Source organism: Leucoraja erinacea, chromosome 2 (assembly GCF_028641065.1).
Source record: "Leucoraja erinacea ecotype New England chromosome 2, Leri_hhj_1, whole genome shotgun sequence".
Classification (NCBI taxonomy): domain Eukaryota; kingdom Metazoa; phylum Chordata; class Chondrichthyes; order Rajiformes; family Rajidae; genus Leucoraja; species Leucoraja erinaceus.
In genome coordinates this window covers 62,436,944-62,715,019 of record NC_073378.1, presented here as the reverse complement: position 1 = coordinate 62,715,019, position 278,076 = coordinate 62,436,944, and the positions used below count along the sequence as shown (strand labels likewise).

Genomic DNA, 278,076 nt, shown 5'->3' with positions numbered 1-278,076 from the left:
AAGCAAGCATGCACGCTCGAGAGGTTGCAAGTTAATTAAGCCAAGAGAACACATACAGTTTTAATAATGGGTGAAAGGCAGTTGGGAAAACATTACACTTATACATCTTGGAGGCAATCACAATGACAATTGCTGCAAGACCCAATATCCAAGAAATATAGAAAAAAACAAAAATAAGTGGTCATTTTATATTAAGAAATATAGGGGAGTCTTGCAATAATTTAATTTTGAAATTAGTATCTTTTTATGGTGCAAGGTTTGAATTTGTGAATTCTTGAGTGTGTGCCATAGATTTTTCAGCCATTTAGTTTGTCCATTCTCTATCACAATATCCAGACATTTCCTTTTCTGTGATTCCATGGTTCACTTCTTAGTCAACTAGGATAAAATCCCAGGTTTCTCCCTAATTTTCTCATCACCATGATCTCTGTCTGTCTCTGACATCCACCAAGTACTATACCTCATATTAGATAGAAATATTCGGTTATCTTCTCCGAGGATTGTAGGAATTATCAAGCATTTATCAACTGCCTGTGAGAATTAAAGGCTCCCGTAGGCCTCTCTATGTCAGAGAAGTCTATGCAAGTATTGGGCAAATTGGAGAAAATAACTATAAATTCAGAGGGAGGAGAACATTCGAGATACAATCTGCCACAGTTGAAATTCCTGTCATTATTTTAAGTAGTTACTTTTTAAAAATATCAATAAAGTCCTTTTATTCTATCCTCCTCTCAGCCACGTTTTCTTCTCCACAGACTAAAATTTCAGACTCGCTAGCAATATTTCCAACAGTCTCAGCATATGAACAAATTTCAACAGTAAATCATTCATCATCCAACCATCATCCAGCCCAGTTGTTGTAGTGCCAAAATATGTCACACTCAAAAATCCAACAAATTAAATGACAATAGATTTTTGATTGTCATACAGTGAAAGCTGGTAGTTATTACTCCTATTACTCATTGTCCATCTTTTTATTTATTTAAAAAATATATTCAACGGCAGTATTGACTGGTTACCCATTCGCATTAGTTTTCACCACTGCTTTTACCTGCACATTTCTGCATTAAGCCTTACATTTATTTTTATTACTTTTACGCCAAGAATCCAACTGGGTTGCGATCACGCTTGCATGGTTCCATTCTTTCCCATACAGTCACAGCCCAAGAGATACCAGTAACGAGTTATCTTCCCACTGTTGGCCCCATGAATCAGTCCTTGACGTCCTCTTGTTTCCCAATCACACTATCCCTCAGTAATACTTTCCAAAAGCTTGGGTCAGTTTCCATATGTGCTCTGATGACATCAGTTTTACCACACCCTCATCTCTCGATCTCTCCACCTCTTCCATAATATCAGATGACTTGTCTGATAAACAGAGGTTTCCACCAGAAGCACTGGCAAGATTAAAGCCATCAACTTTATATGCTGCAATATAACCATGCCAACCATCGATCACCTGCTCACACTAGTTCTACGTTATCCTACTTTCTCATCCACTCTTACACACCCGAGGCAATTTACAGAGGACAATTAACCTACAAGCCGATACGTCTTTTGGGATGTGGTAGGAAATCATAGCACCGGAGGAAATCCACATGCACTTGAGGCCTTCCAAAGATGTTACCTGAATCTTTCCATTATTTTGTGTTTTTATTTCACAATTTATTTTCTACTTGCAGCATCTTCCTATTAGAGGTTAGCCGTGGTGTTGGTGGAGGGAATAGTGACTACATGTTAATAATTAATTGGTTATTAATTAATAATTGGTTGGGTGAAACTCCCTCCTCAACAATATGGTGGGTGTATCATCATCAGAGGCAATGCAGTTTAAGTGGGTATAATTGAGGATGGGCAGTAGTTTAGTTTAGAGATACAGCGTGGAAACAGGCCCGACCAGCGATCCGCACACACTAGCACTATCCTACACACACAAGGGACAATTTACAATTATACCAAGCCAATTAACCTACAAACCTGTACACCTTTGGAGTGCGGGAGGAAAACGGAGATTCCGGAGAAAACCCATATAACCACATAACCATATAAACCATATAACAATAACAGCACGGAAACAGGCCATCTCGGCCCTACAAGTCCGTGCCGAACAAATTTTTTTCCCCTTAGTCCCACCTGCCTGCACTCATACCATAACCCTCCATTCCCTTCTCATCCATATGCCTATCCAATTTATTTTTAAATGATACCAATGAACCTGCCTCCACCACTTCCACTGAGAGCTCATTCCACACCGCTACCACTCTCTGCGTAAAGAAGTTCCCCCTCATATTACCCCTAAACTTCTGTCCCTTAATTCTGAAGTCATGTCCTCTTGTTTGAATCTTCCCTATTCTCAAAGGGAAAAGCTTGTCCACATCAACTCTGTCTATCCCTCTCATCATTTTAAAGACCTCTATCAGGTCCCCCCTTAACCTTCTGCACTCCAGAGAATAAAGACCTAACTTATTCAACCTATCTCTGTAACTTAGTTGTTGAAACCCATGCTGGTCATGGGGAGAACGTACAAACTCCATACAGACAAGCACCCATTGTCAGAATCGAACCCGGGTCTCTAGCGCTGTAAGTCATCAACTCTACCGCTGCGCTCCTGTATAAAGCTACATAATTCCTGGAGGGGAATTTTTGAAATTTTTTCTAAAATACTTAAAATAAAATTGGACCCCGACACAGAATTGATTACCCTAGGCACGTCAGAAGCCTGTTCTGAGCTAACATTATTTCAAAGACGCTTCCTTAATTATGGCCTAATAACGGCGAAAAAACGAATACTTAAATTTTGGAAACACACATCAGTCCCTACTGTAAAGATGTGGATTACAAACATGTCCGAGACACTACATTTGGAAAATATTAGGCTTGTCTTGGCAGAAAAGGCACTTTTTTTTCTTTTCCTTTTCCTCTCTTATATCTTTACTCACTCTTTGCCAACACTACATTGGTGGTCTAAGGGTCCTATCTTTTCACTTTTCAATTTTTCCTTCTCTTTTTCTTTCTCGCTTCTTTTCTCTCATTTTCAGGTTAAAAGGTCAAAATTGAATGTACAATAATTATATGATTTTACATGCCGAATGTTTTATTCTTGTTCAATTGCTTCTAATAAAAATTATTTTTTTAAAACTCTACCACTGCGCCACCGTGCTGCATAGTAAATGCTAGTCTTACCTGTGTTGCCCAGATCTCTCAAAAAACTTATTTTTTTAAATATCAAAATTTGACTTTATTCAAGTAATAAATATATACAATACAGGAACCGTGCAAAAAATCCATCCGACATTCTCGGAGGCTATACAAACATTCAATACTGTTTACACAAATTTCTCCCCCACCCTTGCCACTCATGCGGCCCACTAGTGTGGAATCCCTTCCCTTATTTTTGAGGGGAGTCTCCACCACACCCTGCCCTCCATGTCCAGCAACAGCAGGACCTTGGGCTGTGGTCCTACCCCACAGAGCCTTGGCGTTGGCTGCACCAAGCTTCAGTGCGTCCCTCAGCACGTACTCCTGCAGTCTGCAGCAGGCCAGTCGGCAACATACGTGGACGAATATCTCCGCTGCGAGGTCAATAAAGCTGGGGCAGTCCAAAGAGCATCTTTCACAGAGTTGATGACCTTCCAGCAGCAATCAATGTCAGTCTCTGAAAGTGTCCCTGGGAACAGTCCGTAAATCACAGAGACCTCTGTGACAGAGCTGTTTGGAAGAAATCGTGACAGGGATGACTGCAAACCTCTCCAGACTCGCTTTACAAATCCACACTCTGCAAAGAGTTGGGCAACCATCTTCTCTCCATAGCAGCCGTCCCGAAGGCAGCATGCGCTGGTAGTGAGGTTCCGACGGTGCAGGAAGGATCTAACTGGGAGGGCTCCCCTCACTGTCAGCCAAGCCAGGTCTTGGTGCTTGTTGGTGAGTTCTGGCAATGGCGTTTTGCCAGACAAGCTGGGCAGTCTGCTCTGGAAACCACGTCACAGGATCCATGGAGTCATTTCCCTGCAGTGCGTGCAGGACGTTCCGTGCTGACCAATGCCCGATGGACTTGTGGTCAAAGGTGTTGGTCCGGAAGAACCTTACTACAACTGACAGATGGTGTGGCAATGTCCAGCTGACTGGCCCATTGCATGGCATCTGCCTTCGCAATGCGGGGGACAGGTAGAACCTCAGCAGGTCGTGACACTTGGTGCCCATGTGCCTTGGCTCTACGTTCCGCCTGATGCAGCCACACACGAAGGTGACCATCAGGGTGAGGGCGACGTTGGGCATGATTTTACCCCAGTTTTCTGCCGAATTGTGCATTGTGACCTGTCGCACCCGTTCCATCCTCGACCCCCAGATGCATATAATTAAAAATGCTCTGACACTATGAGGATGTGATGAAGTGTGATGAAGTCGACCCTTTAATAAGACTCAAGGACTCTTTATGATTACCCATCAGCAGTAAGCTTTACTTGAACAAGGGGAGAACTGTCCCAGTCAAAGGCTGTAATTACAACTCCAAATTTAAGTGGGTACAGCAAGACAAAATACACCAAAAAGATGACAACTGAGGAAGGACAAAGTTGAGGTAGATTGATGTGTTAATTACAGGATCCATACTTTACTCTTACATTATACAAAAGACACGACTTCTTGGTTCCGCACACAGCAGAGTACAGGTAAGGATGCTTAATATGTTAATAATTTTTACATTAAATTGCGACCTCGGTTCTGCATGAAACAGGATATGAAGATAATGATAGTGAATGTGTTACTAGCAAATACCAGCTGGTGGCTTCTGAGTGCCGCATGTGTCAAGGTAAGGACAATGAATATGTTGACAATTGATATTAGCTGGCGTCCTCTGAACTTCGCACCTAGGCAGCCACGGTGGCGCAGCGGTTGAGTTGCTGCCTAACAGCAAAAATGCAGCGCCGGAGACCCAGTTCGATCCTGGCTATGGGCGCTGTCTGTATGGAGTTTGTACGTTCTCCCCATGACCTGCATGGGTTTTCTCCGAGATCTTCTGTTTACTTCCACATTCCAAAGACGTACAGGTTTGTAGGGAATACCTCTGCAATTCGCGCCCGCGAAGGTAGTCCCAGACGAGTTGTCATTGGCTATATTTCGCGAGGGAGTTAGATGTGGCCGTGCGGCTAAAGGGATCAGAGGGTGTGGAGAGAAGGCAGGTACAGGATACTGAGTTGGATGATCAGCCATGATCATATTGAATGGCGGTGCAGGCGCGAAGGGCCGAATGGCCTACTCCTGCACCTATTTTCTATGTTTCTATGTAGGTTAATTGGCTTGATTAAAAATTGTCCGGTATAAAATTGTCCAACTTCCAGTATAGTCCCTGGTAGACTCTGTGGAAGGTACAAGGTACAAGGTACAAGGAGTTCAAAGGTAGTGACAACAAGTGTGTTCATGGCAAGTCTGTGTGTATTGGAGGTATATTGGCAATGACAGTGGGTAAGTTAAATAGTCGATACTAGCCTTCGGAACACATGGAGTATTCAAAGGTAGGGAAAACAAATATGTTAAATAACAGACATTAACTAGCAGCTTGTTTTAATGTATTACTGAATTGTAGACCTTCACTAGCTTTTGGGACTTCTCCAGGCACTATATAAATATAAATGATAACTTCATAGGGAATAGCGTCATTCAAATCGGAACCAGTAACTTGCATGAACCCTCCCTCTGGTTTAATTCATGTTCATCTTCATATTTCTTTGGAAAATTATTATAGCATGTCCCTCCTGCACATCCTCAGTGGCTATAATATAGAATATAGATTATAACCACAGATCATTTTAAAAGGAAATTTCATAATTCTCTCCAGGTTTTATGAAAGATAATCTAAAACTCCTTGTAACGTCAATTTCATACTTCCCAAAATGCAATATTCGTACATTGTCTCATCAGCCAAAATCCTGAGTGGGCGTGAACCTAAGTGGCTGCAGAGCTAACCACATTCAGGGTTCCACTTTGACATGAGTCAGAGATTGATATCAAATTGCACAAAACCAGTCAACAAAATACTGCACTGAAGAGATTAGTTTCTGTTTAAACTGCATGTTTTAAATGTGGCTCCACATTGCGTTATGTGAAGTCCCTGAAACCCTGCAATAAGGCAGAAGTCATCTCCTTAAACTTGTGTCGGGCAGAGAGTGATGATTAAGGGGGTTACAGTGAAGTTTTAATGGTATTGTCTGTTGTCAAATTGTCTGTTTGCTCGTGTCTCTTCGACAGTAACTCAAACAAAATTGTAAGTGCATGAGTAATTCACATTATTTTCCATCCTCATGAATCAGCTAGATGTTTTTGGACACATTTTCGGGAACAGGCTAAAGTTCACTTTCCTTATGGCCCTCTGACTGTTCTATTGACTGATAAGTTGCAAGTCTGAAAAACATAACATTCACATTCTGAAATTTTGCCGATGAGAATCTATTCCCCCCCAATGTTTTTGCAAAGTTATTATAACAGGCAGAAAAATCCTGGTATGGGATTGCCCGCAAACATTATGTGATCCTTCTTATTTCTCCCAGGGATACTTGTGAGCATAAACTTAAGATTTCATCAAGAAAAATAAAATTAAAGGAAATGAATGTTATGAGTATTTTATTCACCCCAAGATATAAATATAAACGTTCTAGTTTACTGCATAACATCCTTAAACAGAATCAGAAAGTTAACAGCCACACATTGAATTTCACAGGGCAGTTCTTGCAGATATTCTCAGGAAGAAACAAGCAAGAATTAAAATAAGCACAGTATTAAAATATTGCATCATTATGTAGGTATGTTACAAAACCTACCTGAATCGTCATTGGGAATCTGCCCACAGCCATGTCCGCGATTTTGGCGCTGTTTGGAGGGGGCGGGTTTAAAACGCGATTTTTACTAGGCTGTTCTAATCGCAGATGTTCAGCCTAGTAAATCATTAACGAAAAATCGCTGCAAGACCCGATCGCAAAAGGTATTATTAGTTTTATAGGCCTCGATAATATAGTTATAGTAGTTCCTTAAAATTGTCTCTCATTCAGCAAGTGATGCATTAAGGGGGTTATAAGTGAAACAATTAAGGGTATGTACCTGTTGTCACAATTGTCTGGGGCTCGTATATCTAACCCTGTATATCAAACAAAATATAAGTGCATGAGTAGTTCATTTTTTCCTTTTTCATGATCTCGCAGATGTTTTTGGACACATTTGAGGGCACTAATCCAGCGCGATGTGAACGTTCTAAACCAGCGCGTTCCACAGGAACCCACTAGAAAGCCGATTTAAATGGGCATTTATTTACAGCAATTGAACACTAAATTCCTTCCATTTGGCCTAAAAATTAATGTAAATTGCCCGCAAAAATTATGTTATCCTTGTGAATTCTTTGTGGGATACTTTTGAGCTTAAACTATTTAAAAATTCATCAAGAAAAATAAAAATGGGCTTTTGGACTATCCAAGATCACAGCTTTTTTGTAATGTCCATTGAAAATCAATAGGGAACAAGATGCTAATTTCCGAGTATGAAAATGGCCATAAACTTTTTTAATACTTGAGATATGAAAGTGAATTTGGTGTCAAATTAAACTTATTGTTATGCTTTATCTGATGGGATAAATTGCAGACTTGATTTTTTAAATCTCAAAATTTTGTAACATTGCATCATTATGTGCAATTAAAAAAAAATACAAATGAAGTTGTAATCTAAAAATGTAGTTACAAAAATGTTACAATGAGGCACTAGCAGGCAAGTGTGAATAAGCAAGTTCAGTATTCCGACTAAGCATGCCCAGGTCATAGGTCACTTGAGAAAAACATTCCCGGCAGCTGAGCTGCTGCGTGTACACAGACCTGCGTTTCATCCGTAGTCAGGATTGAACCAGGTCTCCGGCACTGCAAGCGCTGATGAATTGCTACTGGAATTAGCAACACTATTTCTCCTTTGTCCACTGGTCCATGCAGAAATCTCAGCAGTGACACTCTTATGAATCACGGTGTGGTCCCCCTCAGCCTGGGTGTATGGGGGACAATTCTCACTCGGACTATCCTCCCGGGTTATATAGGGTTATTATACAGGGGCGAACCACACACCCCTCTCCTGCATAGGCCCAGGAGGCAGATTTGAGAGCGGAGTCTCACTACCATCCCCATCCCCTCCCGAGTGTCCCATCCCTGTCCGGGGACGGCCGGAGAAGTCTGGGGTGACACTGGGCTGATGGGACACCGGCCCGGAGCAGTGGCTGCTCCAGTCTTACAGCCAGCGTGGAGAAGAAGCGCTAACGAGAGCGAAGCCTGTTCGCAGGTAAATGCGAGGTGGTGGGGAGAGAGATAGGAGGAGATGGATGGGGAGATGAATGGGGAGAGAGATAGGAGGAGAGAGATAGGAGGAGGGGGATGGGGAGATGGATGAGGAGATGGATGGGGAGAGGGATGGGGAGACAGATGGGGAGATGGATGGAGAGAGGGATGGAGAGAGGGATGGAGAGATGGATGGAGAGAGGGATAGGGAGAAAGATGGTTAGAGAGATGGGGAGAAGGATGGGGAGAGGGATGGGGAGAGAGATGGAGAGAGGGATGGGGAGAGGGATGGGGAGAGAGAGAGATGGGGAGAGAGAGATGGGGAGAGGGATGGAGAGAGGGATGGGGAGAGGGATGGGGAAGAGAGATGGGGAGAGAGATGGGGGAGGGATGGGGGGAGATGGGGAGAGGGATGGGGAGACGGATGGGGAGAGAGATGGAGAGAGGGATGGGGAGAGAGTTGGGGAGAGAGATGGGGAGAGAGATGGTGAGAGAGTTGGGGAGAGGGATGGGAAGAGATGGGGAGAGAGATGGGGAGAGAGGAACTCGCTATCATGACTTTACTACAGGTCCCGGACACCCCCTCCGCAAGAACTCCCCGACACTAGGACAATCCCTCCACCACCCCATCCCCCGGACTGTAGGGAGGGACAAGGGACATTGCCCGCGTCTGCAACCAACGTACAAGCAACCAACGGCGCAATGTTAAGCTAAACACATCTGTGAGCAAAACCCGCAGAGGGTAGTTGAGGCCAGTTCATTGGCTATATTTAAGAGGGAGTTAGATGTGGCCCTTGTGGCTAAGGGGACCAGAGGGTATGGAGAGAAGGCAGGTACGGGATACTGAGTTGGATGATCAGCCATGATCATATTGAATGGCAGTGCAGGCTCGAAGGGCCGAATGGCCTACTCCTGCACCTAATTTCTATGTTTCTATGTTTCTAAAACACAAAGTGCTGGAGGGACTCAGCGGGTCAGGCAGCATCTGTGGAGGGAATGGACAGGTGTTTTGGGTCGGGGTCCTTCTTCAGACAAGGTCCTTGGAGACGGGGACCGACCCTAACGTTATCCGTTTCATCCACAGATGCTGCCTGACCTGCTGAGTTTTTCCAGCACTTTGTGTTTTGTTCAAGATTCCACCATTGAGACCTGCAGTCGCTTGTGGCTTCATATCAGCGATGAGCTGACTCTATGTCAGTCTAATTGAAACCTCTCTCGTCTCCCCACACACGTCTCTCCTCCACCTCTCACCCTCTCTCCGCTGGTCCAGTCTCACCCCATCTCCCACTCGCATCTGCCCCCTCTCTCTCACTGTTACACCCTGCTCTCCCACTACCTGGCACCTCCGATCACTTTTTTTCCCCGAATGACCTTTGACAAATCCCATGATTCCTTGTGTTTTTTGGAATACCGAACTCGCTTATTTATCGCCTATCTTCTGGGTACACTGTGAAGTGGCGGGCCTTTTCCACAAACCATTGTAATACAGGCCCACCGCCGATTTCCGGCACCCTTGGTTCCAAAGGCTTTATGAATGATCAGTTTTGTTGGAACTTTGTGGCCTCCGAGAGGAGTCTAATGTTACCAGAACGGTCCACCAAGGCCACCTAGGGACCAAGCTACCGCCCTGCAAAGCCGACCCCGGAAATCGGCTATGGCAACGGATCTGCAGGATCTGACCGGGTCGGAGTTCCAGAGCCCCAACCACAAGGGGCAACTTCGACCCGCTGAATGGCTGCAGAAGTCGGCTATGGGAATGGATCTGCCGGTTCAGTTTTAGTTCAAATCTGTGCCTGTATATCTAGTCTGTAGCTCAGATGCTGAGGACCAGCTGCAAAGTTGTGCTTCATTACCAGCCTGCATGAGTCCAGTGCTGGAGCACAGGTGGGCAATAGCCAGTGAAACGGTCAGAAAGATCAGGATAACCATTTGTACACCATGTTAGGGAGCGGGTCTCAGTCACCAGGTACTTCATTCCAACTCCACCAATCTTCAAGCTTGTGGCTGACCACTCTCACATCCAGTTTCATGCACTCTCCCCATTCCCTTAGATTCCCTTAATATCCAGAAATCCATTGGTCTCCACTCAATAAACTCAATGACTAAGTGTGTAGGAAAGAACTGCAGGTGCTGGTTTAAATCGATGACTAGTAAATGAATGGCTAAGTATCCGGAACAGAGAATTATAAAGGTTTATCACCCACTACATGGGTTAAATATCTCATCATAACCCTAAATAGTGCTCCTTAGCAAGACTGTAATCCGGGACCTGAGACTACATACATTCTCCTCGTGTCCAGCCTGTGCGACCCATTTACAACTTCATAGGGTTCCATGAAATGTCCTCACTCTCCTAAACACTATACAATATGAGCCTGGTCTATTCATTCTCCCTTCAGTTGGCATCCATTGAGAACATTCAGTTCAGTTTGGTTTATTATCACGTGTGCTTGCGGTACAGTGAAAAGCTTTCGTTGCGTACTAACCAGTCAGCGGAAAGACAATAAGGTTCATTTATTGTCTCATACACCAATTGGTGTAGTGAAATGTTTACAATCAAGCCAATTGCAGTATATAGATACATAAGGGAATAACGTTTGGTGCAAGGTAAAGTCAGTAAGGTCCGATCAAAAGATAGGTCCAAGGGTCACCAATGAGGTAGACAGTAGTTCAGGACTGCTCTCTGGTTGTGGTAGGATGATTCAGTTGCTGGTTAACAGCTGGGAAGAAACTGTCCCTGAATCTGGAGGTGTGCGTTTTCACACTTCGATACCTTTTGCCCGATGGGAGAGGGGAGAAGAGGGAGTGGGCAGGGTGCGACTCGTACTTGATTATGATGTCCTTGCCGAGGCAGCGTGAGGTATAAATGGAGTCAATGGAAGGGAGGTTGGTTTGTGTGATGGTCTGGGCTGCATCCACAATTCACTGCAATTTCTTGCAGTCGTGGATGGATCTGTTCCCAAACCATGCCGTGATGCATCCTAATAAAATGCTTTCTATGGTGCATCTGTAGAAGTTGGTAAGAGTTGTTGAGGCTGACCTTCTATCTCAGCACCACTTTTCTGTGCTGTCCCCTTTATTCCATGCGGCAAACACCATACAGGGACCAGGAAGCAGCCTGATGAATCTTTGTCACATGCCCATGGTAGCAATAAAATTCCTTTTTAGGTAGAGACCAAATCTGTACACGTTACTGCATGTGTGATCTACATAACACCCTGAATAATGGCAGGGAGCCCTCGCTACACCTGTACTTAATTCCTATTGGATGAAGGATCAATCCCCTAGACTAACTGGCATTTCACTGCAAAATCTGGCCTGTTTTTTTAATCCCAAAGAAAACCATAGGCTAATAGATCTGAAATTTACATTAAATGATCAATCCTAACACATTGCTCATAAAGTTCTCCATTACCAGACAAAAACTGCAGAGAAATGAATTTAAATGAGAAAAGTAGACTTTGAGTAATCCAAAATTATATAATGAAAGAACACCAGTTTTCACTAATAAACAGCAAAAATACAGAATGTTAGAAACATGCAGCTGGTCAGGCAGCATCTGTGTATATAGAAAGTGTCCATGTTCCAGCCCATTAGAACTATAAAAGTGAGATAACAAATATGGTTTAAGTAGCTTTGATAGGGGTAGGGCGATGAAAACAAAGGGATGTCTGTGAACAGGTGGAGATTAACAATGTCCAGACAACATAACTGTTTTCAGTGCTGAGTAATTAATAGATCAATGGGGGCGTTTATAGATACAAGGCACAGAACATGCTGGAAATATGAGATGCAGAACACAGAAAGCTGTAGCAAACAGAATTGCAGGAAATACTCAGATCAGGTAATATCTTTAGACAGAAAAATGAATTAATGTTATGTGAATGATTACATCAAAGTGAGCAAATTCTGACAAACAGGAAAGGTGGTTTCCACCAGAGATAGCAGAGCTCTATGATCTTTGGTTTCCACTAGCTTCAGAGATAACATAGTTCCCTTTCCTTCATAGTTCAGCATTCTGAAAGAGCTATTCCCTCAATGACCCAGGTCTGCTCTTCCATCACCACCAATACATCAGTGATGTGCATTCTCACAGTATTTTCCCGTGATACCACGGGAGATGCAATGCCTGCCCTTTTATCTTTATACTATCCAGGACCCAAATAGTTCTTACAAGTGAAACACTACTGCTGACAGTCTTGTGTGTTAATAAGGTGTTTTTATTAATGAGAGTATGTATTGCATGCAAGCAGAATGTTATTATAATAGTTTTAAAATTACTCACAAATGAACGATATTCCCTTTCTTCCAACCATCCCTCCTCCACTACTACCAAAAACTAGACTGTTTTCTGCTCTTTCCCAGTTCTGATGGAAGATCCTGGACCTGAAACTTTAATCGTTTCCTTTTGCACAGGGTGCCGCCTGACTTGGTGTCATAGAAATCAGAGAATTAGACTAGTGTGGGTTGTCCCAGTGTGAAGGACAGACTGTTTTATACACATCATAGAATTCTTCAGCATGGAAACAGGCAATGTCACCCATTTCATGCACATCATCCAGTAAGTCTTTTTTACACAGAGTGGTGAATCTCTGGAATTCTCTGCCACAGAAGGTAGTTGAGGCCAGTTCATTGGCTATATTTAAGAGGGAGTTCGATGTGGGCCTTGTGGCTAAAGGGATCAGGGGGTATGGAGAGAAGGCAGGGATGGGATACTGAGTTGAATGATCAGCCATGATCATATCGAATGGGGGTGCAGGCTCGAAGGGCCGAATGGCCTACTCCTGCACCTATTTTCTATGTCTATGTTTCCATATTAATCCCATCTCCCAGCACCTGGCCCACAGCTTCTAGGCCTAGGGGTGGGGGGGGGGATTTGTCCTTATTTAGTAATTTCTTGAATGGAGTGAGCAACCCAGCCTCAAGTATTGCCTGATTCCACAGCCTTTGCTCTATCCAGTCTTTCAAGCATTGTCTGTTTTTACTTCAGATCCAGCACCTATACTGCTCTGATGATCAGTTACAAACAATGCCTATAATTGTTTTGAGGGACAATAGCAAAAAGTGGAAACACCATTTTTAATTGTACCAGTCTGTTGATTTTGCAAATGGACCATCAAAGGCACAGGGGATATATAGTTAGAATGCTATTCTCCCTAACCGTGACCCTTATTATTTGTTCTTACTAGTATACTCTAATTTGAATTTATTTTACAAAGCAGATTTTATATATCTATAATAACCTTTGAATGAGCTGATATATAAAGTTGATTAGAACATAAATGATCATACTCTGGAGTTTAGAAGGATGAGAGGGCATCTTATTGAAACATATGTTTATTAAGGGTTTGGACACGCTAGAGGCAGGAAATGTTCCCGATGTTGGGGGAGTCCAGAACCAAGGGCCACAGTTTAAGAATAAGGGGTAAGCCATTTAGAACGGAGACGAGGAAACACTTTTTCTCACAGAGAGTTGTAAGTCTGTGGAATTCTCTGCCCGAGAAGGCGGTGAAGGCCGGTTCTCTGGATACTTTCAAGAGAAAGCTAGATAGGACTTAAAAATAGCGGAGTCAGGGGATATGGGGAAAGGCAAGAACGGGGTACTGATTGGGGATGATCAGCCATGATCACATTGAATGATGGTGCTGGCTTGAAGGGCCGAATGGCCTACTCCTGCACCTATTGTCTATTGATTTGTAAAATTGCAAGTTCTGGTAAAATTGAGGCTGGAAAACAAAACTAATATTTACCCAGACTTGAAAGGTGTGAGGTATTACACACTGAGAAGTGTACAGTGGATATTTCACTTGCCATACTCAGAAATGCATATTGAGAAAATTGATAAAGCAACATTTTGTACCCAGAAATTATAAGCAGATATTTTTTTAATAAAGACAAACCTAGACATTTCTTCATGGCAGCTTCAGGAAGACGTGATATGGTTTTGTTGTGCATGTAAATATAGAACCAAGAAATCACCCTCCCTTTGTGTTGTTTTAATGTTATTTTAACCATCAGATGTAAAGCTGCAAGTTAAACATTTATTAGTCAAAATTCTTCGTTGTATTGGTTTAGCTGTTTCAGAACTAGATTATTAAGTGCCACGTAAAAATTTTTTTTTGTATGTAGATTGCAACAGCTTTACAATGACCAGATTAATTCTGATTCATACCGACGGAACTCAAAGTATGCTAAGTAGCTAAAGTGCAGGAATGTTTACTTTCTTAGCAAAGAATGACAGAAAAATTAATAGGGGTGAAAAGAATGAAAAATATCAGGGTTCGCTTTTTACATGAAGAGCACGTGCGGTGAGAGTGGTTTCAATCACATTTGGTGTCTATCTTTCCGGAGGCTGAGAGAAACTGTTGATTATTTCAGAACTTCCTGCAATGGTACCTGGTCAAGCTCTTCAATGTTACCATATTATGTTGTTCTGGTATACGGCACAACCAACTGCTTTCTACGACTGAAATTGGTCTTTCTGACTTCACAGTTTCTGCGATTGGAGAAAGAAACAGCACTAAACGTATTCAATTAAATTTATATAATAGAAACAAGAAATGGGTTAGATTTACAGATTAATTTGCACTTCTATGGTCCCGAGAATACGAAGCATGAGCACAAAGTGGTGTGCACTCACAACCACAAGATTATTACTTTGCAGGGTCTCAAGAACACTGGCAATAAGTTACACTTTGAGCTTCTACGCTTCAGAATTAGGAATTAGGAGGTTGGAGGGCGGCAGGTGAGGGGAGTCAGTTATTTTTCAATCATCATTGTGAAATCTTGGTTAGATGCTCCTCTTTCATTGTCAAATGTCCCAATTAATTATTTGGCTTACAGTGTATATGCACAAAATGGCCATGAATAAAATACTCAAGATGCCATCTGATATCCGTGCAAAACACAACTAAGAACGCATGAGTCGTGAAGAATAAAATCGACCAGCTAAACTCAAAAGTGAATGCAATTAATGACTGATTATGGTGATCCATAATTACGACAAATTGAATATTGTGTGCATAATGAAACAGCAATCCAGGCAGCAGCAGCAGGATTTCATAATGTGTCTGAAGAAGAGTGGTTCACCTTGCGAAGCGAATATTATGAAACAGCAGCAAGTATGAAACATCAAGCTACATGTAAGCAGCAAGTATGATACATCAGGTTACATGGTTATTATGTGTCCATCTTTGTGTGGTGGATCAACTTGTGTTTTCCAAACAAAGGCACGACAGTGGAATTTGGCAGCCGGCCCTTTAAGCAACACTGAGGAGGTATAACTGATAAACTTCGAAGCCTGATCGTTGAAAGAAAATATCTTCAGATGAATGTTCATTCCCTTCAATTTCTTCCATTTGGTGAGATTCTCTTTTACAAATTTACTTCTTTGGAGGTCGAACATTGTCCTCAAAATATCCCTGATTCATGATGTTGCCAGCTGGAAAGTATCTGGCTACTACAAACGAGGAGCCATCCGAGGCAGGGGCCTTCCCAATACCCAACTTCTTGCTGTTTTTCCAGACCATAGCTGTAAAATGACCTAAAGAAGGATTAAGAACACAAATTAGTAACCAGAAGATCCACTGGGGGAATTGCCATCAATGTGCTGGCCGCACTCTGCTTAATTCTCACTCCAAATATTGACACAATTGCTACATTCACAAAGACTAATAAGATTCTTGCTACTAAAGACAATGATGCACTTTAATAGAGAATGACTCGGCATTTCGTTTTAGCTTGTGCCAGCAAACAATCCATAAACATGATAATTCCCTCTCCAATACCATGTTTTCCTAGTCTGCTTATTGCCTTAGACCTGGTAGATCAATAAACTAAAATGTTTGCTCTATTTCTTGTTCCATTGATATTCCTTCATTCGCTGAGAGTTTGGGATATTTTTGCTTTTATTTCAGGTTTCCAGCAGATATTGCACCCTTTACCTAGCCAAGACTTTGCTTCATCAAAGGATGATTTATTATTGGCTTCTTCCTGCTCCTTTTTGGACACATATGATTTCATTTATTTATAGATATTGTTTATGACACTTTATAAATATTTTGTTTTGGTTTTTTTTGCTGTTTCACATTTGCTTTATATTCTTTTTTTCTGTCCGAAATAAATAACTAATAAATAAAATAAATTAAAAAAAATTATCCCTTACATTCTGGACTTGGCTTCCTGTAGACCTTATTTATTTCCATTACCAATTCATTTCAATTCCATGATTTAAATGCAGAATTATGTTTCAGGACTCTTTCTAGTTTTTCACCATTTTAAGTGTATTCAGTTTTATTCTTTAAGATTGAAAGTGCATGACCTCACATTTGACCAATTTTGTGCATTCACAGAGTCTACAAAATTCTCATAAGGGGTCAATGCCTCTTTCCATACTGCTGATATTGGTTTTCTTTCCCATCAACCAAGTAGTTCATAAACACAGCAAATAACTGAAATCTCAATATACATTCTAGTGGACACCACAATCACACCAAAGTAGTAGCTTTCCATCTTAATAGATCATGATACTACACACGGCTTCTGAACCTGATTTATTCAGAATATTCAGGGCCGAGACAAATACCTTTGAGTGAAAGGAAAGTAAGGAATATGAAGATTAGGTAGAGGTGTAATTGAGGCTCTCCGATACCCCGTGAACCTGGTTTGAGACGTCTCTCATTCCAATACCAAACTGGGCAAAATACCACTGTTAATCTCGAATTCCCACTTCCGAAGCCTGGTCTCGGATCTCCATTAATAGAACGAATCAGTACTACCACATTGCATTTCCCCTCCTTCTAGCCACTTTAGCATGTTGTTAGTTACAAAGTGGCATGGCTAGTATACTCCTTGATCTTCTGACTGCCATTACCCTCACAGGTTTACACTACATCACACCTTTTGGGTGGGTTTGAGTGCCATGGTCCGCATATTCTCTCTCATTTAGATTCCACTCACTCAACACACTATTGGTCACACCAACCAAATATTGGAAGATAATACTCCTACATCTGATGAATGTGTACTCCTCACAGCAGACAAATTGCAGGCAGAAATCCAGCAAAGAATGGAAACAGTGATAAGTCTTGTGACAAAGCTCCAAGTCAAGGTTAAATATTTTTCTACAATGATCATTACTTGTGGCTTGGCAAATGACACAGTCTATATAACTCTGTACCGATTTCTCTCCACTATGAGTCAGTTGTAAAACAGGAAACCTTGTTGAATTAAACTACATTTTTTGGCAGATCCTGTTGGAGGAATCTGAAACTGCTTGGGGACATTCTGAAGCCTTAATTTACAATGGCTGGTGTACTAATGTACAGAAATTATAAACGTCTGCCAAGACCCTATGCCAATGATAACTGATCAAAAAGTGTGCAATGCACCAACACTGTAATTGCCATGGCGACAATCTGAGGGGAAGTTCCTGCCCATCTCCACTTTCTTTTTAAAACAAAATATTCTCTTAAACTTAACACTGTGGTTCCATGAGCAATTATTCCCCAAGAAAACATTTCCCTTATGCGATAATGATAATGAACAGGTCATTTAACCACGACTGACATCTAATCAAGTTCATACCCGCTCACAACATACATTGCTCCCAGCATCAATGTACAGTGAACCTGCCTCTGGCTACAACAATTCCTATTGCTGTCCTCTTCCCTGCCCACCATCTTTATCCTCTCCGTTAGCTTAGTTTGGTTTGGAGAAATAGCATGGAAAAAAGGCCCTTCCACCCACCAAGTCCATGCCAGCCAACGATCATCCCTGCACCAGTTCTATGTTCCCCCACTTTCGCATCCACTCCCCACACACTACTGGCAATCTACAGATGCCAATTAATCTACAAACATGCAAGCCTTAGGAATGTGGGGAAAAACTTGAGCACCTATAGGAATCCTATGCAGTCACAGGGGAACACGCAAACTCTCACACAGTCAACCCTACATCCCCCCCCCCCCCCCCCCCCCCGAGTTCAGGGTCAAACATGAGTCTCTGGCAATGTGAGACAGCAACTCTATCAGCTGTGCCACTGTGGTGCTCCTCGTCTGTTGGTAATAATGAGGCTAACTCTTGCACTTTTTCCCCATCGGTATTGTGTTGGATCAAATGTTCACCAGAGGCCAGTCATTGTTCCACACCAATGCAGTTACCCATCAAGCTCTTATCATTCAGGTTTTTTACAGATGCAGCTGTAGAGAGCAAAGGCTAGGTTTGTATTGTCCTTAAAAAGTGCATATTTGTTACAGAAAACTTTCCGCAGCTCAACATCTGCAGGAAATACCGCACCTGCAAACACAAAAGATTACAAATCACAACCAAACCCTAGTCTACCGGACGGACCACTGGACTACAGGATGTGGGGCATCCAATGATTCAGTGATGAACAATCATTGCCTTCTGCACATTCACAGTGCACAAACCAAAATCCAACAATCATTCAGAATTGTTGCAATTATTTACAACATGGTGCATGTTTCTTGAGTGATATTCTTTTATTCATAAATGAAGCAATTAGAAATTCTTCAAACCAATAAACCGTAGTGCAACCATGAAACTGATGTCATAAATTAGGATACATGAAAGCATTGGGAGTCACTGATAAGAGAGAATAAGCAGATATTACTAAACCTGTTTAATAAATGAATGTCTACACCTCCTGTCCACATTCTTAAACTTTCTGAAAAGTTATAATCCAGGAGGTACATTTATGTTTTATTCCTCATCAGTGTTATGCATTGCCCAATCTCCCTTACATGTAGCTGTCCGAGAGTTATTTTTACACCACATGTAGTAGTCCATCCACTTTGTGCCAAATCACTTTCAATCAAGAGGTAACAGTCAGATTTTAATAACACCCGATAAAGGCAAATCTCAGGATTCAAGGTTCAATTTAGATACAGGTAGTCCCATAATATGCAAAGGACAGGGCAGCAAGTAATGGAAGGTTAATCAAATACAGAAGGGATTCCATAGGACTGGAAATAAGGAAATATTGTGTCTCTTTTCAAAGGCGAAGCAAATCAGGCTCAGATAACTTCATGGTCAATGGCTTCATTGTTATTATTTCTATTACTTTCAGCCCAGGATCACAGTGACGACATGAATGGTGGGTGGCAGGATAGCGCAGCGGTAGAATTACTGCCTTACAGCTCCAGAGACCTGGGTATGTCCTGACTACTGGTGATTGATTGTCTGTACAGAGTTTGTATGTTCTCCCCGTGACCTGCATGGGTTTTCCCCGGTGGTTCCGGTTTCCTCCCATACTCCAAAGACGTACAGATTTGTAGGTTAATTGGCTTGGTAACATTGTAAATTGTCCCTAGTGTGTGTAGGATAGTGTTAGTGTACGGGGAGATTGCTGGTCCGTGCAGACTCGATGGGCCTAAGGGCCTGTGTCCGCGTTGTATCTGATTTGATGCCCAATAATAGCAATTTGATGTTCAATAAATAGGAATACATCAATTTTATATTGTGGTGGTGGGTGTTTAGTTATTGTCTGTCATGTAAATAACATTGTAAATAATTTAATACTTTTTGCTAATAAAAATAATGATGGGACAACACAAAGGAACGAGATCGAGATTAGTGTGGCATGGTTTCAGGACAAAAAGCTAGTCCTTGAAGTCAGCAAGACAAAAGAGGTGGTTGTTGACTCAAGGAAGCGAGGGAGTGAACAAAACATTCTCATCATTAAGGGAGCTACTGCAGACATGGTTAACAGTTCAAGATCTAAGGCATTCAGGTCATCAGCCACATAACACAATCCCTTCCAAAGATGTGCATCAGCATATTTACTTTCGCAGGCATCCATGAAGACTCTGCATATTCTTGAGGATTTGCTCAAACTTCTACAGATGTGCTATTGGAAGTATACTGACAGGATAGATCTCAGCCTGGTATTCGGAACTACCCTGCTCTTGACCGCCTTAACCGCCAAAGAGAATCACAGGCTCATCACTTCCTTCAATTCAGTTCATTTTCACAGTGCACACTTCTACAGGTGCACAGCAGAGAGCATGATGACCGATTGCATCATGGCTTGGTTCAGCAACCTGAGCGGCCAGGAGCAGAAAAGGCTGCAAAATATTGTAAACACTGCCTAGTCCATCATCGGCGCTGGCCTCCCTACCATCGAGGGGATCTATTGCAGTCACTGCCTCAAAAAGGCTGCTAGCATCATCAAGGACCCCCACCATCCTGGCCACACAATCATCTCTCCGCTGCCATCAGGTAGAAGGTACAGGAACCTGAAATCTGCAACATCCAAGTTCAGGAACAGTTTCTTCCCCACAGCCATGAGACTATTAAAGACAACTTCATACAAACTCTGAACCATAACAGCCTATTGCACTTTATCTGGTTATTTATGTGGGTCTATCTATATATATATATATTCTATGGTATGTGAACACACTGATCTGATCTGTATTTATGCCTGCAATATTTTGTTGTGCTGCAGCAAGCAAGAATTTCATTGTCCTATCTGGGACACATGACAATAAACTCTCTTGACTTGACTTGCATTGCATTGCATTGCATTGGGAAGGCTGGATGTATCATGAAAGATGCCTGCCAGTTTCTAGAACCTTGCAGCAATCTGCTGTTTTCAACTCATCATTGTGTTTATTGTTATATATATATATATATATATATCATTACTGCATGTAGAAAAAAAGACAAAGTGCTGGAGTAACTCAGTAGGTCAGGCAACATTTCTGGAAAACTTGGATAGGTGACGTTTTGGATTGGGCCCCTTTCACAGACTGATTGTGGCAAGAAAGCTGGAAGAGAAGAGGAGCGGGTTCAAAGCCCGGCAGGTGATAGGTTGATAGACACAAAATGCTGGAGTCATTTAACAAATCAGGCAGCATCTCTGGAGAAAATGGATTGTTCCATTTCCTGCAATTACTTTTTCTTAGGTAATAGGTTGATACAAGTGAGGGGGTGGAGGAGAGGGGGTCGATTGTTGGACAAAGGCCAGATGAGAAAAAACAGGTATGAGACAAAAGGATTGAAGAGATGCGCTTCAGGAAGGAATGTAGCTGAGGGAGGGGGAAGGATGAGAAATTGGTGCAAGTTCAGGTGGGGCACAGGGAGGGGGGAGAAGTAGTTTGGGGGGAGTGGGGGAGGGGGGGGGTAGTTAGCTAAAATTGATTAATTCAATGTTCATACCATTGGGTTTTAAGCCAATCAGATGGAATTTGATGAGTTCATCCACAAGTTTGTGTATGGTCTCATTCTGACAATGCAGGAGTCTAGGACAGATTGGTCAGTATGGAAATGGGCAGAATAGTTAAAACGGTGAGTTACCAGGACATCCAGTATGCCTTGGCGGACCAAGCGCAAGTGTTCGGCAAAATGGACACCGAATTTACGCTTGTACAGGAGGCCACATTGGAAACACTGGATGAGGTTAGAGGAGGTGCACTATCTGCCTATCAAAAAATAAATCCTAACCTTTTATCTGCCAGAGTTTGTCCTGCCTCTCCCCTCTTCCAACTTTCTTCCCCAAACCCCCACAATTAATCTGAAGAAAGGTTCTGACATGAAACGTCACCTATCTCTGTTCTGATGCTGTTGACCTGTTGAGTTACCAGGCTGTTGACCTGTTGAGTTTCATTGCACCCTGGTATTATATATATGACAATACGCCAATCTGTAATCAGTAATCAGTGTTCTATACTACGTCACTGTCAGTAATCGATTCAAGAGAAAAGCCCCACTCGATAAATCTCCTCGACATCAAGAGGGCCAGAAACCTCCAATGAAATGTACAGAATGTACGCCCTTCTGTACATCGACATATGAAAGGCTGGCAATTAAAATCAATACAAATGCTGAACATATTTAAATTGGATTGGAAATGGATTAAGGATAGCAAGCAAACTAATAAAGACACTTACAATACAATACAACACAACACAATACAATACGGGTTTATTCGTCACATTGCACATAAAGTGCTAGTGAAATGAATATGTCAGCAGCGATACAATGAGAAAGAACACACACAATACACAATAAAAATTTAACACAAACATCCACCACAGCATTCATCACTGTGGTGGAAGGCATAAAAGTTGGCCAGTCCTCCTCCATTTCCCCCCATGGTCGGGACCAGAGTCCAGAGCCAGTCCATAGTCGGCTCTTTCCCACTTAATGATTACTCTGACATATTATGGGAAGTCCACAATGAAAATGGCAATAATCATTGCATGGACTCGTCTTTGCTTATCTCTAAAGATGACTCGGATTCTAAAACTAATAGCATGGCTATCAATTCCCAGACAACAGTAGAACAGGAAATACTTTCAATGTAGTTCCAGCTCTCTGGAGCATTCCAACTGCCAAACTGTAATGCAAATGAAACTTAATGCAGACAACACAGAATTACAGAAAGAAAAGCATTGCCGGTATGCAGTGGGAAACAGAATTAACACATCTTTGAAATGGATGTAGGAGCTAGTTAGGACCATGTGAATGAATAATTTAAAATGGAAATATAAGTTTAGATGTTGCAAGTTCAGTTAAAGAACAGTTGTCATCAGTCAGTTCTCAAGCTCATCTCTACATGACATAATTTTCCATAAGTGATTATTTTCACCATAAATTAGTACATCATAGTTACAAAAAAGGAAGCCGATGTGCAGCTTGGCTTGCACCATTTGGCTGGTGAATTGGAAAATCCAACTCTTAGATGGTTTTAGCGAGCTGTGAAAAGACAAGTTGTACGTGGCCAGAAAATGTCAGTCTCTATTTAGGATGGAGATATGGGAAAGCTGGTCCCATAGATACAAGTGTTTTAAATCCCACAATAGGAAGGAACCCAATGAAGCCTGGCACTATTTCAGGCATTAGATTTCTCTAAGGATCTGTGGATTTCCGCGGATTTTGAAATCCAGAAAGAAATCTCCACTAGAAAATGTCTCCACTATAAATGAATTTCAAAATTTGCGGATCCTCGGAGAAATCTCATGCCTGACTATTTGTATCTCAAAACCCTCTCCAGTAAAAGCATATGTCACCAACCAAATCTACAGTCCCCCATGTCCTGCGCACATCATTGAAAATGAATAAATGTGCTCGCTGATGTATTAGAGATGCCCACAAACTCCACTCTTATCTGTTACATATATTTATTTTGAAGCAAGTCAAGCATGGGACAAACATTTGACTGGAGCACCAATGGTTTCCTGTGAGATACCAATTTCCAGCAATGAACCCCGTTGCAGTCTTTGTTCCTGCTGTGTTTTTCTCAAGATAGTTCTTAAGGTCAAATGTTTGTGATATTATTGCATCATTAGATTTCCCTTTCCAATATGCTCTCAAGACTACTGGATACCAAATCATTAAATAGCCCAACACAGAGTCCCCAACACAGGTTTAGTTTATTATTGTCACCTGGATCGAGGTACAGTGAAAACTTTGTTTTGATTAACATCCAAGCAGATCAAATAATACTATACAAAAATACAATCAAATCATACTCAATTACAATAGATAGAGCAACGGGTAAGATACAAAATGCACATTTTTTTCAGCATTGTAGCGCATGAGTTCCATTGACAAAGTCCAATGTCAACAATGGGGCAGAGGTGAATCAGACAGTACTCTAGCTTATGGATGGAGCTGTAAAAAGGGGGTATAATATAGCTGCTCTTGAGTCTGGTAGTGTGTGCTTTTAAACTTCTATATATTGTACCAATATACTGGAGCCGGGACAAGGAATAAGATTATTAAGGGTTTGGACACGCTAGAGGCAGGAAACATGTTCCCGATGTTGGGAGAGTCCAGAACCAGGGGCCACAGTTTAAAAGTAAGGGGTAAGGCATTTAGAACGGAGAGGAGGAAACACTTTTTTCCACTGAGAGTTGTGAGTCTGTGGAATTCTCTACCAGCGGTGGAGGCCAGTTCTCTGGATACTTTCAAGAGAGAGCTTGGTAGTGCTCTTAAAAATAGCAGCGTTATGAGGATATGGGGAGAAGGCAGGAACGGGGTACTGATTGTGGATGATCAGCCGTGATCACATTGAATGGCGGTGCTGGCTCGAAGGGCCAAATGGACTACTCCTGCACCTATTGTCTATTGACTGGTGGCACGTCTTTGATTATGCTGTCCGCTTGTCCAAGGTGGAGCCAATGTTGGTCTGCGTGATGGGCAACATCTACAACTTTCTTGTGGTCTTGGGCTCTGCTCCTAAACCCGACAGTATGCAATTAAATAGTATTGTTTTTATGGTACATCCGTGGACATTTGTCAGTCATTGAAGGCATGACAAATTTCCTCACTCTCCTTAGGAAATAGAAGCATTGGCGTGCCTTTTTGTCTGTCATGTCATTATGATTGGTGCAAGACAGATTGGTGGTAATATTAATGCTAAGGAACTTGAAGCTCGTAACCATTTCCACTTGGTGCTAATTGGGGCTTGTCCTCCACCATGCTTCCGTAAGTCAATAACTAGCTCCTTCGTCTTTCTGTCATTGAGTGAGAGGTTATGTCCTGACACCATGTTGCTGAGTTCTGTATCAGATGCTGCTCCTCAGCATTATATATTATCCTTATGCCTTTGCTGATTGATGGTTTTCTAGCTAGAATCCGACTAAACCTCAAAATAAATCACCTCCAGCAATTGCTTTAACTATGTGATTCTACTGTTCATTAGGATGCTTTTACGGTACTTTAAAACAGAATACGGGCAGAGGAACTAATGGACCAAGTAATTATGGTTAAAACTATGTGATAAACAAAATTGGGTCTGACCTATATATTGCTCAGAACACATTTTATATTTTGAGCATTAACAGAAAGCCTACATTGCTGATGCAACCGACTTTTTCCACAAATAAATGTTCTACATGAACAGGGACTACGTAATGCCCAACAAATCTGAAACAGATATGATTGAACAATGTATGATTTTCATCTGAACAGTGTACATATTTAAGAAGTATCTAGAGAAGTACTTGAATTGACAAGGCGGAGTTTACTCCAGACCAATTGCTGCTAAATGGGAATGGCAGGACTGCCAACATTGGGTGAGAGTTGGGATTATGAAATTGCGAGAGACTAAGCCCGAGAGAGCATAGCTCCCGAGTGGGGGGAGGATGTGGGAGGGAGGTGTGTCCCCTCCCATTGGTATGGAGCTTTTGCATTTTTCAGCTTGAAATTGCGCAATCTGGTGCATATTGTAGCAAGTCTTTAAACTTACACGAATGGAATATTTATGCTTTGAATTGGATTAGCTATGAATAAGGTTAGACTAAATTACAGGTGCAGCACATGACTGATCTTAATATATATATGTATGGAAATTGGATTATAATCAAACACTTGGCCCAAGTTGACCAACCTGGGTCTCACTGCACACCTGGTACTACTCCTGACCCTGACTCCAGTTGCATACCTTCTCTCATTCCTGACCCTGAGTCCAGCCTTACACCTGGCCCCCTAGTCTATGCTGATCATAGCTGCTTACCTGCTTAGGTTCCCAGTGCTGAACACTCCCATTGTCCCAGCTTTGACTGCACACCTGGTACTATTCCAGACCTTGACACTGGATGCACAATTGGCCTTTCTCCAACCCCTCTGCACTGACAATATAACTGGCCCACACATAAAGCCCCATATTTGACAACCTGAACTTAACCTATGTTCAAGTCCACAGGTGATTATCTAATGTGGTAATCTTTTACGGGGCACTTCATAGACCAAATTTTGGGTAACAAAATTTTCTACATCCATTGGCTTCCTTGTTGTCTAACATGCTAGTTACTTTGTCAAAGAAGTTATCAATTAGTTGAACACAATTTCTCATTCATAAAATTATACTCACTCCGCTGTATAAGTATTCTGTTAGCATTTCTTTAATTTTCGTAACAAACTGTCCTGAAGACATTTTCACCCCCAATATTTTCAGTATTTTGCTGTCTTCCTCTCAGCTGGGACTTTTCAGAAATGCAGTCCAATAACTAAGGTAGACAAAAGTGCTGGAGAAACTCAGCGGGTTCAGCAGCATCTATGGAGCGATGGAAATAGGTGACGTTTCGGGCCGAAACCCTTCATCAGACTGATAGGGGGTGGGGGGGGAGAAGGAATGAAAAAGGAGAGGAGGAGGAGCCCAAGGGCGGGGGGATAGGAGGAGACAGCTCGAGGGTTAAGGAAGGGGAGGGTGCAACAGCATCTATGTGGCGAAGGAAATGAGCAACGTTTTGGGCCAAAATCCTTCTTCAGACTGATGTAGGGTGGGGAAAGGAAGAGGAGGAGCCAGAGGGCTGAGGGAGAGCTGAGAAAGGGAGGAGACAGCAAGGGCCACCAAAAATTGGAGGTCAATGTTTATGCCGCTAGGGTGCAAACTGCCCAAGCGGAATATGAGGTGCTTCTCCTCCAATTTCCGGTGGTGCTCACTCTGGCCTTGGTGGAGGCCCCGGACAGAAAGGTCGGATTCTGATTGGGAGAGGGAGTTGAAGTGCTGAGCCACAGGGAGATCAGGTTGGTTAATGTGGACAGAGTGGAGGTGTTCGGCGAAATGATCGCCAAGCCTACGCTTGGTCTCACCGATATAGATCAGCTGACATCTAGAGCAGCGGATGCAATAGATACGGTTGGAGGAGATGCAGGTGAACCTCTGTCGCACCTGGAACGACTGCTTGGGTCCTTGAATGGAGTCGAGGGGGGAGATAAAGCGACAAGTGTAGCACCTCTTGCAAGGGAAAGTGCCCGGGGAGAGGGTGGTGCGGGAGGGGAGAATAGACCAGGGAGTCATGGAGGGAGCGGGCTTTGCGGAATGCAGACGGGGGGGGAGATGGGAAGATGTGGCGAGTGGTGGGGTCACGTTGGAGGTGGCGAAAATGACGGAGGACTATTTGTTGTATTTGACGGCTAGTGGGGTGGAAGGTGAGGACTAGGAGCCCTTGTTACGAATAGGGGGATGGGGAGAGAGAGCAGTGTTGCAGGGTATTGAAGAGTGAGAGCCTCATCTATAGTAAGGGAGGGAAACCCCCGTTCCCTGACGAATGTGGACATTTCCAATGCCCTGGTGTGGAACACCTCATCCTGGGAGCAGACGTAGACGGAGGAATTGGGAATAGGGGATGGAGTCCTTACAGGAAGCAGGGTGGGAAGAAGTGTAGTCTAGACAGCCATGGGAGTCAGTGGGTTGATAGTGGATGTCGGTCAGTAGTCTATCACCTGTGATGGAGATAGTGAGGTCAAGAAATGGTAGGGAAGTGGCGGAAATGGTCCAGATGTATTTGAGTGCCAGATGGAAGTTAGTGGTGAAGCGGATTAAGTCAGTGAGTTGTGTGTGGGTGCAGGAGGTAGCACCAATGCAATCGTCGATGTAACGGAGGTAAAAGTCGGGGATGGGGCCCTGGTACATCTTAAACAAGGATTGTTCGACGTTCCCTACAAAGAAGCAGGCATAGCTGGGCCCCATGCGCATGCCCATAGCTACCCCTTGTATTTGGAGGAAATAGATAGATAGCCTTTTATTGTCATTCAGACCGAAGTCTGAACGAAATTGCAGCAGTCATACATATAATACCATACAATAAAACAACAATAAACACACATTAACATCCACCACAGTGAGTCCACCCAGCATCTCCTCACTGTGATGGAGGCAAAAGTCTTAGGTCGCAGTCTCTTCCCTCCTCTTCTCCCTCTGCGCTGGGGCGATCCCCCCCCCCCCCCCCGGGCGATGTTAAGAACAGTCCCGCGGCTCAAACACCGCGGCCCGGGGTGGTTGAAGCTGCCGCCCACCAGTCCTGCAGAAGCAGCTGCTGGCCCGCGGCCGAACCCCGGACTCAGGCCACCGCCGCCAGAACACCGTCCCAGCCACCCTCACGTGAGTACTGTGCCGTCTTCAGCCTCGGGCTGGGCCGCCCCGACATGGGCGCCGAACCTCCCCCGGACCGGGCCGCCCCGACTTGGGCGTCGCTTCTCCCCCCGGACCGGGCCGCCCCGACTTGGGCGCCAAACCTCCCTCGGCTGGCTGCCAGCGCCGCACCTTCCCGAACTCTGCCGCTCCGACGGGAGCCTCGTTCCACCCTCGGGCTGGCCGCCCTCACGGGAGCGTCCTAACCTCTTCCAGCCCTGAGCCGGACCACCCTCACGGGAGTGAGCTCAGAGCGAGTCCTGACGGTGCTCTGCCTCCGGAGCCTCGAGGTCATCAGCTCCATTAGGCCCCAGCGCAGACGGAGGCAGAGAAGGGGAATACGACAAAAAGGTCGTATTCCCCCGCAGGGAGAGACTGCAAACCCCGTTTCAACCCCCCCCCCCCCCTCCCAAAACACAAGCTAAAACCAAAAAACTAAACTAACCAAACAAAATAAACAACATAAAAAACACAAAGACAACGGGACCGCCGGTAAGCCGCTGCAGCCAAAGCCGCGCCGCCACTCCGAGGATGGGAGGAGTCAAACGAAAAGTTATTAAATAACGATATATTTAAGCAATATTATTCTTTTAAATGTGATCTTGAGAGTACATGTTATATTCTGTGTTATTCATAACACAACAATGATAAAAAAGAAGGTACACAAAAATGCTGGAGAAACTCAGCGGGTGCAGCAGCATCTATGGAGCGATGGAAATAGGTGACGTTTCGGGCCAAAACCCTTCTTCAGACTGATAGGGGGTGGGGGGGGGGGGGGAGAAGCAATGAAAAAGGGGAGGAGGACGAGCTCGAGGGCGGGGGGATGGGAGGAGACAGCTCGAGGGTTAAGGAAGGGGAGGAGACAGCAAGGGTTAGCAAAATTGGGAGAATTCAATGATAAAAAAGATCTTTGCTTTTCATTGCACCTACCAACATGCATACATTATTATATTACAGTTAATATGTACCAAGGGCAAATAATCCAATGCTCCCCATTCCCAATTACTTTTGCATTGAAGTGATTGAAATCCAAGTGAAGTTTAAATGGCATCAGAAAAATAAAACCGTCGGAATAGATGATATTCATTACATGGTTGGTTGGGGACAGTATCAGCACAATTACTATATTAAACTTTGAATCTTCAGATGTTCTCGTTCAAGCTAAAACTAAAGACAAATAATAACCTCCTCACACATTCCCCTGCAAATATCTCTGTTACTCCTTTAAAATATTCCCCCTTTTTGAACAAGCTCTTAAACATCGAATCTGAATCAGTTTCCATCGGATTACACTCCTTGAGGATGTTCATCTACGTGTTCAATTAATAAAACAACAAGATTTGGGACATTTCTATTCAACCTGTCGAAGGAATTTGGGGGGGGGTTTAGAAATAGTCAGTGAAGTAAACAAACATCATAGTTGAGTGGCAAATTACAATAGTGCTACCTTCCCAATATTTAACTGAAGGAAATAATGTGTTATTGAGGCTGAATGTTGTGACAGACAGCCCGACACCTTGCATGTTATTTTAATATTACACTTATCCCATCCCCCTGGATATTCCAGATTAATAAATTAAGGTTTTGTCAACTAATTACAAATCAGGCTAATTATAAATCAATAACATCAGCCAACTCCAAAACATGAAGCGCTGAGCATTGGGATCCAGACATAATGGACAACTGGCCTCAATTCCCCGCTCACATCTGGAAGTGCTCTCCATCTGAACCAGGGGCCACGGAGTGATTTTGAAAGTGGGGAGGCTGAGCGATCACTGATCACTGGCCTTGGGGGTACCCGGCGAAGGAGTGGAGCAACGGAGTGGGGATAGGGTGTGGGAGAGGGTTGTCCCCCCTCCTACGGTTGGGATTTTTTGAAATTTGATGAAGTAAAATCATGTTTTAGTGCATTGTAGAAGTATGATTTCAATGTTTTTTGTTTGAAGTATTTTTAAGGTAACTTTTTAAGGGGTAACTTTTTCCACACAACTGGGTGGTATGTATATTGAACAAGCTGCCAGAGGAGGTAGTTGAGGCAGGGACTATCCCAACATTTAAGAAACAGTTAGACCGATACATGGATGGGACATGTTTGGAGGGATATGGATCAAAAGCAGGTAGTGTAGCCAGGTGTGGGTAAGTTGTGCTGAAGGGCCTGTTTTCACACTGTATCATTCTAGGACTATATTATATCTCCACCATGCATGAATGCTTCAAAATCAAGTGATCAATTTTTATTGCCATACTAGACTAAGTGGTAGTAAGTTGGATCCCATGTTCACCCGGGAGGACAGGTCCCCTGACACAATATTCGACCTCGCCACCAATTCCAATATTGGTAGCCGGGGGGGGGGGGGGTTCTTGGGGTGGCAGCTCAGTCACTCAAGCCTGTTCTGCTGACAGCTCAGTCCCTCAAGCCTGATCTACTGGCAGCTCACGGCTGGTAGGCTGGCAGTTGACTCATGGCTATTCCTTGAAATTCCATTTCAAGCAGGGTGCGAGGCCACCAAATTCAAGTGCAGTTTCCAACCACCAAGCAGGGTGCAAGGCCACCAAATTCAAGTGCAGTTTCATACCACTTGAAGCTGGATCCAAGGCCACCAAATTCAAATGCAGCTTCACACAATTTCATGCAGGGTGAAACCACCAGAAAACCACACAAAACACCAAATTCACAGTTCAGTAGCCATTCAGTGTGTTCAGTTGAATCACAGCTCAGTCATGACCTCTTCCTCCCCCATCATGCAGAGACTGGGCCACACCTACACTTCCGGGTTTTATAATCCCTCCCCCTCCCACCGGAAAAGGTGTGGCTTTCATGGCGTGATTGACAGGAGATTCTCAACATTTATTAAACACTAATAACACTTTTATTTTTAATTGATGGGAAGAATTCTCTGCAACTGCTGAGCAGAGGGGGACTGAGTAAGAAGGCCAAAAATCAGCCGTAAGTGGTAGCGTTTTATCTAAAATCAATAGCAAACAGGAAGTAAGTGCATTTACAGTAGTGCCTTTTAACTTCAAGTCAAAGAACCCAAGCCGCCATTTGCAGTAATAGTGCCTTTCAACTTCAAGCCAAAGCACCCAAGCCATCATTTTCAGTAAGTAGTGCCTTTCAACTTCAAGCCAAAGCACCCAAGCCACCATTTGCAGTCAGTAGTGCCTTTCAACTTCAAGCCAAAACACCCAAGCCACCATTTGCAGTAAGTAGTGCCTTTCAACTTCAAGCCAAAGCACCCAAACAACCATTTGCAGGCAGTGCCTTTTTACTTCAAACAAACCATATTTTCATTTTCAAACCACATTAAGGGGACTCACAGTTGTGTAGACATTTGTTCAGTGTTATTCAGAGCTCAGAGAGACGTGACCCTTGGCTTCAACCATCTTGTGAGACTGAGTGAGGCACACCACTTCCTGGTTTTATAGTCCCTCCCCCTCCCTCCAGCAGGGGCAGCAGAGAGAATGGTGAATTTTTTTTAAAACATTAATATCTCTCTGATTTGTCATCGATGGGAAAAATCCTCCGAACCCGTAAGGTGGGGGGGGGGGCTCTGAGCGAGGTGGCCAAAAAATGACGGCCATAGGTGGCGGCGTTCTGACGGAAATCGCAGCACAGTGGGCCAAAAGCGGTCAAGATCAGAGTTTTAGTAATATAGATAGATAGAACAGAAGATACAGAGTAATATAGTTCTCAACATCATAGTGCATCAATTCCTTAGTCCAATGTCCTCAATGGGGTAGAGGTGAAACGGACAGTACCCTAGCTTATAGAAGGTCTGTTCAGAAGCCTGATTCGAGTGGGAAGAAGCTCTGTGGAAGGGTTTAGAGGGATTATAGGTCAACTGGAACTAACTTGGATGGAGCAATTTGGTCAGCAAGTTGAGCTAAAGAGCCTGTTTCCTTGCTGTATGACTATGCCTCGTTTAAAAGGGGTGCAGGAGCAGGGACCCAGATTTTAAGTTGTAGATTGAATGCTAAACTAGCCAACATTATCATTATTTAATTAAGGGGCTACCATAATGGTAAAAGGTAAACTATATGAATCATCTCATCTTGAAAATTCATTTCTCCAGAGCCTGTTGAGAGTGGTGAGTCACTCATACTCACTGCTGATCTACATGGCAAGTACACACTTGACATTTGCAGATTCACCGTTGTCAGCTCATTTTTATATGCCCAATTCTCAAAAGTGAGGCCCATGATTTCAATAACTCCTACACAACTTAATGCCATCATAAAAGTGGCGAGTTGGCAGATCAGATGGGCATATAATATAGTTGTTTATAAAAAGCATCTCCACAAGGAATCCTACAAAGTGCAGTTAGAAAATCATGTGTGAATAGCACGATTATCACTTCATTTGCACAGGAATCCCAGACCTGGTGTGCATACAATTGACTTTTGCAGATCCAACACTTATGTGGAGAAAGTAGACAAAAAATGCTGTAGAAACTCAGTGGGTGAGGCGGCATCTATGGAGAAAAGGAGTAGGCGACGTTTCGGGTCGAGACCCTTCTTCAGACTGATGTCGTTTGGAGGAGGGGGGGGGGGCGAAAGAAAGGAAGAGGCATGGACAGTAGGCTGTGGGAGAGCTGGGAAGGGTGGGGGGAAGGAGGGAGAAAGCAAGGACTACCTGAGATTGGAGAAGCCAATGTTCTTCCCGCTGGGGTGTAAACTGGCCAAGCGAAATAGGAGGTGCTGTTCCTCCAATTTGCTCTGGGCCTCACTCTGGCAATGGAGGAGGCCCAGGACAGAAAGGTCAGATTCATAATGGGAGGGTTAGTTGAAGTGCTGGGCAACCAGGAGATCAGGTTGGTTAGTACAGACTGGGCAGAGGTGTTGGGCGAAGCAGATGTTTGGTGTCGCCGATATAAAGGTGACACATACGACAGCGGATGCAGTAGATGAGGTTGGAAGAGGTGCAGGTGAACCTCTGCCTCACCTGCCTTTCACCTGGAAAGACTGTTTGGGTCCTTGGATGAAGTCGAGGGGGGAGGTAAAGCGACAAGTGTAGCATTTCCAGCGGTTGCAGGGAAAAGTAACAGGGGACGGGGTGGTCTGTGTGGGAAGGGACAAATTGACCAGGGAGATACGAGCTGTGGGGATATAGAGGAGACCCTGGTGAGAGTCATCTATGGAAGATGGGAACCCCCGTTCCCTAAAGAATGAGGATATTTCAGATGCCTCAGATTAGGCGACCAAAATTGTACACCATACTCCAGAATTGGCCTCACCAATGCCTTGTTAAAATTGTACAAGGCATTGGTGAGGCCAATTCTGGAGTATGGTGTACAATTTTGGTCGCCTAATTATAGGAAGGATGTCAACAAAATAGAGAGAGTACAGAGGAGATTTACTAGAATGTTGCCTGGGTTTCAGCAACTAAGTTACAGAGAAAGGTTGAACAAGTTAGGGCTTTATTCTTTGGAGTGCAGAAGGTTAAGGGGGGACTTGATAGAGGTCTTTAAAATGATGAGAGGGATAGACAGAGTTGACGTGGACAAGCTTTTCCCACTGAGAGTAGGGAAGATTCAAACAAGGTGACATGACTTGAGAATTAAGGGACAGAAGCTTAGAGGTAACATGAGGGGGAACTTCTTTACTCAGAGAGTGGTGGCTGTGTGGAATGAGCTTCCAGTGAAGGTGGTGGAGGCAGGTTCATTTTTATCATTTAAAAATAAATTGGATAGTTATATGGATGGGAAAGGAATGGAGGGTTATGGTCTGAGTGCAGGTGTATGGGACTAGGGGAGAATACGTGTTCGGCACGGACTAGAAGGGTCGAGATGGCCTGTTTCCGTGCTGTAATTGTTATATGGTTATATGGTTATATGCCCTGGTTTGGAACACCTCATCCTGGGTGCAGATGCGGCGTAGATGGAGGAATTGGGAGTAGGGGGATAGAGTCTTTACAGGAAGCAGGGTGGGAAGAAGTGTGGTCATGATAGCTGTGGGAGTTACTGGGTTTGTAGTGGATGTCGGACAGTAGCCGGTTACCTGTGATGGAGATGGTGAGGTCTCGAAATGGTAGGGAGATGTCGGAAATGGTCCAGGTGAATTTGAGTGTCATATGGAAATTGGTGGTGAAATGGATGATGTCAATGAGTTCTGCATGGGTTTCAGGAGGTAGTCCCAATGCAGTTGTCAATGTAGCGGAGGTAGTGTTCGGGGATAGGGCCACGGTACGTCTCGAACAGGGATTGTTCTTAGGAGGAGAAAGGTCAGCAGTACTCTTGGAACTGCCATTATTTCTCAGCAAACTCGATCACTCTGTCAACTCTATGAAAATGCAATTGAGCAAGGCAGTAATGTAGCCAAAAAATTAATAATTGTGTTCATAAGCTGAATTACCATAAGCATAAGTTATCACAATTAAGCCTGACAGTTACCATGGTTAGGAATAAAAATTATGTATTTTCCCTTTATTGTAGCTTCAGCAATTTCAATATTGGCTTTAATGGCTGACCTGATGAGCACCAGAGAAGAAAACACTGTCATGTAAATTTAAATAACAAACACAGAATCATGTCACACACAGTGCAGAACACTGTGGGATAATGGTATAAAAGTTGCAAGAAGCAAGATGGGCTGAATATACATTAACATTCCATTGAGAATAACAATTTGGTGAAATGAGAAGAATAGCCTGAATAGAGACAAACAGTATTTCTAGGACAATAACATTAATGGCATAATTACCTCCAGCAATTCTTCCTCCTCACAATACTGAACCTACAGTTACCTTGATTAGAGAACTTCAGCATAGATTCTCAAGAAATAGCTTCTCTATCTATATGTTAACATCTGAAAGAGTCGTGCACATGTTCTGGAGGATAAGAATATACTTTCTAACCACAACCATGTGTAGATTACATTGTAATTATCAGGAATCAAATAATATGAACTGCACATGAAATTCAACGCCAACCGTTATCACAGATATGACAATGGATATGATTAGAAGTCATTAAAAGGCAGCGACTATTCATGTCTTTAAATATATATTTTGACTACTATATATTGAATAAAACATCCACAATTGGTGGAGTTGAAGACAGTGAAGAAGGCTGTCAAATGATTCAGCAGGATATAGATCAGTTATAGGTATATGTGCAAAAATGGCAGGCGGAACTTAATCCAAGCAAGTGTGACCTTGCACTTTGGAAGGTCAAATGCAAGGGGAAATATACTGTTAATGGCAAGATTAAGAGGGACCCTAGGCGAGAGGGATTGTGGAGTCAGGGCTACTGCTCCTGAAAATGAAAACACAGGTATATAGTGGTAAAGAAGGTGTATGGCATGCTTGCTGTTATTGGCCGGGGCATTGAGTACTAGTGTCAGGAGCATGGTGCAGTTCAATAAAACATTGACTAGACTTCATTTGGTGTGCAGTTCCAGTCACTCAATTAGAGGAAGGATGTGTAGGCTTTGGAGAGGGTGCAGAGGAGTTTTCCCATGTAGAAAAAGAAACAGCAGATGCTGGTTTACAAAGTGTCATCCAAGAGGCTTTTTAGCTGGACACATGGATATGCAGGGAATAGAGAGTTATAAATCAATATGGTGGGCTGAGAGGCCTATTCTTTGATTGATTTTTTCATGAAAATAAACTAATTCTTAGCTGATATTCACCAGGCGCAAAGAAAGGACCAATCGACCAGTTTAAACTGATGTTGCAATCGGTATGCAGACCTTGGAATATTTCCTACCCAGGAATTCTTGAATTTAGGGAAAGTGGTAAAATCTCATTGGATCATCCCTCTAAATCCAACTAGCACACATTGCCTCAGAGTATTTAAGCATTTTCCTTTTATGTTATTTTATACATAGGCAGTAGGAGAAGTCCTCAAACCCACAGCAACACGAGTCAACATAGCCTTTCCAATCTATTCATAATACATCAATTTTGCTATGGCAACAAAAGGGACAGAGTTGAATGCGCATTTTCCCAACTTTCCGGAGACACATTACAAAGTACTGGATTATAAATTGATTTTTCAGAAATAAAAATATACTAGACCAATGGCAGACCCGTTGGGTCTGCTCCCCCAACGCAGCCATTCCCTACCCGTAGCCCCCACTGGGGGGGGGGGGGGGGGGGGGGGGCGGCATCTCACACACCAACCACCCTCACACACAGAGTCCGAAATGTGTATAAACACCGTTCCCTACCAGCAGCCCCCACGGGAGACGTGGTCGTCGAACTGAAGCCGGTCTTGAGAGGCCGAATTAAATGGCGTCTCTTGAGGTTGAAATGCAGGCACCAGCAGCCGTTATGGTCGCTGGCCAGTAGGAGGCGACAAAATGAGTGAGTGGGGGGGGGGGGGGAGAAGGATTTGATTAAAAACGTGTACTTAAACAAGACGAAATGTAATGAGGAGCGGATACTTAGAAAGAAAAGCGAAATCTCTACCAAAATGGAAAAGATGTTGGAGATTGAGCGTCTGGATTCGGCGTGGCAGTGAATCAAAGGAAGAAAGTAAAAGGATCCATTCCGATTGGACATCTGCGAGCATCGGCCATTCCGATTGGACATCTGCGAGTATTGGGCACGAATCAAAAGGCAGAAAGGCAGCCAGACGCCAGGCACAGACATTGAATAGTATATAGATAGATACGTCTGTATTGTATCAAAAAAAATCCTACTTTCACTTCACGATTAAGTTATTTTAAAGAAATAGCCACTCACATCTCTGCCTTTCTCCATGGTGAGATACCAAACTAACTCTTCATACCCAGATTGGAAATGTCATTTTGGAGAATTAGAATCCTTCTCGTAGCAGAGCAAACTTTTATCCTACCATTGTGGGTGCATTAACCAAGTGTGTGGTCACACACTATAAATATATTATTGCCTGATGCATGTGATTTCAAGATTATTTCTCCAAACTCAATGAGTTAAGCTGAAATCACCAAGAAATCCAAGCCCTATCGAAGAGTGCATATGAAGAAAGCGTTGCAAACATAGGTCACCAAAAAGTCAGGCATGGAGCTTTAGCAAAGAACGGTCGCAATATGTTAAGTCATTGTATATAGACACAGTTGTCCGCTAATTATTACCCAGGCCAAGAGTTATCAAACATCTTCATTTCTACGACACAATTAAAATATTATACTTTTAAATAACTTCAGATATTCCATTTATGACATAAACATTTCTGATTGGTGTGCATCTGTTGCTTTATTACCCTGAGAAGAAAGCAATAAAATAGATATTCTTGAACTTACCTGTACCAGAAGAAAAACCAGGACAGTTAAAATTGTAATTCTTTATTTCATTGTACCACCTTTCAGATACCTCCTTTCCTGTATAAAGAAGAAAAAAGCTTCGCAATCATTTTTGCAGAAAAAATTCAAATTCACAAATCCAATTGTTCTACAAAAGCACATGTCAATGCATTTTTTAGATTCTAGAATTATGTCAATATATAGTCTACAATAAGGAAAACAGATAATTTGAATATTTAGTATGCAAATTAACATTCTATCATTCCAGATAGACCATCAACATGAAACTCTCTCCACAGATGCTACCTGACCTGTTGAGTATGTCCACAATTATCTGTTTTCTTTCAGAATAACAGGTATTTTGTTTTTGGGTTCCTTGGGTTAGGGTTCTTTATGTACGGCACTGGAACATAAATCTGATTGGAGGGATGTATACATTAAAGAAAGAAATGGATGTGGAAGACGTCAATGTTTAAGTTCTGCTGATTCCATTAACTAACAATTTATTCACTGTATTCTCTACTTCTGGTTTGTAATCTCCTCAAAAAATACAACCTGATACAAACTAAAATTTGAAATATCTCCCTCTAACCTTATAAAAAACATTTAAAAAGTGATTTGGAGACATACCCGTTAATCAAGAAACACACTTGGTCTCCCAATCCCACAATAATATTATAAAATTCCCCAAGCTGGCTCCATAAACACAGAGCATTAAAAAAGCATGCCTCAATCCTTTGCTTCCTTCCAATCACAGGCTCAATGCAAAACTTATCAAACGGATGCTAAGCTGCTGCCAGTGATAAGGAAGTGGAATCCACCCATTAGATTTACAACAGCCTCACATCAAAGATATTAATGTCACTAAGTAATCCAAATAGTTACTGGGAATTTGTGGCTTTGAGTCATAGAGTCATGCAGCACGGAAACAAGCATCATGCCCAACTTGACCCTGCCGACCAAAATGGCCCATCTACACTCGTCCCACCTGTCCCCGTTTGGCCCATATTTGTCTAAACCTTTCGTATCCATGTACCTGTTCAAATGTTTTTTAAATTGTGTTGACAGTACCTGCCTCAATTACCTCCTCCTATGCAGCTTGTTCCATATACCCACCACTACCTGTGCGAAGAAATCCTATCTTTCCTCTTAAATCTATATCTTCTGGTTCCCGATTCCTATATTCATCCTATCTATGCCACCTCTATAACATCATCTGTCATCTTCCTGCTCTGCAAGGAACAAAGTCCTAGCCTGCCCAACCTCTCTCTATAGCTCAGGCCCTCAAGTCCTGGCAAGATCCTCATAAATCTTCTCTGCACTTTCCAGCTTAACAATATCCTTCTCGGGCGACAAGGTGACACAGCGGTAGAGTTGCTGCCTTATAGCGTCAGAGACCTGGGGTCGATCCTGACCTTGGATGCTGTCTGTATGGAATTTGTACGCTCTCCATGTGACAGCCCGAATTTTCTCTGGGTGCTCTGGTTTCCTCCCACATTCCAAAGTTGTGCAAGTTTACAGCTTAATTGCCCTCAATGTGTAGGATGTGAGAAGAATAAGGGGTAGGCCTATTAGGACTGAGATGAGGGAAACCTTTTTCACCCAGAGAGTTGTGAATCTGTGGAATTCTCTGCCACAGAAGACATTGGAGGCCAATTCACTGGATGTTTTCAAGAGAGAGTTAGATTTTGCACTTAGGGCTAATGGAATCAAGGGATATGGGGAAAAATGCAGGAACGGGGTACTGATTTTGGCCTGATCATATTGAATGGCGGTGCTGGCTCGAAGGGCCAAATGGCCTACTCCTGCACCTATTTTGTATGTTTCAATAACATAGAACTAATGTATGGATGATTGTTCGGTGAGCCGATGGGCTCCATGCTGTATCTCTAAACTAAACTTTTGCAGGATGGCCAAAACTGAACAATACTCCAGATGTGACCTCAGCAATGTCTGTACAACTGTAACATAACATCCAAACTTCTATACTCAACACCCTGACTGATAAAACCCAATGTACCAAAAGGCTTCTTGACCACCCTATCTACCTTTCAAGGAACTATGTACCAGCATTTCTGGAATCCTCTGCTCGAGGGCCGGCCTTAAGCCGATTGGACCGATTGGGCCCAATTGGGCCCCGCGCCAGAGTTATCTACTCTCGGCTCGGGTAGATCTGCCCCGGGTGGAGGGAGGAGAGAGGGGGCGGAGAGAGAGTAGAGGGGTGGAGGGGGAAGAAAGGGGTCGACGGGGAGGGGGTGTGAGGGGGAATGGAGAAGGGGGTGAGGGGGAGGTTGGGTCTTTCGCTCATGGCAGCGCCCCTGCCCCTCCAGTCGCCGTGCTTCACGCACAGCCCTCTCTCTCCCCGGGGAGACGCGGTGAACAATACACGGGCCAGGGGTTGGAGCAACGTTTACAAATATCGGCCTCAGCTCACACCCGTCTGCCCGGAACCCGGCATCTGCTCCCGCCGCCGGCCCTCTCCCTCCCTTCTCTCCTTCCCTCCCTCCTCTCTTTTTCCTCTCATTCGCTCCATCCATTCTTTCTCCTTCTCTCCTTCCTTTCTCTACTTCCCTCCCTCCCTTCTGTCCTTCCTCCCTTCTCTCCCTCCCTCCCTTCTATCCCTCCGTTCTCTCCCTCCCTCCCTTCCCTCCTCTCCCTTCTCTCCTTCCCTCCTCTCCTTCCACCCACACACACACACATAACGCACAGACAACTAACACGCACACATCACGCACAGACAACTAAGTTAGGATTGGGTAGAAGCTCAAAGGGTAGGATGGGGCTGAAGCCCAAAATTAAATGCCTGGACAGGTTTTTCACCAATGGTTATTGGTTTTCCAGGATCTATTTAATTAAATTACTTTTTTTTCATTTCAGTCACTAAAACAAGTGGTATTGTAACTATGTACTTTTCAGAGGTGATCTACACATTTTGTTTGTTACGTGTAGGCTCACATGTATGCAATTTTATATTAAAATGTAGCTTAGATCGGTTTGGTCCCTTAAGTCGCAGGCACTTTTTAAGCGCACATTTTGATTACTTTCCATTCTACCATAGAGATATTAAGTCTATAATAGACTAATTATATTTCTATGAATCTACAGACCTTGGCTGGGAACCTGGGGCTCACCAAAATTGTTCCCAATTGGGCCCCGCACCTCCTAAGGCCAAGACCCTGCCATTAACTGTGAAGGAAGGACCTGCCCTGGCTTGACTTCTGAAAATGCAACACCTCGCACTATCTGCATAAACCTCCAACAACCATTCCTCAGCTCCTTGTCAAACTGATCAACATCCTTAGTCTTAAATACATATCTACTATAATAAAAACATACATGTCGACTTATGTTTCACATTTAATCGTGATCACAATTGGGGCACTAACCCGGCTGATCATACGACGCCCAGGCCAAGTTCTCTCCACACTGTCCCCTGCTAGACTCCGGGCTGTGCTTGAGCACCCGGGTGCTGGCTAAAGCCTCCGCATACCTATCGTTGAGAAGAAAGAGTCGGTGAGAGATTGGTCATCAACACGATGTGATTCACTGGGGCACGGAGTGAGAGAAATAGAGAGAGACTGGCCGTCAGCGCAAGGAGCAAGAGGAAAAACTGATAGTCAACGTAAAGAAAGTGTCAGACGGGAGGAGAATGGCCATCAACGCCTAGGGATGGAGCGTGGCTACAGTCACGGCGTGAGATACCGAGAATACCATCAACATACCAGGGGCAAGTGATAGTGTAAAGATAGACAGGGAGAGAGCGGCCATCAAACCTGAGGGAGGGAGAGAGGGAGAGAACGCGATTACAGTCACAACGTGAGGTGCAGAAGACAGCCGTCAGTACAAGGGGCAAGCAGACCACGGAAAGCAGAAAGCGGGAAGGAATTCCTTACTCCTGCGCTTCTTTACAAAGTTTGCTGGACAGTTTCAACGCTGGCACGCCATGATTCTTCCTATAATCATTGTGGGTTTTTAAAACTTCACGAGAAAACGCCTTTGAAGCTGAAAATAAATTAAAAGGTCTTATTTTGACAAGAGTGCAAAAAAAATCAATGCCCCTTTCCCAGGTAAACGTGTAAATAAGCGCGAAAGGACTGACCTGATTTGCCCATGGTCGGTGTTTCCCGGCGGTCTGTGCAGAGCGCTGCTGCTGCTGCTCACTGAGTCCAGGCAACGTCTGTCTCCTCGCTCATGGCCATCCCGCCAGCGCCTTATAAGGAAGGAATGCGTCCTTTTCCGGGATCCCTTGCGGAGGAGAGGACCGAAGCTGTCGCCCTGCCCTGCTGTCCCGCTCCGCTCCGCCCCCCAGTGGGGAGGATGGATGTAAGGGTGTGTTGAGAATCAGTGGAGAAAAAAATTGTGCCGTGTTCATCGCGAAAAAACAATGGCTGAAAAACTGGAAGGGAAGCCAGTGGGCCACATGAGTAGCAAGGGTGGGGGATAAATTTGAGTAATGTGCGTAAATAGTATTGAATATGTGTATAGCCTCCGAAAATGTCAGATGGATTTTTTGCAAGGTTCATGTATTGTATATAGTTATTACTTTACCACAGCAATGAAAGAAAACGTCAAGCAATTTTGGTCTTATATGAAACGTTTGGGTAACGGAGAGAAGGGAGTTGCAGACCTCATGGAGGGCTCGAACTTAACGGTTGCCCGGGTGCCATTGATCACTCAAAGTGCCGTCGGGCAACTAAACACCGAGTCATTTTGCCCGGCTTGGCAACTGGTTTGTACCGAAGATGGACATAAAAAACTGGAGTAACTCCACGGGTCAGGCAGCATCTCTGGAGAGAAGGAACGCGACGTTTTGTGTCGGCGGTGACGGCTGTATTGTGTGAGAAAGATACTAGGGGTGTGGTGACGAAGGGTCGCAGCGAATGACGGCCCCCGAACAGCGACAGCGGCTCCATCTCCTCCTCCTCTCGTCCCCACCCGCCCTGATAAGGGCCGCTGCTTGCAAATCCGCTAACGGCGCACTTTCAAAACAAACCCTCCCACACGCCGAGGCCAGGAGGAGGGAGGGAGGGGGAGGCCTCGGCGGGAGGGAGGGTTTGTTTTGAAAGCGGTTATTGCCGTTAGCGGGTTTGCAAGCAGCGGGAGGAGGAAGAGATGGAGCCACTGCCGCTGCCGCTGCTGTTCGGGACCCGTCATTCGCTCCGACACTTCTGAAGCAGCTACATCAAAGATACTACAGCTATAGGATCTTTGAGCTGCACCGCTTGGCCCCATTGGCTGGCGGAGGAGGGAGGCGGTGGCGAGGAATTCCCAACAGCCAAGGTAGCGGGCGATGTTGCCCGGGGAGCGCCGACCCTCCTTCCTCCCCACCTCGCCCCCCTTCTCACTCTCTCTCTCTCTTGTACGCCCCCCCCCCAACCCCCCCCCCCCCCCCCCCCGCTTATCCTGGGACCCCCTCCTCTACATCCTGCACTGAACCCATTCCCGCCTCTATTCAGTCCTCACTGACATCCCCTGTGCTCCCCTCCCCATCTCTCCCCCCCCCCCCCCCAATCTATTCATCCTGCGCTGATCACTCTATCCACCTCGCATTGATTCTTCTGACGCCACCCCCCCCCCATCCATCCTACACTGGTTCCCCAATTCACCCTGTACTTACCCCTTTCCCATCCATCCTGCACTTCTCCTCCATCCATCCTATACAAATCCCCATCCATCCTGAACTGAGATCCCATCCATCCTGTACTAATCCACACATTCATCCCGTACTGACCCACCCCCTCCATTTACCCTGCACCTTCCCCCATTCATCCTGTAGTGATTCCCCATTCATCCTGCGCTGATCTCTCCCCTCATCCATCCTGTACTGATTCTCCCATTCAAGAAGAATGGGGGGAACAGTCTGAAGAAGGATCTCGACCCGAAATGTTGCCTATTTCCTTTGCTCCATAGATGCTGCCTCACCCGCTGAGTTTCTCCAGCACTTTTGTCTACCCCCCCATCCATCCCGTACTGAACCCCCCCCATTCAACACCACTGCCATCCCCCGTGCTCTCCCCTCACAATTTTACATACTCCAACCAACACGTACTAATTCACCTGCCTCAATCCATCCATTCTGCACCGTCTGCCTTCTAACCCCCCCCCACCCCCCGCCATCTTCCCCCGCACTGATTCACACACACCCCCCGACCCTATTGTCCTGGAAATGTCTTCAGAGCGAATATTGACTATGTTTGATAACGGAATGCAATCAAATGTGTTTTAATTCCCAATGTTATTATTTGTTTTAATCCATAAAGATGGAATTAATTAAATTGTGAACACGTGAAACATTAAAACCGCAGTGTTCGATTGTCACTGCTACCGTTGACATGTTATTACAGAATTCATTTTAACGGCAAATCAATGCTCTTAATATGGAGTATCAGTACTGTAGTTATTTAATGAGCAACATTCACAACTATACATACGCATATATGTTACCATGGTCCAGGATTTATTGACACAGGTTGATCATACGCTGAATAATCCAACCACAGTTTTGTTTAGAAGTGGAAAGAACTAATAGAAATTGCATTCATTGCAATGTGTAAAAAGAGTTGAGATACTGTCTTATAATTTTGCTGCATGTCATCGTGGGATATATCATGTCTTGATTGGTGAATGTTTAGTTTGTGATTTTATGTGAAGCAGAAATAATATGTGAATGCTTCATTGAGTATAATTCCGACTGGTAACTACGCACTTCGTCCGAGCACATTATCGTACGCATCATGCAAGCCGTCTTAAATGACCAAATAAACTGTCATTTGGCAACCTAAAAAGCTGCCAAGGTTGCCCGGCTGGCAATAGAGAATAAAAGTTAAGCTAGAGCCCTGTGATGGTGTACAACACAGTTATTATGGTCATTTCAAACAAGAAACCACCTTCTCGAAACTACGTCTTCTGTGGACAAATACTTCATCATACATTCAATGTGATTATGGCTGATCATCCACAATCAGTACCCCTTTCCTCTCTTCTCCCCATATCCCCTGACTCCACTATCTTCATCATGTATAATAACTCATTCCTTGTAAGAACCTTAGGGAATGGAATAAACTAGACAACAATATAGTCAAATCACCTTCACAAGTAGTATGCACAACACAGCCAAGTTGGCGGTTACACAAAAAAGCTGGAGAAACTCAGCGGGTGCAGCAGCATCTATGGAGCGAAGGAAATAGGCAACGTTTCGGGCCGAAACCCTTCTTCAGAATCAGAATCACAGTCTGAAGAAGGGTTTCGGCCCGAAACGTTGCCGATTTCCTTCGCTCCATAGATGTTGCTGCACCCGCTGAGTTTCTCCAGCTTTTTTGTGTAACCTTCGATTCTCCAGCATCTGCAGTTCCCTCTTAAACACAGCCAAGTTGGCGATGTGCAGAGTACTGCCCTGCCGACTACAAATTCAGAAGGTTCAGAAGGAATCAAGTATTTTGAAATTAAAAAAATTAGCGGGTCAAGCAACGTGTTTAGTGGTTAAATATTGAAGATCGGAGACCTCGCGTCTGGTCAGGAAAAAGCTAGAATTAAGTGGGTCTAAAGATGAGGACAAAGGGGTAAGGAGAAGAGAGAATATAAGAAATCAGTGCTGGGGATGTACAGTACAAGTATAAGCTGTATTGGCTACATGACATGGAAAGGCTGACCAAGGAAATGCAAAGGGAAAAAAGAACAATAATTGGTTAAAGTTCTCAAAGGCGATGCTAGGAATGAAATAAAAACTGATATAAAAATATTATTTTTTGCTTTGAAAGACCAAGATTAATTGTCCATCCCTTTAGAATATGGAAATGAGTCCACATTTGGTCATGGTACATGGATAGGAGAGGTTTAGTGGGTTAGACTTGCCAAACGTGGCCAGGTTGGAATAGTGTAGATGGGACAACTTGGTCGGTATTGGCAAGTTAAATTGTAGGGCCTGTTTCCATATTGTGTGATTCTATATCTTTATATTGGGTGTTCTAGAATTTAGATCAAGTGAATGGAGAGGAACAGAAAGAGATTTACGTCAAGATTGTGTGTGACTGGTAGGGAGATTTGCAAGTGGGGTGTTTTTATGTGCCTGCCCACCTTGGAAGAACAGTTTGTGGTAACAATCTTTCAGACATTCGCTGGCGGTAATCCAGGAGCAGGGCCTTTGCTTGTCACCTGCAACTGGGTCAATAGGCAATAGGTGCAGGAGTAGGCCATTCAGCCCTTCAAGCCAGCACCGCCATTCAATGTGATCATGGCTGATCATCCACAATCAGTACCCCTTTCCTCCCTTCTCCCCATATCCCCTGACTCCACTATCTTCAAGAGCCCTATCTAGCTCTCTCTTGAAAGTATCCAGAGAGCTGGCCTCCACCACAGCTCTGAGGCAGAGAATTCCACAGAAAGTGTTCCCTCATCTCTGTTCTAAATGGCTTACTCCTTATTCTTAAACTGTGGCCCCTGCTTCTGGACATCAGGAACATGTTTCCTGCCTCTAGCATGTCCAAACCCTTAATAATCTTATATGTTTCAATAAGATCCCTCTCATCCTTCTAAATTACAGAGCATACAAGCCCAGCCGCTCCATTCTCTCAGCATATGACAGTCCGCCATCACAGGAATTAACCTTGTGAACCTAAGCTGCACCCTCAATAGCAAGAATGCCCTTCTTCAAATTTGGAGACCAAAACTGCACACAATACTCCAGGTGTGGTCTCACTACACTAGGGCCCTGTACAACTGCAGGAGGACCTCTTTGCTCCTATACTCTTGTTATGAAGCACAGGTAATAAAAACAAGACGCTGGAAGAACTGATTGGTCGAAGCAGCGACTGTGGAGGCAAAAGTTGCAGGTCGATGAAAATGCAGGTTCTCAAGCTAAAATTTAACTTGCCTCCACGGAACTTGCTTGACCCTCAGAGTATTTCTAGTGTCCTGTTTTTTCTGGAACCGCTTTTGTCTTCATGCATCGGTGAGGGTGGCTGAGCTTTGGGGGTTGGAAAAGGTAAATGTGATCGCAGCCATCCCACAAGAAGTGAATAGAGGCTTGAGCCAGGTCCAGCACGTCCTGAAGACTTGTGAGATGTGCCTCAATCACGAAGCCATTGATATTACTTTTGTGTGGTCTATTGGCTTGGTTCAAGATCAATCTCTACGGCTGGCTTGCTGTGGTCTAAGTACAGATTCACAATTATTGTTACCGAAAATTTCTGGAAGTTGACTTTGTGACATCTGATACCCATTAGCAGCTTCTAATCGCATTGCCCTCAAGCTGCCGCTGTAAACTTTCAACACAAAGTTGCAATGACCCCTTTAAACATAGAAACATAGACATAGAAAATAGGTGCAGGAGTAGGACATTCAGCCCTTCGAGCCCTTCGAGCCTATTCAATATGATCATGGCTGATCATCCAACTCAGTATCCCGTACCTGCCTTCTCCTCCAACCCCCTGATCCCTTTAGCCACAAGGGCCACATCTAACTCCCTCTTAAATATAGCCAATGAACTGGCCTCAACTACCTTCTGTGGCAGAGAATTCCACAGATTCACCACTCTCTGTGTGAAAAATGTTTTTCTCATCTCGGTCCTAAAAGACGCCCTTATCCTTAAACTGTGACCCCTTGTTCTAGACTTCCCCAACATCAGGAACCATAGATGCTGCTGCACCCGCTGAGTTTCTCCAGCATTTTTGTGTACCATCGGGAACAATCTTCCTGCATCTAGCCTGTCCAACCCCTTAAGAATTTTGTAAGTTTCTATAAGATCCCTTAATCTTCTAAATTCTAGCGAGTACAAGCTGAGTCTATCCAGTCTTTCTTCATATGAAAGTCCTGACATCCCAGGAATCAGCCTGGTGAACCTTCTCTGTACTCCCTCTATGGCAAGAATGTCCTTCCTCAGATTAGGAGACCAAAACTGTACGCAATACTCCAGGTGTGGTCTCACCAAGACCCTGTACAACTGCAGTAGAACCTCCCTGCTCCTATATTCAAATCCTTTTGCTATGAATGCTAACATACCATTCGCTTTCTTTACTGCCTGCTGCACCTGCTTGCCTACTTTCAATGACTGGTATACCATGACACCCAGGTCTCGCTGCATCTCCCCCTTTTCCTAATCGGCCACCATTCAGATAATAGTCTACTTTCCTGTTTTTGCCACCAAAGTGGATAACCTCACATTTATCCACATTATACTGTATCTGCCATGCATTTGCCCACTCACCCAGCCTATCCAAGTCACCTTGCAGCCTCCTAGCATCCTCCTCACAGCTAACACTGCCCCCCAGCTTCGTGTCATCCGCAAACTTGGAGATGTTGCATTCAATTCTCTCGTCCAAATCATTAATATATATTGTAAATAGCTGGGGTCCCAGCACCGAGCCTTGCGGTACCCCACTAGTCACTGCCTGTAAGTAACCCATCAGGTCATGCAGCATCTCTGGAGAACATGGGCAGACATTTCTGGTCAGGACCTTTGAAGTAGGGTCCTGATCTGAAACATCTCCCATCTCCAATGATGTTGCCTTACCTGCTGAGTTACTCCAACATTCTGTGTCTTGTAATTTATATAGTTGTGGCACACATAACACCTATGGTCTGAATTTATTGTCATCCTTTACATGATGCTACTATTCCATTATGGATGGAACTTACATTCCAGAGACTAGAGCACATAATCCAGGCTAACTCTTTGGTTTTGAACATTCTTCTACAGTATGAGTGCTCTTGCATCCTGTAACCACATTTTCCAACCCCCTTTTCCTCCTGTTTATTTCTGTTGTAGGTTTATCTTGCTGATGCAATGTTAAAATAACCCCCACCTCCCTGCTAACTATAGATAGAAACATGCCAAGGCACATGAGGAGAGATGTCTGAAAATTCACCTGATCAGCAATTATCCTGAAGCAGGTAGATTTTAAAGTTATCTATTGAATTATTGCATGGAGGGCTATAAGAAAACAGATTGCTGCATTTCACAACAGGGGAAGGTAATATCAGTGGGAGGTCACATGCTCTCACTGGACTCAAAATACAATTTATAAACACTGTTGAAAGTCAACTGTTAAGTCCGACGGGAATGAAGAACGCCTGCTGAAACCTTAACTGCCCATTGTTGATGAGGTTTAGTATATTTGGGATACTGACTTGGGAGTTAGTAATATATAAAAGTACATCGTCTGCATATAACAAAATCTTATTATTAGTATATTTAGTATTATATCCATGAATGCTCGGATGTACTCTTATACTTTCGGCAAAGGGTTCTATAGCAAGGGCAAATAACATTGGTGATAAAGCACACCCTTGTCTATTGCCCCTGGATAATTGAAATTTAGGTGACAGAGTTTGATTAGTCAGTATTCTGGCAGTCGGATTGTTATATAACAACTTTATTCATGAAATAAAATTTCCTCCTAGTTGGAATTTTTGCAATATTGTGAAGAGATATTCCCATTCTACTTGGTCAAATGCTTTTTCTGCGTCTAAAGAAATAATTGAAGTCTTCGTTTATCGTTCTGTGTGAGTACATTATATTAAACAAGCGTCTCAAGTTATTGAACGAATGTCTCTTAGGTATAAACCCAGTTTGATCAGAGTGTATTATTTTACTGATGTACTTACTTAGTCTTCTTGCCAGGGTTTTAGCTAATATTTTATGGTCCGTATTTAAAAGAGCTATTGCTCTATATGATCCTGGCTCTTCACGATCTTTGTCTTTTTTGGGTATCAATGTAAAAGTAGGTTTGGCTAAAGTTGGTGGTAACGTCTGTTCTTTAAATGCATGTATATAAAGAGCTTGTAAACAAGGGGAAATTAATTCATGAAATTTTTTATAGAATTCATTGTTATACATTTTGGTTTCACCGTGTAGAAATTACAGCAGTATTTATACATTGTTCCCCCCCCCCCCCCCCCCCCCCCCCCCCCCCCCCCCCCCCCCCCACCCCCCCCCCCCCCCCCCCCCACCCCCATTTCAGGGCACCATAATGATTGGGATACATGGCTTCACAGGCATTTTTAATTGCTCAGGTGTGTTTAATTGTCTCATTAATGCAGGTATAAGAGTCTTTCCTCCAGTCTTTCTGCCACTTTTGGAAACTTTTATTGCTATTTATCAACATGAGGACCAAAGTTGTGCCAATGAAAGTCAAAGAAGCCATAATGAGACTGAGAAACAAGAATAAAACAGTTAGAGATATCAGCCAAACCTTAGGCTTACCAAAATTAACTGTTTAGAACATCATTAAGAAGAAAGAGAGCACTGGTGGGCTTACTAATGGCAAAGGGACTGGCAGGCCAAGGAAGACCTCCACAGCTGATGATAGCAGAATTCCCTATATAATAAAGAAAAATCCACAAACACCTGTCCGACCGATTAGAAACACTCTTCAGGAGTCAGGTGTGGATTTGTCAATGACCACTGTCCGCAGAAGACTTCATGAACAGAAATACAGAGACTACACTGCAAGATGCAAACCACTGGTTAGCCGCTAAAATAGGATGGTGTAGCGGCGCCTACTGGCGCACGCAGGTATCGAACCTGGCGTTCGGAAGCCGCGGTCACGTGACTCAGGAGAGTCTGCTATTTTCGCGCGGTTTCGCTTTCGCGCCACAGTTGTGTAGCTGACCACCGTTGTGGTCAAACGTGTTTCTGAGGACCCGTAAACCAAAGAGTTATTTCTGGAATAAATAAGTTCACAAAAACTTGGTTGCCGTTCTTGCATCCGCCAAATTGGTGACCCCGACCTGTCTAGCCATCGTTAGACAAAGAAGATCATGCAGGAGGACTACGTTCCCGCAGAATCGGCCGGCACGAGGCAGGGCTCACCGGGCTTCAAATTTGACCAGATCAACCTCAGGTGTGGTTCGCCCATGTTGAGGCACAGTTCCATCTGCACCGCATTATTGCAGACCACACGATGTACTTTCATGCGGTAGGAGTTCTGCCGCAGGACTGTGCCTCGAGGCTGTAGCCGTCCATCAGAGACCCGCCGACGATAGCAAAATACGAACGTTTGAAGGCCCTGCTGCTCCATACCTTCGGACTCAGCCGTAGAGACAGGGCGGTGAAGATTCTGCACATGGAGAGTGTCGGTGACCGGCGGCCATCCACCATCATGGCAAAGATGCTGGCCCTGATGGATGGGCACTGCCCGTGTCTGCTCTTTGAACAGGCGTTCTTAGAGCAGATGCCAGATGAAGTCCATCTGATGCTCCCCGGAGCTGATTTCAGCGATACCCAGCACCTCGCAGAGAGAGCGGACGAATTGTGGACCCACAGAGGGCGGGACATTTCTGCTTTCACCAGCCCCACAGCCTTAGCGCAGGTGCAACTGAGATGACATCTGGAGGAAGGTCAGGATCCGCCCAGCGCTGAAGAAGAATCTCCGCTGCCGGAGGTGTACAGCCAACGACGTTGGTGCTACTACCATCTCCGCTACGGCGTGGAAGCCCGAAGATGTCGAAGCCCCTGTTTGTTTCAGGGAAATGCCTCGGCCAATCGCCCTTAGAGGTGAATGCGATCAGCCCAAACGAACGCCTCTACGTCAATGATAGCCACTCTGGCCACCATTTCCTGGTCGACTCCAGTGCCATTGCCAGCATCCTGCCATTGAGCGCCCGAGATATCCACGTCGGTAAGGTAGGACCCGTCCTCTCAGCCGTCAACGGGAGCGACATTCGCACTTACGGTACGCAGATCCTGGACTTAAATTTTAACTCCCACCCGTATAGGTGGAAGTTCACCGTTGCTGACATCGCCCAACCGATATTGGGGGCCGATTTCTTGCATGCGATCTCCATGCTAGTCGATGTGCGAGGCGGGCGAATGGTTCCAGTGTTAGACCTGTGCCCTGCCAAACCGCGCAACCCGTCCACGCCCCAACAGTAACTCGACGAGGTAGCTGAGATCCAGCAACTTTTCGCAACCCTCTCACTGAATTCCCAGGGTTGCTCACGCCCCGGATCAATGGGGCTGCGCCCCATCATGGCGTGGTCCACCACATTCCCACCAAGGGCCCACCGGTTCATGCCTGCCCACGCCGCTTCCCGCCCGATAAACTGCGCATCGCATGAGATGACTTCCAGCTTATGGAAGACTTGGGGATTGTCCGGCAGTCGGATAGCCCTTGGGCTTCCCCGCTGCATATGGTGCCCAAAGCGTCCGGGGGTTGGAGACCGTTGCGGTGATTACAGGCGTCTCAACACCGTAACCTCAGCACATCGGTACCTAGTCCCGAACATCCAAGATTTCTCGGCTCATTTGGAGGGCGCCTCCTTCTTCTCGAAGGTCGAACTTGCCCGCGGGTATAATCAGATTCCGGTCCATCCCAACGATGTCCCTAAGATGGCCACCATGGGGGATTACCGCAATGCTGAATCGGGCCTCAAGTTGGCTGAGGTGCCTTGCAGCACCGCCAGCATGCGGGTCCTTTGCGATGTTTCAACGGGCAAAGCCCGCCCCATTGCCCTGATTGCCTGGAGTCGTCGGATTTTCGACACCATCCACAGCCTAGCTCACCCGTCCATTCGCGCCACCTCTACCCTGGTCACGTTCAAGTTCGTCTGGCACGGGTTACAAAAGCAGGACGCAGCATGGGCCCGCGCTTGTATCCCATGTCAGACTTCCAAGGTGCAGAGGCATGTGCGCCCGCCCGTACAGGATTTCGCTGTTCCAGATAGCAGGTTCTGTCACAGTCTGCCCTCTCCTCATTCTCATCCACTTCACCTCCCAGTACTTTTCCACTGGTCCCTCCTTCTCCTCACCTGTCTGCCTGCCACTCCCCTCTCATCAGCCTAACTCTCCTCACCTGTTGCACTCAGTTGCCTCTGATCACCTATTAACCCGGTATATAGACTCTCCTCACCGTTCACACAGTGCCAGATTGTTCTCAGCATTCATGCAAGACTCTCCAGCGATTTCCTGACTGCCTACATGGATTCGAACCTGCCTGCCCCTGACCATTCTGTCCTGTCGTCTTCCCGGATAGCACCTCAGCCTTCTGTCCCTGACCTCCTGGTTTCTGTCTGCCTCTCTCCTGGACTGTTTGGTGTATCCCTGCAACGACTCCTCGACTACCTGCCTGGCTTCGACTCTCCTTTCGTCTGTCCCTCGCTGGTTTGTTTGCATCGTGTGTTGGATCTCCTGGTTACTGGACCTTCCGCTAGCCCGACTACATCTCCTGCCTGCCCCTCTTCGGAACCCACGCTCAATCCTGAGCCTCTGTGTGAGTACGGTGTACCCATTCCTGTGTGTTACAGTATCGTAATAAGGTTCATTACCAATTAGACCTGCCTGATTCTGTGCTGCTATTGGGTCCAAGCTATACCCGTTACAGGTTCCTGCACATCCATGTCGACCTGGTGGGTCCCTTGCCGTGTTTGCGCGGGGCTACTCACTTGCTAACCATCGTAGATGGGTTCACCAGGTGGGCGGAGGCAATACCGTTAACTGATACCTCCGCTGAGGCGTATGCACACACTATTGTCTCCAATTGGATCGCTCGTTTCGGGGTTCATTCAGATATTACTACCGATCGTGGGGCTCAATTCACGTCCTCCTGTGGTGTGGTATGGCGCAGCTGTAAGGTGCGAAGCTGCAGAGTCAAACGGTTTAGTCGTGCGTTTCCACAGACACCTTAAGCCGGCGTTGAAGGCCCGGCTCACCGGCCCCGATTGGGTTGAGCAGTTGCCCTGGGTTCTCCTAGGCATCAGATCTATGCCTAAGGAAGACCTTGACGCCTCCTCGGCCGAGCTGATTTACGGCTCGGTTTTGCAGATACCTGGGGATTTTCTGCCTGTCCCTCGGGATCAGGAGGTCCCGGCTTCGGTGGTGCTAGCTGACCTTCGCGAGCGAGGGCGCGCGTTGGTCCCGGTTCCCACTTCTCGACACGGGTCGTCCGCGGTGCATGTGCCTACTATGTTATGGGATTGAGTTTATGTTTTCCTTCGTAGGGATGCTCACTGCTCGCCGTTACAGCGGATTTACGAAGGTTCATACAGGGTGTTGAGGACTGGTACCTCGACGTTCATGTTGGACATGGGTGGCAGGGAGGAGTTTGTCTCCATCAGCCCACTTCGACGAGGATAGCCGCGGTGGCCACGTTGCGGCGTAGAGGGCGTCCACCGGCCGTTTTGCCGCCCTCTGGACCTGTTACCCCCGGTTATGTTTCACTGGTCCCCTCTGTTATGCCCGTCCCTTGCTCGCGTTTGTCGAGTCCCTCCGGTTCTGCTTTGCCGGCCCCTACTGTTATGCTCGCCCCGCGACCTCGGACTATGCGTTCCGGTCAAACCGTCCGGTTATCCGTGCGTTTCCGCACAGCAGATTCTGGGGGGGGGCCATGTAACGGCGCCTGCTGGCCCAAACAGGTATTGAACCCAGCGTTTGGAAGCCGCAGTCACGTGACTCGGGAGGGACTGCTGTTTCGCGATCCCAATTTAATAATTTATGGCAGCAAAATATTAATTGATTAACCCACTGAGGAAGATTGGGTCTGTGATACTGAACCAAGAAACTCCTACAGCATTGTACCTCAAAATCCATGAACATCTTTCTCTTGGCTGAAAACAACACTGAAGCCTGTAAAGAGTTTTCTTCCGATGTCTTCAATTTCTGGTTTAGCGGGGCACCTTGTTGCTTCATCTGGTCAAAAGCTGTCTTGATGTGAATAGGACTCACTCTCACCTTCCTTTCATGTCAAATTATGTCTGAGTCATCTTAGCTAGAGGCGGGTACGTCTGGAGCACATATCATCTATACTTTACTGAGATGTTGCCTGGTCATAGGCAGCATGGCAACAGGCTTTTCAGCCCACATTGTCTATGCCGATCATGTTGGCATGCTGGGCTAATCCCATTTGCCTGCATCTGGCCAATAGTCTTTGTTAGAAACCGTAGATAGTGAATTAAGGTCAACAAAAATGCTGGAGAAACTCAGCAGGTGAGGCAGCATCTATGGAGTGAAGGAATCGGTGATGTTTCGGGTCGAGACCCTTCTTCAGAGTCTCAACTTCTTTGAGTCTGAGTTTCTCCAGCATTTTTGTCTACTTTCGATTTTTCCAGCATCTGCAGTTCTTTCTTAAACATAGATAGTGTTTGATTCACCTTGGCATCGAGGCATGAATATTTTCTATTGTGGAAATATTTAAAACTGAGAATTTATTCCAATTCCATTTTTATAAAAGCAGCACATATAATAAACTTTTTTTTTTTATGGCTTCAACACGATCATCTATCTCTTTCTATTGAAAAGTCTTAAACGATATTTACAATCAAGCTGTTGGTCTCCATTCCAAACCTCACTCACCATGGTTCTGTTTCATTATTCTGCCTTATTTATTTACTGGGAGTGCCATAAACCATTTGCTGTTAAATCTATTTATTAATATATGACAAATGCCTTTTGTACTTGTCCCTTCGTTTACCTCTCGTTGAGCAACCATTCCAATTCTCATTCTCTCATCAGAGTTTTCTTAAAAGCTCTCTCTTTTGGTAACCTCTTCCAACAGGTCTTTGTCCTCTTGACATTCAATTTTGACTGATCACCCATCTCGGAGTGTGATAACATTTCTATATAATATGTAATTATTTATGTTATCCAGGCTAGTTGGTAGGAGCATTCCCACTGCAGCCTCAAGTTCAAACAATTGTTGCACATAACATTCATCTTGTATATATCAAGTGTTCCGAATTGCATCATAACTGTCAGTTAGGGTGGAAGATTGCAATCTTCACATGGTCCGCCTTGTTTCGACTATTGTAATCAACTCGACGTGCACAAACGGAAGATCAAATAGAACAAGTTTGTCCAACAACTTTAGGCAGTGCACGCCACATGAAAAATGAAGAAGACTGTCAGTTTACCATTGCTTGTAAATGTTCTTTAGTTGTACATACTGATGCAATTCTGTAAACATTATTATAAAAATGTTTGGGGATTAATAGTGAATATATTTATTTATCATGTAAGTATTTGAATAATTGAACTAACAGCCATTACCCACTCAAGTAATACACTCTCATTACAAATATGTGCCATCCACATTAGTGGAATGTTTATGCCTAAATAGAAAGAGAGTTCTGTAAACTACGCAACATTACACTCAACAAGCTAAACACTTCATTTAAAATTCTTCTCCTAACTTCAATTTTGAAAGCAGTTGTTTATTTACGGGTGGCACTGTGCTGATTGGAGAGTTTTGGGAACACCATTCAAATGTCATCAATATTTTCAAATGGTAATGGCTCGTTTTCACGGGGCGACTTGACGCAAGATGTAGCACTGTGCACACGATATAACGGGGGTGATTCGGCAATTCTGTCATTTGTGCGAGTTACTTGTCCTTCTCCCTATCTTTCCCTAATGAACATCTTGTACTTTAGTGTAGTTAATCACGTGGCAACAAATGATGTTACTTTGTTGTCACACACTCAAACCCCGAGCTCTTTAATGAGCTGAAGAATAATCTGTCATTTGGTGTGATGCACCTTCTCTCAATATGTGCAAGAAGTCGTCTTTTTTATTTTTGTCAAATATGAAAAAGACTGTAAATAAATGATTATTGTGTTATTTTTGATCTACTGAGAGGTGAAAAAAACATTTGACAAACTTTAAACCACAAGGTGGCGATGCACGCAGACTAGAGACGTGAAATACCAGGCAGGAACATAATTCATGTGTAGGAAGTAACTGCAGATGCTGGTTTAAACTGAAGATAGACACAAAGTGCTGGAGTAACTTAGCTTAACAGGCAGCCTCTCTGGAGAGAAGGAATGGGTGACGTTTCGGATCGGGATCCTTCTTCAGAGTAAAAATAGTTCATTCAATTATCTTTCTAAATTGCAGAAAAAGGCTGCAGATCAATGGCATTAATGTAACATGCTTTTCCCCATATCCAGTGACATAATCAAATCAGCTATCTTAGTGACATTATTTTTTAAAACATCTTTAAAAGCCTTCAGTAAAAGCTTAGTCGGCCTCTATGGATGTGTACTTTCTCTAGGAATCCAGGAGTAAACTATTCAGCAGTAAACTATTCAGGATTTAAAACTTCAACACCAAAGAAATCATCCACACTGGATAAGAAAATGAGGACATAAATCAAGCCCGTACGAAGCTTTTTGAAAAGGGGGGTGGCAAGACAAGATTCCAAAAATGTTATGTGAAATAATGTGCATGCAGCACACATCACAAGCTTACCTTGAAATGGAGGAGGACTGGTCAATTTCTGTGCCTTCCACCACAGTGATGAATGCTGTGGTGGATGTTTGTGTTAAATGTTTATTGTGTTTGTGTGTTCTTTATCATTGTACTGCTGCTGACAAATTCATTTCACTTGCACTTTATGTGCAACGTGACGAATAAAACTGATTGATTGATTGATTGAAGCCCCTCGTGGCCGGGGTCCAGGGCACACTTAAGGGCCCTGGAAGCTGGGGTTTTAGATGCTCTCTGGTGCATTCTGAGCCTTATTTTGGAGCATTTATGACCAATGTTTCAGAAAAAATGTTGGTTGAGTCAAGAGTAATGAATGGGTGGAATGGGATCATTGTGGTCATTGCTGTATATAATTTTTTTTAATCAAGAATTGTTGTCCTTGTTTTAATAATCAAGTTGTACTGTTGTAAAATGTTATAAAGGAGCATGCAAAAATTGCAAAAAAAATACTGTAGGATTTTGCAGTTAAGAAAACCTTTTTTTAGAAAATGTTTTGTCTGTTGATTTGATTGCCTTTTACTGTTAGACTGTGTTAGTGTGTGCAGTGCACATTTAATGGTCCTCCTGACCTAGCAACTTCACATCACATCAATTTTAACATGTAATAATGATGTGAATACAACATTTAATTCGACTTCAATTTCCATCATGAACATTGAAGTAAAACTAAATGGTGCATTTACATTACTATGATCGCTTTCAAACTAACCTATTTTACTGTCATACTATTATAACAAATTCTAGTTCCATGATGACTCATAAACAAGATCACAAATCACATATTGAATTCTCAAACATAATGTGATTGTGAATAATTGCAGAGCTGCCAAGTTTCACCGAGCATTTCCGTATTTTGATAGCTGAAAATCAGTATTTTGTTGGGGAAAGCGGTATTTCTCACATAAATGCAATAGAACGTACTACACAGAAACTGGATTTTTGGAAAATCAGTATTTCCCATGCAACCTCATGTATTCTCAAATATCAGTGTGGAATACTGAAAATCAGTACTACTGAATTGTGAAACCATTTTTGAAATGTGAATTTATAATTTTTGATTTTGATTCCATAACGTATAAAAATATATAACATAACATAAAACTCACAATTTATCATACAGTGCATTCAGAAAGTATTCAGACCCCTTCACTTTTTCCACATTTTGTTACGTTACAGCCTTATTCTAAAATGGAATAAATTCATTTGTTTTATCATCAATCTACACACAATACCTCATAATATAAAAGCAAAAACAGGTGTTTAGAAATATTTGCAAAGTAAATAAAAATAAATAACTGAAATATCACATTTAGATAAGTATTCAGACCCTTTGCTGTGACACTCAGAATTGAGCTTTGGTGCATCCTGTTTCCATTGTTTATCCTTGAGATGTTTCTACAAGTGGATTGGAGTCCACAAGTGGTAAATTAAATTGATTGTACATGATTTGGAAAGGCACACACCTGTCTATATAAGGTCCCGCAGTTGACAGTGCATGTTAGAACATAAACCAAGCGATGAAGACGAAGGAATTGTCCGGAGACGTCCGAGACAGGATTGTGTCGAGACACAGATATGGGGAAGGGTATAAAACAATTTTGGCAGCATTGCAGGTCCCGAAGAGCACAGTGGCCTCCGTCATTCTTAAATGGAAGAACTTTGAAACCACCACGTCTCTTCTTAGAGCTGGCCGCCCGGCCAAATTGATCAATTGAGTGACAAGGGCCGTGGTCAGGGAGGTGACCAAGAACCCGATGATCACTCTGACAAAGCTCCAGAGTTCCTCTGTGGAGATGGGAGAAAATTCCAGAAGGACAACTATATCTGCAACACTCCACCAATCAGGCCTTTATGGTAGAGTGGCCAGACGGAAGCCACTCCTCAGTAAAAGGCACATGACAGCTCACTTGGAGTTTGCCAAAAAGCTCCTAAACAAGATTCTCTGGTCAGATGAAACCAAGATTGAACACTTTGGCCTGAATGCCAAGTGTCACGTCTGGATGAAACCAGGCACCACTCATCACCTGGTCAAAACTGTACCTACGGTGAAGCATGGTGGTGGCAGCACCATGCTGTGGGGATGTTTTTCAGCGACAGGGACTGGGAAACTAGTCACAATCGAGGGAAAGATGAACGGAGCAAAGTACAGAGAGATCCTTGATAAAAACCTGCTCCTGAGCATTCAGGACCTCAGACTGGGGCAGAGGTTCTCCTTCCAACAGAACAATGCCCCTAAACACACAGCCAATACAACACAGGAGTGGCTTCATGACAAGTCTGTGAATGTCCTTGAGTGGCCCAGCCAGAGCCCGGATTTGAACCCGATAGATCATCTCTGGTGGGACCTGAAAATAGCTGTGCATTGACACTCCCCATCCAACCTGACAGAGCTTGAGAAGATCTGCAGAGAAGAATGGGAGAAATTCCACAAATAATGGTGTGCCAAGCTTGTAGCATTATACCCAAGAAGACTTGAGGCTGTAATCGCTGCCAAAGGTGCCTCAACAAAGTACTGAGTGAAGGGTCTGAATACTTATGTAAATGTAATATTTCAGTTATTTATTTTTAACTACTTTACAAAAATTTCTAAACAGCTGTTTTTGCTTTTTCATTATGGGGCATTGTGTGTACATGGATGATAAACTAAAATGAATTTAATCCATTTTAGAATAAGGCTGTGACATAACAAAATGTGGAAAAAGTGAAGGGGTCCAAATACTTACTGAATGCACTGTAGCTTACCAAACAATCAAACATGCTGGCATGATGCTGCATAATCATTCAGGTGCTCCTGTTAAATGTCACATAAAGGTGAGTAGCATGGTAAGTCCAATTTTTTTAAATCACCCAGTGTTACTATCGTTGAACCATGCTGACTAGCATGACTGGAATGAGTTGTTAGTTCACTGATACTCAGCACTCAGCATGCTGGCCTGATGCTGCAAAATCATTCAGGTGCTCCTGAATGTATATTGCCATTTACCACTGCTTCTACTATTGCAAGGGCATTCGTTGGCCTTAGCCTACGAATATACCATGAATATACCACCTCAGACCAGTTTATCCAGCATGGCAGTCCTCAGTTTGTTAATGCTGTCAAAGCATGTGTCGTTTTGCAGTACACTGATGTAGGTGGCTCTACTTCTACCTCTTCTTGCTGTGTCCCGTTTGGTCTCCCAAAGTGTGACTTTATCTTTAATGGTAGTCCCCAGTTCGTTAACGCAGTCCAACGCCTGTGTCATTCCGCAGCTAGTACACTGATGTAGGTGGCCCGACTTCTACCTCTTCTTGCAGTGCCCTGTTTGGGCTCCCAAAGTGTGAGGGGATTAGCAGAGTTCAGGGTTCCTCTCACAGACTTTGACAACACTCTTGGCAGACCAGCATATATTGCCATTTAGCCATAAAACACATTTTCCAGTTCCATTTTCCAAGAATGTAACTGTGCAAAGCTAGTCACTACTTTGTCCAAGTCATGGGCAAAGTAATTATGCACAGATAGAAAAGGAAACACTCAGCATCATGTTCGGAATCAAGAAATTCCATCAGTTTCTTCTTGGCAGACCATTCACCCAAGCCACTACTAGTGATGGTACACAAAAATGCTGGAGAAACTCAGCGGGTGCAGCAGCATCTATGGAGCGAAGGACATGGGCAACGTTTCGGGCTGAAACCCTTCTTCAGACTCTCCACTACTAGTAATACTTGGTCCCAAGTCAGCTGTATTGTGTGTTCTTTATCATTGTACCGCTGCTGACAAATTAATTTCACTTGCACTTTATGTGCAATGTGACAAATAAAACCGTATTGTATTGTATTGTAGCTATACCTTCCATGGCAGCATCAAGGATGCAGCACTGGGCAATTTTGCTGCCCCAGTATGACTACAAGGTGGAGTACAGAAGCTCCAAGTGCAACGCAGTTGCGGATGTATTGTCCCGGTTGCCCCTTGAGAACTCTGATGTGGGAAGTGAGAACTCAATCTACACACTGCAAGTTGTAGACAAAGACTTTCCAGTGACTGCAACAGAAATTGCAGCAGAAACAAAGAAAGACACTGTGCTGAAGGTTTATGAACAGACATTGAAAGGTTGGACTGAAATCGATAGTGGATTGAACTCAGTTCTGAACTCAGAGCTGAAGCCTTTCCATAATTGGTGCCGTGAATTGTCATGTGAGCAGGAATGCATTAAGTGGGGATACAGAGTGGTTGTATCAGAGTCTTTGAGTAACAAAATTCTGAATGAACTTCATGCCGAACATCCTGGCATAGTAAGCATGAAGTCAATTGCCAGAGGTTTTATGTATTGGCCTGCTATTGCCAGTAACATCAAGCCACTGGTGATCAAATGTAGCGACTGTCAAAATTGTCAGAGTAAACCACCAAAAACACCACTGCAAGCCTAGTCATGGTCAACTAGACCATTTCAGAGAGTTCATGTAGATTTTTGTGAAAAGAGTAATGATCATTTTTTGGTACTAGTAGATAGTCATTCCAAATGGATTGAGGTTAAGCTTATGGGGTCAAGCACTACTACTCAGCGTACCATAGATGAGTTGAGAAACATTTTTGCATGCCATGGTTTACTGGAAAAACATGTTTCTGATAACGGGCCACAGTTCCGTTCAGAACGGTTCAAAGAGTTCACGCAGCTGAATGGTGTAAAACGCACATTTGTTCCCCCATAACATCCAACCTCCAAAGGGGGCAGTGGAAATGTCTGTTAGAGTTGTCAAAGATACTCTCAAGAAACAGGTTTTGCAGGGTAGTTCAAAGCTCAGCATAAAACATTGTTTGGCTAGTTTGTTGCTGAAATACAGACAAATGGGATGTTCGGAAAATAGTGGAAGTGTGTGGAAGAAAAAGATGCTTAGTTGAAGTTGGAGATAGGATCAAAAGTGTTCATGTTGATCAAATGATTCCAGCCAAAGATGAACCAAAAACTGAGCCAGAAGTCCTAATCCCTGAGTTCTTATCTGAAAGTGAGTTGGAAGAGAACACTGTGATTGAAACACAAAGTTCTGTTAGTATAGACAAAGAAACAGATTCCTCTGGTCAAAGTCAGAGTACTAAAACAGAGCCAAACAACCCAACAGTTGAGTCAATACCTAAACCTGTTACACCTGTTTTATGTAAGTCAAAGATAAATGGAGGTTTGGCTTTGCCAAATTTCTTATTTTATATTTGGGCAGTCCATATTAAAAACATGAATTTCTGGCTGGAAGAAATGGATCAACAACCAGATTGGTTAATGATGGAAAAGGAAGACTGTCTACCTTTTGAAATTGGACCGATCATATTTGCCCCCACAAAACTGCACAAAAAAACCTATAAAGAAAACCCCATAATACATAGTGGAATACGAATTTGGAAACAAATAAAAAAAGATTTAAAATTGAATAATATACCACTATGCCTTCCCATTGTAAATAATCCTTTATTCAAATCATCCTTTATGGACAAAGGTTTCACACAATGGAAAAATTATGGAATCAAAAATATAGGACATCTTTATGGGAAAGGCACTTTTCTTTCATTTCAAGAGTTACAACAGAATAATGGACTGCACTCAAATAATTTCTTCAGATATCTACAAATTAGAGATTATGTTAAATCTAATACACAAGTCTACAGGAGTAGGGAATCAGAAATTCTTGATGAATGTTTGAACAAGCATCCTAATACTGAAAAACTAATAGCTTATATTTATAACACCCTACTAAACAACGAGGTACCACCGTCCGAACCATATAGATACAAATGGGAAAATGAAATAGGTCACCCTATAACAAAAGATATGTGGGACGAAAGTTTACAACAAATACATCAATGTTCATTAAATGCCAGACATACTTTAATACAATTCAAGGTCTTACATAGACTACACTACTCTAAATTAAAACTAAATAGAATCTTCCCACAAATCTCTCCTATTTGTGATAAATGTCTACATCTAGAGGCTAATTTAACACATACGTTTGCAAACTGTATAAAACTTAAACATTTCTGGACTGATATTTTTGAAATAACTTCAGAAGTTATTAATACAAAACTGGACCCAGACACAAAATTAATAATACTTGGAATATCAGAACAAAGTTTAACACTCACAACAAACCAAAGAAATTTCCTCGACTACAGTATAATAATCGGGAAAAAATTAATATTAAAATTTTGGAAAGGCCCTACAACCCCTACAATTAAAATGTGAATTACGGAAATGTCGGAGACCCTATACTTAGAAAGAATTAGACTTGTCTTAATGGACAAACAAGACCTTATCGATAAAATCTGGGCTCCATTCATTAACTATCTGAAGGGATAGATTGGCACAGCACGAGGACCCAACTGAAACTTGAACTCAGGATCAGATGAAAAGCCTATACTTTATAATCTACGAACCTATCTCCATTGACGTATTACAGGTAATCCATTCCACCTCCTTTGTTTTTCTGTGTATTTTTTTGTTTTGTTTATTTTATTTGTAACTTTCTACCCTCTGTTTCTCTCTTTTTCTATAAAAAAATAAAAACACTAGAAGCAGAAGTAATTGATAATTGAAAATTTTAATAATGTATGACTGATGTATATGAAAAGTCTTCTTACTTTAATATGTAACTATACTTTATAATATGTCTACTTCTATTAAAAATATAAAATAAAAATAAAAATAATTAAAAAAAACAAAACTGAATAGATTATTCTACAGAGGCATCGTTTAAGACTCGTTTAAAGCACTACCATAATTACCTTGTTTAAGAAAGAACTGCAGATGCAGGAAAAATCGAAAGTAGACAAAAATGCTGGAGAAACTCAGCGGATGAGGCAGTATGCATTTAGATGCTGCCTCACCTGCTGAGTTTCTCCAGCATGTTTGTCTATCATAATTAATTCACTACCTTCACCCAGGAGGTGGGTATATGGAACAAGCTGCCAGAGGAGGTAGTGGAGGCTGGTACAAAGGCATATAGAAGATATTTGGACAGAACTATTTGGACTAATTATCTGTTTCTCCAATATGTACTGAACTTTTTTTGCTGTTTAGTTAGGGTTTTACAGTGCAATATGTTTACACTACTGTTGTGCTGCGATGTAACCCGCTCCATGACAGACTGAGGAGCACCTTCAGCAACAGACGAGTTCCACCAAGATGCAGCACAGAACGCCACAGGAGATTCTGCTTCCCCGTGTCTATCAAACTGTACAACTCCACCCCCTTCTGTTGTGGGGTAGACTGAATACCTCCCTCTCCCTCCCCAATATTCGAACATCCCCAATCCTTTCCACTCGTCACTTTAATTTCATGTTTCATGTTTTGTTTCGTTTAATTGAGCGGAAACAGGCCCTTCGGCCCACCGGGTCCGCGCCAACCAGCGATCCCCGCACATCAACACTAACCAGCGATCATCCCGTACACTTGCACTACTCCACACACTAGGGACTATTACAATATTACTGAAGCCAATTAACCTACAAACCTGTACGTCCTTGGGGTATGGGAGGAAACCGAAGATCTCGGAGACAACCCACGCAGGTCACGGGGAGAAGGTACAAACTCCGTATAGACAGCACCCGTAACAGGATCGAACCTGGGTTCTCCGGCGCTGCATTCGCTGTAAGGCAGCAACACTACCGCTGCGCACCGTGACCACCTTTATCTTGTGTTTTATGACTGTTGGCAGATCAATTTCCCTCCTTGGATAGATAATGTTCTATCGTATCGTAAGTCAGTATTTAATTGTTCATTTTGTGATATATGACAATAAAATAATCTTGACTCTTGACAGGTACCTCCCAGATGGAGCTGCTGCTCCAGTTCTCTAACTCGGGCCTTGAGGAGCTGCATCTGGACACAGTTCCCACACGTGTAGCAGTCACTGACACCAGCGGTGCCCCTGACTTCCCACATCCTGCAGCAAACGCATTGCAATAACATTCTGCCATCACGTCACTAAGTTTAAATATTTAAATTAAATTAAACACACAACCGAATAAATGTACCCTTCTCGCCAAAAATTCGTGAGGCAAAGACTCACACTTTACCATTCCAAGGCACTTTGCCTCAACAAGGCCACTCCGTTACACCTGCACTCGATTGTATCTAACCAAGACAAATATCCATTCAACTAATTAGGATGTCTCAGCCAATCCACTCCCTCGCTGGTCTGGCTGCTGCTCCTCTGCGACCTTTACGGTAATATATTTTATACTTTTATTTAAAGATTTCCAACGTGTTTGATGTTTTGTTTTTCTGTCTATTAACTATTATGTCTATTATGTGTATAATAGACAATCTTCTCTGCGATCACCCGTTTAGTACCTCAACACAGTTGAGTTTTGTGCATAATGCCTGTTATAACAATCTGTTATTGTGTTGTCCATTTTACATGATAACAAGAATTTGCTACTCTGATTCTTTCATAAACTTTCCAAAACAACATGTTGAATGCTGAGTGAGTACCAGATTATATAGAAACTGGAGCAGCATAGCATAAGAACAGACTCTTCCATCCATAATGCCCTTGTCGAGCATAATGCCAATTTAAACTAATCTCTTCTGCCTGCACGTGAACAATATCCCTCCATTCCGCATATCCTTGTGCCTATCAAAAGAAGGCTTAAATGCCACGATCATACCTGCCTTCACCACCATCCCTGGTACTGTGTTACAGGCAACTGCTACTCTTGATATACTATAAGGCCACAGAGTGCTGAATCAGGTGCACAACCTGAGTTGACATCTTTGTAGAATTTATGAAACATAGGTAAAGTTTGTGAATTATTTTCATTGGCGACTTGGGAATAATCTTTATTACCTTATTCACCAACAGAGCAGGAACATTTCAAACAATGGAAGCATTTGTTACCTACCCCTGTTTGCCACTGACCTGAGGAGGTTGTTGAGAGTCAACTACATTGGTGAGTCTAGAGTCCTAGACTGCCTGAGGCCAGCAGATCTTCTACTCTGAAGGACATGAGTGAAGCAGATGTTTTTTTATAATAAACACAAAGACACAAAATGCTGGAGTAAGTCAGCGGGTCTTCTCATCCGGCGCAGAAAGTGCAAACGCTGCTGCATTCTCTTAACAAGTGATGCGATGTTTTGTGACCAGGTCAGGCTGTTCATGATCTGCATAGAAAACAAATCTTATGAAAAATATTATAAGAATGAAAGATAACACGCTTATTATATATTGATTTATGGTGACATGATATTTGGAAAGGTGTAGTATAATATGATTTGCTGAACCATCTTAGGGAGCTACAGTCTTCTCTGGTCCCCTTCAGTCATGGCTGACCATGGGTGTCTCCAGGGTGCTATTCCCTATATGAAGGACGTCTGTGCGTGCCTATGTTTAACGTGGGGAGAATGGTGCACAGACAGCCACCCCACGGTCCTCGACAGATCTGGGTCAGGATCCAGTGGCATGGAGTCCAAAACGACCGGAGACCCTTTTCTACTGCAGCCTTCATCCACCTTCCCAGCCGTTGTGACGCTCCACTAAGGTCAGCCATCATCCTCCGCCTGTTCCACTGTTGTGGTCTTGGTTGGATTGCTCTTTGTCAGAGACCTCCCGCTTGACCTTACTGCCATGGGTGGCCCTACCAGAGCATAGCTCCAGACGGCATCGCTCTCAGGATCTAAGGTCCACACAAGCTTCTCCACCACGACAAGGTGACAATCCATGTAGAAGTCTATAGCTACAGTAATATAGTCTAATATATCTGCCTCCCAAATGGTTTCACTTCAAGATTCTTCTACAAATTTGACCGGATCCAGGAGAATACTGTTCTTCTGGGTTTCCCAGGCAGCTAATGGACGCTGAGTGACAATTTCAAAATAATGTGCAGATCTTAGAATAGCTCCTATAGATTGCATGGTAGAAAATGTGACCATACTAATTGAAAAACTGGGAAAGAACAAACAGGGAACACAGACTCTTTAGTCTAACATCTTTCATAGGGAAAATGCAGGAAACTATTATTAAGAAACCATTAACAGGACACTAGAGAAATAATAATGTTAACCAAAAAAATAGCAGAATGCAGAATATAATGTTGCAGCATTATAACTTTACAACTACAGAGATAATACTCCTTAGTCCTCACTGTGGTAGGTTGGAAGTTCGGTATTACTTCCTAGCGTGTGAGAGGACCCTTCAATAACAGCGGGGAAGAAGATGCTCTTGAATCTGACAGCACATGCAATAGCAATATATCCAAAATAACGATAAATGGACTTTTGAATATGAAATTTAATTAAGGAAGTTGGAGTCAGTAGAGTGATGTTGATGAAAATGATCTGCCACAATCTTCATGAATGAAACATAGAAACATAGAAAATAAGTGCAGGAGTAGGCCATTCGGCCTTCGAGCCTGCCTTCGATCATGGCTGCACCCCTGTACCTTCAATATGATCCCTTTAGCCACAAGGGGCCCCATCATCCCCTCTTAAATATAGCCAATGTACTAGCCTCAACTACCTTCTGTGGCAGAGAATTCCAGATTCACCCTCTATGTGAAAAATGTTTTTTCATCTCGGTCCTAAAAGGGCCCCCTTATCCTTAAACTGTGACCCTCTGGACTTCCCCAACATCGGGAACAATCTTCCTGCATCTAGTCCAACCCCTTAAGAATTTTGTAAGTTTCTATAAGATCCCCCCTCAATCTTCTAAATTCTAGCGAGTACAAGCCGAGTCTATCCAGTCTTTCTTCATATGAAAGTCCTGCCATCCAGGAATCAGTCTGGTGAACCTTCTCTGTACTCCCTCTATGGCAAGAATGTCTTTCCTCAGATTAGGAGACCAAAACTGTACATAATACTCCAGTGTGGTCTCACCATGGCTCTGTACAACTGCCCACCATTCAGATAATAGTCTACTTTCTTGTTTTTACCACCAAAGTGGATAACCTCACATTTATCCACATTATACTGCATCTGCCATGCATCTGCCCACTCACCCAACCTATCCAAGTCACCTTGCAGCCTCCTAGCATCCTCCTCCAGCTAACATTGCCCCCCAGCTTCGTGTCATCTGCAAACTTTGAGATGTTGCCTTCAATTCCCTCATCCAAATCATAAAAATATATTGTAAATAGCTGGTGTCCCAGCACTGAGCCTTGCGGTAGCCCCACTAGTCACTGCCTGCCATTCTTAAAAGGACCCGTTTACTCCTACTCTTTGCTTCCTGTCTGCCAGCCAGTTCTCTATCCACATCAATACTAAACCCCCAATACCGTGTGCTTTAAGTTTGCATACTAATCTCTTATGTGGGACCTTGTCGAAAGCCTTCTGAAAGTCCGGATATAACACATCCACTGGTTCTCCCTTATCCACTCTACTAGTTACATCCTCGAAAAATTCTATAAGATTTGTCAGACATGATTTACCTTTCATAAATCCGTGCTGACTTTGTCCAATGATTTCACCACTTTCCAAATGTGCTGCTTTCCCATCTTTAATAACTGATTCTTGCATTTTCTCCACTACCGATGTTAGACGAACTGGTCTGTAATTCCCCGTATTCTCTCTCTCTCACTTTTTAAAAAGTGGGACCTTGTCGATTATGTTTGTGGGGCTGAATGACCTAATATACCTTCTGATTTTAAAAAATTCTAATACTAATTTACCTCATTCCCCTTTAAAAATCTGACAACTGCTGGAAGCAGTAGGTAGTCTGTATTTAATATATACCTTAAAGCCCAATTGTTGAATGTTAATAGGGTGAGGTTACAATAAAAAATGGTGCAAAGGAGAAATGTTTGTAAACGTGGTGTGAAAGAAAGAGGCGAAAGAAACTGATTAAATTCCCAAATTGTTGATTTATGACTTCAATTGTACTATATGAAAGGGCAAATGAGGAATGGGTGATTACTTTACCAGAGCAAGTGGGAGCCCAGCATGGAACTTAGATCTCTCACATAACACTGTTAATGGCTGGCCCATGGCAACTCACTGAAAACCCACAAGAGGTTAGAGACCCTTAAGCAAGGCAAGTAACAGTATTTCATATAATGGAGAGAAGTAAAGAGAGAAATATGTTTCACTTATTATGATGTGCAAACTATTTAGTGCAAACTATTTCTAACAGTACTCGGCATTTGAAACATTGTATTTGGTGCTCTATGCTCTTTGCATGTTATTTGATCATTTAGAGCAGCATTCATAAGCCAGTGGTAGACAAAAAAGGTGGAGAAACACAGCGGGTGAGGCAGCATCTATGGAGCGAAGGAAATAGGCAAAGTTTCGGGTCGAGACCCTTCTTCAGACACCAGTGTCAACTTAATGTTGTGTCCTCTGGTGTTTGGAAATCAATCTAGCTCTGAGCCTTGTATTGATTTGAAGTTGGCATTCTGCCTACATAGATTATAGAGATAATGGGCATTTAGTCTACAAACATCTGTAGCATTCATCGCACATTCCAAGATTCATGCTGCAATTTTAGCTATCATACACTTTTATTTTCTTTCTTTCTTTCTTTTAAAATATTTTTATTAGTTTTTTTTCAAAAACAAAAACAAAAAAAAATTGATAAAGATAATAATGATATTGATACATAGGGATCATGATTACATTAATAACAGGTATAACCTAAATATGAGTCCAGTGCCAAAATACACATTAAATATAGACCTCCCGGTCTTTATGTAAATATAGTTAAGTGTTTAAAAGAGAACTTGTATATATAAAAACAAAAAGATAAAAAGGAAAAAAAGAAAAAAAGAGAAAAAAGAGAAAAACAAAACCCCCTAAACTAGAAAAAAAAGTAAAACAGAATCTGGGCTGCAAAGAATTTCAACAATTTAATTCCCTGTTTGTCGTCGTCCTTTCCATCGTATAAAGGTAAAAGAACTATTATAACAGTTGGAGAGGGAACAATTTATGTAGTGTGAAAATGTTGAATAAAGCTTACCCAAGTCCTATCAAATTTAATCAAGGGTTTATCAAGGTCACTCCTAATTTTTTCTAAATTTAAACATTATATTGTTTCAGAGTACCAATGGAGTCTGGTCAGAGGATTGGAGTCTTTCCATTTAAATAAAATAGATCTTCTGGCAATTAATGTGGTAAAAGCAATCAGCCGATGGGCGGAATGGGACAGATGAATAGAATCTAACATTGGTAGCCCAAAAATTGCAGTAATAGGATGAGGTTGTAAATCAACACCTAAAACTACAGAAATAGTATCAAAAATGTATTTCCAATATTTTTCCAAAAGTGGGCAGGACCAAAACATATGAGTCAGTGAGGTCACTTCAGAATTACATCTGTCACAGGTAGGATTTATATGACCATAAAAACGAGCTAACTTATCTTTTGACATATGAACTCTGTGAACCACCTTGAATTGTATCAGAGTGTGTCTTGCACACATTGAGGAAGTATTAATTAAAGAATCCTCTCCCTTTTCTCTATAGGTAAAGAAATTTGGAGATCTCTTACCCAGTCATTCTTAATTTTATCAAATGTATCTATTTGTAATTTCAAAATCAACTCATAAATAGTCGTTATTAAACTTTTCTGATAAGGGTTCAAATGTAAAATTTGTTCCAAGATTTCGGTTTGATGTGGTAACGGAAAAAAGGGTAGAGTAGTCTTCAAAAAATGTCTAATTTGTAAATATCTAAAGAAATGTGTTAGGTAGATTATATTTATTGGAGAGTGGTTCAAAAGACATAAAACAACCATCCAAAAACAAATCACGAAAAGCTGCTAATCCCTTCTTCTTCCATAACAGAAAGGCTTGATCAGTACTAGATGGTTGGAAGAGAAAATTGGATAAGATAGGACTCGATAAGATAAAATCATTCAATCCAAAAAAAACTTACGAAATTGAAACCATATTCGGAATGTATGTCTTATTATTGGGTTAGTCGTATATTTATTAAATCTCGTAATTGTAAAAGGTAACGAGGCCCCTAGAATAGAAGCCAATGATAGCCCTAGCATAGAATCATGTTCAAGATTTATCCACCCTGTTTATTTTTTTGAGGATGTTCACATTCACTAAGATTGCAATGCTGAGCATGCATCGGTAATAATATATCAGGAATAGAAAATTAAAAATATATCTCTTCTGGCTTGGAAAGATTAAGAATATTGAAAATGTGGCATGATCTCATATGGCTAAATCCAATCCATTCTGCCACATGCTGCCCCCAGCTGAAACAGCTGGTAAAATTACTTTATATTAAAACTCAGCTAAATTTCTCACTGCCCTCTGAAGATAGGCAGCCATGGACCTCCAAGCACTGACCTCAACAATTACGTACTACATTTTTCTACGCTGATGAGTTACATTCCACATATCATATTTGTAAATTGTCTCGGTAATGCAGGACCCAATGAAGAATATCTTCATCACAGTCTGTTAATTTTTCTATAAACTTCAATTGGTTCTTATGCAGCCACCTGAAACTTTTTAAAATAATTATTAAAAATGCTTTTGCTGGGAGTTCTTTCCACATGTCTATTAGCCTATTGTAAGAAAAATCAATTTAATCTTTAGTTTTCTTCAAGGCATACCAGTTTCTACTGGTGCACTTCTGAAATCTCAGTTTCATATTCTGATTATTAATGCATTATATTCTCCTTGGAGCAGAAATGGCCCTTCAGATATGGTTTCAATTAGTTTGCTTCAATACATTTTCGGAATCATCTCGAATGAAGGAGAAATTGTTCAGGGGATATGCTTTAGTGTGCTAATGAATAATGTATTGGATTGTATGCCAATTTTATTTTGTTATAACTTTATGCATCTAAGATCCTTCATGTTTTGCAAAATGAGGGATGAAGCACAGCAGTTCACGACCTTCTATTCTGGATAGAAAACCTGGTATCACAACAGTAAAAACCCCAGTGAGATAGTTGGAACCCTACCAAGTAGTTAAATAGCAGAAAAGATGCAGTGGGAACTTAGAAGATGGGAGAAGTTTCAGAATAATGATTGAAGCAGCCAATTATTCATTTGACACCATTTCCACCAAAGTTAATTTGAGAGATCTGGAACCATGGCCATTCAGTAAAACTATTACTAACTAAGTGGGACCCGTTAGGTCCCAGCATCACACGGGAGGGCTGGTCACCAACGCAATATTCCGCCTCTCCACCAATTCCAATATTCCTCGCCAGTGGGGGGGCTTTCTGTTGCGCTAGTATGGGTGTTGCGGGCCGAAGGTACTGGTTTCCAGAGGGCTAGTGTAGACATTTTGGGCCAAATGGATTATTGGGCTGGCAGCCAACTGTTGCAACGATTTTAAAAGCCAAGCAAAGGCAAATAATTTGGCTGCAGCCACATGACAACCAAAATTCATTTTGTGAACACAAACTTTAAATAAAAAGGCAAACAATTTAGCAGCAGCCACATCGAGGGGACTCACCGTGGAGTAGATGTGCGTTCAATGTTATTCACAGCCAGAGAGCCGTGACCTTCTTGCTTCCTGGGTCTGGCAGAGATTGAGTGAGGCACGACACTTCAGGGTTTTATAGTCTCTCCCCCCTCCCCCCTGCCGCCAGCGGGGGCAGCAGAGAGAATGGGGAATTTTATTTAAACATTAATATATCTCTGATTTTTCATCAATGGGAAAAATCGTCTGGTCCCGGAAGGGGGAGGGGGGCTTTGAGCGAGGTGGCCAAAATTGACGGCCGTAGGTGGCGGCGTTCTCTCGGAAAACGCAGCACAGTGGGCCAAAAGCGGTCAAGATCAGACTTTCAGTAATATAGATGTTCATTTATAACAGTGGTGACATTCAATTCAGGATCCTTAGAGAGATTAAATCGCCAGTCTGAAAACGGGTGTTTTCATAAAACTACAGGACTGGAAAGGAAGTACGCAAAGAAAAAATATAGAAATGAATTAGAACATAGAACAAGCTCTTCAGCCCACAATGTTGATCCATAACCCTCCTTTCCCTGCGTAGCCATCTACCTATCTAAACGCCTCTTAAACGTCACGAGCCACCTGTGGCAGTGTGTTCCAAGCACTTACCATTCTATGTGTCCAAACTCACCTATAGCTCAATCCAGGCAGCATTGTGGTTTAAAAAAAACACATAGTACTGGAGTAACTAAGCGGGTCAGGAAACATTCTTGGAGAATGTGGCTGGATGACATTTCGGGTTAGGACACTTCTTCAGTCTGAAGAAGGATCCCAGAGTGCTGTAGTAATTCAATGGGTCAAGCAGAATCTCTCGAGAACATGGATATGTGACGTTTTGGGTCGGGTGAAGGGTCCCAACCCAAAAATTCACCTATCCACGTGCTCCAGAGGTTCTGCTTGATGCGTTGAGTTACTCCAGCATTTTGTGTTTTTTGTTGAAAACCAGCATATGCAATTCTTTGTTTGTACTGGAAAGGAAATGTTGGCCCAAGCATAGCCAGTTCCACCATCATATAGGTGCAGTTTTCCCATGACTTTCCATCCATTCTTTATCATGAAAAGAATATTCCAACATTTGCTTTCAATGTTTGAGATGACTAGCTAAGCATATTATCTCAGAGGAACATTCCTGCATGATTGCTTTGCTGAATTTTATTTAAGTCTCAAATGTAGGCTTTTTTGGCAGAATTTAATGTTTACATAGCTGGTGGATGTCAATACTAAAAAAAGACTATTTCGTTTCGTAATCCCCATCTCAATGAAACAAAAATATTTTAAATTTTATACAAATGCATTGTGCTTTTACCAGTTCATCTGTTAGGATATTTGTGCTCCTGTTTTTTTTCCTTCCTTCAATCTCGTTCAGCAGAGAAAGAACAGTTAATGTTTCATGTCAATGCCTCTGCATTAGAGCTGTCAGATTCTATGGCAACATGCTATTTGGATAAGTATAAATTAGATCAAGAGCATAAGAAGCAAATATACAAGACCAAACTGTATTTTCCTGACATCAAGAAGCATTTAAAAAAATAAAACTCATTGAATTTTATTTTTTTGCCTTGATTTGTGAAAATCTTATGAAATAAAAGAAAATTTAAAAAAAAAAAAGCTCTCAATTATTTTTTTGAAAAGGTGGTTAATTTACACTTATACAGTACATCAGCTATGCCTCGCCAGTCAAATAAATATCCTTACTATTCCTGCACAAGGTTGCACCCTGCACAGGTTCACAGGTGATATATTCCATGGTTACAGTAAAGATTGTGCAGGATGCGGGATACTGAGTTGGATTGACCTCCAGGGGTCCAAATGACAATTAAATTGACTATTGACTATTGACTATGATCAGCCATGGTGCTGGCTCGAAGGGCTGAATGGCCTACTCCTGCACCTATTTTCTATGTTTCTATTGGAAGCTGCTAAACCCCATGAAGTGTGCATAGGAACTTGCTGGAGGAGCTAAGCTTGTTTGAGACTTGTGCATTGATATGAGTCCTTATGGAATGAAGAGGCATGGGGGAAGGTGCAGAAAGATTTACATGGACCGCACCAGAATTGAAAGGCACCAGCTTTCCCAAAAGTTTGAACTGTCTTGGAAAAAAACCCCTGCAGATTCTGGAAATACAAAATAAAAAAACAGAAAATGCTAGATAGACCACGAGAAGTCAACGTCATTCAGAGGTAGAGAAGTAGAATTAATTAATTAGGTCAAGGATCTTCATCATCACTGGAAATTGGAATTGTAATGAATTTATTAGCCAATTATGTAAACATACAAGGAATTTGATTTGCCAACAGTCATACAAAAAAGCAACAAGATACATAACCACATAAAAATTAAACTCCCACCACAACGGCGTGTGAAAATCCCCACGGCACACAGCATAAGTGGAGACCCACAACCATCAGTCAAACCCGCCGACAAGGGAGGCGCAGTGCTAGTCTGGCGCGCTGATCTCTACTAGGACTGAAGTCAGGTGACACCTCCTCCTACTTATCCTTGGACCATTACACACAGACGATCACCAGTCTTTAATCTCAAGCACCATAACTGATTTCATTTCTTCCGCTTCTCTGCCCTCTAAAGCCCCAACCTTCCCCAGTTCTTCAGCCCCACACGACCCGATTTCATCTTCTCCCCAAAATCCACAAACAGAACTGTCCTGGCAGACCAATTGTTTCTGCTTATTAATGTCCCAATGAATTAATTTCCACATGCCTCAACTCCATCCTATCCCCCCTTGTCCAATCCGTCCCAACCTATGTCCAAGACACCTCACATGCGCTTCGTTTCCTCAATGACTTCCGTTTTCCAGGCCCCCACTCCCTCATCTTCACCACTAATTTCCATCCGACACTCAAATTCACTTGGACAATCTCCGATATCTCCCTCCCATTTCTAGATCTCACCGTCTCCATCACAGGAAACAGACTATTAACCGACATCTACTACAAGACTCCCATAGCTATCTTGACTAAACTTCTTCCCACCCTGCTTCCTGTAAAGACTCTATCCCCTACTCCCAATTCCTCCGTCTATGCCGCATCATTGCCCAGGATGAGGTGTTCCATACCAGGGCATTGGAGTTGTCCTCACTCTTTAGGGAACGGAGGTTTTTCTCTTCCATTATAGATGAGGCTAACACTAGGTCTCCTCGATATCCTAAAGCTCCGCTCTTACTCTCCCTCCCCCATTCATAACAAGGACAGAGTCCCCCTTGTCCTCATCTTCCACCCCTTCAGCCATTGCATACAGCATATAATCCTCCAAAATTTTCGCCATCTCCAACTGGATTCCACTACAGGGTACATCATCCCATCTCCATCGCTTTCTGCTTTCCACGGAGACCGTTCTCTCCGAAACTCCCTGGTCAACCCATCCCGTCCCATCCAAAGCACTACACATACAAGGAATTTGCCCTGGTGCTCCGCTCGCAAGTAACAACACAACATACATTAAACAATTAAGAGTAAAACATAAAACATTAAAACATTAAGAATAAACATTATAGTTTCAACATATGAATTAAATAAAATACCAGAGCAAAAGGAGGCCTTTGGTTATTGAGGAGAGCTATTGCTCGTGGAAAAACGCTGTTTTTATGCCTGACTGTGGCGCCTTGACAATCTGGAGACACCTTCCAGAGGGAAGTGCTTCAAATAATTTGTGAGAGGGGTCAGATCTTACCCGCTCGCTTCCTGGCACTTGCAGTGTACAGTTCGTCAATTCGGGGAACTTTGTAGCAAACAACCTTCTCAGCTGATCGAACTATTCGCTACAGCCTCCAGATGTCGTGTTTGGTGGCTGAGCCAAACCAGACCATGATGGAGAAGGTGAGGACAGACTCCACGATGACCGTATAGAATTGGACCATCATTGCCTGTGGCAGATTGTGTTTGCTCACCTTCTGCAGGAAGTACATCCTCTGTTGGGTCTTTTTGACAGTGGAGTCGATGGTGGCCCCCATTTAAGGTCCTTGGAGATGATGGTTCCAAGGAACTTGATGGATTCCACAGATGTGATTGTGGTGTTGTTGATGGTGAGTTGAGGAAGGGGAGAGGGAGTTCTGCTAAAGTCTACAATCAATTCCACTGTCTTAAGAGCATTGAGCTCCAGGTTATTGTGATGGCACCAAGATGCCAGCTGTGTCACTTCCTGTATGTAGGCAGATTCCTCCCCATCCTGGATCAGTTCAATCAGGGTCACGTCATCCGCCACCTTATGAAGCTTGACAGAGGAGTCTGTGGAGGTGCAGTCGTTGGTGTAGAGAGAGTAAAGGAGAGGGGAGAGTACTCAGCCTTGCGGTCTAGATGCTGGAGGATGAAATGCAAGCCTAGGTTGACTGTGTCATCCACTGTTCTATTGGCCCAGTATGCAAACTGCAGAGGGTCCAGCAGGGGGTTGGTAATATTTTTCAGCTGGGCCAGCACAAGTCTTTCAAGGGTCTTCATGACTGGAGAGGTCAGCGCGACAGGCCTGTAGTCATTAAGACCAGTAATAGTGGAGACTTTGAAGCAGGCAGGGACAGTACAGGGAGGGACTGGTTGAAAATGTTTGTGTGGTGCCAGTTGTTCAGCACAGAGCTTGAGGGTAGAGGGGTAAACATTGGCCGGTCCTGGAGATTTCCGGCTTTTCTGTCTTCTGAATAGCCTCTCCACCTCCTCAATTTCTATTGTTGGTGATGGAGAAGTGGCCAGACTGATGATGGGCAGCAAGGAGGGGGGTGAGTAGCGGATGAGGGCCCAATCTTTGCAGACTAGAGTCAGGCTGTAAGTGGTGATTGGGGAGTAGTGGGTGGGGAAGGGTCCAGTCTTTGCAGACTGGAATCAGGCTGTGAGTAGGTAGGAAGTGGTGATTGCAGAGGGGTGGAGGGGGTACCAGGGTTATGTTTCTGTTTATCGTTCAGGTCGTTGGTCAGCTGATGATTGTCCAAGGAGCGGCGGTCTTTCCTCTTGTAGCTGGTGATTTCTTGCAAGCCCTTCCAAACTGAAGACGAGTCATTAACTGAGCTCCTCAACTTCTCAGAGTACCTTTCCTTGGCAGCTCTGATTCCTCTTCCAGGCCCATACGAAGCTTTTCAAAAAGGGAGGTGGCATGACAGGATTTGCGGAACCAGGGTTGGTTTACAGGGCAAGGTCAACAAATGCCCTTGCATTAGTAGAAGTAGTGGTAAATGGCAATATACATTCAGGAGCACCTGTTCCGTTGTTTTGCACAATCCGCAGGCATTGCCACTTTCATTTTACTGCACATTTGTATGCGTATGTGACAAATAGACTTGACTTACCTTGACTTGACGACTTGACGATAAGTGATTTCCTGTTGTTCACAAACAAGGCTCAAGGTAGGCAAAATACGCCATCCACATGATTGTTGTCTACAGCCTGGGGTATGCTCGAAACTAGTCAGGGTTAAATCTTCGCCAGCATCCATTCTTATAGAAAGCACAATATTTGTATGTTTTACCCAGTTTAAAATTATTCGGTATGAGGTACAGCTTCTGAGCATCTGAGAGGTTGGCAATTGCTTTAGCAGCTTCTTCATTGGTTGTGGTAGAATTAAGGAGAACTAGACCAAGTGCAGACCCGTTGGGTCTGTTCCCCCAACGTTCGGTTGGGGGGGGGGGGGCAGCATGCGGCGTCACACACATTAACCACCCCCACACACTAACTACCCCCCCCCCCCCACACATGCGCCAACTACCCCCATGTCAATATATTAATATTATTAATTTGCCCCTATTATCCCATAACCGCCATATCTACTGAGGCATAGCCCCCAACTCGCAGGCGCATCTAGAGAGGGAGGGGGGTAGAGAGTGAGGGCAGAAAGAGAAGGGGGGGAGGAAAGGGAGGGGAGAGGGAGAGGGAGGGGGAGGGGAGAGGGAGAGGGGGGGGGAGAGGGAGAGGGGGAGGGAGGGAGAGGGAGAGGAGAGAGGGAGGGAGGGGGTGAGGGAGGGGGTGGGGGGGGAGAGAGGGGGGGGGGGGAGGAGGGGAGAGGGGAGAGAGAGGGAGGGGGGAGAGAGAGAGAGAGGGAGGGAGAGGAGGGACAGCGAGAGAGAAGGAAGGGGAGGGAGAGAGAGAGAGGAGGGGAAGAGAGAGAGAGAGAGAGAGAGAGAGGTCAGAGAGAGAGATAAAACGTGAGAGGGGGGGGAGAGATAGAGGCAGAGGGAGAGAAGAGGAGAGGAGAGAGAGGGGGGTCGCAAGGTTTTTTATCAAAGGACTTGCGAGCGGCGCGACTGGCAGCGTGTTGGGTTTGCAGCGGGAGGGAGGGAGGGGCAGCTATCGGGCGGGGGATACGGAAAGGATTCAGAAGCCGGTGGCCTCCAGTGACCAGCTGTAACCTGCTGTGACCTCCCGATATGCAGAATGCATACATGTATTCAAAAAATATTTTACTGATAGGCTGCATATATGTGAAGTTATCACAATTCTTGTAAGAACTCATGATATAGAATCATAAAAGGTTTGTTTTTTACTGCACCAAGGAGATCTTCCAACCATCTTCTACCTAGCTTCCACAGCAGCAACATCATCAATGGACTGCTGCATTACTGCAGACAGATCCATGATGACCATGAAAACATGCAGATTTTTGTAATATTCAAATTATATTGAATATTACAAAATTATATTGAATATTACAATATATCCAATTGTTTGATATTATTCATGAGGAAAAAATATAATAGCTCTAAAACCTACCTCAATTTTATAATCTCATTAAAGATATTCCCTCTTTCCCTCTCCCCTCCCCATCTCTCCCCCTTCCCTTCCCATCTCTCTCTCTCCCTCTCCCCCTCTCACATCCCCCCTATTTCTGGCGGGGGAGGGGCGAAGATGAAGGTGGCGTGGCCCAACGGGGGCATCGGGGGCAGCAGGGGTGAATCAGCGGGGGCGGCAGCGGGGGGCAGCGGGGGCAGCATGGGGGGGAGCGTGGGGTCAGTGGGGTGGGTAGTGGGGGGCAGGGGGGCAGTGGAGGTGGCGTGAATCAGCGGGGGCAGCATGGGGCAGTGTGGCCGGCATAGGCCGGCGGGGGGTAGCGCGGGGTCAGCGGGGGTGGCATGGGGCAGTGGGGGGTGGCGTGCGGCAGCGGGGGCTTGGGGGGTCCAGGCGGGTGGGAAAGGCTTGGGCCCCGGCGGCGGGGGGAGGCAAGGGGGCCGGGCCCTGCCACAGGGTGTCTTGTGTTGAGGTTACAGCCGCTCCCGCCCGGCAATGGGAGGACTGTCTCCTGGCCGCCAGGCTGGCCGATGGCGAGGCTCTGACGCCGCGGATGCGACGCTGCACCCCCCCCCAACGGATGCTGGGTAGGCGGGCTGCCACACCACACCCACCCCCCCCCCCCCCCCCCCCCACGCTGGACCGGGTGGGCGGGCTGACACCACACCGCACCACACCACACCCACCCCCCCCACCCCCCCCCCCTCCTCCACTACGTACGTGGAGTAGACGCGAGGCATGGGTGAAGTACAAATGGTAGTCTGATCCCGCCCGGGCCCACTGCGCACGCGCGGAGAGACGGCGCCATTTTGCGTTGCTCGCATCCCCAACTGCGCAGGCGCGGATGGGCGCATTTGTTTCTCCCCCAGCGGCCTGAGCCAGAATTTCGGGCGATTTCCCACAAAGTGGAAATGCTGATTGTGCTCCGATTTTTTAAAAAAATTCTGGGGATTTTTTCTTACTCTGGGGGAAAAAAAGGGGGGGGTGTGGTCGCACCCAGAGCACCCCCCCCCATCGGACGGCCATGTCTTCTCATCTTGTACGTGGCCTGCCTGTAGAGGTCTACATCCCTGCTCCTGTAGGCCTCATATTTCGACTGGCAGAGTTGTCTGAGTTCTGCTGTAAACCAGGGCTTGGTGTTGAACCAGATACGGGTCCCAGTGGGAATGGAAATGTCCTCACAAAAGCTGACATATGATGTCACAGTGTCTGTATATTCATTGAGGCTTGTGGTTGCTTCCCAGAAAACATTCTAATCAATGTAGCAATGTTACAACATTTTGAGATTTAAAAAATCAAGTCTTTAATTTATCCCATCAGATAAAGCATAAAAATAAGTTTAATTTGACACCTAATTCACTTTCATATATTCAGTATTAAAAACGTTATGTCCATTTTCATACTCGGAAATTAGCATCTTGTTCCCTATTGATTTTCCATTGACAACACAAAAGCTGTGATCAAGGATTGTGAAATGGCCATAAATCTTTTTAAAATTAAGAGAACTGAAAGACATTTTCAGTTATTATAGTTAGAAGCATTCTGAAACAAATATGAAACAATCTTACTTAGATGACTTGAAATTAAAGCATATAGTTAGTTAGTTACCTAATTGTAGCTAATTACAAAATTCAATTTCTAGATCTAAACATCTATCCATTTCTTAAGAATAGATTAACATTTTTAAATAGCCTGTGTCCAAATAACATTCATACAAGAATTCACAATATAACATAATGTTTTAATCTCATTGTCATGGGTTTATAGGCCAAATGGAAGGAATTTAATGTTTAATACCTGTAAATTAATGGCCATTTAAATCAACTTGCCTGTGGGATTTTCTGGAACCGGACCATTTGGAACGTTGAGGCTGCAGTGTTTTTAGTCCCCCATATCGGCAGCAAATACACTGCCGGTTCGTTTGGGGGGAAAAATCACCATTTCGCAACTTAAAATGTGAATTAAAAACGTCTTGAGAAACACTTTTATACATAAAAATAAATCACTTTCTTTTACCTGTCCCCTACATAAAATCCGGCCCCGTTGTCGGCATTGACGGCTTCAGAAGCTTATTTTAAAATCACTCCAGCGATTAATTTGTTGGGTGAATTTTTTTAAAAAACATACAGAACGGCCGCCGGAACGATTCTTTAGCAACATCTTGCACTCCAACAAATATAATTCAGGACCAGATTGGAAAAAAAATGCATTTTAACCCCCCCCCCCCCTCCCCCCTTCAAACGCGCCAAAATCATGCACACGGCCAGTGGCAGAATTGCAGCGCCGCTGAAGGTAAGTATTGTAACATACCTAATCAATGCAGTCAAAGCAGGACTAGATTTTCAATGCCTTTGCTTGCCACCTGTCACTTTACCTGTCACTTTACCTCCCCTCTCGACTCCATCCAAGGACCCAAACAGTCTTTCCAGGTGAGGCAGAGGCTCACTTGCACCTCCTCCAACCTCATCTACTGTATCCACTGTTCCAGGTGTCAACTTCTCTACATCGACGAGGCCAAGCGCAGGCTCAGCAATCGTTTCGCTGAACACCGCCGCTCAGTCCGTCTTAACCTACCTGATCTCCTGGTGGCTCAGCACTTCAACTCCCCCTCCCATTCCCAATCTGACCTGTCCATCGTGGGCCTCCTCTATTGTCAGAGTGAGGCCAGCGCAAATTGGAGGAACAGCACCTCATATTTCGCTTGGGTAGTTTACACCCCCAGTGATATGAACATTGACTTCTCTAAGTTTAGATAGCACTTGCTTTCTCTCTCCACCCCTTTCCCACTTCTCCCACTAGTCTTACTGTCCCCACCTACATTCTATCTTTGTCCCGCCCACTCCCCTGACATCAGTCTGAAGGAGCATCTCGACCTGATACGTCGCCCATTCCTTTGCTCCAGAGATGCTGCCTCACCCGCTGAGTTACTCCAGCATTTTGTGGCTACCAGCCATCAGTTCAATGTCTGGGCCACACACACGCTCCTTCACCGTGGTGTGACCAGAGTTGTACTAACCGCTGTCACTCTCTCTGCAGACCCTGTCCGCTCGAACAATCAGAAAGCCGTCCACACTCGCACTAGACTCCGGGATGTCTTCATGGAGCCATGTCCCTGCAAAACACTGAGATCACTGCATTCACGGCACTCCTCCGAGCTCACCAGTGCAGGCAGCACATCCATCTTGTTTTTTGGCGAGTTCACATTTCCCACTGTGATGGAAGGCAAATTACATACCGTCCTTCCTCCTTTTAAGAGGCAACAAACAATTGTTTGTAGTGTTTATGAGATGACTATTCCTTACATTTGAAAAGTCCAATGAAAATGCATTGGTTTTCTCATTTTCCAGTTCTGATTAAGGGTGCTTGAAAAGCTGAACCTATTAATATGTTGCTCAGCAGAGAGGTCTGATAGGGGGTGGTGTATCTGAAGATTCTCAGAAGCGTTGTTTGCTGATGGCCATGTTTGTCCCATACCTCTCATTCCACAACATAGTTGGCCAGTTATGCACATAATCAGATCTCCTTTAGTGCTGTAGAAAAATTAGGGAAGAGATGAATAAGACAAAGGGAATATCTTTGCACAGTTAAGCCCCTGTCCCACTTTCACGGCCTAATTGGAGACCTCTGCCGAGTTTACCCTTGATTCATACTCGCAGCATGGTCACCACGAGGTCATAGGAGGTCTTCGTAACTCTTCCTCATGCTTGTGAGTGGTCTCCGCGTACTCGTGGCCTCAAGTAGGTCGCGGCGTTTTTTCCAGCCTGATAAAAAATGTCCACAAGTAAAAAAAATAGGTCGGCATGGAAAAAACGGATACTTCGTACTCGTAGGTAAGTCGCAGGTAGGTCGTAGTAGGTCGTGATGGTAGTCGTAGGTAGTCGTAGATAGTCGTAGGTTGGTAACTGGTACGAGAAAAAAAATTCAAACATGACATCATTTTATCATGTAATCATTTTCCACTCGTAGCTAGTCATAGTTGGTCTTAGGTGTGGAAGACTGAGGTCGGGGGGGGGGGGGGGGGGGGGGGGTCGTAGGAGGTCGTAGGAGGTCTTTAACTTTGGCGAGTCAACATGACCTTGACAATTTTTTCAACTCGTCTAGGGTCTTCTAAACTCGTGGATTATGTCGTCCAAGTGGGACAGGCCCTTTAGTGTTGCTGTGGGATTGTTATTGATAAAACCATCTGGATTAGAGCATAATGAAGGAGGTTAGAGAGCACAAAGGGATACATAATAGCTGTGAAATGCAGATCAAACCGTCCATTCAAAAAACTGTTCCCATTTATGAACAAGCCAAGAATTGGAGAACACATGTTGAAGGTGACTGGCATAAAAAATCCAGTGAGGAAAATCTTCCTTACACAGAAAGTAGTTATGGGCTGCTTGAACTTGTTTGAAATACAAATTCAATTATGACTGAATAAATATTTAAATGTAAAGAATTTTAGTGCCATGTGAAAAGAGTAGTGATGGGCCTGGTTGAAGTACACGATAGGCTGAAGTATCACCTCCGGAGCTGTGACTATTCAACAATTCCCCACAGCATGATTAAGAGGAAAATGTACTTTTGATAATTCTTCTCCAACCCCTTCAGGCGATCAAAACGAATCCAGAAGAACACATGTCAGCATTTTATAAAGGAAATTAAGAATCCAGATGGGGTTTTACAACAATCTGGTAACTGCATGATTGCCAGCTTTTTTTATTCCAAATTAAAATAAATACATTTAAGTTGCCCAGATACCGTGAAATTGATTTGAATCTGCATCTCTGCATTATTGGTCAATGTCTGCAGATTATTTATCCAGAAGCTCTTAGCTCTAAATATATTTTGTTATCGTATGCATATTTTCATTTGTTAACACTTCTGTGTATATTAGCCACTTATGGGTAGCAGGAAAATTGCATTCACAGCAATGTATTTTTAATAAGCAATAAGGATGGTAATCGAGCCCAAACGTTTCCATTCAACACCTCCTTTGCAGTGTTCTTATTTCATTCTTGTCTAATGGGGCTTCAAATGAACAAAAGGGCTCCATTTAGCCCCTCCCACTGATTGAATAACCCTTCAGTCCCAAAGACCTTTATTGGTGTACATTCTGTAACTTCCGTGATCCTAACTGCTAAGCACACATTTAGCGTAGTGGTTAGATTGCTGTGCTGGAAACCTAGAAGGTTGATCCAGTAATTTGTTCAAATCCCACCACAGCAGCTGCAATTTTTCAAGGTTTGAGTTTCACTGTACCTTAGTTGGTACATGTGACAATAAACAGACCTTTGAAACCTTAAATGAGTGTAATGAGGTGCGTGGAATAAAGTAGTCAGTGGCACCCTAAATAAGCAACATTGGCCCGAGGAAAATAAGCTGTGGAAAATGATTGTTTCTCAGACTAGAGGAAGTTAGTCTCATGAGTCACTTTGATTCATTTGTACATTATTAATAATTTGAGTGTGGATGCAGGGTAACATTTCAAATGACATCAAGCAGGGAGAAGTCGTGAACAATGAAGAAGGCAGCAGCAGACTGAGGAAGACATTGATAGATTCCCAATTCCTCCGTCTACGCCCCTCCCAATTGCTCCATCTACGCCGCATCTGCACCCAGGATGAGGTGTTCCATACCAGGGCATCGGAGATGTCCTCATTCTTTAGGGAACAGGGGTTCCCCTCTTCGACCATAGATGAGGCTCTCCTCTATATCCCGCAGCTCCGCTCTCACTCCCCATCTCCCCACTCGTAACAAGAACAAGAGTCCTCACCTTCCACCCCATCAGCCGTCACATACAACATATAATCCTCTGACATTTTCACCATCTCCAACGGGATCCTACCACTGGCCACATCTTCCCATCTCCTCCCCTTTCTGCTTTCCGCAGAGACCGTTCCCTCCATAACTCTCAGGTCAATTTGTCCCTTCCTACCCAAACCACCCGCTCCCCGGGTATTTTTCCTTGCAATGGCAGGAAATGCTACACTTGTCATTTTACCTCCTCCCTCAACTCCATCCCAGGACTCAATCAGTCTTTCCAGGTGAGGCAGAGGTTCACCTGCACCTCCTCCAACCTCATCTACTGTCTCCGCTGTTCCAGGTGTCAACTTCTCTATATCGGCGAGACCAAGCGCAGGCTCAGCAGTCGCTTTGCCCAACATCTCCGCTCAGTTCGTACTAACCAACCTGATCTCCTGGTGGCTCAGCACTTCAAATCCCCCTCCCATTCCCAATCTGACCTTTCTGTCCTGGGCCTCCTCCATTGCCAGAGTGAGGTCCAGCGCAAATTGGAGAATCAGCACCTCATATTTTGCTTGGGTAGTTTACAGCCCAGTGGTATGAACATTGACTTTTCTAACTTCAGATCACCCTTGCTTTCTCTCTCCACCCCTTTTCCCAGTTCTCCCAATAGTCTTACTGTCTCCACCTACATTCGATCTTTGTTCCGCCCACTCCCCTGACATCAGTCTGAAGAAGGGTCTCGACCCAAAACCTTGCCTATTCCTTCTCTCCAGAGATGCTGCCTCACCCACTGAGTTTCTCCAGCATTTTTTGTCTACCATTGATAGATTGGCAAACTGCTAAGACAGGTCATCGAGTCATACATTGTGGAAACGGACACTTCTGCCCAACCTGCCCACACCGACCAACATGTCCCATCTACACTAATCCCACTGGTTGTATTTGGCCCATATCCCTCCAATTCATTTGGCCCATACCCCTCTAAACCTATCCTATCCATCTATGAGTCCAAACACTCAACCGCTCCCTATAGCCAAGACACTCTAGTCCTGGCATCATCCACATAAATCTTCTTTGTGCCCTTTCAAGCTTGACACCATCTTTCCTATAACATGGTGCCCAAAACTGAACACAATACTCTAAATGTGGCCTCATCAATGTTTTGTATAACTGAAACATAACCTCCCAACTTCCAAACTCATTACTCTGACTGATGAATATCAATGTGCCGAAAGCCATTTTGACTGCCCTATCTACCTGTGACGCCACTTTCAAGGAACTATGTACCTGCGCTCCTAGATTCCTCTGCTCTACAATGCTCCCCAGAGCCTCCCCATTCACTAAGTCCACCCTTGTTAAACTTCCCCAAAATGCAACACCTCACATTAGTCAGTATTAAATTTGATCAACCAATCCTCAGCTGATCAAGATCCTGCTGCAAGTTTAGACAATCATCTTCACTATCCACAAAACCAGCCACTTTAGTGCCATCTGCAAACCTGTAAATCATGTCATGTATGTTCTCATTCAAATCATTGATGTAGATGGCAAACAGCAATGGGCCCAGCACCGAACCCTGAGGCACACCACCAGTCACAGGCCTCCAGTCTCGAAAGCAACCTTCCACCATCACCCTCTGCTTCCTTTCATTACGCCCATTTTCTATCCATTCAGCTATCTCTCCTTGGATCCCATGCGATTGAACCTTCCAGAGCAGCCTACCATGTGGAACATTGCTGAATCCCATATATACAAAGTCTGCAACTCTGCCCACATCAACCTTTCTGGTCACATCTTCAAATAACTCAATCAGAATCACGAGACACGACGTACCATGTACAAAACCATACTGACTACACCAAATCTGCTCTTGACCATCTAAATGCATGTATACCTTGTCCCTCAGAATACTCTCTGGTAACTTTCCAACCATAGATGTTGGGCTCACTAGCCTGTAATTCCCAGGCTTTTCCCATCGGCCCTTCATGAATAGAGGCACAACTTTTGCCTCCCTCCAGTCTTCTGGCACCTCACCTGTATTTAATGACGACTTGTAAATCTTAGCCAGGGCTCCTGGACTTTCCTCTCTAGCTTCCCACAGTGTCCTCAGATATACCTGATCAGTCTACCGTCATACACATCTGGATCTTCAGCAGCTTCTCGACTGTAATACTGACTGCTCTCAAGACACTTCCAGCGACTGCCCCAAGTTTCCAGGTCCTCACTTCTTTCTCCACGGTAAAAACAGAGGAGAAATACTCATTGAGGACCTTGACCATCTCCTGTGGCTCCACACAGAGTTGACCGCTTTGATTCCTGAGGGGTCCCACTCTCTCTCTCTGCTTACCCTTTTCCCCTTATGTACTAATAAAATCTCTTGAGTTTGTCCTTAATGCTATCTGCCAGGGTTATCTCCTGTCTCCTTTTGGCCCTCCTGATTTCCTTTTTGAGCTTGCTCCGGAGTTCCCAAAACTCCTCATTGGATACACTTGATCCCAGCTAATACCTGCCTCATGCCTCCTTCTTACTCTTGACCAGAGCCTCAATTTCCCAAGTCATCCAAGCTTCCTTACACTCACCTGCCTTGCCCTTCACTCTTACAGGAACATGCATGTCCTAGAGTGGCTCTTATGGCTAGATTTCACGGTGCGACCTGATGCAAGATGTCACCCGAGTGAAGTGGTCGTGGTCCAGTAAGAGTTCCGCACGATATAGCAGGAGGTAGATAAAGAGTTCCCACGGTACTCTGCAATTCTGTCATTTTTGCGAGTGACTTGTCCGTCTCCCGATCTTTCCCGTTAATCGTGAATGAACATCGTGGACTGTAGTGTAGTTAATCACGTGGCACAAATGATGTTACTTTGTTGTCACACACTATATTGTTTTTTTTCATCCGAGCTCTTTAATGAGCTGAAGAATAATCTGTGTTTTTTTAGACAAATGTTGATTGGTGTGATGCACCTTCTCTCAATATGTGCAAGAAGTCGTCTTTTTATTTTGTCAAATATGAATAAAGACTGTGTCTCACATTGACCGTGATGATTGTGTTATTTTATGATCTACTGAGAGGTGAAACTTTCAGTCTGAAGAAGGCTCTCGACCCGAAACGCCACCCGTTCCTTCTCTCCAGAGATGCTGCCTGTCCCGCTGAGTTGCTTGGGACGGGACTGGAGTTGGGAGGGAAGGGTGGGGGAGTTGAGGGAGAGGAGGGGGAGACAGATGGGGGTGTCTTCATTTAGTGGCGGTGGGTGTCTGTCACTGAAACAGGCAGGTGAGATTTCACATTCACCTTGTGTGTGCCTCTCTCTCTCTCTCCCTCCCTCCCTCCCTCCCTCTCACACAGGCATGAATGGATGAACTCCGCGGGCCAGGCAGCATCTACGGAGGGAAATGGACAGGCGACCCATTCTTCAGGCTGCCTTATGTCTCTCCCCCCTCCCCCCAACTCCCACCCACACACACGAATGCTGGAGAAAATCAGCGGGTGCAGCGGGGCCGAAACGTTGTCTATTTCCTTCATTCCATAGATGCTGCTGCACCCGCAGAGTTTCTCCAGCATTCGCGTGTGGGGTGGGAGTTGGGGGGGGGGGAGAGAGACATAAGGCAGCCTGAAGAATGGGTCGCCTGACCATTTCCCTCCGTAGATGCTGCCTGGCCCGCGCGGAGTTCATCCATTCATGTCTGTGTGAGAGGGAGGGAGGGAGGGAGGGAGGGAGGGAGGGAGGAGGGAGGGAGGGAGGGAGGGAGGGAGGGAGAGAGAGAGAGAGAGAGGCACACACAAGGTGAATGTGAAATCTCACATGCCTGTTTCAGTGACAGACACCCACTGCCATTAAATGAAGACAGACACCCCCATCTGTCTCCCCCCCTCCTCTCCCTCGACTCCCCCACCCTTCCCTCCCAACTCCAGTCCCGTCCCGACCCCCTGGGAAACTGAAGGTTTCCCGCTGTAATTAAAGAGTTCCCACGGTAGACTGTAAAACTGGGACCCTGGTTCTGGACTCCCCCAACATCGGGAACATTCTTCCTCCATCTAGCCTGTCCAATCCTGTAGATACGATTAGACAGGTATCTAGTTATTTAATTCAATTAATGATTTCTATCGCCCAGCCTCTCATCTTTCAATCGGGTTCGGCCAGGAAGGATCTGCAGATGCTGGATTAAAACGAAGATAGACACAACATGTAGCTCAGCGGGACAAGCAGCATATCAGAAGGGTCTCGACCCGAAATGTCACCCATTCCTTCTCCCAAAAGATGCTGCCTGCCGTCGAGTTACTCATTCTCTTTAAACCGGCATCTGCTGTTCCTTCCGACACATGCACAAGAAATAGGCAACTTTTCGTGCCGAAACTTTGCCTATTTCCTTCGTTCCATAGATGCTGCTGCACCCGCTGAGTTTCTCCAGCATTTGTGTGTGTGGGTGGCAGTTGGGGGGAGGGGGGGGGGGGGGGGGTTGTGTAGAGAGATAAGGCAGCCTGAGGAAAGGCTCGCCTGTCAATTTCCCTCCGTAGATGCTGCCTGGCCCGTGGAGTTCCTCCAGTTAGAAACTGCTTTCAGACAAAAAGAGACACAAACTGCTGGAGTACAATAGCTCAGCAAGTGAGAGTACAATAGCTCAGCAACACTCAAAAATGAAAAAGAATAAAAATGTGATTATTTCACCTCCCTTCAACTATTTTGTGTTTCAGCATGAGAGGGATTATAACATTAGAGACATTCCTCTTGTAGTGTTGTTTTAATGAAGAGTTGCAGACATCAATCTGATAGTAAAAAATATATTTATTTAACCTCACCTTATGTCCCTTCTGTCAAGCTTGCCGTTTGCAGGAGTTCCCACGGTACTCGTAAGAGTCATTACGGATATCGCAAGGATATCGCACTGGCATCTGCACTCATACAATGTTGCAACGCTGCTCAAGACACTCTTGGAGAAATTCAAAAATGTTTGAATTTTCTCCCGACCTTACCAAGTCACACGACTGCCTGCCGTCAGCGCCACGGAGGTCCTCGGTGGTCCACGAATGCCGTACTGCTATCGCAGAAGGTTCCCACGATGTTAAACTCTTGTTAGGTCTTGCTTCAGGTCGCACCGTGAGATAGCCCTTTTATCAGCACACTTTTAAAAACAAGCCCTTTTCCTGATGTTCCTTTTCCTTCAAACAACCTACTCCAATCACTTGAGTGAGTTCCTGTTTCATGCTCGCAAAATTGGCCTTGCCTCAATTTACAATTTTAATTCCTGAACCCCCTCTGTCTCTATCCATGACATAACAACATATAATAGGTGAAAGATCAAATTTAATACGTTGCCGTGTGAAGTAGATACATTTTGGTATAAACAGTAAGCGGAAACAATATAGTTTAAGTGGCTGAGTTACAAAGCAGACACAGGGACTGGGTGACCTGAATTGAATGTATTTATGCATAAATCTTTGAGAGTGTTATGACATGTCCAGTTTGCAGCTAGTAACTGTTATGGGATTCTGGGCTTCCCACAATGACTCATTTAATGCAAAAACAAAGTTATTATGTTACATCTTCGTAAGACATTTGTTAGGGCACAGCTGGAGTATGACTCCCAGTCTGGTCAGCTTTCGTCAAGAAAATTGCAAAGCTCTCAGAGGGGGTCTGACACAGATGTACTAGAATGGTTCCAGGCTCAAAAAAGATTTGATTACAGAGGTCGGCGTTGTTCTTGAAGCAATGAAGGTGAAAGGATATTTGACACAGTGGTAAGGGGTGGTTCCTGATCCCAACAAAGTTGTGGAAGCTGCTCTCATCAGCAACTGCTTCACAATCAGGGGATTCCGATTCAGCAAAGGGAAAAAGTTAAAAGAGGGACATGGGGAAAAATATGATTAAGAATTCATTGCCACTAAGGGTGGTGCAAACAAGAGGAATTCACAGCGTTCAACAGTAAATTGAATAGGCATTTGAAAGAAAGCAATTTAAAGGGATAGGGTAGAAGAAACAGGCAATGAATTATTGCCTAGTTTATTTCAGTTTAATTGATTGTCACATGTACCGAGGTACAGTGAAAAGCTTTTGTTACGTGCTAACCAGTTAGCGGACAGACAGTACATGATTACAATCGAGTCATTTACAGTGTAATAAGGTAATAACCTCAGGTTATTGACATTGATTAGATGGACCTAATGCTCTTGTTCCATAACAATTCCTTTGCAGTGGACTGAAAAGGTCTCTTAATGTTATCATTGGCTTAAACCCAATGAAAAGCTTAACCGCAAGACAATGTATTTTATTGATTTACTTAATTCTGTCTCAAGCGTATAACTGTTATAAACTTGTGGTTGTGTTTGTTATTGCTGCAGTATCACTGAGCATAATGTTATAGTGACCTCGTGGATTTTATTTTGCTTCTTTTCAGCACATCTGATATTTGGAATTTTAAAGCTCACAAATAATGTGCTTTTAACTTGTATACTTTTAAATGTAGCTTTCACAAAAATCTGATGCCTGTGTTAATCAAATTCAATCATTGTGGGTTCCATCATAAGTTTGTAAGGAAAACAACATAACATTATTAAGGAACATCTCAGACGAATATTTTCACATTTTGGAGCCAATATTACTTGTAATAACTGACTGCACCAGCCATCCTGGACGAAGCAGTAATGTTACATCATTCAGTAACACAGTGCTGTGTTTGTTTTACTGCAGTTATGTGAAAATCTCAAGATCATTCTTGCAAAACAACACGGATAATGGGAGCAGGCTGCACAGGGACAGAGAGAAAAGAGAGAGATTACAAAATATAAAATATAAAAATTATACGATTTCCTTTTCTTAAAAATTCTGACAACACTCTTCTAGTGTCTCATTCTTGCAGCTCGTCTATATATGGAACATTGACAGGCTGTTCAAATAGGGAGGGTTCACAGCTGGAAGAAACCTGATAATGTTTACACAAAGATTCCTTCTAGAGAGTGTCACTGGATCATATTTGGAATGGGAGGAATTGTTAGTGTTTTGTTGCTCCATAGTCCAGAAGCACTAAAGCTGAATACATGTCCCACAAGTTTAGTTCAGCTTACTCAAGGGAGTCCAGGACAAGGGGTCACTAAAGGGGAAATCCTTTAAAACCGAATGAGAAGAACTTTTTTCATGGTGAATCCTGGAACTCTCTGCCACAAGGGTAGTTGAGGCCAGTTCATTGGCTATATTTAAGAGGGAGTTAGAGTGGCCCTTGTGGCTAAGGGGATCAGGGGGTTTGGAGAGAAGGCAGGTACGGGATACTGAGTTGGATGATCAGCCATGATCATATTGAATGGCGGTGCAGGCTTGAAGGGCCGAATGGCCTACTCCTGCACCTAATTTCTATGTTTCTATGTTTCAACACAAATTGTTCAAGGACTCATTTTGATTCATACAGCTCCTAACCACACCTCTGAGTATGACAATGCACAAAAACATTAAAAGAACTGAAGAACACAGCATTACTCAAAATTAAAAGTGACTAACTATGCTGTAAAACAATGTGGAAATGGTGAATTAGTGGAATTGCGTATTCCGCCGTTTTGAGAGAGGATACATCATGATTGTACTAAATGGCAGAACAAGCTCGATGGGGCAAATGACCTACACCTGCTCCTGTTTTCCATGTTCTATACTCCTAATAGAATTCAAGGACATTCATTTAGGAAGGAGGTGAGGAGAAATGTATTTAGTCAGAGGGTGGTGAATCTGTGGAATTCTTTGCCACAGAATGCTGTGGAGGCCAAGTCAGTGGATATTTTTAAGGCAGAGATATATAGGTACTTGATCGTATGTTATGGGGAGAAGGCAGGAGAATGGGGTTAGGAGGGAGAGATAGATCAGCTATGATTGAATGATGGAGCAGACTTGATGGGCCAAATGGCCTAATTCTATTCCTATCACTTATGACTATATGACCTAATACATTCTGCCATCTAGGAATAAAACATAGATTCACAAGAGTGATATCCTGCACCGTAATTTCCTGATGTTGGACACATGACCAGATACTGAAAATCTTTCCCTGGGGATGCATGCGATGAATGAACTGTTTTCTATTTAACATCACAACCTGCCACAGAGGACTCGGAACACTGGAGCAGTGATGAGTGCAGTGTGTGGTGCAGTGACTGTAGCATAGTAAAAATAAATAATACACAAGATAAAGTCCGAGAATGCTGGAGATATTTAACAGGACATGCAAGATCTATGGTGAGAGAAATATGTCAAGACAATGATCCTAAACAGAATATCAAAAAGGAGTAAGTGAACCATAATTTAAATAAATCATACAAAATGTTAGATTTGTTCCTGTTAAATTTCCAACAGTTTTACAAATCTCAATAAATTTTCTCTAAACTAAATTACTGTTGCTATTGAAATGTATGTTTGTGCAATGACAATTCAGCAAAAATATCGTACCATCTTTCATCCAAAATCAAAATCAGTGCACACTATGATAGATTGGTCTCCGAATCTTGAAATTTGAAGGCCGTTTCTAAGAATTGTGTGTGTGATTTAGGCAGGAAGCCTAATGTAACAATTAAGGAATTGTGTTCTTTTTAGAAATATAGAAATAGGAACATAGGATTGCGCTATTAAGCTCTGAGAACATGACTGATCATCTGTCTCAATACCATATCCCCACACTCTCCTCACAAGCGTTAATAACTTTTACTTTTAAAAATCTATCCACTGCCTGAAGATTGTGATCCTTCAGAAGTGACTTTAAACTACAGTCCTGTCAGCCTGATCAGATGACAAGGGCTATGAGACTGAATTTCCACTGGCAGATTTTTCTCATTTTCAATGAATGAGTAGCCCTCTCCCCAAAGTTTCACCAGATAGTCAAGGGAATGACTGCAGAAATTTACCCCAACCCACATCACCATCACAGGGGTCCGCAGAACGGAAGGAAGCCATTAGTTTAAAGTGAAGTAATCTGCAAATTCCTCAAAATGGAAAGTAAATCATGTGATGTAATTTTATGAATCGACTCAAATGTCCACCTAACAAATCTGAAGTATTTTTCCCACTAATTGTCCATTGAAGTCAGAGACCACATTGTTACAGCTCCCTTGGAGAATTCTATTGGTATATTGATCCTGTCAGTGATATTATAATGCTAATTACACATCACTTTGTAATTATTAGAGATCATTAAGTGCATTAAATGTTATAAATAAATGAGGTTTAAAATGACAAAACATTATTCTGAAGAAACCTTGTACTTGTGCTGATCTTTAGTTTGTTTAGACAACTATTCATCTCATCTGTCATTAAAAATCAATCTAACATCTTTAGCTTTAGAGATTGATTTTCAGAACCTGGCCAGTGTTGGGCTTGCAGAGACTAGAGCCAATGCAAGATACACCAACCAGAGAAAATGTAAAACCTTTCCTATTTTGGGGATGATTGCTCTCTTCCCCAACAATGCAATGGGGACAGTAAGTGAGGAAATATCAAAAAAATTCTGTTGGAAAAGTAGTGTCTGGAGACTCATGGGAAATTAAGTGGAAGGCAGCGGAGGGCATTAAGGGCAGGAGGGTTGGGGGGGGGGGGGGGGGGGGGGCATAACCTGGTTTGTAATCATCTAAGTGAAAGTGTAATTTTCCTCACTTTCAGTAATCCTTTCAGTACATTTCACCACTGAGTCCAACAACATTGCACATGCTACTGATCTCCTCAGCAATTTCCATCATGACTTCTTAGCCTCCAGTTGCTGGGAAACAATGTTGATTCCTCACCATTCTCACATCACAAAGTGCTAAGGTTACTCAGCGGGTAAGGCAGGACCTCTGGAGAATATGGATGGATTAATTTTCTATCCATGTTGTCTATAAACCTTGTCCATCTATGTCTTGCAGAGATGATGCCTGTCCTGCTGAGTTCCTCCAGCACTTTGTATTTTACTCAGAATTCAAGCATCTGTAGTCTGTTATGTCCCCAACATCACATCCAGTGAAAACACAACCTGGTTGCTCTCTGTTTCTTGTGCCAGCTCCAAATCCCTTTCATATTTGGATTATGAATAATTTTAAATAAACAAATTGAGATTGAGCTTTTGGGCTCCACTTCACAACACTTCCACGATTAGTAAAATAATCTCATGATTAAATGAATGAGAGAATGTAAAAAAAAGTGCTGGGAGACATACTGCCCCTATCTTTTGGTTCTCTGTTTCCAGCAACTTAAAATAGTTTCTGGTACGGTTAGAATTTTCAGATTTCAAAAAAGATGTCTAAGCAGATGTGTATGTGCATGTCAGAAATAAAAATTATGAATGATTAAAAAAATAGGGAACGTAAGAGATTTTAAAACATCTAAAATAAAGCCAGTTCACTCATGAAGGCCATTTCACATTAGATCATGCTTGTGCTTATTTTCAGCTTGATTTGTGACCATCACAAAATTGGCCTGGACATTTCCATTTGCAATCCATGACAGTATGTCTGGCATTTTCTAATGGTGTCATGCGATGTGCAATATCCATTTCTGTGCTTACCAACGCAAATTGGGTAATAATAGTGAAATCCATAACCTTACAAAATAAAGTAAGAAGCAAAGGTAGACACAAAAAGCTGGAGTAAATCAGTGGGACCGGGACATCTCTGGAGAGGAGGAATGGGTGACGTTTCGGGTCGAGTTCGAGACCCTTCTTTCGGCCCTTCGACCTGTAAGATCAGCATCAACAACAGCCAGATCAGCCACAAGGGCCATTAACTTATATAGCCAATGAACCCTCAACTACCCTCTGCAGAGAGTTCCAGAGATTCACCACTCTCTGGTGTCAAAAAAGTTCTCTCTCTCGCCCCTGCCTTAAGCTGTGACTCCTTGTCCTGGACTTCCCTAACATCGGGAACAATCTTCCTGCATCTAGCCTGTCCAACCCCTTAAGAATTTTGTAAGTTTCTATAAGATCCCCTCTCAATCTCCTAAATTCTAGAGAATATAAACCAAGTCTATCCAGTCTTTCTTCATAAGACAGTCCTGACATCCCAGGAATCAGTCTGGTGAACCTTCTCTGCACTCCCTCTATGGCAATAATGTCCTTCACAGCCAGATCAGCCAAAGCCATTACTTATCCCCACCGCATCGTTGGTGTACTTCTCTCTGCATCTGCCAGTATACATGGGTCTATGTGGACAGTAACAGGGAAACAGGCACTGAAGACAAGTGACCTGCAGCTCTATAGGACTTTAGTTAGACCACATTTTGAGAATGTTTTGCAGTTCTATTCAACCCTTTTCAAGAAGGATGTGGAGGCTTTGGAGAGGTTGCAGTAGAGGTTTACCAGAATGCTGCCTGGATTAGGGAATAGTAACTACACAAAGAGGTTAGACAAACTTGGATTGTTTTCTTTGGAATCCTGGAGGTTGACAGGAGATGTGATAAAAGTATATGGAATTATGAGAGGCATAGATGGGTTGGGCCATCCATGTCAAAGACTAGAGGGTATAGCTTTATGGTGAGAGGAGCAAAGTTGAAGTGTGGTGTAAGTATTTTTTTTACACAGAGTGTCGTTGGTGCATGAAAAATGCTGTCAGGGTGGTGATGGAGGCAGATATGATAGTGGCAATTTAAAGGTTTTCAAAAAGGCATATGTATATGCACAGAATGTGCATAGTATATGCACAGTATATGCACAGTTGGGAGGTCACGTGGGCGGCGCGACTCACGTCGCAGCGGCCTCTGCAGTCCGTCTGTCTTTTTATTATTTTTTGTCTCGTTTGAATGTAGTTTTTATTATTTTTATGTATGTGTGTGGGTGTGTGTGTGGGGGGTGGGGAAAACTTTTAAAATCTATCCCCTGCACGGAGAACCCGACCTTTTCTCTGTCGGGTCTCCGTTGTCGTTGGGGCCGAGCACCGTGGAGCGGCCACCAGCAGGAACGACCTGGGGCTCCAGTCGCGGAGCTGCGGACCTACTCACCATCGTGGAGCTGGCCGCGTTCGGAGCGGGTAGAGCTGTGGTGGCGCGCTGCTGCAGCCCGACCCCGGTGATTCGGAGCTCCAACCGCAGGTCTGGTAGACAGTGACACCGGGAGCCCGCGGGTCCCTGCTGGGATCGCTTTTCGGGGCTTCCGCAACGTGACTTCACCCGCCCGAGTTGCGGGGTTGAAGAGCTCCAACACCAAGACCCGGAGCGCGGCCTTACATCACCCGGCACGGCGTAAATGGCCGCGGGACAATTACCATCGCCCGCCGGGGGCTTTGACTCTGACATCGGGAGGGGAATGGGGAGTGCAGGGGAGAGATAAGTCTTTGCCTTCCATCGCAGCGAGGAGGAGATGCGCTGTGATGGATGTTTGTGTAAATTGTGTTGTGTCTTGGTTCTTTCTTGTGTGTATGACTGCAGAAACAACATTTCGTTTGAACCTCAAAGGGGTTCAAATGACAAATAAATTGTATTGTATTGTATTATTGTATTGTATTGTAGAATGGAGGGATCATGTATAGGCAGATTAAATGAGTTTATCTTGGCGTCAAGTTTGGCATTGACATTGTGGACTGAAGGGCCTGTTCTTGTGCTGTACTGTTCTATGACCCTCCAAGCCAATAATCCCACCTTCCCAAGGATTTTCCTCATCTCTACGGTAGCCTTTTTCCAGCTGCTCTATGACTGCTTTGAAGAAAAGTCCTCTAAGGCTTTGACCTTCTTCCAAAGCATCATAGCAACTAATAGGTGACTGATGTGATCTCTAAAATTGGCTTTTATAAGTAACTGGTGAGCATTTTGTTCACACAATTTTATTAAATATGCTGAGCTGTTGAAAATTGACTAGTCATACAGCAAATCTGCTATCGCTGGAACAAATCTATTGAATCTTTATTGAATTCCGTCAATGGAAAGCATATTCTTTTTAGGTAACGAAGTCAACACTGCACAGAAATCCAGGTGGAATCTCACTGAGGCTCTAAACAATTCTATTAAGACATCTTAAACTATCAAACCGTATTATTAAAAGTAAAGTCTATCTCTGACATCCCTCTCTCCTTCCTTGATCTCTGTCTCCATCACAAGGGACAGACTATCGACTGATGTCTACTACAAACCCACCGACTCCCACAGTTATCTGGACTACACCTCCTCTCACTCTGCCACTTACAAAGACACTATTCCCTACTCTCAATTTCTCTGTCTCTGCTGCATCTGTTCCAAAGATGAGGCTTTTCATTATAGAACATCCAAGATGTTCTTTGTCTTTAGTAAACATGTTTGCTCCCTGGTGTCATATATGGTTCCCTCACCCATGTCTCCTGGGTTCTGTAGTTCTGCTCTTGCTTTCCCCTCCCTTAAACAAAACAAGAGTAGAATTCACCTGGTTCCTGCCTTTCACCCCGTCAGCCTCCGCATCCAACACATCATTCTCCAACATTTCCACCACCTCCAACGTGATTCCACCACCAGTCACATCTTCCCACCCCCACTCCTTTCTGCCTTCTGCAGAGGCCACTCTTTCCACAATTCATTTGTTCATGCATTCCCTCCCACCCAAACTAACCCCTCCCCCAGGAGAAATAACGACCGTCTCTGTTCCTCATATCGATACAGTGACCCCAGCAGTCCTTACAGCTGAGACAGAGGTTCACATGCACCTCCTCTATCCCCATCTACTGCATTTAGTGTTCCTGATCTTTACGTTAGTGAAACCAAGTGTACACTCAGCAGTCAGTCCGCCAACGCCTCCTGCATCTCCCGTTTGCTAACCATTTAAACTCCCATTCCCATACTGGCTTTTCTGTCCTGGGCCACCTCCATTATCAGAGTGAGGTTACATGCAGACTAGATGAGCAGCTCCTTGTATTCTCCTTGTATTCTGTTTGGGTAGCTTTCAATCCATGAACATCAAATTCTCTAATTTAGTTAACTCTCCAGCATTCCAGCACTCTCTTCCTGTATCACCCATCACTTGCCAGGCTTTATCCTGACCCTCCTCTCTTCCCCCCACCAAAACATCATCAAACATCATCCATCTATATTATTAAAAGTCTGATCTTGACCACTTCCTGTTGTTCTGTATATTGATTTTAGAAACAACGCTGCCACTTGCGGCTGTGATTTTTGGCTGTCTCACTCAGAGTCCCCCTCCGCTGCGCAGAACAAGAGGGTTTTTCCCATCTATGAAAAATAAAAGAGTTGTTAGTGTTTAAAAAATGTTGAGATTCTCTCTCCTGAAGGCCACGCCTCTTCCGAAGGGACTATAAAACCCGGAAGTGTTGAGTGCCTCAATCAGTCTCCGCAAGATGGGGAGCGAGAGGGTCATGTCTCTCAGTCTGAGCTGTGAATAACACTGAACACATGTCGACTAAACTGTGAGTGGTTTTACTGTCAGTTCCCTTAATGTGGTTTGAGAATATAGTTTGGAAATGCTAAAGCTGTGTTGCCTTTGGCTTGGAAATGCTAAAGCTGTGTTGCCTAATTAAAGTTGCCTTGCCTAATTAAAGTTGCCTTGCCTAATTAAAGTTGCTTTGCCAAATTAAAGGTGCCTTGCCCTCTATATAATTAAAAGACAAATCTTGACCACTTCCTGTTTGCGCTTTATATTGATTTTAGAAAAAACGCTACCACGTACAGCTGTGATTTTTGGCCATCTTACTCGGAGTCCCCCTCCGCTCATCAGGTGCCAAGGATTTGTCCCATCAATGAAAAATAAAAGAGTTATTAGTGTTTAAAAAATGGTGAGATTCGCTCTCCTGTCAATCACGCCAAGAAGGCCATGCCCCTTCTGGTGGGAGAGGGGGGGTCTATAAAACCTAGAAGTGTGGGTGTGGCTCAGTCTCTGCAAGATGGAGGATGGAGAGGTCATGACTCGCTGTCTTTAGTGGCCTTGCACCCTGCTTGAAATGATATGAAACTGCACTTGAATGGTGGCCTTGCACTCTGCTTGCGGTGGTAACTGCACTTGAATTTGGTGGCCTTACACCCTGCTTGAAATGGAATTTCAAGGAATAGCCATGCGTCAACTGCCAGCCCATCAGCCGTGAGTAAGTGAGCTGCCAGCCCAAGAATCCATTCGGCCCACAATGTCCATACTAGCCCTCCGGAAACCAGACCTTTCAGCCCACAACACCCGTACTAGCGCTCCAGAAAGCCCCCTCCCCTCTCCCCACTGGCCTCCAATATTGGAATTGGTGGAGAGATGGAATATTGTGTTGGGAGACCAGCCCTCCCGTGTGATGCTGGGACCCAACGGGTCCGACTTAGTCTAGTGTTTTCTTACATTTGCCTGCCTTGTCCTTCACTCTAACACAGATGTGTGTGTCCTTCACCCTAACACGGATGTGCATGTCCTGAACTCTAACACCGACATGCATGTCCTAAACTCTTATCAGCACACTTTTAAAAACACCACATTTTCCTGACCTTCCTTTCTTCAAACAACCTACTCCAATCAACTTGAGCGAGTTCCTGTCTCACATCCTCAAAGTTAGCCTTACCTCAATAGAGCATTTTAACTCGTAGGCCCGCTTTGTCCCGAAACATAACTATCTTAAACGTAACAAAACAGTGGTCGCTGATCCCTAAAGGCTCAACCATGAACACTTCATCCACTGGCCCTTCCCATTTTCCCAAGACTAGATCAAGCGTTGCCCTCTCTTGTGTGGGACCCTCTAGGTATTGCCGGAAGAAACAGTACTGAACACATTTAACAAATCCACCCCGTCTAAATCTTTCGCATTATGATATTCCCAGTCAATATTGGGAAAGTTTAAATACCCTAGCACGACAACCATAGCATATAGACCTGCAGCTGCTTGCAATCTCCTGGCACACTTGCACTTCTAATTCTTGTTGACTATTTTGGGGCCCTGTAGTACATCCCGAATCAGATGGTCCCTTTCTTTGTCTAGTATAGCCTCACTAGACAAACCATCTGTAACGTTACCCCTGACCACTGCCGTGACATCCTCCTTAAGCAACCACCACCCCCCCTCCTCTTTTACCCTCAACCCTGTCTCTCCTGAAGCACCTGTACCCTGGAACATTGAGCTGCCAGTCCTGACCCGCTCTTATCCAGGTTTCTGTAATGGCTACACGTCCCAGTCACACGTACCAGCCTTTGCCCTAAGCTCACCTGCCTTTACCCGTCAGGCCTCTTGCATTGAAATAAGTGTAATTTAATACAACATGGATAGGACAGGTTTGGAGGGACATGAACCAAGGGCAGACAGGTGGGACTAATGCAGCTGGGACATGTTTACCGATGTGGGCAAGTTGGGACAAATCCCCGTTTCCACACTGTATCACTCTATGACGCTATTCCTTCGTCACTCCCTGACTTACTCCTGTCCATGCTCTCTATACGTTCTCTCATTACCCTCTATTACAACTTCTAGCCTCTTACCTGCCATGGTTCTGTGAGATTCCACTCTGCCAATCTAGTTTGAAGCCGCCCATTTAGCACTAGCAAACCTGCCTGCTGGGATATTGATATCCCTCCTGTTTAATATTCTCATTGCCTGCTGCCAGTGGAAAAAAACCTGTTTGGATCAATCTCAGTTTGAAACCACAATAGATTGACGTGAAGGTTACACAGAAAAGCTGGAGAGACTCAGCGGGTGCAGCAGCATCTATGGAGCGAAGGAAATAGGCAAAGTTTCGGCACGAAACGTTTCGCCGAACACCTCCGCTCGGTCCGCAATAACCAAGCTGACCTCCCGGTGGCTCAGCACTTCAACTCCCCCTCCCACTCCGCCTCCGACCTCTCTGTCCTGGGTCTCCTCCATGGCCACAGCGAGCAGCACCGGAAATTGGAGGAACAGCACCTCATATTCCGTTTGGGGAGTCTGCACCCCGGGGGCATGAACATCGACTTCTCCCAATTCTGTTAGTCCTTGCTGTCTCCTCCCCTTCCTCAGCTCCCCTGCTGTCTCCTCCCACCCTCCAGCCTTCCGGCTACTCCTCCTTTTCCCTTTCTTGTCCCCACCCACCCCCACCCCTGATCAGTCTGAGGAAGGGTTTCGGCCCGAAACGTTGCCTATTTCCTTCGCTCCATAGCTGCTGCTGCACCCGCTGAGTTTCTCCAGCTTTTCTGTGTAACCTTCGATTCTCCAGCATCTGCAGTTCCCTCTTAAACACATAGATTGACGTGACTTCATCACTCTATCAATATTAATCTCTATTTAGAAAAGGTGGAAAACTGTAGAAGCTCTAATTTTTGTAACACTGTCTTTGATCTATTTTTAAAGTATATTAATTATTATTTCATTTTCTAAAAACAAAATCACAGAAAACTGAAGCTCTCAATCATCATTATGTGCAGGCCCCAAAAGTCATTAGTCAAACCAAATACTTTGATGAGCTACTTTGTTGATGAGGACCAGGATAAAACACTGAAGCAAGCAATTAACATCATTTTTCAGAGCTGGTATAAAATTAAGAATACTTGTAGTTTCAAATGAGTTACTCCCAGTGACCCAGGAGCCATAAACAAGATATTGCAAGCACCAGGAACCAATTTAAATTAATTATATTGGATGTACTTGTAAAATCTAACGAGCTCAGTCAAGTCAAGTTTATTGGCATATGCACAAGTAAAGTGAGAAGCAGGTGCAATGAAAATCTTGCTTGCTGCAGGATCACATGCACAGACTCAGAAAACACACAGAAACTTAAATTACATACAAATTACACATACATTCTACATTACACGGAAAAGAAAAAGACTGTTCAAAACACAATTAGAAATCATAATACATTTAAAGTGGAATCCAGCAACAGATTTCAAATGACATAGAAACATAGAAACTAGGTGCAGGAGTAGGCCATTCGGCCCTTCGAACCTGCACCGCCATTCAATATGATCATGGCTGATCATCCAACTCAGTATCCTGTACCTGCCTTCTCTCCATACCCCCTGATCCCTTTAGCCACAAGGGCCACATCTAAATATGGCCAATGAACTGGCCTCAACTACCTTAGTGGCAGAGAGTTCTAGAGATTCACCACTCACTGTGTGAAAAATGTTTTTCTCATTTCAGTCCTAAATGATTTCCCCTTTATCCTTAAACTGTGACCCCTTGTCCTGGACTTTCCCAACATTGGGAACAATCTTCCTGCATCTAGCCTGTCCAACCCCTTAAGAATTTTGTAAGTTTCGATAAGATCCCCTCTCAATCTCCTAAATTCTGGTGAGTACAAGCCGAGTCTATCCAGTCTTTCTTCATATGAAAGTCCTGACATCCCAGGAATCAGTCTGGTGAACCTTCTCTGTACTCCCTCTATGGCAAGAATGTATTTCCTCAGATTTGGAGACCAAAGCTGTACACAGTACTCCAGGTGTGGTCTCACCAAGACCCTGTACAACTGCAGTAGAACCTCCCTGCTCCAATACTCAAATCCTTTTGCTATGAATGACCAAATGTAATCTCATCTCAATTTTTCAGTTTTAATTATTAGATTTTTTTAAATGCTGTACCTCATGCTGCTGATGTCTGCTGTTCGATGCAAATAAGCTTGCTGCTACTTCAACCGTTTCATAATATTCCATGCACAGTTATCAATTCTTACTCAGCGACTCTCCAATATCTCTCATTGGCAACTCATCTCATTCATCCAGCTATTGACTTGTCCATTAGATTTTCAATCTTGCTATTTATCAAAATAAGCCAATTCATTGCCCTTAGTTTTTCTTCACACATCTCATTAATGAGGGCTGGAAATATATCTTTTAGTTGCTAATCAACCCCCTCTGTGCCATCTGCATCCTAAATGAAGCTCTTGCTTCAGAATGCATTATAAAACATTCCATGGGGATGAAGCTGGATTTTAAAATCACAGAAATGTTTTTGCAAGAACGGAACCACCACCAGCTGCCAATTTCACAACTCCTGCTAAATTCCAATTGGCCGGAACCAAGCTGCTGACCACAAAATTGGCTTGGTGAAAGCTGTTATGGTCTCTTGAGAGAGTAGATAGTCAAACAACAAAAATAACTCCAACTTCAGAAACAAAAATTCATCAGGATTATAGATGGTGGTTTTCTTTCAAAAAGCACACATTTTGAAATGATCAAATAGATGTTTTCAAGATTATAAAAAGAGAAATTAATTATGGTTGCGACATGTCCATGCGCAATGGTTTCTCAGTCTTGAATAAAGTCCATTGTAGAGTGTATGCAACTGAGAAACAAGGCTCTCAGACAAGGTATGTGTGTGGATTATTTAAAGGCTAGTTACAGGCTCACCCTGGGACAAAATATAGACCAGATAATACAATACAATCCTTGAAACAATGACAAGTTTTTATTAACAATCATTACACAAAAAACAACGTACAATAAACCATTTACATTTGCATGTTTCACTTTGGCAATTTTGCAAATTCACAGTCAATATCTCAGTGGATTAAACAATTTCTAGAAATTACTTGGGGCAATGTAATATCAATAATTTAACAGAGACTCTTGCCAATGTTCAAACTGATTTATGAAAATGAATGTAGACAAAAATGTCGGAGAAACTCAGCGGGTGAGGCAGCACCTATGGAGCGAAGGAAATAGGCGACGTTTCGGGCCGAAACCCTTCTTCAGAAAATGAATGCTATTTACTCCAGCTAATTGGCTTAATGATGCCCTTCCATCTGGCCTTTCCATCAATAAGGGTAATTCAATGAATGATTTATATGTTTGAGCTTGTCAAAACAAGTGTGGGGTTTGTTTTTCATTTATGGCTGATAATTAGCCACTGCCACTGAAGCAGCAAACAGCAGACTTACCAGCACAATACTTGATTGTTATAGTTAAACATTATGGTAAGTTTATTAACTGAGTTACATTACATTATGATTACACTTTACATACATACTTTGATTTCTGCACTTACATAAAAATCATATCCCTGGTTTCTGGGATTCGCAGCTACTTCCAGATCACATTCCTCTGAAAATTAAGAGTTTACTGTACCACACTGCCTCACCTTTTATTTAAAATAAAACTGATTTAGCACATTTCTTTATTCGTCTGAATTACAGACTTTGTATTACTGTACTCTTTACATAATACTACTGCTGATTTTGATGAACTCATAGATATGATCTTGTTTTGACTCTCTTCAGTACATTTTGGTTCTTGTGTATTGAGTTTAGTTTAGTTTATTGTCATGTGTACCACGATACAATGTCAGCGAGACATCCTTGATTATGCTGGTGGCCTTGCAGGGGCAGCATGAGGTGTTGATGGAGTCGATGGAAGGGAGGTTGGTTTGTGCGATGGTCTGGGCTGCGTTCATAATTCTCAGCGATTTCTTGCGATCTTGGATGGAGCTGTTCACAAACCGTGCTGTGATTAATCCTGATAAAATGTTTTCTACTGCTGCGTCAAGGGGATCGAGGCTCTCGATGTTGAAGCCCTCCCGCCGGGCGATGGTAAATCTCATGGCCGATTTTAAACCGTGCTGGGCGATGAAAGGCCCCGCGAATGGGCCGATTCAAGCCCCTCGATTCGGGGCGGATGAAGTTGCTGCTGCTGGAGCTCCCGAAAGTCGGTCACCAACCAGGGACCTGCAAGCTCCTGATGTTCCCGCCCAGGCGTCCACAGGGCCCGTGGTCGAAGCCTCCTAAGTCGAGTCGCAACCGCAACGCCACCACAGCCTTCAAAATCAGCCAGCTCTGTGATGGTATATCCACAGGCTCAGCGACCGGAGCCCTCAGGTCCATTCTAGTTGGACACCGCCAGCTCCCAGAATCCAGCAGCCTGGGACTAGCTGCAGTTCCCAGGTCGGCTCGCTTGCTCCAGGTCTGGCTGTAATGCCCAGGTCGCCTGCGTGCCTCAGGACTGGTTGTATCACCCAGGTCGGCTCGCTTGCCTCAGGTCTGGCTGTAATGCCCAGGTCGCCTGCATGCCCCGGTTCAGTAGAATCCTCTTTCACATGCTGAATCTTCATAACCTTCTTAGGAAGTAAGTCGCTGATGCGCCTTCTTTATAATTGCATCAGTGTGCTGGGTCTAGGAAAGATCTTCGGAAATATGCATGAATTTGAAGTTTCTGACCCTCTCCACCATCGTCCCATTGATGTAAACAGGATTGTGGGTCCTCATCCTTCCCCTTCCAAAGTCCACAATCAGTTCCTTGGTTTTACTGATGTTGAGAGCCAGGTTGTTGTGCTGGCACCATTTGGTCAATTGGTCGATCTCACTTCTATACTCTGACTCATCACAATCTGTGATTTGCCCAACAACAGTGGTGTTGTCGGCGAACTTGATGATGGAGTTCGCACTATGACCGGCTACGCAGTCATGGGTATCGAGAGAATAAAGCAGCGGGCTGAGCACGCAGCCTTGAGGTGCTCCTGTACTGATTGTTACTGGGGATGAAGTGTTTCTGCCAATTCGAACTGACTGTGGACTGTGGAAAATAGCCATTAATATTGATCCGAAAGGTCACTCCCTTACTTCTGACACCATGTTGGAAGTTGTATAAATACCAAGTCATTCAACTTCATATATAAGTTCACTATTAGCAGAACACATAGAGCAAGTGTACATAACTGTTGTAGGTTCGAACTCCAGGATGAATCTGACAAGTAACCAAACCAGCACACCAGATGACATAGTGGAAACTCGAAGTGGATTACGGATCAGGTGCACAACAGTAAAACCCGACATGGATCCGATCAGCTAACAGTGATTGATCTACAGATGTCAGGCCTCATTGTGTCCGCCCCCTGTTTTAAAAGCGATTTCCGCCTATGCCAGGCATGTGTACTCTGTCGCTTCCTGAAGTAGATTACTCTCGCCTTTGTCTTGCCGACATTGAGAGGATTTGGGGTATTCCCTTCATGAACATCTTTGTTCTCAGGGTCTTTGTTATTCATCTGAGCATCACATGCTGGGAACAAGTAGTTTATGTCCGTTTGAATTTCTCGTCAATGTTCACAAAATAATTATTTGAGGAGTTCACTGCTCCTCCTTCTTTTCACTTCTGAATGCCGGATGGTGTACTTGCTTGAGTTGCAAAGTAATGGTGTACTTGCATGAGTTGCAAAGCTTGCTCTCTCTAAACTGTCCTCCCTCAACTTTTTGTTCCAAATGATGCTGTATATGCCGGATGTCCTGAGCCTCTCATGCACTGTCATTTCCACCATGTATCCTGTTGTGGCAAGTGGTTTGTTTGATAGCATTAAAACCAGTTCAGCCTGTGCATGATTCATTGTGACATTCCCGGACCTGGATCTTCACAGCTCTCTTTATTATACAATTGTTTCCCCCTTTGAAGAATGAGTGGTGAGAAGCAAAATCTTACTTTATTTGTTTTTATTTCATTTCTGCTGTTTTATTTGCTCTTCATAAATTGTTCAAATTGAAATCATCTAAACATTATTTCATACGACTTGTTCCAGAAGACCATGTAGCAAAATTAAATGTTAATTCCCCTATTGTTCCTTCTCTGGAGACGCATGACCCCATTGGCTATACTTCTAATACTTTGAATGCCTGTCAATTAACAAATAATTGACACAATCATCTGTCTGACGAAGGGTCTCAACCCGAAACATCACCCATTCCTTCTCTCCAGAGATGTTGCCTGTCCCGCTGAGCTACTCCAGCATTTTGTGTCTACACAATTCAACAATTTTGTACTTCACTCCCACACAGTGGGTGCTTGACAAGGCTGTGTTCTAGTGAGATCATCTCTCTCTTAGTAGACACAAAATGCTGGAATAAATCAGGGGGACAGGCAGCATCCCTGGAGAGAAGGAATGGGTGACGTTTCGGGTTGAGACCCTTCTTCAGCCTGATCAGACTTCTATCAGGCAGAAGAAGTGTCTCGACCTGAAATGTCACCCATTCCTTCTCTCCAGAAATGCTGCCTGTCCCGCTGAGTGACTCCAGCATTTTGTGTCTACTTTTCGATTTAAACCAGCATCTGCGGTTCTTTCCTGCACATCTCTCTCTTAGCTTTTGGTGGATGGTAAACAAATCCTCCATCCTCTGCCTTCATATTATCCTCCACTCAAGTGGTTGGTATGCAGCTCTGACATAACTATGCTTGGTGAATCCTTTGGCCAACCTTTCCTCTGCCACCATTTTATGCAACCTTAGTTCATAGCATCTACACTGGAACAATTTCATGACTTCATTCAGATTGGATCATCCTCTGAAATGTGTGTTTATACTCTTGCCTTAACATCGGTTCTTTACCATTTATTTCCACTGCTCTGTCAGGATAATTGTCTTTTATTGCATGCAGAGTACATTTATTGTGTGTTCTGGCTTCCCCATGAGGTCATCTTGAAAGGGTGTCAACCATAGAACTTTATTTTGAAATCTTATATTCTGTGTCATGGTCAAATTGAGGCAGGAAAATAAGTCACTACTGCCTCTAGAGACTGCCATTGGGGGAATAACTGTGTTTAGCTCCAGAATGGCCAGCAACGCCTTGTGATCCAGAACAAAGGACCCAGCAAGATCTGGTGAAATTGGAAGGAAATTTGCTACCATCTCATCGAAGTGAAGTTGTTTCACTTTTGGTCGACATGTACGACATCTGTAATGTGGTTAATTACCACAGTGAAAAGTATTGTCAGCAATTTTAGCATATAATTGGTATTGTACTGAAGGGGGGATAGAAACATAGAAACATAGAAAATAGGTGCAGGAGCAGGCCATTTGGCCCTTCGAGCCTGCACCGCCATTCACTATGATCATGGCTGATCATCCAACTCAGTATCCTGTACCTGCCTTCTCTCCATACCCCCTGATCCCCTTAGCCACAAGGGCCACATCTAACTCCCTCTTAAATATAGCCAACGAACTGGCCTCAACTACCTTCTGTGGCAGAGAATTCCAGAGATTCTCCACTATCTGTGTGAAACTTACAAAATTCTTAAGGGGTTTTATGCTCAGGTGGAGCTGGCATTGATCTCGGAGCACATGCCACTGCCCCTGCTAATTATCTGTGTACTATAATTGCATAAATATTTCATGTCAGATGACATTTCAAAGCATATTTAGAAGTTATTCCCATCACAGTATCACTGAAGAAGGGTCCTGACACAAAACATAGCTGATCCATGTTCTCCAGTGCTGCCTGACCCATTGAGTTACTCTAATGTTTGTATCCTTTTCTACAAACCAGCATCTGTCGTTCCTTACTTCTACATTTGAATGCAGCGACATGCCTGCTTAAACATTAGATCTAATTTGAGGAAGGACATTCTTGCTATTGAGGGAGTGAAGCATAGGTTCACAAGGTTAATTCCCAGGATGACAGGACTGTCATATGATGAAAGAATGGAGCGACTGGGCTTATATTCAATAAGGACGAGAGGGATCTTATAGAAACATATAAAATTGTAAAGGGATTGGACACGCTGGATGCAGGAAACGTTCGCGATGTTGGGGGAATCCAGAACCATGGGCCACAGTTTAAGAATAAGGGGAGGGCCATTTAGAACTGAGATGAGGAAAAACTTTTTCACACAGAGAGTTGTGAATTTGTGGAATTCTCTGCCTGAGAAGGCAGTGGAGGCCGATTCACTGGATGCATTCACGAGCGAGTTAGATAGAGCTCTTAGGGCTAGCAGAATCAAGGGGCATAGGGAGAAGGCAGGAACTGGGTACTGATGTAATCAAATGTAAATAAATGTGATCAGCCTTGATCACGTTGAATGGCGGTGCTGGCTCGAAGGGCCGAATGGCCTACTCCTGCACCTATTGTCTATGTATCTCATATATTTAATAAATGGAACTGGTTGCGCTTATTAGTCAGACTGCATGCAAACTTATCTTGTAACCCAATTCAACAACAAACACATCAAACCAAGCACAGTTTTGGAGAACGAGACAACCAGTAATCCCTCTTGACCTCTGCTTACTAATAACCCTTCATAATCTCCAATTGCACAGGGTTAAAATGGTTTTGCAGCTTTCCTATTATCTTCTTAAATGAGATATTGATCATTATCAAGTAACTTTCCCAGAATTGCATTGGCACGTGACCCTATTCAATCCAGTAGGATCATAGTCTTATGTTTGCACATGGCCTCATTCCGAGTAGTTTTATTCTCATCTTCTGTGTCGATTGTGTTGTTTGTCCTAAATACGTCTCAATCCACTCATCGCATAAATGAAAGGGATACATGCTTTGTTATAAGTACTGTTTTCCAATATCTGAACTTCACTGACATTTTGTTTCATCTTACTCGTCTACACTTCCTCGTCTAACTTTTTCTATTCATAGTCAATTTTGAAAGTGCTACATTTTTCTTCCAGTGTTTAAGTTTGCGCTCACAAGTTTCTCATATCGATATGACCAAGTCAGTTCAATGTCTTTAATGACCATTATTTTCGATAGTTGTGATTCCATGCTATCACATCCTCATTATCAGCGTAAAATATACAAGCTCAGCGCGCTCTTAACCACTAATGGGACCATGAAGGGTGTGCACACTGATGTCCTGGAGACACAAGGAGCTCAAAACAAGGTGTGTGTAGTTTAGTTTAGAGATACAGGGTAGCAACAGCCACTCTGCTCCGACCAACAATCACCCATACACTAGTTCTATCCTACACACAAAGGACAATTTACAGACGCCATTTAACCTACAAACCTGCATGCCTTTGAAATGAGAATGGAAACTGGAGCACTCGGAGAACACCCACAGGGTCTCAGGGAGAATGTGCAAACTCCACACAGACAGCACCCGCAATCAGGATCGAACCTGTTATTATTATTTTTAGTGTGTACATGTGTGTGTGTTGTGTGTGTACATATGTGTGTGTGTGTGTGCCTGTGTGTTCTTCTCTGTGGATTGTCACTTTGTCACGGTGGAGAGGTTTTGTGTGGTCCTGAGAGTGATCCCTTCTGAAGCTATGCTCCTGGTAGAACCACCCATGACGGTAAAGTCGAGGGGGAGGACTCTGACAAAGAGCAATCTAACCATGACCTCAACGGTGGAACAGGCGGAGAATGATGGCTGACGTTAGTGGAGCATCACAACGGCTGGGAAAGGGGATGAAGGCTGCAGCAGAAAAGGGTCTCCGGTCGTCTTGGATTCCATGCCACTGGATCCTGACCCAGATCTGTCAAGGACGTGTGGTGGCTGTCTGTGCACCAGTCTCCCAACGTTAAACAAAGTCACACACAGACATCCTCCATATAGGGAATCCACCCTAACACCCTGGATTAAGTCCGATGGCGATCAGGAAGTGGCGACGGGGGCAGGATTGTGAGATGGGTGCTAGATTCAGTCGCTGGACTCTTGGAATGAGGCAGAAGAGCTCTTCGGCAGCTGCACCCACGACTGAGCAGTCCTCTTTAGGATCCACTGTGCTCACCCCACTTGGGGAAAGGGCTAGAAAAGGTGCCCTAAAAATAGCCTGCCTCAAACTTACCGACTGGATTACCGCATCCAGAGGTATCACCACACGCGGCAAAAATATGAATATGAACTGTGGAGCATGGAATGTGCGCACATTGATGGATAGTGCAACCTGTAACAGCAGAGAGAAGAACCGAGATCATCGCAAGAGAACTGAGAAGATGCCAGATTGACATAGCTGCCTTTTCTGAAACCCGGCGGGCAGACAAAGGACAACTGAAGGAGGAGAAGGTTGGCTACACTTTCTTCTGGAAAGGAAAAGCTGCTGATGAGCCCTGGATCCATGGTGTTGGGTTTGCCATCTGGAATCAGCTCATCAGCCACCTCACTGAACCTCTTGTGGGCATCAACGAGCGTCTCATGACCATCCGTCTGGAGCTTGCCAACAACCAGATGGCAACAATTGTGTGTGCCTATGTCGCTACTTTAGACTATGAAGAGGAAATAAAAGAGACCTTTTACTCCTGCTTGGACAAGACACTGTCTAAAATCCCCAGAAAAGATAAAATTATTTTCCTAGGAGACTTCAACGCCAGGATCGGCCAGGACCAACACCTCTGGAAGGGTACCAGGGTAGGCATCGGGAACATCAACTCCAATGGAGCTCTGCCCCCTAAATTACATCTGCCAACCCTGTCCCATTGTGATATCATATGTAAATGAGATCCATTGTGATTGGACATCTGTGAGATGGCGCTGTGACTCGTACAGCAGCTTGATTAAAAATTTTGATGTTCCCCCAACGTGCGGTTGTGAGGGGGTGGGCATGTGACGTCACACACACTAACTACCACCCCGCACACACACGCTAACACACACACACACACACACGCTAACACACACAACCCCCCCCCCCCCCAATATACATCAATGATTTAGATGAAGGGATTCAAACTAACATTAGCAAATTTGCAATGACACAAAGCTGGGTGGCAGTGTGAACTGTGAGGAGGATGCTATGAGAATGCAGGATGACTTGGACAGTTGGGTATGTTGGCAGATGCAATTTAGTGCGGATAAATGTAAGTTTATCCACTTTGCTAGCAAAAACAGGAAGGCAGATTACTATCTAAATGGTGTCAAGTTTGGAAAGGGGAAGTACAACGCGATCTGGAGGTCCTTGTTCATCTGCCAATGAAAATAAGCATGCAAGTGCAGCAGGCAGTGAAGAAAGCGAATGGCATGTTGGCCTTCATAACAAGAGGAATTGAGTATAGGAGCTAAGAGGTCCTTCTGCAGTTGTACAGGGCCCTAGTGAGACCACACCTGGAGTATTGTGTGCAGTTTTGGTCCCCTAATTTGATGAAGGACATTCTTGCTATTGAGGGAGTGCAGCGTAGGTTCACAAGGTTAATTGACGGGATGGCGGGACTGTCAGATGCTGAGAGAATGGAGCAGCTGGGCTTGTACACTCTGCAGTTTAGGATGAGAGGGAATCTTATTGAAACATATAAGATTATTAAGGGTTTGGACACGCTAGAGGCAGGAAACATGCTCACCAGGTATTCCTGCACCTATTGTCTATTGTCACAAGATATCTAACCAAAACAGAAGTTTTGAAGATATTTAACTTGAACAGTAGTTTTGAAGATATCGAACAAGATATCTTAAGGGCCTATCCCACGTTGCCATTTTTTTGGCAACTGCGGAGCGTCAGTGACTGACGCCCGTAAAACCATCAATTTGCACGACATACACGCTAACGCATGCTGTCATGCGGGTGATGCCCAGTTAGGGTTAGGGACCACAGATGGGCTGTAAAATATCCTTCCTTCAATGCATGGATTTTAAACATTAATATATTAAAATTAATACAATAAAATCAATTGTGCAAATGAAAAGATGTCTGAGGTCGTTCAATTTTATTTATAGATGCAATGGTCCGCTTCCAGATCCAATCACCATCTCTACAACTTTTCACAGGACATTGGGTGTTCGAGTCCAACTCCTGGGGCTCCTGTGTCACATTTAGTTCAGAGATACAGTGCCCTTCGGCCCACCAAGTCCGCACCGACCAGCGATCCCCCACACAACCTATTTCTCACTCAGATCCAAACTTTGCACTTTTAATTTAGTAAATATGCAGTAGCTGCTTCATACAGCACGATAAGACTGCATTAAAAAGCATACTGGGGAGGGGAGCTTTGCTCGTGGCGGGAGTGTCCCAGGGAGCCGTGCGGGCCCGATCCACCCGCCAAACAACCGTGACGCCGACGACCAGAATGACAACCAAAGAGCGGAACGCGCGCCGGTTGGCCCGACTCGCCACACAGGCCTCCCAGGTGACTGCGGTGAAGCCAGGCGGCGAGGCCTGTCTGAGCCGAAGGAGCCTCTGCGGCGATGGGAGCTTCAGCAGCAGCAGCGGGTGTCTCGGCGGCAACATGGGACTCGGCCACAACGGAGCCTCAATGGCGGTGGGGCCTCACGGTCAATGAGAGTGAGGGGGGAGGGGAAGACAATGGGGACTGAGCCTAGGGGGACCGCTATGAGGGACGGTGGGAGAACAAAGGTGCGGGGGGTGGGGGGCACTCTAGTTTAGAATCCTCTGCCCAGGGGATAAGTCTGTGTTTGTTTGTTCCGGTGACGACACTGTGCACACGGCAGCCAACAGTCACATGTCCTTTTCTTTTTGTTTTCACTTTTAATTTCAAGTTCTCGTGTACCTTGTTTGTTGTAACTGTCGGCCGACCAATTTCCCTCAGGGGATGAATAAAGTTTTATCGTATCAAATTGTATCGTAACGTAGATCACAAAGAGCTGAAGTAACTCAGCGGGACAGGCAGCATCTCTGGAGAGAAGGAATGGGTGACGTTTCGGGTCGAGACCCTTCTTCAGAGTTGTTAAGGATACGGTGTAGTGTATACTGTAGTGTAGTTTAATTCAAAATTTATTCGGAAATATGTAATTTTAAACTGTAACAAATCAGTTGGATCAGAGAGCAGAAAGCAGAAAACTGCCAGCAGTGTTGTGCTGTTTCTCTGATCCGTAAATCGCTATGCTCCTTCCTGCCAAAGATGGTCAGACTAGAAACAGATGTTTTAGAATCTTGCAAATATTTAAAGGCACCAGCAAGGGCCCTCTTCAACACCCCCATACACAATGGCTAGCCCAGCTGCCAAGAGATAAAGGGAATTATTGTCTCAGTCAGTGGAATACAGCAGATGACAATTTAGATAGCCTTTCCAGTCCCTCCTAATGATCACTCAGTAACAAAGGGCTTTATTTGTAGTAAGAAACTGCAGATGCTGGTTTAAACCCAAGATAGACACAAAAAGCTGGAGTGATTCAGCAGAACAGGCAGCATCTCTGTAGAGGAATGGGTCACATTTCGGGTCGAGACCCTTCTTCAGACTATCTGAAGAAGGGTCTCGACCCGAAACATCACCTATTCTTTCCAGAGATGCTCCCTGTCCCGCTGAGTTACACCAGCTTTTTGTGTCTAACGGACTTTATTTGTTTGGAATATCCATTTTTTTAATAAAATGACTATGCCCTATTTTCCTTATTACTGTTGATATCAAAGTCATTCATCTACATTTAACAATAAAAAAATAGCTGCATAGCCCTTTTGTTGTATTCCCCAAAGCAAAGGGACAGTTTGGAAAGTATTGTTACATTTTGCGCAGTCACAAAACATTAGCTCATTTACGTCATTGGAAAGAAAGGAGATTACAGTCAGGTAAACATGGAAAACAAGTATGGGGAAGGCGGTGCATAATAAGCTAAGGGCATTGTTTCCCACGCAGTGAGCATGGCAAATGTGTGTTGCGTGCACATTTAGGTGATAGCCACATGCAGACAGGATTAATTGCACAGCAGAGTGGCTCCCCGACTCAGCAGAGCCTCAATTCCAGTAACTATCACCATTACGCTTGCCCTCATTAAAGTCAGCCAGCAGTTTTAAAGGGGGGGTGCATTACGGCTTCGCCAGATGAAGACAGGCATTCTTGAATTCACAGAGACGTGGACATTGGAGAAAGTCACAGGCTGGAAGAGACTGGGCTCCCAGATTCTACACAGCTGCCTGAAAGCCCTTTCAGTAATGAAATGAAAGACACTCTCCATGGGTACACAGGTGCCCCCCCCCCCCCTCCCCCATTCAAACTCCCTGAAGGCAGCAGATACTGTAACTATGGCAGTCAATGCCAGGAGTCATGTCCTGAAAATCGGGATGCCTTAGTGAGAAACTTTAGTGAATTTATGCTCCTAGTCAGGGTGAATAATTTCAAAAGCTATATCCTTCCATACTATTGGTCTCGAACAATGTTGGATGCACCTCACACGATTCTCTGACCAACCGGCAATCTCTATCCATCAGATTTGATAGCTAATATGCAAATGTTGCGTTGCACCCTCTCATGCAGCATTGCTGCAGGGATTTTATCCACACTCTACAGTTTATATGAAATGTCAGCTTCGCAACTAGGTCAGTGCTCACTCCTCACTGGCTCTGAAGATGAAGGTGTGGTATAATCCAAGATGCTGATAAATGTGAGGTGCTACACCTTGGCAGGACAAATCAAAATAGGACGTACATGGTAAATGGTAGGGAATTGAAGAATACAGTTGAGCAGAGGGATCTGGGAATAACCGTGCATAGTTCCTTGAAGGTGGAATCTCATATAGATAGGGTGGTAAAGAAAGCATTTGGTATGCTAGCCTTTATAAATCAGAGCATTAAGTATAGAAGCTGGGGTGTAATGTTAAAATTGTACAAGGGATTGGTGAGACCAAATCTGGAGTATGGTGTACAATTTGGTCGCCCAATTATAGGAAGGATGTCAACAAAATAGAGAGAGTACAGAGGAGGTTTACTAGAATGTTGCCTGGGTTTCAACAACTAAGTTACAGAGATAGGTTGAATAAGTTAGGTCTTTATTCTCTGGAGCGCAGAAGGTTAAGGGGGGGGACCTGATAGAGGTCTTTAAAATGATGAGAGGGATAGACAGAGTTGATGTGGACAAGCTTTTCCCTTTGAGAATAGGGAAGATTCAAACAAGAGGACATGACTTCAGAATTAAGGGACAAAAGTTTAGGGGTAATATGAGGGGGAACTTCTTTACTCAGAGAGTGGTAGCGGTGTGGAATGAGCTTCCAGTGGAAGTGGTGGAGGCAGGTTCATTGGTATCATTTAAAAATAAATTGGATAGGCATATGGATGAGAAGGGAATGGAGGGCTATGGTATGAGTGCAGGCAGGTGGGACTAAGGGGAAAAAAAAATTTGTTCGGCACGGACTTGTAGGGCCGAGATGGCCTGTTTCCGTGCTGTAATTGTTATCTGGTTATATGGTTATAAGATACAACCAGTGGCATGAACATTGAATTTTCTAATTTTAGCAAACATATACAAACACTCCCCTCCCTGCACCCCCTTCCTCCATTAAAAGCTATAGTTCCATGTGATATATCCCTCTAGGGATCACACCATCCCTAGACAACAATTGGCCTATCAGGGAACCACCCTGCCTGAGGTCCATGAAGTCATCTTTTGCCGGCCTTGATTTGTCCTGGTCTTTTCTCGCTTCCTGTCATAAGGTCATGAATAGTAGGATTAGACCATTCGGCCCATCAAGTCCATTCGGCCATTCAATCATGGCTGATCTATCTCTCCCTCCTAACCCCATTCTCCTGCCTTCTCCCCTTAACCTATGACACGTGTACTAATTAAGAATTTATCTATCTCTGCCTTAAGAATATCCACTGACTTGGCGTCTACAGCCTTCCATGGCAAAGAATTCCACAGATTTACCACCCTCTGACTAAAGAAAAATTTCATCTCCTTCCTAAAAGAACGTCCTTTAATTCTGTGGCTATGACCTCTAATTTTAGACTCTCCCACTACATTCCCCCCCCCCACTCCTCCCCACCACCACGACAATCAAACTGAAGAAGGGTCTCACCCTGAAAAGTCACCTATCCATTTCCTCCAGAGATGCTGCTTGACCCGCTGAGATACTCCAGCATTTTGTGTCTGTCATGTTTCATCTCCCCCTTATCTAGTTTCACCTATCAGCTTCTGTTTCACCCCCTTTCTCTCAATTCTATACACTGGCATTTTGCCGTCTACCTTCAAGGTTCTGAGGTGGGTCTCGAACTGAAACATTGACCACCATTGATCTCTGGTGAAAATGGATAGGTGACGTTTCAGGTCATGACCTTGATGTAGTCTTCTTCAGTCTGAAGAAGGACCCCGACTTGAAATGTCAGCTATCCATTTCCCCCAGAGATGCTACCTGACCCACTGAGTTACTCCAGCAATTTGTGTCTATCTTTGGTATAAACCAGCATCAGCTGTTCCTTTTTATTACGATGGACAGGTGAAAACAGGTGGGGGAGATAATAAAGATGAACCAATGGTAAGAAACCCAGTTAGATGGGTATATGGGACATGGGGAATAAAACCTGGTGGGGCAGGTGATGAGCCTTTGAAATGAGGGGGAGAAGGGATATAAATACAACTTCATTTCCACATACTGGCTGTCATAGAGTCATAGAGTGATACAGTGTGGAAACAGGCCCTTCGGCACAACTCGCCCAACAATGACTCAGCTACACTAGTCCCACTTGCCTGTGCTTGGTCCATATCCCTCCAAACCTGTCCTATCCATGTACCTGTCTAACTGTTTCTTAAATGATGGGATAGCCCAGCCTCAACTACCTCCTCTGGCAGCTTGTTCCATACACCCACCACCCTTTGTGTGAAAAAGTTACCCCTCAGATTCCAATTAATTATTCTCCCCTTCACCTTGAGCCTATGTCCTCTGGTCCTCGATTCCCCTACTCTGGGCAAGAGACTCTGTGCATCTACCCAATCTATTCCTCTCATGATTTTGTATATAAAATCTCCCCTCATCCTCCTGCGCTCCATGGAATAGAGACCCAGCCTACTCAACCTCTCCCTATAGCTCACACCCTCTAGTCCTGGCAACATCCTCTTAAATCTTTTCTGAATCCTTTCAAGCTTGACAATATCTTTCCCATGGTGCCCACAACTTAACACATTATTCTAAATGCAGTCTCACCAACATCTTACACAACTGCAACATGACCTCCCAACATCTATACTCAATACTCTAACTGATGAAGGCGAAGTGCCAAAAGCTTTTTTGACCACCTTATCTCCCTGCGACTCGACCTTCAAGGAACCATGCACCTGTACTCCTAGATCCCTCTGCTCTACAACATTACCCAGAGGCCTACCATTTACTGTGTAGGTCCTGCCCTTGTTCGACGGCCCAAAATGCAACACCTCACACTTCTCTGTATTAAATTCCATCAACCACTCATCGATCCAGGTCCTGTTGCAATCGTTCACAACCATCTTCACTATCTGCCAGATCTCAGGTATTCAGGTCGGGCGATATAGGGTCATACATGAAGTCCAGGTTCAATCTTGCTAATGCCATCTGGAAAGCCCAGAGACACTTTTGGCCTAAGTAGGAAGATCTGACCCCGAGCAGCTGCGGCAGGACTTGGCACCTATCGCTTCCTACTGGGACCTGAGAGCAGTCCTGAACTACTATCTACCTCATCGCAGACCCTCGGACTATCTTTGATTGGACTTTATGAGCTTTACCTTGCACTAAACATTATACTCTTATCATGTGTCTGCACATTGTGGAAATTGTAATTGTGTCTTATAATTTCTGCTGGCTGGTTAGCATGCAACAAAAGCTTTTCACTGTACCCCGGTACATGTGACAATAAACTAAACTGAAAGGTAAAATCACATAGCAGCTGAAGTGACAACAATGCATTCTCTTCATCATGCCCGAGACTAAGAGGAATGGTCACCAAAACCCCATAACAGGAGACACCAGGTATGGCTAAAGTTTAGTTTAATTTAGTTCAGAGACACAGTGCGGAAACAGGCCCTTTGACCCATCGAGACTGCACCGTCGGAAAAAGCAGGAACAGGGTACTGTTTTAGATGATCAGCCATGATCATATTGAATGGCCAAATGGCTTACTCCTGCACCTATTTTTCTATGATTCTATGTTTCTATGTTCAGTGATCCCCACACATTAACACTATCCTACACACACTAGGGACAATCTTTACATTTATACCAAGCCAATTTACCTACAAACCTGTACATCTTTGGACTGCAGGAGGAAACCAATGATCTCGGAGAAAACCCACACAGTCACAGGGAGAATGTACAAACACCATACAGACGACGCCCATAGTCGGGATTGAACCTGGGTCTCAAAAAATCCTCAAGAAATTCCAGAAGATTAGTCGAGCATGATTTCCCCTTTGTAAATCCATGCTGACTCGGACCAATCCTGTTACTGCTATCCAAATGTGCCGCTATTTCATATTTTATGATTGACTCCAGCATCTTCCCCACCACCGATGTCAGGCCAACTGGTCTATAATTCCCTGTTTTCTCTCTCCCACCTTTCTTAAAAAGTGGGATAACATTAGCTACCCTCCAATCCACAAGAACTGATCCTGAATCTATAGAACATTGGAAAATGATCACCAATGCGTCCACGATTTCTAGAGCCACTTCCTTAAGTACCCTGGGATGCAGACCATCAGACCCTGGTGATTTATCAGCCTTCAGTCCCATCAGTCTGTCCAACACCATTTCCTGCCCAACGTGGATTTCCATCAGCTCCTCCGTCACTGCAGATCCTCTGGCCACTAGAACATCAGGGAGATTGTTTGTGTCCTCCTTAGTGAATACCTGTTCAACTCATCTGCCTTTTCAGAATGGTAGGCAGTGACTAGTGGGGTGCCACAAGGGTCGGTGCTGGGACCCCAGTTGTTTACAATATATATTAATGATTTAGACAAGGGAATTAATTGTAATATCTCTAAGTTTGCGGATGACACAAAGCTGGGCGGCATTGTGAGCAGCGAGGAGGATGCTATGAGGCTGCAGGGTGACTTGGATAGGTTGGGTGAGTGGGCAGAAGCATGGCAGATGCAGTATAATGTGGATAAATGTGAGATTTGCCACTTTGGTGGAAAGAATCAGGAAAGCAGATTATTATCTGAATGGTGTCAGATTAGAAGAAGGGGAGGTGCAACGATACCTGGGTGTCCTTGTTCATCAGTCACTGAAAGTAAGCATGCAGGTACAGCAGGCAGTGAAGAAAGCCAATGGATGTTGGCCTTCATTGCGAGAGGATTTGAGTTTAGGATCAAGGAGATCCAACTGCAGTTGTGCAGGGCCCTGGTGAGACCGCACCTGGAGTATTGTGTGCACTTTTGGTCTCCTAATTTGAGGAAGGACATTATTGCTATTGAGGGAATGCAATGTAGGTTCACCAGGTTAACTCCCGGCATGGCAGGACTGACGTATTATGAAAGAATGTGTCAACTGGGCTTGTATTCGCTAGAATTTAGAAGGATGAGAAGGGATCTTATAGAAACATATAACATTCTTAAGAGGATTGGACATGTTAGATGCAGGAAAAATGATGTTGGGGGAGTCCAGAACCACCAGTCACAGTTTAAGAATAAGGGGTTTTTAGGACAGAGATGAGGAAAAACATTTTCACCCAGAGATTTGTGAATCTATGGAATTCTCTGCCACAAAAGGCAGTGTAGCCCAATTCACTGGATGTTTTCAAGAGTTAGATTTAGCTCTTAGGGCTAAGGGAATCAAGGGGAAAAATCCGGAACGGGGTACTCATTTTGGATGATCAGACATGATCTTATTGAATGGCGGTGCTGGCTCGAAGGGCTGAATGACCTCCTCCCGCACTTATTTTCTACATTTCTATGTTTAGCGGGATATGGGCCAAATGCAGGCAGCTGGGGTTTGTGTAGATAGCACATGTTGGCTGGTGTGGGCAGGTTGAGCCAAAGGCCTGTTTCCACACTCTATGACTCCCTGACCAGAGGGCATAGCTATAAGGTGAAAGGGGAAACGTTTAATGGAGATGTGCAGGACATTGAGGTTTAGTCGAGTTGAATACATGCCATTAAATATTTTGTACCTATCCAAGTTTTGGCAGTGCTGCAACTGATTGACATCACAATCTGTCTACTCTGTAAACTCTGGCTCGTGAGAGCTATGCATGCAGTATTACTTTGCCAATACAGTAACTCAAGGCCAAGTTGGCATGTGCATTTCCCAAACAATGATCTCTAGATCTGCCTCTTACCTTCAATCAATAACAGTAACTTGCTCATTCAACCTTGTAAAACATCCTAACACACTCTGCACTCGTATCAAAGCCACATGTTGAGAAATTAGGAAAGGTGCCTAAAAACCTGGCCAACCAGCTAGTTTGACAGAACATCTTAAAAGACTACAGAGATAGGGCAATTAAGACTACCTGGCAGCTTCTCTATAGAATTCATGCATGGTTAAAGGGCAGGATCAAAATTACAGCTGCTGAACAAATGTTTGGTTGTTTGAATACCAAAAGGCAATTTTCCCCAAGGCCAAAAACTATATTAAAGTGTTATAGAGATAATGTGTTACCTCCAAAAACTAAAGTATTACTGAAGAGTCAGAATCATGTTTGTGTGGTAACTCGAATAACAAAGAAATGTAAGAAGTTTTGGAGGTCTCTTGGTGAATCAAACTCTATGTCAGAAGGTGATATGTGGGCATTCGGTTCCAAATTTCATCGATATGATATAACGCATCCTATTTTGAAATGTTCTCCCCAGTTACTCGTTTAATAATGTCCTTCGTTCAATTGATTTGCATTAAACATCTCAACTGACAAAAAGACTGTGTGATAACACTCAACAGTTGCCAGTCACAGAATTGCCACTTCCTACACAAGTACAGAAAATTTCATGGCTCTTAAAATTAATTCAGAACATTTAAAATTATTTAAGTAATGAACTCTTGTATACATGCTCTCTATGATATACAAGCAATATTTTGATATATTGCCAAGTGATTCTTTAACACACCAGTAGTAGGTGTAATCTTTGAAATCCGCTGGCAAAGATCATAGTGAATAGCTCCAACGGGGTAAAGGTTATTGTAAAGGCTTCAGGTCTAATGGATTATTCAAAAACAATAAATTATGACGAAGATTATCCACAGCTAGAACACACCGCAGGACAGAGCCTTCGGTCCACAATGTCTGTGCCAAACATGATGCCAAGACCAACTCTTATCTGCCTGAACATAATCGATGTCCTTCTGTTCCCTGCATGTCCGTGTGCCTGTCCAAAAGGCTCAGACCATTATCGTGGTTATTATCATATCTGTCCCTATCACCAAACTACACCGCATTCCAGGAGCTCAATACTCTGTGTAAAAAAACCTTGCCCCACACAACTCATTTAGTATTAGATATTTCCATCCTGGGGAAAAAGGCTCTGACTGTCCACTTATATATGCCTCTCATCATTTTATATCCTTCTATCAGGTCTCCCCTCAACCTCCACTGTCAGAGATAGTAAACCGAGTCAGCCCAGCCTCTCCCAACCCCACCCACTAATCCAGGCATCATTTTTTTTTTAAACCACATCTACACCCATTCCAAAGCCTCCACATCCTTACTGTATTGGGGTGACACAACTGCCTGCAATACTCCAAGAACTCTAATGGCTATACCATATTTCAGCTGCAGCTATTTATTTGAAAATAATTGTTTACAAGGGATGATGGGATGTAATGTTAAAATTGTACAAGGCATTGGTGAGGCCAAATCTGGAGTATGGTGTACAGTTTTGGTCGCCTAATTATAGGAAGGATGTCAACAAAATAGAGAGAGTACAGAGGAGATTTACTAGAATGTTGCCTGGGTTTCAGCAACTAAGTTACAGAGAAAGGTTGAACAAGTTAGGGCTTTATTCTTTGGAACGCAGAAGGTTAAGGGGGGACTTGATAGAGGTTTTTAAAATGATGAGAGGAATAGACAGAGTTGACGTGGAAAAGCTTTTCCCACTGAGAGTAGGGAAGATTCAAACAAGGGGACATGACATGAGAATTAAGGGACTGAAGTTTAGGGGTAACATGAGGGGGAACTTCTTTACTCAGAGAGTGGTAGCTGTGTGGAATGAGCTTCCAGTGAAGGTGCTGGAGGCAGGTTCGTTTTTATCATTTAAAAATAAATTGGATAGTTATATGGATGGGAAGGGAATGGAGGGTTATGGTCTGAGCGCAGGTATATGGGACTAGGGGAGATTATGTGTTCGGCACGGACTAGAAGGGTCGAGATGGCCTGTTTCCGTGCTGTAATTGTTATATGGTTATATGGTTATGGTTATATGGTGTCATAGTGAGGTGATACGTCAATGTTTAGGACAGTCACAATTCACACAGTTGCATATCAACATGGGTTTTTTTTTTAAACCTTAATTTAGTGCCAGGAAAATAATTGCCAGAATTTTTTCCAAAAAATACTCCAGAGCTACATGCAGCTGGGAACAAGTGGCCCACACATCAGTTTCCACTGAACCAGCTGCCGAACCCTGGATTCTGCCGGGCTCCCCAAGACCAAACAAGACACCAGTTTTTATTGCCACACATCTACTTCTGGGCCTTGCTGACTGCCACTGCCTCATCGGATTTCATTGTTCAATATTGATGAATGAAGGCAATCTGACCCTGGCCCACTAATGGCCATGACTATGGGGAACAGACTTCAGCTCTAAACCCTGGTAGTTTTGTCATGATCAGCTCTGGAGAAAAAGAGAGAGAGTCCAGTGAGTGTAAGAGTTTAGTTTAGCTTAGTTTAGAGATACTGCACAGAAACAGGCACTTCGGGTCCATACCGACCAGCGATCCCCGCACATTAACACGTCTACACACACACACACACACACACACACACACACACACACATTAGGGACGATATTTATTTTATACTTATACCAAGTATACAAACCCAAGCCAATTAACGTACAAACCTGTACGTCTTTGGAGCATGGGAGGAAACCGAAGATCTCGGAGAAAGCCCACGAGGTAACGGGGAGAACGTACAAACTCCGTACAGACAGCAGCCATAGTCGGGATCGAACTCGGGCGCTGAAAGCGCAGTAAGGCAGAAACTCTACCGCTGCACCACCGGGCCGCCACAAATAGGGAGGAAAAGCGGGAGGAAAGTTGCGGGTTTAGTAGAATTGAAGAGAGAGGGAAGTTGACCCAGTGGATACTGTGAAAGAAATGACATCAGTCACGACTGAATTGATTCAAGGAATGGCATATTGCTCATAAAAATCAAAACTCAGAAAACCTGTGAAAAGTTACAGCTGTAAATACAGTGTACAAATGAATCTCCTTTAAAAAAAAAAAAGGAACCCAATATAGTGTTTAAATTTATGACATGTAAGATGTATGCACAGATGCAGTGTACTGAATAAATCAGTTGCACATGTTTTAGGAAAATTTTTGAATGCCAGATTTAAACAAGTAGATGCCTAACATCATTGCATCATTGCATTTTATTGCGTCAATAAAATCTAGGAATCAGGACAGATCCAATATGTACAATGCTGTGCTGCATCCTCACAAATAACACTACAAATAGCACCACATGTGTCTTGCACACTGTGCCAGAAATTCAACCGTCAACACATCAAATGCATTGCCTGACACTCACTGATGCATTTTCTCTCTTGTAGGAAACAGTGGCACATAATTAGAGGGAATAACAGTTAACCAGTATTAACATAATGTAAAGTATTAACATTCATAAATGTAAACACTTTTTAATAAAAGGTGATTCATTTGTACACTGTATTTACAGCTGTGACTTTTCACAGGTTTTCTGAGTTTCTTTGATTTCTTGAGCAATATGTCATTTCTTGAATCAATTCAGTGGTATCATTTCTGGTATCATTTCTTTCACAGTTAAAGAGTGTTCGTCAGTGCACAGGTTTGAAGTGGGAATATGCATGCATGTATCATGTATGATGAGCTGAGGGAAATCTCCCTCCCAGCTTTGATGTACTATATTAATTGCTGTGTTCACTCATTGCCTCTCCAATTAAATCCAAGGTTGCCACCAATTGCTGTAGTGTAATTTGTGAGGATGCAGCATAGCATTGTAGATTTTAGGTCTGAGACATAATTCTTAGAAATCACTCAATTGAGTGATGCAATGATGTTAGGCATCCACGATTAAATCTGGCATTTGAAAATTTTGTCACTGACCTTAACTGCTTGTGGTCATAAACCTTTTGAAGCTCCTCACCAAGGTGACTTCTCCCTGTCTCCATGGCGTTTGCCCTGGAGATGGTTCGGCCCAAATGAATGCAGGACGTCTATTCAATTTTGCATGCAGCACACCATCGGAAAATACTGGAGCCTGATCTCCCTGTCATTTTCTCCTTTGGACACACTGCACAGCCAACTTTCTTTTTTTAGAGGGGCAGGGTAGCTTTGAGTGGCGCCAGACACTTACAATGTTGGATTCATTGCTGATATATGCTCCTTGTAGGAACAGTACAGATAATGCATGCTGTAGGCATGCGAGGCAACAAGGAGCACAAATAAAACAGTGCACCTTCTGTGGTCATCATCTCCACAGTCAAAGCATGTTTAGCTCAGGCACCTACATCTTTATTGAGGAAGTATCAATGTAACATTGTATTAGTACCTTTGGAAGTGAGCCAGTCCAACACTCTCTCCAATACTCACGCAGTCACTCATTCAATCACTCTCTCTCTTTCTCTCTATACAAACATCTATTTATATCTCATGAACACACAGATATGATCACACCCAGAAATGCAGGTAATTTGAATTGTGCGTAGATGTCTCTTCGGATGTCAGTTAAAATATTGAACTACTTGGAGAAGAAACTTACCAATAAAAAAATCTGGCAGTGCTTTCCCACCTAGCATCTCATCAACCACTCATTTTCGAATATTTGGCAGTGGCCCTAACATTGAATGATGCTGGAGCAATAAATCCTAACATTTGGCTTGATCTTCCCTGCTGTAATCTACAGGCAGCGCAGCGGTAGAGTTGCTGCCTTATAGCACTTGCGGCACCTGGGTTCGATCCTGACTACGGGAGCTCCTGAGTACAGAGTTTCTACGTTCTCCCCGTGACCACATGGGTTTTCTCCGAGAGCTTTGGTTTATTCCCACACCACAAAGGCGTACAGGTTTGTAGGTTAAATGGCTTGGTATAAGTGTAAATTGTCCCCAGTGTGTGTAGGATAGTGTTAATGTGCAAGGATCGCTGGTCGGTGCGGACTCAGTGGGCCGAAGGGCCTGTTTCCACGCTGTATCTCTAAACTTAAAAAAAAAAAAGTAGGTTTTGTGATGAAGTTAATTTCCTAAGAATAAAAAAAATCATATCATGTTCACCAAGCTAACAATTTATGAACAAATTCAATATCATAGAATGGGCCTAAGGCTTTTTTTAGTCAGCTGTAAAAATTCCTTAGATCATAAACTCATGGAACATTCCTTTTTGGAAAATTAGCTTAAAGAAAATCAACTAGAAAATAATCATATGCATATAGTGTGCTCACTGGAGACCTCCATGTCATCAGCCCTTGGACAACTGGCTTATCTTAATTAAACCATGCTTCTTCATACAAACCAGTGAGTAACACAGCCCAAAGCTTGGTTTGAATTTCCATTTTACATCAGCAAATTCATTACTGTGTGAAAGTTGCAGGTTTCTCCCATCAGTCTTCTGTTCTTACCTCAGTTGCTGCTAACATATAATACATCTAAAACCATAGCAGAAACTAGACTCACTTGATTTCATATTAAGCTATAGTCATACTCTTATATTTCTGACTCTTGTACAACTTTACAAGTGATGTGAACTATTTGTGGTTTTGATAACTCAAATTTCACTGTACCTTAACTAGTACGTGTGACAACAAACTGACCTTGAAACCTTGAAGATGTTCTCTTTGATGAATTGTGAGGCCCATAGCCTTAACTATAGTCTCTCCTTTCAAATGAATTAGCGAACAACCAAGATCAAAATATTTAAGTCCATGTGTTTGGCAGCTGAATTGAGAGCAAATTAAAAATCGAAATCTGGTATATTGGTCAGTATCTACAAAGAGAACATTTGCATCCACTTCTCAAGAATTCAGCAAAATTATTTCCCATTTCTGGGGAAATCACCATTTTTGTTTACTATTGTCACAAAACCAATTAGCAATAATTAATTCCTTAACATTTAGCAGATGCATCATTTTGAATACTTAGTCCGAAAGCTCATGAGCAGTTTGACTAATAGAAAAACAACGATAATTATTAGTAATACCATTATTTTTTATGACCACTGTAACCAATCTACAAGAGAGGATGGTAATATACAGGTGTAAAACATTTAGTTATAGTAATTTTCATCCTACCAACTATTTCCAATTGAACAAAACACAAAGTGCTGTTGCAACTCAGTGGGTCAGGCAGCAGCAGTGGAGGGAATGGACAAGTGACGTTTCAGGTCAGGACCCTTTCGGCCCCTATCCTTCCCCTCCACAGATACTGCCTGATTCACTGAGTTACTCCAGCACTTTGTGTTTTACTCAAGATTCCAGCATCTGTTGTTCCTTGTATTTCATAAGGTCTTAAGTAATCAGAGCAAAATTAGGTGGGCCGGCCCATCAAATCTACTCCACCATTCAATCATAGTCATAGAGTGATACAGTGTGGAAACAGGCCCTTTGGCCCAACTCGCCCACACCGGCCAACAATGTTCCAGCTACCCGAGTCACACTTGCCTGCGCCTGGTTCATAATCCTCCAGACCTGTCCTATCCATGTACCTGTCCAACTATTTCATAAATGATGGGATAGTCCCAGGCTCAACTCCCTCCTCTAGAAGCTTGTTCCTTACCCCCACCATCCTCTGTGTGAAAAAGTTACCCCTCTGATTCCTATTAAATCTGTTCCCCTTCACCTTGAACCTGTGTCCTCTGGTCCTCTACTCTGCCCGACCTATTCCTCTCATGATTTTGTATACCTCTATAAGATCTCCTAACTTCAACCAGGGCTCCCGCAATTTCCCCTCTAGTTTCCTGCAATGTCCTTGGATATATCTGATCAGGCCCTGATTTGTCTACCTTCAAACATGTCAGTACCTTCAGTACATCGACGGTAACCCTGACTGCTCTCATGACACTTCCAGTGACTACTCCAATTTCCTCCATCCTACTGTCTTTCTCCTCGGTAAATACTGAGGAGAACTACTCATTGAGGACCTTGCCCATCTCCTGTGGCTCCACAGAGGTGACCACTTTTATTCCTGAGATGTCCCATTCTCTCTCTCTCTCTCTAGTTACCCTTTTCCCCCTTATGTATTTATAAAATCTTTTGGGATTGTCTTTTATGCTTCCCAGCCAGAGCTATTTGGCCCATTTTTACCCTTCTCATCTCCTTTTTAGTTTGCTCCTTAGACCCCGAAACTCCTCTAAGGATGCACTTGATCCTAGCTGCCTATACCTGACCCATGCATCCTTCTTGTTTTTGACTGTCTCAATTTCCCTCGCTAACCAAGCTTCCTTACGTTTGCCTGCTTTACCCTTCACTCTAACGGGGACGTACAGCTCCCTTCAGTACAATTTTAAAATCATCCCACTTGGCCGATGTTCCTATTCCTTCAAATAACCTGCTCCAGTCAACTTGAGCGAGACCTTCTCTCATACCCTCAAAGTTAGCCTGAGACAAGTTGAGCATTTTAACACATGGACCCTCTCCGTCCCGATCCATAACTATCTTAAACCTAATCGACTGTGGTCACTTGTCCCAAAAGGCTCCTCCACACACACTTCATTAACTTACCCTTCCCAATACCGGATCCAATGTTGCCCTCTCACGTGTGGGGGCCTCCACATACTGTTTAAGAAAGTTCTACTGAACACTTTTGAGGAATTGCACCCCATCTAAACCACGCTATGATTTTCCCAGTCTATATTGGGAAAGTTGAAATGACCTGCAGGTGTCTGCAATCTCCTAGCATATTTGTTCTTCTAATTCCCATTGACTATTTAGGGTTCTGTAGTACACCCCCAACAAAGTGATCATCACTTTCTTGGTCCTCAGCTCCACCCATATAATCTCACTAGATGAACCATTCCATTCGTAATGTCACTGCTGAACACAGCTGTGACATCCTCCTTAACAAACACTGCAACTCCCCTTCCTCTTTTTTCTCACCAGTCTCTCCTGAAGCTCCTGTAACCCGCAACATTGAGCTGCCAGTCCTGCCCCTCCCTTAACCAGGTTTCAGTCATGGCTCTAACGTCCCAGTCACTCGTACCTATCCATGCCCTAAGCTCATCTGCCTCACCCATCAGGCCCCTTGCATTAAAATACGTGCCGTTTAAACCAACCCTCCTTCCTCGCTCTCCGGCCATTTGCATATTCTGTCTATTAACCTAACCCACACCACCTTCCATACCAACTTCTAGCCTCTCTTGTGCCTCTATCCTGCATGAGATCCAACCCCCCTGCTAATCTAGTTTAAACCCTCCCGTGTAGCATTAGCAAACCTTCCCGCTAGGATGTTGGTCCCTCTGTAGTTTAGGTGCAACCCATCCCTTTCATACAAGTCACCGGAAGAGATTCCAATGATCCAGAAATTCAAATCACTGCCCGTGCACCAACTCCTCAGCCATACATTCATATCCTCTATCTTCTTATTACCTTCACTAGCACGAGGTACTGGAAGCAATCCTGAGATCACTACCCTGCTGGTCCTGCTTTTCAGTCTTCTACCCATTTCCCTAAACTCGTGTTGCAGAACCTCCTACCTCTTCCCATCCATATCATTCGCACCAACATGCACAACAACCTCCAGCTGCTCCCCCTCACTCTTGAGGATGCCGTGCAGCCGCTCCGAGATGTCCTGGACCCAGGCACCAGGGAGGCAACACACCATCCTGGAGTCACACCTGTTGCAGCGGAATCTCCTATCCGCACCTCTGACAATGGAGCCTCCCACCACTACGGCTCTGCCTGACGTCACTCTTCCCCATTGAGCCTCAGCACCGGGGTTGGAATCACAGCCCTGGTTACCACTCAATATTGTTGTGTCATCCGCTTCCGAGGGGGTGTACCTGTTTTCAGTAGGTACAGCCACCAGGGTCTCCTGCACTCCACGTTTACTCCTCTTTTCCCACAGTCAGCCGCCTTCTCTGTTCCGATATCCTTGGTGTGACAATCTCACTGTAGGTCGTGTCCAGGAAATTCGCGTTTACCCGGATGGCCCTGTCATCCAACTGCTGCTCCAGTTCCCCAACACGTTCATTCAGGAGCTGCACCTGGCCACAATTTCCACAGGTGTGGTTTCCAGAAGTACCAGCAGTGTTCCCGACTTCCCACATCCTGCAGAAAGCACACTGCACCAACTTACCTGCCATTTCTTCAACGGACAAAAAAAAAAAGACAGATTTCGAATCGTGTAGCCTCCTTGCCTCAGTCTCCTCGCCAAAGACTCTGGAGCCAAACACACACTATACTCACCAAGGCACTTCCCCTCAGCCAGGCCACTCCCAACAAGGCCGCTCTGCTACAGCTGCATCTAGTTTTTATTCTCTTACCCAATTAATTACTTTAGGGCTAATTAGTAAATTACCTACACCTGGGGCTTGCCGCTCTTTTTAAACTCTTTCCCCGTTACTCACCTTGTTTCTCATGGATTTTCAAGCCAATTGTCTCTTCTCTCTGCTTCTGCTTGCTGCTTCTCTGAGCTCCACGTAAGGACTAGAGCTGATGGCTCTATCTCTCACTCCTGACCCCTGACCCCATTCTCCTGCCTTCTCCCCACAACCCCCAACACCCTCTGACATCACTAACAATTTGCAATTGTCTGGCCTCTATTCTAACGAATGATCTTTGACCAAAATATTGACTGATTTTCTTCCCGCAGACATGGGGCCTGACCTGCTGAATATTTCCAGTTTTGTTTTTGGTTTCCAGCATCTACAGATTTCCTCTTTCAACCTTTTACCCTTCATCCTAAACTAATGTTACATCTGGTAAATACAAGAATGAAAGAACCATATTGTCCTTACAGACAATATCACAGGAATTATTCTTAAATTTCTGAAAATTTCAGGATGATCTTTGGGTTGAAATGCTGTTTCTCTCTGGAAGGTTAATTTCCTAAATTGTCCTTATGATGATAAGACATGACCTCAGCAGAATTTGATCTACAAGTTGTAGACTGGCACTTGAATATTGTTTTACAACATGCAAGAAAAAAAATCAAAGATTTGTACACTGAAAGGGCCAGGAAGCGAGCGGGTAAGATCATCTCTCACCTGGGCCACAAACACTTTGAAGCACTTCCCTCTGGAAGGCGACTCCGGACCGTCAAAGCTGCCACAGCCAGACGTAAAAACAGCTTTTTTCCACGAGCAGTAGCTCTACTCAACAGCCAAAAGTCTAGCCTCTTTGTGCTCTGGTATTTTATTTTATTCTTCATATGTTTAAATTATAATGTTTTATTTTTAATTGTTAACTGTATATCGTGTTGTTACTTGCAAGCAAAGCACCAAGGCAAATTCCTTGTATGTATACATATTTGGCTAATAACATTTATTCAATTCAATTCAATATACAAAAAGCAGTGAAAGAGTAGCAATATAATTGGGGAGTTTTGGAAGCTCGTTGGAGTAAAGCCTATATAGATCGGACAGTCAATCCATAACCCACAGTTGCATAATTTAAATCAGATCCCACTATGAATTTTACATCTCTATTGAGGCTACCCTTCCAATGTGCTTCTAACCATATAAAATGGACACATAACTGATCAAAATAAGCTTTGGTACAACTCTTACATTGTGTTACAACATTGACCATCTGACCTACGAGCTACATGTATTTGGGCAGTGACAGGACATCCAGGGCAGTACCCACAGGAAATGTCTGGATTTCAGGATTAAAAAAATGGGTCCTCCTGGCAGCATCACTGCGCTACTTTAGTTGGAGAATACCTTTAACCATGTTGACCATCAAGTACACATCTATACTAATCCTATTTGCCAGGACTTAATTCATTGCCTTCTACATATTGACAATTCAAGTGCTCATCTAGATACTTTGAAATTGCCATGAGAATCTCTGTTTTTACCACCCACTCAATCAGTACATTCCAGAATTCAAACATCAGCTGCACTTGGTCTCCGTCCTATATCAGTTATTCCTGTTATTCATTCCACCCCGCCTCCGTCCCAGCAAGTTAAACCCATGCTTGTTTTCTAACATTTCCTAATTCCACAAAAATCTTATCTTCTGACACACAATTCGGCCCCATCGACCTTTCAAATTGCATGTCCTGCAGTTGAACCACTAACTGGCCACAGTATAATAATTCACCTGCAAGGCAGCCAGATGGTTTGTCTTGCTGAGCATTTCCAGTATTCCTGGCCTTATTTCCGATTATTACACCTTGAGAACTAGCTGTCAAAAGAGATATGATTTACAATGCATCTTTAATGGGAGATAATTAGATACACATCCCAAGGGCATGGCCATCTTATAAATATTTTCTGCAGCTTCTAGGTAACAATCTGTTATATAGGCAAGAGAAATTGCAGTAAAGGGACTTCTTTGTGAGCAAAGAAATAACAACCCCAAGGAAGGCTATAGATTTTCAATACAGCACTTGTATTGAAGAAAGAGCAGAATATTTGATGCTTGTCCTTAATAATCTCAAATCAAAGAAACCATAAGATACTTGTCTAAGAAATCACTGTCACACAATAATGTACACATTTTACTTAACTTTTTGGATGTTAGTTCTGATAAATTACGTAGCTATATTATCTTCTCAGTTACACCAGGTGACATAAAATCCAGCATCTACTTTTAGTTTAGTGATACTTGCATTTCCCACCAAAGTTATGGAGCAATGATTTGATAGATCCAATGGTACTGACTTAGTTGGTGACTGATTAAGATAGGAAAGGCAGTCAGAAAAGACTCACTGTGGAGCTTCTGATATGATCCCATAAAACAATACTTGCATTCATCAACAAAACGGAACAAAATGACTTAAATATGTGGCTTTACCCTGATCAAAATTTCACAAGGCCAGTCGTGGCCACAGTTTAACTTTGTTCATTTGAAAAGGATGTGAAATATGCAAACGTTTTATTGATACACCCAGAAAATGTCCAATAACGGTACAGCAGCACATAAACTTTTATTAGGTTTACTGTATATCAATTAACTTCTAAACATGAATCACATTGTAGCTTGATGTGCCAAGATAGTGACAGAGGAATCCAGTAAGGCATTAAGTACAAAGACAGAATTTTGGAACAACATATTACTACTGACACATTTCATATAAACCCAGTCAACTGAATAAAATTAATTCCCAAAATAGGGCAAAATATTTATTTTCCCAGAACCATTTTAAAGAGATTATTCTCCCATTATGGTGTAAAATTGCATCAGAACCTGCTCATCCCAAGTTTAGTTTTTGTTTAGAGATACAGTGCGGAAACAGGACCTTCGGCCCACTGAGTCTGTGCCGACCAGCGATCCCCGCACATTAACACTATCCCACACACAACACACTAGGGTCATTTTATTTTTACATTTAGCAAGCCAATTAACCTACATACCTGTATGTCTTTGGAGCGTGGGGAGGAAACCGAAGATCTCAGTGAAAACCCACGCGGTCACAGGGAGAACATACAAACTCCATACATACAGCACCCGTAGTCGGGATCGAACTCGGGTCTTGGGCGCTGCAATCGCTGTAAGGCAGCAACACTATTAATGCGTCACCATGCCGGTAAAACCTGCTAGATTTACATTGCCTGAAAATATTATCTTCAAATATTTTATACAGGAATGTCCAACAAGGCAACAGGTTAAGGATCAGATTTGATAATGTACTAAATTAATTAGGCACTTTTAAATATTACCAAGTTTAAAGGAGTATCTGACAGGGGAGTGTTAAGAGGAAACACTCAGAGAAATAAAGCAATACATTCAAAACTCTCCTTTAGAGAATTGCACAGGCAAAATAGCCCCCAAAAGTGCACTTTTGCATCATCAGTTTTTGGGCAGGACAGATACTGAGGGGTGCAATACTGCTAGCATCAGACATGTGATCTGGCTACACTGGATATATGTTGAATTGCCATATTGGTGAAGGCGATGTGTAGTTATCCAGGTCGCATGCCCCAAATGGTTATTGGCTTATCCAAACCATCCCCAAATTAATTGTGACTTAACACAAAATAGGCCCGAAACGTTGCCCATTTCCTTCGCTCCATAGGTGCTGCTGCACCCGCTGAGTTTCCCCAGCATTTTTGTGTACCTTCGATTTTCCAGCATCTGCAATTCCTTCTTAAACAACATGCTGTGTAGTTAGACTTGTTCAGTACATAGAAACCAAACACATATTTCTCAAAGGAGATTGTAGAAGAGTAGCTACCAGAAACAAAGCACACAATTTTATGCTTCCTTTAACGTAACTGATTCCAGGATGTAGTAAATTATGCTGCTACATTTCTCTTTGTAAAACACCAATCAGAGCTAATAAGGAAGTAATTGATGGTCTTGTATAAGTGGCATTTTAAGTCATGCCAGTGAACATTCATTAAAAATGAAGTGAAATCTGGATAATGCATATTACAAACAATTGAATCCAAATGAGATTGGTAATTCTCATGTCACTTCCCAGAAGAGATTTACATTTGTTTTCCATAGTTACACCAAGTAGAATTCCACACACTTTATTTGACAAAGTCACACAGATATTCAGAATCCTCCAAAAATATAACCTCATAAGGCTTCAGTCTCTTTTCAGGAAAAAATCAATAAAAAAAAATCACACAATCAACATCGATACTATTCAACCAATTTGTGGCACCTTGCCCAGAAAGGAACAGGATCTAAAAATAATTAGAAATATATGTAATTATAAGAATGAATATATGAGAGCTTTGAATTTGAACCAGACCTAAAATAAATGAGTTTTGGTTCAATGCCTCACTAGTACTCTTAACCAGTCAGTCATTAATGGCTGTCACATCTATTGATATAGATTTATTACTGTAATGTGTACCGATAGTGAAAAACATTGTTTTGGCTGCAATTAAGGTAAAAACATCCATACATGATTACAACCAGAACCATTCACGAGTATACAAATAGTGCAAAGAGAAAGGAAACAGATTGCAAAATATAGTAGAAAAAAAATACTGCGGATATTGGTTAATATACGCAAAATGACACAAAGGTCTGAAAAAGGGTCTCGACCTGAAGTATCATCTATTCATGTTTTCCAGAGATGCTGCCTTACCTGCTGAATTACCCCAGTAATTTGTGTCCGTTTGCAGAATATAGCAATACAGGTTCAGGGAAAGAGCAGATTTTTTTTTTAAAGTGTAAGTTCTGCAGAAAGGTAGATGGGAGTAGGGGTGAGGGCGGGTATACATCCTTAGCTTGTGAAAGGTCCGCTCGAGTCGGAGACACAAATGGGTAGAAATCGGAGACATTATAGTGACTTCACCACGTATACGCCACTGTATAGCCTCAGATTTCACTTCCTTTACTAACAAACCCCTTTTCTCCTCATAAAACTTTTAAAAAATGAGAAATCCAACATCTAATAGAACCAGTAAACAGCCTTATTCTGCACGCCTATCAAAACACTCCTTTTTGAATTTTTGAGCTATGCTCTAAAATAAAGCTCAACATGTGGAAGATATATTTGGAGCATAAATTGTACTACTATTCAAGCAGAGAAGGAAAATTAAGACCAAGTTTTAGTATTGCTTCAGCAATAACTTTACGTTGAATGAAAGTAGAACCTTTTGGGGCAGTACTAAAATCAATTGAATCATTGAGAAAGTTGTGTATATTCTCATTCATAAAGACAATTATAATGAAAAGAAAGCTGGGTGAATAGAGTGATCTTATGTATTTATGACTGCAAGGCTGATCATGTTGTTTTATTCTGGAATAAGATTAGTCTTGGTTAAAATACAGTTCTTTCTGCAAGGTAGTGATATTGAGAATTCTATCCTGTGCAGTAGTTGCTGTAGAACTAGAAATAGGGTATATGATCAAGAGTTACAGTCAGAAATAGGGTATATAGAAATATGACAATCAGGCATTGGAATTATGCAGTTTCAATGGATCATTCCTCTCCAGGATTAATGACATCCTTCTCAAGAATCTATTTGAATTCTGAGTTACTTGATGTCACTTTTCTCTTTGCTTAACCCTAAATGGTACAATAAGGAATAAACTAGTACAACAGACAATTCAAATATTGCAATGAGTCCCACCTGAATTTCTAAGCAGTGTTGGGTAATTCAGTTGGCAGTTGAAATGTTAACAATTATCTTTATTGACCATGTTGAAGATGAAGGAAATGGACAGACGACGCATTGGTTCAGGACCCTTCTTCAGACTGCAATTTCTTGTGCCACTGGTTTTGCATCAGTCAATCTTTAAGAGAATATACAAAAAAAAGTCAACTTTTGACTGCCACTGAAAGGTTTATTCATATAGCACGGAAAAAGGCCCTTCAGCTCAACTTGTCCATGACGGCCAACACACCGATCTAAGCCAATCACATTTACCTGCATTAGGCCTATGCCCCTCTAAATCTTTCCTTTCCATTTATGTCGCTATCGCATCTGGTTCAACCACTTTCTCTAACAGCTCATTCCATGTGCACCACAGTGAAGCAGTGATCTCCTGGGAGCCTTTTAATTGTTTCCCTTCACCCCTTAAATCTAATTGTGGACAGTAACAAAATTAAAACTAGTCCTCTAGTTTTAATTTCCCCTTCCCAGGGAAAAAGACTGTGTACATTCATCTTATCTGTGCCATTCATGATTTTATATAACTTGGCAAGGTCAACCTTAGTTATAGGGAGAGGAATAATCCAGCCGCTCCATACAACTCACACCCTCAAGTCCTGGCACCATTCTTGTAAATCTGCTTTGTACTCTTTCCAGCTTAAGATGTTTTTCCTACAGTAGGGCAATCAAAACTGAACACAATACTCCAATTGCAGCCTCACTGCTTGTACAACTGCAACAAAATGTCCCAACTCCTATACTCAATGCCCTTACTGATGAAGGCCAGCATTCCAAACTGCTCCTTCTCCAACCTGTCTACCTGTGCTGCTATTTTCATGGAAGCATGTACTTATACTAGGTTCCTCTGTTCCACAACATTCCTGAATGTCCTACTGTTCATGCAAGCTATAGAGTCTTACAGTGTGGAAACAGGTCCTTCAGCCCAACTTGCCCACACCGGCCAACATGTCCCATTTATACTAGTCCCACCTGCCTGCATTTGGTCCACATCTCTCTAAACCTGATCTATCCATGTACCAGTCTAAATGTTTCTTAAACGTTGCAATAGTACCTGCCGCAACTACCTCCTCCGGCAGCTCGTACCGTACACCTACCACCCTTTGCATGAAAAAGATACCCCTCAGGTTCCTATTAAATCTTTCCCCACTCACCTTGAACCTATGTCCTCTAGTTTTTGATTCCCCTATCCTGGGCAAGAGACTCTGTGGGTCTACCCGATTTATTCATCTCATGATTGTGTACACTTTTGTACAGAAGTCTTACTCTAGTTTGACTTTTCAAAATACAAGACTACGACTTATCTGAATTGAACGCCATATGCTACTCCTTCGTCCACTTACCTAGATGATCAAAAATCTGCTGTAATTTTTGACACCCTACTTCACTGTCTATAATGTCTCCTATTTTGTCATCTGCAAACATATAAACTATGCCTTGAATTCTTAAACAATTTAAATAAATGATGAACAGCAAAAGGCCCAGCTTTGTTCAAACAATCCCTGTGGCACATCACTTCCAACCCTGCATCAGGAAAGTGTCTATAATGCATAAAATGGAGAAAGAAATGCATTGTATTGAATGGATAATTTATTACTGTCTGACAAGGGTAGTTAGAAAACACAATTAAATCAGTTTCAAATCTTTTATTAGGAAAAAGCAATCACCAGTATTTCACAGAATCTAGTATAGTTATGCAAATAGTGGAGTAGCAGGAACTGTTTTGTGGACGGAATGAAGATTTTATCCTGCAAAAACCCAGCTGCAGTCCAGACCAGCCCAGCCCACTGATGAGAACATATAGTGAATTTTATTGTTTATAAAACAAAATATATAAAAAGGGGGGGAAAAAAATCTACATCCGATAAAGCTAGGCCACACACACTCCTAACATTATGAGGAAATGCATTATTCATCAAGAATACAAAGCCGAACTATACAGAAACATTTATTCACTGTATTTCAGAAGCTGGTTAATGAAATGATCCTCGACTGGTTCGTAGCAGCAGTTCGAATAATTCAAGGAGAAGAAGTCAGGAAGGAGCCAAAAACAAAATTTAACAGCCTACAGAACCCGAACAAGAAGTTATAAAAGGGGAAAAAATTAAATGAAATAACATATGTGAAGAAAATAAAAAGACATCTCTATAATTTCCCGTCTCTATGTGGCCTCTAATTTTCAATTTCCCCTCATTACGAATGAATTAACTGAAACAATTCCATGGCAAACAAAACAGAAGGTTCACAATTTGTAAATCAGAACTGGTTAATTCTTCATTGAGATATAAAAATCTACACAAAATTAAATTCCTCATAATTGTAATATTCATTTTTCCATGAATTCTGTCCCAGTTAAATAGATTTTGTATTTATACAAAAGTGATTTAAATGTATGTTTGATATATGTTCATTGTATTCTTGCACTGATAAGACGCAATATTGGTCACCACAAATAAACCAAGATATTTTGTGATTTTATGAACATTTCTGGGGTCTATGCCACACTTTCAAACAAATACAAATACAATTGTGCAATTAAATTACTATGATATGCTGCTTACGGGAAAATGGTGATGTGTCAGGACCACTTCCTTGATTAAATCATATTTACTTAATGAGCAGTGCAAGTCCATTCACTAAGATTTAAACAATCTTGCCAGCCCCACCTTCCCCTTTTTAAATCAGTTAGAAACATTGTAAACATCAGTGCGCACAGTTTCTCCGAAGTCTGTAGTTTCAAACCGCAAAGAAGGAATGCAGATTCACAATATCCTTCAAGTAGTCTACATGCTCAGAGGAGGAACCTATTCGCTGCTAAGATGAAAGTTCATTTTAAGTACAGATCTAGCAGTAAGGTGCACAGAGGTAGCCCATTAAATCTTCAGAGCTGACCAATCAGAAAACCTCAGGGAGTGTGACGTTGCGCAAAATCCACTGTTGTGAGCGGCTTCCATTGCAATCCTTCATGGTGGGCACTTGGCTGTCTGCATCTGTGGATTTATCCAAGCACTGATTGCTGTTCACATGCATCAGGAATAGTTTCTGAAACATTAGAAAAATTGTACTATTATTTTTGTACGAAAAAGGTCCCATAAAAATTTCTAATGCAAAAAAACCCTTACTTTACAAAGCATTTAAGCAAAACATGTGGTGTAGTCAGATTTCATAAATGCAAACAAGCCTGATCCTAGGTTCAGATTAGTTTAGTCATGTACTGCAGAGTGTAACAAAATTCAGTGTGATGTTGTCAAGCTGGAAAGAATGCAGAGAAGATTTAGGAGGTTGGTGCCAGGGCTTGAGGACCTGAGCCATAGGAAGAGGTTGGACAGGCTAGGACTATGTTCCTTGGGGCATAGGAGGATATGAGAGGTGATCTTATAGAAGTACTGTACTATTTTACCCAGAGTAGGGGAATCAAGAACCACATGTATTTTTAAGGTAAGAGGGGAAAGATTTAATAGGAATCTGAGGGGCAACTTTGCACACAAAGGGTGGTGGGTATATGGAATGAGCTGCTGTAGGAGGTAGTTGAGGCAGAAACTATAACAACATTTGAAAGACATTTGGACAGGTACTTGAATAGTAAAGCTTTAGGGGGGCATGGGCCAAACACGGGCAGGTGGGACTACTGTAGATGGGGCACCTTGGTCGGCATGGCAAACTTGGCTGAAGTGCCTGTTTCTGTGCTGTATGACATGAAGCTGAGTAAACATACAGTAATAATTACAACAATAAATACAATAATATGCAAAACAGCAGAATGGTACAAGATTGTAGTGCATTAGCTGAGAAAAGCAAAACAAAATATTAAAGTAAAATAATGGAATGAGATAAAATTAAGAATAAGAGTACATGTAACACCTTCAGGAAATCGGTGCAAAAGAGATGATAGGTTCATGAATCATATAGCAACGGGGGAAGAAGCTGTTCTGAACTCTGGATCTCCAAACTTTCAGAAAGAAGAAAGAAAAGGGAATGGCCAGGGTGGAAGGCATACTTCCAGCCTTCTTGATGCACCATATAATGAAGATGGATTGGATGGAAGGAAGTGTCGAGCCTGTGATTGGCTGAGCTGTGACAACCACTCTGCAGGTTTAGGTGGTCATGAACAGAGCTGTTGCCATATCATCCTGTCAGTAGAATAAAAAGTTGGTGGATTTGTTGGTGAAATGGATCCTGAAGCTATTAACCACCCCGACAGCAGCTCCATTGATTAGGACAGGGTTGTGCTCACTTCTTTCTTCCTTAGGTCAACAACTAACTCTTTTGTCTTACTGGCATTAAGGCTAGATTTTTGTCCAGACACCATGAAACAACAATTCTCAGTCTCTTCCCTGTACTTTGTCTCATCATCATTATTGTTAATCTGGTCATCAACAGTGGTATCATTGACAAATTTAAAGATCGTGTTGGCATTGTACTTGGTCACATTATCATGGGAGTAGCGGGAGTACAGCAAGGAATTGAATGCATAACCCTGAGGGGTACTAGTGTTGAGGGTCAAGGACAAGACAAATCAAGAATGTTTAATCATCATATGCATTGCGAACAGAACAGTGAAATTATTGTTGCTGCAGCTTTTAACACATTAACGCAACATCACAACAAATAAATATACAATCAATAATACAGTAAATTATCGGTTATATTAGGTAACCAGACCATAATAGTGCAAGCGGAACTATATAGATCAATCCTCATACAAATTTAATTGAAATTCAGTGCAGCGATAAGGTTTTATGGTGTTTAAGGAACTGCAGATGCTGGAAAAATCGAAGGTAGAGAAAAGCGTAGGAGAAACGCAGCGGGTGAGACAGCATTTATGGAGCAAAGGAATAGGTGATGTTTCGGGTCGAGACCCTTCTTCAGACTGATGTGGAGGTGGGGGGGGGGGGAAGAAAAAAGGAAGAGGCATAGACAGTGGGCTGTGGGAGAGCTGGGAAGGGGAAAGAGGGAGAAAGCAAGGACTACCTGAAATTGGAGAAGTCAATGTTCATACCGCTGGGGTGAATAACCCCCCCCCCCCCCCCACTGCCTTCTGACCGACGTCTCTCTCATCCAATCAGCACCCTCGATCATCAGTCCCACCCCCACTGTCTCGCGGAAACCAGAGATTTTTAATAGATTGTTTTTACCGAATTTTAAAATCCATATTACAAAACATGGTTGGGATTGTCCCCCACCTCTCAAAACATGGAGGGGACGAGCCCCCCCCCCAGGATTTCTGCCCAACAGTGTTATAGCCAGCATTATTTGGATAGAACATTTTAAGCTAATGTTTTTATAAAGGCAATACTTACCACAGCATCATGCTCCCAAAGCTGATTGCCTTTTAGATGGTGACACTTCAGCATCATGATAGGGCCATGAAGTTTGGACACATCTAGGCACAAATCATCTGTTCTAATTTCTTTGTTTGCAGTGTAAGAAAACACCTGGAAAATTAAAAAAAAACAGGATGAGTTTGTTAAAAAAATAATAATTCATGTGTAAAATAAAATATTTTAATATTTGCCAAATATTGTCCCATATTTATTCGTTGGTTTATTTTTAAGATGTAGGCTACCATTAAGCAAAAATGTGCAGCTAAACAGGTGATTAAAACACAAACTTGAGCAAATAGCTTTAATGAGCTCCAAGCGTCAACTCTCCTACCCTGCAAATGCTAGTACAGGTGCACAACCTTTTATCCGAAGATCCAAATAACGAAAAGCTCCGAATAGCGGACATTTTTTCAGTCCTTGAAGAAAGGTCCTTGAAGACGTTTACCGAGTGCGGCCCGCAGAGGTGACAGCGGAACCTCCGGTCGGTCCTCGAAGAAAGGGGAACTAAATCCCCATTCATAAAAGAGGTGAGGGTATATGGCGCGGGAGGGTTAATAATTGACAATCTGCTGCTGCCTGCCCGCTGAGTTAAAAAGTTCCCACGGTAGACTCACGATACACAGTGTGTCGTGAGTCTTGCGTGGGAACATTTTAACTCAGCTGGCAGGCAGCAGCAGATTGTCGCTCCCTTCAGTTTCACCCCACCTACACCCCTCTGCTTCCCGGCCATGTGTGTGACCCCTTCCCTCCCCTCTCCAGTTCCCCGCCCATTGCACCAGCGCAGGGGCTTTGCGTCTTCACGTCAATGCCAGTCACCGGAGACGTCAGGACCAACGGGACACCGACCCCCAGGCCCACTGCAAGCACGGAGATCCCAGAGACCCACAGCCAGCAGCAGCCCAGCCCCATTCCAACTCCAGAGGAACACGCTTCCCGTAGGGACAGAAGCTGATGGTGCGCAAGGTGCGTCTTGTTCTTGGGGTTGCAGATGAGGGGGCGCAGCTCGGGCTGTGACGTCTCCGGCCACCCCCCTGTACAGGAGTTGAGACTGGGAACTGTACCGCCCTTGCAGGTGAGCAGGAGAGTGGGGTTGTTTGCAGTTGCAGAGGGAGGGGGCAAGGGCGGTACAGTTCACAGTCTCAGCTCCTGTCCAGGGGGGTGGCCGGAGACGTCAGGACCAACGGGACACCGACCGCAAGCACGGAGATCCCGGAGACTCACAGCCAACAGCAACTCTAGCCCAGCCCCGCTCCAACTCCAGAGGAACCCGGGTTGCGAATGAGGGGGCGCAGCTCGGGCTGTGGGCGAACTGCCACTTATCGCTGGAGCGGCCCATCGGGGAGTGGGTTCCTGTTGGTCCTGATGTCTCCGGCCACCCCCCTGGACAGGAGTTGAGACTGGGAACTGTACCGCCCTTGCCCCCTCCCTCTGCAACCGCAAACAACCCCACTCTCCTGCTCACCTGCAAGGGCGGTACAGTTCCCAGTCTCAGTTCCTGTACAGGGGGGTGGCCGAAGACGTCAGGACCACCAGAAGCCGCTCCCCCCGATGGGCCGCTATGGCGACAAGTGGCAGTTCGCCCACAGCCCGAGCTGCGCCCCCTCATCGGGACTCCGAACCCCAGGCCCACTACAAGCACGGAGATCCCAGATCAGCAACTCCAGCCCAGCCCCGCTCCAACTCCAGAGGGGCAGAAGCTGATGGTGTGCAAGGTACGTCTTGTTCTTGGGGTGGCGCAGCTCGGGCTGTGGGCGAACTGCCACTTGTCGCCATAGCGGCCCATCGGGGAGAGGATTCCTCTGGAGTTGGAGGGACAGGGAGACACAGCGGCTTTTGAGAATGGTGGGCAATCACTTCCAAAGTTCTGCCCACACAGTCAGTACACCTCTCCTATACTTGTCTCCTGCACTAAGATTATCTCGCAGAGAACGATCCCAGCCTATCCCTCCCTATTCTCTCCTATTCTGCAAGAAAAAACTACATTGAAGACTCAAACTCGCGATCGAGTAACTGCCGGGATCGAGGCGCAAATTCGCGACCTTGCGGATATGAGCCGAGCACTCTACCACTGAGCCAGCCGTTAAAATCTACGCTAAAAATCTTCCAATCCGAAAGCCGAATAATTCCGAATTACGAAAAATGTCTGGTCCCAAGGCTTTCGGATAAAAGGTTGTGCACCTGTACCATTAAAACTAGAGGCATATTCTAAATACATTTTTCAGTTATCATTTCCAATAACAATTTATATTTTATTGGCTTGTAGACTGTAATTCTATTCCTTAAAAATTACTATTGAAATTAAAATATATTTTAACTTATCTACATTTCTTTTCCCATAAATTCTGTTTTTTAAAACTACAACACACTTATTTCTCTAAATGCCCCCTAAAACTAGTGAAAGCGGAAATAACTTCTTAGTTCAGCCAACTATCAGCAGCAGATACATAAATCACAGATATCTGCCTTATGCACAATGCCAACTATCAGGGTGCTCGTGAAATATCTATTTTGATTTAAATGGCAGCTGGAGCCCAGAATTTCCTTGCAAATAAAATAACCACAAATTAATATCAAAAGCTTACAATCACATGAACGTAGATCAATTCAGTCTTTGAAATTTGGTCTGAAGTCAAGAACATACATACAAATTCATCAAATAAACTTGCTGTTCTGTCAAAGTAACCCACAGAGGCAGAACTAAGACAGTTGAGTATTGTATAATAGTGCAACATACAGTAGAACGAATGCAAACTGGAAATATTCAAAATCAGCACACACGGTTCTGACGTTATCACTTGTGGAAAACAGAGAAAATCGGAAATAAACAAACTGCAGCTCACCTGATTGCCTCCCATACCATGACAGTTAAATATTCCCACTTTTTCATTTTCCTTTCTTGCCATATTATCTAGACATTGATTTGTCTCTACATTTCTAATCTAAAATACAAGGTAAATAAAATAGATTAGTTAACCAGCCAAGACATATTTGAAAACATATTCATCTTTAGAGTCTTTACTCAGTAACTCAATCAACTACTGAATGCAGCAATACAAGCCCCAAGCTTGATATTTGCTCTATTTCTATTAATGTATTTTCACCAGGGAGATGGGCCATTGCTGCAGAGTACAATTACCAAACTATTTGGCTTTCTGTTACTGATTATTACACATCAACTGAGTGATGACAAGATTAAGGAATTGATCAAGTAGAACCATGAAAATTAAACTCCCAAAAATCTTTCAAAATTGCTGATTTTGATACAAACATGAGAAATACTAATTTGGTTAAAACTATAAGTCAAGTCAAGTCACATTTATTTATATAGCACATTTAAAAAACAATTCTCATTGGCCAAAGTGCTTTACATTTGTTATAAGAATAGCACAACAAAACAAACTACATACATATATACATGTAGCCCTCACTCAGAGAACGTCAGGAAAGGCTTGGGAATATAGATAGGTCTTCAGTCTCGACTTAAAAGAGTCGATGGAGGGGGTAGTTCTGATGGGAAAGGGGATGCTGCTCCACAGTTTAGGGGCTGCAACCGCAAAGGCGCGATTGCCCCTGAACCTATGCCTAGACCGTGGGATATTCAGCAACCCCAAGTCGGCCGATCTGAGGGGCCTGGAGGTGGAGTGGTGGGTGAGAAGACTTTTTATGTAGGTGGGGGCAAGCCCATTGAGGGCTTTGTAGACATGGAGGAGGATCTTGAAGTTTATACGGAACCGCACAGGGAGCCAGTGGAGAGAGGCCAGGATCGAGGTGATGTGGCCCCTTTTTCGGGTGCCCGTCAGGAGTCTCGCTGCGGCGATTTGGACCAGTTGCAGGCGGGACAGGGAAGATTGACTGATGCCATTGTAAAGGGAGTTGCAGTAATCTAGGCGGGAGGAGATGAATGTGTGGATATAAGAAGTTCATATAACTAAATTGCAGGAAGGAACCAATATCTTCATACGAGGGCAGCAAAAAATATAGAAGTACGAGAGAAAACATTAATATATGCAAACCACTGAGGAAATAGAAAGATTCCTATAATAGTGGTCGCAAATTTTAAATTTCAATTTAAAATTCTGCTTCCACCATTTTAAGCAACATAAAAATCAGAAACATGGCAACAACAGTGGACACTCAGCCTTCCTCCCCTACTTCAGTCAAAGCAATGCCAGCGAGCATAAAAAGAATAAACTGCAGGAAGAACTCAGCAGTTGGAGGCAAATTTCAAGTTAGGACCATTAAGTCTTACAGCAAAATCCTCCTAACATCACCCAGCATCTCCTCTGCATTCTCACTTATGCAATATATTTTTTCCTACAATGTTATCTGTACTGTCTGCAATATTCTAACTAAGACCTGTCCTTTAAAGGAGTTTGCGTGTTATTTCTCATTCCTATTATTTATAAGTAAAAATAAGATAAGAGTTTTATGAATAACTTAAATCATATGTTCCACTATCTTTATCTTGCAATAAATTTGACTCATTTTAAAGTTGCAATTTTATCATAGGGCATTCTGATAAATGATAGAGAAATTAACATCCAAAAAGGCCATTAATTTGCTGTTAAACATCTTGCATTAAGACAAACTACGATTGAAATGGAAATTTCCTGATATACACTGCATTTCTCATTTACTGCATATAAAAAATGTTTTGGAAAAAAATTAATCTTAGAAAGTATGAAGGATTGGAATTTTCATGGATAAAATTAATGTAACAAGGAAATTTCACAATGCATATCAATTATGCGTTATTGAAATATTATTGTCTTAACATAAATTAATTCAAAAGCAGGGAAAAAACTTTTGATTAGTGCTTAATAGAGCAAATAATCTGCATTGGAACCTTTAATTATCCTTCTGAATCTGTATTAGATTCTGATTAGTTTAGTTTAAAGAAATAGCGTTGAAACAGGCCCTTCGGCCCAATGAGTCCGCACCAACCAGTGATCCCCAAACATTAACACTATCCTACACACTAGGGACAATTTACACTTACACCAAGCCAATCAACCCACAAACCTCCAGTGGGAGGAAACCGAAGATTTGTGAGGAAACCCACGTGGTCACGGGAAAAGGTACAAACTTCTCCAGACAGCACGTAGAGTCAGGATCAAACCCGGGTCTCCAGCGCTCCAAGCGCTGAAAGGCAGCAACTCAACTGCTGCACCACCATGCCGCCCTCACTCCCGAGTAATTGCATGCAAAACTGCATCCCATTGTAGGATAGCTCATGGAGCAATGAACATCACAGCAAAATAGTGTGTAGGAAAGAACAGCGGATGCTAGTTTAAACCGAATATAGAAACAAAAAGTTGGAATTACTCAGCAGGTTAGACAGCATCTCTGGAGAAAAGGAATAGGTGACATGGTCGAGACATGAAGAAGGGTCTCAACCTGAAACGTCACCTATTCCTTTTCTCCAGAGATGCTGTTTGACCCACTGGATTACTCCAGCTTTTGAGGTCTATCTTCAGCAAAATGCATATGTATGATACAAGAAAGAATATGGGCTTCTTAAAGATGCTTCAAAAATCAGGGTCTAATAGCTGGACCAGAAAATAGGCTGCAACTCATGGCATCTATACTGAGGAAAGTCTTGAAAGTCAAAAGAATGAAATGTTCTGTTGGTTAATTAGTTGTACTACATAGAACGGAAACCAAAGAATATCTCTAAAGACAAAGGAAAACTGGAAAGAATCTATTCAACATGGATCCAGTGAAAATGCCATACATTAAGCATAGTTATTAGGTCAGACAAAATTATTGAAGTGGAAATTAGAAAGTTGCCTGTAAAAGAAGAACATTAAATTAAATAGGGACGAAGACTGAATTAGAATTGAGGGGCTCGAGATGAAATGCAAACATCCGTGGACATACAGGCCCACCTTCAATATTTTAAATGTTCTGATATTATAATTACTCTGTGTAACGATAAAATATCATCTCTTCTACTTCCCAGGAGTTTTGAGTCGTTTAATGGCAACTGCACCTCAAACAAAATTCTGATTTCATGTTTCATATTTTTATGTTAATCACGCGAGTGCTTTTTGAAAGCCTATTATCATGGGCTTAAATGTTGAATGGAAATTTGCAAAATCTCCTCTGGTTTGGATTGCCAGATTGAAGAGGCAGATTTGGAAAAAGGATTTGTACAGAATAGACCATTAGCCAACATATCACTCTATTTTGTTTATACCTATCTGACCATGCTTTCATCATTATAAACAATTTGTGTTAACATAATACTTTAAACAGTATTTTCAAGCTGTTTCACAAAAATTTAATAACGTACACAAAAAAATAGACCAAGATACAAGGGTCAAATATTTTTGGGTGATCAAAAGCTTAATCAAAGGAATTTTTTTTAAACAAGGGAAGTGGAGAGGCAGATAAATTTAGAAGGAGAAAAACAAAGCACAAGTTTCGGATGGTTCAAGTCACACCTGCCAGTTATGGTATCAGAGGGACAATTTACTCATGAAGTTTTACAAGTGTAAAAGACAATAGAAATCCAATTGAAATAACAATGATGTTTAACTTTTAGTGTCAAGATATTAGAATAATAACCGGCATTTGTTAAAGGTGTCATATACATCAATGATCTGGATGATGGTGTGGTAAATTGAATTAGTAAGTATGATAGGTGGTGGTGTGGTTAATGAAGTCTACAGAGAGATTTAGGCCATTTGGAAGAGGGGGCTGAAAGATGGCAGATGGAGTTTAATGCTGATAAGTGTGAGGTGCTACATCTTGGCAAGACAAATCAAAATAGGACGTACATGGTAAATGGTAGCGAATTGAGGAATGCAGTTGAACAGAGGGATCTAGGAATAACTGTGCATAGTTCCCTGAAGGTGGAATCTCATGGACATAGGGTGGTAAAGAAAGCTTTTGGTGTGCTGGCCTTTATAAATCAGAGCATTGAGTATAGAAGTTGGGATGCAATGTTAAAATTGTACAAGGCATTGGTGAGGCCAATTCTGCAGTATGGTGTACAATTTTGGTCGCCTAATTATAGGAAAGATGTCAACAAAATAGAGAGAGTACAGAGGAGATTTACTAGAATATTGCCTGGGGTTCAGCAACTAAGTTACAGAGAAAGGTTGAACAAGTTAGGTCTTTATTCTTTGGAGCGCAGAAGGTTAAGGGGGGACTTGATAGAGGTCTCTAAAATGATGAGAGGGATAGACAGTTGACGTGGATAAGCTTTTTCCATTGAGAGTAGGGAAGATTCAAACAAGAGGACATGATTTGAGAATTAAGGGACAGAAGTTTAGGGGTAACATGAGGAGGAACTTCTTTACTCAGAGAGTGGTAGCTGTGTGGAATGAGCTTCCAGTGGAAGTGGTGGAGGCAGGTTCGATTTTATCATTTAAAAATAAATTGGATAGGTATATGGACGGGAAAGGAATGGAGGGTTATGGTCTGAGTGCAGGTAGATGGGGCCAGGTGGAGAATAAGTGTTTGGCACGGACTAGAACGGCCGAGATGGCCTGTTTCCGTGCTATAATTGTTATATGGTTTGTTATATGGTTAATTACACAAGAAAATTATTTTGCTTTTGCGAATTTTGTGGATTAACCACAGAGAGCCCCAGTTAAATGCCAGGAGTACACAATTCTAGCGCGGCACATAATCAACACCCAAATTTATAATCGCAATGCTGGGAAATTACAGAGTCCAAATTCAACCTGCGGTCAGCATAACAGCAGCAGGGGTCTCTCAGCAGATTCAGACCACGTGTTTGCAAGAGGAGATTGATTTTCAACCTGGTTATTCCTACAAAAAGCATCGTCACACACAAATGACGTCAGCGTGCACTTGTGATCAAATCAACAAGACCAACATTCAATGACGACACACGATAGACAAAAATGTAATAACTTCAAACAAATGAATTGAAAATAGTGACAGCTCTGTGAAGCAGCAGCTATTTTGTCTCAAATTATATCGTTGATAAAATTAAAATCATCTTCAGAATTGCTGAAAATTGTACCTCTCCCAGGGAGAAATAATGCCGTGGAATATGGGAGTCAGGATAAACGTTTTCCAGGAACCAAGAGAAAGGTTTACATGACAGCTTTTGTCTCAAAGCTTTGCGTGCTGCTACGTCTCCATATTCAACCTTCGTAACACCTATTGAATTAAAACCATATCACAATAAATCATGAAAAAAAAAATTAATGTTGATTAAGTTAAAGACAATTGTACCAAATTTGTTAACTCATCTCCACAAATACTTTCACCCTGCTGCGTGTTTCCAGCACTTGCTGTGTTTCCTCCGGATTTCAAGAAATTTAAGGTATCTTTTGGCAATTATTATTAATTATAATTGAAACACAATTGCAGGCTGGATTATATTGCACAAATTTAGAATTATGCACAAATCTATGCTTACTGTAAAAGGGTAATAGACCCTACAGCATTTTGTGCTACAGTTTTGCGTCTCATCTAGTGGGCAAAGTCTTATTGGCTGAAGTCACACTGGCAATCAGCTGCTGAACTTCAGTAAATGTCAGAGCTTTGTAGTTGTGCAAGTGGTCTGAGACGACATTACATCTCTCATGGGACTCCACACGGAGTCTCATGGCACAGTTCAGTACGCTTGGGATTCCACACCATTCTTGGGTAGGGCTAGTGGATCCTATGCCTGAAACTGTATCGATTTCAATGGAGATGCCTGAGGACTATGTAGCATAGCGACATTTAAATTAATTAATTCCAAATCATCTTGTGTTCCAAACTAACTTTCGATTGTCTTTAAAATCATGGGAGACCGTGTCTCACAAATTTGAGTTTTTTTAAGTAACCAAGAGGGTTGATGAAGGCAGGCTCATAGACATGGTCTTTAGCAAGGCCTTTGATAAGGTTGCGCAAGAAGGTTAGATCACATGGGATCCATGGGGAGATAGCTAACTGAATTCAAAATATTCACGATGGAAGAGAAAGCAGAGGGTTGCAGTGCAAAGTTGTATCTTGGGTTGGAGCCCTGTGACGAGTGGTGTGCCTCAGAGGTTGGTGCTGGGACCATTGCTGTTGTTATCAACATCAACAATTTGCTTGAGAATATACGAGACAAGATTAGTATGTTTGCAGACACCACTAAAACCGGTGGTATTATAGACAGGTGGTTATCAAGGTTTACAATTGGATCTTGATCAGCTGGACAAATAGGCCAAATTGGAGTTTATTCAGATGATGGAGAGATGTTGCATTTTCGGAAGTCCAATCAGGGCAAGACCTTCAGTGAATGGCAGGATCCTGGGGAGGGCTGCGGAGCCAAGAGATCTCAGAGTACAAGTACAGAGTAGCCTGAAAATGGCTTCATAGGTAGATAGGATGGTGAAGGCAGCTTTTGCCATGCTGGCCTTCATCAGCCAGGAAATAAGAGTATATATAACTTGGGACGTTAGATTGTTGTTCTACAAGACATTGTGATCTTATGTGATGTGCTCAAAGTATATTCTCTTGACTAAAAAATGATACAAAATACATTCAAGGAGGTGGATATTTTCTATACTTACCAGGAGAAATAATATAGAAAAAACTTTTGAAGTCATCCATCCAGACCTCTGCGAGCCTTCTATTATTCTTGTTTATTATCTGACCAGTGCCTCCAGGAAAAGTGTAAGGAGTAGCTTTACGAAATACATGGCCTACATGTGAACAAGTAACTATCTCCAAAGTACCACCACATTGCCAGATCTAGAAGATATAATGTGCATTTATGAAGCACCTCGCGTAACTTTGTGATATCCTTTTTTTGAGACAAGTATTCACAAACTTTAAAGTTGCCCAAGGTTTTAAAATTGAATTAAAATGTAATATTATATTTTTACGCATTGAATTAATATTTTTGCTTCATGATGTAACAGACACAAAGATGGTTATGACACATCATTGCAAACCAGGACAATTTTGCATGTTAATACTTACATTACAAAATTGTCCTGGTTTGCAGTGATAGCATGTCATAACCATCTTTGTATAAGTTACATCATGATGCTAAAATATTAATTAAATATGATCATTAAGTAATATAACTAGATTTGTTTGCAGATTCATCATTTAAATATTCAAGACGTTCTCATCATGAACAATGTATTTACTGTTCTGAAAGTTGAGCAGTTAGCAGAATGTGCTTTAGGTTTCCAAAGCAAGTCAAAAATCCAAAGTTAGCCATTAACTAAAATTAAATCCTCAGTGCTTAAAATTGATTGCCATTCAACGTAAACTAAACTCATTTGACTCCAAGAATAAATTTAAACATACACTCCTGCCCCCTCCCAAATGCCCTTTAAACATCATTAACAGTTTAAGAAGGTAGCAGAATAAATGTTGACTAGATCATCAACACGTCATTGTACTTCTCAGAATGCAGCAAATGATAATTTATTCCTAGGCAGAAATTTATAACAGGTGTTAATCTCTAATTTAAATCATAACAAATCTAACAGTGAAGCATTAAGTCAGTTATGCACAAAGGTACCAATATAAATAATGCGATTCAAATTTCTGATACATGGCCTGATTGTACTAACTATGATCTCCGAAACAGGAGCACTGCCATTGAGCAATATCCAAGAAGAAATGACAAATTGCGGTGGGGAGCAAGTTCTTTCAAATGTGACACAGCAGGACAATATGATAGCATGTGGTAGTATGGTGCTTTCTCCATGCGGACAGTTCAGGTGCGTCTGCATGCAGAATGTGCACTCATCCTGTGATTGCATGCATTTCCCACAGGTGCTTCTCTTTTCTGCTGCATTCTAAAGATGTAAAGGGTAGGCCGGCTGAAGAACAGGGAAAAGTTTCGTTTTGTGTGCTATCTCCAGATCAGATTGATTATATATAAATACAATCGTCAAACTCCAGTAGAATAGATAGTGCAAAGGCAAAGATACAGTCATGACTGGTGTGAATGTTCCTTTTGTGTACCTTGTGTCAATGGAATCTTAATGAACCCTGCTGTCCTACAGTGCATTTAGAAAGTATTCAGACCCCTTCACTTTTTCCACATTTTGTTACATTTGCTTTACAAAATTTACAGCTTTATTCTAAAATGTATTAATTTTTTTTTGTAAATCACCAATCGACACACAATAACCCCATAATAAAAAAGCAATAACAGGTGTTTCGAAATTTTTTACAAATTAGAAACATAGAAAATAGGTGCAGGAGGAGGCCATTTGGCCCTTCGAGCCAGTACCACCATTCATTGCGATCATGGCTGATCGTCCCCAATCGTCCCTGATCGTCCCAAATTAAAAATAAATAACATTTCACATTTACATAAGTATTCAGACCCTTTACTCCCATCTTTGGCAGCGATTACAGGCTCAAGTCTTCTTGGGTATGACACCTAAAGCTTGGCAAATCTGTATTTGGGTAATTTCTCCCATTCTTCTCTGCAGATCCTCTCAATCTGTCAAGTTGGATGGGGAGTGTCGTTGCATAGCTATTTTCAGATCCCTCCAGAGATGTTCGATCAGGTTCAAGTCCGGGCTCTGGCTGGGCCACTCAAAGACATTCACAGACTTGTCACAAAGCCACTCCTGCATTGTCCTAGCTGTGTGCTTAGGGTCATTGTCCTGTTGGAAGGTGAACCTCCACCCCAGTCTGAGGTCCAGAACGCTCTGGAGCAGGTTTTCATCAAAGATCTCTCTGTACTTTGCTCTGTTCATCTTTCCCTCAATCCTGATTAGTCTCCCAGTTCCTCCAGACGTGACGCTTGGCATTTAGGCCAGAATTCAATCTTGGTTTCATTAGATCAGATCAGAGAATCTTGTTTCTCATGGTCTGAGAGTCCTTTAGGTGCCTTTTGGCAAACTCCAAGCAGGCTGTCATGTGCCTTTTACTGAGGAGTGGCTTCCGTCTGGCCACTCTACCATAAAGGCCTGATTGGTGGAGTGCTGCAGATATAGTTGTCCTTCTGGAAGGTTTTCCCATCTCCACAGAGGAACTCTGGAGCTCTGTCAGAGTGACCATCGAGTTCTTGGTCACCTCCCTGACCAAGGCCCTTCCCCCTCGATTGCACAGCTTGGCCGGGCGGGTTATTCCATTTAAGAATGACTGAGGCCACTGTGCTCTTCGGGACCTGCAATGCTGCAGAAATTGTTTTATATCCTTCCCCAGATCTGTGTCTCAACACAATCCTGTCTCGGAGGTCTACGGACAATTTCTTTGTCTTCATGGCTTGGTGTTTTCTCTGACATACACTGTCAACTGTGGGACCTTATAGAGATAGGTGTCTGCCTTTCCAACTCATGCCAATCAATTTAATTTACCGCTGGTGGACTCCAATCAAGTTGTAGAAACATCTCCAGGATAATCAATGGAAACAGGATGAACCCAAGTTCATTTTTGAGTGTCACAGCAATGGGTCTGAATATGTAAATGTGATATTTCAGTTATTTATTTTTAATTACTCTGGAAAATTTTGTAAACACCTGTTTTCGCTTCTTCATTCTGGGGTATTGTGTGTAGATTGATGATAAAAAAATGATTTAATCCATTTTTAAATAAGGCTGTAACGTAACTAAATGTGGAAAAAGTGAAGGGGTCTGAATACTTCCTGAATGTACTGTATGAGAAAAAATAACTTGCAAAGCTGCAGAAAATAAGAGAAAGGAGAATGGAATATAGTGGATTGATCAGCCAGAGTTGACATGGACCAAGTGACTGCAGATTGTAATAAGTAAATGAGAAACTCTGAATAATCATCCTTCTCTTTAAATATCCAAAAATAAATTATTACAAATATATCTACTTAGCACTTTATAATATTAATAAAGAATGCAAATCCCTAAAACACTGAACTTTAGATATATTATATTAGGTATGAATAATGCTCCCCCCCAAAATAAATGATCAAATACTTACTCTGAAAGATATCTCTAGGTTTTCTCCTCCCCATATATCCATGCCTGCATCATACGTTCCTATTAACTCAAAGTAATCTCTGTCTATTGAAAAAAGTCCTCCTGCCATGGTGGGCGTTCTAAAAAATGAAATGGTTTTAAAAAAAAATTACAGCTAAGACAACTTATAATTGCCAAAGATATTTTTTGTTGAAAATAATGCAAACATTTTCTGCATGTTTTGAGACACTGAAATGGCAAAATTGTAAGCAATTTATTTCTTTTAATGTACAACCATCTTTTTGTTTTGGCCAAAACAACTTATGTCCTTCCAAATCTGAATGCTACGTCATAATTCATGCCTTTGACTCCAACAGAAATGTTTGATCTATTGAAGCCTTAAGGAACCTTCTTAGTCATACACCAGATCAGAAATTGCAATCAGCAGTGAAATTAGAATGATTTCTGGCATTCCAATAAACGTTCCCTGCAAAGATCTAATGTTTTGTGGTGAAACCTTCCCACATTCTGAAATCCTAGATTATGATGTCATTGGGACTGAATATCCAAACATATGCAGGAATTTAAACTTTCAAAAAATTGGACACAATGATACATTGCATTTGGAACATGCACAGAATTAAAGCACAAGCTGAACCAACAGATTTAAAATAGGTTATTTTCAAAATATCTATGCCTAGTGAAATGCAATGCATAAGTAAAATGAACTTTTAGTAAACTGCAATAATGGCTGAAATCAGCATTAAAAACGCAGAGATAATCGACTCAACATTTTTCCACAGGTTTATTCCATAATAGTAGTCCAAATTCAGTGGAGTGATTTCATTTGATTGTTAACGAAGGCCACAAATAGCAGAGCCCATGGAGATGTGCTTGATCAGTGACTGCTGCTAAGTTATGCAACTGTGAACATTGCTTCCATTGTCACAGATGGTGCCTTCATTATCAGTACATCTGCAAACTTTAACAAATTTGCATCTACAACTTTTAAATATTATTTTGTTAGTCAGACATTTTCAATATATGCACATCATTGCTTTTCATTTTTCCTCCATTGTTTTATTGTTCCCTCTATTGGAATAAATCCCATTTTAATTTGATTTATCCTTTCATTGTTACACCATGGTTTTTCTGCAACCCATTAAAGGTTTTTTTTTTTTTAAACCACCTATTACAATTATAACCACTTCTATATTTTAAATTGTTGCATCCAAATGTGCATGAAAGAATGCAAGATTCTGTAACTTCAGTAATGCCTCAACAAGCATGTCAAAAGGTTAACCGAGCTGTACAATATAGTTAGATATTTAATTCCTCATCAGTGTTCATCTAACACATCAGCTAACCCATTGCCAACCAGCAACTCCACCACCCAGTGATCCCCCCCACCATCCCCATTCCTCTTAAAATGTAAGCATGATTATTGAATAAAGGGTAAGATAAAAGGAAAAAAATGGCTATGGTGATGGGTGACCGTCACCGATGACAGTTAGGAAATCAGTCAGAAAATCAGAAAAGTCAAGACTTCAGAAAGATGGATTATGTAAAAAGGTACTCAAGAGCACTCAATGGCCATTGATTGCCATCTTGGCAAAGAATATTTGAAGTAGAAGAGAACAGGAGACAAAAAGAGGAAAACGTCTGAGGTGTCTTGAACATAGGTAGGAAGGGATTTGACCAAGGGGGATAGGATGGAGTCAAGGTATGTGGAGATGAGTTTGGTGGGGCACGAACAGGCAGAGACAATGGGTCTACCCAGGAGACAAAAAGATGTCTGTTTGAAAATTCCTTCAGCAAGAGATTCACCAGAATGTTATCAGGGCCTGCAGGCTAGTTTAGTTTATTAGTGTCAAGTGTACCGAGGTCAGGTGAAAAGCCTCTTTTTTTTTCCACGAGTTATCCAGTCAGTGAAAAGACTATTCAATTATTACAATCGAGCCATCCACAGGACAAGGAGATGACATTCAGTGCAAGATAAAGTCTGATTAAATAAATGTTCCAATGAGGTAGATGGGAGATCAGGGCTCTAGTTGGCGAGAGGATGGTTCAGTTGCCTGTTAAAAGCTGGAAGAAACTTACCCTGACTCTGGAATAATCCTTTATCAAACTTCTGTATCTCTTCCCTGATGGAAGAGGAGAGAAGAGGGAGTGACTGGGGTGAGTGGTCCTTGATTATGCTGGTAGTCTTGCCGAGGCAATGTGAAGTGTGGATGGAATCAATGGAAGAGTGTTTGGTTTGCGCGATGGTCTAGGCTACGTCCACAACTCTCTACAATTTCTTGCGGTCTTGGATGGAGCTGTTCCCAAACTATGCATGGTGATAAAATGCTTTCTATGGCGCATCTGTAGAAGCTGGTGAGGGCTGTTGGGGCCATGCACATCCCAAGCTTTATAAGAAAGTAGAGTAATTGTTGTGCTATCTTGGCCAATGCCATGCTATGGCTAGTCCAGGACAAATTGCTGGTGATATTTATTTTGAAGAACTTGAAACTTTCAACCATCTCTACTTCGGCACCATCAATGTGAGTGTACCGCTTTGTTCCCTTAAGTCAATCACAAACTCCTTGGTCTTCTTGGTATTGAGGATTAGTTTTCTTGGCATCAGGTTACGGGGTTTCTCAATCTCCTTCCTGTACTCCGTCTGATCATTATTTGATATCCGGCCCATTAAGGTGGTGTCGCCTACGACTTTGTAAATTGAGTTGGATTGGTATTTGGCTGCAGAGTCATGAGTGTTTCAGGAGTATAGAAAGGGGCTGAGAAAGCAGTCTTGCATGGCACCAGTGTTGAGGATTGATCGTAAAGGATGATTTGTTACCTCTCCTCACTGATTGTAATCTGTTGGTCAAGAAGTTGAGGATCCAATTGCAGAGGTAAGTGCTGACTCCAAGTTTCACAAGTTTGGAGATGAGCTTGGGTGGAATAATGGTATTGAAAGCAAAGTTGTAGTTGATGAATAGGAATCTGACAAAGGCGTAGAAACATGGAAACATAGAAAATAGGTGCAGTAGGCCATTCAGCCCTTCAAGCCAGCACTGCCATTCAATATGACCATGGCTGATCATCCAAAATCAGTACCCGTTCCTGCTTTTTCCCCATAATCCCTTGATTCTGTTAGCCCTAAGAGCTATATCTAACTCTCTCTTGAAAACATCCAGTGAATTGGCCTCAACTTCTGTGGCAGAGAATTCCACAAATTCACTACTCTCTGGGTGAAAATTCCACAGATTCACAACTCTCTGGGTGAAAAAAAAGTGTCTTTCTTAACCAGGTGTTCCAGACACGAGTGTAGGGCCTGGGAGATGGCAAGAACCATGGGTCTATTGTGACAGTAGGCAAAATGCAATGGATTAAGATTGTTTGGTTGGCTGCATTTAATACCAGCCTCTCAAAGCACTTCATGATAGTGGATGTCAAGGCCACTGAATGGTGGTCATTAAGATATAAGATCTTATTACTTGAGCTATAGGGAATGGATGTATAGGTTGTCACCAAGGAGGCCGAGGGATAATCTTATTAAGATGTACAAGATCATAAGAGGCATTGGTAAAGAAAACAATCTTTTTACCGGGATAGATGATTCTGAATCTAGAGGGTTAATAGAGTCAGAGTTTTATATCATGGAAACATGCCCATTGGCCCAACTTGCCATGGCAACCAAGATGTCCAATCTAATCTAAACCCATTTGCCAGTATTTGGCCCATATTGCTCTAAACCTTCCCTGTCCATGTATTGTCCAATTGTCTTTTAAAATGTACCTGCCTCAACAACTTCCTCTGGCAGCTCATCCCATATACCACCTACCCTGTGTGTGAAAAGGTTGCCACTGGGTTCCTATTAAATCTTCCCCTCTCTCGTTCTGGTCAGATTTTATAAAAGTTTAATGTATCCTTCTCAGATATAGTACCAACTCAAGAACTAAAAACAAAGCTTCAAAAGAAAACTAGATTTGGACCCTGGCTCCTGTGGATGAATTGCCATCAAAGGCATAAATGATTAAAAAATGCATTGCTTAAATTAATGTACAGTATTATTAACTGCAGTTTTCGGAAATAGTAAATGGTTCATTTATTACTTTAGTTTGAATGGACCAATCTCTTTTCCAGCACTTTATATACAACTAAAGAAGTGGTTTTGTTATTTTTGTACCTTACTGGTATTGTTCGGTCACCTTTCCTTCGATCCATCTCTCGTTGAGGTACAGGATACCAACGGAAGTTCAGTTTCCAATTAAATCCACCATAAGTCATATCTGAACCCGCCATGTACTCAAATGTGTCATCACTAATCACATCAATTATTGGGCACACCACTGTACTCCTGGTGGAACAAAACAGTTTTAAGCAAGGATGCAATAGAATAAACATCGATCCACTGAAATGTGGCAATAATGAGAAACAGTACAATTATGACAAATTGAAAGGAAATGCTTGTATTCACATTTGTTGTTAATATATTTTTTACATTTTCCCAGCATCTGTGACTCACTGACCAGCTTTTAGTCATTGAATAACACAGGTAATTCTGCTGATACACGGAATTATATATAACATGATCGATGAGTTAATAAATACTATTTGTATTATGCAGGCCCAATTAGTTATAACAAAATTTTGATTAGGAAGTTGAGATCTACTTACAAGTCCTTTGTGAAATTGACAAACAGAAAAAAAGTTGAGGAAACAAATATAATCTCCTCAGAGAAATCAGACATCTTCATTTGTTTCACAGGTGGGCAATTAAATTGACAAGCAATTGACGTCCAACTAAGCTAGTCCCAGATGCCCGTCATTAATACCCTTCCCGGTGGCCACGTAATTTGAATCATGTCATGGAAAATTTAGCCCACTCACCCAACCTATCCAAGTCACCCTGCAGCCTCATCGCATCCTCCTCGCAGCTCACACTGCTACCCAGTGCTGTGCCATCCGCAAACTTGGAGATGTTAGCAAAGATGGTTATGAAAAATTACAGCAGGATCTTGATTAGCTGGGCAAATGAGCTGTGGAATGGTTAATGAAGCCTAATACAGATAAGTGAGAGGTGTTGCATTTTGTGAGGAGTGCTGTAAAGCAGAGGGATCTAGGAGTCCAGGTATATACTTCCCTGACAGTGGCATATTGAGTAGATAGGGGGTCAAGAAGACTTTCAGTACATTGGCCTTCATCTGACAGCAAAAGTTTATATAGATATGTGAAGAGAAAGAGATTAGTTAAAACAAATGTAGGTCCCTTGCAATCAGAAACAGGTGAATTGATCATGGGGAACAAGGACATGGTAGACCAATTGAATAGCTACTTTGGTTCCGTCTTCGCTAAGGAAGACATAAATAATCTGCCGGAAATAGCAGGGTACTGCGGGTCAAATGAGATGGAGGAACTGAGTGAAATCCAGGTTAGCCGGGAAGTGGTGTTAGGTAAATTGAATGGATTAAAGGTCGATAAATCCCCAGGGCCAGATAGGCTGCATCCCACAGTACTTAAGGAAGTAGCCCCAGAAATAGTGGATGCATCAGTGATAATTTTTCAAAACTCTTTAGATTCTGGAGTAGTTCCTGAGGATTGGAGGGTAGCTAATGTAACCCCACTTTTTTAAAAAGGGAGGGAGAGAGAAAACGGGGAATTACAGACCAGTTAGTCTAAACATCGGTAGTGGGGAAACTGCTAGTCAGTTATTAAAGATGGGATAGCAGCACATTTGGAAAGTGGTGAAATCATTGGACAAAGTCAGCATGGATTTACGAAAGGTAAATTATGTCTGACGAATCTTATAGAATTTTTCGAGGATGTAACTGGTAGAGCGGATAAGGGAGAACCAGTGGATGTGTTATATCTGGACTTTCAGAAGGCTTTCGACAAGGTCCCACATAAGAGATTAGTATACAAACTTAAAGCACACGGTATTGGGGGTTCAGTATTGATGTGAATAGGTAACTGGCTGGCAAACAGGAAGCAAAGAGTAGGAGTAAACGGGTCCTTTTCAGAATGGCAGGCAGTGACTAGTGGGGTACCGCAAGGCTCAGTGCTGGGACCCCAGCTATTTACAATATATATTAATGATTTGGATGAGGGAACTGAATGCAACATCTCCAAGTTTGCGGATGACACGAAGCTGGGGGGCAGTGTTAGCTGTGAGGAGGATGCCAGGATTCTGCAAGGTGACTGGGTTAGTGGGCAAATGCATAGCAGATGCAGTACAATGTGGATAAATGTGAGGTTATCCACTTTGGTGGCAAAAACAGGAAAATAAACTATTATCTAAATGGTGGCCGATTAGGAAAAGGGGAGATGCAATGAGACCTGGGTGTCATGGTACACCAGTCATTGAAAGTAGGCATGCAGGTGCAGCAGGCAGTGAAGAAAGCGAATGGTTATGTTAGCATTCATAGCAAAAGGATTTGAGTATAGGAGCAGGGAGGTTCTACTGCAGTTGTACAGGGTCTTGGTGAGACCACATCTGGAGTATTGCGTACAATTTTGGTCTCCAAATCTGAGGAAAGACATTCTTGCCATCGAGGGAGTACAGAGAAGGTTCACCAGACTGATTCCTGGGATGTCAGGACTTTCATATGAAGAAAGACTGGATAGACTCGGCTTGTACTCGCTAGAATTTAGAAGATTGAGGGGGGATCTTATAAAAACTTACAAAATTCTTAAGGGGTTGGACAGGCTAGATGCAGGAAGATTGTTCCCGATGTTGGGAAAGTCCAGGACAAGGGGTCACAGTTTAAGGATAAAGGGGAAATCCTTTAGAACTGAGATGAGAAAAACATTTTTCACACAGAGAGTGGTGAATCTCTGGAACTCTCTGCCACAGAAGGTAGTTGAGACCAGTTCATTGGCTATATTTAAGAGGGAGTTAGATGTGGCCCTTGTGGCTAAAGGGATCAGGGGGTATGGAGAGAAGGCAGGTACAGGATACCGAGTTGGATGATCAGCCATGATCATATTGAATGGCGGTGCAGGCTCGAAGGGCCAAATGGCCTGCTCCTGCACCTATTTTCTATGTTTCTATCTGTCGGGATATTGATTATAGAAGTTTGGATGTTATGTTACAGTTGTACAAGATGTTAGTGAGGTCACATTTGGAGAACAGTGATCATTTTCGGTCACTATTATAGCTGGAAAGAGGGCAGAGAAGATTTGCCAGAGGGCATAGAAGAGTTACCAGGACGAGAGTCTGAGCAAAATGGAGGGGTTGGGCAAGCTAGGACTTGAATCCTTGGAGCATTTACTCTGTATACAAATATATAAAATCATGAGAATTGATAAGGTGAATGCACAGAACCAGAAGACGTACAGTAAGTTTAAGGTGAGATGGGAAAGATTTAAAACAAACCTGAGGGACAACAAACAAGAGGTGGTGGGTGTATGGAATGAGCTGGCAGAGGAGGTAGTTGAGGCAAGTAATATAACAATATTTAAAAGACATTGGACAGGGAGAATCAGCATGGGAAAATTGGACCAAAGGTCCGGTTTCATGGTCACACGACTCCATGACCAACTGTGATGTTTTTGTTTGAAAGATGGCACAAACTGCAGCCACTGTGTGCTAGTAGTTGTGGAAAGGATGTTAAGGTGATGTAGCAGACCACATTGTTGCAAGCGCTTTTAGTAAAATAACCAATTAAAGAACAATACACGATCAACTGAAATAATTTGTGGCACAATCCAACCAATTCATCTTTATGAGCAATCTCGCACAATAGGTGGGAAGCCTCTCCCAAAGTCACTTTAGCCATGATGCTGCAGCTGATGTGCCTGCAAGTAAGTTATCAGATATAATTTAACAGCTTCAGATTATTTTCTGTCGTGCCTTCAGAAGAAAGGGTAGAATAGATATACAAGAAAAATTGCACCAGTGACTAATAGAATTAAGCTATTCCACAAAGATGGATAAAAATCACGCAAAATTTCCCTTAACATTTGTGTACCTCAAAGAAAGATTCTTGGGGTTATCCACATCATGTTTTTAACGTCCAATATCTCTTAATGAATGAATTTGCTGATCAATTCAACAACTTCTAATTTTGTAGTTCCTCAGTAGCTATTACAAGAGGGGCAGGCTTAATAATTTGCTAAACATTATTCCACAGGAAGGAATTCACAGAAACTAGAGGAGTAGTCAAATAATTCAAATAAGATCATTAAAAACGTTTGCCGGTCAGTGCAAAACGGTCTAGTTTCTAAGAGGAACTATCATGTGTTGTCAGGGGACTGAACAAATGAGACTTATGGTAGTTCACAACATCTTTTTCGAAATATACTAGTTACTTTTAAGATCGGACATTTTTTGATGCTGTACAGTGCTTAAACTGGCTTTGGTTTATATAAATAATATTTTTTCTCAATTACTGGACTTTTCTCTTTGAGCAACTAATTGTGTCTCCTTGATGGAGTACAATAATCACCAGACTCTTTCTTGAACGGCAGTTAAATGGTTGCCTGAAGTAGACCCATTTTCTCTACAATTTCAAAGAATGAGAGATGATCTTGGTGAACCTTCCACATTCTTTGAAGACTTGACAAGGTGGATACAAATGGGATGTTTACCCTGGCTGAGGAGTTTAGAATCAGACATCAAAGTCTCAGAAAAACCAATAGGCCACTTAAGATTGAGATGAGAAATTTCTTCATTCAGAATCAGGAATTTTTAAATATTTGCAATCTTGGGGGTCATGTGGAGGTCCAGTGACTGAGTTAATTCAAAGCAGAGATAGATAGCTTTCTAGTTAGAGCGATCAATGGATTATAATGTTATACAATACAGAAACACGCTCTTCAGCCCAACTCGTCCACGCCAACCAAGTTGCCCATCAGGGCTGGTTTCATTTGCCCATATCGCTCTATGCCTTATCTATCAGTGCCTGTACAAATGTCTTTTAAATTTCCCTAGTTATCCCTTTTCTCCCAATTTTCTTGCAGAATCTCTCAGGATTCTCCTCTGCCTCACTTGTCATAGCTACCTTGCACTATCTTTTTGTTTTCCAACTTTCCCTCAAGACTACTCCTACATCCCTTATACTCCTCATGATACCAACTGCCTAACAGCAAGTCTGCTATAACATGATCGTTGCACTCCTAAGAAACTTATATTGTAGAAAATTGAGTGTTTTAGACTTGCAATACGAGTTATTTTTATCCCACAGGTTAAATATCTTTTTAAGAGCCTTGTTAATATTTGTTACCACAAGGTAAAAATACCAAATGTTCCATGTTGCATTGTTTAATAGAACATGACTGCATCAATGGACATCTACAGTGAAACTGTCAGTATGTGTTCTTAAGAAACAATGATATCTGATTACTGTGGGATGCTACATGGAAAGAATGTTTCCTCAAGACTTTTTTCCCTACTTGCCTTTTTCCAGCAACCTTTAAGTGGTTCACTAGTTTGAACATAGAGTACAGGACAGATCCTATGGCACACTATATTTGTACCAAACAGGCCAAGTTAAACTAATATCCTCTGCCTGCATGCGATCCATATTCCTACACTCCCTGCATATCCATGTGTCTATCTAAAAGCCTCTGAAATGCCACTATCGAATCCGCCCCCACCGCCATCTCTTGCAGCCCGTTCCAGGCACTCACCACTCTCTGTACAGAAAAAAAAAAAAAAAAACTTGCCCCACACATCTCCTTTAAACTTTGTGCCTTCCACCTTAAAGCTATGACCTCTAGTCTTTGATATTTCCATGCTGGGTAAAAGATACTGTCTCTTATAATTTTATATTCTTCCATCAGGTCTACCCACAACTCCGATATTCCAGAGAAATCAATCCAAGTTTCTCCAACCTTTCTTTAGAGCCAATACCCATTAATCAAGGCAACATGTTGGTGCACCTCTTCTGTACCCTCTCTAAAGTCTCCACATATTTCTGTTAAGTCCTGTAAGATGCAACACCACCTCCTGATATATGGATGAGGGCAATAATATTATGGGCATTCATTACCACTATCTACTGAACATCAATACTCAAGTTCATGAGTTTTTTGTCATGTGTCCCTGCTAGGACAATGAAATTATTGCTTTGCTTCAGCACATAGGACATAGTAGGCATTTACTACAAAACAGATCCATGTGTCCATGTACAGGTGCACAACCTTTTATCCGAAGATCCAAATAACGAAAACCTCCGAATAGCGACATTTTTTCAGTCCTTGAAGAAAGGTCCTTGAAAACGTTCACCGAGGGCGGCCCGCAGAGGTGACAGCGGAACCTCCGGTCGGTCCTCGAAGAAAGGGGAACTAAATCCCCATTCATAAAAGAGAAGGTGAGGGTATATTGCGCGGGAGGGTTAATAATTGACAGTCTGCTGCTGCCTGCCCGCTGCGTTAAAAAGTTCTCACGGTAGACTCATGATACACAGTGTATCGTGAGTCTTGCATGAGAACTTTTTAACTCAGCGGGCAGGCAGCAGCAAATTGTCGCTCCCTTAAGTTTCACCCCACCTACACCCCTCTGCTTCCCGGCAATGTGTGTGACCCCTTCCCTCCCCTCTCCAGCTCCCCGCCCATTGCACCGGCGCGGGGGTTTTGCACTGTCTTCACGTCGGAGCCAGTGCCAATCACCGGAGACGTCAGGACCAACGGGACACCGGCCCCCAGGCCCACTGCAAGCACGGAGAACCCAGAGACCCACAGCCAGCAGCAGCCCAGCCCCGTTCCAATTCCAGGGACCGAAGCTGATGGTGTGCAAGGTGCATCTTGGTCTTGAGGTTGCGGATGAGGGGGCGCAGCTCGGGCTGTGACGTCTCCGGCCACCCCCCTGTACAGGAGCTGAGACTGGGAACTGTGGGGTTGTTTGCAGTTGCAGAGGGAGGGGGCAAAGGCGGTACAGTTCCCAGTCTCAGCTCCAGTCCAGGGGGGTGACCGGAGACGTCAGGACCAACGGGACACCGACTGCAAGCACGGAGATCCCAGAGACTCACAGCCAGCAGCAACTCTAGCCCAGCCCCGCTCCAACTCCAGAGGAACCCGGGTTGCGGATGAGGGGGCGCAGCTCGGGCTGTGGGCGAACTGCCACTTGTCGCTGTAGCGGCGCATCGGGGAGCGTGGGTTCTTGTTGGTCCTGACGTCTCCGGCCATCCCCCTGGACAGGAGCTGAGAGATGTCAGGACCACCAGAAGCCGCTCCCCGATGCGCCGCTACAGCGACAAGTGGCAGTTCGCCCACAGCCCGAGCTGCGGCCCCTCATCGGGACACCGACCCCCAGGCCCACTGCAAGCACGGAGATCCCAGAGACTCACAGCCAGCAACAACTCTAGCCCAGCCCCGCTCCAACTCCAGAGGAACCCGGGTTGCGGATGAGGGGGCGCAGCTCGGGCTGTGGGCGAACTGCCACTTGTAGCCGTAGCGGCCCAATAGGGGAGCGGATTCCTCTGGAGTTGGAGGGACAGGGAGACACAGCGGCTTTTGAGAATGGTGGGCAATCACTTCCAAAGTTCTGCCCACACAGTCAGTACACCTCTCCTACACTTGTCTCCCGCACTAAGATTATCTCGCAGAGAATGATCCCAGCCTAACCCTCCCTATTCTCTCCTATTCTGCAAGAAAAAACTACATTGAAGACTGAAACTCGCGATCGAGTAACTGCCGGGATCGAGGCGCAAACTCGCAACCTTGCGGATACGAGCCGAGCACTCTACCACTGCGCCAGCCGTTAAAATCTACACTAAAAATCTTCCATTCCGAAAGCCGAAAAATTCTGAATTACGAAAAGTGTCTGGTCCCAAGGCTTTCGGATAAAAGGTTGTGCACCTGTACTATAATATAAATATATACACATATGAATAAATAAAATGATAAAGTGAAAATAACAGATCATTGGTTATTAATAATCAAAGTTTTGTCCAAGCCAGGTTTAATAGCCTGATGGCTTTGGGGAAGTAGCTATTCCTGAACCTGGTTGTTGCAGTCTTCAGGCTCCTCCTGTAGCTTCTACCTGAAGGTAGCAGGGAGATGAGTGTGTGGCCAGGATGTTGTGGGTCTTTGATGATACTGTCAGCCTTTTTGAGGCAGCGACTCAATACTGTTAAGGGTCGTGCTATAAACTGTATACTTTCCCCTTACATTCGACCTCACAAAGTGTAAAATCTTCCCCTTACTCAGATTAAACTTCATATAACCATATAACAATTACAGCACGGAAACAGGCCATCTCAGCCCTACAAATCCGTGCCGAACAATTATTTTCCCTTAGTCTCACCTGCCTGCACTCATACCTTAATCCTCCATTCCCTTCTCATCCATATGCCTATCCAATTTATTTTTAAATGATACCATCAATGCTTCCACCACTTCCACTGGAAGCTCATTCCACACCGCTACCACTCTCTGAGTAAAGAAGATCCCCCTCATGTTACCCCTAAACTTCTGTCCCTTAATTCTGAAGTCATGTCCTCTTGTTTGAATCTTTCCTATTCTCAAAGGGAAAAGCTGATCCACATCAACTCTGTCTATCCCTCTCATCATTTTAAAGACCTCTATCAAGTCCCCCCTTAACCTTCTACGCTCCAGAGAATAAAGACCTAACTTATTCAACCTTTCTCTGTAACTTAGTTGTTGAAACCCAGGCAACATTCTAGTAAAACTCCTCTGTACTCTCTCTATTTTGTTGACATCCTTCCTATAATTGGGCGACCAAAATTATACACCATACTTCAGATTTGGTCTCACCAATGCCTTGTACAATTTTAACATTACATCCCAGCTTGTTTACTCAATGCTCTGATTTATAAAGGCTAGCATACGAAAAGCTTTCTTTACCACCCTATCTATATGAGATTTCACCTTCAAGGAACTATGCACGGTTATTCCCAGATCCCTCTGTTCCACTGTATTCTTTAATTCCCTACCATTTACCATGTACGTCCTATTTTGATTTGTCCTGCCGAGGTGTAGCACCTCACATTTATCAGCATTAAACTCCATCTGCCATCTTTCAGCCCATTCTTCCAAATGGCCCAAATCACTCTGTAGACTTTGGAAATCCTCTTCATTATCCACAACACCCCCTATCTTGGTATCATCTGCATACTTACTAATCCAATTTACCACACCTTCATCCAGATCATTGATGTACATGACAAACAACAAAGGACCCAACACAGATCCCCGAGGCACCCCACTAGTCACCTGCCTCCAACCCGACAAACAGCCATCCACCATTACCCTCTGGCGTCTCCCATTCAGCCACTGTTGAATCCATCTTGCTACTCAGATTCAGATTCAGATTCAATTTTAATTGTCATTGTCAGTGTACAGTACAGAGACAACGAAATGCATTTAGCATCTCCCTTGAAGAGCGACATAGCAAACGATTTGAATAAAAAATAATAAGTGTCCGGGGGGGGGGGGTGGTGATTGGCAGTCACCGAGGTACGTTGTTGAGTAGAGTGACAGCCGCCGGAAAGAAGCTGTTCCTCGACCTGCTGGTTCGGCAACGGAGAGACCTGTAGCGCCTCCCGGATGGTAGGAGGGTAAACAGTCCATGGTTGGGGTGAGAGCAGTCCTTGGCGATGCTGAGCGCCCTCCGCAGACAGCGCTTGCTTTGGACAGACTCAATGGAGGGGAGCGTGGAACCGGTGATGCGTTGGGCAATTTTCACCACCCTCTGCAATGCCTTCCGGTCGGAGACAGAGCAGTTGCCATACCATACTGTGATGCAGTTGGTAAGGATGTTCTCGATGGTGCAGCGGTAGAAGTTCACCAGGATCTGAGGAGACAGATGGACCTTCTTCAGTCTCCTCAGGAAGAAGAGACGCTGATGAGCCTTCTTGATCAGAGTAGAGGTATTGTGGGTCCAAGAGAGGTCATCGGAGATGTTGACTCCCAGGAACCTGAAGCTAGAAACACGTTCCACCTCCGTCCCGTTAATGTGGATGGGGGTGTGCGTGCCGCCTCTGGACTTCCTGAAGTCTACAATGAGCTCCTTGGTCTTCTTGGAGTTAAGGGCCAGGTTGTTGTCAGCGCACCATGCTGCTAAGTGCTGGACCTCCTCCCTGTAGGCCAGCTCATCGTTGTTGCTGATGAGGCCAATCACCGTTGTATCATCTGCATACTTGATGATGGTGTTAGTACCATGTACAGGTGTGCAGTCATAGGTGAAGAGGGAGTAGAGGAGGGGGCTCAGCACACAGCCCTGTGGAACGCCGGTGTTCAGGGTGAGGGTTGAAGAGGTGTGCTTGTCTAACCTCACAGACTGGGGTCTGTTGGTTAGAAAGTCCAGTATCCAGTTGCAGAGGGAGGGGTCGATGCCCAGGTTACCGAGTTTGGTGATCAGTTTTGATGGAATAATGGTGTTGAATGCTGAGCTGTAATCGATGAACAGCATTCTTACGTAAGTGTCTCTGTACTCCTGCATTTATACCCAACAGTTGAACCTTCTTAACCAACCTTCCATGAGGAACCTTGTCAAAGGCCTTACTAAAGTCCATATAGACAACATCCATTGCTTTACCCTCGTCAATTTCCCTAGTAACCTCTTCAAAAAATTCAAGAAGATTAGTCAAACACGACCTTCCAGGCACAAATCCATGTTGACTGTTCCTAATCAGACCCTGTTTATCCAGATGCTTACATATATATTATCTCTAAGTATCTTTTCCATTAATTTGCCCACCACTGAAGTCAAACTAACAGGTCTATAATTGCTAGGTTTACTCTTAGAACCCTTTTTAAACAATGGAACAACATGCGCAGTACGCCAATCCTCGGGGACTATTCACGTTTCTAATGACATTTGAAATATTTCTGTCATAGACCCGGCTATTTCTACACTAACTTCCCTGAATGTCCTAGGGAATATCCTGTCAGGACCTGGAGACTTATCCACTTTTATATTTTTCAAAAGTGTCAGTACTTCTTTTACTTTGAAACTCATAGTATCCATAGCTACTCTACTAGTTTCCCTTACCTCACATAATTCAATATCCTTCTCCTTGGTGAATACCGAGGAAAAGAAATTGTTCAATATCTCCCCCATCTCTTTTGGCTCTGCAGATAGCTGTCCACTCTGTCTCTCCAATGGACCAATTATATCCTTTGTTATCCTTTTGCTATTAATATAGCTGTAGAAACCCTTTGGGTTTACTTTCACCTTACTTGCCAAAGCAACCTCATATCTTCTTTTAGCTTTTCTAATTTCTTTCTTAAGATTCTTTTTACACACCTTATACTCCTCAAGCACCTCATTTACTTCATGCTGCCTATAATTATTGTAGATCTCCCTCTTTTTCCAAACAAGATGTCCAATTTCCCAATTTTTACTGTTTCCTTTCAACCGAACAGGAACATAAAGATTCTGTACTTAAAATTTCCCCTTTAAATGTCCTCAATTTCTCTTCTACGTCCTTCCCATAAAACAAAATGTCCCAGTTCACTCCTTTTAAATCATTTTGCATCTCATCAAAGTTAGCCTTTGGCCAATCAAAAATCTCAACCCTAGGTCCAGTTCTGACCCTCTCCATCATTATATTGAAACTAATGGTATTGTGATCACTGGACCCGAAGTGCTCCCCAACGCATACCTCCGCCACCTGTCCGGTCTCATTTCCTAACAGGAGGTCCAGCACTGCCCCTCCTCTAGCAGGTACCTCTATGTATTGCTGCAAAAAACAATCCTGCACACATTTTACAAACTCCAAACCATCCAGCCCATTTACAGAATGTGTTTCCCAGTCTATGTGCGGAAAGTTGAAATATCCCACAATCACTACCTTGTGCTTACTACTAATATCTGCTATCTCCTTACACATTTGCTCTTCCAATTCTCGATCCCCATTTGGCGGTCTATAATACACCCCTATAAGTGTTGCTACACCTTTCCCACTTCTCAGTTCCACCCAAATAGCCTCCCTAGATGAGCCCTCCAATCTATCCTGCCAAAGCACTGCTGTAATATCTTCCTTGACTAGCAATGCAACACCTCCACCTCTTGCCCCTCCAATTCTATCACACCTGAAGCAACGAAATCCTGGAATATTTAGTTTCCAATCACAGCCCTCCTGCAACCATGTTTCACTGATCGCCACAACATCATACTTCCAGGTGTCTATCCAGACTCTAAGCTCATCCACCTTTCTTACAATGCTCCTAGCATTAAAATATGCACATTTAAGAAACCCCCCGCCTCTTATTCTCTGTTTATTTTATTTTTCTTCTTTCTCCTCATGTGTCTGAGTGCTTCCCTTTTCTGCTTCCTGCCTCCCATTCTGTCTACTAGCTTTCTCTATTTGAGTCCCTCGCCCCAACCATTCTAGTTTAAAGTCTCCCCAGTAGCCTTTGCAAATTTCCCTGCCAGGATATTGGTCCCCCTCGGGTTCATCTGTAATTTTTCTACCCATTTCCAGAGCTGATCTACACCCTGCTGTATACTTTGACAGTCTTCCTCACAGTTCGTGCCTCCACCAATTTTAGCGTCATCTGCAAACTTACTAATCAACTCATCTACATTTATGTTCAAAGTCATATAAACTGTGGTCCCAGTACTGTGGTTAAGAAAGAACTGCAGGAAAAAGGCAGAGAGAGTGTGGCTGTGGGAGAGCTGGGAAGGGGAGGGAAAGGAGGGAGAAAGCAAGGAATACCTGAAATTGGAGAAGTCAATGTTAATGCCAATACAGTAGGATAACATTGAACTTGTTCCATCCAAAGGACTCGTTTCCATGCTATGTCTTTCAATCAATTCAATCAATTGTAAAATTTATAATCAAACAAATCAGTCTGAATTTTCAACTCAGATGACACCACTTCAGATCTACTCAAACATCCTACGTGGATTTTTTAATGATACCATCTACACCAAGGCAGACTGCCCAGCATGCAATCTTTTGCATGAAATGCAAACCAAACCTCCTCAGAATGCAAATCCATATTTCTTGGCACTGTTCAAAGATGAACATAGTTTTTTGACTAATCTCAGCTCCAATATAAATAAATCGTCATTCATTTTGTTTGCTGTTTATTCGGCTAAGAATTTTACAGGTTTTGATCTAACCATGTTTGTGAAGTGTGTTCATTTATATTAATTTCCTGTTCATTCTGAGTGTCTGATTAAAACTATTTGTAATATTTGAAGTACTATTGAAACATTAAGCATAATACTTTATAACATTGTTCTTACTTGTCATTTTTAATCCTTGCTAGTAGAGGCTCCAACCAGCCCAGTGTGCATTCACAATGTGCATCCAAGAAAGTGATCACTTGTCCGGTAGAAGCTGCTGCCCCTTTCAGTCTTGCTCGAATCAAACCGGAGCGCTGTTCCATGCGCAGAACTTTAACTGGTACTTGCAATTTCTTCACATATTTCTCTAAAGGCTTGTTCAAAAAATCTGAAAAACAATGCAATCCTTTTCAGTTAAAACTGTACACAAAATTATCTTTGAAATTTTAAAAGCATACCAAGTAATAATACTTAATAATATTTCCAATTGTTTGGGCCAAAAAGCTGCATTTTAAATTTTCATCAAAAACCGCAGCGCAACACTTACTCAAATGGCTTCCTAGATTTTTAAGATGCTAGACTGGCAATTGTTTCATCAATTCAGTTCTGAAATTGGTGGGAAAAAATGCTCATACTTGACCAATACATTTATTTGATTCATATAATCTGATGCAAGCAGATATGAACCTCAATGTTCGTCCAATTTTCTACTGCCAATGCAAACAGGCTGACAATTGCTTCAATCCAGTTTATTTAAAAAAATGTGATTATAATTAACAGCTGCTGAGAACAAACTTGCACACTAAAAAAAAAAATTGCTGGGGTTACTCAGCAGCTCAGGCAGAATCTCTGAAGATGGATAAATGACTTTGTAACTTTCTTCAGATTAATTGTGGTGGGGTGGTGGGAAGAAAGGAAAGAAAGCTTTGGAAAAGAAAGAGAGGCAGGATAACAGCCTGGTACGGACAGTAGGTGGGGATGGGGGGGGATGGGGGGGGGGGGGGGGGGGGGCGGGGGGGGCAGGGGGATAGTAGATGATTGGTCAAAAGTCAGAGGGAGACAACCGTGAAAACAATAAAGTCAAAAAAGCATGTTCCCAGGCACTCACCACTCTATGTATACAACTTGCTCCACACATCTCATTTATAAACTATGCCCCTCCTACCTTAAACCTATTCTCAGTATTTGATTTTTTTTCCATCCTGGGAAAAAGGTTCTAACTGTCTACCTTATCTATGACTCTCATAATCTTGTATATTTATATCAGGTCTCCCCAAAACCTTTGTCATTCCAGAGAAATCAATCCAAGTCTGTCCAACCTTTCCCTCTTGCTAATATTCTCTAATCCAAGTATCATTTTGGTAAACCTCCTCGGCATCCTTTCCTAAGCCTCCACATCCTTCTTGTTATGGGACGGCCAGAACTAAAAATGTGGCCAACCAAACCCAAGTGTTATAACGCTGCATCATAATGTTCTTGCTCTTCCATTCAATGCTACGATGTATGAAATCTTATTAACTGGTGTCAGAACAATAGCAAGACAAAAGAGTTGGTTGTTGACCCAAAAAGGTGAAGGGGTGATCACAACCTGTCTTCATCAATAGAGCTGCAGCGGAGATGTTCATCAGCTTCAGGTTTTGAAGCATCCATATCACCAGCAACCTAACCTGGTCCCTTCACACTGATGTGGTAATCAAGAAAGTGTATCACACAGGTAATTATTTTCTTAGGCATCTGTTAAGATTTAGCATGTCCACAAGAATTCTCTTTTGAGTTCTATAGATGTGCCATTCAGACAGAATGCATTTCAACCTCTCTTGATCTGAACCTGCAGGTGAACTCAGTCCATCATAAGCTGAATGCTTCCATCTGTTCAGGCCATCTTCATGGATGCTCTGACGTTCAGTCTAAGAACATAATCTTGCTCACTGCTATCAAAGACTTGAACCAATCACTCTTCCACACAAAATTTCCAGAGATGCTGCCATGCAACTTCACCTCAATTGGTTCCTCGTAATACATTAATATTTATTTTTATTTCTCAGATTTTGCACCAACATCTTGTGCCATTCTGCTGCAATGCACTTTGTATTTATTGGTGTACAGGCATGCCTCGCTTAATGCTACCCTGCATAGTTCTGCTTTGCTATCGCACTCTCTCATTTTGGAGCCTTGCTTTTTCAATCCATTCCTTGGCTTTAATGACTACTGGGGGCTTAATAGGTAGCATGGAGATGTTTTTCAAAGGGCTGCCATGGTGGAATGTAACTATTGGTCAGAGCCACTGTGTTGGGTCTGCGAAGCTGTTTAAGGGGTTGCAGTGGCCGTTCCGGTGGTGTTGCAGGCCAGGTGAGCACGAGTGATTTTCCCCAACCACCCAGCATCCACAGCAACCCACCCCCATCCCAGCTGACCGCATGCACTGTCAACCGGGACTACCTCAGATCTCTCCAGCCTGCCCCCATCCCTCCACCCTCTCATAATGCCAACTTTGCCCTCCTCAACACCAGGTCGCTCAACAACAAAGCCCTTGCCCTCCATGAACTAATCCTTGACAACACTCTGGACTTCCTTCTGCTCACTGAGACCTGGCAACAACCCAATGTCTTCTTCTCTCAATCAAACATCTCCACCTGGATTTAATTACATTTCCAAACCCCGCCCCTCCTGCCATGTAGGTGGCCTCGCTGTTATTTTCAACTAGAATTTTCGTATCACTGAACTCACCTTCCCCCCAGTAGCATCATTTGAATTCCTCGCCTTCAAAGCCCTTTCCTCCATGAGTCATCCTCAGTTACCGGCCACCTAAACCAAACCCCTCCTTCCTATCTGACTTCACTGAACTCCTCACACTTGCCTCATCCCTCTCCTCACGTCTGCTGCTACTTGGTGACTTAAATATTCACATGGACTCCCCCACTTGCAAGCTCGCATCTGAATTTGCCTTTTTACTTGACAACTTCTCTCTCACTCAGCACGTCACCTTTCCCACCCCTGACAAAGGTCACATCCTTGACCTGGTCTGCTCCACTAATCAACCTGTACTTGACCTCCACCCTTGCCTCTTCCCCCTCTCTGATCATAAGCTTATACGGTTCACCATCCCTTCTCAGACACCTCGCCCCCGCTTCCTCCGAGAAATCACCTTCCGTAATCTAAAATCCATTGATCCCCACCATCTCTCTGACCTGCTCTCCACCCCTCTCCCCCTGGACTCAACCCCCATCTCACCTGATGATCTCACAAACCATCTCAACTCCACCTTGTCTACCTCCCTTAACACTATGGCCCCCCCCAAAACAAGAACCGTAACTTTCAACACATCTTCACCCTGGTACACACCTGTACTTCGTAAACTGAAACAGACTGGTTGCCGACTTGAACGACTCACAAAGAAATCATCTCACAGTCCACCTTGAAGCTTACAAACTCCACCTCACTGACTACAAAGATGCCCTCATTGCTGCAAAATCTGCCTACCTCGCCTCCATATTCACCAATCCCTGCCTAAACCACAGAACCCTCTTCTCCACAATAGGCAACCTCCTCAAGCCTCGAGCCAACACTCTCCCTACCTCTACTCCGGATCACTGCAACTCATTCCTCCACTTTTTCGCTGATAAAATCAGCACCATCTATCAATCTTTATCCCCTGTACCTGACTCCCCAGCATCTACTCCACCACCTACCAAGGCCCCTCCTTTCAACATCTCCACTGACCTCCTTACCCTTCCTCCACACTGCTTCCTCTCCCAGTTTGACCTGGTCACCCCTATGGAAATCTCCAAACTCATCAGCTCTTCCAAACCCACTACCTGCTCCCTCGACCCTCTCCCCACTCCCCTGTTGAAGTCCTGCCTCCCCGTTCTCTGCCCCTACCTCACTAATCTCTTCAACTCCTCATTGTCCCAAGGAATTGTCCCCTCCGCTTTCGAAACTGCTGCTGTCACACCAATCTTAAAGAAACCTGGTCTTGATCCCTCCTCTCTCATTAACTGCCGCCCAATCTCAAACCTCCCCTTTCTTTCAAAAACCCTGGAGCATATCGTTGCGTTGCAACTTCATTCCCACCTCCTTGCGTATAACCTACTTGAACCCCTCCAATCTGGCTTTCGCCCCCTCCATAGCACAGAAACTGCTCTCCTCAAAGTCCTCAATGACCTCCTCACCTCTGCTGACACTGGTTCCCTCAACATCCTCATCCTCCTCGACCTGAGCGCAGCCTTCGATACAGTGAACCATAACATCCTGCTCACCACACTCAAACACCTCGGCATTGAAGGCTCTGCACTCAGCTGGCTCCGTTCCTATCTTTCCAACAGATCCCACTTCATCTCTCTCCACAACCACACCTCTGCTACAGCCACAATCACTCAAGGCGTTCCCCAAGGCTCCATACTCGGCCCCCTCCTCTTCATCATCTACATCCTCCCCCTTGGTCAGATACTCCGCCACTTCAACCTGGACTTCCACTGTTACGCTGACGACACCCAGATCTACCGCGGCACCAAATCCCCCCACCCCCCCCCCCCCCCCCCCCCCCTCCCATATCAACTCGTTTGTCAGCTATAAAAACCTGGATGCAACATAATTTCCTCAAACTCAACAGCGATAAGACAGAATTCCTCCTCATAGGCTCCAAAGCCACACTCAGCAAAATCAATAACCCCACTCTCACCATCGACGGCACCACTGTCTCCCCATCTCCCCAGGCCCGCAACCTTGGCGTGATCTTTGATTCCACCCTCTCCCTTGAGCCTCACATCCGCCAAGTCATTAAAACCTCCTTCTTTCATCTCCGCAACATCGCCAAACTCAGACCCTCTCTCACACCTCCCGCTGCTGAAAGACTCATCCATGCCTTCATCTCCTCCCGACTGGACTACTGCAATTCACTTCTCCTTGGCATCAGCTCCACCTACATCAACCAACTCCAACTGGTCCAGACGCAGCTGCCCGACTCATCGCCCACACCAAATCCTGGCATCACATCACTCCAGTCCTCAAACAACTTCACTGGCTTCCCATCTCCCACCGGATCAACTACAAAATCCTGATCCTCACCTGCAAAGCCCTCCACCATCTGGCCCCCCCCATATCTCACTGACCTCCTCTCCCCCTACCAACCCTCACGGTCCCTCAGATCCACATCAGCCGGTGAAATGCATGAGTCTCACGCTCAATGCGTGAGCGTTGACAGCCCTGCAGTATGTATGCTGTTTACTGTGTGAATTTCATGTGCACAATAAATGTCATGGCATATGTGTGTATTCTGTATTTTTTTTCTTAAATAAAGGCCTAACCTCATTTCGGAAAGATACTTCATTCTTTAAGGAACGGGGGTTCCCCTCTTCTACTATAGATGAGGCCCTCACCAGAGTCTCTTCTATACTCCGTAACTCTGCTCTCACTACCCCCCCCCCCCCCCCCCCCGGCAACAAGGCCAGAGTCTACCTTGTCCTCACCTTCCACCCTACCAGCCGTCACATACAGCTAGATGATCCTCTGACATTTTCGCCATCTCCAACGGGAGCCACATCTTCCCATCTCCTCCTATTTTGGCTTTCCGCAGAGACGGCTCCCTCCGTAACTCCCTGGTCAATTCATCCCTCCCACACAAACCAGCCCCTCTCCTGGCACTTTCCCTTGCAACCGCAGGAAATGCTACACTTGTCGCTTTACCACCCCCCTTGACTCCATCCAAGGACCCAAGCAGTCTTTCCAGGTGCGGCAGAGGTTCACCTGCACCTCCTCCAACCTCATCTATTGCACCCGCTGCTCTAGGTGTCAGCTGCTCGACATCGGTGAGACCAAGCGCAGGCTTGGCGATTGCTTAAAAAAAGTTTAATTTTAAGAGCAAACTCGAGCGACATCAGTAATATATTTGTGCACTAATTAGCAAGGTAGAACATTGATTTAAACAAAGACCATATTGATCCACTACAAGTACACCTTTCCAGTAATTAAACTTATTAACTAATAACTAGTTTTTAAGATAGTTGATGCATGGGTGGCAAACAACAAAATAATTATTGGGAATTACTTAACACTTTTTTGTAATCAGATTCCCAACCCCTCATAAAGGGAGAATCATTGGCAACACTCATTTTAGCATCCAACAATAAATTTTGTTAAAAACAGTTCTGTAACTTAAATAAAGAGGGGAATAAACAAAATAAAAAACTCTACTAAATACACTATTAATGAAAATCAGCAACCCCTTCAAACAAACGAAGCTGCTGCTTATCTAGCAGTTGTGGTTGGCATAAAGCTGAGGATCCATATAGTGAATTCAGCTGCAGATTAGGAGGTTGGACGCAGCAGCATCTTATCTCTCTGCAAAAATCAAAAGATTCACTAAACACAGGTTCATCACTTCCTTCCATTCAGTCCATCTTACTGGCATTGCATCAGGAGCGAGCACTGCCATTCAATATGATCATGGCTGATCATCCAGAATTTGATTCCTTTGCTAAAGCTAACTCGCTCTTGAAAACATCCAGTGAATTGGTCTCCATTGCTTTCCGTGGCAGAGAATTCCACAGATTTACAACTCTCTGGGTGAAAATGTTTTTCCTGATCTCAGTCCTAATTGGCATACCCCTTATTCTTAAACTGTAACCCCTGGTTCTGGACTCCTCCAACATGGGGAACATTTTTCTGCATCTAGCCTGTCCAATCCCTTAAGAATTTTATGTTTCTATAAGATTTCCCTCTCATCCTTCTAAATTCCAGTGAATACAAGCCCAGTCGACCCATTATTTCATCATATGTCAGTCCCGCCATCCCGGGAATTAACCTTGTGAACCTACGCTGCACTCCCTCAATAGCAAAAATGTCCTTCCTCAAATTAGACCAAAATTGCACACAATACTTCAGGTGCAGTATAACTGCAGTAGGATCTGCTTGTTCCTAAACTCAAATCCTCCTGCAATGAAGGCCAGCATGCCATTTGCATTCTTCACTGCCTGCTGTACCTGCATGCTTACTTTCAGTGACTGATGTATAAGCACACCCAGGTCTCATTGCCGCTTCCCCTTTCCCGAATCTGACACCATTCAGATAATGATCTGCCATCTTGTTCCTGTAAACCAGATCCCTCCCTGCACAGATCAAAAAGCCTGAAACGCCACTATTATATCTATCTCTACCCCTGGCAGCATGTTTCAGGCATCCACCACCCTCTGTGCAAAAATAAACTTGACTTGCACATCTCCTTTAAAGTTTGCCTCTCTTACCGTAAATCTACGACCTATAGCCTTTGAGATTTTTACCCTGCGGAAAAAGTGTCTGATTGTCCAGTCTATCTATGCCTCTCTTAATTTTTTTATCTATCAGATCTCCCCCCACAATCTCTGCCATTCTGGAGGTCAACTTACTTAGTCTCCTTGTAATTAATATCTTCTAAACCAAACGACATTCTGGTAAAGCTCTTCTGCACCCCCGTCAAATCCTCCACATCTTTCCTATAATGTGGTGACCAGGACTGCATGGAATACTGCAAATGTAGCCTAACCCAAGTCTTAGAGAGCAGCATCATAATTTCCTGACTTATATTCAATGCACGACCAATGAAGGTGAGCAGAACATGCCTTTATTCATATTCACATGTTCGAAATGATTCTACTTTCTTATCAACAAAATTTGAGATGGAGTTTTCTTCCAGAAGTAATTACACTTCTGATTATTGCACAAAGGGTCCATAATTTCAAAAGTAATTACTTTTGAAACCAATAGAAATATCAATTGTAGTTCGATTGCAAACGATATTTGTGAAATATGTTTCTCCAAAGTTTTTTAAAATTTCTTCATTGTTTACCACAAATTGGCTGATCATCATCATTGTCTGACTCATCAAAATATTGTATGAAATGGAATAGGCCTGAATGTTAGGGCTAGTCGGGCATGGCAAAGAAATAGGTTTTATGGGCTTACCATTTGCACACCATTTGACATGCTGTCATATTATTGAATTCATTTTCACAGCTTTTAATTTACAACATTTTAAAATCCAGAAACTGAAAGTGGACCTAATGTTTTTGCACCTACCGCATGCTGCATATCCAGAGGGCTGAGGTAATGAATAAGAACGATGTACCACAACGGTCTTATCATAATTGGCTAACAAATGCAACATGCTAGCACCGTTTGGTCTCAAAATATAAAAAAACAGCTGATCTTTCAACCATGTGCTTTACATCAGATTTGTGACGAAACATTACAATTAAGGGTTCACTGTTCTTAAGATTTGTTTACAAAAAAGGTTCTTGAAATTGAACAAAACAAGTTCTTTACCTATAAAATGAAAATATATTAAAATACTCTTTGACCATGTTTGTTTTCATTCCATTGAAATAATATGTGCACAATTTAGTCTAATCAAGGACAATTTGTTACAACTTTTTAAACTTGAAGACAAAAATCTGTGTTCTGGAAACATCTTGTTTGTCCACTTCCTTCTTCATATTTTTTTAATGAATTGCTGACAGCTATTTCCCTTAAATTTGAAATGTTATCTTACCTCTTTCACTGGCGTCATCCACCAAGATAATCTCTTCTAATAAATGCCTTGGTGACCTGATTATCACGCTGTGCACAGTTCGTAACAGTGTGCTCCATGCTTCATTGTGAAAAACTATCACCACACTTGTTCTTGGCAGGTCATCAGGATATACTTTTGTTTTACATCTAAAGGAAACAGAAAATCACAGGATAATGTGCTGACAGTGATTTTTTTTTTTAATCTTCCACACGGACCAATGCTATGTAAATCAGCTTTTGATAAGTGATAATTGCAGATGTTTTCATAACAAAAAAAGCACATTATAGTCACCCGCCGATCCTCCAAAGATTTGATATGGTTATGATTTGGCTACAGATTTTATGGTTACATGATGATATGGTTACAGATTTTATGATATGGTTTGTTGAAGGGATATGAATTGTTGAAGAGAAGATACAAATATAACAGACCAATGTATGGATGTGGTGTTGGAGCTTTTGAAGAGCATTTAGCTGGTTAGATTTCAGGGCCTGATGGGATCCATCACAGGTTATTGAGAGAAAAATGGGGAGACTGCACGGGGTTTGACGAAGATCTTTCTATCATCTTTTATCATAAGCAAGGTCTCCGAGAACCGGAGAGTAGCCAATGTTGTTCCTTTGTTTGAAGAGTAGTGATAATCCAGGAAGTTATCAGCCCGTGAGCCTCATGTCAGTGGCAGGGAACCTATTGGAGAGGATTTTTCTGGATGTGATTAGGGACAGTCAGCATTGTTTCATCCATGGCAAATCATGCCTGACTAATTTGATCTAGTTTGAGGAGGTGACAAAGGCGAGGGTAGGTTAGTGGATGTTGTCTCCATGGATTTTAGTAAGACATTTGGTAAAGTCTCTCATAATAGACTGAACCAGAATATTAAGATGCATGAAATCCACAGTGAATTGGTCGTTTGGTTTCAGACTGTTTTAGTTAGAAGACAGGGCAGTAGTGGTAGTGTGTTATTCTGGCTAGAAGTCAGTGATTATTGGACCTCCGCAGAGTTCTGTATTGGGATATGTTTGTTTATGATATAAATTACTTATAAATGTGTATGGGTTAGTTAGAGCAGTGAGGAGGGCTGTCAAAGCATACAGCAGCATATAGAAACATAGAAAATAGGTGCAGGAGTAGGCCATTTGGCCCTTCGAGCCTGCACCGCCATTCAATATGACCATGGCTGATCATCCAACTCAGTATCCTGTACCTGCTTTATCTCCATACCCCCTGATCCCTTTAGCCACAAGGGCCACATCTAACTCCTTCTTAAATATAGCCAATGAACTGGCCTCAACTACATTATGTGGCAGAGAATTCCAGAGACTCACCACTCTCTGTGTAAAAAATGTTTTTCTCATCTCAGTCCTAAAAGATTTCCCCATTATCCTTAAACTGTGACCCCTTGTCCTGGACTTCCCCAACATCGGGAACAATCTTCCTGCATCTAGCCTGTCCAACCTCTTAAGAATTTTGTAAGTTTCTATAAGATCCCCCCTCAATCTTCTAAATTCTAGCGAGTACAAACCGAGTCAATCCAGTCTTTCTTCATATGAAAGTCCTGACATCCCAGGAATCAGTCTGGTGAACCTTCTCTGCACTCCCTCTAGGGCAAGAATGTCCTTCCTCAGATTAGGAGACCAAAAGTGTACGCAATACTCCAGGTGTGGTCTCACCAAGACCCTGTACAACTGCAGTAGGACCTCCCTGCTCCTATACTCAAATCCTTTTGCTATGAATGCTAACATACCATTCACTTTCTTCACTGCCTGCTGAACCTGCATGCCTACTTTCAATGACTGGTGTACAATGACACCCAGGTCTTGTTGCATCTCCCTTTTCCTAATCGGCCACCATTCAGATAATAGTCTACTTTCCTGTTTTGCCACCAAAGTGGATAACCTCATATTTATCCACATTATACTGCATTTGCCCACTCACCCAGCCTATCCAAGTCATCTTGCAGCCTCCTAGCATCGTCCTCATAGATCAATTACAGAAATGGGTAGGGAAACGGCAGATGGAGTTTATTCCAAGCAAGTGTGAAACCTGGCACTTTAGAATTTGAATGTGTGGAAAAAATACAATTAATGGCAAGACCTTTAATAGCATTGATGTATAGAAGGATCTTGCAGTCTAAATCCATAGCTCCTTAAAAGTGACAACACAAGAAGATAGAGTGGCAAAGAAGGCACGGCATGCTTGCTTTCATTCATCAGGGCACTGAGAAAAAGAATCAGAAATTCATGTTGCAGCTTCACACAACTTTGGTATGACTGCGTTTGGAGTATTGTGTGCACTTGTGTTTACCAGAAGGCAGCCTGGATTAGGTTATTAGCTATAATGAGAGGCTGGACAATCTTGGAATATTTTTTCTAGAACATGGGGGGTTGAGGGGAGACCTGACAGAAACATAAAATTATGAGGCATAGATAGGGTAGGTAGCCAAAATTGTTTTCTCCCAAGGTGGAAAATGGTCAACACTGCATTCAACTCCAAGCAAAATAACATTTCACCCTCCCATTATTGAATGGGAAAAGCACTAAGCACATGTTTATGTTGTAACATCTCAGACTTACTCTTCTAATTTAATATGATGAAAGTACCTTGGAAAACGCGATTTATTGTGAGGGGGTGGGAGGGAAGATGGGGAGTGGAGGAGCAAGGGGATAGAGGGAGAGGAGGTGGGTAGAGAGGGAGAGGGAGAAATCATTATAGAGGTCTGACAGATGTCAATACAATGTTTGAGAAAGTACATCATTATCAGTTCATCAGTTTTAGCTAATTGTCATGTGTACCGAGGTACAGTGAACACCTTTTGTGTGCTAACCAGACAGCGGAAAGACAATACGCGATTACAATCGAGCCATTCACAGTGCACAGATACATAAGGAAATAACATTCAGTGCAAGATAAAGCCAGTAAAGTCCAATCAAAGATAGTCTGAGGGTCACCAATGAGGTAGATAGTAGTTAGGACTGCTCTCCAGTTGCGATAGTCTACTTCCGAGTACCTCTAGTTCCTAATCAAAAACAAGAATAATCGGCAGGTTTCCAATGACCGTCATCGACTTCTACAGATGCATCATAGAAAACATCTATCAGGATGTGCTACAACTTGGTTTGCTACCTACTCTAATACATGAAATTGCAAACTTCTGAATGTAGCCCAGTACATCATACAAACCAGTTTCTTCCACATCAACTCGAGCTATACTTCACATTGCCTTGGGAAAGCAGCCAACATAATCAAGGACCATTCACACCCTTCTCTCCACTACCATCAGACAGAAGAAATAAAAGTTTGAAAGCAAGTACCAACAGATTCAGGAACTGCTTCTTCCTTGTTGTTATCAGAATACAGAATGGCCCTCCATTAGCGATGGGCAAAGTCCCAATCTCCCAACCTACCCTTAGCAGTCCTTGGACTTTACTTTATCTGCACATTCTCCATAGCTTTAACAGTACAATGCTGTAGCACTATGGTATTTTTCTCTTTGCACTACTTGCTGCACTCGTATACAGATACATAGACAATAGGTGCAGGAGTAGGCCATTCGGCCCTTCGAGCCAGCACCACCATTCAATATGATCATGGCTGATCATCCAGAATCAGTACCCCGTTCCCGTTTTTAGCCCATATCCCTCGATTCATTTAGCCCCAACTGCTAAATCTAACTCTCTCTTGAAAACATCCAGTGATTTAGGCTCCACTGCTTTCTGTGGCAGAGAATTCCACAGATTCACAACTCTGTGTGAAAACGTTTTTCCTCATCTCAGAGAGGGAGAGGGAGGGGAAAGTTGGGGGGGGGGGGGGGGGGTGAGGAATAGAGGGGGGAGTCGGGGAGGTAGGGAAAGGAGGGCAGTGGGGGAGGTGAGGAGGGAGAGTGGGGGGGGGGGATGTGAAAAGCGGGGGAGCAGGAGGATAGAGGGAGAGGAGGGGGGTAGGGAGGGGAGAGGGGTTATGGAGGGAGGGAGGGAGTGACTAAGGGTCGGGAAAGTAGAGGGCGGGAGAGTTGAGGGAGGGAGTGGAGGAGGGGAGGAAGAGGGGGGTAAGAAGAGGGAGGGTGAAGAGGCGGGGGAGGGAGTGCTGGGGATGAGGGGGAATGGAGCAGGATAGGGTAGGAAGAGGGATGGCAAGATAATGGAGGAGGCAAGGGGGAAGAGGGAGGAGGGAAGGGGAGAGAGCAGAGGAGGGTTGGTTGAGGGTGGGGAGAAGGGGATAACAGAGGAGGGAAATAGGGGACTGAAGAGGGAGAGTGAGATGGGTTCACATTGATATTATATTTTACAGGTTACTGCCATTTTGAACTTAAACTGTCACAGTCACGCTCTCACTTGCCAGCCGCACCTGTGCATTTGGGGGAGGGTTGCCGTCACTCACGTCACAACGGGAATCTCTGGCTTCACAATGGTAACCCGTCAGCCGCGCCAGCGCAGTTGGGGGCTATGGGTCAGGGTTGGAATATTGCCTTGGGTGACGGGCCGAACGGGTCCGCACCTGGTCTAGTAAGCATTTCAATATCCCCTCACATAATACAAAGAGACTCAAAACAGGGTATTACTTTATGATGCCTCAAATCAGCTTCCATGTCAAAACTTGTACAAAACAAATTCAAATCTTTTTTTTTTGGAAATGGCCAAATAATACCATCAATGTTCTTCCAGCATACTTTTTATGAGCAGTAGAATTTTCTGACTGATTAGGTGGAGTCACTTTTAAATTAATAACTGATGTACTTAAAAATCATAATGAAGAACTTTTCCCATCCTTAGCTTGCAGCGATATATTTTCATATATAGTCATTCTTATGGATAAAATGCAGCAGACAATATTTGTACAGCCAACTCCCCCAAGGGCAATGTAGACATGTTAATATATAGCTATCAATCATAATGTGGTTGATAACGATATATTGGCTAATTCACAGGGCGGCACAGTGGCATACTTGGTAGAGCTGCTACTGCCACACAGCACGAGACACCTGGGTTTGATCCCAACCTCGGATGCTGTCTGTGTGCAGTTAGCATGTTTCCCCTGTGACCACATGGCTTTACCCCAGATGCTCTGGTCTAGGCAAGGCAACTTTAATAGGCAAGGCGACTTTAGCTAGGCAAGGCAACTTTGGCATTTCCAAACCAAAGGCAACACAGCTTTAGCGTTTCCAAATCAAAGGCAACACAGCTTTAGCATTTCCAAACTGTATTTTCAAATGGCATTAAGGGCACTGACAGGTCAATAAAACCATTCACAGTTCAGTTGACATGTGTTCAATGTTATTCACAGCTCAGACTGAGAGACGTGACCCTCTCGTTCCCCCATCTTGCAGAGACTGACTGAGGCACTCAACACTTCCGGGTTTTATAGTCCCTCCGGAAAGGGCGTGGCCTTCAGGAGAGAGAATTTCCCTCTCATCCTTCTAAACTCCAGAGTGTACAAGCCCAGCTGCTCCATTCTCTCGGCATATGACAGTCCCGCCATCGAGGGAATTAACCTTGTAAACCTACACTGCACTTCCTCAATAGCAAGAATGTCCTTCCTCAAATTAGGGGACCAAAACTACACACAATACTCCAGGCATGGTCTCACTAGGGCTCTGTACAACTGCAGAAGGACCTCTTTGCTCCTATATTCGATTCCTCTTGTTATAAAGGCCAACATGCCATTTGCTTTCTTTACTGCCTGCTGTACCTGCATGCTTACTTTCATAGACCGATGTACAATGACCCCCAGATCTCCTTTTCCCAAACTGACGCCATTTAGAAAGTAATCTGCTTTCCTGTTTTTGCTACCAAAGTGGATGACCTCACATTTATCCACATTGAACTTCATCTGCCATGCATCTGCCCAATCCCCCAACCAGTCCATTGTCACCCTGCATTCTCATAGCATCCTCCTCACAATTCACACTGCCATCCAGCTTTGTGTCATCTGCAAATTTGCTAATGTTACTTTGAAACCCTTCGTCCAAATAATAGATGTATATTGTAAATAGCTGCAATTTATTCAATTGGTCTGCCATGTCCTTGTTCCCCATGATCAATTCACCTGTTTCTGACTGCAAGGGACCTACAATTGTTTTAACTAATCTTTTTCTCTTCACATATCAGTTTTTATGTTCCCTGCCAGTTTTCTTTCATAATCTATTGTCCCTTTCCTAATTAAGCCCTTTGTCCTCCTCTGCTGGACTGAATTTCTTCCAGTCCTCTGGTAGGCTACTTTTTCTGACTAATTTGTATGCTTCATCTTTTGTTTTGATACTATCCCCGATTTATTCCTTTGCCAAACTGGGATGAACATCCCAAATATCATAATAGAATTATTTCCGATCATTCCCCGCTAACCTTCTCCCTATAACTAGAAGGAATGTACAATAAAAAAACGGTCTGGGGGTTTAATCCCCAATTACTAACTAACCCAGTTTACTGTGAATATATAAAACAACAGATGGAATTCTTTTTTGAGACAAATGATACTCCAGGCATTTCAGCTTCATTATTATGGGAATCTTTTAAGACCTTTATCAAAGGCTCTATCATTTCATATCAAGCATAAAAAAGGATGAACAACTGCAATTAGAAGAACAGATCACACAGCTGGATTCAGAAAATGCGACAGATCCGTCTATGGATAAACATAATAAGATAGCAGTATAAAATTCAAGCTAAACCGAATTCTCTCTGCAAGAGTTATCAGGCTATTTCAAATTACTAAACAGGAAAACTTTGAATTCGGCGACAAACCACATAAACTTCTAGCACGTCAGTTGAGAAAAGTGGAAAAGGATCATACTATTCAAAAAATCAGATCAGAAAAAGGTGAACTGTTCACACTTCCAAAAGATATTAACGAAAGATTTGTCCAATTCTATCAAAATTTATATACATCTAAAACATCAACAGAAACTATAAAAATTACAAACTTCCTTGATAACTGAAATTTTCCGTCACTTAACGTGGCGGAACGTGATGAATTAGGAGCACAGATTACAATTAAAGAAATCGAAGAGACTATTAATTCATTGAAGAATGGCAAAACCCCAGGCCCAGATGGGTTTAGTAATGAATTTTATTAAAAAATTTAAGATGTAATCTCCCCCGCGTTTACAAAACCTTTATATACACGCATTTAAAGAACAGACGCTACCACAAACTTTAGCCGAATCAACTATTACATTGATCCCCAAAAAAGATCTGGAAGAGCCGAGATCATACAGAGCAATTGCCCTGTTAAATACAGATCAGAAAATATTAGCTAAAACCCTGGCAAGAAGACTAAGTAAATACGTTAATAAATTAATACATTCTGATCAAACTGTATTTATACCCAAGAGACATTCGTTTAACAATTTGAGATGCCTGTTTAATATAATGCACTCACACAGAACGATAAAGGAAGACTTATCAATTATTTCATTAGACGCAACTTTTTGTACTATTACTGGGCAACGAATATTAAAAAAGTAATCTATTGGATGGACAACACATGCCAACAGGTAAAATGGTTAATAATGGAGAGAGAAGATTGTTCGCCTTTTAATATAGGCGCGATTCTTCTCTCTCCAAAAAATTTGAAGAAAATACTATACGAGAAAAATCCGATTATCCACAGTACCCTACGAATCTGGAAACAAGTGAAGTCAACCCTTAAACTGAGAAACTCATCTCTTCTCTCCCCAATTGTCTTCTCTCCCCAATTGTCAACAACCCTTCGGTCAAGCCGTCTATTTTAGACAAGACGTTCACACACTGGGAAAGATTAGGAATTAAAAAACTGGGTGATCTTTATGAGATGGGAACTCTTCTCTCATTTCAAGAATTACAGTCAAAATATCATCTGAAAGGTAGCCAATACTTTAGATACCTTCAAATACGAGACTATCTGAAATCATATATCCAAGACTATCAATATATGTTTCCAGACACACTAGACGAATGTATGAATAGAAACTCGGACTCAAACAAGTTAATATCATACCTATATAATACCCTTTTAAATATACAAACCCCATCGACAGAAGTAATTAGAAGAGCTTGGGAAGATGAACTTTGTCTAACAATTTTAAAAGACAAATGGGAGGAAAGCCCATACACAACTATTCTCTTAAAATTAGGCATTCGCTAATACAATTTAAAATACTGCACAGACTCTATTATTCAAAGTCTAAACTGAATAAGATCTTCGCAAATGATTCTCCTATTTGTGAGAAATGTCTCCTTCAGGAAGCAACTATAACCCATTCCTTTGCCTCTTGTATAAAGTTACATAATTTCTGGAGAGGAATTTTTGAATTTTTTTCTAAAACACTAAAAATAAAATTGGAGCCTGACACGGAACTGATCACTCTAGGTACTTCAGAAGCCTGTTCTGAGCTATCACTATTTCAAAGACGTTTCCTTAATTATGGCCTGATAATGGCGAAAAAACTAATACTTAAATTTTGGAAACATACATCAATCCCTACTCTCAAATGTGGATTACAAACATGTCCGACACACTACATCTTGAAAATATTAGACTTATCTTGGCAGAAAAACCAGATCATTTTTCCAAGACATGGACACCCTTTACTGATTTCTTACCAGGATAGTATGCCGCAACACAACTTTGGATTTAAATCCAACTATGGGTTGGGTGAGGTGGGTGGGGAGGGACGAGAGGCCGGTATACCACCACTTTTATCTCTTTTTCTTTTTGTTCTTTTTATTTCTATTTCTATTTCTATCTTCTTTCTTTCTTTTACCCACTCTTTGGCTACACTACTTTGGTAGTCTACGGGTCCTATCTTTGCACCTCACTTTTTCTCTTTTTCTTTCTTTTCTTTTCTTCTAATTCTAAGTTAAAAAGTCAAAATTGCTGTACAATAACTGTATAATTTTATATGCCATTTGTTCTACTCTTGTACATTTGCTTCTAATAAATAAAAATTAAAAAAATAAAAAAATCACCAATGCATCCAAGATTTCTAGAACCACTTCCTTAAGTACCCTGGATGCAGACCATCAGGCCCTGGGGATTTATCAGCCTTCAGTCCCATCAGTCTATCCAACACCATTTCCTGCCTAATGTGGATTTCCTTCAGTTCCTCTGTCACCCCAGATCGTCTGGCCACAACTATATCAGGAAGATTGTTGGTGTCCTCCTTGGTGAAGACAGATCCAAAGTACCTGCCATTTCCCTGTTCCCATAATAAATTCACCTTTTTCGGTCTTCAAGGGTCCAACTTTGGTGTTAACTAATTTTTTTCTTCTTCACATACCTAAAGAAGACTATCCTGCTTTATATTCTTAGCTAGCTTTCCTTCGTACCTCATCTTTTCTTCCCGCATTGTCTTTTTGGTTATCTTCTGTTGTTCTTTAAACATTACCCAATCCTCTTGCTTCCCGCTAATCTTTGCTACGTTGTACTTCTTCGCTTTAATTTTTATACTGTCCCTGACGTCCCTTGTCTGCCATGGTCGTCCCTTTCTCCCCTTGGAATCTTTCTTCCTCCTAGGAATGAACTGATCCTGCACCTTCTGTATTATTCCTAGAAACACCTGCCATTTTTGTTCCACTGTCATCCCTGCTAGTGTATCTTTCCAGTCAACTTTGGCCAGCTCCTCCCTCATGGCCCCATAGTCCCCTTTATTCAACTGCACCACTGACACCTCCGATCTACTCTTCTCCCTCTCCAATTGTAGATTAAACCTGACCATGTTATGGTCACTGCCTCTTAATGGCTCATTAACCTCGAGGTCCTTTATCAAATCTGGTTCATTACATAACACTAAATCCAGAATTGCCTTCTTCCTGGTAGGTTCCAATACAAGCTGTTTAAAGAATCCATCATGAAGGAACTCTACAAAGTCCCTTTCTTGGGGTCCAGCACCAACCTGATTTTCCCAGTCTACCTGTATGTTGAAATTTCCCATAACAACCACAGCATTACTTTTACTACCTGCCAATTTTACCTCCCGATTCAACTTGCGCCCTATGTCCAGGCTACTGTTTGGGGGCCTGGAGATTAGTCCCATTAGGGTCTTTTTACCCTTACAATTCCTTAGTTCTATCGACTCCATAGTCAAAAAGGCCCAACAGAGGATGTACTTCCTGCGGCAGCTGACGAAACACAATCTGCCACAGGCGATGATGGTCCAACTCTATACTGCCATCGTAGAATCTGTCCTCACCTTCTCTATCATGGTCTGGTTTGGCTCAACCACCAAACACGACATCCGGAGGCTGCAGCGAATCGTGTGATCAGCTGAGAAGGTTGTTGGCTGCAACCTTCCCACCCCCCATTGACAAACTGTACACTGCAAGGGCAGGAAGCGAGCGGGTAAGATCACCTCTGATCCCTCTCACCTGGGCCACAAACACTTTGAAGTACTTCCCTCTGGAAGGCAACTCCGGACAGTCAAAGCTGCCACAGCCAGACCTAAAAACAGCTTCTTTCCTCGAGCAGTAGCTCTACTCAATAACCAAAAGTCTGTAGCCTCCTTTTGCTGTGGTATTTTATTTCATTCACATATTTAAACTGTAATGTCTTAATGTTTTAACATTTTATGTTTTATTCTTAATGGTTTACTGTATGTCGTGTGTTACTTGCGAGCAGAGCACCAATGCAAATTCCTTGTATGTGTACATTCTTGGCCAATAAACATATTCATTCATTCATATGATTGTACAATGCAAAACATACAACAGTACAGCTCAGGAGCATGACTTTGAGCCCACAATATCTGTGCCAAACATGATGCCAAATTACAACACTCCATTCTGCCTGCATGTGATCTATTATGCATCTATTCCTTGCATATCCTCTGGTCAAACTGTTAATGTGTAGAGCAGGCAACATCAAGAACATACAATTCTCAATAATGGCCAAAGACACGGATGAAACATTTGTAATCTTCAGCTGAAGGTGCTGCATGGATAATCCATTTCATCATCCTCCCAATATCAATGCCATTGAAGCAGTCCATCCAGTCTGAATGCAAAATCAAGAAAAGGGCAATAGCTCCGTACACAGTAAAATCTATTTGAGCAAGCAGCAGTCAAGCTGCAGTGATGGAAGACTTTGCAAGACTAGCTGTACCTTATGTCAAGGCTTTCCTGGTCAGTTAAAATGCTAGCATCAATGTGGAAATTTGTCAAGCTGTGTCCCATCCATGGAAACAGGACAGATCCAACGATTTGTATTTGCACTTCCAATCATAAACAGTTATGGAAGTTGTCAGAAAATGTGCTACCAAACAGCATTTCCTCATTAATAATCCATCCTCCAGAGCTTAGGTTAAGTTTTGCCAACCCGCACAATCCAGACCTTTCACAGCTGAGCAAGAACAAGGATCCCCTTGGGTTTTTTTTCCTTCAAGAAACAGTAATGTTGTGGAAAATTAGTGGATTAGTAATCCAGAGGCCTACACTTACACTCAGAGACAAATTTGAATCTCCAGAGAGCAACTGGGAAATTTAAATTCAGTTAATTTATTGTTCACTCTGGCAGACCATGGCTGCAGTTTGCACTATCTACCAAGAGCCCTGCAGAAACTTACAAAGTCTTCTTTGACATTTCCCAAACCCATTCATTATATCCAAATACATCCGCATCCTGTTATATCATTTCTGAATCATGGGTTGTCTGAATATTTTAAGCAACTGGTAATAAGTCTTCCTCTTTTCTGAGACTAATTTCTGGTAAGTAATTTTAGGAAAAAGCTGGTGTAACATATATGGACTTTGCACAAATGTCTTGGCACACATTATCAATTTTGCACTGCTGCTTATGAAGTCATTTACCAATAGCCAACGCCTTAATTTCCCAAGAATCCAATTAAATATCTGATTTCAATCATATGAAAAACAAAAACTATGCGACTCTCTTCTGTCCGACTCATATTTTCCTCAGAGTTTGAAACTTAAAAGTAACAAGCTTTAAATTCTTAGCAATAAGAACATTTATTGAGTTAAAAAGTGTGCGCATAGAAATAAACTTAGATACTGTAGCAATTGCTCTAGTAATGTACAGGGAAAATCAGGGGCAGACAAATCAGGACAAAAGAGTGCAAGATAAATGAAATGAGGCAAAAGGAGGTAGGTGCGGCAGGAAGAGGCAGAGGGAGAGAGTATTTGAACAAGAGAATGAAGGGAGGAGGGAATAAAGAGAACAGTGAGGTAACTGAGAAAGTATCAGAGGAAATGGAGGAGAAAGTTGTCTTTAATCTGTTAAGTAATGATCAGTAAGAAAAAGGAGGTTATTTGCAGAGCATAAGGTACAAGAATTGGAAGCCCAAAGGTAAATTAACATTGAGGATTAGTGTGCAATAAGGAGAGGGATTTAACTTGGAGAATGGCTCCAATGACCCACAAACCTCATCAGGTGAGGAAGAAAACGCTGCATTGAATTAAGGATTTGAAGAAGGGAAGGAGTTGGTGGTTGTGGAAGTCCATTGGATTTTTAAGAATGCAAAGGAGCAGGCTGTAATTAGAATGACATTCATGATGCCTCAGAAATGATCTGACACACGCACACTGGCACACGCATGCACACACACTGGCGCACACACCCGAATGAAGAAGAAAGAAAAACAAAGCAATGTGTATATCCAGTAAACAAATCAAATAGACTGTTGTCTTATTGGATGAGGGCAACTCCTTGCCGCTGCTCAAATGGAAGGATGCAGAATTAATCAAACTACTTTTATATATTTGGCAGCAGGAACAAGTTCACACTTTTATAATTTGTGAGTATTTATGGGTAGAAGTTTTATTTTACATGAGGTTGGCACCAAAATATAAAGAAAATGTTTTGAAAGATTTACTTACCCATCTAACCTGACATCAGGTAAAGTCCTGTTGAGAGCTATCATATCACTTGCCATCAAATTGAACTGATTGATTTTAAACATCTCCTTCATTTTTTCTTGTTTTTCCTTTGAGATTATTACAGGCTTCCCCATCTCCCCAGGACCTTCTTGTGGTTTCTGTATCACATCTGAAATATAGGAAGTTTTCATTACTCAGCTTTAGAATCAAAGAAACCACCAGTGCAGTCACCTCAAAAAGCCTTAAACTTAAAAAGAAATGTTAAAACTTATTTTCTGAAGCAGCTGATTTAATTTGTATCATTATCAAATCAATTATTCAATTATAGTGTTCCAGTTGCTACTTCATTTTTTATAAAATCAGCCTGTTCAAATTAACCTATCGTATTCACTATCGATAGGTCTGTGTTGCTGCTACATTATTCCTTTGACATAGGAGTTATGATTATGTAGGAGAGTAATACTGGCTCTCTTCATTTTTGCTATTGAAATGTATTAGTTTCATCTGTCATCCACCCATCCTTTTTTCTAGTTTCTGTCCATGTTCTCCTGAAGCCTGTCATTATTCTCAAATAGTATATATCCAGGTTGATTACATTGCTGTTTATTTTTAATCACCACCATCTTCTGTATTATACAATGTAAATCCAATTACATTTCATCAACAAATGCTGCAGCAAAATATCAGCAGTCCTAATACCAACTTTTGAAAAACCACTATGCATTTCCTCCAATGCAAAAATCAATAGTTCATCACCACAATTTTCTCTTCCCAAGCCAATTTTATATCGGTTTTACCACCATCCTTAAAATTTCACAATTGTGGTGAAGTGGTAAATGTTGAGAGCTCTAAGATGTAAATATTACCAGCAATTTGACTTGGCCCAACCACATTGAAGTTATTGTGTAAAAAAAAAGAGAACACTAATGCCTCTACTTCCTCTGGAGACCAAGGAAATTTGGCATGTTGCCAATGACTCAACAACTTCTACAGATACACCGTACAAAACATTCTATTGTGTTGCACCACAGCTTGGTTTGGGAACAGCTCTGCCCAAGAGAAAAGGAAAATGTTGAGTTGTGGATGTAGCCCAGTCTTTTCCACAGACTAGAACTGAATCAATTTGCCCAATTCCATCCTGACAAATCTGACCTTCTACAGTTTACGCTATCTCAGAAAGCAGCCAACATAATCAAAGATCTTTCCCACCACAATAATTCCTTCTATTCGTTCTTGTGAAGCAGAAAATATAAAAGCTTGAAGGGGTCATACAACCAAACAGCTTTTCCCCCTCATCAGATTTCTGAAAAGTCCTTCTCCCCAGGGCCATCTTAACGCATGGGCACGCTGGGCAGTTGCACGGGGCCCCACGAGCATAGGGGCCCCATGCTAAACTATGTATTGTAGAATGTTATTGTACAACATGAAAACGGAGAAGAAGATCGCAAGTGCACGGCGGCATAAAGAAGCTGGAAGTGTAGGGGACCCAGTGCACTGCTTCGCCCCGGGGCCTATAATGCTGTTAAGGCGGCCCTGCTTCTCCCACAAGCTTGGGTGCAGTCCCAATCTACCAACCCATGTCATTGCGGACATTGGACTTTTTCACTGGAACTGTAATGCAATGATGCTGAAAGCTATATTTTGGTCTCTGATATTTTGCTCTTTGCCCAACCTGTTGTATTTGTGCATGGCTTGACTGTATTCCTTGCTTCAATTGGATAGCACATAAACAAAAGCCTTTCACTTATCTTGGTGCATGGCAATAAACCAATACCAAATATCTTTCTTGAATATTTAATAACTTGGCTTCAACTGCTGTCTGTGAAGGAATTGCACAGCCTCACTTATCACAGTCTTAAATGGCTTATGGGCCTGTCCCACTTAAGCGATTTTTCAGGCAACTGGAACGGCAACTGTCAGAGTGGAACACACATACACACACATATCGCTTCCTTCAGCTGCCAGTTATGCAGGCGAGGGACAGGGCAAGCTGGGGGAGCGCTGTCTGAGTGAAATTCACACGGTGCAAAGCCAATGTGATACTGACGCACAATGTGATGAACAGGAAGGTTGGCCCTGTAATTAAGATGGTGAAAGCGCAGTGGACGGGAAGGGTCACACAAGTCCTTTAAAAGAGGGGGGGAGAAGGGTGGCAACCCACTAGGTCCTCCTGGCGACCCACCTACGGCACGAGAATTCTCGCTACTCTCCATGGCGGCTTCATTCTGGTCGCCGCTAATTTTTCAACATGTTGAAAAATTCGTCACAACCATAACAAGGCCGGGACTAGTTCCCCAAATGCGGGAACTCCTCACGACCATGAAGGCGACTTCCCGGCAACCACCCACGAACATGTGGCAACTGCCTAGTCTCCTACAGTCGCCTAAGTGGGTCCATGAGTCTTTATCCTTAAATTGCAACTCCTGGATTCTCTGGCAATCCGTAATATCCTTCCAGCATCTAATTTAACCAGTCTGTTTAAATTGTATAAGTTTCAATATGGCACTCTCACAGTCTTTTAAACTCTTGAATACTGGCCTTATTGATGTACACTCTTTTGATTCGGTCCGGACATCCCAGGAATATGTCTGATGAACTCCACTCATGGAAAAACATTTATCCTCCAATTAGAAGAACAAACATGCACAAAATACTCAAGATGTGATTTCACACACTTGCAAAACATCTCTACATTTGTACTCAAATCCTCTATGAAGATCAGCATACAAAAGCCCATATCTATAGGTTTGGCACACAAACTGCATTAGCTGCCACCTTATCGTCATTAGGTTCGATTACTAAGTTTGATTTGACTTTTTCTCCACAGTTTTCCAAAAGCCAATTCAGTGTTACAATTATTTCCAGGCTTTCCAGATAATAAGCTGGATGACTTGCAATTGACAAGTTTATCTCTTAGTTTTTGTGTTAAGTTCTGGTCACCATGTTATAGGAAAGATGTTGTCAAGCTGTAAAGGCTACAGAGAAGATTTATGAGGATGTTGCCAGGACTAGAGGGTCTGAGCTACAGGAAGAGGTTGATTAGGCTGGGACTCAATTCTTTGAAGTGCATTAAGATGATTATAGTGTAGCAATATTACAAAATTTTGAGATTTAAAAAATTAAGCCTGCAATTTATCCCATCAGATAAAGCATGCAAAGAAGTTTAATTTGACACCTAATTCACTTTCATATCTTCAGTATTAAAAACGTTATGGCCATTTTCATACTCGGAAATTAGCAGCTTGTTCCCTATTGATTTTCCATTGACTTAACACAAAAGCTGTGATCAAGAACAGTCTAAAGCCCATAACTTTATTAAAAATTAAGAGAACTGAAAGAAATTTTCAGTTATTATAGATTGAAGCATTCTGAAACAAATATTAAACAATCTTCCTTGGATGACCTGAAATTAAAGTATATAATTAGTTAGTTACCCAATTGTAGCTAATTCCAAAATTCAATTACTAGAGCAAAACATCTATCCATTTCTTAAGGAAAGATTAACATTTTTTAATAACCTAAGTGTCCAAAGAACATTCACACAAGAATTCACAATAAAACATGATTTTTAAATCTCATTGACATTAATTTATAAGACAAATGGAAGTGTTCAATTGCTGTAAATTAATGGCCTATTATATCAGCTTGCGAGTGGGATTTTGTGGAACACGTTCGTTTGGAACACTGCCATTACGGTGGATTTGAAGCCCATATGGCATGAAAGATACTGCAGGATTGAATGGGCCCCCAAGTCAGCTACTCGCAACATAAAATTTTGTATAAATGGATCTTAGGAAGCCCTTTTTAATGTAAAAATAAACAACCTACCTTGCCTTGCCCCCTACGAGATCCGTCCCGTTGTCGGGGTTCGCGGCTTTAGATGATGATTTTTAATCTACTATAACAATTAAATAACCTAATTTAGTTTAAAAATAGCTGCAGCGAACGAATTTCGCAGCGATTTTTCGTCAGCTACTAAGTAGGCTGAACAAGATGGATTTCAACAGCCTAGAGAAAATCGTGTTTTAAACCCGCCCCCCTCTCAAAGGCGCCAAAGTCGCACACACGGGCAGCGGCAGAACTGCAGCGCCGCTGAAGGCAAGTTTTGCAACATACCTATATCGAGGTGTATAAAATAATGAGAGAAATAGATCGTGTAGATACACAGAAGATTCTTGAATCAGAGGACATAGGTGTGAAGGGATTTTTTTTTAATTTTTTTTTTAATATAAATAGGAATCTGAGGGGTAACATTTTCACATAAAGGGTGGTGGGTGTATGGAACAAGCTGCCAGAGGAGGTAGTTGAGGCTGGGACTATCTCAACGTTTAAGGAACAGTTGGGGTCAAGGAAAGATTGTTCACGACGCGGCCCTGTTTCCATCAATCTTTCCACCACCATGCACAAGAAGCGACAAGACACCATCATATGCAGATGCCAAGAAGCGTGTTCAGCTCTGGCTGAACAACTTCTAATCTTGTGTGTGAACTCGATAAGAAGAAGAAACAGTTAGACAGGTACATGGATAGAACAGGTTTGGAGGGATATGGACAAAACACAGGCAGGTGAGACTAGTGTAGCTGGGACATGTTGTCCAGTGTGGACAAGTTGGGCTGAAGGGCCTGTTTCCACATTGTATCACTATGACTCTAAACGAGTGGAGGGTATTGGCAATATGCAATTCAAATACACATGTCCTTATCCAAGGATGATCGGAAGCCTTTATTATCTCCATAATAGAGACAAAATACTGGAGTAAAGTAGCAGGTCAGGCAGCATCTCTGGAGAAAAAGAATAGGTGATGTTTTGGGTATGAACATCTTCTTCAGATTGGAACCCACCGAGTTACTCATGCATTTTGTATCTATCTTCGGTATAAACCAGCACCTGCAGTTCTTTCCTGCTTATTATCTCCACACAGACTTCTCTCAGTATCCTTGGCGGACCAAGAACTTGCAGTTCCATATGTCAGTTCTATTTTGTTTGATCCCATCCAAATTCACCACCATCTCCTCTGCCACATTTGGCAGCATCCTATTCTGATGAAATTGAAAGATAAGACAATTTAAATTACACTAAGTGGGCATGATCTAATTGCCTTTAATGGAAGCATGCCTGTAACGTGATAAAATCTTGGAGACGAATATTCAAGGAATTTACATTTGGAAAAGACAGCCAAAAAAGTTAAGAGGTCACACTATTAATAAGGGATGTCCTCAGCATTGTGCTGAGAAACTGTATCAGTGTGCCAGATCACAATTTAGTCAGTTTCGGTCCAGCTAAAAAGTATAACAGAAAAATTATGAAGTTATTTATAGCAATTGGATTCTAGGGATAATATTCAGCATTGCATTTATCAAAAAGTTAGAAAAACACATGTAATACAGTCAACGCAGGGGACTTCAAGCTACACTTAGTTTGGACAATTCAAATTAATACTAATAACGTGAAGGATGAATTCATGTGAAGGATCATTTCTGGAACAAGGAACCAATTAGAGAAAACTCATTTCCATTTCTTGTTTCGGCAATGTGAAAGGGTTAATTATTAATTTTACTGTAAAAGAACCTTTGGGAAAGAGTGATTATAATGAATATTACATTAAGTTTGGACATGTAGTTCAATCTGAAATTAGGGGTCTTAAAATAAAACTATGGTAACTATAAAGACATGAGGAGAGAGTTGGCTATAATTGCTGGGGAAAATATAATGAAAGGTATTACAACAGGCAGAGACTGAACACCCTTAAATAAATTACGCAGAATATATTCTCTCAAGGAACAAAACTCCACAGGAAAAGAGGTCTGTACAGAGCAGAAAGTAAAGACAACTTTCTTCTTCTTGCGTATGGCGTGCACAGCCTAAAGTTGTAGGATAACGTTCTATTTGATCATATTTGATTGTGCACGCCAGGTTGGGGCATTTGTCGAAACAGGGCGGACCACGTGAAGGTTGCAATCTTCCACCCCAACTATCTTCTTAAGTAAAGAAAGTAAAGACAAAGACTGGTTGAGCTGCTACAGTATAGCACCAGATACCCAGGATAGATGCAGACCTCAGGTTCTCTGTGCGGAGTTTGCACATTCTCCCTGACCCGGTGGGTTTCCTCCAAAACTGGTGCACAGTTTTCCTTCCACACCCCAAAGATGGGTGGGTTTGTGGGTTAATTGATCTCTTTTCAATTGCACCTGATGTGTAGGGAGTGAACAAGAAAGTGTGATAACATAGAACAAGTGTGACCAGGTGGTTGATGGTCGGCATGGATTTGGTGAGCCAAAGGGCCCATTTCTAGTTGCATAGTGATACAGCATGGAAACAGTCCATTCAACCCAACTTTTCAATTCCAACCAAGATGCCCATCTGCGCTAGCCCCACCTGCCCACGTTTGGCCCATATCTCTCCAACCATTTGTACCTGTTGTAATGCCTTTTAAATGTTGTCACAGTACCTGCCTCAACAAACTCCTCTGGCAGCTCGTTCCATTTTCTTACCACCCTGTGTATGAAAAAGCTGCTCATCAGGTTCATATGAAATCTTTCCCATCTCACCTAAATCCAACGTCTTCTGGTTCTTGATGCCTCTAGTATGGGTAAAAGACCATGCCTTCATCCTATCTATTTCCCTCATGATCTTATACACTTATATAGGATAACCCATCAGCCTCTGCACTCCAAGGAATAAAGTCCTTGCCTGCTCAACCTCTCCCGATAGTGCAGTTTAAGTCGTGGCACCATCCTCAAATCTCTGCACTCTTTCCCGCTTACTGGCAGCCATCCTTTCGCAGGTTAACCAAAACTGAACACAATATTCCAAATGCCTTACCAACATTTTGTACAACTGTAACATAATATCCCAGCTTCATTACAACACCCGGACTGGTGAAGGAAAATATATCAAAAGCCTTCTTAACCATTCTATCGACCTGTGACACCACTGTCAGGGAACAATGTACCTGCACTCCTAGATCATTTTGCTCTGCGACACTCACCAGAGCCCTACCATTCACTGTGACGGTCCTACCCAGGTTTGAATTCTCAAAATGCAACTTTGCACTTATCTGCATTAAACTGTATTAACGATTCTTCAGGTGAATTGCCCAGCTGATCAAGATCCTCTGTAATATTTGATAACCATCTTCACTGTCTACCATACCACCCGCTTTAGTGTCATCTGTCAACTTACTAATCATGCCTTGTACATCCAAGTTGCTGATATAAACCAACTGCTGCAATGAGTCTGGCACAGATCTCTGACACACACCACTAGTCACAGGCCTCCAGTCCAAGAAACAACCTTCCACCATCACCCTCTGCTTCCTTCCCTGAAGCCAGTTCTCAATCCAATTAGCTAGCTATCCCTGGATCTCAGAGCAGCGTGCCATGCAGAACCTTATCAAATACCCTGGTGAAGTCCATTTAGACAGGATTTGGCCTTGTCAACCATTTTGGTTATTTCATTAAAAAATCTGATTATTAAGACATGACCTCTAATACTATTTCTATTATGCAGCTAAAATGGCACGATTCGGAATTAGAGAATCCCTTAAGTTATTTATAAATTGAGAAGCAGAAAGAAAGCTAATGGGGTTAAAATCGCATTGGTAGAAAAATGGTCTTTATATATAACACCCAGCAGTAATCAAACACTATTGTCTCTTGACAACAGTTTTATCATAAGAAGCCTTGAAATTGACAAGCAATCACTTCTATTGACACTTGTGTAATGATACTCTATTAAACAATGCAACAATGTCAGAAAAGTAACTTTGTTGCTGCAAGTCTGAAGTTTACTAGCCCCTTATTTACCCCTCCCTTTTTCTTATTGACACAATTGTATTACAATATGATTTGTTATAAAGTGAGGGTTTTTAGGAATGCAACTATCAGATTATAGCAAGACTCCCTGCAAGAGATTCCCAGAATAACCAATACAAAAGTAGATGTAGGGAAAAAATACAAATATAAATTATAAACAGGGGAGGAGGGAGAGCAATAAAGGACATCATCTGCTTGTAAATGAACTAGGTAAATGAACTAGGACTCTGCAAGCTTTCCCAATTTATTGATACTGCAGTACTCCATCTTGGATAATCATAATATTCCCTTATTTACTCGCAAATCGTTGTTTTGAACATTGATATAATTTGGACTGCCCTAGACGCTGAAAGACGTATAAAACAGCTCTCATAGAAACTGTGTAGGCCTTTCACTATTCAGTAAGTTTCAATGAGGTCTCACCTCATCATTCAAAACTCCAGCAAGTACACATACATAGCATGCAAATGGGCCCTGGGGACCAAGTTATCCCACGCCACACGAGGTGCGTACTAGAGCTAGTCCCACATGCCTATATCTGGCCCATATCCCACTAAACCTGTATGTCTCATAAACGTTGTAATTTTACCCATCTCCACTACTTCCTCTGGCAGTTCATTTCGTATAGCCACCACCCTCTGCATGGAAAAATCTGCCCCTCGGGTATTCTTTAAATTTTTCCACTCTCACCTTAAACATATGCTCTCTAGTTTTAAACTCCATTCCCATTGCAAAAAGACACAGTTCATCTTATCCATGTCCCTTATTACATCCATATCGCCATAAGATCACCCTTCAGTTGTCTTTAGGGAAACCAGCCACTGCTTCTCCAATATCTCCGCTTAAGCCAAGCAACCAGAACTGCACATGGCATGGAAACAATGAACAAGTGGTTTGTGACATTAAAATAAATGGATACCTTGGTTTCCTTCTTCCCCAATTGATGTATCTTCAAGTTCAAGTCATAGACGCAACAATAGGCCATGCGGCCCATCGAGTCTAATCTGCCATTCAATCTGCCATATCATGGCTGATCTATTTTTCCCACTCAACCCCATTCATCCTTCCTTCCTTCCCATTAACCTTCGACACTCTTACTATTCAAGAACCTGTCAATCGCCACTTTAAAAATACCCAATGACAGCATCCACAGCTGCCTGCGGCAATGAATTCCTCCTCATCTCCTTTCTAAAAGCATATCCTTTCCTTCCGAGGCTGTGCCATCTGGTCTTAGACATTCCTACTTGTGGAAACATCCTCTCCCCATCGCTCAATCCAGGCCTTTCACTATTCAGTAAGTTTCAATGAGGTCTCACCTCATCATTCAAAACTCCAGCAAGTACACATCCAGAGCCAAACGTTCATCAAATGTTAACCCAACCATCTCTGGACCCTCTCCAGTACTACCATATCTCTCCTCAGACATGAGGCCCAAAACTGCTAACGATACTCCAAATGTAGTCTGACCAGTGCCTTCCAAAGCCTCAGCATTACATCCTTGCTTTTATATTCATCTTGCATATTAACCTTTAGAGAATCCTATTCCCAAGTCCCTTTGCACCTCCGATTTCTGAATCATCTTCCAGTTTAGAAAATAGTCTTTGCCTTTATTCCTACTAACAAAGTCCATGGCTGCACACTTTGCTACATTCCACCTGCCACTTATTTGCCCACACTCCCACAGTCCAAGTCCTTCTGCAGACTCCCTGCTTACTCCAACTACTATCCCTCCATCTTTGTTTGTATCATCACACTTTGCCACAAAGCCTTTAATTCTATCATTGAAATTAATTGATATACAAAGTGAAGAGTAGCTGCTCCAACATCGACCCCTAAGGAACACCACTGGCAGCCAACGAGAAAAAGTCCCCTTTATTCCCACTCTTTGCCATGGGCTCTAATCTTGTTTAACAGCCTCACATGTGGCACCTTATCAAAGACCTTCTGAAAATATAGGTAAACAACATCCACTGACTTTCCTGCTATTTATTTCCTCAAAGAATCACAACAGATTTGTCAGGCAAGATCTTCTTTTCACTAAACCATGGTGATGCTGTCCTATTTTATCATGCGCTTCTAAGTACTCCGAAGCTCATCCTTAATAATACTCTAAAATCCTACCAGCAATTGACTGGCCTATAGTTTTCCCTCTTTTGCCTAGCTCCCTTCTTGAACAATGGAACAACATTTGCGGGAAATCTGATAGAAAATCTATGAAGGCAGCAGCTTTTTAACAAAACAATAAAGTAGTGAAGGACGACCAATCATTGGAGCTACTGGTTTTTAAAAAAAGTGTTCAAGTTCAACTGAGTTTATTGTCATGTGTCCCTGTATAGGACAATGAAATTCTTGCTTTGCTTAAGCACACAGAACATTGTAGGCATTTACTACAAAACAGATAAATGTGTCCATATACCATAATATAAATATATACACACATGAATAAATAAACTGATAAAGTGCAAATAGCAGAAAGTTGTTATTAATAATCAGAGTTTTGTCCGAGCCAGGTTTAATAGCCTGATGGCTGTGGGGAAGTGGCTATTCCTGAACCTGGTTGTTGCAGTCTTCAGGCTCCTGTACCTTCTACCTGAAGGTAGCAGGGAGATGAGTGTGTGGCCAGGATGTTGTGGGTCTTTGATGATACTGCCAGCCTTTTTTGAGGCAGCACTGCGATAAATCCCCTCGATGGAAGGAAGGTCAGAGCCAATGATGGACTGGGCAGTGTTTATTACTTTTTGTAATCTTTTTCCCTCCAGGGCGGTCAAATTGCAGAACCAAGCCACCATGCAACCAGTCACCATGCTCACTACTGTACACCTGTAGAAGTTAGAGAGAGTCTTCCTTGACAAACCGACTCTCCGTAATCTTCTCAGGAAGTAGAGGCGCTGATGAGCTTTTTTGATAATTGCGTTAGTGTTCTTGGACAAGGAAAGATCTTCAGAGATGTGCACGCCCAGGAATATGAAGTTCTTGACACTTTCAACCATCGACCTGTTGATATAAATGGGGCTGTGAGTCCCCCTCCTACTCCTTCCAAAGTCCACAATCAGTTCCTTGGTTTTGCTGGTGTTGAGGGCCAGGTTATTGCGCTGGCACCATATGGACAGTTGCTCGATCACTCTTCTGTACTCTGACTCATCCCCATCAGTGATACGTCCCACAACAGTGGTGTCGTCAGCGAACTTGATGATGGAGTTCACACTGTGCTTGGCTACGCAGTCATGGGTATAGAGTGAGTACAGCAGGGGGATGAGCACGCAGCCTTGAGGTGCTCCCGTGCTGATTATTATCGAGGCTGACACATTTCCACCAATGCGAACAGACTGTGGTCTGTGGATGAGGAAGTCGATGATCCAGTTGCAGAGGGATGCGCAGAACCAGTTCTGCGAGTTTGGTAACCAGTTTGGTGGGGATGATTGTGTTGAATGCGGAGCTGTAATCGATGAATAACAGCTTGACATATGAGTTTTTGTTGTCCAAGTGGTCCAGTGCGAAAATGTCCATAAAAACCCCCGCCAGTTGGTCCGCACAGGTTTTTAGAACAAGACCAGGTATACCATCAGGACCAGGTGCTTTTCGGGGGTTCACCCCTCTGAAGGATTTTCTGACATTGGCCTCTGTGACTGAGACTGAAATGCCATCACAGCGAATGGGGGATCGGGAAGGCACATCAGTATTCTCTCTGTCAAAGCCTGCGTAAAACGCATTGAGCTCGTCAGGGAGTGATGTTTCACCGACATTCGAGCTGCCTCCTGGTTTCGCCTTGTAGGAGGCGATTGCATTCAGGCCCCGCCACAGCTGCCGAACATCTGTCTCATCCTCCAGTTTGGAGCAGAAGTCCCTTTTGGCCATTTTGATGGCCTTACCAAGGTCGTATCTGGACTTCATGTAGGCCACTGTATCATCGGACATGAATGCCCTGTGTCTGGACTTTAGAAGAGTGGGGTGGGGGGAGAGAGGGAGGCGGGCTGCAGGGCTCGCAGGGGGCGAGTGCATGACGACCAAATGACTGCGCGGGGTGGGGGGGGGGGGGGGGGTGGCGTAACTCGCAGCGTGTGGAAAACAGTGTACACAGGCCGGGCGAGCAGACCCATTGTAATGTCACCAGCTCGTTAAGTTACTTGAAATTTTTGAACAATTTCATGAATAACGAGAAATAATGCATGAAATGTTAAATGAGGCAATTTTTGACCACAGCGTAAATCTCTCGGATTATGTAAAAAATTTTATGTTAGCGCATCGTGTTTTCGCGCAGATGCGAATCGCACACGAAAATCCCACAAATAAATAGACATTCAAGATCAGAGTTTTATAAGTATAAAGATGGTGCTTACGTGCATCAGCCCAGTGCTTACGTGGATCTTGGACATGCAGCAATAAAGGAGAAGCAGGGAGAAGAGCTTATTGGCTGAAAGCCGTAGGAAAGGCAAGTCGGAAGGGAAAAGGTTTTTTAAAAGGGTCAAAAAGCCAGTGTTAGCCCAGTGTTTATGTGGATCTTGGACAAGCAGCAATAAAGGAGAAGCAGGGAGAAGGGCTTATTGGCTGAAACCCGTGGGAAAGGTGTGTAAGTCAGAGGTGAAAAACAGTTTAAAACTGAGGAATTTGGTTTGTAAATTGGTAAATTAGGCAATTTATCAGTCAATATAAGCAAGGCTGCTCTAGGGGAGCGGCAGTGAGGGAGCAGCCTTGTGAGTAAAGTGTGAGTCTTTGGCTCAAGAGTGTTCAGCGAGGAGGCTAGGCAAAAAGCTGGAGAGTACGGGACAGATGAGACAGTGTGAAGCTTGCAGAATGTGAGAGCCCAGGGACATAGATGGAGCCTCTGGCTGCTACAACTGTGGCAAGTGCGTCCAGCTTTAGCTCCTGAAGGACCGTGTTGGGGCACTGGAGAATCAGCTGGATGACCTCGGGGCCATCCGGGAAAACAAGAGTTTCCTGGGCAGGACCTACAGTGAGGTTGTCACGCCGAGGAGATGGGAAGAACCAAGGTGCGTGACTGAGAGAAAGGGTGGTAACCATGGAGTGCAAGAGACCCAGGTGGGTGTGCCTAATGAAAACAGGTACGTCCCCTTGGGAACTGTCGGGGGCGACAATGCTTCCAGTCTGAGCGGCGGACACGTCGATAGCTCCAATCCTAGAGATGGGACTCGACCGGCAAGACCAACATTGGGCAAAGCCATAGTGGTGGGTGACTCCATTGTCCGCGGAGCAGACAGGAGATTCTGTGGCGGCAGACGAGATGCGAGGATGGTCTGTTGCCTCCCTGGTGCCATGGTTCAGGATGTCACGAGCTGAATTCTGAACATTCGAGAGGGAGAGAAGGTGAACAGCTGGCAGTAATTGTGCACGTGGGCACAAACGACATCGGGAAGAAAAAGGTAGGAAGAAGACTGAAAACCAGGACTTCTAGGGTGGTTATCTCTGGATTGCTTCCAGTCCCTCGTTCTAGTGAGGACAGGAACAGGGAGATAGGGGATCTGAATGTGTGGCTGAGGGGCTGGTGCAGGGAGCAAGGATTTAGATTTATAGACCACTGGGATCTCGTCTGGGGTAGGGGTGACCTATATAAAAGGGACAGGTTACACCTTAACTGGAGGGGGACCGACTTTCTGGCAGGCAGGTTTGCTAGGGCTACATGTGTGGGTTTAAACTAATAGTGTGGGGGAGGGATTGACAAATTGAGAGTATAAAGATGGAGTTGAAGGGGAGGTGAGTACAGGAAAAATTACAAAAGAGTCTTGAATTAATGGGAAGGAAAGTTTGAGAAGGGATAAAAGAGTAACACCAGGGCCAATTGCGAGGGGGGACATGAATATGGAGGTCAAAGTGTGGTATATGCGCAAAGAAATAAAGTGGACGAGCTTGAGGCTCAGTTAGAAATTGGCAAGTATGACGTCGTAGGAATTACAGAGACATGGCTGCAAGAGGGCCAGGGTTGGGAACTGAATATCCAATATAGTATACCTCCTATCGAAAAGACAGACAAGGGGGTGGGGTTGCTCTGTTGGTGAGGAATGAAATTCAGTCCCTTGCCAGGGGTGACATTGAAACAGGGGATGTGGAGTCAGTATGGATAGAACTAAGGAATTATAAGGGTAAAAAGACCCTAATGGGACTTCTACACGCCCCCAAACAGTAGCCTGGACATAGGGTGCAAGTTGAATCGGGAGCTAAAATTGGCATGTAGCAAAGGTAATGCAGTGGTTGTTATGGGAGATTTCAACATGCAGGTAGACTGGGAAAATCTGGTTGGTACTGGACCCCAAGAAAGGGACTTTGTAGAGTGCCTTTGTGATGGATTCTTAGAACAGCTTGTATTGCAGCCTACCAGGGAGAATGCAATTCTGGATTTAGTGTTATGTAATGAACCAGATTTGATAAAGGAACGCGGTTAATGAGCCATTAGGAGGTAGTGATCATAATATTGCCAGGTTTAATCTACAAATGGAGAAGGGTAGATTGGAGGTGTCAGTGTTACAGTTGAATAACGGGGACTATGGGGCCATGAGTTCCTATGAATTGGAGGGTAGCTAATGTTTCCCACTTTTTAAGAAAAGCGGGAGAGAGAAAATGGGGAACTCGACCAGTTAGCCTGACATCGGTGGTGGGGAAGATGGTGGAGTCAATTATAAAAGATGAAATAGCCGCACATTTGAATAGCAGTAACAGGATCGGTCCGAGTCAGCATGGATTTACGAAGGGGAAATCATGCTTGACTAATCTTCTGGCATTTTTTGAGTATGTAACTGGGGAAATGGACATGGGAGAGCCAGTGCCAGAAAGCATTTGATAAGGTCCCACATAGATTAGTGGGCAAAATTAGGGCACATAGTATTGGGGGGTAGAGTGCTGACATGGATAGAAAATTGGTTGACTGACAGGAAATAGAGTAGGGATTAACAGGTCCCTTTCAGAATGGCAGGCAGTGACTAGTGGGGTACTGCAAGGCTCGGTGCTGGGGCCACAGCTATTTACAATATACATCAATGATTTAGATGAAGGGATTCAAAGTAACATTAGCAAATTTGCAGATGACACAAAGCTGGGTGGCAGTGTGAATGAACTGTGAGGAGTATGCTATGACAATGCAGGGTGACTTGAACAGGTTGAGGGAGTGGGCAGATGAAGTTTAATGTGGATAAATGTGAGGTTATCCACTTTGGTATCAAAAACAGGAAGGCAGATTACTATCTAAATGGCGTCAAGTTGGGAAAAGCGGAAGTACAACGGGATCTGGGGGTCCTTGTTCATTAGTCACTGAAAGTAAGCATGCAGGTACAGCAGGCAGTGAAGAAAGCGAATGGGCATGTTGGACTTTATAACAAGAACAGGAGTAAAGAGGTCCTTCTGCAGTTGTACAGGGCCCTAGTGAGACCACACCTGGAGTATTGTGTGCAATTTTGGTCCCCTAATTTGAGGAAGGACATTCTTGCTATTGAGGGAGTGCAGCGTAGGTTTACAAGGTTAATTCCCGGGATGGCGGGACTGTCATACGCTGAGAGAATGGAGCAGCTGGGCTTGTACACTCTGGAGTTTAGAAAGAAGAGAAGGAATCTTATTGAAACACATAAGATTGTCAAGGGTTTGGACACGCTCGAGGCAGGAAACATGTTCCCGATGTTAGGGAAGTCCAGAACCAAGGGCCACAGTTTAAGAATAAGGGGCAAGCCATTTAATACGGATACGAGGAAACACTTCTTCTCACAGAGAGTTGCGAGTCAGGAATTCCCTGCCTCAGATAGGGCTCTTAAAGATAGCAGAGTCAGGGGATATGGGGAGAAGGCAGGAACAGGGTACTGATCGGGGATGATCAGCCATGATCACATTGAATGGCAGTGCTGGTTCGAAGGGCCGAATAGCCTACTCCTGCACCTACTATCTCTTCTCTTTTGATATGAATCGCGTGCAGGCAGAGGAGATTATTTAACATGGCATCATGTTTAGTACAAACATTGTAAGTCAAAAGGCCTGTTCCTGTGATGTACTGTTCTATGAAGTGTGGAAACAGGCCCTTCGGCCCAACTTGCCCACATCAGCCAACAATGTCCCAACTACACTTGCCTACTCTTGGTCCATATTCCTCCAAACATGTCCTATCCATGTACCTGTCTAATCGTCTCTTAAACAATGGGATACTCCCAGCTATTTCCATATGCCCACCACCCTTTGTGTGAATTCCTATTAGATCTTTTCCCCTTCACCTTGAACCTATGTCCCCTGGTCCTGCCCTTGTTCGACGTCCCAAAATACAACACCTCACACTTCTCTGTATTAATTTCCATTAACCATTCCTCCACCCACCTGGCCAATCGATCCAGATCCTGCTGCAATCTTTCACAACTATCTTCACTATCTGCAAAACCACTCACTTTTGTATCATGATGTATTTTAAAGGTAAGACAACAAATTTCACGTGTGATGAAAGGGTTTGTCAGAAAAAGACTGTCCTGTCAATGGGTGATGCTCATCATCTTAATGAAAGTCTCCTTATATCAGAAGATAGTAACACTGTTGACATTTTGCTTATTGATAAATTTTGACTAGTATCATCCAATCTAAAGACCCGAGTGATTGGATAAAAGGAATGTCACTTGAACAATCTGCATACTGTTGCAAGCACAGAATGGGCGATCGTTTCAATAAACACCAATGCTCAGTCCGTCTTGGTCTACACAATCTCCCAGTTGCCAGGTATTTTAAAGAGGAATGCACTTTTTAGCCTTCCATCACAGTGAGGAATGTGGTGGATGTTTATGCTGACTTTTATGTATTTGTGTGTCTTGTTGCTTTTTTTCCCCCCGTATAGCTGTAGGGTAATTCACAAATCACTGCAACTTACGGTACATGTGACAATAAAAGACCTTTGAAAACTTAACCCCTTCCCATTATGACCATCCTGTCCTGGGCCTCCTCCACTGTCAGAGTGAGGCCACATGCAAATTGGAGAAACAGCTCCTCATATTTCACTTGGGTGGCTTATAAACCAGCAGTATGAATATTGATTTCTCTCTTTCAAGTAACCGCTGCATTCCTTCTCTCTCCACCCCTCCCCTGGTCTAGTCGTTCTGCTAGTTCCACTGTTCGCATCATATCCCTTTGTTATCACCTCTTCCACAGTCAACAATGGTCCATTGTAGGCTCCACCTCTCCTTGGTCATTGGTGTTGTCTCCAATTTGTTCTAAACCTTTTCATACCTCTAGTTTCCCTCTCCCCGACTCTCCGTCTGAATAAGGATCTCGATCCGAAATGTTACCCATTCCTTTTCTCCAGTGATGTTCCCTGACCTGCTAGTAACTCCAGCATTTTGTGTCTAATAATGGCCACCATACCAGTTGTTTTTCTAATTGTTTTCTGTGCCTTAATGTTGACTTTCAAATTCATCAATTATACTTAGAGATCTTCTGCAGATAAGTCAAACATGATTTTTCTATTATTGCATAATTATTCTACCCCATCACTTTCTCCGTTCTGTAACATTTTTTTCTAACTTTTGAGTTCCAAGGAAGTTCATTGACCTGAAATGCTAACTACATTTCTACCACAGATGTTTCCTGACCCGCTGAATATTTCAATTTTCTGATTTCAGCTTTCCAGCATTTTTTTTTTTGTTGCTTTTCTTATACACGTGGAGGATTTATATTCTGGAGCCTGATCAAAATGAATTGCGTATTGAAATTAAAATAATTAATTTCTAATAAACAAAAGTAATAAAAGAAAACATCGTAGATCAATTATTGTACTTGGTTATAGTTCATACACCATTTATTAACCATATGCAATTTTCTTTTGACTTAATTATTTCTGACATAATTTTCTTCTGACTTAACATATTCTAGGATGTTACCTTAAAAAAAAAACTGCACAATTTGAATGGGGTCTTTCTTACCTTCACGAGCAGGCAGACCGTGTTCTTTTTTCTGTTCACACTTGTTACATTCACTGAAGTAAAGGAGTAGGAACATATCCAGTAGCACCCACACCAAAGAGGTGGCCAAAACCACCTTACAATACGCAAACCTTCTCATGGTACTAATTCAGATAGTGCAGAATTAAATTTGAGTTGACAACCAGCTGGACAGCACCACCCCACAGCACCTGATGAGACAAAAATATCACAATAGGTGGCTTAACTTTGGATGAATAATTACAGTTTAAATGTAAACAAATTATTCACTTCAAAAAACACTATCTATCTATATTACTAAAAGTCTGATCTTGACCACGTTTTGGTGTTCTGTATATTGATTTTAGAAAAGACGTAACCACTTACGGCTGTGATTTTTGGCCATCTTACTCAGTCCCCCTCCGCTGTGCAGGACAAGAGGGTTTTTCCCATCAATGAAAAATAAAAAAGCTATTAGTGTTTAAAAAATGTTGAGATTCTCTCTCCTGTCAATCACGCCATGAAGGCCACGCCCCTGCTGGTGGGAGGGGGGAGGGACTATAAAACCCGGAAGTGTGGGCATGGCTCAGTCACTGCAAAGATGGAGGAGGGAGAGGTCATGATTCGCTGTCTTTAGTGGCCTTACACCATGCTTGAAATGGTATGAAACTGCATTTGAAATTGGTGGCCTTGCACCCTGCTTGAAATGGTAGGAAATTGCACTTGAATTTGGTAGTCTTGCACCCTGCTTGAAATGGAATTTCAACGAATAGCCATGAGTCAACTGCCAGCCCACCGGCCGTGAGTGAGCCGCCAGCACAACAGGATTAAGTGACTGAGCCGCCAGCCCAAGAATTCATTTGGCCCACAATGTCCATACTAGCCCTCTGGAAACCAGTCCCTTTCAGCCCACAACACCCATACTAGCGCTGCAGAAAGCCCCCCCTCCCCCTCACTGGTCACCAATATTGGAATTGGTGTAGAGGTGGAATATTGCGTTGGGGGGTGCACATAGCCCTCCCGTGTGATGCTGGGACCCAACGGGTCCCACTTAGTCTAGTAAACTAATAATTTTTCATTAAAATATAATTTATTTAGTGTAAACCTAGCACAAGCACACATGGCTGTGGGAAACTGGCTACCAGAAGAAAGATGCAGAGATTTCCAGTATTTAACTTTTTTTGACATTTTGAGCGAATTTGAATGTGGTCATTTTCTGTGTTCATCACACGTCGTAAATGCAAAGTATTTCTCCCCTCTTTCCTTCCTCCCTCTCCCCCCCCCCCCCCCCCCCCCCAAAATAAATTAAAGAACATCCAAGTTGCTGGATGTTCAAAAAAAAACCTTGGTAGCACTGACAGCATTGGCAGTTCGTGATCATAAGGATGAGACCTCACTAGCTGTCAAAGCCATTGTGTACACAGTAGACTGTTGTTGTCCTCTATGAATTACCAAATTATTAAAATGCCATGAGCGAGATTTCCAGATGAAAACTGCACCAGAACACATTGGAGCAAAATAAAGTGTCCCAGCAGCAGATAACCAACAATTCTGTGTATCAAAGATCTCCCCTATATTTAATCTAAAGTTACTGGGTAAAAATATCAACAACTATTTAGAATTAATGATCAGTGTATTCCAATCAATGGCATAATGAATCTAAATCTGAATGTTCTCAGTTCTAGAGGATAAATAGTATTTTAACCCCACTAAAGAAATTGGTTTAACTTTTGTTTCATGTGCATAATTTTTCACTTTAATTACAACATCCTAACCATAAATAACAGAAAATTGGTGAATGGTAATCATTAATGAAATGGCATAGATGGTGGATATTGTAGGTCTGCAGTTAATTTCTGCTTTCATTTCCAAAATCTAATTAAAGATCTAAATTTCATGCATCTTAAACTGTCATTAAAACAAAACAAGGGTCCATCTACTTTGTTTACAGAAAACTAAAAGCTACAGCCGGATTTGCAAAATAGACACTTAACACTTGGAAGTCAAACAGTTCATTTTCTATTGCAAAGCCTGGATATTCTTCTATAATATAAAAAAATACAAGAGGGAGAAGTAATGATTTGATAGGGGAGTAATGTTCTGTCTCCATTTTGACGGTTCGCAAGGTTCCAAGGAGAATACTGCAGTCCAAAAGGGGCTGGGAAAAGTGATGTTGTCTTTTATATGGTGGAATAATGAGCTGTATTTTATTATATCGAACTATAGTAGTGATTAAGATGCTTCTTTAGAATCTGACATTTTTTCAATTAGCAACAAGAAGGTCATTAGAATGGAGCACAAGCTTAGTAATAGAAAAAAACTTTTAAAATAGGAGGTACATGTGGAGAGGAAAAATATCAAAGTTCTGTTCCACGAGTCAGTGAGCCAAATAGATTTCCCTGGTGTATTTATAGGTCATTACTGTAAGGTCTGGTTTGTGTCTATTTTCTGGGTACCTTGAGAAAGAGTAAAAATGAAGGTGGTGTTAGGAGAATGCATCGCATAAGGTTCTGCTCAGTAAAAATCTACAATTATTATTCAATACTTTGTCTATGTTTGTACTTTTAGATTTGTTCAGATTTCCAAAATCTCACATGAAAACCAAAAAATGGGACATGAAATTAAAACGGACATTTATTTTTCCATCATAAAAATTAGATCATTTAGGTTGGGTGTTTTCCCAAAATAGGAGTTCCCAGAAGGGGATGCAATACCCTGGATTTTACAAGTTATGTTTTGAAGTCACAATATCTTTATTTAAAAGACTGTTCTTTATTTGAAAATGTGGTTGGCAATGGCAAAAATAACAACATTAACATTACAATTAAAGAAATGGAGTGACTGACTTGCATTCAACCAACTTCCACAAAATTATCAATTGTTTGGATGCTGAAATGAAGTTGGCCAGATCAAGAGGCATATATTTCCAATAATATGTAGTAAACCTCCAATAATCTTATATCCGACTACCATATTGTTCAGAGACTACAATGCTTTGGCAGCTGGGCTCACTTGGTTCTGTCCCGAGCCTCCTTTTAAAGCTCACCATTCTTTTAAACTTGTGGGGTACTTTCACATCCTCTTTCTAAACTCAGCATCCAATTAAAAATATTTTACTACATCTTTCTGACCTCCTTGGGAAATCAAGAAAAGCGCTTACTCAAAGTAAATCCACTATTTCAATGAACAAATACCATAAATGTTCATATAATTAGTACTCAACAACCCCCCCCCCCCCCCCCCCCCCCCCCCCCAAATCAAAATCCACACATTTCTACGACCAGTATGACTTAGCATATATAACAAACATTTCTGTAATTACCACCACCGATCAATAAATCAACTTTTTTCCCCTTCTCTCAGAATCCCAGAGCATCACAACTTTTATACTTGAGGAAAAGTGGAAAGTAGCCGATCTAACATTGACAACCAAAAGCTGATACCGAAAGTAGAGGAGAGAAGATAGATACTAGTCAACTGTGGGTTGAATTAAGAGTATGGATTTGGTGAATTCCATGAAATATACAGTAACAAAATAGATAATTTGGCCTAGAGCTTATTATATTCCATAAGAAGCCTACTGTCATCTTGTCACCTCGCCTTAGCTTTATGCATTTGTTGAAATTCATTCCAGAAAAGCCTCAGTTGTTTATCTCAATCAGATTCTAATCATCCCAAATTCTCGATTGGAGTTGTATTTAGGGCCTTTAATGGAAACCCATGGGTGCTTGATTACATTTTAACAAAAACAGCAGTAACTACAAATGTAATTCCTTAAATTAGGATGCTGAAATGCTCCACAATTATTCTTAATTTGTCTTATCTACAGTGGTTTATAGCAAATATTGTTTAATAATCTCCAATGTTTAAAAAAAAAAATACCATGGATATTCTCTGCTGCATTATTTCAACTAATTTCAACTATAATTTCAACTCAAACATTATTTGAACTGTTATGTTTTATTATCTTTTAATACAAGCCTGAAGCCCTTGCTTTTCCTGGTGAAGAGGTGTTATCAGAGTAGTCTGGGTGAGGTGACAAAGTGGAAAGCATTTTGATTGGATGTAAATTAAACAAAACGAAACCATTTTTTCCAAGAAAAATATATGCTGCAAAATAAATTTGCAATGTTTCTTGAAACTTCTCAAGTATCAAGGTCTTTATTGTTAAAGCAGAAACTGGCAATTTATAGGCAATAATGAATGTACAAAATGGAATGGCCAAACCTGTTCCATGGTTGTCATAGAAACATCAAGAAGCAAAGCCTCAATTTTGTATCATCCAATACCTGTTCAGAAATGTTCAACATAATTCCAAAAACAAGAGTAACACCAAGATTCTGCACTTCCAAAGGAGGCATTTTTCGGAGTCTCCAATCATATTTTGAAAATTCAACCTTGTATTTGCTAACCTATTGCGGGTACAGTAGTAGAATTGATTTCAATGACTGATTTTGATACAAGTTTCAATACTTCACTGACTACGATACTTTGTAATCACTGAACAATTATTTTCGTAAGAATTTACCAATGTAACAGGACAGAAATACACAGTCTATAGTAGCAGAAGATAGACACAAAAGGCTGCAGCATCTCTGGGTGACGTTTCGGGTCAAGACTCTTCTTTAGATGGGGAATAGATCGCATGTTTGATACATGTTTCAGAACTTCACTGGCTACTTTGTAATTGATGAAGCACCAACATGACTGAAATCTACCACTCCTCAATTTTGGACAGTCTGCACAGCTTTTTTGATATCAAATCGACATAAAGTTAGTGGAAGCTATTACATATTGAAAATCATTATAATCACCCGTCAATTTGCATACACGTTACTTTGTGTGAATATATAACTATAATAGTTTAGCTTCTGTGAAAAGGTTTACCAAACTTCTGTTAAAATATTGCAGCCTGGTCATTCCCAATTAAAATAACATGATTACCTCGGTAAACCGGTTGCATCATTGTCAAAAGGAAAGGTATTTTAGCCATTGATATCATAATTCAGAGTCTGAATTAAAATGCTTACAAAGTTTTCTTCTAATTGCAATTATGTTACTGAACTCAAAATTCCATGGAATAATAAATAAAAAAATAGCAAAATCCCATAAAGAATTAAAGGACTAAGCAAGTTTAAATAAAGTATTTTGTTTTATAATATTTCCATTAATGTAGTCTCTCGTAGAATTCCTTCTATCCTGTGGGGTAGAGAGTGAGGGCAGAGAGAGAAGGGGCAGAGACAGAGACAGAGAGAGAGAGAGACAGAGATACAGAGAGAGGGGCAAGAGGGATAGGGGGGTGGAGAGGATAAGAGGGAGGGTGGGTGAGGAGACAGTGAGGGGGAGAGAGAGGGGGGGAGCTGAGGGGGGGTGAGGAGGGGGGGGAGGGGGGAGGGGGGGAGGGAGGGTGGATGGAAGAGGGTAGGGGTTTGTGGAGGGGAGGGGGTTTAGGGGAGGGAGGGTGGGGGGGAGGGGATGGAGGGGAGAGAAGGTAGCAATGTTACAAAATTTTGAGATTTAAAAAATCAAGTCTGCAATTTATCCCATCAGATAAAGCATAACAATAAGTTTAATTTGACACCTAATTCACTTTCATATCTCAAGTAATAAAAAAGTTATGGCCATTTTCATACTCGGAAATTAGCATCTTGTTCCCTATTGATTTTCTATGGACATAACAAAAAAGCTGTGATCGAGGACAGTCAAAAGCCCATAACCTTCTTAAAAATTAAGAGAACTGAATGAAATTTTCAGTTATCATAGATTGAACCATTCTGAAACAAATATAAAATAATCTTACTTGGAGGACCTGAAATTAAAGCATATAATTAGTTAGTTACCCAATTGTAGCTAATTTCAAACTTCAATTACTAGATCTAAACATCTATCCATTTCTTAATAAATGATTAACATTTTTAAATAGCCTAAGTGTCCAAATAATATTCACAAATAATTCACAATAAAACATGATTTTTAAATCTCATTTACATCAATTTATAGGCCAAATGGAAGGAATTTAGTGTTCAATTGCTGTAAATTAAAGTATTTTAAATCGGCTTTCTAGTGGGATCCTGTGAACGCGCTGGTTTAGAACGTTCACATTGCAGTGGATTTGTGCCCTCAAATGCCCAGAAAAATACTGCGGGATATAAAGAGCCCAAAATGAACTACTCGCTATAGAAAACGTTATATACAGGGTTATATACAAGCCCCATTTAATGTAAAAATAAGGTACATACCTTTAATTGTTTGCTTTATAAAACACTGGGGCTGCGAGAGGTCGCGGGTTGAGAGAGTGATTTTTAAACTACTATAACTATTATACAAGGCCATAAAAACTAATAATACCTTTTGCGACGGGGTCTTTCAGCGATTTTCCGTTAATGATTTACTAGGCTGAACATTTTCGATTGCAACAGCCTAGTAAAAATCGCGTTTTAAACCCGCCCCCTCTAAACAGCGCCAAAATCACACACACGGGGCTGGGACAGATTCTCAGACACGGTTCAGGTAGGTTTTGTAACATACCTAGAGAAGGGGAGGGGGGAGAGAGAGGAAAGAGGGGGAGAGTGAGGGTGTGCTGAGAGGGGAGGGAGGGTGGAGGTAGGGGTGTGTGGAGGGGGGGGGGGGGAATGGTGGGGGGGAGAGGGAGGGGGGGGGAGGGGAAAGGGGAGAGGGGGGGGGGGGGGGAGGAGAGGGGGGGGAGGGGAGGAGGAGGGGGGGAAGGGAGGAGAGAGGGGGGGGGAGGGGAGGAGAGGGAGGGCGGAGGGGGGGGGGGGGGAGGGGGGGGGGGGGGGGAGGGGGGGAGAGGGGGGGGGGGGGGGGGGGGGGAGGGGGGGAGGGGAGGGGGGGGGGAGGGGGGGGGGGGAGGGGGGGGGGGGGGGGGGGGGGAGGGGGGGGGAGGGGGGGGGAGGGGGGAGGAGAGGGGAGGGAAGGGGAGGAGAGGGGAGTGGAGGAGAGGGGAGTGGAGGAGAGGAGAAGGGAGAGGAGTAGAGGGGAGGGGAGGGGAGGGGGGGAGAGGGGAGGGGAGGAGAGGGGAGGGGAGGAGGTGGAGAGGAGGGGAGGAGGAGAGGGGAAGAGGAGAGAGAGGGAGGGAGGGAGTGGGAAGGAGGGGGGGGAGGAGAGGGAAGGGGAGGAGAGGATTGGGGGGGGAAGGGAGGGGGTGAGGGGAGGAGGGAGGGGGGGGGAAAGGGGAGGAGGGAGGGGGGGAAGGGGAGGAGAGAGGGGGAAGGGGGAGGAGAGAGGGGGAAGGGGAGGAGAGAGGGGTTAGGAGAGGAGGAGGGGGGTAGGAGAGGGGGGGGGGGAGGAGAAGGGGGGGGGAGAGAGGGGGGGGAGGAGAGAGGGGGGGGGAGGAGAGAGGGGGGGGAGGAGGAGGGGGGGGGCAGGGGGGAGGGGGGGGAGGAGAGAGGGGGGGAGGAGGAGAGGGGGGGAGAGAGGGGGGGGGGAGAGGGGGGAGGGGAGGGGAGGAGGGGGGGGGAGAGGAGAGGGGGGAGGGGGAGAGGGGGGGGGGGAGAGGGAGGAGAGGGGGGGGAGGAGAGGGGGGGGAGAGAGAGGGGGGAGAAGGGGGGGGGAGAGGGGGGGGGGGGAGGGGGAGGGGGGGGAGGGGGGGAGGGGGGGGGGGAGAGAGGGGGGAGAAGGGGGGGAGGGAGGGAGGGAGGGGAGGGGGGGGATGGGGGTGTGGGAGGGACGGGGGGAGAGAGGGGGAAAGTGGGGGGAGGAGGAGAGAGGGGAGAGGGGGGGAGGGGAGAGAGGGGGGGGAGAAAAGGGGGGGGGGGGGAGGAGCAGGGGGGGGAGGGGGGGGGGGAGGAGAGAGGGGGGGGAACAGGGGGGAGGGCAGGGGGGGGGAGGGCAGGGGGGGAGGAGGGAGAGGGGGGGGAGGAGAGGGGGGAGGAGAGGGGGGGGGAGAGGAAATAGAGGAGGGGGGGAAGGGAAGGAGGGAGGGAGAACCTAAAACATATTTTAGAACCAAAAAAGACACATTCTGCAAGCATTGTAGAACCAAAAGAGACACTTTTTACAAACATTTTAGAACCAATAAACACTTTTTGCAAACATTTTAGAACCAATACACATTCTGCAAGCGTTTTAGAACCACTAAGGACACTTACATTTGAGTAGACGCGTTCAGTGTTATTCACAGCTCAGAGAAACGTGACCCTGCCTTCCTCCAGCTTGCAGACACTGATTGAGGCACACCACTTCCTGGTTTTATAGTCCCTCCCTCCTGCCGCCAGCAGGGGCAGCAGAGGGAATGGGGAATTGTGTAAAACCATTAATATCTCTGTCATATTTCATCGATGGGAAAAATCCTCGGCACACATACGGCGGAGGGGGGCTCTGAGCGAGGTGGCCAAAAATGACGGCCGTAGGTGGCGGCGTTCTCTCGGAAATCACAGCACAGATGGCCAAAGCTGGTCAAGAAAAGACTTTTAGATAGATAGCTATAGATAGATAGATAGATAGATAGATAGATAGATAGATAGATAGATAGATAGATAGATAGATAGATAGATATTAGCTGAAATGAAGATCATTTAAAGATTCTAACAAAAAAGACAATTTGGATAGATTAAAACAGCAAAATATTTTGTACAAGTATTCAGATAATAGGTGCAGGATGATCATGGCTGATCATCCACAATCAGTGACACGTTCCTGCCTTCTCGCCATATCCCCTGCCTTTAAGAGTTCTATTTAATGGCCCTGTCCCACTGTACGAGTTCATTCAAGAGTTCTCCCGAGTTTGCCCTGATTCGAACTCAGAGATTTATGATAATGGCTGCTCGTTGGTACTCAGGGCTCTCGTGGACATTTTTCAACATGTTAAAAAATCTTCACGAGTTTTCCCGAGCTCACCACGTTTCCCGAGTACCTGCCATTAGCGTTACAAGCCACTAAGAGACGTCTCGAGCTCCGACGTACCCGCTACGTGCTTCCAGGAGTTTGAATTATTTTTTTAAACTCGGGAGAGCTCTTGAATGAGCTTGTACAGTGGGACAGCCCCATACCTCTCTCTTGAAAGCATCCAGAGAATTGCCTCCACTGCCTTCTGAGGCAGAGAATTCCACAGATTCACAACTCTCTGGGTAAAAATGTTTTTCCTCATCTCCGTTCTAAATGGCCTACCCCAAATTCTTAAACTGTGGCCCCTGGTTCTGGATTCTCCCAACATCGGGAACATGTTTCTTGCCTCTAGCATGTTCAATCCCTTAATAATCTTATATGTTTCAATAAGATCCCCTCACATCCTAAACTCCAGAGTATACAAGCCCAGCCGCTTTATTCTATCAACATATGACAGTCCCGCCATCCCGGGAATTAACCTTGTGAACTTACGCTGTACTCCCTCAATAGCAAGAATGTCCTTCCTCAAATTTGGAGACCAAAACTGCACACAATACTCCAGGTGTGGTCTCACTAGGGCCCTGTACAACTGCAGAAGGAGCTCTTTGCTCCTGTACTCAACTCCTCTTGTTATGAAGGCCAACATGCCATTAGCTTTCTTCACTGCCTGCTGTACTTGCATGCTTACTTTCAGTAACTGATGAACCAGGACCCCCAGATCTCATCGTATTATTCATGATAACGCATCCATACTCAAAATGTACTCATTTTAAAACTGCTCCAATGTAAATTAAACCTAAATGCACACCGTTTTAATATCAGTGGGAGCCGTCTCATTCCTCAGATACATTAAAAGAGAAATAGGCGACGTTTCGGGTCGATACCCTTCTTCAGTCTGAAGAATGGTCTTGACTCGAAACATCATCTATTCCTTGTTTCCAGAGATTCTGCCGGACCCGCTGAGTTACTCCAGCATTTTGGGTCCATCTTTGGCATAAACCAGCATCTGCATTTCCTTCCTACTCATTAGTGTTAATTCCATACCACGGAGGAAGAAAATAAATGGGAAGGCGTGAAGTGCAAAACCATAAATGGCTATCTGTAGTTTGTCCTTTCTTTAGGCCATAATGTACATTTTAAAATACCCTTACAATGGTTGCATTGACTATACCACTACTATGTTGACTAAACATGATCTCCAATAAAATAAAAAGAACATACTGAATTAATGTATATGTAATTAGATGGAGTTTGTGCTTCTATGTTAAACAGAGGCAATGTCCACTTCCAACATTTAAATTTAAAATATACATCCCAAACTACCGTGGAAAATAATAGCATTCTGGTTAAGCCAGTAATCCCCCTTCCAAATGAAGAAAATTAAAGTCATGTGTTAATTAATAGAAAGTAAAAAATGCTAAACTCAATAATGGGTATAATAATACCACAGACTTGATTCAGGCAGAAAGAATCTGTGGAATTAAAACTGATTCAGAAAAATATGAATCAAATATCCAGCTGAGAAGCAGATTTCAAGCTGCCAATTTGACTGCTTCCTGATCCCCTCATCATAATTCTGGCTTTCTGCACCGTTTAGCAATGTTCCACGAGCAGATAACTTTAGTCTGATATTGTTAAACGTGAAACTGGTAATGATCTAAAATCAAAGAAAATTTAAAGTAAAATTTTGAAGAAAAAATATAAATAATGTTGAAGGCAAGATGCTGGCAGGATCGTTTTTCACCAAATGCAAATTGTTAACATCAGCTCCCAAATATATATTTCTAATCCAATTTCATAACTGAATCAAATTCAGCAAGAGTACATTATTAAAAGTTCATTGAAGTACAGCATCAATTGCCATGCATAAGTAGCCAATCACCCCCCCAGTGGCAATTTTCCAAATGCTTCGTGTTACAGGAACTTTCCAAGTCCACAAAACTCAAGACTGATAACGACTCTGCCTTATTTTTTCCAGAAATAAAACATTTAAATAAGTATTACACCGGTTATGTTTCAGCACGTGTGTAAAAATCATTTTATCTCACTATGCACCAAAAATTAAGTTGGTATATAGAGAACAGCTAACATTAAATCCTCAAGAAAAACTAAACTCCTTCATCCCGGATATCAACGTTATAGGGTAAGACTCTCCTTTACTATTTGTTAGTCTTACATTTATATCGTATACATTTGTAACCCCCACCCCCCCCAAAAATGGTACTGGGTATAAAACTAGACATAACATTCAGGAGCACCGCTACAGCAAGTTTACTCTACCATAATTGGATAAAGGTGATCACGTAGAAGTTTCGATAGGCAAAACAAGCCTGACAATAGAAGTTAAAACCCGGAAACTATGTTGGAAATATGCACCTCACTCCTCCGCACAACACCTTCAGATGTTGAAATCCATTGCTAAATTTGTGGCCTGCCTGATAATATTGAAGCGGGGCCGGGGAAAGAGGGCCGGGTCGGATAGTGTGTGTTAGCCAACATCAAATCGTGTTAAAGAAGGAACTGCAGATGCTGGGAAATCGAAGGTAGACAAAAGTGCTGGAGAAAGTCAGCGGGTGCAGCAGCATCTATGGAGCGAAGGAAATAGGCAACGTTTCGGGCCGAAACCCTTCTTCAGTCTGATGTGCAACGTTTCGGACCGAAACCCTTCTTCAGTCTGATGTGCAACGTTTCGGACCGAAACCCTTCTTCAGCACGAAACGTTGCCTATTTCCTTCGCTCCATAGATGCTGCTGCACCCGCTGAGTTTCTCCAGCACTTTTGTCTACCATCAAATCGTGTTATCTTGTTGAGCTTTAAAGATTTTGCTCTAGATCATTCACCGCGCGCAGAAAAAAATCGTTACTTCATGTATCCAATTTCAAAGGCAGGACACAAGTTGTTGGTCACACAGCAGATCCAATCGACTTTTTTTAAAGGATTCAAACATCCCGCAATTGTTTCCCACAACTCTGGTATTCAGGTGAAAACCGTAGTGTTGCCGGCCCCAGCTTGACACTTACCGTCTCGATGGGTGTGGGTTGGACGGACTGACTTCTCCGCTCCTTCTTTAACGACACATTTTCACTGAGACCGCACTCCGCACAACAGAGTTCACAGCGACCAAGACCTAATCCCCTCCAAGTCGGCGAGCAGCGAGCGCGCTTGCCTTCGTCTTTCAGAGGCCAACGAGGGATCTCTCCGATGGCAATGTCCGTGGCAGGGGCAGCAGGTCAGCCAGGTACTTCGGATCACTGCGCTCGGAGATTACTCTCGGGGGAGAATGAGCTCGACACAGGGAAATGGTGCGAGGAGTGCGGGCACACACCATTCCGCCGTCGGGCTGATCAGCGCCGTGTCATGAGCCGTCTCCGCTCCGCTCCGTTCGCAGCCCAGCCCGGCCGTCGCGCGTGCCGAATGGCGTCGGTTGAATTAAGCCGCGCGCTCCTTTGTGATGCGTCGCCTGCCCCGTGCAGAAGCCGTTGCCGTTACCGTTAGCGCCGGTCCGGCCCGGGCCGCGCGCAGCGCTTCACTTCACTCCACCCGTCAGGGAAAACACAAGCGGCGCCACCCGGAAATGAATCTGCAGCGGCGCGTTCCACGTCATTAGGCAGAGCTGGCGAAGTTTCATCTCTCGATTGCACAATACTTTTTGTTTGCCGGTTGTTCGAGGATTAATTTGGAGAGTTAGAGCTATGCTTTTGAAAAGTCAAAATGCTGTTCATTGTCATTTTCTATGTACTTGGTTGGAATAGAGAACGTGAACATTTCATGCTGAGCTTGCAATCACACATCTAACCATGTATCTGGCAATATACATTGTCACAAACAGGACAGCCCTGGCACAAACTAAAGGAGAAGTGGTACAAGATGCCTGTAACCAAAAAAATGTGTTCTTAATTGATGTGTAATGTGCCTGAATCGGACATGGAGAAAAACTTTAATCAATGTACACAGCTTTTAAAAAAACACAAGCAAAAAAAATAGGACGGAAATTTAAAAAAGTAATTCGCTGACAGGTTAATGACCCGTTTGACTTTCAATCATAAGTTAATGACCGAACAGATTTGCTTGATTAAAAATGGAAACGGGAGATACCAGGAAATAGAAATAGTTAAAATAGTGAAAGATTTTAATAATAAAGCGTCCACCTATTGTCAGGTTACCTTTCGCGTTATGTAATCGTAAATATATATATTTTTAAATTCTATTTTCGTTTCGTTGCATCTATCACAATTTTCCACTACAATTGCATCACAGTAACTGTCTCCAGACCCGACAAGCTCTCGCCGCGCATGCCCACGACGTTCCGCGTGACGCAAGGACGTACCGGTGGCGTTTCCCTGGTTTCACGGTGACGGGAAAAGAATGGCGGCGGCGGCGGCCTCCTCCTCGTCTTCATCCTCGCCTGTACCGATCGCAGCATCTACTCCTTCCAAGGTTCGTAATAAGAAAAGACCAACAAGCCCGGGAAACAGTGGCAATGCAACCGCGAAAAAGAAGAAACTGGGGCAGGTAATTTCAACGAGTGTTTGGGGTCGATCTTGCGAGAGCCCAGGCATGTGTACCTGCAGATTGCAGCTGATCGTCCTAACTTCACCGTGGATGCTGGAAAGCCTGAATTAAATGTAGAAAACGCGGGCTACGGCCACAGATCAGGTAAAACCTATAGAGAGGGAAATAGTTAATGTATCTATTTCCTTGCATCGGAGCGGAATTAGCAATAAACTCTTTAGGTTTATTATTGTCTAGGTTTATTATTGTCACGTGTACCGAGGTACAATGAAAAGCTATGTTTTGCATACAATCCAAGCAGATCCGATATACCATGTAGATACAATCAGTTCAAACTCAACTACAATAGATAGAAAAAAGACGAGGGTATGGATTGCAGAATATAGTTTTCAGCATTGTAGTGCATCAGTTCCTTAGACAAAGTCCACAATGGGGTGCAGGTGAATTGAACAATACCCTAGCTTATGGAAGGACCGTTCAGAAGTCTAATAGTGGAGTTGAAGAAGTTGTCCCTGAGTCTGGTGGTGCACGCTTTCAAGCTTCTGTCCTTTAATAGTAGTGTTTTGTCTTCAGTTGTCAATCTCCTTCCTGTACTCCGTCTTGTCATTGTTTGTGATTTGGCTCACCACGATGGTATTGTCTGCAAACTTGAGTGAATGAATGAATAAGTTTATGGATGAATTAATACGTTTATTGGCCAAGTATGTACGCATTCAAGGAATGTGCCTTGGTGCTCCACTTGCAGGCAACAACATGACATACAGTAAACAATTAAGAATAAAACATTAAACATTAAAACATTAAGAACAAAACACCATAGTTTAAACATGTGAATGAAACAAAATACCAGAGCAAAAGGAGGCTACAGACTTTTGGTTATTGAGTAGAGCTACTACTGCTTGTAGATGAAATTGGAGCTGAATTTGGCTGTACAGTCATAAGTTTAAAGGGAGTGTACAAGGGGACTGAGAACGTAGAACGTAGAGTACAGGTATTGAGAATTATTGTGGAGGAGGTGTTGTCACCTATTTTTGCTGATTGAGGCCTGTGGGTCAGAAAGTTGAGGGTCCAGTGGCAGATAGGGCTGCTGTTTCCTTGGTCCAGGAGATTGGATAGGATTGAAGGCAGAAATATAGTCGTTAATAGGAGCCTAATGTAGGAGTCGTTGTGTAGGCCAGGACTGGAGTGGAGAGAACCTTAAATGGGAAAGGTTAGGAACAGAGTTTTGATGAAAAGGCCATTGTCCCATAATGTAACCCCTCGCCCTACTGGTGACCCAAAACGTCATCTGTCCATTTCCTCCTCAGACACTGCCTGATCTGCGAAGTTTCTCCACTTCATGTTTTGCTCAAGATTGCAGCATCAGTATCCCCTTGTGTCTCTACTTTCTGGAGGTGCTGGCTGGCCTAATAAATGTTTACAGGAAATTTCTGTTTGTATAGTATAATTTATATGGTAAATAATATATTTCAATAGTAAAAGTAGAAATTATGGAAACTTTCTGTAGGTTTGTTTGTTTTAATATCAGATTTCCAATTCTTGTGCCTTTACATTATTTGTAATATAAGGATTAAAAATGTTGCTTTGCATAATGTTCTGTTCTGCTTATGTGTTTTGGAAATTCATCCTATTGGTTTTCTATATACAAAATATATTGAATGACGGGGCTGTAATACTAGCATCTTTGGTACCCTGACCTCGGGATGTCTAATCCAGGAGGATCTTTGCCATATAATTAGTTATATAAATAAAATATAATGGAAAGTAAAATGCATTTAATCCAAGGCTATGGGTGACCCATTGCATTGGAGAGCTATGGGAATAAGCAAGAGTAAGCAATGGGGGGGCGGGGATGTTGATTGGCAAATGGGTGGAGTGACAAATGGGTGGAGTGACAAGGGATAGAGATGAAAAAGAGATAAAGATATCAGATGACGAGAAGAGAGGTCGGTGAAACATAAAGGGAGGGAGGATAAGGAATGAGGAAAGAAGAGGAAAATGTAGAGACAGAGGGAGGGATATCAATTGAAGGGGACAAGATATTTTTTTTTGGGGGGGAAGGGGTTGGATAGTGGGAGAAAAAGGTTGTCATGGGGGGCAGCACAGATGGGTGAAGGAGGGTATCACTTAAAATTGGAGAATTCAATGTTCATATTGTTGGTTTGTAACCAACCAATGATAATGTGCTGTGTTCTAATGGGAAAGTAGTGCAGGCTCAAAGGCCCTAATGGCTTACTCCTGCTCCTATTTTTTTAAGGTTGTAGCTAAATAATTGGCCATCATCATGCAGGAAGTAAAAAAGTTGGGATATTATGCTTCTGTTGCACTGCTGTTGGTGGGGGCACATTTGGAACATTGTGTTCAGTTTTAGTTGTCCCATTAAAGGAAGGATGATGTTAAGCTGAAAAGAGTGCAGTGAAGATTTACAAGGATGTTGCCAGGACTTGAGGGCCTGAGCCACAGGGAGAGGTTGGGCAGGCTAGTACTTTATTCCTTGGAGTGCAGGAAGATGAGTGGTGATCTTATAGATGTGTATAAGAACATGAGGGAAATACATATTGTAGGTACAGAGCCTTTTACTGAGTAAAAGATAATCCAGAACAAGAGGGCATAAGTTTAAGGTGAATGGGGAAAGATTTAATGGGGTGACTTTTTCACACACATGGTGGTGAGTATTTGGAACAAGCTGCCAGAGGAGGTCATTGAGGTTGGTGTAACACCATTTAAAATACATTTGGACTGGTTCATGGACATGAAAGGTTTAGAGGGATATGGGCCAAACACAGGCAGGTGGGACTAGTTTAGTTGGCGGCTTCTTGGTTGGCATGGCAAGTTTGGCCAAAGGGCTTATTTTCATTGTGTATGACTGTGAAATCAGATTTTCCTTTTTTCTGCAGAATGTTGTATTGGATACCATTGGTGAAAATAAAAATGTGGCTGCCGATTCTAGTCCAGGACATGGAGAGCCTGCAGTAAAGCCTTTGAAATTTAAGGATCCAAATTTTGTCGTAAGTACTTTTGTCTATTCAATTAGAGTCAATTTAATTTGCTTTTTAGCCCTTGATTGATTTGGCAACCAGCCACGACCTTCTCTTTCAATCATTCAAAATATAATTTGCATCTTTCAAAAGTTTGATAATTGTCAATAGATTTTGTTTAGTGCGCACTTAGAAGTGTATGAAGCTTTTGGTTAACCCCTCCTCTTTTATGCGACTTCCAAGACTTGGCGCAAAGAAGACAAGAAAATAATGGCAGGGATAATTCACCTTTCCCCATCAAGTCTGTATTGGCATTCAAGATGACTGTGGCTAATTTAAGTCCTTTTTTGTGTCATTTTCAAATAGCCCTCAATCCAAAATTTTATCTACCCTATTAATGCCTCCAGTGATCAATGCTGAACAACCCTCTGAAGAAGAGAATTACAGAGATTTGTCTTCCTATGTGATGAAAAAATTCCTATACACCTGATTTTACATGATTTCTCCATTATCATACTATGTATCTTTGTTCAAGACTTTTCCACTAGTGGAAACATCTTAACATCCAACCGCTCGTGCCCTGCTTAGGATCATGTGTTTTAATAAGTTCACTCCCCAATCTTTTACTTTCTAAATAATACAGATCTAAAGGCCTTCAATTCCATGTAATCGACGCACTGTGTAAATATGAAGGAAGTTTTTGTGTTCGCCATACTTTTAAATCTTGGTCTTGGTATTTGTTTATTATTATAATGTATTCCGAGATACAATGGATTTGTGGCGCAATCAGCCATATACACACACACAACAGTACAACAACTGTGCAAGAAATAGCATTGCAGCTCCAGGGAAAGTTCAGATAAATAAAAAACATGGAGATAAGTTGGAGATCGGGACCACACCCTTGATTATGAGACATCAGTTCAGTAGTCTGATAACAGCAGGGAAGAAGCCGTTCCTTAATTTGGTGGTACGTGCTGGGCTACATCCACAATTTTCGGCAATTTCGTAGCCAGACCAAGTTGTGGTGAAACCTGGCAGGATGCATCCTTTGGTGCACCTGTTGAAATGAGTAAGAATTATTGAAGACGTGCTGAATTTCTTTGGGCTTCTGAGAAAGTGGAGGTGCTTACTTGACCTAGTGTCAATGTGTTAATACAAGTGCACAACTTTTTATCCGAAAGCCTTGGGACCAGACACTTTTCGTAATTCGGAATTTTTCGGCGTTCAGAATGGAAGATTTTTAGCGTAGATTTTAACGGCTGGCTCAGTGGTAGAGTGCTCGGCTCATATCCGCAAGGTCGCGTGTTTGCGCCTTGATCCCGGCAGTTACTCGATCGCGAGTTTGAGTCTTCAATGTAGTTTTTTCTTGCAGAATAGGAGAGAATAGCGAGGGTTAGGCTGGGATCATTCTCTGCGAGATGATCTTAGTGCGGGAGACAAGTGTAGGAGAGGTATACTGACTGTGTGGGCAGAACTTTGGAAGTGATTGCCCACCATTCTCAAAAGCCGCTGTGTCTCCCTGTCCCTCCAACTCCAGAGGAATCTGCTCCCCGATGGGCCGCTATGGCGACAAGTGGCAGTTCGCCCACAGCCCGAGCTGCACCACCCCAAGAACAAGACGTACCTTGCACACCATCAGCTTCTGCCCCTACGTGTTCCTCTGGAGTTGGAGCGGGGCTGGGCTGGGCTAGAGTTGCTGATCTGGGATCTCCGTGCTTGCAGTGGGTCTGGGGGTCGGTGTCCCGATGAGGGGGCGCAGCTCGGGCTGTGGGCGAACTGCCACTTGTCGCCGTAGCGGCCCATCGAGGAGCGGCTTCTGGTGATCCTGACGTCTCTCAGCTCCTGTCCAGGGGGGTGGCCAGAGACGTTAGGACCAACAGGAACCCGCTCCCCGATGGGCCGCTACAGCGACAAATGGCAGTTCGACCACAGCCCGAGCTGTGCCCCCTCATCCGCAACCCGGGTTCCTCTGGAGTTGGAACGGGGCTGGGCTAGAGTTGCTGCTGGCTGTGAGTCTTTGGGATCTCCGTGCTTGCAGTCGGTGTCCCGTTGGTCCTGACGTCTCCGGCCACCCCCCTGGACAGGAGCTGACAGGACGTCTCCAGCCACCCCCCTGTACAGGACGTCTCAGCTCCTGTACAGGAGGGTGGCCAGAGACGTCACAGCCCGAGCTGCGCCCCCTCATCCGCAACCCCAAGAACAAGACGTACCTTGCACACCATCAGCTTTTGTCCCTACGGGGAGCGTGTTCCTCTGGAGTTGGAACGGGGCTGGGCTGCTGCTGGCTGTGGGTCTCTGGGATCTCCGTGCTTGCAGCGGGCCTGGGGGTCGGTGTCCCGTTGGTCCTGACGTCTCCGGTGACTGGCATTGACCTGCTGGCATCACCGACGTGAAGACAGTGCAAAGCCCCCGCGCCGGTGCAATGGGCGGGGAGCTGGAGAGGGGAGGGAAGGGATCACACACATGGCCGGGAAGCAGAGGGGTGTAGGTGGGGTGAAACTGAAGGGAGCAACAATCTGCTGCTGCCTGCCCGCTGAGTTAAAAAGTTCCCACGCAAGACTCACGATACACTGTGTATCATGAGTCTACCGTGGGAACTTTTTAACTCAGCGGGCAGGCAGCAGCAGATTGTCAATTATTAACCCTCCCGCGCAATATACCCTCACCTTCTCTTTTATGAATGGGGATTTAGTTCCTCTTTCTTCGAGGACCGACCGGAGGTTCCGCTGTCACCTCTGCGGGCCGCCCTCGGTGAACGTCTTCAAGGACCTTTCTTCAAGGACCGAAAAAATGTCTGCTATTCAGAGCTTTTTGTTATTTGGAATTTCGGATAAAAGGTTGTGCACCTGCAATCTCCATTTCAGCATCATTGATGTTGTTATTGGCATGTATGCCACCCCATTTCCTGAAGTTGATGACGTCCCTTTGTCTTACTGATATTTTGGGAGAGGTTGTGATAGACCCATTATAAAACAATACGGAAACAGGGCCTTTGGCCCATTTTGCCAACCAAGATGCCCCATTGACACTACTCCGACCGGCTAGCGTTTGACCCATATCCCTCTAAACCTTTCCTGTGCATGTACCTGCAAAAACTCTATCCGTACACCCGTCCAAATCAGTCCTGTTTCAGGTCTTGATGCCATGTTACTAAGTTATCTTATAACCTTCCTGTACTCCATCTTCATTTCACTTGCACTTTATGTGCAATGTGACGAATAAAACAGTATTGTATTGTATTGTATCTTCTTGTTTGAGAACCAGCCTACTACATTGATGTCAACTGCAAACTTGTAAATAGAGTTAGTATTTGCTCTCAGTGTTGTGTATACATCAGGGGTGTAGTAAGTGGCTGAGAATGCATCTTTGTGGAGCACTGGTGTTGAGAAATAATGTGGATGATATCTTGTCGCCTATCTTCACTGACTGGTCTATGGATTAGGAAATAAATCCAGTTGCAGCAGGTGGTGCTAACTCCTTTGTCCAAGAGTTAGCAGTTGGGTTTATGTTTAAAATCTTGATATTCCTGAGGTAAAACAAAATCCTTAACTTCCCCCAAATCCTTTTGCCAGTTAATGAAGAAATGTGTAAAGTTACTCTTTAAAAGATAGAATGAAAAATTACATTATTTAAATAGTGAGATTACAAAATTGTGCAAGGGAAAAAAGTGATCTGTGCAAGCAAATGCATGAAAAAAACAAAACTTACAAATGCAGCAAGTGTTTAGCAAGCTGAATGGAATGTTGGCCATTATTGCAAGGGATATGGAGTTTGAAGGCATTCCTATTATGGGCATTTAGAACGATTACTGAGAGTGTAAGTGTGGAATGACACAAAATAGCCAAATAGCAGAGAGCTGAAAATTGTTTATTTTCAGTAGTACAATAAAGATGTGGGTAGCTTGGTCGAAGCATTAAAATTTATCATGGAAAAAAAAAACCAAGCTAGATAAAAGCATGTTCTTCAGGCATTGCAAAAATCTTCAAATCTCCTCAAAGCATCTGCCATTTTATTTGTTGTAGATCTCTTCTGGGGTTTTAACTTCATGTTTTTTTCCCCTTCTTTTGTCAGCTGCTTTTACAGTTAAATAAGATTATCATTGTTTAGGTCTTCAGCATGAGATTCAAGCAAGTCATTGGTATCATCCTTATTAATCCCAAGCTGTAGTTGATTATCAAGGGCCACCAATTTCTCCTTCACATCTTGTATTATCTTAGAAATATCTCCGAAATCATGACCATACGTTTCTTCCAGACACCATTTGTGGCTTTACTTTATCTCAAGTAAGTGGCTGAGAATGCATCTTGTGCTTACTTTATCTCAACCCAAGCATCTGCAATATTCTTAACTGCATTGTCGAGGGTGTATGATGTTTAGACCTCCCAGAAAGTCTTGCCTCTGCCCCATTGTCTACTTTAATATGACTTAGAACATTAGAAAGTACAGCACAGGAACAAGCCCTTCAGCCCAATAAGTGCACTGAATGTGATGTCAAGATAAACTAATCTCATCTGCCTGTACATGATCCATATCCATCCATTCCCTGCATGAATGTGCCCATCTAAAACCTCTTGGTGTCCTCGGTGACTGCCAATCACCACCCCCCCCGGACACTTATTATTATTTATTCAAATCATTTGCTATGTCGCTCTTCCAGGGAGATGCTAAATGCATTTTGTTGTCTCTGTACTGTACACTGACAATGACAATTAAAATTGAATCTGAATCTGAATCTTAAATGCCACCATCATATGTGCCTACACCACCGGCCCCGTAATTGTGTAATTATCCAAATTCAGTAGTCCAAACACAGCCTAACCAAAATCTTATAGAGCTGTATCATGACTTTCTGACTCTTAAAGCAATGCCTCAACCAATGAAGCCAAATATTCCATTAGCCTTCCTTGCCACTATCAATTTGTGTTATCACTTTAAGGGAGTTGTGGATTGGAGCCCAAGACCCCTTTGTACCAACATGATGTCCTGCTATCAACCATAAATCTTCCCTTTGCATTCATCCTCCCAAAATGCAACACCTCACGCTTTTGTGCAAATGTCTTATTAAGGTGCTATGCTTTCGAAGATGCAATTACACTTTGGTCCATTGGCTGGAGAATGTTTGTTGTGTTCAGTGCAAGTACAATATCAATGAAAATCAAGAATGCGGGCATTATCAAGAACCAATTAAAACTTTTAGGATAGTTCTTGGAAGCACAGCACCTCTCCACCTCGGGAACAAACGTTTCAGAGTTTACAATGTGCCAATATCACCCAAACCATTTTGTTGGACATCCAGAAGCTTGGAAGATATACCTTCCAAATGTCTTTTACAGTATGAGGATTCTCGAAAGGATTAAAAAAAAAAACAAAGGTTTGCAATCTCCCACAGCAAACAACAGCATTAGGCTCTCTTTTGCTTTGTGTCCTATCTTTACAATACATGTATGTTCGGGCATACATTTCCAAGATAATCCTGTCTCCCCCACATTGTACATTTGGTCGGCTCAATAACCCCACCCTCTCCCAAATTATCTGAGCCAAAACCATCAGGAAATGCACTCGCTGCAGCATGGTCAGCACTTGCTGCTTCCCCTTGCACTTTGACGTTTCTCAAATTAGTCCTTGCTTTAAATTTACTAAACCACCCTCTGCTTGCCACAAGTTCTTCACTTTCATTACCGTGCTTTTTAGTAAAATCTTTGAACAGGCTCATTGCTTGAACAATCATAAGGCTAATGCATATTTTCTGTTGATTTTGATCTCAAGGCCAAATTTCAAGAATCAAACCACTTAGCCGCTTTATTATGATAGTAGCCTGCATTGGAGCTAATCCTTTAACGAGTTTAAGAATGTGTGCGTTGTACTTTATGATGATACTTGCCATTAGGAACTGACACCCTACACTTTGCCAATTTAGAATGGCGTTGCTCCCTTTGCGGATTGCTTTTGCAAGGCATAGTCATAGCAAAATACTGAAAGAGTTATACAGCACAATGTTTAATGCAGCCCAACACACAAGGCGGCTCTGGCACCCATGCGGCACTGTAAAGAATCGGATACACTGCTCTCTGTACGGAAACTATCCTGTTGCGTCACAGATACTATCTGATTCACTGAGTTCCTCCAGCCGTTTGTACTGTACTGCTCTCAACACGGCGCTCTCTAGACACCTGGGTGGTAGGAGACTTCGGTTGTTTTCCCATGTTCTCATTTTCCCAGTGCACGTAGGAAACTGCAATTTGTAGGAACAAATGTTTGAACATGTTTGACTTTGAATATCTGTGCACTTGTGTCTGTGAGATACGCTTAAGGCGGACCATTGTAAACAGTGGATGGCTCGTAGATGGAAAATTCATGCAGTGGGAGAAACGGAAAGCCCTTAACTTTCACTGGAGAGGTAACAGCTGCAGTGGATTTGGGAAAAAAACTGCAATGCTAGTTGGTCTCCTTCCTGTGAGGTTTCAATAAATCAAAAGGAAACTGGAAAAGGAAATGTGAAATACAAATGAAGGGTCGTTGACCTGAAACATTAACTTTGCACAGATGCTGTTAGACCAGCTGTGTATGTCCGGCATTTTGAAATATTGTTTGGGATATGGTTGTCAAACCTTTGTTCCAAAATGCCAATGAGTCGCAAGCCATTTAATTTTGAAGCTGATTTTTTTATGTTATTTTTCTATATTTTACTTGCTCCATCACCTCAAATAAAAAGTTGAGGACTGACAATCCTTGCTGTTCGTCATCTTTCTTCATTCATGACAAAATCAGAACATGAAAAACACCCCACTTGAAAGATTCTTGTGTTCTCTGCAACATTTACAGAGTATAATGAAAGACAAGTTGCAATTAAATTCATGGAATTGTTAACTATAACATATTCTATTTACTTTATGCTTAGAGAACATACAAATAACTGTATAGCACAGGAACATGCCCATCTGCCAACATGCTGTGCAACAATTGTGTCAGTTTAAACAAATCCCATCTGCCCGCACATGATCTATTTTCCTCCATCTCCTGTGTTCCTGCATCGGTCTAAATGCTTTCTAAATGTTGTATCTGCTTCCACTACATCGTCTGGCAGCATGTTTCAAGCACCTACCACTCTGTTTTATAAAAACAAATTATCCAGCAAATCTCTGTTTAAACTTTCCTCCTCTCACCTTACACCTATGCCCTCTGGTATTTATCAGGTTTCCAATGACATTCAAAGAATCCAATCCAAGTTTCCCCAACCTCTCCTACAGATTCCTCAATTCAGGCACCATACTCTTTTTACTCTCAAAAGCCACTACATACAGGTGCACAACCTTTTTTCCGGTGTTCCGGAAACCGAAAAACTCCTAAAACCGGCCATTTTTTCCAGGATGTCGTCTGCACACCAAAGCTCGCGTTTGGCGCCAAACTTGACCCGAAACGACCCATGGTCAACCCAGGTCTGTACTACTGTAGCGGCTGCCTCCTCCCCGGAGACCAGGGAGACGCTTAAACATCTGTAAATCATTGCTTAAATGTTAGTCAGTTAGTTTGGAGGGCTTTTATGCGAAGAGGGAGGGGTAAAGGGGTAAACTTTAATTCTTTGTCCCCTACCTGGTCGGAGAGGCGGGGAGCGGTCAATGCCTTACCGGGTCACCGTGCAGTAAGCTCCGCAGCGCTGTGGCCGCCGACTCCCAGCTGGGGCTGCGGGCGTCCGGCCGCGGGCTGCGGGCGGCGCCGGTTGTAGCTCCGACCCCGGCAACTCTACCCCTGGCTGCGCGGCGCTCCAAATCCACCCTCGCCTGCGGCCGGACGCCCGCAGCCCCAGCTCCGCGAATGTTGGGAGTCGGCGGCGTCGCAGCACTGGGATACCAGCGGGGAGCGGGCAATGCCTTACCAGGTCGCCGTGCGTTAAGCTCCGGAGCGCTGTGGCCGCCGACTCCCAACATTCACGGAGCTGGGGCTGCGGGCGTCCGGCTGCGGGCGGCGCTGAATTTGGAGCGCCTCGCAGCCAGGGGTAGAGTTGCCGGGGTCGGAGCTCCAACCGGCGCCGCCCGCGAACGGACGGAGCCCCCAGCTCCGCGATGTTGGGAGTCGCCGACCAGGTAGGGGACTAAGAATTAAAGTTTCCCCCTTCACCCCCCACCACCACCACATAAAATTCCTCCAAACTAACTGACTAACATTTATGCAATGATTTACAATGATTCCCCGGTCTCCGGGGAGGAGGCAGCCGCTCCAGACTTTTCAAGCCGCCTGCGCTACCTACCTAATCTACGCTAAATATCTTCCATTCGGAAATCCGAAAATGTCCGAAATCCGACTAGTGTCTGGTCCCAAGGCTTTCGGATAAAAGGTTGTGCACCTGTACTTCCATAGCATGGCTTGATTGATGAAGGCGTTCAGTTTTGATCATGCTGCTAAAAGAAAGATATGTCCAGCTGGGAAGAGGGCAGCAAAAAATTACCACTACTCGAGGGTTTGAGTTAGAGAGAGAGAGAGTGAGAGAGAGGTTAAGTGGACTGGGACTTTATCCTTTGGAACATGGGAGACTGAGGGGTGATCTCATAGACATGTGTAAAATCTTGAAGTTCGTAGATTGGGTGAATACACACAGTCTTTAACTCAGGATTGGGGAATTAAGAACTAGATGACATGGTTTTAAGATGAAACAGGAAAGATTTAATAGGAACAGGTTTTTTCACACCGGGTGGTGGTTATATGGAAGTGTTTCAGGCAGGTAAAATAACAGCATTTTAAAGACGTTTGGATAGGTACATGGATAGGAAAGGTTTAGAGGGATATGGGTCAAACACAATCAAATGGAACTAGTGTGGATGGGAAACTGGGTTGGCGTGGATGAGTTGCACCTGACGCTTGTTTCTATGCTATGAATCTATGCTGTGCACCTTCTTAATCACGCAATCAACTTGTGTTGAGGCTTTCAGGAGCAATTGACTTGAACTCTTGTGGCGGCGCGACTCTCGTCAGCAGCGGCTTCTGCAGCCCGTCCGCGTTTTTATTATTTTTTGTCTATGTTTCTATGTAGTTTTTGTTATTGTTTGTTGGGGTGTGTGTGTGGGGGGGTGGGAGGGAGGGGGTAACTTTTAAATCTCTCCCTGCACGGGAGACCCGACCTTTTCTGTCGGGTCTCCGTGGTCGTTGGGGCTGCAACGAGGAGCGGCCTCCAACAGGAGAAGACCGGGGACTCTGGTGCCGACGACTGACCTCACCGTCGCGGAGCTGGCCGAGTCCGGAACGGGTGGAGCGGTGGTGGAGCGCTGCTGCTGCTGTGGACTGCAACTGCAACTGCGGGTCTGGCGGACGGCAGCACCGGGAGCCCGCGGGTCCCTGGAGGGAGACCGCTTTTCAGGGCTCTCGCAACGGCGACTTCTCCCGCCCGAGTTGCGGGGTCGAAGAGCTCCTGGAGCGGGGCCTAACATCACCGCCCCGCGCGGCTTGGAATGGCCGCGGGACTCTGCGAGCGCACGCCAGGGGCTCTAACATCAAGACCCGGTGTGCGGCCTTGCATCACCCGGCATGGTTTTAATGGCCGCGGGACAATCGCCATCGCCAGCCGGGGGCTTTGACTTTGACTCTGACATCGGGGGAGGGGGGGAGTGCAGTGGAGAGATAAGTTTTTTTGGCCTTCCATCACAGCGATGTGATGGATGTTTATGTAAATTATGTTGTGTCTTGGGTCTATTTGTTTGTAATGTATGGCTGCAGAAACGGCATTTCGTTTGGACCTCAAGGGGTCCAAATGACAATTAAATTGAATCTTGAATCTTGAATCTTGAACCCCAGATTATCTACATCAGTGCTCAAAATTGTCCTGCCATTTACTTTACACCTGCCTTTTACATTTGACCTCTGTAGACGCATCACCTCACACTTATCCAGATTAAATTGAAACTACTATTTCTCTGCCCAAATTTCCAACTGATCTATATCCGCTGTATTCCTGAACAATCTCCCTTGCAATCCACAGCTCCCATCAACTTTCATATCACCTAGAAACTTTAAAATCAGTCAACCTATGTTTTTATCCATAGAACACAAAATGATGGATTAACTCAGCAATTACATGGATGGACGGTGTTTCACATCACGACCCCTCTTCAGTTTATTTGTATAATACAAATGACAGATACCTACAGAATACCACTGGTCACAGAACTCCGTCAGTAAAGCATCTATATGTCACTGACCCCTGTCTTCAAGCAATTTTGTATCCAATTTATCAACTAACCATAGATTCCATGTGACCTAGTCTTCTATATCAGCCTATAGTGAGGGATCTTGTCAATGGTTTCCCGAAGTCCATGAAGACAATGTCCACTACCCTACCCTCATTAATCACTTTCTCAAAAGAAAATTCAATCAAATATGTAAGACAGGACCAGCCCAACATAAACCCATGCTGCATCACCCTGATAAGTCCATGCCTGGCAAAATATGAGTAAATCCTATCCATAAGAACCTTCAGTTATTTCCCTACCACTGAAAAATGTAACTGCCTTATTTGTCTCTGTTGGTTTCTTAAACAAAAGAATGAAATTAGTCTACTTGCAATGCCTATGGCAAAAGAAAATACACTGATCACTGTCAAGGCCATGGCAATCTCCTTCCTTGCTTCCCTCAGCATTCTGGGACCGACCCTTTCCCTAGCTACTCCCATATTCCTAACATGTTTATAAGAGATTTTTTGGAATTCTCCTTAATTTCCGATGTTGGGGGAGTCCAGAACCAAGGGCTACAGTTTAGGAATAAGGGGTAAGCCATTTAGAACGGAGTTGAGTAAAAACTTTTTCACACAGAGAGTTGTGAGTCTGTGCAATTCTCTGCCTCGGAGAACGGTGGAGGCTGGTTCCCTGGATACTTTCAAGAGAGAGCTAGATAGACACTCTTAAAGATAGCTGAGTCGAGGAATATGGGGAGAAGGCAGTAACAGGGTATTGATTGTGGAATGTCAGCCATGATCACATTGAATGGCCTACTCCTGCACCTATTGTCTATTATCTATTGTCCTTGGAAAGAACATTTCATTGTTCCTTTTAGCCCTTCCAATTTCTTTCCTGCATCCTTTATATTTCTCAAGGAACCTTGACTGGTTTCCACTTCCTAAGCCTTGCATGTGCTTTTACCTTTGACTTCTAGCCATCCAGGTTCCCAAACCTTACCATTCTTATCTTACAATCTCACAGGAACATGTTAACCTGAACTCTAATCAATAGCCATTCAAATGATTTTTGCAAATCAGATCTGGATTTGCATTCATATACCCATCTCCATGTCCTTCCGAATACAGTTGCAATTAGCCTTCCTCCAATTTGGCACTTTGACCTGAGGGCCGGACTTGTCCATTAGTATCTTAAAACCTACGGAGTTTTAGTTATTGTTTCCAAAATGCTCCGATCACCTGGCCAGGATCATTCCCAAGATAAGGTATTGTATGGGCCCCATCCCAAATTAGACTAATAACATATTGCTTCAAGAAACCCTCATGGTTGTACCTAACAAATTCTGCCCCAACTAAGCTCCTGGTACCAAGGGAGCCCCACTCAATATTTGGGAAGTTAAAATTGCCCAGTATAGCAACTGTTTTTACACCTTTCTATGATCCACCTGTATATATTTTCCTCTTGCTCCTGGCAATTTGGAGGCCTATAGTATAACCTTGTCATAGTAATTACACCTTTCTTATGTGTGAGTTTTACCAAAGTCCTCTGAATGCAGCTGTAGCATTCCCTTTAATTATTAATGCAACTCCCCTGTCTTTTTACATCCCTTTCTGTCATGTCTAAAACATTAATACCCATGAATATTGAGCTGCCAGTCCGACTTCTACAACTAATTCTGAGCTGTATTAAGGCCTGTTAGATTTGGTCACGTTTGTATTTTCAGCACGTATTTAGCAATCTACACCGTTTCATTTGAATGAATTTTCAGTGAAAATTTAGTTATTAGAAAATGCGGAGCTGAATCTATGTGATATTGTTGAGGTTAAAAATCCAAACATTATTTGTTGATTGTATGAACAGGTAGAAATGAGAATTATTTCAAGAATAAGAGCAGTAAATATCTGTTTAATTGCCTGGTACATAGCTTTTGATTTGGTGTCTTCATTTTTAGCACTCTGGCATTGGCGGCGCTGGCGTTGGCAAGAAGAACCGTGTCTGGAAAAATCTGAAACAAATTCTTGCCACCGAGAGAATGTTACCATGGAAACTAAATGATCCTAACTGTAAGTTGCTTTGACAATTTTTACCATTATATATATATATTTTTAAAAGAACCATGGTGAAATCTATGTGTTTTGCAATAGATTTCTGGAACCAACTGGTTCAGAAGGTAGATACAAAATGCTGGAGTAGCTCAGTGGGACAGGCAGCATCTCTGGAGATGCTGCCTGTCCCACTAAGTTACTCCAGCATTTTGTGTCTAAAGTCAAAGTCAAAGTAGCCTTTATTGTCATTCAGACCTTCTTTTCAAACCAGCATCTGCAGTTCTTTTCGAGACACGTTACTGGTTCAGATTCTATCAACTAAACATCTGAAATCCCTAATAAATTTCAGTTTATAATTTGTTGTGGACACCAGATCTAATGAAAATAGAACTTGGTATTGGTTTATTCATGTCAAGTGTACCAAGATGCACTGAAAAACTTTGTTTTGTGTGCTATCCGATCAGATCATACCATACATGAGTACACAATCGAGCCACACACAAGTATAATAGGTAGTTATAATGAGAAAAATAACCAGTTTGCAGAATATAGTACTGCAGTGTTACAATTACAGAGAAAGTTTGGGTTAAAAACAGTGCAAGGGCTGAAATTATATAGGTTAAAAATTGGGAACACACCTTTTGCTTATGATAGGTCTGTTCAATAGCCTAATATCAGCGAGGAAGAAACTATTTCTGAATCTGATGGCATGCGTTTACATGCTTTGTACCTTTTGCTCAATGGGAGAGAGGAGATGAATAAACGACCGGGATGGAAGTGGGTCCTTGATTATTTTGGCCATTAGTTCTGAGGTGGCATGAATTGTCGATTGGTAAAAGGTGGAGGATGGGGGACAGGGTGGTGGAGGCTGGTTTGTTTTATGGTCTGAGAGACAACTACAACTTTGCAATTTCTTGGGTACAGCAGTTGCAAAACCAAGTTGTGATACAACCCGATAGATGCTTTCCATATTACATCTATAGAAATTTGTAAGAGTCATTGGCGATGTCCTGAATTTCCTTAGTCTTTTAAGGAAGTAGATAGGTTAGTGTGCATTCTTGGCCAATGTGTCAATATGGTTTGGCGAAGAGAAATCATTGGTGATATTTACACAAAGGAATTTGACCCTCAATCAATTCCACTTGAGAAATAAGAGATTGTTAAGATATTGACCGTAACAAAATACTTTTGTTGTGATTATGAACCTGGGAATGATAACTTTAATTCGAAAATGCATCCTTTGAAATGGCAAAATGATTTATTCATTATTCCATTATGCCATATTGTTAGAAAATTGAAGAAAGAAAATTATTAAAACCTATATTTTATCTGCAAATTTGGTATAGTTTCTTTGCTTTGAAAGTAACATTTGAAAGTGATTTAACATTTTAAAACAAAATCTCTAACCTATATTTAATGATCATCATAAGTCAGTTGGGCTACTACGTAGCAATTGTGTATTAAAGTTTTAATTGTTCTTTGGCCACCAGGGTTTTATGGGTAGTGTTGTTCTTCTGCAGCCAAGAAACCAAAAAGTCTAAAGTTCTGCATTAATAAAATTATATAAAACCAACCTATTGTGGGAATGGATCATTATTGGAGGCACATGGTATTGGTTTTGATGGTATGGTCCATTTGGTAGGACAGAAAACTGATGGTTTTCCCAGTATTTCACCAGAAAACGAATCTTGTGAAATATTCTAAAATAGTTTTTAAAAATTAAAAAATGTTTTTATTCTCAATTTTCAGATTGCAACATTGATGCTCCACCTTCCTTTAAACCAGCAAAAAAGTACTCTGATATTTCAGGACTTCCTGTAAGTATGAAGTACATTATTTGTATTGTATTGAGTTAATTTAATGCAAATAAATTGATGTTTTATACAGTATTGTTCTAAAGAAGCTTGCCAAACCAAATGCTTCACCATAGTATAATTGTGGGGTTTAGTGGACAAATTGTCGGATTTACAGCAGAGATCGTATGAGTTGACAGTCTTTTTCCCAGAATTTAAATCTCAAATACTAGAAGGCATAGATTTAAATTGAGATGGGGAAAACATAATGGATATGTGGGTGTCAAACATTTTTGCAGTGGTGGAAACAGATATATTTAAGAGGCATTTAGATGAGCATATGAACTTGCTGATCTTGACTTGTTCATCACAATGTATTTGTGTAGTGTTTTTCATGATTTGGCATAATGCGAAGCTCTATTCAACCTATGAAATTTACTGAAATATGGAAACACAACAGCCAATAAACATACAACAAATTTGCACAATAGGAATCTAGTCTGCAGATTTTCTTGCATGGAAATACCATATGGTGCATTTACTGACAAAGCAAATTGTTTAGTACGTCTGCTTCATAGCCTTATGGTTAGTGGGCTACAATTAGAAGCTACATTCGCATTGTCACCATCATCATATAAGAGGCTCAACATGGCTTTATGACTCTTATGCTCCATGCCTTTCTTTATTAAATAACGATGTCATTTGCTTTTGGAATGACTTTTTTTTAAATTTATTTTTATTAGAAGCAATTGTACAAAGATAAAACATTCGGCATCTAAAATTATACAATTATTGTACAGCTTCATTTTAACCTTGTAACCTAAACTATGAAAATGAAAAAAGAAAAGAAGAAGAAAACAAGAAAGGAAAAAACTAGGAAGTGAAAAGATAGATCGAAAAAGAACAAAAGACCCCTAAATTACCAAAGTAGTGTGGTAGAAAGATATAGAAATAAGGAAAAAGAAAAAGAAAGGTGGAGATATACCTTTCCCCTCGTCCCCCTGCCCACCTCACCCAACCCAGCGTCGGATTTGAAATTTAAATTTGTGATGCACCATGCTATTGTTGTAAGAATTCGGTGAAGGGTGTCCATGTCTTGAGAAATTGATTTGGTTTTTCCGCCAAGACAAGCCTAATGTTTTCCAAATGTAGTGTCTCGGACATGTTTGTGATCCACATCTTCACTGGAGGGACTGTTGGCTGTTTCCAAAATTTAAGTATTAATTTTTTCGCCGTTATCAGGCCATAGTTAAGGAAACGTCTTTGAAATATCGTTAGCTCTGAACAGGCCTCTGACATACCTAGTGTGATCAATTTTATGTCGGGATCTAATTTTGTTTTAAGTACTTTGGAAAAGATATCAAAGATTCCCCTCCAGAAGTTTTGTAACTTTGTACAGGAAACAAAAGAATGGGTTATGGTTGCTTCTTGGAGGAGACATTTATCACAGATAGGAGAGACATTTGGGAAGATCTTATTCAATTTAGACTTTGAATAATATAGTCTATGCAGTATTTTAAATTGTATTAGTGAGTGCCTAACATTAAGAGAACAGTAGTGTATATATGGAAGACTTTTCTCCCAACTATCCTTTGAAATTATTAAACCCAATTTGTCTTCCCAAGCTTGCCTAATTATTTCCGACGATGGGATATGTAAATTTAAAAGGGTATTATAGAAGTATGATATTAACTTATTTGAATCCGCCTTTCTATTCATGCATTCATCGAGTATATCTGGACCCATGGAGTGATAATCTTGCGTGTGTATTTTCACATAATCTCGTATTTGAAGGTATCTGAAGTAATGACTACCTTTCAGATGATATTTCAACTGTAACTCTGATAACATGTAACATTGATACCCAAAAAAGATAAAGATCTTGAAGAGCCAGGATCATATAGCTCTTTTAAATACAGACCAGAAAATATTAGCTAAAACCCCGGCAAGAAGACTAAGTAAGTACGTTAGTAAATGAATACACTCTGATCAAACTGGATTTATACCCAAGAGACATTCGTCCAATAACTTGAGACACTTGTTTAATATAATGTACTCACACAGAACGATAAACGAAGACTTATCAATTATCTCCTTAGATGCAGAAAAAGCATTTGACCAAGTAGAATAGTAATATCTCTTCACAGTATTGGAAAAATTACAACTAGGAGACATTTTTATTTCATGGATAAAGTTGTTATATAACAATCCGACTGCCAGAATACTGACTAATCAAACACTCTCACATAAATTTCAAATATCCAGGGGCAATAGACAAGGGTGTGCATTATCACCGATGTTACTTGCCCTTGCCATAGAACCCTTAGCTGAAAGTATAAGAGTACATCTGAGCATTCATGGCTATAATACTAAATATACTAATAATAAGATTTTGCTATATGCAGACGATGTACTATTATATATTACCAACTCCCAAGTCAGTATCCCAAATATACTAAATCTTATAGAACAATTCGGCTCCTTTTCAGGGTATAGAATAAATTGGAACAAAAGTGAAATGATGCCGATAAAACCTCAAGATCCGTCACACCTCCTAAAATTTCCCTTTAGAATTGCTACGGAAAAATTTAAATATCTTGGAGTCTATGTAACTAGAAAATATCCTTCCTTATTTCAAGCAAATTTTCCACCATTAATCACCAAATTAAATGCCCTTATCCGATTTTCCTTCCACAACTCTTGTACCTATTTCAATCAATACTGATTTTCCTCCCTTAAAACTTAAAAAAACTCGACTCTGTGATTACAAACTATATCTGGGATTATAAAACTCACAGAATTCACAAACGACACTTATGCAACCCTAAAGAAATCGGTACACTGGCTCTCCCTAATTTTCTTCTCTATTACTGGGCAACTAATATTAAAAATGTAATCTACTGGATGGACGATACATGCCAACAAGTAAACTGGTTAAAAATGGAGAGTGAAGATTGTTTGCCTTTCAATATAGGCGCGATTCTTCTCTCTCCAATACATCTGAAGAAATCAACGTATGAGAAAAATCTGATAATCCATAGCACCTTACAAATTTGGAAACAGTTGAAATCAACCCTTAAATTGAGAAATTTATCTCACCTCTTACCAATCGCCAATAATCCCTCGTTTAACCGGCTACTTTAGACAAGGCGTTTGTACAATGGGAAAGCCTAGGAATTAAAAAGCAGGGAGACCTTTACGAGATGGGGACCTTCCTCGCATTTCAAGAATTACAGATTACTTTTTTTTACCTTGCCTTTGAAAGACATTCACATATAGTCTGAAGAAGGGTCTCGACCCCGAAACGTCACCCATTCTTTCTCTCCATAGATGCTGCCTGTCCCGCTGAGACGCTCCAGCATTTTGTGATCTACCACATATAATACGTTCCCTTTACTCCTGTATCCAGTTTAGAATGTTATCATTTCATCTGCAATGGCTCTTCATTTTTCCTGCCTAATATATAATTACATATTGCATTTTAAGCAATTTCCCTGGCTGTATGCAATATAGTTTTCTAAATTCTCCAAAATAGAGCCATAGGACAATACAGCATGGAAAAGGGACTTTTAGCCAAACCCATCCATGCCAATCAAGCTGCCTAACTGAGCTGGTTCTGCTTGCCTGTATCCCTCTGAACATTATCTATTCATGTACCTGTCTAAATGAAAATAAAGTAATGTAAATGTTACTGTTATTCAAAATTTTTTCTTATATTTCCAAATTGTTGTTTTTAATCCTTGCATTTAAATACTGCAGCTGCCTTGGTTCACAGTTACCTCTGGATCAATGGTCCGGCCCTCTGGTTTTTAGTTCACTAACTTAATAATAATTAGGGGGCAGCACAGTGGCACAGCAGTGGAGATGCTGCCTGTCCCGCTGAGTTACTCCAGCATTTTGTGTCTACCTTTGATTTAGACCTGCATGTGCAGTTCTTTTTCACACAGGGTTTGTACTGCCCTTGATTAGGAGAATCGTCCACTTTATGCATTGCCAACAGCTTTAGTACATTTTCTGAAGCAAATTTAATACCATCTAATATCACAACTACCTCTTTTTGAACAGGGACATAACACTGGAGTGTATGTTAAAAGACTTGCTACAGTATGCACCATATTGCGCAATTTGAAGCTGAAAAATGCAAAAGCTCCTTACCAATGGGTGGGGGGCGCCCTCCTCCCACACCCTTGCCCCCCCCCCCCCCCCCCCCCCCCCCCCCCCCCCCCCACCACCCTTGGTCGCTACGCTCCTCAGGCTTGATTTCTCGCTCCCAACTCTCACCCAGTGTTGGCTGCCCTGATTGCATTGTTTTTTTTGGCAGGCAAACAAGTGACATCCGTCTTCTCTCATAGGTGCTAAATTGTAGACCAAAGCTAAGGTTGACTGCATTTTAGCGGTTGGTGCTGAGATTAGCAGCAAAGAAAAATAAAGTGCTGAATGTTTTGAAGTGACAATGTGATCCAGGCTAAAGAGAAAATGAAGTGGCTACATGATTAAAATCCCAAATGACAGGAGTCAAGAGTGCTTTATTGTCATATCCCAGATAAAAATCCAGCTGTTCAACAATAAAGCCTGGATATGCTGGAAATATTTAACAGGCCAAGGCAATATAGTGATATAGCATGGAAACGGGCTATTAAACTCGCCCAGGTCGACCACTATGTCCATGAGAGCTTGTCCCATTTGCCTGTGTTTGGCGCACCTCACTCTAAAATTTTCCTGTCGATGTGCCTGTCCAAATATCTTTCAATGGTTGTAATTGACATCCAAGATGCATTACAACTTGGTTTTTCAACATGTCTGCAGGAAATTTCAGAAATTGTGCATGAACCCAGTCCATCACACAACTCAGCCACCCAATGCCTGCCCTCTGACTTAAGTACCTTAACTCTATAACTTAAAAACTCTGAAAATCTACCAACATAATCAAGGACCATTTACACGCTGATTGTCCCCGCTTCTCTCCTTTCTTGTTGAGTAGAAGATACAAATGCTTGAAAGTACATGCTGCCTGATTCAGTGACAGCTTGTTGACTGCTATAATCAGAATAATGAACTGTCCTCATAAACCCTTTGCCCCCTTTGAAATGTTCCATTTTTTAAATCTCCATTTCCCTGTTGTTGCAATGCTATACTATATTCTGCACACTGGTATTTTTCCCCTTTGCACTACCTGGTGTACTCGATTGTAGTCGGGTATGGTATGATTTGACTGTATAGCAAGCAAAATGTTATTTATTTTACTTTATAACATGTAATAGTAACCACTTCCATTGACATTTCATTCCATATGCCATTACCCTCTATGAAAAAGTTGTCCCCTTATGTCCTTTTTAATTCTTTCTCCTCTCCCTGGGGAAAAAAAGAGACTGACCATCCACCTTATCTACATAGGTTCCTCATGATTTTGTGTACCTCTGAGGTCCCTCAACCTCTTCCTCTACAGTTAAAACAGAGACAGCCTATCCAGACTCTCCTGATAACTATGTTTTTCTCTTCACAAATGTTAACGGGGTCAATTGCTTTTCATCAGGGGAATAATTGGGAGAACATTTTAAACTGCGAGGAGGTAGATTGTAGGTGAGATTACAGGATACAAGAGATGAAAAAGCAATGCAAAAGAGTGAATGTTCTTTTTAAATGGTATATTTTATTGTCACATGTGACAAGGCACAGTAAAATTCTTTGCTTGCGTGCCCAAGGTTTGCAAATAGTTGCCACATAAATGGTGCTGACAAAGTTACACAGTACCCCGCCGGCTCTTCCTTTGTTCTTGCCCCCCACCTTGCCCCCCCCTCCTCCCCCCCCCCCCCCCCCCCCCCCCCACACCCCTCCTCCTGTGTTTCTGCCCACCCCCCCTCCCTCATGGCAGTCCCCCCACGCCGGGACCTTCATTGTTTCGGTCTTCAAGGCCCCTCTGGCAGTCCCCAAGGGACCTCCCCCCCCCCGCACCCTGCCGCCCCCCCCCGGCTTCTCCATGGCCATCATAGTGGCCCAAGGCTCCCACCGACCCACGAGGATCTGTCCATCGACCCACGAGGATCTGTCGGTCACAAGGCCCCTCTGCTGCCACCCAAAGTCCCACCCCTGCCGCGAGGCTCCATCGGCCCAGGCTGGTTTTGCTGCCCGGCTTCTCCATGGCTCCCTGTGGGGGAGAGTCGGGCCTACCAGGTGGATTCAGGTCCGCGGCGGGTGAGTCCAGCACACCAGCAGGCGAGTCCTCGGTCTCTACGCGCCCGCGGCTCCCCGTAGCCAATGATAATCATTAAACAAGGAACACTGACGAAAGGAAAATTGCAGCTCTTGTACAGCTGCAGGTTCTCACAAACCTTATATTTTACTGCCTGCATAAAGAACACGCTTAAGACACATGATGCAAGTCAAACAAGCCTTGATGCTGCTGATATCCTGGGCAAAAATTGAAGAATGAGACAAAATGAGAGTTACTCCAGTGAGGTGGGAGGAGATGGAATGGGAACATTTGGCAAAGCATAGCCAACGTTAAGGATTCATTCAGAGTACTGGCCAAGAGTTAATTTCAGCTGTGTATTTGACAAGATATCTGGACTGAGTGAATTAACTGATGGAAGAAAAAAAGAGAAAAATAACTGGTCATTAAATTGTCAGGAATAAAGAAGGTTCATGATAAAGGTTGAATAATCATCAGGGGAATGTAGCATGCCGGTCATCCTTGGCACAGAGTAAAGAGCTAGCATTAAAAATCCAAGACACTAAATGACAGATTATTGATTTATTCAAAGGGGATGGAGGATGGTTCAACCAAGAGAGTGTTGCGATCAGAGATGCAGGAACAAGATCTACATAATGGACCATGCTAAGGGTACAGCAGAAGGATGGTAGGAAAAGTGATCTGTGAAGCAGTGATGGCAACCATTTTATGGTGTGAAGCAGAGGGTCATGGTTGATGTGGACCCCACTTAAGGGGCCCAGAATGGAACAGGAAAGTAAAGCGCAATGTAGAAACAGAAATGGCTGTAAATTACGTATGTAATATGACTTGAGCATGATTGTGCAAAAATTTATAGAAGATGTTGGTAAGGCTGCATTTAGAGTATTGTGTTCAGTTCTGGGCACCATTGGAAAGGAAAGATGTCAAGCTGGAAAGGATACAGAGAAGAATTACAACAATGTTGCCAGGGCTAGAGGGTCTGAGCTATAGGGAGAAGTTGAATAGGCTGGGACTCTATGCCTTGGAGCTCAGGAGGATGAGGAATGATCTTATTGAGGTGTAGAAAATCATGAGTGGAATAGATCGGGTAGATGTACAGAGTCTCTTGCCCAGAATGGGTGAATCGAGGACTAGAGGGCATACAGTGCATTCAGAAAGTATTCAGACCCCTTCACCTTTTCCACATTTTGTTACGTTACAGCCTTATTTAAAAATTGATTAAATTATCTTTCTTTATCATCAATTTACACACAATATCCCAGAAGAAGTAGCGAAAACAGGTGTTTAGAATGCAAAGTATTTAAAAAGAAATAACTGAAATATCACATTTATATAAGTATTCAGACCCTTTCCTATGACACTCAAAATTGAGCTTAGTTTCATCCTGTTTCCATTGATTATCCTTGAGATGTTTCTTCAATTTGATTGGAGTCTACCAGTGGTAAATTAAATTTATTGAACATAATTTGGAAAGGCACACATCTGTCGATATAAGGTCCCACAGTTGACGGTGCATGTCAGAGCATAAACCAAGCCAAGAAGATAAAAGACGAAGCCATGTAGACCTCCGAGACATGATTGTGTAAAAACACAGATCTGGGGAAGGGTATAAAACAATTTCTGCAGCATTGCAGGTCCCGAAGAGCACAGTGGCCACCGTCATTCGCAAATGGAAGAACTTTGGAACCACCAGGACTCTTCACAGATTTGGCCTCCTGGCCAAACAGTGCAATCTGGGGAGAAGGGCCTTTGGTCAGGGAGGAGACTAAGAACCCAATGATCACTCTGACAGAGTTCCAGAGTTCCTCTGGGATGGGAGAACCTTCCAGAAGAACAGCTATATCTGCAGCACTCCACCAATCAGGCCTTTATGGTAGAGTGGCCAGACGGAAGCCACTCCTCAGTAAAAGGCACATGACAGCCTGCTTGGAGTTTGCCCAAAGGCATGATAAACAACATTCTCTGGTCTGATGAAACTAAGATTGAACTCTTTGGCCTGAATGCCAAGAGTCACGTCTGGAGGAAACCAGACACCGCTCATCACCTGGCCAATACCATACCTATGGTGAAGCATGGTGGTGGCAGCATTATGCTGTGGGGATGTTTCAGGATTGAGGGAAAGATGAATGGAACAAAGTACAGAGATCCTTGATGAAAACCTGCTCCAGACCGTTCTGGACCTAAGATTGGGGTGGAGGTTCACCTTCCAACAGGACAACGACCGATAGCACACAGCCAAGACAACACAGGTTGTGGCTTTGTGACAAGCTGGTGAATGTCCTAGAGTGGCCCAGCCAGAGCCCAGACTTGAACCCGATCGAACATCTTTGGAGGGGCCTGAAAATAGCTGCGCATCGACGGTCCACATCCAACCTGACAGAGCTTGAGAGGATTTGCAGATAATAATGGGAAAAATTACCCAAATACAGGTGTGCCAAGCTTGTAGCATCATACCCAAGAAGACTTGAGGCTGCAATCGCTGCCAAAGGTGCCTCAACAAAGTACTGAGTAATAGGCCTTTCTCACAGGGCGACTTGACGCAAGAGTTAACCAGAGTTTAACATCGTGGGAACCTCGTGCGATAACAGTACGGCATTCGTGGACCACCGTGGCACTAACGGCAGGTAATCGTGTAACTTGGTGACTCGGGAGAAAATTCAAGCAAGCTTGAATTTCTCCAAGAGTGACTTGTACACTTGTGGTTGAGCATTGCAACATTATATGAACGTAGTGGCCAGTGCGATATCCGTGCGATATCCCATGTCACGTGTACTTCTTTGAGAGATACAGCTCGGAGTCCTCGCCGACTAGCGATCGATGCCTTTCCGAAGCAGGATCCGGAACGTTACCAATCAATGTTCTCCAGAGACCCGTGTAAGGAGTGAACTGCACATGCTGGTTTAAACTGAAGACAGACACAAAAAGCTGGAGTAACTCAGCGAGTCAAGCAGCATCTCTGGAGAAAAATAGGTGATGTTTCGGGACGAGACACATCTTCAGACTCAATTCCGATTAGGATGTCTGAAGAAGGGTTCCGATTCGAATCGCCACCTATTCTTTTTCTCCAGAGATGCTGCCTGACCCGCTGACTTACTCCAGCTTTTTATGTTTTTCTTCCCAGATCTGACTTGGGTAACTTAGGTAACTTACACTCTCTCTCTCTCCCCCATGGTCAGGATCGAACCCCGGTCTCTGGGGCTGTGAGGCAGCAACTCTACCACTGTGCCGCATGTAGTCAGATTTAATAAATTGCTGGTGTTGCTTCCAAAGACAGAGGCATTGATAATATTAGATCAGAATTGCATCTTTCCTCTAATAGTCAATTATTAGTCAATTAATAATAGAATCAATTATTGTTGGTGACATTTCACCTACGAATATCAGGCTATTTTCGCAGAGGTGAGGGCCAGTTAGGCATAGCAAAAGGTATGAACACTTTAAAACATTTTTTTCCGACTATTTTGTCAAATGCAAATACAGGGAGAATGATCAAAGTGCTCACATGGCTCACTCTGTTAGAAGCGTTCTGCGTTTAAATGTTCCGTGTATTCCTTCTTAAAGTATAAATTTATGTGTGGCCAGGGGTGCGATTGAGAACAGCTGGGAAAGGGCGGAGGGGGCGTCACGAATAACAGCGTTTCCCTGGCCATATTATGGCCCATTCCCCAACCGTAACATTAATCAAGCTCTGTCTATCTCCGCCTTCACACCACCCCCCTGTGACATGGGTTAGTCATCGCTGGGCGGGCTGTGGGCCGAATGGCCTGCCAACGGGAGTCAGAGACTGACACTGAGATCCATTGTGCAGGAAGGAACTGCGGATGCAGGTTTTTACCGAAGATAGACACAAACGCCACCTGTTCATTTTCTCCAGAGATGTTGCCTGACCCATTGAGTTACTCCAACATTTTGTGTCTGTGTTCACTATGAACATTGAATTATTTGATTTTACGTAACTTACACTCTCTCTCTCACCCCCGCCCACCCCCCTCCCCCCCCCCCCCCCCCCCCCCCCCCCCCATGCAGTAAATGTCGGTTAACCAGTCCAAGGTTTGCAACAATGGTCCCCTCTTGGGATCAAACTATCCCTAGCCAACAATTGGCCTATCAGGGAACCAAATATAGACACAAAGTGCTGGAGTGACTCAGTGGGTCAGGCAGCATCTCTGGAGGAAAGGGTTAGGCGACATTTCGGGTCGGGACCCCTCTTCAAAATACCCTGCTGAGGTCATCTGTTGTTGGCCCTGATTTGTCCCGGTCTTTTCTTGCTTCCAGTTCCCCCCCTACAATCATCCCGAAGAAGGGTCCCGACCAAAAATGGAATTTATTCCTTTTCTCCAGAGATGCTGCTTGGCCCGCTGAGTTACTCCAGCATTTTGTGTCTAACTTGCTGATTCAGACAGTTTTTGATTATCAAGGATTCTGCGCTGACTCTTTACAAGTACCACAGATCCCCACCTTTATAAATTTCTATCTGGCAGTGTTTTCTGTCTCAGGAATTTCAGCCCTTTGTCTGTAGTTACTGTCATCAAATAAAGACAAAGGGCTGAAATTCCTGACAGAAAACACTGCCAGATAGAAATTTATAAAGGTGGGGATCTGTGGCACTTGTTACTGTCATCAAATAAAGACAAAGGACTGAAATTCCTGAGACAGAAAACACTGCCAGATAGAAATTTATAAAGGTGGGGATCTGTGGTACTTCTGAAACACATGTTGGAAATTTAAACTTGGGCGCAACTAACATCGTCTAAGTAATGTGGCATCTTCCTGCAGTAAAGTCACGGCATTAGTGCAGGCATGTCTCCAAATGAGCCAATTCAACCAAGGGAGGATATTTATAGTGTGTGAAAAAAAAGTGACGTCATTTGTGCTACGTGACACTTCACAGTTCACAATGTTCATTCAAGATTTAACGGGAAAGCTCGGGAGACGGACAAGTCACTCGCACAAATAACAGAAATGCCAAGTACCGTGGGAACTCTTTATCTACCCCCCGTTATATCGTGTGATATCGTGCTAGACCACGACCACTTCACTCTGGTTACATCTTGCGTCGTCGCCCCGTGAGAAAGCGCTTTAAAGGGTCTAAATGTGATATTTCAGTTATTTATTTTTAATTACTTTGCAAAAATTTCTAAACACCTGTTTTTGCTTTTTAATTATGGGGTATTGTGTGTAGATTGATGATGATAAAAAAAAAGAATTTAATTCATTTTAGAATAAGGCTGTAACGTAACAAAATGTGGAAAAGGTGAAGGGGTCTGAATACTTTCTGAATGCACTGTAGGTTTAAGGTGAAGGGGAAATGATTTATTAGGAATCTGAGGGGTGAATATTTCACACAAAGGGTGGTGGGTGTATGGAACAAGCTACCAGAGGAGGCTGCTGAGGCAGAGACTATCCCAACATTTAAGAAACAGTTAGACAGGTACATGGATAGGACAGATTTGGAGAAATATGGACCAAACACGGGCAGGTGGGACGAGTGTAGCTGGAACATATTGGCCAGTGTGGGCAAGTTGGGCAGAAGGGCCTGTTTCCAGTCGGTATCACACTATGACTCGATAACTCTATAATAATTTCATTTGTGTTCTAGCTGAGAGCTATATGGAAAATAATTGTCAAGGCCAGAATAGTTAACATTTACAAACCTACTTGCTAAATTAACTGCGTGCCAAATATTTTATTGGCAACCAAAAAACATTGACACAAGCTCCACTGACCCGATGTAGCTGATGCATGCAAACTACACCACAGATGCTGCCTCCAGAAAAACAAATTCTCATTAAATTCTCATTTTGAAAGGTATCAAGTAAGCACATTTCCGCAAATCAAGATGTATTGGCAAAATGAGTAGTCATAGAGTGATATGCAGCATGGAAATGCCCTTCGGCCCAACTTGCCCACACCGATCAACATATCCCAGCTACACTAGTCCCACCTGCCTGCGTTTGGTCCATATCCCTCCAAACCTGTCCTATCCATGCACCTGTCTAACTGTTTCTTAAAAGTTGGGATAGTCCCAGCATCAACTATTCCTCTGGCAACTTGTTCCATACAACCACTGTATGAAAAAGTTACCACTCAGATTCCTATTAACTTGTTCATCAGTCAATGAAAGTAAGCATGCAGGTACAGCAGGCAGTGAAGAAAGTGAATGGCATTTTGGCCATAACACGAGGAGTTGAGTATAGGTCCATCTGCAGTTGTACAGGGCCCTTGTGAGACCACACCTGGAGTATTGTGTGCAGTTTTTGGTCCCCTAATTTGAGGAAGGACATTCTTGCTATCGAGGGAGTGCAACGTAGGTTTACAAGGTTAATTCCCGAGATGGCAGGATTGTCATATGCTGAGAGAATGGAGTGGCTGGGCTTGTACACTCTGGAATTTAGATGGATGAGTGGGTTATTATTGAAGGATGATTATTGAAACGTATATAAGATTATAAAGGGTTTGGACACACTAGAGGCAGGAAACGGGTTATCCACTTTGGTGGCAAGAACAGGAAAGTAGACTATTATCTGAATGGTGGCCGATTAGGAAAAGGGGAGATGCAACCAGACCTGGGTGTCATGGTACACCAGTCGTTGAAAGTAGGCATGCAGGTGCAGCAGGCAGTGAAGAAAGCGAAGCGAATGTTAGTATCATTCTCTCATTCATTCTCTTCTCTCTCTCTCTCGTCTCTGTCTCTGTCTCTGTCTCTGTCCCCCCCCCCCCCCCCCTCCCTCTCGGGTCTTTGCACTGTGGTCTAGTTTCATATTGTAAATAGCTGGGGTTTTCCTTAGTACTGAACACTAAGTACCTTGCGGCACCCTACTAGTCACTGCCTGCCATCGTGAAAAGGACCCGTTTACTCCTACTCTTTGCTTCTTGTCTGCCAGCCAGTTCTCTATCCACATCAATACTGAACCCCCAATACCGTGTGCTTTAAGTTTGTATACTAATCTCTTATGAGTAAAACTTTATAACTTGAAATTTCAGTGTAAGGCACTCAACATGTGCTTGATACATTGATTTTCCTTAGGCATAGAACACTAAGTACAGCACAGGAACAGGGCCTTCAGCCCACAATGTCTGTGCCAAACATGATGCCAAAATAATCTCATCTCATCTGCCTGATGATCGTGATCCATATCCCTCCATTCTCTGCATATCCATATAAGTTTATCTACATCCCGCTGTAAACATGTATATCAGCCTTCTTCACAGTCCGCAACTCCAGCAACCTTTGTGTTGAACTTACTAACTAACTGACCAAATTAAATTTATATCCGTCATTTATATATATCGCGAACAGCAGTAGTCCCAACACAGAACCCTGTGGGACTCCACTGGTCATAGACATCCAGCCTGTTTAAAGCCCTTCCACCACAGCCCTCTTGAATAGAATAGCATAGAAACAGGCCCTTCGGCCCAACTTACCCACGCCGCCTAAAATGCCTCATCTACACCAGTCCCACCTACCATACCTCTCAAAAACATGGCCCATATCCCTCTAAAACTATCTTATCCATGTATCTGTCCAACTGTCTCTCAAATATTATGATAGTACCTGCAAAATACTATCTGCAAAGATAAAGATAAAGAGATAATTTTATTGATCACATACACCTAGGTGTAGTGAAATGCTTCTTGCCATGCAGCACATAAAGAAGAATACAAACATAACAATAATAAAGAAATTTAAACATAAAAACATCCCCCCACAATGGTTCCCATTATGAGGGAAGGCACAGTGTCCAGTCCCCATCCCATGTCCACCCATAGTCGGGCCTATTGAGGCCTCCACAGTTGCCTTTAAGGAGGCCGGATGTTCCAGGCCGTTCTCGCCGGATGATGGTGCTCCGGCGTCGGGAGAATCCTCTCGGCTGCATGGGAACCCTGGAACGGCCGCTTCCCTCACCAGAGACCGCGGCTTCCGAAGCCAACAAGGCCGCGCCGGTTGGAGCTCCACCACTGGCGATCTCATCGAGAGATCCCAGGCTCCTGGTGTAAAGTTCGGCGCCGCAGCTGGCCGCTCCACAGACCCGCAGCTCCGCGATGTTTATCCCGGCGGTCTTCAGCTCACCGGCGCTCCAGCGCGGCGACCCGGGCAAGGCATCGCCCGCTCCGCTCCACGATAGCGCTCCAGCGCTGTGCCGCCACCGAAGCCGAGGTTCTGGGCGGTCCCCTCAGGAAACACCGCTCCAGGCCTGCTGGTAGGCCGCGAGGACGGGTCGAAACTGCAGCCCGGAGAAAAGCTGCCTCTCCGACCAGGTAGGGACCCTGAAAGATAGTTTTCCCCCTCCCCCCACATAGAAAAATCTAGACTTCCAGAACAAAAACACTTTAACTAACTAAAAATAAAAAAAAGAGATGAAAAAGAGGCAGCCATACACAGGACAGCGCCCCCTGCAAGTATTGCCTTCTGTTAATAAACCAATTCTGAATCAGAACAACCAAGTTACTGTGAATCTTTTGCATCTTAACCTTCTGGATCAGCATAGCATGTGGGACGCTCAAATGTCTTTAAAAAAAATCCATGTAAAAGACAAATAAACTGATTTTTTTTTCTTTTCCTTGCAGGCCAATTATACAGATCCACAGAGCAAGCTTCGATTTAGCAGCACAGAGGAGTTTTCATACATCCGAATGCTTCCTTCAGACATTGTGACTGGTTATTTGGCTTTGAGGAAGGCAACTAGCATTGTACCATAAATTATTGCATGGAATTTTGTTTGAAATACCTGATTTGCAATTGAAATACCAATTTGCATCGTGAAAATCAAAACGATCTGCAGATGCTGGAAATTTGCAGTGAGTTGTGACATTTGGAGTTCATTGTTCACAGCTGAAATTTCAAGTAAATTGTTTCGATAACAAAGAGTGTAAGTGAATGAACGACATGAAATTGGAAGAGACTTTAAAACTACAAAAAGCCATACATGGAATACTTGGGAATGTCAAATATGCTGAGTGCATAGCCCATATTTGTATTTTTGGTTGGCAACAACCACTCAATTTTGGGAACTTCTGACAAGATCTGCAAATAAGAACACTTCCTATGAAAAGTCTATTACATGACCCTGGATCAAAGACATTGGTTGAAGCGAGTTGTCAGCTTGTCATAATAATGGATGCTCTGGACCAAAGTTAATGAAGTAGGTTGTGGTAATAAAAAAATAAATGCCTAAACATAGTACACTGTAAACAATATGATAAACGAGAGAAAAAAGGAGAAAGAAAAAAATGAAAAATAAAAAATAAAATACAATTTTTTTTTAAATCAGTGCGTATATATACTATATACACACACTCACAAGTACACACACACGCATATATACACATGGGTGTGTGTGTGTGTGTGTAAGATCTTGACCGCTTTTGACACAATGCGATTTGATTTCCGAGAGAACGCCGCCACTTACGGAGGTCATTTTTGGCCACCTACCTCAGAGCCCCCCTCCGCCGGACTGGACCAGAGGATTTTTCCCATTGATGAAAAATCAGTGAGATATTAATGTTTTTTAAAAAATTGCCATTTTCTCTGCTGCCCCTGCTGGTGGGAGGGGGGGAGGGACCATAAAACCTGGATGTGGTGTGCCTCATTCGGTCTCTGCAAGATGGAGGAAGCGAGAGTCACGTCACTCTAAATAACACTGAGCAGATGTCTACTCAACTGTGAGTGCCCTTAATGTGGTTTGAAAATGAAAATATGGTTGGTTTGAAGTAAAAAGGCACTGCAAATGGTTGTTTGGGGGTAGGGTTGAAGTAAAAAAGGCACTGCAAATGGTCATTTGGGTTGAAGTAAAAAGGCACTGCAAATGGTTGTTTGGGGGGTTTGGGTTGAAGTAAAAAGGCACTGCAAAGGGGTGCTTGGGGGTTTTGGGTTGAAGTGAAAAGACACTGCAAATGGTTGTTTGGGGGTTTTGGGTTGAAGTAAAAAGGCACTGCAGATGGTTGTTTGGGGGTTTTGGGTTGAAGTGAAAAGGCACTGCAAATGGTTACTTGTCTAAACTTGACAACTTCCTGTTTGCCCTATATTGATTTTAGATAAAACGCTACCACTTACTGCTGTGATTTTTGGCCATCTTACTCAGTCCCCCTCCACTCATCAGGTGCAGAGGGTTCTACCCATCAATGAAAAATAAAAGTGTTATTAGTGTTACTACCCCCCCCCCCCCTCTCTCCATCCCCCCCCCTCCATCCCCTCCCTCTCTCCCCCCCCTCCCTCTCTCCACCCCCCCAGTCTCCCCCTCCTCTCCCTACCCCCGTCCATCTCTTTCTCTGCCCCGGGGAGGGGGTAGAGGGGGAGGGGGTAGAGGCAGCACCTACCCAGGTCATAGAGCAGCAGACTCCTCAACATGCGCTGCGCCCGAGCTAGGCTACGGCCGGCGTGGACCCGAGCGAGGCCCGGAGCGAGGCCTGGAGCGAGCTGAGGACAGTCAAAAGCAGCGGAGGGGCGGTCGATTGTGGCTTCCACGAGGGGAAGCCCAACCGCGTGACAGACGATCGGGCGGGAGAGGCGGAGAGCAGGTCATCACCAGCGAGGAACAGGCGTCACAACTCCCCGAGTTCCTGCGATCGACGGAGGAATCGCAGGTCTCCATAGACAGCCTCTCCCAGAGGGAGTAATAGCCACCATGATCAACTTCCCATCGCGCTGTCCCGCAACCGTGCAAGAGCTGGCTGCTCTTGAAAAGGAGACGCAGTCGTCTTTCTTACAGTTTGGCTTTCTTCCCAACCAATTGTTCAAGCGCTTTTGATTACAACATGCGCCTTTAATTTAGTTCAACAAAGAAACTGACAAGTTACTAAAGAACTTGTCACTCGCGCCCGCGCAATGTTATAGAACTTCAAGGAGCCCTGCGGAGTGCACAGCACGACCTGAGCAGCAGTTTAAAAACGCTAAGTGACAAATTTAAGAAGCCAAGAAGTGCAGAAGACAGAACAGGGGTGACGTCACTCGCAGCGCGAGCAGAGACAAGCAGGCAGAGCCATTGTGATGTCATCAGCGAGACCATCTCGTTTATTTACCAAGTTATTTGAATTTTTTGAACATTTTCATAAATAACTCGGGAAATAATGCATTCAATTTTCAGATGAGGCGATTTTTGACATCATGGCGTAAATCTCTCGGAATATGTAAAAATGTCACCGTTAGCGCATCTTTTTAATTCCTAAATTTCTTCAGATGTGATTGTTATATTTCTTCTGAGTTATTTCAAGCTTCTCTGAAGTAATCAAGACTCGGTGTTTTTGTGAAATTGTCCTGCAAATTTAATTTGCCAAACGTGATGATGCTGCCGGCCACCTTCCTCCTCCCCAACCTATTTATCATTGGTGGAAAAGTAAACAAAACAACTATATAACCAACCTGTTATACATCAGGTTGGTTATGACTCGCCAGATCCTGTTCCTCTGAGAACAAAACAGCTTCAGCAAAGATCCAGCAATGGACTTAATAGCATACATTGTTAGTTTAAAGAGAGTTGCTCATCAAAATCTAATGATCTTTGTGACAGATTTCCCTTTTATTGCAAAGTTGGTTGATGTCATTTCAGTGGGACCTCTGCAATCCTAGCTGAATAATCAAAGTATTTTCGCTGACTGCAAACTGGAAGGCAATAGCACAATTATTTTTTTTGCTGGTATTTTAAACATTTAGACGAGCCCTAACTAATGATTGAATGCACAAATAAGAATAAGGTAAAAAGATAAAATGTTAAATGAATAAATAAAATCCATTATATTCAGGAATATTTGTGAGGGAATTGCTAGTAATAATGGCATTACTAGCTCTGGTTTTGTGTAAGAGAGCAGCACACTTTTGGAAATATCACAGCATGACCACTCGTTTAATCCCAGATATTTTTATCATTTTAGTTGATTTCCTTTTATTGTAAAACAGAGGAAGACTGAACAGTACTGAAATTTCCTGTCCTTTTTACAGTGCATTGGTAATGTACTGCATACCAATAGCTTTGCAGATGTTAAAATTCTAATAATCAACATTTTGTAGAATGATAAAATTAACAACATAGTTTCCAGTTTGCAGTTTAAAAAATACAATCATCTAGAATGAGAATTGGATGTTTTCTATAGAAAACGTATAATAAGTATGGTTTAGCTGTTGGCGATGCAGTTCACATCCCAAGGGTTCAGATGGGTGCCATCTGCGTGTAGTTTACACTTTCTTCCTGTGACCTGTGGGTTTACGACTGGTGCTTCAGTTTTACTCCCTTATCTGAAAGACATGCTGGCATGTTAACTGACTGCTGCAAATTGTGGATGAAAGTGGTAAGAATCAAAAGAGGTGCAAGGGGAAAATTACAGGGCTGTAAGGAGATAGTGAGGAGCAAAGGCACTTGCAGGATTATTTTGCTGGGAGCCAGCCGAATTATAATCCATTTATGTCAGTAAACTGTTGAATCTCAAAGTGCCATTTATCCTGTTCATCTGCCTGAATTGAGCTATGCAACCTATGAAGATCAGATTATTCAAAAAGATCATCATTGAATATCTAATGACATCTATTTTAGGATACTCAAAGAGAACCAGTTCCACACACCAGTAAATTCAAGTGGCTTTCTGCTGCAACTGACAAAGTACAAGATTTGGTAAAATTGGAAGAAAATATTAAGAAGCCATTGTAGTTTGAGATTCAATATTTCAACATTTTGACGATTTATAATTTTATTTTTAAGCTAACACTTTTATTAGTGCATGTATATTTATTTAAAATAAAACTACACTAGAACTGTTCAAAATAAATGATCTGTTCCAGAGGTTTTCCACAATTTGTACTCACAATTCAGTATACTCACAATATTGTGATGTTTATGAATATTGCGATATTTAACATTTGGTGCCATTTCAATGAAGATGTGTTGTTAATGGTTTACGTAACATGGATAATAGCAACATATTCTCATGTAGTTACATTTTTAACCACAGCAGGTTAATGGCTTGAACCTAAGATTCTTGCAGATTAAAACATCTGGGGTTTTTTTGCACTCAATCATGTTTTAGTGTTTCATTTTATTAGATACATTGCTGGAATGTTCTGTGTCTGACAATATGGTTGATCCTGCATGATCTTAATAGCCTTTTATCATTTCATGGACACAAATTGTATTTGAACAGATGCAGGCATTCGCATGAAAGTTAATGATAACATCAGAGTTGTTATTCTTGGTGAAGTAAGTTTTGAATAGGGAAGGATTTGAATAATTAATGAGAGGGGGGCATTTTAGTTTGTTGTGCTTCGTTCTGATTAATTTCTTGTTACAATTTGCATGTCATAACCCCAAAATTACAGTTACTGCAAACGGATGGCTGAATGATTAATTTCTATGACAGAGCTTTCTCTAGTGCGTTGTATATAGTCATAGAGTGATACAGTGTGGAAACAGGCCCTGCGGCCCAACTTGCCCAAACCGGCCAACGTCCCAGCTGCATTAGTTCCACCTGTCTGCATTTGGTCCATTTCCCTCCAACCTGTCCTATCCACGTACCTGTCTAATTGCTTCATAAATGTTGGGATAGTCCCTGCCTCAACTACCTCATCTAGCAGTTTGTTCCAAACAGCCATCACCCGTTGAGTGAAAACGTTACCCCTCAGATTCCTAATAAATCTTTCCCTCTTCACCTTAAATCTATGTCCTCTAGTCCTTGATTCCCCTACTCTGGGCAAGAGACTACATCATAGAAACATAGAAAATAGATGCAGGAGTAGGCCATTCGGCCCTTCGAGCCTGCACCGCCATTCAATATAATCATGGCTGATCATCCAACTCAGTATCCTGTTCCTGCCTTCTCTCCATACCCCCTGATCCCTTTAGCCACAAGGGCCACATCTAACTCCCTCTTAAATATAGCCAATGAACTGGCCTCAACTACCTTCTGCGGCAGAGAATTCCAGAGATTCACCACTCTCTGGGTGAAAAACGTTTTCCTCATCTCGGTCCTAAAAGATTTCCCCTTTATCTTTAAACTGTGACCCCTTGTTCTGGACTTCCCCAACATCGGGAAAAATCTTCCTGCATCTAGCCTGTCCAACCCCTTAAGAATTTTGTACGTTTCTATAAGATCCCCCCTCAATCTTTTAAATTCTAGCAAGTACAAACTGAGTCTATCCAGTCTTTCTTCATATGAAAGTCCTGACATCCCGGGAATCAGTCTGGTGAACCTTCTCTGTACTCCCTCTATGGCAAGAATGCCTTTCCTCAGATTAGTAGACCAAAACTGTATGCAATACTCCAGGTGTGGTCTCACCAAGACCCTGTACAACTGCAGTAGAACCTCCCTGCTCCTATACTCAAATCATTTTGCTATGAATGCTAACATACCATTCGCCTTCTTCACTGCCTGCTGCACCTGCATACCTACTTTTAATGGCTGGTGTACCATGACACCCAGGTCTCGTTGCATCTCCCCTTTTCCTAATCGGCCACCATTCAGATAATAATCTACTTTCATGTTTTTGCCACCAAAGTGGATAACCTCACATTTATCCACATTATACTGCATCTGCCATGCATTTGCCCACTCACCCAGCCTGTCCAAGTCACCTTGCAGTCTCCTAGCATCCTCCTCACAGCTAACACTGCCCCCCAGCTTCGTGTCATCCGCAAACTTGGAGATGTTGCATTCAATTCCCTTGTCCAAATCATTAATATATATCGTAAATAGCTGGGGTCCCAGAACTGAGCCTTGCGGTACCCCACTAGTCACTGCCTGCCATTGTGAAAAGGACCCGTTTACTCCTACTGTTTGCTTCCTGTCTGCCAGCCAGTTCTCTATCCACATCAATACTGAACCCCCAATACCGTGTGCTTTAAGTTTGTATACTAATCTCTTATGTGGGACCTTGTCGAAAGCCTTCTGAAAGTCTAGATATAACACATCCACTGGTTCTCCCTTATCCACTCTACTAGTTACATCCTCGAAAAATTCTATAAGATTCATCAGACATGATTTACCCTTCATAAATCCATGCTGACTTTGTCCAATGATTTCACCACTTTCCAAATGTGCTGCTATCCCATCTTTAATAACTGATTCTAGCAGTTTCCCCACTACCGACGTTAGACTAACTGGTCTGTAATTCCCCATTTTCTCTCTCCCTCCCTTTTTAAAAAGTGGTGTTACATTAGCTACCCTCCAATCCTCAGGAACTACTTCAGAATCTAAAGAGTTTTGAAAAATTATCACTAATGCATCCACTATTTCTGGGGCTACTTCCTTAAGTACTCTGGGATGCAGCCTATCTGGCGCTGGGGATTTATCGACCTAATTTACCTAACACCACTTCCCGGCTAACCTGGATTTCACTCAGTTCCTCCATCTCATTTGACCCCCGGACCCCTGCTATTTCCGGCAGATTATTTATGTCTTCCTTGATGAAGACAGAACCAAAGTAGTTATTCAATTGGTCTGCCATGTCCTTGTTCCCCATGATCAATTAACCCGTTTCTGACTGTAAGGGACCTACATTTGTTTTACATCGATTTTCTTTTTCAACCCGATCTATTCCTCTGATGGTTTTATACACCTCAATAAGACCATCCCTCATCCTCGTGCACTCTAAGGAATAGAGTCCCAACCTACTCAACCTTTCCCAATAGCTCAGACCCTCTAGTCTTGGCACCATCCTCGTAAATCTTCGCTGTACCCTTTCCAGCTTGAAAACATCTTTCCTATAACATGTTGCCCAGAAATGAACACAATACTCTAAATGCGGTCTCACCAACTTATACAACTACAACATGACCTCCCAATTTCTATACTCAATACTCTGACTGATGAAGGCCAATGTACCAAAAGCCTTTTTGACCACCTTATCTACCTGCGACTCGACCTTCAAGGAACCATGCACCTGCACTCCTAGATCCTTCTGCTCTACACCAATCCCCAGAGCCCTACCATTCACTGCGTAGACCCTGCCCAGGTTAGACTTCCCAAAATGCAACGCCTTGCATTTCTCTGTATTAAATTCCATTGACCATTCTTCAGCCCACCTGGCCAATTGATCAAGACCCTGCTGCAATTTTTCACAACTTTCTTCACTATCTGCAAAACCACCCACTTTTGTATCATCAGCAAACTTGATGCAGATGACAAACAGTAACAGTCCCAGCACCGAACCCTGAAGGCACGCCACTAGTCACAGGCCTCCAGTCCGAGAAGCAACCTTCCACCATTACCCTTCAGCTATCCATTCAGCTATCTGTCCTTGGATCCCATGAGATCTAACCTTCCAGAGCACCCTAACATGGAGAACCTTGTTGAATGCTTTACTGAAATCCAAGTATAAAACATCTACAGCTCTGCCCTCATCAACTCTTTCCGTCACGTCTTCAAAAAACACAATCAGATCTCTGCTCACATACAAAACCATGCTGACTATTCCTAATCAGCCCTTGTTCCTTCCAAATGCCTATATATCCTATCCCTCAGAATACACTCCAGTAACTTTCCAACTACAGATGTTAAGCTCACTGGCCTATAGTTCCCAGCATTTTCCCTGCAGCCCTTCTTGAATAGAGGCACAACATTTGTCACCCTCCAATCTTCTGGCACCTCTCCTGTATTTAAAGCCGCGTGTAAAATTTGCTTTAATCCATTTTAAAACCCCTGTGTTGGAATACACTGAATATTCTTGAACCAAGTTCATAAATAAAGTACTTACTATCAGTATAATGTAATTGTCTTAACGGCCTGAGAACTTATGTAATTTATGTACCTTTGAAGTCTATTGCTAGTCTTCAAATATAAAATGGTAAATTGTTTGAAGCATCAAAGGGATTTACAATGTGTTCCACGATCCTCTATTCTACCTGCAATGTAGTTATTAATTCCTCTTTACAGAATTGTTTACTTGGACTTTAATATTTTTTGTATAATATTTCCTTATTTGCTCTGTCCTTTTTCATTGATATTGTTTGAATGAATAGGTGTTACCTCTTTTAAGATATGCAAGTAACTTGCAAGTCATAGCTAAAATTACATTAAACCATACATCTACAAAGCATACATAATGTAACATGACTACCTACATGCTTGCAAACCATGAAGAATGGGTAAATGTGAAATACTTGATTTAAAGAATGTAAATTCAACAAAGTTAGCAACTTTCCTCAAGAGGTGCTGGGCAGTGAACAATCTTTTTGCACAATCTTATGATGTAAATGTTTTTCCCCAGCTATCTAAGAGAGAGTTAGATAGAGCTCTAGGGGCTAGTGGCTCAAGGGAGAAGGCAGGCACGAAGGGCTGAATGGCCTCCTCCTGCACCTATTTTCTATGTTTCTAATAAATTCCCGGTTCTCTAGGAAAACATTAATTTTTTTTCTAATATCAATACCCTTGGAACTAAATTTGGTGAAAGCTGATATAATAATGTTTGAATGAATAGGTGTTACCTGCTTAATGGTGAGTGCTGGTATTGAAAGCTGATATGATAGTGGTGGTTAAGAGGCTGTTTACAACACCTGTTTCTGTACTGCACTGTTCCAAGATAGTCATAGAGTCATACAGCTCGGAAAAGGGTCCATCAGCCCATGTTGACCAAGATGCGCCATTTACTGTAAACTAATCCCATTTGTCCCGCTGAACCTTTCCTAATCACGTACTTAATAAATGTATTTTAAATGTTGTCATTGTCAAGTCAAGTCACATTTATTTATATAGCACATTTAAAAAACAACTCTCGTTGGCCAAAGTGCTTTACATTTGTTAAAAGAATAGCACAACAAAACAAACTCCATACATATATACATGTAGCCCTCACTCAGAGGACGTCAGGAAAGGCTTGGGAGTATAGATAAGTCTTTAGTCTTGACTTAAAAGAGTCGATGGAGGGGGCAGTTCTGATGGGAAAGGGGATGCTGCTCCACAGTTTAGGGGCTGCAACCGCAAAGACGCGATCGCCCCTGAACCTATGCCTAGACTGGGATATTCAGCAACCCCAAGTCGGCCGATCTGAGGGGCCTGGAGGTGGAGTGGTGGGTGAGAAGACTTTTTATGTAGGTGGGGGCAAGCCCATTGAGGGCTTTGTAGACATGGAGGAGGATCTTGAAGTTTATACGGAACCGCACATGGAGCCAATGGAGAGAGTCCAGGATCGGGGTGATGTCCCTTTTTCGGGTGCCCGTCAGGAGTCTCGCTGCGGCGTTTTGGACCAGTTGCAGGCGGGACAGGGAAGAATGGCTGATGCCAGTGTAAAGGGAGTTGCAGTAATCTAGGCGGGAGGAGATGAATGTGTGGATGATCTTTTCCAGGTCATCAAACTGGAGGAATTGTTTTATTTTAGCTATCGTCCGAAACTGAAAGAAGCTAGATTTTACCACGGCATTGACTTGTTTGTCAAATTTCAGTGCTGAGTCAAATATCACTCCAAGGTTTTTGACATGAGGTTTGAGTAGTGGGGTAAGGCTTCCAAGGCTGTATGCTATCATTTTAATTGAGTCCGAGGGGCCGAGAAGGATGACCTCGTACTTACTCTCGTTTAGTTGGAGGAAGTTCTGAACCATCCAACACTTTATATCCTTGAGGCAGTGCGTAAGGTTAAACAGATTTGATTGGTTTTTGGGCTTCAGGGGGAGATAGAGTTGGGTATCATCTGCGTAGCAATGGAAGGAAATGCCGTGCCTTTCAATGACTTGGCCTAAGGGAAGCATATACAGGGAGAAGAGAATGGGGCCAAGGATGGAACCTTGTGGAACCCCACAGCAGAGATTAGCTGGGGAGGAGATTGAGTTGCCTATGTTAGTCGAGAAACTCCTACCTTTGAGGTAGGAGATGAACCAGCTCAGGGCAGTGCCATCAATACCAACCACATACCGGAGAACGAATTAGGATGGTGTGGTCGACAATATCAAATGCTGCACTGAGATCAAGAAGGAGCAGAATTGCACAGTCGCTGGAGTCAACGGTGAGCAATAGGTCATTGTGTACCTTTTGTGTACCATTGTGGACTCTGTGCTATGGCCCTGAAACCTGATTGGAAAGTTTCCAAGATAGTGTTTTGGTGAAGGTTGTATGCCTGGTACTCTTGAATGAAGATAATCTAGTTGTTTAAACAAAAAAATCTATGAATATGCAATTCAACAAAATGATCAAAAAAAGTGGTTAAAATGATAGGCACAAATAAATAGGGGGTTTATTTGATTTAATGCACTTGATAGGAAAGTAAATTGACAGGAATGCAGAAGATACTTTCTAATTTAATAATGGTTATAAAATTATGCGCCAAAGGAACCAAATTTCCCATTTCCACCATGTGTAGGTGACGTCTTTTTCTGGCAACAGAAAATAAGGTGATTACTTTGAACACCAAACTAAGTTTCTACTCCCATGAGAAGTAAAAGTAAGCACATTTTTATTTATTTGCTATATATTTAAATTAGGTTTATGACCCTCAATATGTTCAATCATATTTTTATATTTCAGAGTATGGGACTTAGTAATGTTACTTCAGTTTAGAGCATTTTAACAGTTTGGGCAAATTGTCTTCGAAGTAACAGAAACCATCTATCTCTTAGTTTAGATTTTGAAATTGGGTTATGGTACCATTTTTTAAATTGCACACATTCCTTTATGTTAAATTTTTCATTAATTTTGAATTGAACAATTTTGTGTTGCTTATATTGTATTTGTTCATTCCCAGGCTGAGCTTTGGCTCTTTCTTGAACCTGTTGCTTTGGCCCCAGAATGAATCAATTAGACAGGTGGGACTTTTGCATTGCCCAAAACCGGGAGTTTCCATTTTTCAGTCAAGGAAAAACAGAATTAATATTTCCTATCCCGATGACTTGCAATAGCTGACTTGTGAACTATCGCCTCTCCCACAAAAAAGTATGTGTGTGTGCCTACATATGATTAAACTTATGATGTGATTGAACCTATTTTAAAATTTTCCGTTTTTTGAGAAAATAATAGTAGTTAGAAGAGATAGTGTTGGACGCAGATTCAATTGTAGTGTTTCAAAAGGGAGCTGTGTGAAAAGACTGAAACCTGCAGGGGTATTGTACGGGGAGAGGTTTCGAGAGTATAGCTGACTCTGCCAGCGTCCTGTCCTGTACTGTTCAATTATTTTTATTTGTAAAACCACATCCTGGAACTGTTTGTTTCCTGCTAAGGATTTGTTTCCAGTCTTTTCGTATGGTCATATGAAACTTTCACAAACACTAACTTCAAAATTGTATTGAAAAATTGACAGTCGTTCACCAATAGGAAGCTTAAATTATGTAAGTAATTGAAGAATTTTCAGGCTGGAGCAATTTAGAAACATAGAAAACAGGTGCAGGAGTAGGCCATTCGGCCCTTCGATCCTGCACCGCCATTCAATATGATCATGGCTGATCATCCAACTCAGTATCCTGTACCTGCCTTCTCTCCATACCCCCTGATCCCTTTAGCCACAAGGGCCACATCTAACTCCCTCTTAAATATAGCCAATGAACTACCTTCTGGGGCAGAGAATTACAACACCACTTAATACCAGTCTTAAAAGATTTCCCCCTATCGTAGTTTTTCAAGGAACTATGGTTATCTGGTGGCAAGGGCAAAGCTACTCCAACATAATAATCTTGGTCTTTATCCCAAAAAAAAGCATTTTGAAGTAGAATTAATACCAGGACAATCGAGCAAGATATCATGCAAGAAACCATCCAGATAATAACTTGGCCTTTATCAAAAACATTTTGAAGTAGAATTCAGCAAGAGCAAATATCATGCCTTAAGTTCTTCACAATGCTTGATATGGTTGAGCATGGGAAATAATTTTAGAAAACACTTGGGCAAATTTACAAAAGGTGTGTGTAGTCACTCATTACCTCTCTTTGCCCACAGTTTGTTTAAATATTGATTCGACATTAATGGACAAACTAAATGTAGCATCTGATACAATGCAAGATTACTCTGGTGTGCAGTGGCCTGACTAGAAATGTCAATATAATTACAGCACCTTTTTAAAGAGGCCTGAAATGGAGCATAGCAATGAATAAAGATACATCTTTTGCACTTTCCCCAATATTAAGCATTGTATGGTGCTATTTATCAATATTAGTCATAATAGAGAATATATTTGGTCTTTTAATATTTGGAACTATATTCATTTACCTTTAAAATAAAATATTTAAATCTGCTTCTCATTAATTCTGTTCATGAATAATGTATTTGGCATTTATTTGTTCTCATGGCCTATTTAAAATGGTCCAAATCCTGGCTGGGTTACTTTGTAATCATATTACACTTTAATTTTTCAGATACCTATCAATAGTGTAAATAATTTACCAAATAAATAGATGGCAATTTTAAACGAGGCTCTTCTGAAGAAGATTTTCTCATTGTTGTAGAAACTTAAATTCAATTTAAACAAAAGGAAGTTATCTAACGTATGGCACTGTTCACTCATAAAGATCACCATCTTGTGCTTTAGTATCTCTTTCGCTGGAGTTTTCCACTGACTTGTTTACTTTGTGTAGTTATGCTTCAGCTGTGAAAGCTTTCCTGTCAGGAAATGGTTGGAGATGGCCTTTTGACAGGATTGATGAGCTGATGTGGAACAGGCAGTGTTCTTAGTGTTGTGCAGGAGCAGCGAGTTCCAAATATCTGAAGTTTCACATGATTGATTTTGCAATTTGTGGGTCTGTACCCAACCAGATACATCTTCATTTCATCTGCAATCTACCTCTTTGAACCATTGCCTAAGGCAAGATGTCTTTTGGTGTATTCTCTGTTTGCTTTGTTAATGTGGCCCATCAACCTTTTAAGACTGATCACCTAAGTTAAAAACTATCTATATGACCCAGTTTTGGAGCCTGCAATCCAGAAGACATTTCATTGTATTGAACATGGAAAATTGGAGATTATGGAGGATGAGGGAATTAGATTACAAATGAGTTTAACTGTATAGTGCATAGATGTTGAGGACACTGAGTTTAGTAGAAAGCTGGGCATATGCAAGGAAATGCTTGGCAAATGGACCTTGAGAATGAGCTCAGGCTTAGCATATGGAGAATTTAATGCGTTGGAGCTTCATGCTGTGCATGAAGACCATTATGCCCAACACAGAGCTACTGGTCAGCTGCATGAACCTGACAATGAAAGCCCACCATGATGGAGCTGCTTCTGTTTGCAACTCAAGACACTATTAACGAATAAGGCAAATGGAAAATATAAAGGGAATGGAGACCAATTAACCTGACATCTGCAGTAGCAAAAATACTGAACCTATTGTTAAAGAGGTGGTAACAGGACAAAAAGGTAAAATCATTGAACAAGTGAACGTCTGTTTATGAAGGGAAATTTACGTTCATTAAATCTGTCAGAATATTAAGGCTGTGATTAGCACAATAAATAAAGACCATAATTTCTTCACCTAGAGTGTGGTGAATTCTTACCCAAGAGGGCTGCACAGGCTCAATCGCTGATTATATTCGTCGGAGATTGAACGATTTTTATGGGGTACTAGACCAAGTGCAGACCCGTTGGGTCTGCTCCCCCAATGGTTGATCCCCCAACCCAATATTTCACCATGCACCCGTCTCCTCCAACGGAACTGAAGCCGTCCCCAAATGTAAGATTCCAGCACTCCCCTGCCTCCCTCAGCAGTGGATTAAAAAAAAATTCCAATTGCACCTCCCCTGCCTGCTGCAGCAGTGAAAAGTTCAGAGTGTTCCTGTCTTGCAACTTTGTTTCGAAGTGTGTTGGAAGCTGATAGGAAGGAGCAGCCGTCAACGAATCAAAAGGCAGAAAGGCAGCCGGACGGCAGCCGGTCGGATGGCACGAGAGTTTTATATATTAACTAGACCAAGTGCAGACCCGTTGGGTCTGTTTCCTCAACGGCGTTTACGGGGGGGGGGGGGGGGGGGGGGGGGAGAGAAGAGGGGAGGGAGGAGGATATGGGATAGATTTGGGAGGGAAAGGAGAGCGGGGTAGGGGATGAAAGATGGGGAGAGAGATGGGGGGGAGGGGGGATGGGGAGGGAGGGGAGGGGGGAGGGATGGGGGAGAGGGGTGGGGGGGAAGGGGAAAGAGTGGGGGAGGGGGAGGAGGAGAGGGGGGTAGCGGGAGTGATGGAAGAGGGACAGAGGGATTGGGGGAAGGGGGTGGGGGAGAGAGGGAAGAGGGGGGGGGGGGAGAGAGGGGATGGGAGAGGGGTGAGGAGAGGGGGAGGAGAGAGTGGGAGAGAGTGTGAAAGAGTGGGGGGGAGGGAGGGAGGGGTAGAGGGGTAGCGGGAGTGGTAGAAGAGAGACAGAGGGGTAGGGGAAGGGGTGGGGGAGAGAGGGGAAGGGAGGGGAAGAGAGAGGGGTGGGAGAGGCGTGGGGTAAGGGGATAGAAGTGGAAGAATGGGGAGGGAGGGGTAGGGGGAGTGGTGACAGAGGGGTAGAGGGAAGGGGGTGGTGGTAGAGAGGGAAGGGGATTGGGGGAGAGAGAGAGATGGGTGTGAGATGGAGAGGGGTGAGCAGAGGGAAACAGAAACATAGAAATTAGGTGCAGGAGTAGGGCCATTCTGCCCTTTGAGCCTGCACTGCCATTCAATATGATATTGGCTGATCATCCAACTCAGTATCCTGTACTTGCCTTCTCTCCATACCCCCTGATACCTTTAGCCACACGGGCCACATCTAACTCCCTCTTAAATATAGCCAATGAACTGGCCTCAACTACCTTCTGTGGCAGACGTGCCTGCCTTCCATCCATGACTTAATGCAGTAACTTCTCCACACAATCAATTCAGTAGCTTCCATGACACTTGTGCTTCATATTGCATTTCACAAATATAAAAAGATAGTTCCAATTAATTTATTCTTCCCATTAGATTAGTTAGTAATATTTTTCTGTGGTGTTCTTTCACAAGTTTATGCGTTTTAGTCACTTCAGATACTGAACACCTCTGGCCTTGTCCATTTTTAAGCAAGGTTTATGTCGACTTTTGTCAAGTTTATGTTTTTGTCTAATTACTTTGTTCACCTGTCTGAACTTTTATGGCTCATTTTATTTCCTGTCAGTTCAATGGTTTCCCAGGTCCTTCATCCCTTCGTCACTTTTGATTCAGATATCGGTGATATTCCTTATTCATCATCTCATCATATCCTTGACACAACAACCTCCATTCAGACGACATGTCCATAATGCACATAGTATTTATTCTGTTCTTAGCACAATCGTCAATATCAGCTCACTGAGTTTTTCCATGTCTTCTGGAAAAGCTGAGATTTTATTTGTTTTGTTATTTCAAAAATATTTCTTAATTCAATCCTCACCACTCCTCCCATTTTAATGCAAACACAAATTCCCACCACCAAAATCCTCACTTTCTTCGTTTTTATCAGCTTTTTTTTATCTTCGTGCCAAGATCCATTAAGTAAACTTTCTGTAAAGTTTCCATCTCACTGCTGAAAGCTATAATGATGGTTTTCAATCGACTTTCGTTCTGGCTGCCTTTTAACCATTAGCTTGATATCTGAAGTTAAATCACGTACAACAGAACCAATTACAGATGAAGGGATTTAATTGGCATAGAGTGTTTGGGGAAACCTGCCTAAATGTAATTTTCTGATTGAAATTACCTAATGTGCAAAATGGTTGTGCACTCAATAGTACAAAATAAAAACAGAAAATGCTGGAAACACACCGCAGGTCAGGCAGTGTCTGGGGAAAACATAGAAACATAGAAAATAGGTGCAGGAGTAGGCCATTCGGCCCTTCGAGCCTGCACCACCATTCGATATGATCATGGCTGATCATCCAACTCTGTATCCCATCCCTGCCTTCTCTCCATACCCCCTGATCCCTTTAGCCACAAGGGCCACATCTAACTCCCTCTTAAATATAGCCAATGAACTGGCCTCAACTACCTTCTGTGGCAGAGAATTCCTCAGATTCACCACTCTCTGTGTAAAAAATGATTTTCTCATCTCAGTCCCTCTTATCCTTAAACTGTGACCCCTTGTTCTGGAGAGAAAGACATTTCAGGTCAAAGACCCACCACCAGAATTTCAGCCTGAGTCATTAATCCTGTTTCCCTTTCCATAGAAGCTGTCCAACTTGCTGAGTTTCAGTTTCACTTTTCCAGCATGCTAGTTTTTGATTGTCAACCACAACATTATCTGTTTATTAATTGCTACAAACAATTTGTCAAACAAGAAAACAATGAACGATTGCTTTAAAAGCTTTGAAGGAAATACCTTTTGTTGCCCCAAAAATGATAGGGTCAACAAAATGATGAGATGAGGAAAACATTTTTCACACAGAGAGTGGTGAATCTCTAGAATTCTCTGCCACAGAAGGTAGTTGAGGCCAATCATTGGCTTTGTTTAAGAGGGAGTTAGATGTGGCCCTTGTGGCTAAAGGGATCAGGGGGTATGGAGAGAAGGCAGGTACAGGATACCGAGTTGGATGATCAGCCATGATCATATTGAATGGCGGTGCAGGCTCGAAGGGCCGAATGGCCTACTCCTGCACCTATTTTCTATGTTTCTATGATGGTCATCAGTGGAGTAATACTACTTGCTGGGATCTTAAGGTTATAGAGCTATACAGCAAGTATACAGAACTTTTGAACCACCTTGTTCATGCTGACCAAGTTGGCAAACTGGGTTAGTCTCATTTGCCTGCAGTAAGCCCATTTTCCTCTAAACCCTTTCTATCCATTTATCTGTCCAAATGGCTTTTGCAAGTCATACTTGTGTGTGCTTCTATTTTAAAGAGTGTCCCTTTTAAATCTCTCCCCTCTCACCTTAAGTTTATGCCCTCTAGTTTTAAGCTCCCCTACACTGTGGAAAAAAGACCATAAGCGTTCACTTTATCTATGCCCTCATGATCTTCTACACTCCAACAAGGTAATCTCAGCCTCCTCCACTCCTCCACTCCACTCCTGCACCTAATTTCTATGAGAGCAAGATCCCAGCCTATTTGCCTCTCCCAATAAGTCATCCCTGCAAGTCCAGGTAAAATCTTGGTGAATCTCTTCTGCATTCTTTCCAACTTAATGGCATCCTTCCTATAGCCAGGCGGCCAGAAGTGCACATTCCAAGTGTGGTCTTGCCAACGGCTTGGACAGCTGCATCATGATGTCCCAACCTTTATTCTACCCTTCCCAATGAAGGTGAGTGAGCCAAACATCATCTTCACCACAATAACCTGCCACTTGCAGGGGGGCATGCACCTGTACTCCCAGATCCCTCTGGTTTACAACTCTCCAGGGCTCTACCATTTACTGTGCAAGTCCTATCCTGTTCTAATCTACCAAAGCACACCTCGCACTTGTCAGTTAAATTCCATTTGACATTAATTGACCCACCTTCCTAACTGATCTAGATCCTGTTGTAAACTTGGATATCCTTCCTCACACTGTACCACAAATGTTGGCGTCATCTGTAAATTTACTACACGACTGCATTGTCATCTAAATCATTAACATACATCAGAAAAGTGGACCTAGCACAAACTCCTGTGACATTCCACTGGCCACCAGCCTCCAATCGGAAAAACAGCACTCCATCATTACCCTTGGACTCCTTCCTCCGAGCCAATTTTGAATCCAATTGCCTAGCTCACCTTGGATTACATGTAATCGAATCGCACGAAGTAGCCTATCAATGGCCAGTCTAGGCTAAATAGATAATGTCCACTGCCCTGCTATCATCAATCCATTTGGTGACCTCCAAAATCTGTCAGGTTTGTGAGGCATGATTTCTCATGCACTATCCATGTTGACTATCCCTAATCAGTGTGTGACTATCAAACGCTGTTAGATCCTGTTCCTAAAAACCTCTTCCCAACAACTTTCCCATTATTTACATCAGGTTTACCAACCTGGCTTGTCCTTGCTGCCCTTCTTAAATAACAGTACACCTGTGGCTAAAGATGATGCAAATAAATCTTGAAGAAAGCTACTCACAAAAACATTGTGGTTTGACTCTCCTTTTTCTGAGTTCCATTGCTATTGGGTTTCATTTCAAAGGGATCTCCAATGACTGGCAGATATGAAGTCACTAGCTGGTTGAGTAGTCAATTACATGAACAGCCTTTCAGACATCAATTGATAGAGGCACACTGGCACAGCAGACAGCATCGCAATCTCTCAATTCCAACAATCTCATCCTGACCTCCAATGCTGTGAATGGGAAGTTAGCCCTTTCTCTCTGTAACTGCATTGTTTTCCCCAAGCAGAACTGTTTCAAGCTGCAACCCAAAGACATGCTGACAGAAGTAAATTACCCCTGGTATTCAAAGCTAGGAGGTCAACCAGTGGGGAGTTGGAGGGGATGTCAGAGAGAATAGGTTACAAGGAAATAAAAGGAATCAGGATTGATAGATTGGTCTGGGAGTTGGCATGGACTCTGGCTGAATGGCTTCCCATATTGGAAGGTAATATGATTGGATGCACATTTTAATTAAAATGCAGAGTAAAGGAAGTATTGAAACATAATTGTGTGATCGAGGTAGAAAATGAAATTTCAAACTTTCTGAAATGACTTCTTGCAAATGTTTAATTATCTTCTAATCTTTATACACAAAGTTTATTTAAGAATCAGAGAGTTTGCTAAAGGGCCTGTCCCACTTTCATGACCTAATTCATGACCTCTGCCGAGTTTGCCCTTGACTCATACTCGCAGCATGGTCGTCACGAGGTCGTAGGTAGGTCGTAGCAGGCCGTGATGCTGGTCGTAGGTACTCGTGGCATCAAGTAGGTCGGGGCGTTTTTCTAGTATGATGCAAAATGGCCACGAGTAAAAAAGGTTGTGAATTAGGTTGTGAAAGTGGGACAGGCCCTTAAGCAGTAATTGTGCCTTAAAAGGCACATTGAGAATTTGTGCAGTAATGTGTGACATTATCAGGTTATTAAAAAAAAACCCTTGTAAATACCCGAAATCTTTGTCACTTTTGTTTGATTGCCTCAACATAGCGCAGTCTGCTGAGGAGGCTTGAATCACTGAAGGAAATGGTGGCATCTTTGCTGAAACAATTCATTTGTTGATAGTCATAGAAACATAGAAACATAGAAATTAGGTGCAGGAGTAGGCCATTCGGCCCTTCGAGCCTGCACCGCCATTCAATATGATCATGGCTGATCATCCAACTCAGTATCCCGTACCTGCCTTCTCTCCATACCCCCTGATCCCTTTAGCCACAAGGGCCACATCTAACTCCCTCTTAAATATAGCCAATGAACCGGCCTCAACTACCCTCTGTAGCAGAGAGTTCCAGAGATTTGCCCTTGACAGAATAGTCACAATAGTCAATAATTGTGAGTTGCATGCATATTAGTCAATAATTAGTCAATATTAGTCAATAATCAGTATCCATACAAATCCGAGCCATTGTCACTTTAATTCACTAAATTGTGACTTTTAAAATGCCTGGATAAAGTGGAATGGCTGCTTGTGAAATACAACATGTTTTTTTATTGTTGGGTATGTATAAGGAGGTTGTCCTTGGGGCATTCTACCTTAATCAGCCAGGTTAACAACAAGCATCTTGTGACATTTTCCTCTCTTGATAATTGGCCTGTACATATTTTCCTAATTCATATGGGCTTGATGTGAATGTGAGTCGAATCTTTAGCATATAGTCTCTTTGTTTTTGTGAAACCTGTTTCAACAAATCCAATTCAATGACCGTTTGCACACATATCTACAAATCTAATTCTTGCAAGTATTTGGGGATTTGAATATAAATCATATTTTGGCATTGTGCTTCATTCTGTTTGGCAATTCTTTATACTTCATGACAACATAGAAAGCTGTTCTGACCACACAACTATGCTGGCTCATTCTCCCATTATTTTTCTGTACCGTTTTTCTCTTGTATGCCTTTCACTGCTCCCTTGATTTTCTTATTACTCACCTATACTGCTGTGAATTTACAGAAGCCAACTAACCTATCGGTGAGTCTTTGAGATGATGGGTGGAACCCCATGTGGTCATCAGTGGGGATGATCAGCCATGATCACATTGAATGGCGGTGCTGGCTCGAAGGCTCTATTGTCTATTGTCACATGGAGAACATGAAAAGTCCACACAGGCAACTTTGGAGGCCACCTTCGATGATGCTGTGATCATACTGATTTTAAATATGAACTTTGAAGATCTGGTGGCCGTTTACATAAAAAAAAAATGTATGAACTGTTTATACTTTAACAGTTAATGAGCTGAGATGAGTGTCAGTTGTACACGCTGAAAGCAGTTACAGAAGAGCGGGTCTTTTAGAAGAGGCCAGTCAATTACTGAGGCCCCACAGTTAAAGAGCTGAAGTGAGTTGAGCTGAAAGCAGTCAGCATCCTTGAGTGCTGCTCCTTTGTGGCTAAAAGGAAGGTAGATACAAGTGGAACAGCTGTGTAGGGAATGGCCTTGTGGTGGCTAAGTGCTATTTGGACAGTAAGTGTGAGGCTTTGGCATAGATGGTGTCAGTGAGATAATATAAAGTCTGGTTTTCTTTTCACCCCTAAACTTCCCGTGGTCTAGTGCAGTAAAGGTGATAGTTAGGGCTGTCGTATGCACCTCCTGCAGGATGTGGGAACTCAGGGAGACTTCCGGTGTCCCTGAGGACTACACCTGTGTGAGGTGCTTCCAGATGCAGCTCCTTCCAGTGTTAGGGAACTGGAACACCTACTGGATGACCTCAAAGTCATCCGAGAGACGGAGGTCACAGATAGAAGTGACAGTGAGGTAGGGTCAGAAAGTAGATAGGTGACCACCAGGTAAAGGAAAAAACACAGAATACTGTAGTCCCCTGTGGCCATTCCTCTCAACAACAGGTATGCCTCTTTGGATAGTTGGAATGGATGTGTATCAGGGGAGGGCAGCAGCAGTCATGTCAGTGGCATCGAGGCTGGTTTTGAGCTACAGTGGGGAAGGGTGACGTCTGGCAGCGTGACATTGATAGGATACCCGTTAGGAGTGCAGACAGATCCTGTGGCAGCAAAGGAGACTCCAGGATGGTGTGTTGCTTCCTTGTAGCGATGTTACAATACTTACCTTCAGCGGCGCTGCAGTTCTGCCACTGGCCGTGTGTGTGCCTTTGGCGCCGGGGGGGGGGCGGGATTAAAATGCTGATTTGTACTGCCTATCGAAGGCGGACTACCTCGGGCTGCTAGGCAGGCAAGGCAGATAAACTCGGGGCATGAATTAGGTATGTGAGACTGGGATGTTGTAGTTGTTGCACAAACCTGGCTAAGGGAGGGACGTTAATATTCCAGGGTACAGGTGCTACATGTAAAATAGGGCTGGGGGTAGAAGAGAAGAGGGTGTTACTTTATTGATTAAGGAGAATGTCATGACAGTATTCTGAGATGATATTACTTATGGTTAGTTCAGTGAGGTGACATGGGTGGAGCTGAGAAATAAAAAGGGGATGATCGCCTTGTTGTGAGTGTACTACAAGCCCTCAGATAGCCAATGGGAATTAGAAGAACAAATATGCTAGGATATTGCATGCAGCTGCAAGACTAATAGGGTTGTCAGTGGGGAATTTTAACTCTCAATATAGACTGGGACTGCCATACTGCCAAGGGCTTAAATAGGGTGAAATTTGTTAAATATTTTCAGGAAAGTTTCCTCAGGCAACGTGGAGAGGGACTGACTAGGGAGAGGGCATAGCTTGATCTACTCTCAGGAAATTGGGAAGGGCAAGTGACTGAAGTGTCTGTGGATGAGGCTTTTGCGAGCAGCGACCACTGTTTTATTAGTTTTAAAAAGTTAAAATTCTGTATTGGGGGAAGGCCAACTTTGAGAAAGGAACTTGCATTGTTTGTTTGCAGGCAATGGAACGTCCGGAAAGTGGTATGCTTTAAAATTATGTGATGACGAGTATACAATGCAGATAAATGCAGTGTTGTATTTTGGGAAGTCAATCAAAGCAGAACCTTGACAGTGAATGACCTGTAGACGGTTCTAGAGGGGTCTAGGCATGCAGGTACAAAGTTCCTTGAAAGGGGCATTGCAGGTAGATTGGGTAGTTAAGAGACTTTTGATATAGTGGGCTTCATCAATCATGGTATTGAGTATAGAAATTGGGGTGCTATGTTACAATTGTACAAAACATTGGTGAGACCGCACCATTGTATTCACTTTTGGTCACCATGCTATAGGAAGGAATCCGTTGGGCTGGAAGAGCGCAGAGAAGATTTACGAGGATGTTGCCAGGACTCGAGGGCCTGAGCTATAGGGAGAGGTGAAGCATGCTAGGACTTTATTCCCTGGAGCGCAGGAAGCTGAGGACTGATCTTTTAGAGGTGTAAAAGATCATGAGAGGAATAGACAGGGTGGATACAGAGTCTCTTACCCAGAATAAGAGAATCGAAAACCAGAGAATATAGGTTTAAGGTGTGAGAGGAAAGAATTAATAGGAACCTGAGGGGCAATTCTTTCTCACAGAGCATTGTGGATATAGGGAAT

The 278,076-nt window shown here is 43.0% G+C and overlaps 3 protein-coding genes across 5 annotated transcripts; 1 reads left to right on the top strand and 2 right to left on the bottom strand.

Moving 5' to 3' along the window:
• Positions 1–14,164: 14,164 nt before the first annotated feature.
• Positions 14,165–41,663, bottom strand: glipr2l (GLI pathogenesis-related 2, like). Its single transcript, XM_055657844.1, has 5 exons — positions 41,507–41,663; positions 41,301–41,409; positions 40,794–40,897; positions 37,408–37,485; positions 14,165–15,840 (listed from the first exon to the last, which is right to left on the bottom strand). Exons 1-5 carry the CDS (start codon positions 41,517–41,519, stop codon positions 15,680–15,682), a joined length of 465 nt encoding a protein of 154 aa, XP_055513819.1. The 5' UTR covers positions 41,520–41,663; the 3' UTR covers positions 14,165–15,679.
• Positions 41,664–137,596: 95,933 nt separating this feature from the next.
• Positions 137,597–222,782, bottom strand: galnt1 (UDP-N-acetyl-alpha-D-galactosamine:polypeptide N-acetylgalactosaminyltransferase 1). Its single transcript, XM_055657806.1, has 12 exons — positions 222,026–222,782; positions 210,165–210,373; positions 192,464–192,632; positions 179,640–179,806; positions 171,299–171,506; positions 158,324–158,494; positions 154,175–154,292; positions 150,817–150,997; positions 149,289–149,428; positions 144,130–144,228; positions 141,266–141,400; positions 137,597–139,007 (listed from the first exon to the last, which is right to left on the bottom strand). Exons 2-12 carry the CDS (start codon positions 210,301–210,303, stop codon positions 138,861–138,863), a joined length of 1,674 nt encoding a protein of 557 aa, XP_055513781.1. The 5' UTR covers positions 210,304–210,373; positions 222,026–222,782; the 3' UTR covers positions 137,597–138,860.
• A 496-nt stretch (positions 222,783–223,278) lies between these two features.
• ino80c (INO80 complex subunit C) lies at positions 223,279–255,669 on the top strand. 3 transcript variants are annotated; one of them, XM_055657821.1, is made up of 6 exons: positions 223,279–223,517; positions 226,415–226,525; positions 238,610–238,721; positions 240,453–240,520; positions 247,258–247,353; positions 255,255–255,393. In XM_055657821.1, the coding sequence occupies exons 1-5, from the start codon at positions 223,371–223,373 to the stop codon at positions 247,333–247,335; spliced, it is 516 nt and encodes a 171-aa protein (XP_055513796.1). In that variant the 5' UTR covers positions 223,279–223,370; the 3' UTR covers positions 247,336–247,353; positions 255,255–255,393. The 3 variants fall into 3 exon arrangements, with proteins under 3 accessions (XP_055513796.1, XP_055513805.1, XP_055513789.1); XM_055657830.1 differs by lacking the exon at positions 247,258–247,353 and having other exon boundaries at positions 223,288–223,442; positions 255,255–255,669; XM_055657814.1 differs by lacking the exon at positions 247,258–247,353 and having other exon boundaries at positions 223,307–223,517; positions 255,255–255,669.
• Positions 255,670–278,076: the final 22,407 nt, after the last annotated feature.

Bases quoted from the DNA above. Each gene is read 5' to 3' on its own strand.
- glipr2l (XM_055657844.1), bottom strand. The intron at 40,898-41,300 runs GTAAGGAATTCC...TCTCAACGATAG, and splicing joins CTTTGTAAAGAAGCGCAGGA to GTATGCGGAGGCTTTAGCCA. The intron at 15,841-37,407 runs GTAAGTTCAAGA...ATCCTTCTTTAG, and splicing joins TGGTTTTTCTTCTGGTACAG to GTCATTTTACAGCTATGGTC.
- galnt1 (XM_055657806.1), bottom strand. From the start codon at position 210,303: ATGAGAAGGTTTGCGTATTGTAAGGTGGTTTTGGCCACCTCTTTGGTG. The intron at 192,633-210,164 runs GTAAGAAAGACC...CCTATATTTCAG, and splicing joins CGGTCTGCCTGCTCGTGAAG to ATGTGATACAGAAACCACAA. The intron at 179,807-192,463 runs GTAAGTAAATCT...TGTTTCCTTTAG, and splicing joins CCTGATGTCAGGTTAGATGG to ATGTAAAACAAAAGTATATC.
- ino80c (XM_055657814.1), top strand. From the start codon at position 223,371: ATGGCGGCGGCGGCGGCCTCCTCCTCGTCTTCATCCTCGCCTGTACCG. The intron at 223,518-226,414 runs GTAATTTCAACG...TTTTTTCTGCAG, and splicing joins AAAAGAAGAAACTGGGGCAG to AATGTTGTATTGGATACCAT. The intron at 238,722-240,452 runs GTAAGTTGCTTT...CTCAATTTTCAG, and splicing joins GAAACTAAATGATCCTAACT to ATTGCAACATTGATGCTCCA.